This window comes from Prionailurus bengalensis, chromosome B3 (assembly GCF_016509475.1).
Source record: "Prionailurus bengalensis isolate Pbe53 chromosome B3, Fcat_Pben_1.1_paternal_pri, whole genome shotgun sequence".
Classification (NCBI taxonomy): domain Eukaryota; kingdom Metazoa; phylum Chordata; class Mammalia; order Carnivora; family Felidae; genus Prionailurus; species Prionailurus bengalensis.
The window spans coordinates 144,365,785-144,609,577 of NC_057355.1; the positions used below are offsets into that span (position 1 = coordinate 144,365,785).

Sequence of the window (243,793 nt, forward strand, 5' to 3'; positions counted from 1 at the left end):
TTATTTCTGAGAGAGAGTGGGGGAGGGGCAGAGAGACTGGGAAACACAGAATCGGAAGCAGGCTCCAGGCTCTGAGCTGTCAGCACAGAGTCCGATGCAGGGCTCAAACCCACGAACCGGGAGATCGTGACCTGAGCCGAAGTCAGACGCTTATCAGACTGAGGCCCGACTAAGGCACCCCTTGACCATTTTCTTAAGAGCCGTGGGAGCGTCGACATTGAAGAGTTTCAGGCAGGGTGACGAGATCAGAAGTGCATGGCTTAAAAACTCACTGCGTCTACACTGTGGACTGAGAGGTACCCTGGGGAGGAGACTTCGAAGAAGGTGCTCTGGGGTGTGGACCAGGGAGAGGAAGCTTCTTGGGCTCCACTGGGGACCAAGGCGGATGAAGCCAAGCGGACAGACTCCAGCGCCCTGGAGGAGGTGGGGTCCGAAAACCTTCAGTGACGTCTTTGGAGGAGCTGGGGTAGGGTGTTCGGTGCTTCCAGCTTGATGAACTGTGTGGGTGGTCCCCAGATGTAGGGGACACAGCGCGGGGAGGAACAGGTGTGGGGGCTGCAGGGCGTTGGGTTCAGGAAATGCTGATTTGGAGGTGGGGAGTGTCCAAGGGAAGAAGTCCTAGAGGTAGTATCCTCTGTGGCTGCTTGGAAGGCAGGATCCCGCAAGAGGTCAGGTGCAATCAGCACTGGGCAGAGGAGAAACCGTGGGTCTGGGAGGCTGACTCACCAAGGCCAGGAGGACCAAGATCCAAAGCCAGGACATCACTGGAGCCCATCAGGGAGAGGGCAGAGCCCAGACAGGGCAAGGCGGGGCCCCGCGGACATAGAGAGGCACGCAGGGCCTGGCACCACGGGTGAGCAGGGTTCCAAGGGCATCTTCCCAGGGCCTCTAAGCTGTGCGGACACACAGGGCAGCTCAGCCCAAGGGGTCCCTGCAGATCGGGACCCCCCCAGGGTTGGGGCTGCCTCCCTCTGAGTTGGGCATGTGGTCCTCATCCTGGCTGGCCCTAGGTTCTGTCTCTGGGAGCTCCCCACCCTAGGACACTCTCCCCTAGAGCCTCCCATGGATCCCAGCGGCCTCACTCTGACCCCGCCAAAATGCCACCTCCTCCCACTGCCCTGGAGCAGCCTCACCTCTACCCGCCGCCCATGCAGGGGCCCACAGGGGCCTGCCTCCTGTCCTCCCTGTAGGGTGGGAAGCCCAGGAAGGCAGAACTTCACCTGTTTCACATGGTAGCGGGGCAGGGACAGTGCCTGGGACATTGTAGGTGCTCAGTAAACATTGGTGGAATAAAGGACTGTAGACACAACAGGGAAACAGATTTCCAGAGAGGGGGAAGCTGGAAAGAAACAGCCCACACTCTTTCCAGCCCTTCTCTCAGGGGGATTATGAGTAATTTTATGTTCTAACTTCTACATGCCAGCACCTTCCAAACTCTCCACAGCGAACCAACATTTCTGATGGAATCAGAAAACATGGGGGTTCAACCGCTGTTTTTAAATGAATCCCTGGATGCTCTGGAGAGGGATGGGGGGGGGCGCTCAGCTCTAACTGAGGGAGGTGAGAGGGGACTGCTGGTGGGGGCCGGCCTGCCCCTCCCCTGTCTGCCTGCCCCGGGAACTCCTAGTGCCATCCCCCACCACCCCACCAGCCCCACCAGCCCCAGGAGACACAGGCACTTCCCAAGCCACCGGAGCTGGCCTGTGCCCAGAAATGTGAGCCCCTCCCCCTTTCCTGGTGACTCATTTACCTGTTGTTGTTGTTGTGTGCACATCACACACACAGGACCACGAGGACTCAGCCCTTCTCTCCCGGGCCCCGCGTCATGTCACCTGGTGGGGGACCCCCGATTATACTGTTAGACAGTACAGACGGACGTCAGCTCTGCCACCAGGATGTCCAAGGTCATGTTTCCCCCCTACACCTTCCAGGCCTCCTTTTCTTTAAACAGGACTCAGCACCTGCCCCGTGAGCGTGGTGGGTCTGTGCCACCAGTGAGCTCGTGCTCCGTGCGTCGGCTGCTGTTCTCCGCGAGGTTTAGGACAAAGTGGGAAGGCGGATGGATTTGCATGAGCGTCCCCCCAACTGCCCCCTTCTCGGAAGCTTGTGTGGCTTCACGTTTTGGCCCGGCCCATTTGGAAGATGTTGAGGATAACATATGCCCCGTGGAAGGACACGTGGCAGGCCCCGGGACGGCTGTGACAAGTTACTGAATTCTGCCGTGGTTGCCCCAAGCACACGTCCGGGCCCTGTGGCCCGCCTGTCTGCGTCCTGACCCTTAAAGGTGAGCGTTTGATACCCACCAATCGCTCGTAGTCCGATCGAATGTTCGGAAGATGAAACCTGAGGGAAGTGTGACCCTCATTCCCCTTCCCGCCCCCACGCGAAACACTGTCATTCCTTTCTGAATCGTCACAGAACTTTGCAAAGCGGTTTGTCGCTCCCACCAGCACTTGCTGGGGAAACTGAGGCACCTTCTGGCATACCTACTCGCAAGAGCCAGCCGGCAGGGACCCTTCACCCAGCAGGACCCGCACCGGCCAACTCTGGGGTGAAGGGGACCCCAGCCACCAATCCACACACGGCTTTGTCACCTTCTTCTCTTTCAGCGTCCCCACTATCCGCTGAACCAACCTTCACGGAGGGCCACCTCGGTTTAGGAGTCTGGGTGCCCGACTCAAGCTGAAAGGATGAGAACGTGTGTTCTCTCCGGCAACGGGGGTCCACAGGTCAAGCAGGGTTGAGGGCGGGCAGGCTCCGCAGCTCTGTGTTTGCTCAGAGACCCAGCTTCTTCCCGTCTTTCCACTCTGTGCCCCCGACTCTCTTTCTACCCCCACCTCGGTGTTGTCCACGAACTGGAACCAAGATGGCAGCTGTCACCTCCGTCGTCATAGCCGGACCTGCTGCTTCTCTCAGCAGCTCCTTTTCTCCGGGAAGACCCCGGACTAGACAGCCTTCCAGAGACTCCCTGAATCCGTCATTATTCTGGCGCCTCAGATTGCACACGTAGTCCCTGGAGGCTCTGCCCAATGGCACGACCCTGGCCTTCACATCAGCCAGCGAATCAGATTATGAATTTACTCCCCATCGGTGAAGTTCTTTCTTTTCTAAACATATGAAAATGTTTCCTTTTTTACTCACTCTTAGCTTTATAATTTTTAATTCCATCAGGGTGCCTGGGTGGCGCAGTCAGTTAAGCATCCGACTTCAGCTCAGGTCATGATCTCGCAGTCCGTGGGTTCGAGCCCCGCGTTGGGCTCTGTGCTGACAGCCTGGAGCCTGCTTCGGATCCTGTGTCTCCCTCTCTCTCTGCCCCTCCCCTGCTCGTGCTCTGCCCCCCCCCCCCACCAAAAAATAAATAAACCTTAAAGAATTTTATAATTTTTAATTCTATCATCAATGGTCAAATGATTTTTTTATCTTGATGATGGTGATGAATCTTGATATTAGGTGTTTCCAAATAAAACACAACTGTTAATTTTCCTGATTGCTACTTCCTTTTTAATTTATTTTTAAAAGCTGATATTTATACTTAGCCAAAGTCTGATTCTTAATAAAATTTCACAGTGGATTATTATTTGGTTTTAGAAATTAACAAACAATGCCTACACGTTAAAAAACAATAATTTAACATGCTTTAAGTAAATCAGTTCATTAAAGGGGACTGAAGGCCCTCATGGCTCTAGGAAATCTGCCTTTTCAACATGTATTTTATTATACACATGTGTACGTAATTTTTGTGAATTTTTTTGAAATTTTGTGAATTTTGTGGATTTTTTCAGAAATTTAATTCCTGAGTTAAATACAAATCAATATTTTTTTTTATTAATTTTTTTTTTCAACGTTTATTTATTTTTGGGACAGAGAGAGACAGAGCATGAACGGGGGAGGGGCAGAGAGAGAGGGAGACACAGAATTGGAAACAGGCTCCAGGCTCTGAGCCATCAGCCCAGAGCCCGACGTGGGGCTCGAACTCACAGACCGCGAGATCGTGACCTGGCTGAAGTCGGACGCTTAACCGACTGTGCCACCCAGGCGCCCCTACAAATCAATATTTAATACATCCTATTTTGTTGATTCCTGCTTGAGTTTATTTTAATTTTTATTTATATACTTGTAAACACAATAATCCAGACTTTTTTTTTTAACCCTTGAAAAATCGATTTTCAGAAGTGGCAAAGGCCTCACATCTCCTTAAGTAGTTGATATGTAAATGGATGTACTTTCACAGATATTTACATTCCCTCCATAACGGACAATCTTTTGACTAAAGCTGGAAAGTTATCATTGTCACAAGCTGTAACACCCGCCAAACAGACGTGTCGCTAATTAGGCACCATAATGAGAACTGTCGCATGTGGGGATGGTGCGCCCTGACAATTACCAGCCCCTCGGCCTAAATGTCTTACGTGTAGGCTGGGAGAATTACCCAGAGAAGAAGGGAGCCAGGCGGACCTCGCCAGTGCCTTGCCGTGCACGGCGAGTGTCATGCAGAAGAAAAAGCCGTGACCTTTTATCAGCATCCACAAGCAGGAATTAAGAAACAAAGTTCTTTGCTGAGATCGATTGCCCTGGGATCCGGTGGCGCCCAAAGAGCTGGTTACAAGGTCGAGCAATTAAGAGCTAGAGCCGAAGTGACTCACGTAATTGCAGAGTTGCTCATTTTAACAGCCTGATTGGAAATTGTCAACACCGTGTCTGAGTCTAATGAAGCAAAGGGAATGAAAACAGGTGACATCTTCAAATAATCTTATTAGTAAATGCATTGACAATACGTCAGATGACAAAGACAGCTCCGATCCAGGGGCTTATTAAGTCCAAAAAAGTTTCCGTTGCAGATTGATGAATCTGTATATTAACATGTCACTAATTGGGCTCGGTTAATAGCACCAATTAGAATCTCTACAGGAGAGAACCTGGGGAGACGCTGCTCGCTCTTTAAACTGGTCCCGAAACAAATTACTGGGGATGAAACGCTCAAACCGGTAAATTAATACTTGGAGACGCAGACCGTCTCGAAAGCCCCACTGCGTCGTGGACAGATGTGCTATAACGCTGGAAAGCATTGCAGCTCACAACAGGAGTTTGTTCTAGAAAGCCCTGCGGTCCAAGTAATGCGTGGCATTACTCACAGCCTCTTGTGTGAAAAGTTCGCATGAAGATCTCACTTCCCGCTAAGTGACATATCAAATGGGTGACTCTAATGTGATGATGGCACCGTGTGTTTGGACATTACCTGGGAAAAAGGAAACGGCATCTGAATACTGGGCTTGGCCATTCCACACCAGCGCGACTGCCCAAAGAAGGGGACTAGGTCAAGAGCTTAGGAGCTAAGAGAAGAAATGCACGCTGGGACACTGGCAATGGCTCACTTAGCAACTCTCCCTGGACTTTGACAAATGGTGTACTTCACCTGGCCTCTTGGGGTACCTGCATGAACTTAACTGGAATTGCAAGGATCATCAGGCTGAGCTGTCCTTCAGCTACGCAGCTACTGTGAGAAGCAGTCTCAAACGTGCAGGCAATAGCGTTCGCACGAGCCCTTCCCAAGGAATCAGCTGGAAGGCTGGTGGCGAGCACTAGATGTGTTTAATTGTGGGTCTGGAGGCATAACATAACTGTTACAAGTTCTGACAAAATAGAACGCAACTTCAAGGGGGCGGAGGAGGGAGGGAGAGAGGGGAATGGAATAAATCCACCGGCTGCCGCGAAAGTGACAGGTGGGAGGCACAGGACGTCTCCAACGCTGACAAGCCAAATATTAGTGTGCAGCGTCTGAAATTGCCAGGATCCGACCACTTTTGACCTACGAAAATGCCAGTTCTATACGGCTCAAGCTAATTAAACATAATAAAAATACCAGAATGAAGACAGCCAGCCAAACAAAAACGCAGGCTTCCCTAACTCGCAAAAGAATTGCAAAACAGGGGCGCCTGGGTGGCGCAGTCGGTTAAGCGTCCGACTTCAGCCAGGTCACGATCTCGCGGTCCGTGAGTTCGAGCCCTGCGTCAGGCTCTGTGCTGACAGCTCGGGGCCTGGAGCCTGCTTCAGATTCTGTGTCTCCCTCTCTCTCTCTGACCCTCCCCCATTCATGCTCTGTCTCTCTCTGCCCCAAAAATAAAAATAAACGTTGAAAAAAAAATTAAAAAAAAAAGAATTGCAAAACAAAACCATGCCGCAATACAGATATACCTTGAAAACATCATGCGTAGGGAAGTAAGGCAGACCCAGAAGGGCAGATCCTGCGTGATTCCACTTAGAAGTGGTACCTAGAGTAGTCAGACTCGTGGACAGGAAGTGGACTGGAGGTCACCAGGGGCTGGGGAAGGGGTCGTGGAGGGGGACTTGTTGCTTAATGAGCACAGAGTTTCCATCTGGGGTGAGGAAAGGGCTCTGGCAATGGATGGAAGTGACAGATGTGCGACACTGTAAACATACTTCATGCTCCCGAATCGTACACTTTAAACAGGTGAGTTATATCGTATGTGAAATAGATCTCAATGAAGATATTTACCCCCCCCCAAAAAAAAGTGAGAAAACAGTAAGAAGAAAAGACATTATGCTTTAAAAAGGAAGAAAGAGGGGCACCTGGGTGGCTCAGTCAGTTAAGCATCCAACTTCAGCTCAGGTCACGATCTCACAGTTTGTGAGTTCGAGCCCTGCGTCGGCTCTGTGCTGACAGCTCAGAGCCTGGAGCCTGCTTCGGATTCTGTGTCTCCCTCTGTCTCCGCCCCTCCCCTGCTCATGCTCTGTCTCTCTCTGTCTCTCAATAAACATTAAAAAAAATTTTTTTAAAGTGTGCCTTAAACACAAATTTCAAAAAAAAAAATTTCTCGCTGGAAATTTGAAATCTTGCTTAAACAACTCTCAGGTGAAAAGCAAAATGCAAAGTGAAATTGCCAGGTTTCTTGAAAAATAATGACAACACTACATATTGGTATCTTTGGGATACTTCTAAGACGATTGTCAGAGGAAAAAAAAAATCATGACTTCAAATAGTTTTATCGGCAAAACAAAATAATGAAAACAAGTGAGCTTTAGCTCAACGAGAACTAGAAGGTGAACAACATAGTAAGCCCCAAAAAAATGCACAACAAGGAAATAACGGAGTAGCAGAAATTAATGAGGTGGTGGGACTATAAATGGAGCAGCCGCCCTGAGAAAAGTCTGGTGGTTCCTCAAAAAGATAAATGCAGAGTAACCATGTGACAGAGAAATTCCAGCGCTAGGTATCTGCCCAAGAGAAATGAAAACACACGTCCACATAGAAACTTGAACACAAATGCTCATAGCAGCATCATTCGTAATGGCCGAAAAATGGACACATCCCAAATGTCCACGCACCGATGCCTGGATAAACAAAACATGGTCCACCCACACAATGGAATATCATTCAGCCATAAAAAGGAACAAAGTACTCAAGCATGCCACAACCGGGATGAGTCTCAAAAACACGATGCAGTGCGGAACGAGGCCGACACCGAAGGTCACACACTGTAGGACTTCTTTTACATGATCTGATACAGGCAAACCCGTACAGGGAGTAGACTGCCAAGGGACTGGGGGAGGGGACAGTGGAAAATAATTACTTAATGAGTACGCGGTGTTTTTACGGTACAATGAAAAATGTTGTAACCAGAGAGAGCCAATGGTTGCACAACATCGAGAATATGCTAAATACCACCAAAGTGTTCGCTTTAACGTTGGTTAATTGCGTGTTATGTAAATTCCACCTCAGCTTTGAAAAAGAAGAAAGAAAAAAAGAAATTAATGAGGTAGAAAAGAGAAAAGCCACAGAACTAATTAGTAAGTCAAAATCCTGATCCTCTGAAAAAATTAACAAAGTGGGGAAGCCTTTCATTATCAAGAAAAAGAAAAGGGATAAAGCACATAGATACAAAATAAGAAATGATAAGGTAATCCACATTACAAAAGAGGGGTTTAAAAAATACAGGGCGCCTGGGTGGCTCAGTTGGTTGAGCATTGGACTCGTGATCTCAGAGCTCAGGTCATGATCCTACAGTTCATGAGTTCGAGCCCCACATTGGGCTCTGGACTGGCAGTGAGGAGTTTGCTTGGGATTTTTGTCTTTCTCTCTGCCTCTCCCCCACTTATATTCTCTCCCTCTCCCTCTCTCTCTCTCTCTCTCTCTCTCTCTCAAAATAAAAATAAACTTTTAAAAAATCATAATACAGTTGACCCTTTAACAATATAGGTTTGAACTGTCTGGGTCCACTTATACATGATTTTTTTTATATAAATACAATCCAGTCCTGTAAGTGTATTTTTCTTATGATTTTCTTATTAATGTTTCCTTTTCTCTAGCTTACTTTATTGTAAGAATATAGTATAGAATATATATAACATACAAAATGTGTGTTAATCAACTATTCACGTTCTCAGGAGGCTTCTGGTCAACAGTTGACTACTGGTAGTTAAGCTATCTGTGGATTTCCAATGGTTGGCACTCTCACCCCCATGTTGTTCAAGGATCGTCTGTGGACCACATTACACGACTTTATAAAAATAAATGTGAAAACCTAGATGAAATAGATAGTTTTCTGAGAAAGTAAAATTTACCAAAATTGATCAGCAAGGACAAGAAGGCATAGATTTATTCCACAAAAGAAATGGAGAACATTACGAAGGTCTTCAAGAAGAGACAGAAAGAAAAAAACAAAACAAACAAACAAAAAAAAAAAACAATGAAATTGGGGAGCTCTAAGAGTAGAAACCTTCAATATATAATATAACATAATATATATTATATTATCTATAATATATATTATAGATAATAATATAACATAATATATATTATATAATATATTATATTATATATTATGTAATAATATATAATATATTATAATATATTATAATATAATATGATATATATTATATATATATAAATTTTTTAATGTTTATTTATTTTTGAGAGAGGGAAAGAGACAGAGCACCAGCAGGGGAAGGGCAGAGAGAAAGGGAGACACAGAATCCGAAGCAGGCTCCAGGCTCTGAGCCATCAGCACAGAGCCCGACACGGGGCTCGAACCCAGGAACTGGAAGATCACGGCCTGAGCAGAAGTCAGACACTTAACTGCTTAACAGACTGAGCTGTCCAGGCACCCCTCGATGTATTTTTAAATGCTAAGATCCAGTCATACTAACGGGAAGTGAAGGAAAATGAGACTTCTCCAAATAGACCTTTTTAAATGATTTTGACTTTTGGACCATGTTACTATATTACACATTCATAAAATTAAATCAACAAGATTTGGCGGGGGGCGGGGAACCCTCAAATTGAATACAAATAGAAACAAATGAACGTAACTGTGTATCAGTTTCATACCGTAGCCACGTCAAGTACTTTTTAAACACATGGATCTGTTTGTGTCAGGATGAGAAGAACGAAAAGAAATTCTGAGCTTTGAGGCCCCCCTCTCCCCTGCTCTAGCAGCCATCCTGCTGCATCTCCTGAGGGAGCTCTGTCAGCCCTATGATCCCGGTCGCCGCTCCCCACTGCCCTGCGATTTTCCTTGGGCTTAGAGGCAGAGGGACAACAAAAAGTGGCCAGAAGAATGGCCAGAAGGCGCCTGAGGCAGAAATGCAGAAGGAATGAAAGGCAATAGATAATGAGGAGCCAACAAGGCGGAACAGCACGGAAGCTTTTTGTGGGTCTGGCGTCCATGAAATCCAGCCAGACCCACGCTAAACCATCCTACACACCTAGAAAGCTGATTGGAGGATTAACACAACATCTGCACCACCGAACCACAGAATTCAGCAGGTACGCGATGCGGAGAGGTGAATTTGGGGAGCGAGGAGCCCCGGAGGGTGGGGAACCGCTTTTGTGAGCGGAGAGAGGAGGGAGACTGGGGGGGGGGGGAGAATACGGGAAAAGCACCCCTCCCCAAAAGCAGCTGGAGAGAAAGTGCAAAATTGGAAATGGCCGCAGGGACTAAACTAAAAAGGGAGAAAGGAGGAAGGAGAGGGTTTCAATTCCATTAAGACTGTAAACAAGGGGGGCGCAAAGGCTGCAACCCCGCAGCTCCCTACCTGGAGGTGCTCAGGTGGGAAGGGCGAATCCCCAGGAGCAGAGTGGCGTCCGGGCGGTTCTCGGGCCACACGGGAAAAGCGGTTCCACTGCTCGAAGGACATCTGGTGGAGACTGTTGAAGCCGCCTGGTCCCGGCGGACCCCGGAAAACGGCCACATTCGCTGGTGCTGGAGCAAGGTCGTTAAGGGTGAAGCCCGGTGCCAGACGTGTGTTGTGATTTTCCACCATCCCTGAAACGCTGCTGCTACACTATCTCGCGAACGTTTTCTGGGGCAGGTGGCACCTGGCCGCAGTCTCGGGGCACCGGCAGCAGCAGGGTCCAGCAGGCGTTCCTGGGCGCGGCCGACATTTGGCCGTCGCTCGGTGAGACCCTCCCGCAGAGGGGCGGAACGGGTCAAAGCCGGAAGTAAGGGGCCGGGGAAAACAGCCGCATCTGAGACAAAGCTCGGGAGAGAGGTACTGCCCGGGGCCTGGTCACGGAGAGTGACAAGGCGGGGAGTGGACGGAAGCTGAAGACAGAGGACGGGCGCTCGATTGCTGATCCGGGAGAACAGAGCGGGTAGCTGGGTGGCGCCATTTTCACCGCGGCCGCGCAGGCGCATACGCACCCACGAGCGCCGCAACAACCCACCCCAGTAGACTAGCAGCGCCATCTAGTGGAGGGTGGAGCTGTTACACCGAGCCCCGCCCAACTCCGACAGCTTTGCTCTTGAAGAACACGAGTCTCACCGCCGGCTTGGTTTATGGACTGTCGAGCACTTCATAGTCTGACTTCTGGGGGAAAACGAAGTAATTCAGTCCTACTTCGATCTGTTAGAAGATTCATCTGTTCCATTTTCTTCTCTTTTTCTCTTTTACGCTTGTTTGCTTTTTCTCGAATACAGAAAGAGAAAAAATTCATTTTTATTTTCAATTTTTATTAAAAATATTGTTTTAATTTTTATGGCTATATTTTTTACTTTTGTGTAAACTTTTTCAAATTGTAATTTACTTCCATCATTTTATTTTAGTCTACTTCAGTGTATTCACCGTTTCAAGTTTTCAAACAATTTCCTTTCTTTTTCTTTTTTCTCTTTCTCATTTCTTTTTCTTGAATGCAGGAAGAGAAAAACTTCATTTTTACTTTCAATTTCTATTAAAAACATTTTAAATGTTTCACGATATTTTTTGCCTCTATGTAAATTTTGTCAAATTCTATTTTACTTCCATCTTTTGAGTCTACTACAGTGTACTCACTTTTTCAAATTTTCAAACGATTTCTTTTTTTAATCTTTTTTCTCTTTTTCATTTCTTTTCTTTTTCTTGAATAGAGAAAAAGAAAAAAATTCATATTTATTTTTAATTTTTATTAAAAATATTTGTCTTTAATTTTTTCTTTTTTTTTTTAATTTTTTTTTTCAACGTTTATTTATTTTTGGGACAGAGAGAGACAGAGCATGAACGGGGGAGGGGCAGAGAGAGAGGGAGACACAGAATCGGAAACAGGCTCCAGGCTCTGAGCCATCAGCCCAGAGCCCGACGCGGGGCTCGAACTCCCGGACCGCGAGATCGTGACCTGGCTGAAGTCGGACGCTTAACCGACTGCACCACCCAGGCGCCCCTGTCTTTAATTTTTTCTACTATAGTCTTTACTTTTGTGTATATTTTTTCAAATTCTATTTTACTCCCATCATCTCATTTTAGTCTACTTCGGTGTATTCATTGTTTCAAATTCTCAAACGATTTCCTTTTTTTTTCCCTCCCCCCCCTTTTTTTTCTCTAATCTGTCAAACAATTTTCAACACCCAGACCAAAACACCTAGGATCTGGCATCATTTATTCGATTTGTGTGTGTGTGTGTGTGTGTGTGTGTGTGTGTGTTTAATTTTTCAATTTTATTTTTTTATTTTTTTTAAAGTTTATTTATTTTTGAGACAGAGAGAGACAGAGCATGAATGGGGGAGGGGCAGAGAGAGAGGGAGACACAGAATCCGAAACAGGCTCCAGGCTCTGGGCCATCAGCCCAGAGTCCGACGCGGGGCTCGAACTCACGGACCGTGAGATCGTGACCTGAGTTGAAGTCGGACGCTCAACCGACTGAGCCACCCAGGCGCCCCTAATTTTTCAATTTTAATATTTTTTTAATTTTAATTTTTTATGTCAATTTTTCTACCTCATTAATTCCTTTTCTCACTTCAGAATGACAAAACGAAGGAATTCACCCCAAAAGAAAGAGCATGAAGAAATGGCAGCCAGGGATTTAACCAACACGGATACAAGCTAGATGTCTGAATCAGAATTTAGAATCACGATAATAAGAATACTAGCTGGAGTCAAAAATAGATTAGAATCCCTTTTTTCAGAGATAAAAGAAGTAAAAAATAGCCAGAATGAAATTAAAAATGTATAACTGAGCTGCAATCATGGATGGATGCAGTGGTGGCAAGGATGGACGAGGCAGAACAGAGAATCGGCGATCTAGAGGACAAACTTATAGAGAATAACGAAGCAGAAAAAAAGAGGGAGATTAAGGCAAAAGAGCACGATTTAAGAATTAGAGAAACCAGTGACTCATTAAAAAGGAACAACATCACAATCATAGGAGTCCCAGAAGAGGAAGAGAGAGAAATAGGGGTAGAAAGGTTATGTGAGTAAATCATAGCAAAAAACTTTCCTAACCTGGGGAAAGACACAGACATCAAAATCCAGGAAGCACAGAGGACCCCCATTAGATTCAGCAAAAACCGACCATCAACAAGGCATATCATAGTCAAATTCACAAAATACTCAGGCAAGGAGAGAATCATAAAGCAGCAAGGGAAAAAAAGTCCCTAACCTACCCTACGAGGGGAGACAGATCAGGTTCGCAGCAGACCTATCCACAGAAACTTGGCAGGCCAGAAAGGAGTGGCAGGATATATTCAATGTGCTGAATCATAAAAATATGCAGCCAAGAATTCTTTATCCAACAAGGCTTTCATTCAAAATAGGAGAGATAAAAAGTTTCCCAGACAAACAAAAATTAAAGGAGTTTGTGACCACTAAACCAGCCCTGCAAGAAATTTTAAGGGGGACTCTTAGAGGGGAGAAAAGATGAAAAAATATATATATATATATATATATATATATATATATATACACATATATATATATACATACATATATATATATATGTATGTATATATATATATATATATATATATATATATGCCAAAAGCAACAAAGATTAGAAAGGACCATAGAACACCACCAGAAACTCCAACTCTACAAGCATCATAATGGCAATAAATTCATATCTTTCAGTACTCACTCTAAATGTCAATGGACTCAATGCTCCAACCAAAAGACATAGGATAACAGAATGGATAAGAAAACAAGACCCATCTATATGCTGTTTACAAGAGACCCACTTTAGACTTAAAGACACCTACAGATTGAAAATAAGGGGATGGAGAACCATCTATCATGCTAATGGTCAACAAAAGAAAGCCAGAGTAGCCATACTTATATCAGACAATCTAGACTTTAAAATAAAGACTGTATCAAGAGATGCAGAAGGGCATTATATCATAATCAAGGGGTCTATCCACCAAGAAGACCTAGCAGTTGTAAACATTTATGCACCAAATGTGTGAGCACCCAAATATATAAATCATTTAATCACAAACATAAAGAAACTCATCGATAGTAATACCATAACAGTGGGAGACTTCAACACCCCACTCATAGCAATGGACAGATCATCTAATCAAAAAATCAACAAGGAAACAATGGCTTTGAATGACACACTGGACCAGATGGACTTAACAGATATATTCAGAACATTTCATCCTAAAGCAGCGGACTATACGTTCTTCTCCAGTGCACATGGAACGTTCTCCAGAATAGACCATGTACTGGGACACAAATCAGCGCTAAGTAAGTACAAAATGATCGAGATCATACCGTGCATATTTTCATACCACAATGCTATGAAACCCGAAATCAACCACAAGAAAAAATTTGGAAAGGTAACAAATACTTGGAGACTAAAGAACATCCTACTAAAGAATGAATGGGCTAACCAAGAAGTTAAAGAGGAAATTAAAAAGTATATGGAAGTCAGTGAAAATCACACTACAGCCCAAAACCTCTGGGACGCAACAAATGCGGTCATAAGAGGAAAGTATATAGCAATCCAGGCCTTCCTAAAGAAGGAAGAAAGATCTCAGATACACAACCTAACCTTACGCCTTAAGGAGATGGAAAAAAAAAAACAGCAAATAAAAGCCAAAACCAGCAGAAGACAGGAAATAATAAAGATTGGAGCAGAAATCAATGCTATCGAAACAAACAAAAAAAACCCAGTAGAACAGATCAATGAAACCAGAAGCTGGTTCTTTGAAAGAATTAACAAAATTGATAAACCACTAACCAGTTTGATCAAAAAGAAAAAGGAAAGGACCCAAATAAATAAAATCAAGAATGAAAGAGGAGAGATCACAACCAACACAGCAGAAATAAAAACAATAATAAGAGAATATTATGAGCAATTATATGCCAATAAAATGGGCAATTGGGAAGAAATGGAAAAATTCCTAGAAACATATACAGTACCAAAACTGAAACAGGAAGAAATAGAAAATTTGAACAGACCCATGACCAGTAAGAAAATCGAATTAGTAATCAAAAATCTCCCAAAAAACATGAGTTCATGGCCAGATGGCTTTCCAGGGGAATTCTACCAAACGTTTAAAGAAGAGTTAACACCTATTCTCTTGAAGCTGTTCCAAAAAATAGAAATGGAAGGAAAACTTCCAAACTCTTTCTATGAAGCCAGCATTACCTTGATTCCAAAACCAGACAGAGACCCCACTAAAAAGGAGAACTATAGACCAATTTCCCTGATGAACATGGATGCAAAAATACTCAACAAGATATTAGCCAACCGGCTCCAACAATACATTTAAAAAATTATTCACCACAACCAAGTGGGGTTTATACCTGGGATGCAGAGCTGGTTCAATATCCACAAAACAATTAACGTGATTCATCACATCAATAAAAGAAAGGACAAGAACCATATGGTCCTCTCCACAGATGCAGAGAAAGCATTTGACAAAATACAGCATCCTTTCTTGATAAAAACCCTCAAGAAAGTAGGGATAGGAGCATACCTTGAGATCATAAAAGCCATATATGAATGACCCAATGCTAATATCATCCTCAATGGGGAAAAACTGACAGCTTTCCCCCTAAGGTCAGGAAGAAGACAGGGATGTCCACTCTCACCACTATTATTCAACATAGTATTGGAAGTCTTAACCTCTGCATTCAGACAACACAAAGAAATAAAAGGCATCCAAATCAGCCAGGAGCAGGTCAAACTTTCACTCTTCACAGATGAAATGATACTCTCTATGGAAAACCCAAAAGATTCCACCAAAAACCTGCTAGAATTGATTCATGAATTCAGCAAAGTTGCAGGATATAAAATCAATACACAGAAATTGGTTGCATTCCTATATACCAACAATGAAGCAGCAGAAAGAGAAATCATGGAATCAATCCCATTTACAGTTGCACCAAAAACCATAAAATACCTAGGAATAAATCTCACCAAAGAGGTGAAAAATCTATATGCTGAAAACTATAGGAAGCTTATAAAAGATATTGTTTGTTTGTTTGTTTGTTTTCAACATTTATTTATTTTTGGGACAGAGAGAGACAGAGCATGAACGGCGGAGGGGCAGAGAGAGAGGGAGACACAGAATCGGAAACAGGCTCCAGGCTCTGAGCCATCAGCCCAGAGCCCGACGCGGGGCTCGAACTCACGGACTGTGAGATCGTGACCTGGCTGACGTCGGACGCTTAACCGACTGCGCCACCCAGGCGCCCCAAAAGATATTGAAGAAGACACAAAAAAATGGAAAAATATTTCATGCTCCTGTATAGGAAGAACAAGTATTGTTAAAATGTCGATACTACCCAAAGCACTCTACATATTCAATGCAATCCCTATCAAAATAAGATGAGCATTCTTCACAGAGCTAGAACAAATAATCCTAAAATTTGTATGGAACAAGAAAAGACCCTGAATAGCCAAAGCAATCTTGAAAAAGAAAACCAAAGCAGGAGGCATGACAATCCCAGACTTCAAGCTATACTACAAAGCTGTCATCATCAAGACAGTATGGTACTGGCACAAGAACAGACACTCAGATCAATGGAACAGAATAGAGAACCCAGAAATGGACCCACAAACATATAGCCAACTAAACTTTGACAAAGCAGGAATATCCAATGGAATAAAGACAGTCTCCTCAGCAAGTGGTGCTGGGAAAACTGGACAGCGACATGCAGAAGAATAAACCTGACCACTTTCTTACACCAGACACAAAAATAAACTCAAAATGGATGAAAGACCTAAACACAAGACAGGAAGCCATCAAAATCCTCAAGGAGAAAGCAGGCAAAAACCTCTTTGATCTTGGCTGCAGCAACTTCTTACTCAACACGTCTCCAGAGGCAAGGGAAACAAAAGCAAAAATGAACTACTGGGACCTCATCAAAATAAAAAGCTTCTGCACAGCAAAGGGAACAATCAGCAAAACTAAAAGGCAACTGACAAATGGGAGAAGAGATTTGCAAATAACATATAAGATAAAGGGTTAGTATCCAAAATCTATAAAGAACTTATCAAACTCAACACCCAAAAAACAAATAATCCAGTGAAGAAATGGGCAGAAGACATAAATAGACACTTCTCCAAAGAAGACATCCAGATGGCCAACCGACACATGAAAAAATGCTCAACATCACTCATCATCAGAGAAATACAAGTCAAAACCACAATGAGACACCACCTCACACCTGTCAGAATGGCTCACATGAACAACTCAGGCAACAACAGATGTTGGTGAGGATGCAGAGAAAGAGGATCTCTTTTGCACCGCTGGTGGGAATGCCAGCTGGTGTAGCCACTCTGGAAAACAGTATGGAGGTTCCTCAAAAAACTAAAAATAGAACTACCCTACAACCCAGCAATTGCACTACTAGGCATTTATCCAAGGGATACAGGTGTGCTGATTCGAAGGGACATATGCACCCCCATGTTTATAGCAGCTCTATCGACAATAGCCAAAGTATGGAAAGAGCCCAAATGTCCATCTATGGATGAATGGATAAAGAAAATGTGGTTTATATATACAACGGAGTATCACTCGGCCATCAAAAAGAATGACATCTTGCCATTTGCAACTACACGGATGGAACTGGAGGGTATTATGCTAAGTGAAATTAGTCGAAGAAAGACAAAAATTATATGACTTCACTCATATGAGGACTTTAAGAGACAAAACAGATGAACATAAGGGAAGGGAAATAAAAATAATATAAAAACAGGGAGGGGGACAAAACAGAAGAGACTCATAAATATGGAGAACAAACTGAGGGTTTCGGGAGGGGTTATGGGAGGGGGATGGGCTAAATGGGTAAGGGGCACTAAGGAATCTACTCCTGAAATCATTGTTGCACTATATGCTAACTAATTGGGATGTAAATTTTAAAAAATTAAAAATTAAAAAGAAAAATTCTGAGCTTTGAAAAAGAAAGTCTGAACTTTTAGTGAGAAGTCCATTGTTGCCAGTGGATTTGGACATTGCAATTCTTAAACTATTTTCTGCGTAGGGTTGAGCAAAAAAGTAAACATGGATGTTATTAAAAACCAAGGTTCTTTGTACAGGAAGGAGGGTGCACAAATGAGGTGGGGAGGACTGGAAGAACCCCAAGATGTTGGAATGAAATTAGAACTATCAATATGAGCTAATTCTTAAATATTTACTTGTTAGCTCTCTCCGCTGAATTGACCTAGAAGTTGGTAACAGGCCTGGGGCAAGAAAAGTCAAAATTATTGGTGCCAGAAAGTAAGGAAGCATTCAAAACTCATGGAGACATGTCGAAATTTTATAAGAATTGGCCTGAGGAAGCTCCCATCAGACAACTTGGGTGGAATTTTATCATCAATGAGCATAAAGCATTGAATTTAAAAAAATGAAATTTTAAAAGGAGGATTCCAGCTCCGGCCATAGGAAATGCCTTGGAGAGCTAAGCCCCTTGCTGACAACTGAAAAATAGATGAAAAAACCTTGGGAGGGCACTGGAGAACAGCCAAGGCGGACAGAACTTGAAAGGATACGCCCTGCGAGAGGAGAGAAGTGCGTGGTAGGAATTGCACAATCATCCCCACTTTTTCCATAGGGGCATTTTCCACTTCCCAATGCAAGGACACCAAATCCAGCCAGAAAGCCGAAGACCTAGGGGATTGGGGAGACAGAGTGGATTCAGAGCTGCCAAATCAGCTGGGACTTGAGGGGTAGAATCGTGAGATGGTGAAATTCTCTGCACGAATGCCTCTCAAGTCACCGTCTCGAGTTGGGATTGCTCAGGGTGAGACCCTAAGACTCCATGCAAACAAATTGGTAGACTAAGGAGCTAAGGGGGGGACACACCAGCCAGTGCAGAACGATAGAGGCAGATGTTGGAGTTCATGCCCCGCAGGACTGAGGGTCTTTGGGAGAGCCCCAGGGCTTTCAGATGAGACTGCAAAAGGGCCACATCTTAGAAGCTAGGGAAATGCTCTGGGACTAAGGATCACATCAAGGAGTACAGATTATCCTAGGAGTGAGGGGAAATTAGAATAAGCCAACCCTAATAGAACTCAAGACCAACGCTCAGCAAGGTCAAGGAGATCTGGTAGACTGCATGCAGGAAGAAAAAGCCTCTTTGGAGGAAAATAACATAATGTAGAGTCTCTTCACCTTTATATCTACAACATCTGGCATCCAAACAAAAATTGTAACGCATTTAAAAAAAAAAAAAAAAAAAGGATCGAGATGCCTGGGTGGTTCAGTCAGTTAAGCATATGACTTCAGCTCAGGTCATGATCTCGTGGTTCTAGAGTCTGAGCCCCGCATCAGGCTCTGTGCTGACAGCTCAGAGCCTGGAGCCCGCTTCCGATTCTGTGTCTCCCTCTCTCTCTGCCCCTCCCTCACTCGCACTCTCTCTCTCTCTCTCTCACTCTCAAAAATAAACATTTTTTAAAAATTTATTTTTAAAATAAAGGACCAAATGACTGAAAACCAAAAGTTTCATTTTGGTGAAGACACCAAATGACAAAAGAGACCAAAGCTATAATAATAATAACAATAGGTTTTGAATCATAAATGATTTTTGTGAAGTTTTGAATCACAGATGATTCAGACATTTGAGGCTAGCAATGAAAGAATTTTAAAATAACTCTGATTCATATGTGCAAGGAAAGAGGGAAATTCACTGAGGACCTGGGATTTATACTTTTAAAAGAGTCTAATGGAAGTTCTAAAAATGAAAAATATTAAAATTAAAAATTCAATAGGTGGTATTAAGAGCAAAAGAGAAAGTCAGAGAAAATCCAGAGTGAATCACAGAGATAAAAAATAATCTTGTGGTGTTTACGTACCAGTGTCCTGCTGGAGGAAGAAATCTCTTATGCAAACAGAACAGACCATACCCTCAAAATATTCAGAACCGGAGGTGAACTCAAACTAACTAGACCAGTAACCCAGACCTGACCAAACTCCTAATTCTACCTGTGTAAAAGGGAAAAGGGCACACTGTCTCTGGGGGAAAATTAATATTTATTTCAGCCTTTTTTTTTTTAAGAAAATGCTCAGCATACCGTCACTATTTACAAGACATGCAAAGAAGCAGGAAAATGTGACCCCCAAATCAGGGGGAAAAAAACCGTCACAGGAAACAGACCAATAGATGACCCTGATGCTGAATTTAGCAGTCAAAAGCTTTAAGATAACTATTATAAATATTTAAAAATCAGATTAGAGCAGAAGATAGCCAACATGTATTAAAAGATGGGGAATTTCAACAGATAAATGGAGTCTCTAGAAAAGAATGAGATGGCAATCAAGAATTTAAAAGTTCATTATCTGACACAGTGTAAAAAAAAAGGATTAGTGGACTTCAAGACAAGTCCATAGGAATTGACCAAAATGAACCCCAAAAAACTGGAAGAGAAAAAAAATGAGAATACAGCAATGGGATGTGTGAGACAATATCCACAGTTTCAGACATAATTTCCAAGATATTCAGGATCTAATAGAAAAGCCAGAATTATCCTAGAACCAGGAGCACATCAAGTGAGTGAGAAAACAATTAATAGACGCTAAGAAGGAGATGATGATACTAGTGTTGGAATTATCCAGAAGGGATTTTAAAGCAGCTCATCATAATGAGCAATTACAAACACACTTGAAACAAATAAAAGTATAGAAAGTTTCAGCAAAGAAACAGAAAATAGAAAGAAGATCCAAATGGCAATTTGGGGACTAAAAGATATATTAACCCAAATTAAAATCTCATTGTATGGAGTCAACAGAAAAATGGATAGGACAGAGGAAAGAATCAGTGAACGTGGAGGTAGAAAAACCGAAAGCAACAAATCTGAACAGAGAAAAAATAGAACGCCAAAGAATGAAAGACCCTCGGGGACCTGTGGGATGATAACAAAAGGTCTAACATTCATGTCATTGGAGTCCCCGAAGAAAGAGCAAAGAGTACAGAGCCAGAAAACCATTCAAAGAAATATGGCTGAAGGCATCCCAAATTTGGCAAAAGACATAAACCTACCCATTCAAGAAGTTGAGCCAACACCCACCCTGATAAACCCAAAGAAACCCACACCACAACACATCCTGATCAAACTTCAGAAAACTAAAACCAAGGAAAAATCTTGAAGCAGTGAGAAATGACATGTAACCTATGGGAGGAAGCCAGCTTGAGTGACAGTGGATTTCTCTTCAGAAACCAGGGAGGCTGGAAGGAAGTGACCCGTTTTTTCAAGCGCTAAAAGCAAAGAACTGTTAGCTCTGAATTCTGTATCAGGCAAAATTCCTTCCAGAAGGAATGGGAAGTAAAATACTCTAAGGTGAAGGAAAGCTAAGAGAATTTTATACCAGCAGATCTTAAAAGACTGGCCAAAGGAAGTTCTTGAAACAGAAGGGAAATGATAAAAAAAAAAAAAAGGAATCTTGGAAGATCAGAAAGGAAAAAGGAACGGCATCAGGAGCAAATAGTGAGTAAATGCAATAGAGTTTTCTTCTCTCTTGAGTTTTCTAAATTATGTTTGATGGCCAAACCAAAAGGTGTAACACTGCCAGGTATAGATTTCAATGTGTGTAGAGGAAATCCTTAAGATAATTCTATTAGAAACAGGGGAGGCAAAGGGACCGAAAGGAAGGAAGTTTTCTATATTTCACTCAAGGTGGCAAAATGTGGACACCAACAGATCTTTGTGGTGATGGAATGGTTCTGTGCCTCAACTTCAGAGACGATTGTGTGAATCTACACGTGTAACAAGATGGTATACAACTGCGCATACACATCATACCGATGTCCGTTCTCTGCTTGCGATAGGCACCATAATTATACAAGATGCAACTACTGGAAACATTGAAGGAAGAGCATATGAGACTTCTGTGTGCTATCTTCGCAACCTCCAATAAATCTATAGTTGTTTCAACATATAAAATTCTTAAGCCGGCCAATGAATCTTTTTACCTGAATGTGTTTCTGCAGAAATTTTAAAAACGCTGGCAAAAGTAATGCCATGTTACGAGCCTTAAAGACACTGAAGTCATTAAGATCCCTGGAAATGACAAGAAAAAAATAAATGATTAAAAATAAATAAAAATTATTTTAAAAAAAAAAGAAAGAAAAAGATGAAGGTGAAATGAACAAAATTTTCAGACAAACAAAAGCGAAGTGATTTTGTCACCAGCTTACTAGCTTAGTATACAAGAAATACTAAGCAAGCTTTTTTAGAACAAGTGGAAATAGTCCCAGAGGGAGGCACAGAATTATGGGAAAGAATGAGGAATATGAGGAGTAAGTGGTTAAATATATATTTACATTATTTTTATGAATATATGTTAACCGTTTAAAACTTATAAAAGAGAAGTAAAAATAAGTGAAAACGTCAGCATACAGGGCAGAAGGGGAAAATTGTAGCAAAGCCTTTCTAACATTCTTGCACTGTCTGGGAAGTGATAAAAGTGTGAATTTAAGGGAGACTGTAGCAAATCAGAAATGCTTATTGAAATCTCTAGCCTATAAAACCATTAAAGTGATACAAAAATGCCTACCTAAAGATCTAACAGGTCAAATGTACTAATACTTGATTATTCTCAAATAAAGTAGGAAAGGTCGGTTAAGGAAAAAGAAACAGAATGGAACATATAGAAAACATGGGAGGATGGCAGACTTAAAGCTAACCATAAGTTCCTTTTATCAAATGTAATGGAATAAACACTCCAATTAAAAGACAAAAATGTCAGGCTTGGTAAAAACCAAGACCCACGGTGTGCTGTTGACCAGGTGGACACTCCACACAGAGGAATGGCTGAAGGGCACAGAAAGGTTGAAAGTGAGAGGCTGGAAGTAGATGCCATCATCACCCAATAAATCTGTCTTCCACTTTGTCTAATCTTTTGCTAAATCTTTCTAGTGAGTCCTTTTATTTCAGATACTGTCTTTTTCGGCTCTAGAATTCCTGTTGGATTATTTTTAATGGATTCCAGTTCTCTTTTGAAATTCTCCACCTTTTTATGCATTTTCTTGATCTTTTTCCTGTTGCCTTAAGCACGTTGATGATGGTCACTTTAAAGTCCATGTCTGATGAAGAGAAATTAGGAAAACAATCCCGTTTACAATTGCACCAAAAATAATAAAGCACTAGTAGAGCCCCTAGGAATAAACTTAACCAAAGAGGTAAAAGACCTGTACTCTGAAAACTATAAAACATTGAGGAAAGAAATTGAAGATGACACAAAGAAACAGAAAGGCATCCCATGCTCATGGATTGGAAGAACAAATACTGTAAAAATGTCTATACTACCCAAAGCAATGTACAGATTAAATGCAATCTCTACCAAAATACCAACAGCATTTTTCACAGTACTGGAACAAACAACCCTAAAATGTATATGGAACCACAAAAGACCTCAAATAGCCAAGGCAACCTTGAAAAAGAAAAACATAGCTGGAGGCATCACAATTCCAGATTTCAAGTTATACTACAAAGCTGTAGTCATCAAAACAGTATAGCACTGGCAGGAAAATAGACATATAGATCAATAGAACAGAATAGAATAGAAAACCCAGAAATAAGCCCACAATTATATGGTTGATTAATCCTCAACAAAGCAGGAAAGAATATCCAATGGGAAAAAGACTTTCTTCAGCAAATGGCATTGGGAAAACTGGACAGCCACATGCGAAAGAAATGAAACTAGACCACTTTCTTATGCCATACACAAAAATAAATTCAAAATGCACTAAAAACCTGTGAGACCCGAAACCATAACAATACTAGAAGAAACCATGAACAGTAATTCCTCTGACATCAGCCATAGCAACATTTTTCTAGATATGTCTCCTGAGGCAAGGAAAATAAAAGCAAAATTAAACTACTGGGACTTCATCAGAATAAAAGGCTTCTGCACAGTGAAGGAAACGATGAACAAAACTGAAAAACCTATGGAATGGGAGGAGATATTGGAAATGACATATTCAGTGAAGGGTTAGTATCCAAAATATACAAAGAATTGATACAACTCAACATCCAAAAAACAAATAATCCCATTTAAAATGGGCAGAAGACACAGACATTTCTCCAAAGAAGACATACAGATGGCCGACAGACACATGGAAAGATGTTCAAAATGACTTGTTATCAGGGAAATGCAAATCATGATATCAGTTCACACCCGTCAGAATGGCTAAAGTCAACAGCACAAGAAACAACAGGTGTTAACAAGGATGTGGAGAAAGGGGAACACTCTTTTTCTGTTGGTGGGAATGCAAACTGGTGCAGCCACTGTGGAAAACAGTATGGAGGCTCCTCAGAAAGTTAAAAATAGAACTACTGTATGACCCAGTAATCACACTACTGGGTATTTATTCAAAAAAATATATAAAACCACTAAATCAAAGGGATACATGCAACCCCTATGTTTATAGCAGCATTATTTATAATAGCCAAGATTTGGAAGCGACCTAAGTGTCCACTGATTGATGAATGGACAAAGATATATATGGAATATTATTCAGCCATAAAAAAGAATGAAATCTTGCCATTTGCAGCAGCATGGGTGGAGCTAGAGAGCATCACGCTAAGTGAAATAGGTCCATCGGAGAAAGACAAATACCATACGATCTCACTCACAAATGGAATGTAAGAAACGAACAAATGAGCCAAGGGAAGAAAGAGAAAGAGAGAAAGACAAACCAAGAATCAGACTTTTAACTGTAGAGAACAAATAGATGGTTAGAGGGGAGGTGGGTGGGGGGATGGGTGACATGGGTGATGGGGATTAAAGAGCACACTTATCCTGACGAGCACTAATGTACGGAATTGTTGAATCACTATAGTATACACCTGGAATTAATGTAACACTGTAGGTTAACCAACCGGAATTAAAATAAAAAACTTAATAAAACATATAAAGTCCATGTCTGCTCACTCTAGCACCTCCGTCCACTTTCTCTTTCTGCCCAGTTTTTGTTGCCAGTTTAGAGCTACTATAAGTAACATTTTCACCAATATATGTAAACCTGTGTTTAAAACGCACCTGCCGGGGTGGCTGGGTGGCGCAGTCGGTTAAGCGTCCGACTTCAGCCAGGTCACTATCTCGCGGTCCGTGAGTTCCAGCCCCGCATCGGGCTCTGGGCTGATGGCTCAGAGCCTGGAGCCTGTTTCCAATTCTGTGTCTCCCTCTCTCTCTGCCCCTCCCCCGTTCATGCTCTGTCTCTCTCTGTCCCAAAAATAAATAAACGTTGAAAAAAAATTTTTTTTTAATAAAACGCACCTGTCTTTCTCGTTTAAGGTAGAAGCCGAGATTGTTGACCGGAGGCCTTTCTTCTTTTCTAATGTATATGTTTACTGCTACCAAGTCCCACAAATCAAATATTGTTGTGTTTTCATTTGCATCCAGTTCCTAAAACGTTCTAATTTCTGTTTTGATTTCTTCTTTGATCCATGGATTATTTTACAAGTGTGTTATTTCGTTTCCAATTATATGGGGATTTTCTGGAGACTTTTCTGTTGCCGATTTCTAATTTAATTCCATTGTTGTCAAAGGGCATATTTGCTAGGATTTGGATCCTTTTAAATGTATCAAGACTGATTGTATGGCTCCCAGTATCATCAGTCTTGGTAAATATTCTGCATGCATACACATGTCAAAATCTGTGTATTCCTGCCAATTTTGGGTAGAGTGTCCTGTAAAGGTCCATTGGGTCAAGGTAGCTGATAGTGTAGTTCAAGTTTTCCACGTCCATGCTGATTTTCTGTCTAATCGCTCTCATAGATGGTTGAAAAGAGGGATGAAATCTCTGCGTGTGATTGGGTCTCTGTCTCCTCGCCAAGTCTGTTCCTGCGTGTTTCAGATCAGTTATTAGCTGTGTACAGGTTTGGGACTGTTTTGTCTTCTCGATGAAACATTTCTCATTACAAAATGAGCTTCCTCATTCTTGGTAATATTCTTCACTCTTTTTTTTTTTAATTTTTTTTTTCAACGTTTATTTATTTTTGGGACAGAGAGAGACAGAGCATGAACGGGGGAGGGGCAGAGAGAGAGGGAGACACAGAATCGGAAACAGGCTCCAGGCTCCGAGCCATCAGCCCAGAGCCCGACGCGGGGCTCGAACTCACAGACCGCGAGATCGTGACCTGGCTGACGTCGGACGCTTAACCGACTGCGCCACCCAGGCGCCCCTATTCTTCACTCTTAAATCCACTTTGTTTAATGGTTATTTGGTGACTCCAGCTTTCTTTGCATTAGTGTTAGCGTGGCATGCTATGCTCCCTCCTTTCACTTTTAATCTATTCATCTATCTGTATATGTGAAGTCAATTTCCTATGGACAGAAGACAGTCGACTCTTACATTTGTATCCAGTCTGTCAATCTATGATTTTCACTTGGGTGTTTCCATCATTTACATTCCATTGTAGTTTTGATCAGGTTTAAGCTTATCGTGCTATTTGTTTTCTATCTGTTTCATCCATCTCTGTGCTCTTTATCCCCCTTTTCTGGCTTCTTTTGGATTACTTGTTTTTCATGATTCCATCTGATCTCTCTTGGCTTCTTAGTCCTCTTTACTGCTTCTGTGGGCGCTTTCTAGATTGTAGTATACATCTTTATCTCATCACAGTCTACACTTAATACGCCATTTCATGTTTCGTAGAAGAAACTTAACTAGTAAACTTCCATTTCTCTACTCATGACCTTACTGCTACTCTTGTCATACATTTTGTCTTCTACAAATGTACGAAGCCAGCAATATGCTGTTATTATGGTTCTTCACAAAAGACTTCAACCACTGTTTAAACCTTACACATTTGCTGATGTGGCCGTGGTCCCAGGTGTTCTCTGTTCCTTTGTTGGAAATGCATTCCTGTAGGGCGCCATGTTCCCTCTGCTTGGCGCGTCCAGTAACGTTTCCTGCAGTGCTGGTGTGCGGCTCACCGACTTTCTCAGCTTCTGTATTTCTGAAAAGTTCTTTATTTCACCCTCAATGTTGAAAGATATTTTACTAGATACAAGAGGGTAGGTTTTTTTTTTTTCTTTCAGCATTTTGAAGATGTTGCCTCGCTGTCTCCTTGCTTTGATGGTTTTTGATGAGAAATCTGCTGTCACCTTTAGCTTTGTTCCTCAGTACATAACAAGTCTTCTTTTCTCTGGCTGCTTTTAAGATGTTCTCTCAATCCCTACTTTAGAGCAATTTGATTATGATGTGTTTAAGGTGGTTTTACTCAGGTTTCTTGTGTTTGGAATTCACTGAGTTCTTGAGGATGTGCGTTTATACTTTTCATCAAATTTGAAGCACCTTTAGCTATTATTTCTTCAAACATTCTTTATGTCCCCCCCTCGTTCTCCTCTCCTTCCAGGACTCCCAAGTACCTACCCATAGCTCACTGATTCTCTTTTCATTTTTTAATTCTCTTTTCTGTGTCCCGCTTTAGTTTTCATTTGTTGCATCTTCAGGTCTCCTAATATTTTCTTCCACAGTGTCCGGAAGTCTGCTGACTCTGTTCATCTCGCAGACTGCTGTTTCATCTATGGAAGTTTGACTTGGGCCATCGACATCTTCCATGACTCTACTTGACTTTTTGAACGTATGAAATAACAGCTGTAATAATTGCTTTAATGTCCCTGTCTGCCAATCCCAAAATTGGTGTCAGATCTGGGCTGGTTTCAATGGATTGACTGCTCCCATCATTATGGGCTACATTTTTCGGGCTTTCTGCATGCCCGGTAACTTGTGCTCCGGTGAAAGAGGTTGTAAATTTTACCTTATTGGGCGTTGGCTAATTTTGTCTTCCTGTGAATATTCTTGAGTTTTGTTCTGAGGTGCTGTTAATGTCCTCGGAAATAGTGTGATCCTTTGGAATCTTCCTGTGGAGATGTGTTAGGTTGACCAGAGCAGTGCTTGGTCTAGGAGTAATTTTTTCCCATTACTGAGGGCAAACCCTTCTGTGCAGTCTACCTAATGTCCCATGCATCAATGGAGTTTTCCAGTATGGGTGGTTGGAGGAGGCTCTATTCACAGTCTTGTGTGAGCCCTGAGGACTACTGTCTCTAACCTTTGGGTGGTCCTTCCCCCAGCTCAAGTCACTGCTTCACAGGCATGCACTGATCACTACTAGGCTGGATCCCCCGGGCTGGGGATGGGGGCTACCCACGTAGATCTCCAGGGTTCTGTCCCTGTGCAGCTCCCTCCTGTCAGACCCTCTGTCCTGTCATGTGCCCTGTCCTCCTCAGGCTCTTAGCTCCGTCCTCTTAACCTCAGGAGCCCACCCAGCTCCATCCCGGAAGCTGTCAAGGCAGGACGCTGGGACAATGACAGGGCGTGCCCCACAGACCTCTCGTCTCTCAGGAATCACCACTTTTTGTCGCCTGGTGCCCTGGGCCTTGAAAGCCACTGCTTCGTATATTTTATTCATTCTTTCACTGATGCAGGCGGTAGGACATATCTGATCCCTGTTATTCCATGTTGGTGACCAGCAGAATGGTGACCATTCATATGTAATATAACTATCAACATATTTAGGCTCAGATATACTAGTAATTACTGGCATGTTTATTAAAAATAATAAGTGCCTTACGCTCTCCCATTCGATCTGTATTCCTTTCGCTCTCTTGACAATCGGCTTTTGAATGAACTACTTTTTATTGTTCCGTTTTTTTCTCTATGAGCTGAGAAGTTATACAGGCTTTTATCATTCTTTTAGTAGTTACTCCAGAGATTACAACACGCTTCCTGAACTCATCAACGTCTAACATCAAATGATGCCTTTATGAAGAATGCAAAAATCTCAGAACGTTTCAACTCTACCCACCCCCCAAATTACAGATGGACGCCACCGCACATTTCCATCCTATCGTGCGTTTAACCCAACATGATGTTACTGCTGCCACCCACTATCAGCATCCGCTAAGATGCACTGATATATCTACTGTTTGGCTGTTCTTTATGCCTTCCTGCATCTCTCTTCTTCCCGAGACCATCCTTTTGCCTGAAGAACGCCTCTTAGTATTTTCTTTCGTGTTGTTCTTCTTACGCCAAAGTCTCTCTGCTTTTCTGTCTGAAAATGTCTTTATTTACCCTTCGGTCTTGAAGGGTATTTTCTTTGCATACAAAATCTTACTTCAACAGCTATCTGGCTTGTGGCCCTTTAAAGATACCATTCGGATGCCCCGGGTTCCTTTATTTATTTTGAAAATCAGATTCTCGGGGGGGCCTGGGTGGCTCAGTGGGTTGCACATCCAGCTTCGACTCAGGTCACGATCTCACGGCTTGTGAGTTCGAGCCCGGCGTCGGGCCCTGTGCTGACGGCTCGGAGCCTGGAGCCTGCTTCCGATTCTGTCTCCCTCTCTCTGGCCCTCCCCGCTCATGCTCTGTCTCACTCTCCCTCTCAAAAATAAAAAAATAAGTTGAAAATCAGCTGTCAGCCTAAGGGAAAGAGATGAGACCACCCCCTTTGCTTTGGATGGAGACCACCAGCTTGGTGGGAGGTGAGGGGTGGGCAGAACCAGTCCAGCCTTTGGGGGGTGGGGAAGTAGAATTCACCCTTGAATCATCTCTCGGCTCTAAAACTGGATGAAGGCAACCGTAGGGTTTTGGTGCCCCCTGGTGCCTCAACCACAGGCAGGAAGACCCTCCAGCGTCTCGCAGTGTTTCTCTACTGTGACAAACACACGTTCCGTCCCACAGCGACCCTACAAGGGGACAAGACAAGGTGGAGAAGTACAAGGGAAAACAGTAACAAGCCCACGGGCATCCAGATATTGACATTCTCATCGACTGTCAGACACATCTCAAAATAAGTACGTGTTGATTGTTTAAGCAGATAAAAGGCAAGGCTGAGAATTTTGGCAGAGATTCGAAAAGTGTAAAAAGGAAGAAAGAGGTAGACCCGTATCACGTGCCTCTTAAGGTCCGTGCAGGCTCTCTCGGCCGCACCTGTCCCAGAGCACTTGGCCGTTTGTTCTGCGTCAGCCGTCACCGTGGTAACTGGTTCTAGGTGGGCCCCCCCCACCCCGACTCCAGGCAGGTGCACCTCAGCAGCCTTGCATGTCAGGCCCGCCCTGGGTGCCACTGGGGTCCAACGCAGGTTGTCCTGGTTTCCACGGCAGCATGAAAAGCTCCAGGACTCGCCCAGCATTCACGTCTGTGCGAAAGTAGGGGAGTTAATACTCCGTGGCATGAACCATTGACGAACGGGGCTTGGGCACTGGCTTGTAAGTAAACTATTCCCCACTCCTCCTCCTGGACGGAACGTGCTGATACTCAGCCTCTTGCAAGATGAGGCTGAGATAGAATAAGCAGCCGACTCTTCTCCGAGCCTGCACCCACCATGCCCTGTGTCACTCCTGACTGCCTGATCTCTCTCTCTCTCTCTCTCTCTCTAAGACGATGGTAGCCCAGAACCTTTGCCTCACCTCTTCCTTCCCAGGTGCGTGAGTGTCCCGTGGCTGCCATAACAACGTACTACAAACTGGGGGACTGAAAATGACAGTGACGTCTTGTCTCAGGCTTCTGGAGCCGGGAGTCCAAAATCAAGGAGCCAGCCGGGCTGTGCTGTCTTCAAAGGCTCCAGGGGAGAAACTTTCCTTGCTTCTCCCAGCTTGTGGTGACCCCAGGCATTCCAGGCTTGTGACAGCCATCCTCCGACCTCTGACCCCTCCCCACATGGTGGTATCTCCTGGGCCTCCTCTCGTTGTGTCCCTGTAGCTGTCAGTCTCTGGGTCCAAATTCCCTTTTGATAAGGGCCCGGTCATACTGGATTAGAACTCACCATTATGACCTCATTTGAACTTCATTACACCTGTAAAGACCCTGTTTCGAAATAGGGTCTCATTCTGAGGTACCGGGAGGTTACTTGGGGAGACATGATTCAATTCATATCAACAGGGAACCCCGGCTATGACCCAAATAAATAAATAAAAATTTCATTAACTAAATAATAATAAAATAACCAAAATTGTAAACATATTTGGTGGGTGCACTAGCAAATTTTGTCATCTGGAAGAGAACATCCAGAATAAAGCACAAAGGGGGCACTTGGGTGGCTCAGTCGGTTAAGCATGCGACTCTTGACTTCAGCTCAGGTGATGATGTCACGGCTCATGAGATCAAGCCCCACGTCTGGATCTGAGCTGACAGCAGGGAGCCTTCTTGGGATCCTCTCTCTCCCCCCTCTCTCTGCCTCTCCCCTGCTTGAGCTCCCTCTCTCAAAATAAATAAATAAACATTCTTAAAAAAAAAAAAAACAGAGGGGCGCCTGGGTGGCTTGATCGGTTAAGCGTCCGACTTCAGCTCAGGTCATGATCTTACGGTCCGTGAGTTCGAGCCCCGCGTCGGGCTCTGTGCTGACAGCTCAGAGCCTGGAGCCTGCTTCAGATTCTGTGTTTCCTTCTCTCTCTGCCCCTCCCCTGCTCATGCTCTGTCTCTCTCTGTCTCAAAAATAAATAAATTTTTAAAAAAACGTTAAAAAAAAACAGAATAAAGCACGAGGAAAGAAAAGAGTGGAGGGAAAAAACAAACAGAAGAGGTTCTAAGATCTCACCAGTCCTATCCAACACAGTACTGGAAGTCCTCGCCAGAGCAACCGGGCAAGGAAAAGACATAAAAGCATGCAAATCAGAAAGGAAAAAGTCAGATTATCTGTTTGCAGGTGACATGATGTTATGTGCAAAAAACACTAATGACCCACCACACACACACACACAGAGTGTTGGGAGAACTAATCTACAAATTCAGTAAAGTTGAAGAATACAAAAATTCACACACAAAAATCAGATGTGTTTCTATAGACTAACAATGAACCATCCAAAAAGTAAATTAAGGGAATAATCCCATTTAAAATAACATCAAAAAGAATAAAGGATTTAGGAAAAGATTTAGTCAAGGAGGTGAGGGACTATAGAAAACTTACAAGAAACCTTACAGAAAACTATAAGATACTGACAAAAGAAATTAAAGGAAGCAGAAATAATGTTCATGGATTGGACGAATTGCTATGGCTAGAATGTTCATATTACCCAAAGCAGATTTGATGCAGCCTTTATCAAAATCCCAAAGGCCATTTTTCCTGAAATAAAAAAAAAAATCCTAAAATTCATCTGAAACCACAAAGAACCCTGAATGGCCAAAGTGACCTCCAGAGAGACCAAAGGTGAAGGCGTCACATTTCCTGATTTCAAAAGATGCGACCACCAGACAGTAACGAACACAGTACCGGCATGAAAACAGACGTACAGGCCAAAGTATCAGAACAGAGAGGCCAGAAGTAACCCCACATGTGTGCTGGTCAACTGACCTTCAGCAAAGTGTCAAGACAATGGGGAGAGGACGGTCTCTTCCACGAATGGTGCTGGGAAAAGTGATATCCGCATGCAAAAGAATGAAATTGGGCCTCATCTGGCACCACGCACGAAAATCAACTCAAAATGGATTAAAGATTTAAATTTAAGACCTGAAACTGTAAACCTCCTGCAAGAAAATATAAGGAAAAGCTTAACGACATGGGTCTTGGCAGTGGTTTCTCGGATATGACACCAAGAGCACAGACAACAAAAGCAAAAATCAACAAGTGGGACTGCGTCAGACTAAAAAGCTTGTGACCAGACAAGGGAACGATCAACAGAGTGAAAAGGTAACCCATGGAAGATATTTGCAAACTGTATCTCTGATAAGGAGCTCATATTCAAAATGTATGGAGAACTCCTACAACTCAGTAGCAAAAAAATCAAACAACCTGATTAAAAAGTGGGCAAAGGATTTGGATATTTTTCCAAAGAAAATATACAGATGGCCAACAGGTACACGAGAAGATGCTCCACATCAATAATCATCAGGGAAACACAAGTCGAAACTACAATATCACTTCACACCTTTTAGGATGGTTATTATGACGGAGGAGGAGGAGGAGGAGGAGGAGGAGGAGGAGGGAGGAGGAGGAGGAGGAGGGGAAGGGGGAGAAGGAAAAGTGTTGGCAAGGATGCGGAAAAACTGGAACCCTTGTACACTGTTGAGAATGTAAGATGGTGTAGCTACTATGGGAAATGGCAGAGCGTGGCCTCAAAAAATTGAAAATCGAACTACCATATGATCCGGCAATCCCATTTCCGGGCATCTATCTAGAAGAATTGAAATCGGAGGTATCTACACTCCCACGTTCATCGCAATATTATCCACAACAGCCAAGAAATGGCAAAACCTGAAATGTTCACGGACAAATGAATGGATAAAGAAAACGTGTGATACACCTACTTTGGAATATTATGTAGCCTTAAAAAAGAAGACCTTCTCATTTGTGACAACACGGGTGAGCCTGGAAGACGTTAGGCTCGGTGAAATAAGCCAGACACAGTACAAATACTCACGACTCCACTTAGATGAGGATCTAAAGTAGTCGAACTCGAGGAAACAGCTTAGAACGGTGGTTACCAGGGACTGCGGGGAGGGAGACAGAAATAGGGAGGTGCTGTTCAACAGGTAAAGTTTTAGTTATACAAGAAGGAGAAGTCCTAGAGATCTGCCGTCCCACGTTGTTCCTGCAGCTGACAATATTGTACTGTGCGTTTACAATTTTGTTGTAAGGGGCGCCTAGGTGACTCAGTCAGTTGAGCATCCGACTTTTAATTTCAACTCAGGTCATGATTCCAGGTTTGAGTTGGGCTCCTCACTGAGCGCTGACCGTGGAATGTGCTTAAGATTCCCTCCCTCCCCGCTCTCCTCAAATAAAAAATAAATAGGGACACTTGGGTGGCTCAGTCGGTTAAGTGCCTGACTCTGGCTCGGGTCATGAGCTCCCGGTTCATGAGTTCGAGCCCCGACTCAGGCTCTGCACGGACAGCATGGAGCCTGTTTCAGACCCTCTGTCTCCCTCTCTCTCTGCCCATCCCCAGTTTGCTCTCTCTCTCTCTCTTGCTTTCTCTGAAAAATAAACATATAGAAAATATTTTTTAAAATAAGTTAAAAACTTAAAAAGTAAATTTGTGGCAAGGGTAGATAGAACTCATGTTAACTCATGTTTCTTTTATTTTTAAAAATAGAGCTCTTCCCACCCCGCTGTTGATGAGCCAGGGACCCAGAAGCCAGGAAGGATGGATGGAGCCCACACACGGAGGCGGAGAGGGCAATCACAGGGAAGATCTGGGGGCTGTGACCAGGGACATGGGGGCCCCAGGAGCCCCACCTAGGGTCGCCCCGTCCACCTTTGCCGCTCCCCCGGCACAGCTCCAGCCCTGCTCCCCTGGGAACGGCCTCTCCCCCCAGCCCTCCTTCCCCCATGCAGACCCACCGTGTACATCCACATCAGCCTCCAGAGTTGGCTCCAGGCTTGAAATCTCGTGGACCTCGCTCTCTTGCTAACGAGTCTCCCCTGTGGCCTGGGAAATGAAGCCTCGGCTCCTCCAGAGGGTGGACCCCACAGCGCATGGGGAAAGAGCTCCTGGCGTCTGTGAAGGAGCCGCAGAAGCCGCCGCCCGAGAGAGAGCCGGCGGGAGAGGAAGAAAGCGGGGTCCACACCCCAGGGGTGGATCGAGCCACACCTGCAGTGGATGCCTGAGCCAGCAGAATCCTTTGGTGGTTTAAGTCCGTTTAAGTTGGGTTTTGTCATGGCAGGAACAGTCGCAAACCGCACTGAAACACAAACTCCAAAAGGCGGGACGTTGTCAGTTCTGGTTGCCCCGTAACCCCGGCACCTACGTGGGAGGCGCATAGAGGAGGCGGAGGTGAGAGAGGCCCTCGGCCAGGAACAGGTGACGGACAGCTGAGGGACACGTCTGTGGGGGAGGCAGCCCGAGCCATGAGCTGCCAGGCGTGCCGCCAGGCAGCCCTGATGTACCCCGAGACCTGGCCCATCTCCAGCCCCCCAGACACACCCCCCAGTTCCCAGGCACCGGCCTGATAACGGGGCCTTCCAGACACTTCGCCACAGTGGAGCTCAAGTCGGGATCCGCATTTGAGGGCGATGCCTCGGGACATCTGCCTGAGCGGTCCGAGACGTTCCGCCACGATTTTACCACGAACGGCGTTCTTTGCCCGAACGGGCAGCTGGGGGAGCAGCCGAGCCTCCCTCCCGCCCCTGCTCAGCTCCTCGGCCTCTGCTGGGGTGTCGGGCGCCACACTCATCCGGCCCGGGGCTCCACCACTGGCCCAGGTCGGGCAGCTCCCGTCCCTGACCTACTGCGCTGAGCTGAGGGGGCCCCAACACTTCAGGCTGAGACAGCCGGAGGCCCGTCCCGACCTGCCTGGGGACGCGGGGGCCGGGGACCACTGGGGTGGAGGACTGTGCCTGGCCCGGCCCTGCTCGCGCCTTTCTCCCCTCGGCTGCCCCTGCCCAATTCGGGCCCCAAGAGTCCTGCCTCCTGGTGGGTCCCTGGCCCCTGCCCTCTTCCCATTCCCGGCTGTTCTGCTCCGGGCTGCTGGAGGAAGCGCCCTCCTGACCCCCCCCTCCCCTGCTCTGAAACCTTCAGTGGCTCCCACCGCCCCCGGGATAGGGGCACCGGCTTGTCAGCCTGCAATCTGCAGCCCAGAGCCCTGCCCTGGGCCACAGTCCATCCCACCTCCTGTCCGGTCCCTCTGGGGAACCAGCATGGACCCTTGGGGCGGTGGTGAGCTCACAGCTTCCTGGGCAGCGCAGAGACTCTGGGGCCCTCTGAGGGCCACAAGCTCACAGTGTGGCCTCTGCCAGGTGCCCCCGGCCGCCCAAGGTTTAAGGGGGACCATCCACGAGTGACCTGGGTGGCTGCAGCTCGTGCAGGAGAACTCAGCCCCACAAGGACACCCCCCCCACACACACACACACACGAGCACAAACACAGCGATGGAGTCTGCAATTTCTCCCCTGACACAGTCCTTTGTTTACATTTTCAGACCCTTTCTTAAAGAAAATTTTTGAATGTTTATTTTTGAGAGAGAGAGAGGGAGAGAGCATGAGTGGGGGAGGGGCACAAAGAGAGGGAGACACAGAATCCGAGGCAGGCTCCAGGCTCTGAGCTGTCGGCACAGAGCCCGACGCGGGGCTCGAACCCATGGACTGCGAGATCATGACCTGAGCCGAAGTCGGACACTTAACGGACCGAGCCACCCAGGCCCGGACATGCATTTCTTTTTTTTTTTTTTTTTTTTCTTCAACGTTTATTTATTTTTGGGACAGAGAGAGACAGAGCATGAACGGGGGAGGGGCAGAGAGAGAGGGAGACACAGAATCGGAAACAGGCTCCAGGCTCTGAGCCATCAGCCCAGAGCCCGACGCGGGGCTCGAACTCACGGACCGCGAGATCGTGACCTGGCTGAAGTCGGACGCTTAACCGACTGCGCCACCCAGGTGCCCCGCGGACATGCATTTCTTAAGTAACAAGACTCGAAAGTCAAAGCGCCTCCTCGATCCACGGGCTGCGGGACGGATGCTGTGCTATCAGCGATGGACGCAACGTTGCTCTCTTTGTCCGTCTCCATCAGAGCTCCCGGGCGCCCGGGTGCTTTGTCCACGGGCAGTCACGTGTTGGAAGAAATCTTTCTTTTTCTGAGCAGCAGGTCTCCACAGCGGGCTTCAGATATTCAGTAAACCGTGTTGTGAACAGACGCGCTGCCGTCCGGGCTTCGTGTTCCTTCGAAAGAACGGCCAGTGCGAGGAGCCGTCGGAGTGCACACGACGTTTATCAAGGCCACCGTCTCACCCGCGTGGGGCTCGCGGGGGCCCGAAACAATCACAACGGTAACCTCGAAGAGCGCCGGCCACAGGTCACCGCGACAGAGAAAACAATCGTGAGAACGTTTGAAATCTTGGGGGAATAGGCCAAACGCGACACAGAGACACGAAGTGAGCCAATGGGGTTGGGAAAACGGTGCCGACAGACTTGCTCGGTGTGGGGTCGTCACGACCCTTCGAGCGGCAAAAGCCACAGCACCTGCAAAGCCCCACGAGGGGCGGCTGCGATGCTCCATCGGGTGGATGCCTACCACACGCCAGGCCAACGCTTCCTCCGTGATGCTGCAGACAGCCCCCTGACGACGCTTTGGGGACAACATGGCGTGCAGGCGGAGGCGAGCGATGGCGCAAGAGGGAACCGCGCTCAGCCTCCAGCCCCAGAGGGATGGCGGCTTCGAGAACAGTCCGGCCCCACCCCCAGCTAGCGGCGCAGGGCGTGGGATCTCGAGAGAGCCTCGCACGGTGACAAAAGTGACCACACTGCAAGTAGCCCTGATAAGACACTCCTCCTGCCACCCGCCCCGGGGGTACGAAAGCGTCAGGTTAGAAGCAAGAGGCAGGGTTTGGTTCTCTCTGTCCTCAGTTACCTTCCACTTGACAGATCTCCGTGCTGTCACGGCAGAAACTGCCCCTCGGGGACAGGCGGTGCCCTAACGCGGTCCTCAGAGCTTCACAGCACAGGAGGCGGCTGCGGCCTCCCCAGCGCAGACTGCTGGCCCCGCGGTCAGACCCCGACCCCCGGCCCGTGCACTTGACCTCTCTGGCCGCCTCCTCCTCTGCAGGATGGAGGCTACTTGCCTCGGACAGTAAGTTGTGAAGGAGACACCTGCAGGTCATTGCTCCACAGACGCACGCGGCTGCCCGGAATGTGGCGAGGATAGCACAGGCCTCATCACAGGTCTGGTGGGTGCGGAAACGCCGCAGAAGGGCTCGGGACCTCCGCACGTCTCCACCTGGGGCCCCCCCAGAAGGCCCAGCGCTCAGCAGAGACCCAGAGATGTCCCTGTGCAGCCGGACGGCCTAGGTCAGCGCTCGGCAGGTGCCCACGGCACCGCCCGTCTCCCCCGACCAGAACCTAAGCCCCTGCTCTCTTCCCGGCACCCAGAGCACCGCCTGGCTCTCAGGAGGACTGGTGCCCAGGACAGGGACACTGTGTAGGGAACCGCAGAGAGAGTCAGAGCCCGTCAGTCACCCAGAGGCATGAGGGCTGGGCTTGCCCCCCACACACACACACACACATACGGGGACGCGTGCAGGACCCTCGCAGCAGGCCCTTTACCCACCTGCTGTCCCAGCCCGGCTGCTGCAAAGACCAGCTTTGTTCATCAGCCCCGTGAGGATCCCAAGGCATCAGGTGCAGGAGCTGGTTCTGAACAGTCCAGGACTCGGTGGGAGAGAAGACGCCGTTCCAGCCAAACCCTCTTCTTCCATGAGGAGGCTGCCGCTTCCAGGGGTCAAGGGGCTGAAATAGGGCAAGAGGGGCACGTGGGCGGCAGAGGCGCCAAGGCCGCGGGCGCAAAATTACCCACCTGCGCGCAATCTCGGGTGTAATTCCAGACCTTCACCACCAGATGGCGGGCCACGACCATTTTTGCTTTTCGCTCGCGGGACAACGTGCGTTACCTACGCTGCTGCGCGGGAGAGGACGCACAGACTTACACTGTCTTTCCGCATGTGCCGGACACTCGTGCGAGTGTGTGTCTTTATTGACTCAGGCCTCGCAAACACCCTACGAGGTGTTAGTTGTGGCCATTTTACAGATGAAGCATCCAAGACTGAGAGAGCCTGAGAAAGCTGCCTGAGGTCACCGGGCAGGGACTCATGGGAGCGGGACCAAACCCAGGCCTTGCGTCCCCAGTCTGCACTCTGCACCCGCTGCTGCTTCCCATTTGCCCTCTATGATTTCTCGAGGGTTCAAGTTCATGCTCTAGCAAATTCTGTCCCTAGGATGCCAAGCTGTGGCTTGAAATGCTAGGGGGCGAGCTTCGTGCACCAAAGGTAGGACCACTGTGCTCCCCTGACTCCCTCTCCCCTCCGGCCTCTTGCCTCCTCCCTCCACCCTCCTCCCTCCACCCTCCTCCCTCCACCCTCCTCCCTCCTCCTGGCTGGTGCTTATGGGCTCCTGGACTGGGAATGGGGGGGGGGGGGGCAGGCCGTCTCAGACACCGGGCAGCAGCAGCAAAGGTCATTTTGGCGACCTGTGCATGGGCATGGTTCTGGGGAGCTGGCGTGGGGCATGGTCAGTGCCCAGGAGGGTGAGCCCCCCGGGAAGGAGGAGGAGTCCAGGAGTGCCCTGCGGTCGTGTGCTGCCCCCGTCCCAAGAGCTCTTACGTTTCCAGGAATTTCACAGGCTAGTTGGTAACACAGCCATTATTAAACCTTAACAGTTATGCAAACTTACAGTTAAACTATATTAAAAAGAGAGCTAATAAATACTCAACATTTATCACTTCCTTCATATTTCACCGCCACTCCCTACGGTCTCTGCTCATCTGTAGGGCGGAAATACTAAGCAACGGTGTCCTGCCGTGTGCCTTCCCCGCCCCACCCTCAGGGACCTCAGGCCCGTCCCCTGAAACTGGCCACACTGGCAGATTTACGACAGGGAGACAGTGGGACGCCGCAGGTCGGGCTTTTTATCTGGAGCTCATGATTTTCCCGTTAGCACACGCTGCCTGGAGGCTCAGGCGGTGAGATGTGCCCTTCGAAAAGGTCTTGAGACCAGAGGGGTCAGGAGGAGACAGCCAAGCAGGCTGGGTGGGCTTAGCCAGGGCACCGGGGGGCAGGCTCTGCAGGAAGCCGCACACCTGGGGCCTCAGCCACCTCCGATCGGGTCCTCTCCCGCCACCAAGGCAGGCTGACAGCTGCTCCGCTGTCACACACCACACACGGGCCCCCGTCTGCTCTGGTGTCTGCTGCTTCAGCACCCCGGCCGGCAGCCTGGGAAGGGGGCCCTGGGCCGCCGTCCCCCCACCCCGGGCGCCAGCAGCCACATTTGGGGGCAAAGTCACGGAGAGGTCAGCGAACGCTTCCTCTTGTGACCCAGATGCTGGTGGGCAGCTCAGTGTGGGAGGCTAGGTCTCCGCCCCCCACCCCAGGACACCAGTCAGGGGCCACACTCTTGACCCCGCTGTGACTCCTCTCTCAGCCTCAGGTTCCTCCTGTAAAATGGGAAGAGTGTGGTTTTTACATTTGTATTTGCTAATTTTGTGTTTTGGGGTTTTTTGTTTGTTTGTTTGTTTGTTTGGGCCGGACAATGTTATCAGGAGTTCGAGACACATGGGGTGGCGTTTGATGCTATGTGGCCGGGGGACCCCACAGTGCCTGGGTCCTGCCCCCTCGACCATGCTGGGCCTTCCTGGGAGGATGTCCTTGGGCCAAGGGCAAACAGGACACGGAGAGCTACCGGTCCCTGGTGGCCAGTGTCGGCAGGGCCTTCCGGGGAGGCTGAGCAGAAGGGCGCTGCTCAGGCCAAGCACGTGCTGGCCTAGGGTCTGGGGGGCGGCCACCGCGTGGAACTGAGGGAACAAGGACACTCAGGGGCATTCGCTGGGTTCCCTTGTCCACCTGCCTCATGGAGGCCAGACGTGACCCCTTCAAGAGAGAGCCGAGATGGGGGAGGGGATGGCATCTTCCCGACTTCTGTCAGGTTGATTTTTGGACTTTTTTTTTTTTTTTTTTTTAAGAGCGAGAGAGCGTGAGCCGGGGCAGGTGGGAGGGGCAGAGAGAGAGTGGGAGAGAGAGGATCCCAGGCAGGTTCCACACTCAGCACAGAACCCAACACGCGGGGCTTGAGCCACGACCCTGGGATCGTGAGCAAGCGGAAATCAAGAGTCAGACGCTTAACCGACTGAGCCACCCAGGCACCCCAATTTTTAGGCTGTTTTTTACAGCAGTTTTAGATTCACAGCAAAATTGAGCAAAAGTTACAGAAATTTTCCAGATAGCCCCGGTCTCCCCACGTGCACAGCCTCCCCTATTATCAGCATCCCCACCAGAGTGGGACGTTTGTTGCCGTTAATGAATCTACACTGACATCACCCAGAGCCCACAGTTTGCTCTTGCTTTCGTCCAGTCTGGGGTTTGGACGCACGTACAATGACATGTATCCACCAGTATAGTCTCATACAGAGTAGTGGCACCGCCTTAAAAATCCCCTGTCCCCTGCCAATTCACCCCTTTCCTCCCCCACCATCCCATAATTTGGGTAAACGCCCAGGAGTGCAATGGCTGTATCATACGTGAGAGTATGTTTAGTTTTGTAAGAAGCCACCCAAGTGCCTTCCAGAGTGACTGCATGGTTCCTCATTCCCACCAGTGATGGATGGGAGTCCCCGCAGCGCCACGGCCTCACCAGCACTCAGTGTTGTCAGCGTTCCGGATTTCAGCCATTCTAATGGGCGTGCGGTGGTATCTCCCTGTTTTTGTAATCTGCATTTCCGTGCTGACATTGGATGTGGAGCAGCTTCTCGTACGTTTATTTGCCGTCTGTATATCTTCTCTGATAGGGTGTCTGTTAAGATCCTTGGGCCAATTTTTAAACTGGATCGTTTGTTTTTTTATTGTTGAGTTTTAAGAGTTCTTTTATATTTCGGATAATCCTTTATCAGATGTGTCTTTTGCAAACATATTCCCCCAGATTGTGGCTTGTCTTTTCATTCTCTTGACAGTGTCTTTCACAGAGCAGAAATTTTTAGTTTTAATGAATCCAGCTCGTCAGTGATTTCTTTCATGGATCAAGCCTTTGAGGTTATATCCAAAGTGCCATCAAACCCGAGATCATCTAGATTTTCTCCTATGCTATCTTCTAGCTTTATAGTTTTGCATTTTACATTTTGGTTCATGATCCATTTTGAGTTACATTTTGCGAAGAGTGTAAGGTCTGTGTTTAGATTCATGTGTATGTCAATTGGTCAAGCACCATTTGGTGAAGACACTGTCTTTGCTCCGTTGTATCTACTTTGCTGCTTTGTCAAAGATCAGTAGACTATATTCATGAGGGTCTATTTCTGGGCTCTCTATTCTGTTCTACTGACCTATTTGTCCATTCTTTTGCCAATACCACATTGTCTTGATTACTGTAGCTTTACAGAAAGTCTTGAAGTCAGATGGTGTCAGTCCTCCAACTCTGTTCTCTTTTGATATTGTCTTGACTATTCTGAGTCTTTTGCCTCTCCATAGAAACTTTAGAATCAGTTTTTCAGTACCCACACAATAACCTGCATTGAATCTATATATCATGTTAGGAAGAATTGACATCTTAAAAATATTGAATCTTCCTATCTATGAACATGGACTATCTCTCCATTTATTTAGTTCTTTTTTTTAAAAAAATTTCTTTCATCAGAGTTCTGTAGTTTTCCTCATATAGGTCTTGTACATATTTTGTTACTTATAAACTTAAGTATTTCATTTTGGGGGAGGTGCTAATGTAAATAGCATTGTGCTTTTATCTTCAAATGCCACTTATTCACTGCTGGTATATAGGAAAGCAATTGACTTTTGTATATTAATCTTACATCCTACAATATTGCTATAATTGTTTATTAGTTCCAGTTTTTGTCAATTTTTTTATATATTCTGTATAGACAACCATGTCATCAGTGAACAAAGACAGCTTTATTTCTTCCTTCCCAATCTATATACCTTTTATCTCCTTTTCTTGTCTTATTGCATCATCCAGGACTTCCAGTACTATATTGAAAAGGAGTGGTGAGAAGAGGCATCCTTGCCTTGTTTCTGATCTTAGTGGGAAAGCTCCTAGCTTTTCACCTTTAAATATGATGTTGGCTCTAGGTTTTTTGTAGACATTCTTTATCAAGTTGCGGAAGTTCTTTCTCTATTCCTTGTTTACTGAGAGTTTTTATAAAGAATGAGTTTTGGATTTTATCCAATAATATTTCTGCAAACTTTGAAACGATCGTGTGATTTTTCTTCTTTAGCCTGTTGGTGTGATGGATTGCATTAGTTGATTTTCAAATGTTGAAACGGCCTTGCATACCTATGACAAATCCCACTTAGTTAGGGTCTGCAATTCTTTTTATACATTGTTGGATTTGATTCGCTAATATTTTTTGGAGGATTTTTATATCTATGTTCATGTGAGATATTGGTCTGTAATTTCCTTATAACATCTTTGTCTGGTTTTGGCCTTCATGTCATGCTAGTCTCATAGAATGAGTTAGGAAATAGTCCTTCTGTTTCCATATTCTGAACGATAATGTGGAGAATTGGTATATTTTTTTCCTTAAATGTCTGGTAGAATTCATCAGTGAATTTATCTGGACTTGGGTTTTTGAAGGCTATTAATTATTGATTCAATCACTTTAATAGATATAGGCTAATTCAGATTATCTATTTCTTCTTGTGTGAGTTTTGGCAGATTGTGTCTTTTGAGAAATAGGTCCATGTTTATAAAGGTTATCAAAGTTGTGAGCACAGAGCTAATACCATTCCTTTGTCATTCTTTTAATGTCAATGGGATCTGTAGTGATGTCCCCTTTTTCATTTCTGATATTAGTAACTTGTCTTCTCTCTTTTTTTCTTGGTTAGTCTGAGTAGTAGTTAGTGATCAATTTTATTAGTAGTTTTTTTTTCTCAAACTCTAAATATTTCACTCCTCTCTGTTCTCACTTGCATGATTTCTGAAGAGAAGCTGGATATATTTTTTAATTAAAGAATAATTGACATACAATATTGTATTAGTTTCAGGTATACAACATAGTGATTCAATATACATATACAAAATGATTCACCACAATAAGTCTAGTTACCATCTTTCACCATACAGGGTTGTTACAAAATTATTGACTGTATTCCCTATGCTGTACATTAAAACCCCATGCTTTATTCAACTTGAGGATGTAAATCTCATCTTTGTTCCTCTATACATAATGTGTTTTTTTCTTTGGCTTCTTTCAGGATTATTTTCTTTATCTTTGATTTTCTGTATTTTGAAAATAAAATGCCTAAGTGCAGTTTTGTGGGCAATTACCCTGTTTAGTACTCTCTCAGCTTCCTGGATCTGTGATTTGGGGTCTGACATTGACTGGGGGGAAATTCTCAGTCACTATTGTTTCAAATGTTCCTTCTGTTCCCGCCTGTCTTTCTCCTCTCCTTCTGGCCTGCCCATTATGCTATGTCACACCTTTGTAGTTGTCCCACAGTCCTGGGATATTCTGTTCTGTGTTTTTCGGTCCTTGTTCTCTTTGCTCTTCAGGTTTGCAGGTCTCTACTGAGATGTCCTGAAGCTCCGAGATTCTTTCCTCAGTCGTGTCCAGTCTACAAATGAGCCCATCAAAGGCATCCTTCATTTCTCTTGCAGTGTGTTTGATCTCTCGCATTTCTTTTTGGTTCTTTCTCAGGGTTTCCATCTCTGCTTCCACGGCACACCTGTATCTGCACACTGTCTGCTTTATCCATGAAAGCCTGTAGCATATTCATCATTGTTTTAAATTTCCTGCCTGAGAATTCCAACATCCCTGCCATACCCGAGTCTGGTTCTGATCTTTGCTCTATCTCTTCGAACTGTGCGTGTGGTTTTGTTTGGCTTTGTTTTCTTTGGCCTTTTAGTATGTCTTGCCACTTTTTCTTGCTGGCAGGACATAATGCACTGGGTAAAAGGAACCTCTGTACGCAGACTCTAGCGATGTGGTGCGGTGTGGGCAAGAGAGAAGAGTTCTGTAGTCCCGCGAGTAGGTCCTGGGTTTTTAGCGAGCCTGTGCCTCTGGACTGGGAGCCCTCTTAGGTGGGCCGGGCTGGCCAGAGTGGGCTGGAGCTGGGTATTTCCCTGCCCCCAGGTCAGTCAGGCTCTGCTAAAACCCCAGGGGTTTAGGCTCTGGGGAACTGGTTCCCCTGAGGGCAGACATTGTTGAGAAAAACAGAGTCATCTGGGGTACTTCACGATGCTTCCAGAAATGGGAGGGGATTTTTCTGTGCTATTCCCTGTAAGAACCTACAGGTGAAAACCCACAAAAGTGTGAGGGCCCTCTGGGACGGGTCCCCCTGGAGTTTTGACTCAGACCCATCCACACTGAGCCTCCAGCAATGCCCAAGCTCCAGGTTTCCTACCTCAGCACTGGCTCCCCCAGAGGTTTCTGCTGGTGGGTTCCTGTCCAGTAAGGGGTGGTTCTCTGTATCAGCCGTCAGCCTCCCCGACACCAGGGGCAGCAGTCTGTCCCATGACCTCACTTCTCTCACAGATCTAAGAGCGGCTGCTTTGCAGTTTATTCAACTGTTTAGTTGTTAGGACAGAGTGGCAACTTCAAGCTCCTTATATGCTGGGCCAGAAACCAGGACTATTCACCCACTTCCAAGGCATCCTGACTGCTCTTTGTCATGGAGTCAACTAGAGGTGTGGCCTCTCTGAAAGATCCTCTCTTGAAAGAATCCATTCCCACCATCTTATCCACACCCCCTGCCCCATATTTACCTTGGTATTCTTCTGGAACCACCGAAAGGTCCAATTCTGATGTCCCCAGAAAGCCTCTGAAATGGATCAAAATAGGACACCCCTTATCTTAACTCCAAACCACACCAAAACCAAACAACCCCAATCTTCTCTCCTGCTTTTCTCACTTCTCATCTCAATGATGCCCAGTGTTGGAGCCAGGCAAGCTCACAGAGGAGGCAGGGGACAGCCCAGCCAAAATTGTCCCAATGCCAAAACCATGCAAGACAAAGCCCTGTGAAGCCCGTCCCACTAGTCAGTTACCATAAAGAAGTTAAAATTCAAAAATTCCCCACAGAAATTAAGTTCCCGTGGAATGAAGGCCTCCCCCACAATCTGGCACAGAGACAAATCTGTCAGGATCCACATGTGGTTCACTGAAGCCCCGCGGGGGCTGGGGCTGAGTCATCGTTCGCTAACCAGGTCATTTCAGGAGCAATTCTACAGGAGGAATTAATCCAACCTGAGTGCCCCAACGTGGTCAAGACAATAAGGATGGGCTTCCCCCCACACCCCAGATTCAGCCCAAGGGAAGGCAGGGTCTCCCCTCTGCCCTTCACAGAGCAGGGGAGGAACCGAGAGCCACCTGGGTGGAAACAGGAAGCCACCTGCGTGGAAACAGGAAGTCACCTGGGTGGAAACAGGAAGTCAGGAAAAGGGAACCCCTGGCTCTTTGGCGCCAAAATGCTAGTTGTTCTTAGTTCACACTTTGCCAGCTTAAAACGTGGGGGGGGGGGGGGATCTCCTACCAGGAAGCAAACTGTGGACACCTCTCTACTTGGTGCATTCTCACAGAAGACCCTCCTTCATGTGGCTGCTCCTTCCAGAAAACAGGATCCAAAACATCCCTTCTTCCTTCAAAGTTGGGGATTTTGTCCTTGTGGGGGGTACCTCATGACCGATTTCACCTCAAGTCCTCTGAGGTGGGGGGTGTCTGCTGCTTTGATGCCCTGGCGTCTGTCCTCACAGCAACTAGACCCCACTGTCCCCTAAAGAATCCCGCTGTCTCGCAGCCATGCCTGTGGTGAAGCCACTGGACTAAAAAGGAGGTGATAACCCACACACAATCTAGAACATTGCATCAGGTCAGGAAGGGACACAGGACCCTGGACTTCAATTTACAGGAGCCTGAAACCATAGAGCCACACTCAAGTGGCCTAAGGAAGCCTAGCTGAGATCCCTGCTAACCTCCCTGGAGCCCCAGTCAAGCTGCACCTGAAGCCGGATCTAGACTTTTCCAGCTTTTGTGAACAAATAGATTCCCTTTCCGCTTAAGCAAGGCCGAGTCAGATTTTCTGTGGCTCAAACAACTAAGCCTTTCTCCTCTTAGAGTCCTCGGTGTTTAAACTCTTTTTATTTCCCCTTCAAAACCCCACCCCCACACAGTGCCCCACATACATACATACCCACGACAAGAAAGTCTCCAAGGAAAGTTCTAGACCTCATGGTCCCTGAGCCAAAGGCCTGCTATGCCCCTGTCCTGCCCTGTGCCTGGCATTGCTGCCCCCTCCTCTTCTAGAATATTCCTTCATAGATGAGGCAGCCCCGAGGCAGAGTTCTCTTGCAGCCCAAACTCATCCTCGTTGGAAAGTGACCCTCTGTGTATTGGCTGCTCCTGCAATCTGGCTCATTCTGAGCTCCTGAATTTCCCTTGAATTTCTGGGGGCAACAGAAGTGTCCTCCGTCCCCGTCCTCTTCCTGCAGACCTGGGCTTCCCTACAGTTTCCCTTCACCCGCCGCTCAGGGTGTCTCCTTCTGCTCCTGTGCCTGCCACGTGGATGACAGGTTGGAGGGAACAGCCTTGCCCCTCTGTTCCCCATCTGTGTTTTGCCCGCAGGACCCATTGCTGCCTTTAACTCAGACCAAGTGCCCCCGGAGACACTGGTGTCCTGCACCCCGTGGCCGGATGACAGTTTGTGCGTGATCCGCTTTCCCACTTTCGCTTGGCCGTCTTCCCCTGGCCTCTCTTGGTGCACCTGATCTGAAGCTGACGGCTCCAGCTTTAAGCCTTTTTAATTCCCTCCCTCTGCCTTGGGTTCGCTAACGTTCCCTGACGTGTTCCTCTGCCTCACCCCAACAAGCGGACGAAGGGTCAATGCTGTCCTTTCCCTTTACCTGGTCACTAGTCAAACACCGACCACCCCACTAGGGCTGCGCCCACAGCCCGCATCCCTGAAACTTACCCGAGACTAGTGACTCTTCAGTCAACACATATTTATTGAGGGCCTACTGTGTGCGAGGCGCCGTGGTGGGCACCAGAACTGCATCTGTGAACAAGGCAGATAAGAAACCCCCACCTGCATGGAACCATAGACAATAGACAGTAACCATAATTAACCCAATACCTATCCGATGTGTTAGGTGCTGTGACAAAAAGGAGGGAGGCAGGACTCAAGAGGGGACACGGGCCAGCAGTAGGTCTGGTTGGACAGCTGAGGTGGGGGCACGATTTTCAGGAGGTGGTATTTGCAGGAACAGAAGACCCTGCCTTGGGAGCCCTCGGACTATGGGGCGAGGGGCTGGAGGCCAGCGTGGCTGGAGCCCAGGGGGACAGAGATCTTCAGGGGGGTTAAAGGATTTAGGGAGGTGCCTGGGTGGGTTAGTCGGTTAAGCATTCAATTCCAACTCAGGTTATAATCTCATGGTTTGTGAGTTCAAGCCCCATGTTGGGCTCTATGCTGACAGCTCAGGGCCTGGAGCCCGCTTTGAGTTCTGTGTCTCCCTCTCTCTGCCCCTCCTCGGCTCCCATTCTCTCTCTTTGTCTCCCTCTCTCTCTCAAAAATAAACATTAAAAAAATTTTTTTTGAGGATTTTGGCTTTTACTTGGAGTGAAAAGGGGAGCCATTGAAGGGTATTGAGTACAAAAGTATGTGATCTGACTTGCGATTTAACAGAACCACCCCAACGGACAAGAAATGACTACAGAGAGGCCAATGCGGGAGGGATCCAGAGCAGAGACCACAGAGGCAGGACCTCCCGGCGGCCGAGGACACGGTGAGACGTGGTCAGATTTGGGTCGAGTTTGAAAGAGGATCCGGGGATTTCCTGGTGGCTTTCACAAGGGATTTGAGGAGGGAGAGGAGGCAAGGATGGTGGGGGTTGGGGCCTGAGCACTGGAGGGGTGGAGTCGCTCTCCATTGTCCTTCATTGTCAAAGAGGCAGGCTGCAGGAGAAATGGGGGGGGGGGGCAGAAGACAGGGCTGAGTCTGGGGTGTGAAGTTTGGAACACCATCAGCCACAGCTGGAAGTGGACGCGAGCTACAAATGTGGGCGTGGCTGCCTATAGACGAGGCCTCCAAGGGGTGAGTGTAGATAAGTAAAGTCAGGGACCAAGGATTGAGGACGAGGAGGAGCTGAGAGCGGGGGGGGGGGGGGGGGGGGCATTGGTGGGAGCCGAGGACCCTCCTCAGAACGGCTCCATCCCCGGCTGGGGACGTGCACGAGGAGAAGGGGGGACTTAAATGGGAGGCACGTCCTGCGTGTTCGTGGGGGCCATAGGCCGCAGCCCCGGGTGGGACGGGGTGTGGGGATAAAAAGACAAGCCTCTGTGACAGTCAAGTTCACATACCTGAGCTCCGCCCTTATTGAATTGAGGTCTCCCTGCCCCCCCAATCTGACCTGGGCCGACCGACCGCTCCCAGCCGCCACGTCCCACCGTCCCCGCTGCCCTTGCCCAGCAGCGAGGCCGCCGCGAAGGGGTGACAGGGGGAGGACGACCCGCCCAGTGCGGAGCGCTCAACCGGCCCGGCCACCTGGGGTCACCGACACGGGGGGGGGGGGGGGGGGGGGAGGCCAGCCCGGCAGCCCGGGACCTGTCCCTCCTCCCTCCTCCCGGGACCTGCGGCGCCGGCCTCCTGCAGGTGGCAGCCGAGAGGCGGACTTTCCTGGCCACGCCCACCGGCCACGCCCACTCCCTGCCTCCCGTCCAATCAGCGTTGGTCCCCCCCAGGGCTCAGGAGGAACGGGCGTCCAGACCTATTTCCCCACGAACAGCGCAGGCAAGCGGTGGGGGGGGGGGGGGGGGGGGGGGGGGGGGGGGGGGGGGGGCCGGGCCCTCGCGCCTCTGGGAACATCGAGCCTGCTCAGCCCTTGAACCCACGCTGTGAGGTGGTGCTATCACTGCACAGAGAGGAGGAGACCAAGGCTCAGAGAGGTCGACTGTCGCAGGGCCCTTGAGTAGCAGCCGTGGCCGTCTCCGAGGCCGGGCTTGGTCTTTTCTCGGCTTTTCTGGGTGCCCCGCTCCCGGCACAGGCGGTCTTCTGGGAAGCTCACGCTTGGTTTCGTCTAATTATTCGTTGTTTTATTTTATTTTTGCTGTTTCTATTGTGTTGTGTTATTTTTAGCACCAAGAGCTTGCAGCCGCTTCCTGTGCCTACCTGAAGTTACTGCCCAGCCTGGGGACACCAGGGTGGGCCTGGGATAGGAGCCCCAGGGGGTCCGCTCTACTTGCCTCTTAATGGCTCACCAGTCGTTGGATTTCTGCCATCGGGACCTGTCCCTGAGCCCCACATTGGGTATAAAATACAACAGATAACAAGTGTAGGTACCCAATCAAAATGATGCCAGCAACTCACGGGAAGGGGGGCTCTCACCCTGCAGGGAAGCTGCGGGGAGCCCCTCGGCCTGGTTCTCGGGACTTCCATGAACAAAGGGAGGGAGAGCAGACCCCAGCGCCCCAGGACATGTCCACTAGCTCTTGTTAGGATCTTCATTAGTTGCCTCAGAGGGGGATCCAGAGGCCCTAACCTCCCCAGCATCCTTCCTCCAGAGTGACGGGCCTGGAATCCCGAAGACCATGTCCCTCTGGGGATGCACACCCCTCCCTGGCCCTCAACGCACCCCTCAGAGGAGGAAATGTCCTGGCCCCCGCCTGCCCTCAGAGCCCCGTCTGGTCATCTGTGATCAGGAGCAAGGGAAGGATCTTCGCTGGCACAGTCTCCTACCCGTGAAACTCACCGGGCCGTGCCCTTGAGCACACCCGTCCTCCCCCTCCCAGGCCTCCACCCGCTGCCCCTTACTGTCCTCAGCCCCAGGAAACCACACGTCTCCTCTCTCATTGCCTCCGTCCCCCTCCAGGCCCTTTTGAGCCCTTTTGAGCATTTTCTGCACTACTGTGTCCCCCCCATCATTGGGCCCTCACTTAATATTTCCAGAAGAAAGAGGGAGGGGAGGAAGAGAGAAGGGGGGGCAAATGGATGAAGGAACCGAGGAGAACGAAAGCTAATCTGAGCGAGGTGTCCGGGGCCACAGGTGGGAGAACCTCCTCTGTTTGGGGAGCTGTGGCAGCCAGGACCTCTCACAGGGGAGCAGAAGCTGGGACCAGAAGCTTCCATTGTGTCTGGGACGGCCCCTCCCGCCCTGGCCCCCAGGGGCGCAGCGAGGGGGAGGGGCGGAGGGAGCAGGCCGGCTCAGCCAGGTGGCCCCACAGGTAGTCTCACAAGCCACCACGTTTCCTTCCCGCCTCTTTGAACAAGTCTGTGAGAAGATGCCTCAGATCCCCGGGCACCACTTCTGGGGCTGAGGAGCTCGGTTCTGGTCTCAGGTCGGCCGCCCACCGCCTCCTGGGTGGTGTTTGTGAGCCCCTTCCTCTCCCAGGACGGCCCAGGGCCACGCTGTCCTCACGCTGCCACTGAACCCCTTTGAGCTGAGCTGCCTTGTAAACGCACAGGAGTGGGGGAAGGGAACGTGAACACTTAGCAGGAATCAGAGTACGCGTCCCATGGATCGCGTGTGAAATGGTGTCTGGGCTTTTGGGGTTAAATCAAAGATATTTTACAATTAACGTCACCTGTTTCTCTTTTTCAGTGTGACTGCGAGAACATTTTCAATTACCTATGTGGCTCTCATTCTGTTTCTGCCGCATGGTGCTGGGCTGGAGAGCTCCAAGGCCTTCTGATGTGAGAACTGTATGAGCTACGATATCCCCCCACCCCCCCACCCCCCAACCCCCCCAACCCCCCCCCCCAGAGTGAGGAGAAACCTGATCTCGTTGGCTAGTTGTCTGATGAGTGAGGAAAGGTGATATTAAGGTGGGAAGGGCCAGGCAGCCTGGGTGAGGCAGGGCTGTGAAGGAAGCTTCTGGAGGTTCTTGCTTGCACAGGATAGGGGAGAGGCTACCTGCTTTCCTCTCTTCCGGGTCTTCCAGAGCTCTCTGGAAAGCAAGGGGAGGGGCTGGGAATACCAGGAAGGGCTAGAGCAGAGAGAAGCATCCACTTCTGGGCAGGTCGTGGCCCTCAGTTCTTCTCATGGGGGGTCATATGGTTTAACCTTCCAGAGAAGTTTCCCAAGAAAGTCACTTCCTTCCGTAAGTTCTAGAGCAGGGCCCTGTCTACCCACAGCCTGGCCAGTGCCAGCCTAACAGGGGCTGGAGGTCATGGCCTCTCAGCCCCAAGGTTCATTCATCCCAGAGGAGGCTGGTGGCCCAGCTTGACGGATGCAGGTCCCCAGGTCACTGTAACACGAGAGTGGTCTTTCCCTGGGGAAAAGCGCAGTGCGGAGATTCAGGGGTTGGGGCCAGGTACCTGGGTGCGTGGGGGGATGTCGGGGAAACAGGACTGGCTGGGGACAGGGTCCAGGGAGAGAGCAGGGGCAGAGGGCCTCCCTAGCAGGAAGCTAATCAAGCCCTTCCCGGGGTCAGAGCAGGTGCCCTCCTGCCAAGCCAGCCCTGCAGACGCACCTTCCCACACACGCTGGCCACGATTTGTCCTCTCCACGCAAGTGTCGTGTGAGATTTTGGTCCTCCCCATCTGCCGCCCGGTGGCCGCTGCTGGGGAGCCTCCGGAGTGCCCGCCCCACCCCCTCCTCAGCTGGCCCCCAGGAGGCACTGTGCCAAGTAGGGGGAGGCACGTGGAGGGTTGCCCGGCTCGGACGCGGAGAGAGCGGGGCTGGGCGTCAAGCCACCGGTGCAGGGCGCACCACACTGTCCGCGGTCTGACTTCCCTGTCAGACCGTGGCGTCTGCCACCGCAGAGACGGGTCTGCCCTACTCACCGCCGGCCCCGCGGGGGCTCGGCAATGCTCCTTTCATCACAGAAGCAGCCAGGGCCCCGGGGCTGGTGGACAGGAACGGGCCCGCGCAGTCCCACACCCCCGAGCGGGCCAGCCTGGGAGATGCTGCCGGGTGGCCGGGTGCAGAGAGAAGCTGGGAGGAGCCGAGGGGGTGACTGCCATGTGGAGACAGGCTGCACAGCCCCCCGGAGCCCCTGATAGAAGACACGACCAGGGCAATATTGCTGGGACTGTGCAGAGCTGGGACAAGCGGCCGCGTAGAAAGAAGTGAATCAGAAGGGCCCCTGGGCGGCTCAGCCGGGTGAGTGCTGGTCTCTTGATTCCGGCTCAGGTCATGATCCCAAGGTCAAGGGATCAAGCCTCCAGTCGGGCTCTGCACTGAGCGTGGGGCCTGCTCAAGATTCTCTCTCTCCCTCTCTCTCTCTCTCTCCCTCTGCCCTCTCTCCAGCTCGTGCTCGCCCTCTCTCTCTCTTTAAAATAAAAAATCTTAAATTAAAAAAAAAAAAAGGGGGGGGACGCCTGGGTGGCGCAGTCAGTTAAGCGTCCGACTTCAGCCAGGTCACGATCTCGCGGTCCGTGAGTTCGAGCCCCGCGTCGGGCTCTGGGCTGATGGCTCAGAGCCTGGAGCCTATTTCCGATTCTGTGTCTCCCTCTCTCTCTGCCCCTCCCCCGTTCATGCTCTGTCTCTCTCTGTCCCAAATAAATAAATAAATAAACGTTGAAAAAAAAAATTTAAAAAAAATCACATGCTGGGGTGCTGGGGGTTAGGACTTTAGCACATAATTTTGTGGGGGACACACTCAGCCCGTTATGGACTGACTTGTGCCTCCCCAAGTTCATATGTTGGATCCCCGACCCCCAAGGTGGCTATATTTGGAGTTAGGGCCTTGAAGGAGGCCTTTAAGGATAAATGAGGTCATGAGAGTGAGGCCCTGATCCTATAGGGCCCATGTCCTACTAAAAAAATAAAAGAGACACCAGAGATCTCTTTTTCCACGCACACACGGAGGAGGTGAGGTCACAGCAAGAGGGCGGTGTCTGCGAGCCGGGAAGAGAGTTCTCTCTGACAGCATCTTCCTCTCGGACTTCTGGCCTCCAGGGCTCTGAGAAAATCGCTCTGTTGTTGATGTCGCCCAGTCTGTGGCCTTCTGCTCTGCCTCCCGAGCAGGTTAAAACAGAAACCATCATGGAGGCTTGTCTATTAAATCGTCTGTTTCCAGTGACAGAATCTCAGCTTAAATCCCCTTAAGCAAAAAGAAAAATTGAACAGTCCGAGATCCGGTAACACAAGACCCAGGATTTCCTCTGGCTCTTTCTCTCTCTCTTCTGCGTGTGCCCCTCCTGGCTCCTCTCCCTTCCTGGTGGTTCTGTCCCGGGATAAGTCTCCTCACCGGCGCCTTCCATAGGAGGTCAGGCCTGAGGCACCGAGAGACTCAGGCTTCACGGCAATACCCTGGGGGAGGGCAGGGTTGTCCCCCTAGAACACAGGGACTGACGGTGAAGTGCAGAGCTCAAAAAACAAAAGATTGCAACAATGATGACAAAGGGACCCCGGAGTGACAGAAAGAGCTCCCAATGCCAGCAGTGGATCAATCCGAACAACAAAGTAAATAGCCTCATATTGGATTATAACCCAAAGTGAAAAAAAAAAAGATTCACAAGTTCATATCGACATAGATGATGGAATAAATAAACGAATGTGGGAAAAGAGACAGATGTCCCGTGCAGAAGAGTTCCAGATACTGGCTGCAGATGTTCCACATTGAAGGGGATGACTCCCCACACAAGTATAGGCTTCAAGTGACTCCCTTCTGGAGGTGACAGTGTGGATGCAGCGAGGTAAGAGGTAATGAGGTTTTGTTTTTGGTTTTGTTTTTTCTTTGGTCAGGAGAAACCTGACACACGTTATCTCAGCCAAGTGCTCAAGGCCAGCGTCCACAGTGATGCATCACGTTGATAGGACGTCCCTTGAAAGATGTGATGGAAATAAAACTTGACTTCTGTGCTCTCCTCCCCAGATCCCGTAACCCCAGCATAATCGCGAGAAAGACACGCGAGAAAGACACCCAGGAAAAACGCAGTTGGGGAACGTCTTACACAACATTCAACCAGTCGTCGTCAAAACGTCACGGTCAGAACAACAAGGAAAGTCTAAGAAACTGTCACCACCAAGAGAAGCCTAAAGAGACAAGATGACTGAATGTAATGTGGGTCCTGGAAGGTGTCCTGGAACAGGAAAAGGACAATAGGGAAAAACTAACGGAATCTGAATGAAGAATGGAATTTGGTCCATAAAAATATATCAACACAGGCTCGATAAATGTGGCAAATGTACCATATCATTAATAGCAAGGGACACCGCGTGGAGTATATAGGAACTCTCTGTACTATCTTCATAATAATTGAGTAGCTGTAAAAGTGTCCTCAAATAAAAGGTTTATTGAAAACTAAATAAAATTGGAGGGCGCCTGGGTGGTAGAGTCAGTTAAACGTCCAACTCTTGACTTCAGCTCAGGTCATGGTCTCACGATCTCATGCGTTGGGCTCCACACTGAGCGTGGAGCCTGCTTAAGATTCTATCTCTGTCTCCCTCTTTCTCAAAATAAAATAAATAAGTAAACATTAATCCTGAATAAAATTGGAACCAGGTCCTGTAATGAATGGTTAATTCCATGTCGACTTGACTGGCCACGTTAAACATTATTTCGTAGGGCGTCTGTGAGGGTGTTTCGGGATGAGATCAGCACTTGCCTCAGTGGACTCAGTTCAGCAGATTGCTACCTGCCCCCAGTGTGGATGGGCACTGATGAAGCTGGACACATGGAGCCCCTACATTCTGATGAGTCTTTCATACCAGTAGAAGGGGTCTCCCCACCCGTCAGCGGTATTGGCCTCTCCACCTATAGAGGTATCGGACTTCCCACCCGCATCTGAGGGGATTAACCAAATATTTTGACAGGTGCTCACGAAGCAGAAGTTCTGTACTGAACGTTGCAGCTTGAGATGTTAGCAAGGGCCATCACGGTTTGGACGGTTAATGGGCTGAAACATGGGCCAAAACGTGGCCCAAAACGCGAAGTTATTTGTGTCTCCTGTGAATGCTCACCGAAAGTGACCTCAGCACTGGAGAATTTTTTTTTTTAATTTTTTTTTTCAACGTTTATTTATTTTTGGGACAGAGAGAGACAGAGCATGAACGGGGGAGGGGCAGAGAGAGAGGGAGACACAGAATCGGAAACAGGCTCCAGGCTCCGAGCCGTCAGCCCAGAGCCCGACGCGGGGCTCGAACTCATGGACCGCGAGATCGTGACCTGGCTGAAGTCGGACGCTTAACCGACTGCACCACCCAGGCGCCCCAGCACTGGAGAATTTTAATAAGCAAGTACCTAGCTTTTGATAATGAAGGGGTGGTCGTTTTCCCCAGCCACCTCTGTCATCACCAATGGGCTTGTGAACAGAGCGGCCATGGTGGCAGGGACGGAGATGATGCATGGTCTGAGCAGCATGGACTTCCACTCACCAAAGCTGATCTGGCTACAGTCTGGCAGGGTGCCCAATCTGCCAGCAACAGAGACCAACGCTGAGCCCCCGGTATGGCACCATTTCCTGGGATGTTCAGCCAGCTGCTACCTGGTGGCAGGTTCATTAATTGGACCGCTTTCACTGTGGAAGAGGCAGAGTTTCATTCTTACTGGAAAAGACGTTTACTCTGGGTATGGATTTTCCTTCTTGGCACACATTGCTTTAGCCAAAGCCACCATCTGTGGACTTACAAAATGCCTTCTCCACTGTCGTGGTACTCCACGCATCATTGCTTCTGGTCAAGGAATTCCCTTCATAGCAAAAGACGTGCTGCAATGGGCCCATGTTCATGGAATCCATTGGTCTTTCCCTGTTCCCCACTATCCTGAGGCAGCCGGCTTGAGAGTGGGGTAGAAAGGCCCTGGGAAGACTTAGTTACAAGGCAACTAGGTGGTCGTACCTCACAGGGTTGGAACAAGGCTCTCCAGAAGGTTGTCTGTCCTCTGAAGAGCACCCACTATATGGAGCCAGTTCTCCCAGAGCCAGGATCCGCAGATCCGGGAATCACGGTGTAGAAGTGGGAATGGCACCACTCGCTATTACCCCTAGTGACCCACAAACAGAAGTTTTACTTCCTGTTGCCTCAACTTCATGTTCTGCTGGCCTAGAGGTCTTACTTCCAGAGGAAAGAATCCTCCCACCGGCAGACACAACAATGATCCCGTTGAACAGGAAGTGAAGTCTGCTATCCAGGCACTTTGGGCTCCTCATGCCTCTGAAACAGCAGGCAAGGAAGGGAGATATGGTGTTGGCTGGGGTGACTGATCCTGACCTCAAGGGGAAATGAGGCCACTCCTCCACAGCGGAGGGAGGGAAGAGTATGTTTGGAAAACAGGAGATCCCTAATGGCGTCTCCTAGCATCACATGCCCCGTGGTGAGTGTTCACGAGACCGCCACCACCCAATCCAGGCAAGACTACGAGTGGCCCAGACCCTTCAGGAATGAAGGTTTGGGTCACCCCACCATGTGACAGACCATGACCAGCTAAGGTGCTTGCTAAGGCAAAGGGAAGAAGAACGGGCAGTAGAAGGAAGTTGTTATAAATACCAGCCATGACCACATGACCAGTTACAGAGACAAGGACTGTGATTGCCATGAGTATTTCCTCCTTATTTTTCTATGAATGTGTATGTGTGCGTACGTGTATTCTTTCCTCTCTTATTTCCTTGCCGTGTAACATAAGACATGTTGACTTTATATCATAGTATTTAAGTATTGTTAATTTTACATCATGGTATTTATGTCACAGAAGATCAAGGAGAAGTGTAAACATCACTCAAGGACTTTACCTCGTCTTCTGGGGAGGGAGTGGGAGTGTTTTCTGTTGTACGCAGAATAGCTGTATCGCGTGGGCAGAATCACGACCTTGTTCATGTTTATTTGGAGATAAGTATGGTTTAGGAGATAGGTGCCGATTCGACAAAGGATAGACTTGTGAAGGTTAGTTTTATGTGTCAGCTTGCCTGACCATGGGGTGCCCAGATGAAACATTATTTCTGAGTGTCCTAAGAGGGTGTTTGGGGGTGAGATTAGCATCTGAATAGGTGGACTCAGTAAATTGCCCTCCATAATGTGGGTGCCCACCACCCGATCCATTGATGGCCTGAATAGAACAAAAGGTGGGAAAGGGAGGAATTTCTCCCTTTTCTCCTGCTTCTTTGAGCCGAGACATCTCCCCTCACCTCCTCTTGCCCTCAGACTGGGATTTATACCACTGGCCCGCCAGGTTTTCAGGCCTTCAGACTCTGAACCACACCACCAGCTTTTCGGGGTCTCCAGCGTGCAGACAGCAAACCGTGGGATTTCTCAGCCTCCAAAACTGTGTCAACCAATTCTTCATAATAAATCTCCCTTTATATCCATAAGTATCCTCTTGCTTCCATGTTGCTGGAGAACGCTGGGTGATTCAGCTCCTTGAAGTAATGTTGGGCATTCGAGAAACGTGTCCCTACTAAACAAGCCTAAACTGCACACCGAAATAAATTCTGGATTCTGGATAGGTGGGGGATTCAAATATATATGTATATTAAATGAAACCATAAAAGTACTAAATGAAAAATGGTGGTGAATGTTTATATAATCTTGAAATCAAGAAGTTTTTCCTGAATATAACTCCAAAGGCAAAACCCATGACAGATAGCTTTTTTTTTTTTTTAAGTAGGCTTCACATCCAGCGTGGAGCCCCATCACACCCAGCGTGGAGCCCAACATGGGGCTTGAACTCACGGCGCTGAGATCAGGACCTGAGCCGAGACCAAGAGTCAAACGCTCAACCGACGGAGCCACCCAGAAGCCCCAAAAAGATAGCTTTGAGTACATGAGATGTAATCTCTGTATGGCTGATAAGAAAAAATAATACAGATGCTAATAAAAAAAGCAAATAATTATCTCATATTCACTCTATTGAATTTAGTGGTTGTAGACAACTATTGTTGTAAACCTTTTATTAAATCATTCAGTCCCCATAACGAGCCTACAAAGTGTTAATACTAATCCTAGCTATAGATGAAAAAACCAAGACTCTGGTAGGTGAAGGAACGTACCCAAAGTCACACAGCTAGGAAGTGATAGGGCATTGTGACCGCGCATGTGCTCTTAACCACAACAGAGGCCTACACCGGAAAACCTGAGAACATTTCTTGAACCAGATACAAAAAGCAAAGATTAATATCTTTATGACGGTAATACACATATGCACTCTTACCAACGAGAAAAAGACAAACACCTCAATAGAAAAACAGGCAAAGGAAGTAATAAAAAAAGGTAATCCACACAGGAAGTAATTCAGTCAATGCCTGTTAAAAAAAAAAAAAAATCAACCCCACCAGTTATCAAAGCGAGGCAAATTGAAACAAGGCACCTTTCTGCTCTATCCAACTGGCTCAGCTCCTAAAGAATTCACCTCCACCAGCAGTAAGCCTTGCAAAGGTTGGGTTCTTCTAGAAGCAGAGTCTGAAATGGAGTTAGTGAGCGATGGGGTGTTTATCAGGGACTGGCCTTAGAGTCAATACCTGTGGAAGGAAGGAGAGGGAAGGGCAGGTCAGAAGCAGAAGGAAAGTTTGAAACAGACCCGGCAATAGGTCCCACGGAGAGCTGGGGTGCTGTCCTGAGTTGGGCAGAGTTGGATGACTTTTACGCCCCCACATCGATATGTCACTGGAGGAGCCTGGCCCAGAGAAGGGAAACTGGCCATGACTTTGGGCGAGGGGGCCCTGCAGGGGCTCACAGCTGAAGGCACTCCCGGCAGCGGGGGTGACAGGTCTTGCCTGGAAGAGGAATATGGGCAACTCATCACAGAGATACAGAAAAATACATATTAAGACCATTTAAATATGCAACCCGTTTCTCTTTGCTCCATGACAGAAGTCAAAGGGGGGTTAGAGTTCTCATTCTAGGAAGAGCTGCATGCCTAACCCTCGCCCCCACCTCCGCCCCTGCTCTCACATCCCACCAGGTCTGCCTTGGAGACCATCAGGGCCTCTCCCAAGATGCCCTGTACCCATTGCTCTGCCCTTGGGAACAGCTTGTACTGTTGTGAGAGCCGATTGTTCAATTTCCAGGCATTCTGTAAGCTGGTTGTAAAACCACTAGTAGCTTGAAATGAGCCATCATGGGAGGATTTACACCATGGAAATGGGCAAATGCTACAAGTCAGGCCAAAAGAGCGCCATTAACTGTGCATCCTTGTTCTCTTCATCCATCAAGGATGCCCAGGCTCCCAGGCCATCCCTCGGGACCTTAATCCCCAGGAGGTTCTGCCCCATCTTCCAGCCCTTCTCCACTCCCAAAAGCCTTCTCTATGCCCTTGGAACTTAAGCACCATGAGCGAGAGCACCTCTCTCCTGCCAGTTCCCTCCATGGTCTTGCTCTGTCTGCAACCCAGATCTCTGTGGCTCCCTCTTGCTCCTTATGTTTACTTCCAGATTACTATTCCTCCCACCTGCCCCAAACCCTCCAGCTCCCAGTTGCGGCTGTCTACTAATCCCTAGTCCCTCTTGCTTGTTCCTAGATTTCCACTCCTGGCTCACTGTCACTCCCCTTAAACCACTCCTGTCCTAATTCTTGGTGATTTGAATATCCACAGAGACGACCTTTCTATTCTTTGACCTCCACTCCCCCAATGACCTTGTCTTTCACGTTTCCTCAGCCACCCCTCCCCATGATCATTCTCTAGTTGTGCACTGTCCAGACAGTGGCCACAAGCCCCTTGAAATGTTCCTGGCCCAAAATGAGATGTGCTGTCAGGCGAAATAGAGATTTCAAAGACTTAGCGTAGAAAAACTATTTTAACTATCTCATTAATAATTTGGGAGGGGGGTTTCAATTAGTCTTAAGATTCTTTTTAACTTTTTTTCCAGCTTTATGGAGGTCTAATCGACAAATAAGAATTATATATATTCACAGGGTACAATGTGATGTGTTCATGTATGAGTACATTGTGAAATAATTACTACAATCAAGCTAATTAACATATCCATCACCTCACATAGCTCTGTGTGTGTGCGTGTGTGTGTGTGATGAATGAGAACGTTTAAGATCTACTCTTAGCAAATTTCAAGTACATGGTGCAGTATTATTAACCATAATCAAGTCACCATGCTGTACATCAGAACTCTAGGACTTATTCATCCTGCAGAACTGAAACTTTGTACCCTTTGACAAACATCCCTATTTCCCCCACCCTCCAGCCCCTGGTACCTACCAGTCTACTCTCTGCTTCTATGACTTCCACTTTCTCAGATGCCACAGGTAGGTGAGGTCACGCAGTAAGGCCTTTGGGTGCCTGGCTTATTTCACTCGGCATAACGTCCTCCAGGTTCATCCATGTTGTCGCGAATGAGAGAATTTCTTTCTTTTATATGGTTGAGTAATATTCCATTATATTTATATCCTATTTTCTCTATCCATTAATCCTTTGATGGGCACTTTATGTTGCAGCGAGCACGGGGGCGCGGATGTCTCTCTGAGATACGGAGCTCATTAACTTTGGACACACACCCAGAGGGCGATTGGTGGATCTTAAAGTGGTTCTATTTTTTAGTTTTTTGAGGAACCTCCATACTGTTTCCCACAGGGGCTGCACCAGTTTACATTCCCGCCAACGGTGTACGGGGTTCCCTTTCCTCCACATCCTCACCAACCCTTGTAATCTTTTGTCTTTTTGGCAATTCTAACTAGTGTCAGGTGGTATCTCATTATGGCTTTAATTTGCATTCCCCTGATGATTAGTGTTGTTGACCATCATATACCTGTCCGCCATTTGTGTGTCTTCTTCTGGGAAATGTCTGTTCATGTCCCTTGCCCGTTCTTCCAACAGGTTATTTGGTTTGTTTGTTATATTGGATTGCTTGAGTTCCTTACCCATTTTGGATCGGAACCCTCATCAGATGCATGGCTTGCAAATATTTCCTCCTGTGCTGTCGATTGTCCCTTCACTCTGTTGATGGTTTCCTTGTCTGGGCAGGAGATTTCAGCTCGATGCAACCCCCATTTATCTATTTTTGCTTTTGTTGTCTGTGCTTTTGGGGGTCAAAAAAAGTATTGCCCAAACCAATGTCAAGAAGCTTCCCCGCTATGTCTTCTTCATTAATAATTCATAAAATTTAATTGCATGTGGGAATTATTATCTCTGGGATGCATCAACTCAAGTAAAATATATTGTTTAAATTATTTTTGCCCGCTTCTTTTTACTTTTTTTTAATGTTTATTTACTTTTGAGAGAGACAGAGACAGAATGTGAGTGGGTTAGGGCCAGAGAGAGAGGGAGACACAGAATCCGAAGCAGACTCCAGGCTCCGAGCTGTCAGCACAGAGCCCGACGCGGGGCTAGAACTCAAGAGCGGTGAGATCATGACCTGAGCCGAAGTCGGCCGCTCAACCGACCGAGCCCCCCAGGCACCCCTCTTTTTACTTGTTTAACGTGGCTTCTAGAGAATGTTCAGCTGCCTGCGTGGCTCCCATGTGCACCTCCCACGGGATCTCTGTCAGGCCACACTGCCCTAGACCTTGCCTTCTACCCACCCTGTGTTCCTCCCATAACCTCGGTTTCAAGCATGCCACCCCCGGACCGCCACCTCTCCTCTTCCCAACTCACGCCAACTAGTGCCCTCACGCCAACAACTTTCAAGCCCACCGAGATCTACAAGTCACCAGCTAGCCTCTCCAATCGTTCCTTCCCCTTCCACCTTCTGTCCTCGCTCCCCTTCTTCCCCAGCTGGAGTTCCATGGTCCTTCATCGCAGCCCTGTCTCATGCGCATCTTCGGGGTACTCCTCTCTCTCTCACTACACGGTGCGCACTTGGGAAAACCTCCGACCTGGTTAGTGATAATGCCATGCCCGCACCTGTCCGGCTGAACGAGGCTGAAGGAAAACTGGCAAACATGGTGACTGGTCTCGTTTTAGATCTCACGTGCAGAAATCGATTGCTCCCTCAGTGCAGACTGGCCACCCTACTACCTTTCCACTCCTTTCTCCCCCAGAGCCCGGCATCTCTTTCCCTGTTTCAAGACATGGCGCTCAGCTGATGACTTATTTCCTCTTTCACCAAGACGGGGAAGTGTGCCAAGGAGAATGAGGGCAGGCTCCCACCACCTCCGCCCAGCCACCCGCCCCGTCATACCCTGGCTGTGCCCCAACGCTGACCCCCCACTTACCAGCCAGCTCTCCCCACTTCAGCAACTTTCACCCACCCACCCCCATTCCCCCTCTCTATTGGATAATGCCCATTATTTCCCATCTAAAAAACTCTTGATTTCTCCTTCCATTTCCCTGCTCTTTTCAGGAGTCTGAAAGTGTCAATCCTTGCTCTCTGCAATTCCTCTCTTCCTATTTTCCCTTGAACCCACTTCAGGCAGGCTTCTGTCTCTCACCAGCATGATGAAACTCTTCAATGGCTCCTCTGTTTCACTGGGGACAAAAGTTAAAGTCCTTACGATGCCCCCAAACCCTATATGATCCCTGCATGATCTGGTCCCCTGTCACCATCGTCCACTAGCAGCCGCCATGCTATGGCAACAGCCAGGCCAACTGTTTACAGCCAAATTCAGAGGGCACCATCAGAATATGTGTGGACCAGATGACCCCTTCTTGCTGGCTACCAAAAAGGATCCAGAAATCCTACAGCCCACCCCCTACACTCCCACAATCTCCAGCAGAGGGTAGAGAACAGGGCCTGTAACAAATCTGACTGACCATGCATTTCAGCCTAAGAACCATGAGTTTGTCAAAGAACTGTTGGGATTCTTGTATTACATTAAGGCTATGACACTGCACTCTTTTTCTGCCCTTCTTATCACCCAGCAGATGGTACCTCTCAAGAAATATCAGATTAAGTAGGAAAATAAAGAGGCTCTGTTTTCTTTGCACATCTGATGTATTTTGAGTGACTTTGTGACCCTGCTACGTGCACACACATGCACAGAAAATAAAGATGACAAAATACAGACCAAAGTGTTAACAGTGGTTATAAACGAGTAGTTTTTATTTTCTTCTTTATGTTTTTGTTATCTTATGATTTTTTTAACATTTATTTATTATTGAGAGACAGAGTGTGAGCATGGGAGGGGCAGAGAAGAGGAGACACAGAATCCGAAGCAGGCTCCAGGCTCCGAGCTGTCAGCACAGAGCCCGACGCAGGGCTAGAACTCAAGAGCGGTGAGATCATGACCTGAGCCGAAGTCGGCCGCTCAACCGACTGAGCCAACCAGGTGCCCCTGTTATTTTATGATTTTTTTTACAGCGAACATAAGCCAATTTTACAATTGGAAAAGTATTTTCCATTTTAAAAGAAGATGGAGAAACACCTGTATGTCTTATAGTTCACGAGTTTGAGCCCGACATCAGACTCTCTACTGTCAGCACAGAGCCTGCTTCAGATCCCATGCCTCCCTCTCTCTCTCTCTCTCTGCCCCTCCCCTGCTCTCTCTCTCTCTCTCTCTCTCAAAAATAAATAACATTAGGGGCGCCTGAGTGGCTCAGTCGGTTAAGCGTCCGACTTCAGCTCAGGTCACGATCTCGCCGTCCATGAGTTCGAGCCCCGCATCGGGCTCTGGGCTGATGGCTCAGAGCCTGGAGCCTGCTTCCGATTCTGTGTCTCCCTCTCTCTCTGACCCTCCCCCATTCATGCTCTATCTCTCTGTCTCAAAAATAAATAAACGTTAAAAAAAAATTTTAATAAATAAATAAATAACATTAAAAAAAATTTTTTAAGAAAATTGAAGCTTTCACTCCCAAACCAAATAGACTAGATTCCCCCTCCTTCCTGATGCAACCAAAATAAGTTGGACCATATATGAAATAAAAGTTCTCAACTCATTGGGTATCAAGCAACAAAACATAATAATCTTTGAGAATGGGGAAATAAATGACATGAACCCCACAATTACCTAATATTACATCCTTGAGAGGATTTCTGAGCACAGCACAGAAAGGGGTACCCAGGTGGAGTTTGGCAGACTTCTTGAGTTGAGGAGAGAGAGTGGAGAGTCCAGGGAGAACAAGACAGCTAGAACTCTTAGGGTAGACGATCAGAGGAAGGAGAGCTGCACAGAGACAGAACCTAGAGATCTGCAGAGCTCTCCTAAAATATTCTGCAGAGAACTGATCAGCCCATGCCCCTGAGAAAATGGAGGGGTGATGGCGAAAACCATCTGAAAGGATTAGAGGTGACAGTGCCTGGTATTCACATAGGGTTGAGGATAGTATGTGTTCCAACTAACCAGACTGGAAAACTCATAATTCATAAGGCATTGGGTAAAGTACTCAGAAAGGCCTTGCCTCCGTAGTGGGAAATAGTCCTAGGATAAAAGCTATTATGTGCCCACCTAACATATCATAAAGCAAGCCCAGAGAGGATCAAACTGTGCCTAAGCAACTTAATTGTATTCTAAAACCGAGTTCAAGAATATCTAGAGCGATACAAAATGTCCAACACCCAACAAGATAAAATGGACAATGCCTGACATCCAATCAAAAATTTCCACACATAAGGGGTACCTGGGTGGCTCAGTCAGCTGGGTGTCCGACTTTGGCTCGGGTCATGATCTCACGATTCATGGGTTTGAGCCCCACATCAGGCTCTGTGCTGACAGCTCGGAGCCTGGAGCCTGCTTTGGATTCTGTGGCTCCCTCTCTCTGCCTTTCCCCCACTCATGCTTTGTGTCCCTCTGTCTCAAAAATAAATAAACATAAAAAATTAAAGAAAAAGCACTATGTTGTGTGAAATGAAAAGAACACTGGATGAAATTAATGGCAAATTGACATTGAAGAAAAAAGATTAGTTAATTCAAAGACAGCACTAGAAACTCCCAAATAAGACACAAAGAGAAAAACAACACCAACAGCAACAACAAAATTAATGAGAAGAACGTCGGAAAGCTGTGAGACAACTTCAGGTGATCTAACTTACATATAATTAGAATCCCCAAGTAAGAGGAGAGAACGGTTCAGAAAAATTCAAAGAAATAATGGCCCAAGTCTGCCAACTGGTTGGTAACTACACACCTACAGATCCAGGGGTCTCAACAAATCCAAAATCCAAAGAACAGGATAAAAACTCCATCGAGGCACATCATAATCAAATTGCTCAAAACCAGTAATAAAGAGAGAAATCTGAAAAGGAAGCAGAGGAAAACCAACACATCACGTACAGAGGGACAGAGAGAAGAAGGAAACAGAACAAATGCACGCACTGAAGGCAACAGAGCAACATCTTTCAAATACTGCAAGAAAAAAACTGCCAACCTAGTCGATACCCAGCAAAAATAATTTGTTCATGAAAGCAAAATAAAGATAATCTCATACATACACAAGCTTAAAGAATTTACTAATAGATGTGCACCATGGGGAATGTTAAAGGATGTTATTTACATAAAGGAAAATAAGGATCTCCACAAAGCAATGAGAGCACTGGAAATGTTCACTGCATGAATTAATAGCTAAATGCTTTTCTGATTATTTACGAGTCTTTATTTTTTTTTTTGTTTATTTATTCCTGAGATGGAGAGAGACAGAGCATGAGCAGGGGAGGGGGAGGGGCAGAGAGAGAGGGAGACGCTGTCAGCACAGAGCCCAATGCGGGGCTCGAACTTGTCACCACGAGACCATGACCTGAGCCGAAGTCGGCTGCTCGACTGACTGAGCCACCCAGACGCTCCTATTTACGATTCTTTAAAATATAATTTATTGTCTAAACAAAACAAAAATGAGGGTTGTGGGATTTATAGCATATATATAAATAGAATGTATGACAACAACAACATCAAGGCCATGAGGAGGGCTATGGAAGTATATTATTATACAGTTCTTATACCTTAAGTGAATATACGTGACATAGTATCACATGGAGATAAACTGTGATAAATTAAATATGTATACTGTAAGCCCTAAAGCAGCCACTAAAATAACAAAACAAAGGCTCATAGCTAAAAAACCAACAAAGAATTACAATAGAAACATAAAAACTACTCAGTTAAGGGACACCTGGGTGGCTCAGTCAGTTAAGTGTCTGACTCTTGATTTCAGCTCAGGTCATGAACTCATGGTTCATGGGGTCAAGCCCTGCATTGGGCTCTCCACTGGCGGTGCAGAGACTGCTTGGAATTCTCTCTCTCCCTTTCTCTCTGCCCCTCCCCTGCTCACGCACATGCTCTCTCTCTCTCTCGCTCTCTCTCTCTCTTTCTCAAAAACAAATAAATAAGCATTTTAAAAAATTACTCAGTTAATAGAAGGCAGAGAAAGAGGAGAAACAAACAAAGAATAGGTGGAAAAACAGAAAAAAATAGCAAGATTGTAGACGTAAACCGAACAACACCAATAATCACACTATATGTAAATGGTCTAGACACCCTAATTTAAAGGCAGAGATGGATGGATTGAATTAAAAAGCAACACCCAACTATTTGTTGCCTGTAAGAAATGCAGTTTAAATACAAAGAAATTATGGGACGCCTGGGTGGCTCAGTCGGTTAAGCATCCGACTTCGGCTCAGGTCATGATCTCACGGTCCGTGAGTTCGAGCCCCGCATCGGGCTCTGTGCTGACAGCTCAGAGCCTGGAGCCTGCTTCCGATTCTGTGTCTCCCTCTCTCTCTGACCCTCCCCCGTTCATGCTCTGTCTCTCTCTGTCTCAAAAATAAATAAACATTAAAAAAAATACAAAGAAATTAATAGGCTAAAGATAAAAGGAAGAAAATACAGACACCATGCTAACACTGGTCAAAAGAAAACAGAAGTTGCTCTCTTAATATCGAAGCAAATTTCAGAGAAAAAGTATTTCCAGTGATAAAAGAGCTCATGTTCTAATGATAAAGGTGCGAGCTCATCAAAAGGACATTGATGCACTTAATAGCAGAGGTTCAAAATACAGGAAGAAAAACTGTTAGAATGGCAAGGAGAAACAGACAAATACACAATTATAACTGGAGATTCCAATTCTTTTCCAATAATTGATAGAATAAGTGAACAGAAAATCAGCAAGAATACATCAGCCTTGAGCAACATTATCAACCAACTCGACCTAACTGACATTCATTGAGCATTTCACCCAACAGCCGGAAAAGCACACATTCTTTGCAAGAGTGCACAGAACATTTATCAGGATAACTCATATTCTTGGCCAGAAAACAAGTCTCGATAAGTTTTAAAAGGATTCATATAATTCAGAGTATGCGCTCTGGCTACAACGGAATTAAATGACAAGTCAATAACAGAAAGATATCTGGAAAATCTCCAGTTATTTGGAAACTACATATACTTCTAAATAACCATGGATCAAAGAAGAAGTCAAGGGGGAAATTAGAATGTTTTCTGAACTGAAGGAAAATTAAGACAGAATGTATGAGAATTTGGGGGAGATGTCATTCATTACGACTGATTGTGTTTCTCCAAAATTCATAGGCCGAAGCCCTGACCCCCCAAAGTGACCTATTTGGACATAGGGCCTTTAGGGAGGTGATTAAGGATAAACGAGGTCAGTGTGGAGCCCTAACCTGATAGGGCTGGTGTCCTTATAAGAAGAGGGAGAAACATCACAGATCTCTCTCTCCCTCCCTCGACGCATACAGAGAAAAGGCCACGTGAGAACCCAGCACGTAGCTCGTTGCCTACAAGCCAGTAACAGAGATCTCCTCAGAAACCAACGCTGAAGTCACCTCGATCTGGGTTGTCTAGCCTCAGGACTGTGAGAAAATTAATTTCTGTTTTTAATCCACCCGGTCTGTGGTATCTTGTTATGACAGTGAGCTGACAAATATACTATCAAAACCGTGCACATATTACAAATGTACATATGTACACATATTACAAATATGCACAATATATACAAATTACAAACGTACAAATGTACCTAGGTACAAATGTAACCCAGAAGAAAGGAAATAATGATGATTAAAGTGGAAATCATCGAAATAGAAAACAGAGAAAAACAATAGATTAAAATCAATGAAACCAAAAGCTGATTATTTGAGAAGATCAGCGAAATGAATAAACCTCTTACAGGACTGATGAGAAGGGGGAAAAAAAAGACACAAATTACCAAACTCAGAACAAGAGAGGCGATATCACCAAAGACTCTGAAAATATTTTAAAAAATAGTAAAAGAATATTACGAACAAGTTTATGTCCACAAAATAGACAATTCGGATTAAATACACAAATGCCTTGCTCGACACAGACCCCTAAAGTTGTCCAAAAAAGAAATCGATAACCTGAATAGATTCATTTATTATCTATTTAGCTATCTGTTCTCCACTCTTCACCTAGCATTGATAGTAAAAAAAACAAAAACAAAAACCTTCCCTCAGAGAAAACCAGTGAATTCCACCAAGGAGGAGATAATACTCATTCTACAAAAATTCTTCCAGAAGGTCATGATCTCACGGCCCATGAGTTCAAGCCCCACGTCGGGCTCTGTGCTGACAGCTCGGAGCCTGGAGCCTGCTTCCGATTCTGTGTCTCCTTCTCTCTCTCTGCCCCTCCCCCGCTCACGCTCTGTCTGTCTCTCAAAAATAAATAAGTCTTTTAAAAAAGTGTTTGTCAACTGTAACAAATGGAATTCAACCTCCTGCTGAAGAGGAGGGTAGGTCCTGGCTAGGTGCAGCTCATCCCAGAATACAAGATGAACCTCACTATCACGATGCCAAGGGGAAGGAAGCAGACAATGAGTATACACTGTAGGCTTCCATTTATGTGAAATTCTAGGAAATTCTATGTAAAATATTAAACAGGAAGCACATCGCTGGTTGCCTGGGGTAGGAGGAACAGAAGGACGAGGGAGGACTCCAAACATGAGGAAGCTCTGGGTAGCCCGATCTGTTTATCTTGACAATGGTAAAGGCTTCACGGGTGCGTGTTGATGTCAAAACTTAGTGAACTGGGAGCACCTGGCTGGCTCAGCTGGGAGAGCACGCCACTTTGGATCTTGGGGTCGTGAGCTGAAGCCCCAGGCTGGGTGTAGGGATTACTTAGTGAATTGTACACTTTATATTTTAATGTTAATTTATTTATTTTGAGAGAGAGAGAGAAAGAGCGTGAGCAGGGGAGGAGCAGAGAGCGGGGCAGGGTGGGGGGACAGAGAATCTTAAACAAGCTCTGTGCTATCAGCACAGAGCCCGACGCGGGGCTCGAACTCACAAACCGTGAGATCACGACCTGGGCCAAAGCCAGACGCTTAACCAACTGAGCCACCCAGGCCCCCCTGTGAATTGTACACTTTAAACATGTGGAGTTGTTTTGTGGATGAAATCGCAGTAAAGCTGTTTGTAAGCATAAGATGAAGAAACCCACAAAGGAACGTTTTCTCTTGTCCAAAACCTGCCTTCCCAACTACCTGCTCTTGAACGTTGAATCACTCAGCAGGCTGACGCTAAGACCCCCCCAAGGATGCCTGCCCTCCACCAGAGTTCCCAGGGCTCTGGGGATGGGGCAGGAGGCACTTGGGGCCCAGCTACAATTTGGTTGAAAAAGCCAAAGTCTCTTATTTCTTTTTTTTGGGGGGGGGGGGGGACAGAGAGAGACAGAGCATGAACGGGGGAGGGGCAGAGAGAGAGGGAGACACAGAATCGGAAACAGGCTCCAGGCTCCGAGCCATCAGCCCAGAGCCTGACGCGGGGCTCGAACTCACGGACCGCGAGATCGTGACCTGGCTGAAGTCGGACGCTTAACCGACTGCGCCACCCAGGCGCCCCTAAAGTCACTTATTTCTAAGAGGCCCTGAGGCTGACACCGCCCACAGCTGGGGCCAAACTCTTTTCTCCTTATACTTTGTGCATTTTTCTTCGGGAACTCCTGGTGGCTTTGCACCTTCTCCCAGGACACTGATTTTGGTGTCACTCCAAAAGACCTCCACACCTGGGGTGCCTGGGTGGCTCAGTAGGTTAAGCATCCGGCTCTTGACTTCAGCTCAGGTCATGATCTCACAGTCTGCGGGTTCAAACCCTACGTCGGGCTCTGTGCTGAGAGTGCGGAGCCTGCCTGGGATTCTCTGTCTCCGTCTCTCTCTGCCCCTTCCCTGCTCCTGTGCTCTCTCTCTCCTTCAAAATAAATAAATAAACTTAAAAACACAAGGAGCCCACGCCTGGTTTTTGATGTTCTGGTGACGGGCCCAGGGCCTGTCAAAACTTGGTGCCCATTGGCATCAGAGGCAGGGGGCCTGTTGAATAAAAGCTCTGCACTAGGCTCAGAAATCTGTGTTTTCATAAGGTCCCCCCAAGAGATTCCGTTTGCGCATGCCTCGCTTGGGACCCAGGTGACCAAAGCGGTGGTCACAGCTCGGTCCCTGAGTACAATGTGGAAACAGACTCCGTTTCCCAGAATTTTTCCCCGACTGGAGACCTAGAGGGGGAGCCAGAGGAGGCCCCTGTCCAACAATAAAAGGAGGAACTGCTTCAATGGAAGCATCTCGGGCATGAGCCACGGACCAGGGGTGTGGAGGGTGCGGGAGGAAGACGGGCTTCCCGGAAGTGCCTCAGCGCACAGCAGGGACCGGACGGCCAGTTTTTACCTTTCAGATGGGAGACAAGGCCACCTGGCGATAGCAGAACCACCGTTCTCCCCGCCTTCCTCGTTTACATGTTTTTGACACATGCAGGAGGGAGCTACGGGCTGGAGCACACCCTTTGCCCACCTGTGACACGAAAGGCGAGCAGCCTGGCAGAGACAAGAAGGCAGCGAATGGAGCAGTCCCCGGGCGGCAGCGACCCACCAGTGGGTTCTCACCGCGGGGCCCGTGCCCCAGCCACCCTGCGGCGGGCTCCCTGACAGCGCAGGACGCCCCCACCGCCCGGCCCGCAGACCGGCCTCCCCGGAAGGTCATGCGTCGGCCACGTGGACTCGGCCGCCTGCTGCCACCCATCACACGGGAAGGCGGTGGTGTCGCAGGACCTTGGACTCCGCCTCCGACAGTCTCGGCCTCAAATTCCAGTGTCATCATTTACAGGCACAAGGTGCATCCACTGAGAAGTTACACAGGTTCACTTGTGGGGCCCCTGCCCTACGCCGCCCTTCCCCGGGCCCTGGACCTCACCTTGTAATAGGCATGCCCTCCCTTCGAGGACCTTCCCCAACTTAAAAGCTCCAGGACTCACAAAACCGGATCCACTCCTAAGAGGCGCCTGGGTCTACAGCATGGGGGTAGTAATTACCAGCTTGCCACCTTGGAGGACTGTTCTAGGGAGAAACCAGAAGGGCCCCGAGCGCTGGTGCCCAGTGGCATCGCCGTGACCACAGGGACCCGCGTCCTCTGGGTTTCTCTGGGGAACCGGGGCTCTGGAGAGCGCGTCACCTTGCACGGGGACCTGTGCCAGCACCTCTTAGCAGCTTTGGGAGGCAAAGCGTTTCAATATTTGGATGCCGTGGTTCTCCGATTGGTGCCAGGATCCAAACAACAAGCATTCGGCTTGCGAAGGGAGAAGAAGAGAAATCAGCAGATCTGTCATTTCACAGATTGTTCCTCTCAGGTAGACATGCCTGAGAATACCTGCTTAGCTAATGAACACCACATCCACATTGTCTCCGGGGCCTGGGCTCCACGATGCCCCTCATGTCCATGCCACCCCACAGCCACCCATCGCAGAGCGCTGCTGCTAATGCCGTGGGGCAGGTGCAATTATGCATCTAATACGTGACATCACGCGTGAGCGCTAAGGCGCGTCCTGTGGAAACAACTGGACAAAATCGGCACGTTCAGGTGGTCGGCCTGCATCCCACTGGCCCCGTTTCCACCTATTCCAGTGACTTATGGCAGCCTCACGAATCACCCCAAAACTGAGCAGCTGAAGACAGCAGTAAGCACCTCACAATGGTGTTGGGTCATCTCCCCGGCGCGGGGCAGGGGACAGGGAGGGAGACTGGGATCAGCTAGGCGGTTCTCGCTCAGGCTTCTCAGCGAGGCTGGGGTCTGGGGCCTGGGTTAGAGCCACCAGGAGCCTCCCTCCCTCGCACAGCTGGTCTCGCTGCAGCTGCTCCAAATGGGCTGAGGTCTCAGCTGGGGGTGCTCCTCGTGGGGAAGGCAGGAACTCGGGGAGCTCCGGGGGGAAACTGCCCGTGGTCTCCTTAAGGGGCTGGACAGGGGTGTGGAGCGGGGTGGGGGTAAGAGAGGAGACTGAAAAAGCCAGAGGGAGCCAGCTGCCCAGGGGCCTCAGAAGCCCAGCCAGGGGGTTAGCTTCGTCCTGAAGGCAGAGGCAGTTACTGAAGGGGTCTCGGTCGAGCACTGACACGAGCAGATTTGAGCTTTTGACGGGTGGTTCTGGCTGCAGGTGCGGTGGGACTGCAGGAGAAAGTGGCCGGTTTGGGGGAGGGCGCGGTGGGTACCCGGAAGCCGCAGGGGTCCTGGTTTGGGACCCTCGGATCCAACGTGTTGGAACACGCCCACAAGCTCCACCTGAAATGTAATTCCGCCGTGCCATAAAACGGATCTGAAAGGTCGTTTATTTTATTATTTGCTTTTGAGATTCTTTGCGGGTAACACACTTCATGGAATCTTGGCTGTAACTTGCTGACGGATTCCTGTGCCTCGTGTCTGTGAGGTTGGGGCAAGAGCGTGGGTGGAGACAGATTCATGTCTGTCAGGCCCTCATGCCCACACCCCCTCCACCAGCCTGCCCCTTAAACGGCTCTCCCTTGACTCTCTGACCGAGGCTTGTGTACCCAGTAGTGTGATAGCCTTTGGGGGAGGGGGACCTGGAAGGAGACTTTGGGCTTGAGGGCAAGGAATCGTAGGCTCCCAGATACCCAAAGTGTGGTCTAGAAGGATGCAGTGTATGGGCTCCAGGCAGGCTTGTGTCCCTGGCCCTCCCAGCCAGGTAGGTCTGCTGGAGGTGCTGGGCCAGTGTGGAGCCCTCAAAAGCACAGGGCCCTGGGTGTGGGCCTCCAAATGCCCCCAATGCCCTCAGGTTTCAGGGTGGTAATGTTTCCCAGAGAATCCTTGTAAAGTAGGAAAATCTAACCCAGCAACCATTTTCAAGACAGCTTTGTGTTACCATGCAACGTAATCAACTTATGAAACTGACATCATACCAACAGAGCCTATAGGTATTGCCTGGTCCCAGACTGCTGTAGAGGCCCCCGAAATACTCAGGCCCTGTGCCTAATGTTGCGGTGGCCTGGCTGGGACACCAGCTGGGAGGCCGGTGCAGTGAGCCCGGAGACGGGTGAACCAGCCACGCTAGGGATTCACCAATTGGTGCCCAGAACACTGCCTGCCTCTAAACCCCATCGGCTTTCCTAATGGGTCACAAGCACTTTGCAGAGAAGATGCGATCCATCATCCCCTTCTGTTTGCGGTCCCTGCCTGCTGATGGGTGGAGACAGGGAGGTAGGGCCACTTGGGCTCCCACCTGGGGCAGTGGAGGACAGGAGGCCTCTCCTGTCTGGATGCTACTCTGGACGCCGTTGGGCACATCCGGCTCTCTCTGAGCTTAGAATGCCCTTCCTGGAGGGACAGCTCCTGATTCCTTCCTCCCCAGAGCTTATCACACAGAAGTCCTCCTGTCCCTTATTCATCACCTCCAGAAAAACCCCTCTCAGCCCTATTTGTGACTTTGAACTCTTCCTAGACTTGCCCTGCTTGGGATTCAGGGCGTGATCTTCTCATAAACTAACCCTCACCTCCACCTTTGGACGCCAAGTCAATCCCTCCCTACCTTTCCCCCACTTACCGTCACTGCCTGGGTTTCCTCCCCCACCCCCCACCCCAGCATTTAGAACCTGATTGCACAAGAGTTGGTACCTGAAAGAAACCATTCCCACAGCCTCAGTTTCAACAGGAGCTCACCTCGAAGAAATCCTGGGGGTGTCATGTGGACCCCACTGCTGGAGCTTCCTCTCCACAAGGGCTCATGTGCCCTCGGGGCACAGTCTTCTCTCTGCTCTGCATTTCCACAACACTTACTGTCCCTCCGCCTCACGGACGGTGGGAAAGTGTGGGATCCTGAAGCAACAGACTGATGTGAGCTCATCCCAGTCATGTGGCCTGGACAATCTGTTAACTCTCTCTGACGCCACAGCCACCAGGTCACCTCTCCTGCTGTTACCATCGAATTGTGTCCCCCTCCCCAAAAGAGACATGCTGGAGTCTTAACATCCAGTACCTCAGAACGTGACCTTATTTGGCGATAGGGTATTTACTGACAGAGATGATCAAGTTAAAATGAGGTCATTAGGGTGGGTCCTAATCCGATAGGACTGGTGTCCTCATAAGAAGGAGAAGCTGGGACCCAGGTACCATGGACAGCGGGCAGCGGGAAGACACAGGGAGGAGACGGCCGCCCATAAACCAAGGAGAGAGGCCTGGGACCACCCTTCCCTCCTAGCCCTCCCACAGAGGCAGTCCTCTCTCTTTCTGCCCCTCCCCTGCTCACTTGCTCTCTTTCTCTTTCAAAATAAATAAATAAATACACTTTAAAAGGGGGGGGGCTCCTGGGTGGCTCACTCTCTTAAACATCCGACTCTTGACTTCAGCTCAGGTCATGATCTCAGAGTTCATGAGTTTGAGCCTCACGTTGACAGTGCAGAACCTGCTTGGGATTCTCTTTCTCCCTCTCTCTCTGCCCCTTCCCTGCTCTCTCTCTCTTTCTCTCTCTCTCAAATAAATAAATAAATTTTTAAAAAAAATAAAGAAGAAGGAGGCAGTCCTGCTGATATCTTGATTTCAGACCCCAGGCTCTGGAACTGTGAGCCGATACATTCCTGTTGTGTGGGACCCCCACTTTGTGGTACTTTGTTATGGCAGCATCGGAACACTAATACCCCTGCCCCGATGACTTCCCAGAATAGATAACCATGCACAGGTGCTGTGTAAAGAGCGAGTCCTGCCAATTCATTCATGTCCTGAGCCACCATGGAGCGCCTACTGTGTGCCGGGGATGGAGTCTGGGTGCCTGGGTCTGCAGGACCAACTCTGATGTCTGCGCGTTGCTTCCACCACATGAGTCCCTCCCCCAGCCACCTGTGGGGTCCATCTCTGTCCTCACAGCTCCCGGTTCTCCATTAAGCACAGAGTGCAGCTGTGCTGAGTATGGATGGTCTTCAACAACAGCCAGAAAGATGAATCATAGTTTAGGTCCAAAATAGCTTCATTTACTTCACACCGCAAAAGGCCCACCTTGTTTTGTGGGGCGTAGGATACTGAGCCCCAAGTGACAGTATCTCGTTTGCTCTCACGGCCTCACCCCACCTTGCAAGGGTGCAGACCATGGCTTCGGAGAGTGTTCTGAAGCGCGCTTATGTTTTCTTGGTGTAGCCAACTGCAGACCAAAGGCATTTCATGCGATGCTTCATGCAGAATCTTTGGAAGTCATTTTAAACTGGCCTATTGAGAGCTCTGCTTTATTCTTCAACAAGGAGAAAGGAAAGGAAAGGAAAGGAAAGGAAAGGAAAGGAAAGGAAAGGAGGGGAGGGAGGGGAAAGGAGGGGAAGGGAAGGGAGGGGAAGGGAGGGGAAGGGAAGGGAGGGGAGAGGAAGGGAAGGGAAGGGAAGGGAAGGGAAGGGAAGGGAAGGGAGAGGAGAGGAGAGGAGAGGAGAGGAGAGGAGAGGAAAGAAAGGGCAACACATTTGGGGACAAAACAGTCCTGCGTTTGTGTGCACGTTGGGTGACGCTGGGCAGAAGGGCTTTGGGCACGACAGGAACGAGAATGCCAAGTGCATAAATTAGAATGCCATCTTTTTCTGCAAACAGTGAATAATTATAGATGCCAAGTGTCGCGGGGAAGATCTGCTGGGCACATGGCCCCTCTTTCCCTTCATGCCACTTTTCTTGGCTCATCCAGGGTGCCAGGAAACCAGTGTGAATCAGCAGTTGGCCACAGCATGCTGACCCATAAGGAATAAACGAGGACGTGTTTTCAAGCACCAGGAGAAGGCACTCCCATATTCAATCCAAAACACATTTACTGGGGCGCCTGGGTGGCTCAGTCAGTTAAGCGGCCAACTTCGGCTCAGGTCACGATCTCACGGTCCATGAGTTCGAGCCCTGCGTCAGACTCTGTGCTGACAGCTCGGAGCCTGGAGCCTGTTTCAGATTCTGTGTCTCCCTCTTTCTGACCCTCCCCCATTCATGCTCTGTCTCTCTCTGTCTAAAAAATAAATAAACATTAAAAAAATTTAAAAAAAACCAACAAAACACATTTACTGAGTGGCTAAAATACACCAGGTCCCGTGGGAATACTGGAAGGGTCTTTCATGCAAGGAGCGCACAACCTTGCCTGACAGCCCAGTTCCACACCCGTTTATTGAGTGACTTCTGCATACCAAGCACAGTCCTCAATTGGGGGGTGGGGGGTGGGGGGTGGGGAGGCCAAGACAAATCTGCCACGATTCCTGCCCCCACGGGAGTTACATAGATTCATGAGGGAGAGAGATCCGTTGAAGAGTCACATTTTTCTTTTTCATTCTCTAAAGGATTCTCTTTGGTCTCTGAAGGAGGCACAATTATTATGCCCATTTTACAGATGTGGCAACTGTGGCATAGAGGTTCAGCTGCTTCCCTGAGGTGGGGGCTAGGAAATAGAGGGATGGAGTGTGGCTCTGCACACCAGGCTGGAGTGGTGACCCCAGCCTAGGAGAGCCGAGAGATCCCAGGTAAGAGATGAGGGGTAGACAGGTAAACAGCCCAGGAGAATGCAGGAGAGGGCTTAGAAAATGCTTCCCCAGGGGCGCCTGGGTGGCGCAGTCGGTTAAGCGTCCGACTTCAGCCAGGTCACGATCTCGCGGTCTGCAAGTTCGAGCCCCGCGTCAGGCTCTGGGCTGATGGCTCAGAGCCTGGAGCCTGTTTCCGATTCTATGTCTCCCTCTCTCTCTGCCCCTCCCCCGTTCATGCTCTGTCTCTCTCTGTCCCAAAAATAAATAAAAACGTTGAAAATGCTTCCCCAGAGGTGCTGAGAGGGTGCCCTTGAAACCCAGAGAAGGGAGTGAACTCCCAGAGGACCCCGGGGGAGGAGGCAGGGGTGGGGTGGACTTTGGGCTGAGTTTGAAAACCAGGGAGGATTTCAACAGGTGAGGAGGCCGTAGAAGCACAGGGCAGATGGAGGCAGGGGCAGACCCTGCGGGGTGGGGGCATGCTGTGAGAGAGATTTATTTCAAGAGAGACAGAGACAGCATGAGGAGGGTAGGGGCACAGGGAGAGGGAGAGAGAGAGAGAGAGAGAGAGAGAGAGAGAGAGAGAATCCCAAGCAGGCTTCATGCTCAGTAGAGCCCAATGCAGGGCTCGATCCCACGACCTCGAGATCATGACATGAGCCCAGATCAAGAGTCAGACACTTCACCTCCTAAGCCACCCAGGCGCCCCAGAACTGCAGGTTTAGTGTGATCCCATTTGTGTTAGTGAAAAAAAAAACATGTATACACACAAGAAAAAACTGGAAACGTACACAAAACATGGACAGCGGTCCTCAGAAGATGGGTTTGCAAATTTTTTGAACTTTTGTTTCTCTTGTTTACCTGAGCTTGCCAAAGTCTGTGCATTTAATATTTTTCTTTCAGAGTGAGTTGGATTTTGAGGAAAAAGGCACACCGCTGTAACCAGGCCTTCCCCACCATGTCAAAGCCGATCTGAGCAGCAGTCTGTGAAACCCTCACTGTATTACCATGCTGGTCAGTGTCACCTCAGCCGCGAGTGAGCCCCAAAATAATGAGGACATGAAATTATCCTTTCAATGCCAGCAGCAATTTGTGATGGAAAAAATGGCCCACGTCAACTTTACATCCAGCCACATTCTCTGTGAAAGCTGCCAATTAGCATTCCAGATTCTTCCACCCACGCTTGTACCCATCCACCCTTATTCTTCAGCCAGAGTGACCCTTTTATGGTCTAAGTCAGACTGCACTGCCCATGTCAATTTATGCCTCAGGGCCTTTGCACCAGTTGGTCTTTAGGCTGCAATGCTCTTTCCTGATAACTGACATGGCTGACTCCCTCGTTAGATCCCGATTCAAACTCTACCTTCTCAGAGAATCCTCCCCCGCTCATTTCAGGCCAAGTGGCCACCGTCCCCCACCAGGAACCCTGTAGAGTCTAACCTTGGACTGTCCATAGAACTCTCTGTGATCATGGGAATGTTCTGTATCTAACACTGCCCAATGCAGAAGCCACTGGAAACTGGCTACTGACTTCTTGAAATATGGCTAGGGTGACCGAATAATCGACTTAAATTGTATTTCATTTTCATTAACTTAAATGTAAATGTCCATGTCGCAGGTGAGTGGCCCCTGTATCGGGCAGCACAGGCCAGCTCGTTACCCACCTTGTTTTGTTTTTGCCTTTTTTGTAGTTGTCAACATCCAAATTGATCTCACTCATGTGTTTGCTTACAAATGCATTGCCTGCTTTCCCCCACCAGAATGTCAGTTCTAGACAGGAAAGGGCTTGTCTGTCTTCTGCACCACTGTAATCCAACTCCAGATATGCACAGCAGTGCAGTAAATGATGAGAAAACATAAGCTTTCTAAGTTATTGCCTTTATTCTGATGGTTTGGCTCGATCTTGTACCAAACAACTATTGCCAAATGTGCTGTGTAACAAAAACATCCCAAAATTCAACGACCTAAATAAACATCCTTTCATCTTGCAGATCCGTGGGTTATGGAATGGTCAGCAGGTCCAGACCGGGCTTGGAGCATGCTCCCACATCTACGGCTGCCTAGGGGTGGCTCACGTATGTACAGCTGGGATGGCGCTGCTCCAAGAGCCATCTTCCTCCAAGGACCAGCGGCTGGCCTGAGTAACTTCTTTCCCATGACAATGGCGGATGCACGGGGAACAAAGGAGCCTTCACTCCTGCCTCATCCTATCGGCCAATGCAGATCCGCGGGAGACCCAAAGTCATGAGGCAAGGAAGCATGCTCTGCCCACAGTGGGAGAAGGGTATGTGTACGGGAGGAGTAAAGAACTGGGGCCATTAAAGCAATCTACCTGTATTACTATTCTAGCGGTCTGGGCTGCTATAAGAGAATACCATTGACTGAGAAGCTTAAACAACAAACATGTACTTTCATGGATCTGGAAAGCTGGGAAACCCAAGATCAAGGCACCGGCAGGTCTGGTGTCTGGCCAGAGTCCTCTTCATGGTTTTCTGTGTCCTCACAGGCAGGGAAGGGAAGAGAAAACAACAGAGACAGAGACAGAGACAGAGAGGAAGCAAGCTTTCCAGGGTCTCTGATAAAGGCACTAAGGCCATCACGAGGGCCCCATCACCCTCATGGCCTAATCACCTCTCAAAGCCTCCACCTCCAGATGCCATTATGTTGGGGATTAGAGTCTGAACATATGCATTTGGGAGAGGCCATACACCTCCTGCCCACAGCACTACTGTTAGGCACTGCGGTTGCAAGGACAGACAGTCAGACGAGTGCAAGGAACGAGGGGACACCGTGAAGATCCACAGAGGAGGGACTCACAGGGAAAGCCAAGGACAGAGGCTGTGGCAGGCCTGGCCTCAGGGAACCAGGCGCTAGGGGACAGGTGCCACTCTACACCAGCTCTGGGGCCTCTGCAGCTGCCATAAGTAAGAAGGATGACTCATTTTCAGAAATATCAAATAAAAGCCGTGCTAGTTAACTACCCCTGCTAGTTAACAGTAGGCTTACAACCTGTTGGAAATACGTACGAACCCCGCCCCCCACAATGGAGTCCCAAACCCTTAGACACTTCACTTCCTGGTTCTTCTCCCCACCCCCGCCCCCCTCAACCCCCCACCCCCGACCCCACCCCCGCTCTGTTTCGTGGGCTTATTGTTGGGAGCTTATTTTCATGGGCTTTGCAATGAGCATATGCCAAAGAACAAATGGAGGAGGGACAGAAAGTCTCTGCGACACCTCAGGGAATGTACGTTTGTTCCAATCAGACTACTTCCTGCTTTACCTGGGCATAGGCGACTTCCGGGTAGGGCTGTGACCTCTGTAGTGCTCAGCCAATGAGGAACCAGGGGAGGGACTTACCTCTGTAGTGCTCAGCCAATGAGGAACCAGGGGGAGGACTTACCTCTATAGTGCTCAGCCAGTGAGGAACCAGGGGAGGGACTTACCTCTGTAGTGCTCAGCCAGTGAGGAACCAGGGGAGGGCTTCACTCTAGGAGATAAATTGTCTGCTGTAACTGCCCCAGCGAGCCTGTCTACCAGACACTGGCTCTTGTGAGAACGTTGATTAAAGCCTCAATCCACTGTGTTCCCAGTGCTCCCAGTCTCCGCATCCCTCCTTTGATTGGGTCTGTGGGCTCATTTCTCACACAGCCATGACTGTTTCCAACATGTATGGAGGTTTCCAGTACCTGTTCCATCTGGCTTTCTTGCCCCCTAATCTCCGTATCTTCCCTCTTACCTCGGGACCATGCCCACAAATCACCAGTTTTTATTTAAGTTAGCTTAGAGAGGTCCCTGTTCCTGCACTGAGGAAACCTGAGCACTATCGTGTGCCTGCCTGGGACAGAGCTCGTGCAGACGGGAAGACATAAAGCATGGAAAGACAGTCTAAACAGTCATATTTCTATCCTAATATGAATGAGTTATATGAGTTACATACCCTCCTCATAGATCAGGTTTGCATTAGGGCTACATAGGCAGGAAAGAGAGGCACAAAGAGACATCAGGGTCGCCTAAAGAAAACTTACTCTTGCTTGAAAATTTTGACTCAGGCCAGCATGTGGAGTCATCATTTAAAAGCCGAGGTCATTGCTGGCTCCAGAAGCGTTACCTCGAGAAAGACACAATCACCTCAAGCAAATCAAAGGAAACATCAGACAACAAAAATTAGGAATGTTCAATTTTAAAATGGGAGGAGGAACTACACTCTTTAAGAATGCCAATATCGGGGCCTGAGTGGCTCAGTTGGTTGAGTGTCCGACTTCGGCCCAGGTCATGATCTCATGGCTTGTGAGTTCAAGCCCCACATCGGGCTCTGTGCTGACAGCTCAGAGGCTGGAGCCTGCTTTGGATTCTGTGTCTCCCTCTCTCTGTGCTCCTCCCCTGCTCATGCTCTGTCTCTCTCTTCTCAAAAATAAACGTTTAAAAAAATTTTTAAATAAACATTAAAAAATATATTAATAATTTCAAGATGATAATGTCTGACAATTAAAGCATGGGGCCTTCGGAGCGTGGCCCAGGGTGGCCACACAGGTCACAGACCACACCCTGTGTTGGGAACTTTAGATAACCTATTTCTCATCTTACAAAGATCTTCAAGGGGGCATTTTTTGTTTTCATTTTAATTCCAGTTAGTTAACATACAGTGTTATATTAGTTTCAGGGGTACGATATAGTGATTCAACACTTCTGTACATCACCGGGGGCTCATAAGGACAAGTGACCTCCTTCATCCCTGTCACCTATTTAGCCCATCCCCCCCCTTCAAAGGGGCATTTTTACTCTCCACTGAGTTGATGAGGAAGCTGAGCCCTGAGGTGTGTAAGTAAACAAGACATAGCTAGGAGGGCTCAGTAAAGAATGAGTGGCTAAATACATGAATGGATGGGTGAATGAATGAATGAAAGTGGTTAGTGGCGAATGGCTCTGACTTCAAGGCCAGTGTGGTTTCAGTACACTATAAGTTCACTGAAGAACACCCCGAGGATTCTAGAAGCCAGCTGGGCTGAGTTAGCAGAATCCTGGGTCTGACTGTTTTTCTGACCTGGCTTTACATGCAGGTTATCACAGCTCTGAGAAACCACAGAAACTCAGCCCTGCAAACTTGCACAAGATGTGACAACACCAAGTGGCAGCACTTGGGACCCTCCGTACCAATTCTCTCAGTCTCCCATGAAGTCACAGCTGCCAGGGCCTGTAGACTTCCTTACCTAGGAGCTTACCATATGAAAGATCCCTCTGTCATTAGTCCCAAACCAGTCTACTGTGAGTCAGAACTCATGGTGTTATAAGCCTCCAGCACCTTCTATATCCTATTACACACTTTATACGGTGGCAACTTTTTAAATTTCTTTTTAATGTTTATATGTGAGAGAAATAGAGCACAAGCTGGGGAGGGGCAGAGAGGTGAAAACAGAATGTGAAGCAGCTCCAGGCTCCGAGCTGCGAGCTGTCAGCACAGAGCCCGATGCGGGGCTCAAACTCACAGACCATGAGATCATGACCTGAGCCGAAGTTGGACTCAACCCACTGAGCCACCCAGGCACCCCCTGGTGGCAACTCTTCTCTACCTTCTGAGTGTAGGTTTGGTATCTGGAAAAGCCAAAAGTCCTTGTATGCCAAGCTGAGTAAAGGTGAGAATGTTGTCTAGATTTGCTTGTTGTTCCTACATAAGAAGAAAACATATATGGTAATAAAGTAATGGCTTCAGAGCTTATTCTTCCAAAAACATGTTCTAACACTCTTCTGAGGAAAGTGCCTGGTTATAAAAGGTGCATAATCTTTGGACATGAAGGACTAGTCCTCTGGGGGCAGGGAGGCGGGAATTCATTTAGATGTAAAAGTCAAAACATTCATTCTAAAAAGACAGTCTCATTGAATCAGTAATCCAAAACCTCTCAACAAAGAAAAGCCCAGGACCAGATGTTTTCACTGGTGAATTCTACCAAACATTTGAAGAAGAATTAACACCGGTTAATTCTTCCAAACTCTTCCAAAAAATTGCAGAGGAAAGAACACTTTCAAACTCATTCTATGAAATGAGCATGATACCAAAGCCAGATAAACACTCTATAATAAAAGAAGATTATAGGCCAATATCCCTGACAAATATCAATGCAACAATCCTCCACAAAATACTAGCAAAAAGATTTCAACAGCACATTACAAAGATTATACACCATGACCAATTGGAATTTATTTCTGGAATGCAAAGATAGTTCAATGTAGGAAAATCAATCAACACAATACATCACTTAACAGAATGTAAAGAAAAAAAAACACATGGTCATCTCAATTGATGCAGAAAAAGCATTTGACAAAGTTTAACACTCCTTCTTGATAAAAACAACAAACTAAGAATAGAAGGAAACTGCTTTACTATAATAATGGATGTGTGTGTGTGTGTGTGTGCGCACGCGCGCGCGCCTAGGTAGCTCAGTCAGTTAAGTGTCTGCCTCTTGATTTTGGCGCAGGTCATGATCTCACAATACATGAGATCGAGCCCCGCATTGGGGCTCAGATTCTTTCTCTCCCCCTCTCTCTGCCCCAACCCCACTCATGTTCTCTCTCTCTGTGTCTCAAAATAAATAAACATTTTCTAAACTGGCTGTTTATACCAAGCCAACGGTTCACTTTATACTCAATGGTGAACAACTGAAAGATTTTCCTTTAAGATCAGGAACAAGACCCGTATGACTGCTTTTACCACTTCTGTTCAACACAGCACTTCTTCCAGGGGGTCTGGGTGGCTCAGTCAGTTGAGTGTCCAAGTTTTGATTTCAGCTTAGGTCATGATCGAGCTGCCCCTCTCCCCTGCTTGTGCTCTCTCTCTCCAAAATAAGAAAAAAAAAATTTAATTAAAAAAAAAATCTGTGAACTCGCTCGAGTTCCAGAATATGCAAATCAACACATAAAAAATAAGTTGTTTATATGGACTAAAACTGAACGTTCCAAACAGGAAGTTAAGAAAACAGTTCCATTTACAATGGCATCAAGAAAAATAAAATACTTAAAATAAACTTAACCAAAGACGTAAAAGATTTGTACACTAGAGACTGCAAAACATTGCTGAAAGAAATTAAAGGCAACACAAATCAATTGGGAAACATCCTGTGTTTGTGGGTTGGGAGGCTTAATGTTATTAAGATATCAAAACTACCCAAAGCAATCTATGGATTTAATGCAATCCTCATCGGAATCCCAATGGAATTTTTTGAAGAAATAGAAAAATTCATCTTAAAATTCATGTGGAATCTCAAGGGATCTTGAATAGTCAAAGTGACCTTGAAAAAGAAGAACAAAGTTGAGGCCTCACGCTTCCTTCTTGTTTCAAAACATTATGCAAAGCTGCAGTAATCAAAACAGGATGCTACTGTCTTCAAGACAGGCTTAAAGGACGATGAAAGGAACAAGGAGCCCCAAAATAAACCCTGGAATGGTTAAATGGCTTTCAACAAAGGTGCCAAGAACATTCATGGGGAAAGGACAGTCTCTTCAAGAAATGGTTTTGGGAAAACTGGACATCCATGTGCAAAATGAAGCTGGACCCTCATCTCACATCGCATAGAAAAACTAACTCAAAATGGATCAAAGATCTAAACAGAAGAGTTAAAACCATAAAACTCTCAGAAAAAATACAGAAGAAAAGCCTCTTGACATTGGAATTGTCAATGATTCCTTGGACACAGGAAGGACACAGGCAGCAAGGACACAGGCAGCAAGGACACAGGAAACAAAAGAAAAGATGGGGGACATCAAAATTTAAAACTTCTGTGCAGCATGGGAAGGCAGGCTGGGGCAGCCGTTCTGGAAAACAGCACACAGGGTCCTCAAAACGCTAAAAATAGAACCACCCTATGGTCAGCAATTCCACTACTAGGCATTTATCCAAGGGATAGAGGTGTGCTGTTTCGAAGGGACACATGCACCCCCATGTTTATAGCAGCACTATCAACAATAGCCAAAGTACGGAAAGAGCCCAAATGTCCATCGATGGATGAATGGATAAAGAAGATGTGGTATATGTATTCAATGGAGTATTACTCGGCAATCAAAAAGAATGAAATCTGGCCATTTGCAACTACGTGGATGGAACTGGAGGGTATTATGCTAAGCGAAATTAGTCAGAGAAAGACAAATATCATATGACTTCACTCATACGAGGACTTTAAGAGACAAAACTGATGAACATGAGGGAAGGGGAAAAATAATATAAAAACAGGGAGGGGGACAAAACATCAGAGACTCATAAATATGGAGAACAGAGGGTTGTTGGAGGGGTTGTGGGAGGGGGGATGGGCTGAATGGGTAAGGGGCACTAAGGAATCTACTCCTGAAATCACTGTTGCACCATAAGCTAACTAATTTGGATGTAAATTTTTAAAAATAAAATTTAAATAAATAAATAAAGTGCTACTCCAGAAAAATCAATAAGTAAAAATAAAAATAGCCAACAAGCATATGAAAAGATGCTCAATATCACTGAGAATTAGGGAAATGCAAATCAAAACCACACTGAGATAGCACCTCCTACTAGTTAAGTTGGCTACCATCAAAAAAGAAAAAAACAAGGGCGCCTGGGCGGCTCAGTCGGTTAAGCATCCGACTCTTGATTTCAACTCAGGTCATGATCTTGTGGTTCATGGAATCAAGCCCCACACTGACAGCATAGAGCCTGCTTGGGATTCTCTCTCTCTTCCTTTCTCTCTCTCTGCCCCTTCCCCACTCACGGGTACACAAGCGCTCTCTCACACTCTCTCAAAATAAATAAATAAACTTTTAAAAAGGAAAGAAAGAACAGGAAAAAAAAAACAAGTGTTGATGAGGATTTGGAGAAACTGGAACCCTTGTGCGCTGTTGGTGGGAATGCAAAATGGTGTAGCCTCTCTGGTAACCAGTATGTTTATTCAAATAATTAAAAACAAAATTGCCATCTGACCCAGCAACTCCACTTCTGGATACACACCAATGAACTGAAAGCAGGGTCTCAAAGAGATATTTACACACCCAAGTTCATAGCAACACCGTTCACAATAGCCAAGAAGTAGAAGCCACCCCAGTGTTCATCAAACCATGGGGGATAAACAAAACGTGGTCTATCCATACAATGGAATGTTATTCAGCTTTAAAAAGGAAGAAACCTTGTCACAGGCTGTGGCATGGATGAACCTTGAGGACTTTATGCTGAGTGAAACAAGCCAGACCCAGAAGGACAAGTTCTGTGTGATTCCACTTAACATTTAGGTTCTTAGAGTCGTCAGAGCCACAGAGACAGAAGGTAGAGTGCTGGGTTCCAGGGCCGGCCGAAGAGGGGAATGGGGAGTGGTTTCCGTTTTGCAAGATGAACAAAGTCTGGATGTGCATGTGTGAATATACTTAACAGCACTAAACTGTACATTTCAATGGTTAACGTAGCAAATTTCAAGTTCTGTGTACTTTGTAACAACTCCGAATTGTTTCTGGAAAGGTGGTGACATCACCTTTCAGCTCTAACGCGGACAGTGGTTTGCGCCGGTCTCCCAGGATGGGGTCGCTGCCTGGAAGGGAATTCTGTTCACTACATCAGCATGGTGTTCTCATCTTTCTTTTCTTTTTTTTTTTTAATTTTTTTTTCAGCGTTTATTTATTTTTGGGACAGAGAGAGACAGAGCATGAACGGGGGAGGGGCAGAGAGAGAGGGAGACACAGAATCAGAAACAGGCTCCAGGCTCCGAGCCATCAGCCCAGAGCCTGACGCGGGGCTCGAACTCACGGACCGCGAGATCGTGACCTGGCTGAAGTCGGACGCTTAACCGACTGCGCCACCCAGGCGCCCCAGTTCTCATCTTTCTAAGGCACGGTGGAGCTGTTCTCTCTCTGGGTTTTCTGTGGCAGAAAGAGGATGACATGTGTGGTGTGTGTGTGTGTGCGTGCGTGTGCGCGCGTGTGCGTGTGGTGCATTCAGCACACTGTAGAGTTCCACCCAGATGGACAATTTCTTCTTAAATGAAGTTCTGGCTTTCGTACCCATCACCTTCTGCGGCGCTCACAGTAACCACGAAGGGGAAAGGGTGGGTTGTGTCATATCCGTTTTACGTGGGTTTAGACAGGGGTTTCTCCACCTCGGCGCTGTTGACATTTGGGATGGGAGCGTGCTTTCTTGTGGAAGCTGCCCTGTGCGCTGGAGGGTGTTCAAGAGCCTCCCTGGCCTCTAATCACTAGGTGCTAGTCGCACCCTCCACCCAGCTGTGACAAACAAAACTGTCTAGACATTGCCAGGTGTCCCCAGGGGAACAAAATCACCCCTGTTTTAAGAACCATCTGTTTAGAGGGCTTGAGTGAGGTGGGGGAATAGGGACAGCTCCCAGAATATCAGCCCCAGCGTGCTTTGTTCGCTCCCTCTCGCTTGCTTGACCACCGCATGGCTCTCTACACACATCTTTCATTAGTTTATTTCCGGCTAGAACTTCGTGACAGGGCCATGTTTCCTGCCTGTTAAAACCAACAACCCACAGTTTAGGACAAGAACTCAAACTCAACACTTGAGCGGCCTGCAGCTACTTATCAACACCTTGCCTTCCAGCAAGCTCTCGGCTCCCTGGCAGCCGCTGAACGTTCCCTCCTCTCTCCCAAACCTCCTAACCCGGGGTCTCTAATGCTCTTATGGTATCCTTGTCTTCATCTCGGGCTATTTCCATCCTGCCTTATCTCTTTCGCCGGACTTGGGGATTTAAGAGGGAAAAAGAAAGGGACTATATTTCACCCTAGTCACATGAAAATGAAATTATATTTTGTGTTGTTTCCCTTTTTAATACCTTGGATGTGAAATTCATTAAAATATTTAGAACACTTTTTTTAGAACTTTCATAGATGGTTTTAGAACCAGCCGTGAAACTTGATGGTTTCCAAACCTTCCTAGATGGTTCACCTTTTCGTGTCCCGGGGGGGAGGACCCCAGACATGGGCTGCAGGATTGGGTGGCTAGTGGGACCAGCTAGGGGGACAGACTGGCTCGTGGCACTTTTCAAAGCTCTTCAAGAGCCAAGCAAAAGGCTTTACTTCATTTAACAGAGCTCTCTGGGTGCCCTTGAGCCTAGAGGTGGTGTTTTGGGGGGTGTCGTTGGGTCCTTGAAACTGAATAGCGCTTCGCATCAAACCGTTGCCCATTCGGTGGCACCTACACTTACCAAGTGCCCCCATGCACCCGGCACCGTGGTCGGCACTCCACATGGGCACATACGTGGGTATTTCATTTCAATGCAAGCCAACTTCTATTTACTCCCTATGGCTCCACGCCAAATCTGCAGGCAAATGTGTAGTGAGTGAATAAATAGGTCCAACTTCAATAAGAAATGAGTTCTTTAATGATGTGTCAGTGGAAATCAAGTCAGGAAAAGGGGTGGGGGGGTGAGTAAATGAGTTGAACTTCTACAGTGGGGAAGTGTCAGGGGCAGCCCTGAAGAAGTTACTATCCAGCCCAGGGTCTAGGCACCTCTCCCGACTACCCCGCCAGCAGAAGGGGGGGGGGGGGAGGGCTGGTGACATGGACACATTGGAGGGGGTTGCCAGCACGTCCCAAGCTCTGGGGGAGGACGGCCAATGAGAGCAGCAGGAGGAAAGAGAACAGTCTGAGAGGCGGGGCTAGACCACAGCAGCAGTGGGATCTGTGAACAAACAGTAGGCCCTGGGAAACACAGGGTGCCTAGGACATGATTGCTGCCTCGGGAGGCTCAGCCGAAAATTCAAACGTACGAGACCACCTCGGTGCTCAGACAGCCCAGCGGGGCAGGACCGAAGCCGCCGGGGCTGGTGTCCAGCGAGCCAAGAGAAGGGGCTTTCTGGGTCGAGGAGATCAAAACTGCAGCGTGGCAGACACGGCCGGGTTGGGACCGGCGTCAGAGGAGGACGTGAGGGCAGGGCCACTGTGTCGTAGGCATTCTTGAAGATAAGAGCTTCTAAAAGTGGATGGGGCGCCTGGGTGGCGCAGTCGGTTAAGCGTCCGACTTCAGCCAGGTCACCATCTCGCGGTCCGGGAGTTCGAGCCCCGCGTCGGGCTCTGGGCCGATGGCTCAGAGCCTGGAGCCTGCTTCGGATTCTGTGTCTCCCTCTCTCTCTGCCCCTCCCCCGTTCATGCTCTGTCTCTCTCTGTCCCAAAAAAAAAAAAAAAAAAAAGTGGAGGTATGAAGGGGCAGCTCTGATTTTGAACCAAGGGCCTTCTCTCTGCCCTGCTTTTATGCACCCCTTCTGCTCTCCAGAGTGAAGCAGCAGGCCTCTCTGCGGGTCGATGGCTGGTGGCGGCAGGGCAGCCGGAAAACTAGATCCTCTGGGGCCCTCTCTGCTCCTCCAGAGAGACCTCAAGGGCCTAACTGAAGCAATCCACCCTCCGGGGAAGGCAGACGTGGGAAGAGCATTTCTAGGTTACTAAAGGCCATCGCAGAAACGTGTCCCAGAAGGGTCAGGGTCTGAAGAAGAGAGGTTTTTCTGTGATATGGGCAGCGCCCTGATGAACATAGAAGATGGGGGCACTCAGAAGAGGTAACCCCAGGCACACGTGCACACACACACGCGCGCACACACACGAGGATGAAGGTGTACACAATCTCTGTATCTCATTGATAGCGGCTTTTGAATCCCTTTTTTTTTTTTTTTTTTTTGAGAGGGGCTACATCTATCTCTAGTGTTTCTGTAAATGCCACAGCAGCCAGGACACTGTGCCATATCTAGCGTCCCCTGTGACTGTCCCATAAACTAACTGCTGGCTGACATTGGTTGTGGGATGGCCCCCTAGTGGGGGCAAAGGAAACCCAGTTCAATGGCCAGGGAGGAACACGTGGGTCAGGCAACGGTGCTGATCCCAGTGCCTCTGGTGACTGTGATTTCAAGGTCACTAGGCAGCTTCCCGGGTGTCCCTCAAACTCAAACTGACCTGATGAATACCTAACCTGAAATACGCTGACACTCTATCCTGAATGTCAGGTCTGGATTTCCATGCCAGCGAAGACACCTCTATCAGCGTGTTGCAGACACAGCTCAAACTCAGTGGGCCCCACGACTGCAATCGTGTTCCCTGGAAAACCGCTTCTCTGCTTGTGTCCCTTTCTTGCCACCGTGTCGTCCAAGCTACAAACGTGGGCGTGAGCCTTACTGTGGCTCTCTCCTGCCTGCGCAAGTCTACCTCCGGGGTATTTGTGATCCTTCCTCCTGTTCTTGCCATGGAGACGCCTCACCAGCACACACCCTGGACCCCAGATCCCAGTTGCTCTCTGACCTCCTCCCTTTACCCTTTACGCCCAACATTCCTGCCAGAGAGGTCTTCTGGGTGCACATGTTGAGTCTGTCACTCCCCAGTTTAACATCCTCCGGGGACCCCAAATCCCATTCAAAGAGAAGTCCAGCTCCTTGGCAAGGCTTACCAGAGTCTGAATCGGGAGACTCTTTCCTTCATTCTCATCTCTCGCCATAACAAAATACTCTGGTGAAGGGCTCTTGGGTGCTTCTGAGCCAGACTCTCGCGCCCCAGTCCCCGTAGACTTGCTGAGCGCCACATCCTTCTGACTGCTGGCTTTCTTCCATTTCTGCCTCAAGGACGTGGAGTGGGGGACAAGGGTAGTGCCTTGTTCACAGCGCAATCCCTTGCCCTGTGCTTTGCACACAGTGGGCGTCAAACATCCCTTGAGTGAATGAATGATGGGCAACACTGCACCAGGGGCTATGATACAAGGATATCAGCGGCACAGACTTGTCTTGGAAAAGTGCCTCAGCTCCCTTAGAGCTCCATGGTCATAAACTAATAGTTTTAGAACTACTCCTGTTAGACATGGGTATATACTGGGTTTGTTAAATTGATAGCATGTTTATTTTTAAAAATGAAACGTTGGGGCGCCTGGATGGCTCAGTTGGTTAAGCGCCCGACTTGGGCTCAGGTCATGAACTCACTGTTTGTGGGTTCCAGCCCCACATCCGGCCCTGTGCTGACAGCTTAGAGCCTGGAGCCTGCTGCGGATTCTGTGTCTCCCTCTCTCTCTGCCCTTCCCCCGCTCATGCTCCGTCTCTTTCAAAAATAAAATAAACATAAAATTTTGTTAATGAAACGTTATTAAATTAACGAGGGGCATTGTTCTACCCCCTCCCCCATGTTCTTTAACTATTTGTTTGGAAAAACTACTGACCCACTCAGAACCGTTTCTTCTGCACCACCAGCCGTTGGAGGCTGTGCCGTTTACCTGCAGCTATATTCGTCTGAAGGCGAAGGCGTACATTCAGACACCTGCAGGCAGAACTTAACTTTCAGGACCTCCCACGACACTCCTCACTTTAGATCTTTTTTTTTTTTTTTCTTCCTCTTCTTTTAGCTTTCTCATCGCAGAGCAGAACAGAATAACCGAAAACGCTTTGCCTAGCAACTTTCAAGAGCGAAAACCGGGGCGTAAGAAAACGCAATGTGTCTAAGCGCCGGGTTAAGATCCAGCCCCTCCATCATGACGAGTGAGGCAACGCTTCTCACGCGTGGATCCGTTCACTCCCGGAGGCTTATTACCTAACGCTTTTCTGCAGGCTCCGTGCCTGTCATTTGTGCTCTCCATTGGTTCTTGCCACCAGACAGGCTGCGGAAGTAGTATGTTAACAAGCTAACCTTCTTCCTTCGCAAAACTCATCTCCCCAGAGCTGTTAGCGAGCTGAGACAAATCACGTGACCGCCTGGTCACAATGCAGAGGTTTCCTCACGTGGTTTAAGATCGGGCCAAATTGAAGAATAAAATAAAAGCCCATTGGCGCAGCTGAAGCCGGACCAGTGGGGCGGGGCCGACACGGGAGGAGGAGGGAGGGCCTCGGGGGCGGGGCCTGGGACCTGGGGCGGGGCCCAGTGGGGCCCAGCGAAACCGCCGCTCGCGCGGCCCCGGGCCTCCTCGGCCGGCCCTGCGCTCCCGCGCGCTGGCGCCTTAGAGCCTGGGGAGCGCCGCGGGGGCGGCGAGGAGGCGAGGCCGAGAGGTTGCCGTTCACGCCAGGCCACGTCCCGCCGGCTGCAGAAGTTGTTGCCATCCGTTTCAAACGTGGCTTTTCCACGCCGGACTTGTCCCCTGCTCTCCGTCCTGCACCTGCGCCGCGTGTGCCGGCCAGTCGCCGCCGATGCAGCCCCACGCCCCCTCCCAGACTGGGCTCGGCTCACCCGACCGGCCCTTCGCCGCCGCCGCCGCCGCCGAGGAGATCCCCGGGAGCCGGAGCGCTTCAGGGGAAGAGGGGGTGGGACCGGTGCCGCGTGCAGGGGCGGGGCTGCGGGGAAGAGCGTTAGAGGGCACGTGAGGGCGCCTCGGCCAATGGCAGGACGCCTGGGGGCCCGTGGGGCGGGGACGTCGCGGGGGCGGGGCGGGGCGGGAGCGGCGGGCCGGGCCGGGCCAGGCCGGCGGTGGGGGGGGGGGCGGCTGAGGGGGTGACTGGGGGAGGGGTGGGGCGGGGCGGGCCGGGGGAGGGGCGGAGAGACGCCGCCGCCGCCGCCGCCGCTGCCGCCGCCGCCGCCGCCGCCGCCGCGGCTGCCGCAGCCTGTGGGAGCCTGGAAAAGGGGAAGTGCGAACGAGCGAGCGACTCAGTCCCCGAGCGGCGGCGGCAGCGGCGGCGGCGGCGGCGGCGGGGGTCGCGACGGCCGGGGCGGGGACGCTGCTGCTGCTGCTGCTGCTGCTGCGGGGGGCAGGCGGCGGCGGCCCGCACCAGCCATGCCGAATAAAAACAAGAAGGAGAAAGTGAGTCCGGGCTCGGGCCGCCGGACCGGCCGGGGCGGGGAGGGCAAGGGGCAGCGCGGAAGGCGGGAGGGAACTGGCCGGGAGCGGGGTGCGGCGGGCTCCGGGCTCCGGCGGGCGCAGAAGCGCCGCTCCGGGGTGGGGGCGGGGGCGCCGGGGCCGCGGGGCCCAGGACGGGCGGGGGTCCCGACGAGCCAGGGCGGGCGGGCGGGCTTGCGGGGGCGCGACCGCCGTGAGGGCTGCGTGGGCGTCGGGCCCCAGGCGGCGCGCGCGGTGGGCGTGAGGGGGCAGGTGCGGCCGCGGAGGTGGTTGACCCAGCCTCGCAGACGCGCGGGAGGGACCCCCGGACCGGGGAAGGGGAGCGAATGGCCCTGGCTGGCTGTTGGTGAAGAGGGACGCTCCGGGGCTCTGAAATACTATTATTATCCTGGGTGGCGGCGGGGATGGCCGTGAGTGTGCTGCGTTGCATTTGGGAGTCGGGGGGGGGGGGGGTACGCTTCTGCTCCAGGTGGAGCTTGGTAGCGTCTCAGAGTCACCCCAGAAATCCCCGCTCAGGTGGGAGGCAAGAAAGGGATGCAGTGTGGCTCTGTCGAAACGCGGAGAGCACCTTACGTGTGGGTTTATCTATTTCTGCCTGAAGTTTTCAACGCCAAATACACATCAGGAAAACGAGGAGAGTCTGAACTGGGGGGTGGGGGTGTCGCGTCGCAATATTCTATGGTAACTAAGTGACGTGAGGCAGAATTTCTTGGTGGTATTGATTAAAATTAGCGGAAGTTCTGGTTAAATGGTATAAATCGGGTTTTAAACTGCATTTGGGGTTGTCTGATGTTTGGCAGTCTAAAAATTGAGAAGTCTAATTGACTCTGCTTGATATTTCCCAGGAATCACCAAAAGCAGGGAAAAGTGGAAAAAGTTCCAAAGAAGGACAAGACATAATAGAATCAGAGGTAACTGCTCTCAAATATTTCCTTTCTGTTTTGCCGTGAACACCTTTTAACTAAGGGCAGAAAAACAGCGTGGGCGAGAAAACACCAGGGTCTTCTAGAGTGTTTTCCTGCATGAGATTTTTCTCGTAGTCTCCTTCGTAACCTGAAATTTTGGTTCTGTGGGTTTTACTGTTTCCGTCTGGGAAAATGTGGATGTGTTTCTGGAAGCTGTATCTGCAGCTGGTAGTTTTAAGTTCATAACCCCCACCCCAAATCTAGCAGCTCTCACTGTTGTTGGGGCTCCATTTAGCTCTCAGATTCTCCCCTCCCGTCCTTCCCCAGCAGCCTGGTCCCTCTCAGCGTCTCCTCCTCTTCCTTCCATCACCTTTCCTTTCTCTGGCCAGGCCTGTGCCGCCCGTGTCCCACACAACCTCTCCTGTTGACGTCTGATTCCTTTAGCCTCTTTCTCCCAGAGCGTCAGTACCATTCAGTTTATCTAGTTGGGGCATTTTTATACAACCTTCTCTCTTCTACTTGTGTTCTCTGTCTGCGTGGGCCAGTTGTGACGGCTTCTGCTTCTCACCTGCGGGCTCATGGAGGAGCAACCCAAATGCTCACGGAGGCCTGTGTCTACCTGGCGGGGTTGGGGTCATTCCTTTGACACCATTGAGAGCGTGTGCAGAGCCAGCACTCTGCCTGGTCTTGTCTTGCCTGTGACGAGTGCTTGGACTGGAGCACCCCGGGCTAAGGACCCAGGAGCTGACTCCACCCAGGCAGAGCTAACTGGCCCTTGTGGATCGTTGGTGGCCGAGAAACTGCTTGATTCAGTGTCACAGTCTCTAGAGCTGGGTCATCAAGGTCCCTGGTCTTATCACAGATGACATTAGTTTGTAAGTGTCAGCCCCCTTCCTGTAAGCCAAGTTAGAATGAGTTCAGTTCTGTCTGGAAAACAGTTAACTGGCAATTATCAGCAGTGGGCTTTTTTTTTTTTTTTTTTTTTTCTTTTTTTAAGTCCCAGCGTTATCTTTTCCTTACGATTTGGTGCATCCTAAGCCTCCCTCCTCTTCAGCAGGTGGTTTATTCCAGCAAATCTGTCGCCTTCCCCAAAGCAAAAAGGAGAAATCCCAAAAAGTTTCTTAAATAGTTAGGGATTATTTATGCCAGCCTTTCCCTGCCCTTTGTTTATAGCTGACAATCAAGTTTTACTGTGGCATTCTTGCTTTTGACCTGCCTATTTCCGTGTCACTCTTTGGACTAAATTGATTTAAGTGCAGTGCAATCACTCTGCAAGGTGGATGCTTTTTCTATCATTTACGGAGCTTTTATTGCAGCTGCAAAGGCTTCTGGTGCTCCCCAAACCTTTCTTGCTCCCATACCTGTCTCTCTCACTGTTAGTGTGTCAGAGGACATCGGTGTGTATCACTCGTTTATTCCTGTTCGAGCAGAAAGAACCTGGCTAGGAGGGCGGATAATGTTAAGTTTGAACCTGAACCATCCCTCAGCAGCTCAAAGACAACCAGAACCACTAGTAAGTCAAATGCGTGTTTTTAAGGTGGACTGAGTTCCTAGACTGTCAGTTGCTTAAGACTCTTGAGGTGTGGCCTGCAGTGCCCGAGTGTGATGCCCCACTTGTCTTTTTGTATTTTTTCTAGTGCTGCTAAGAGCTGGAGCCACAGAGCTTGAATTACCACCGACAAATACTGAAATGGTGGGCCCTTCACTCCTCATAAGGACACCAGAGGCAGCATGGCACACTAATCACGACACTTGGGAGACCCCTGTGTCCGTTATTTTGCAGGAATGCAGATTGGGGCACTGCAGTGCACCTGAACCTTGCGTTGAGCCTGACTTTTTTTTTTTTTTTTTTTTTAATCGTTGCTTTCCCTCCTCCGTCTTCGTCTTCGTGTTGCGCCTTCACCTCTGGTTCCGCCCACTTACCAAACATGATTGACTCAGGCGCATTAAACCCTCATTCTTTTCCTCTCCTGTCAACGCTGCTCCGAACTTGAATATTTTAACCTGAACGATTCAGATAGGACTGCCGTGCCGTGCCGCTTTTCAGACCTGTTCAGTGTCACGTCGCCTTCACAGCCAGGCCAGCCTGTGAACTCACCTGTGTTAGGGCAGCTACCGCAGTCAAGGCTTCACAGCCTGAGAGGCGGGCAGAACAGGCCGCCCGTCCAGAGCAGGGTAGCCAGGCTTGGGAAGTAATCCCAGCAGAGAAAACCTAAAAGAACTTGGCCTACTGTTGATTGACTTAACACACCACTGCGAGACTGGAAAGGGTCCTCATACTAAAATCCTGGCTGCCTGTAACCCAGCCTCATAGAAGACAGAGAAGCAAGTGACATACACTGCAGAACACTTTTGGGTTAAACAAAGGAACATTTGATGGCGTGGGGTCTTTAGGAAGGAAGATGAAGTCCTGCCTTAACGGATTGTAAGGGATAGAGCAGTGTAGGGGAAAGTATTTTAGCCTGGGGGTTATTAGATAGTAAAACTGCTGACTCCTGGTTGCCATAAATGATGTCACCTGACTTCTGTGGCCTGTTTCCTCACCCCTGAAAACACTTGGTGAGTTTCCAGCGTGGCCATTTTTAACTCTGTGGGACAGATTAGGCATGACCCACAACTTCTCGAAAGAACTTTTCCCTGCGAAATGTATGGCAGAATATATCTTCCAATGTAACAAGATACCGTTAAAGGTTCTAACTGATGCTGTGCACATTTTGCTTTTTCTAGAAACTACTCCTTGAATGGTGTGTGTTGGTACTTTTGTTTTACTCGCTTTCAAATACGATGTTTAAGTTTGACTTCTCCACATGTGTCCTGGGAACCAGAGCTTCTGCCCAGTCCTTACGGGTTTATTTCATGGCACACTTTGAAGGAGTGAGGCCGCAGATGGGCTCCCGGGGAACTGGAAGTTGGAGGACCCAGGAGATGGGCCGAGGGAACTCAGCTTGGAGCAGCCGTTCCCAGTGTGACCTTCAGAGCTGTGGAAACCTCACGAGGCACACTTGATGAATATCCAGAGTCTTAATAAATCGCTCAGAGATTCTTAAAGTCCATTTTAGAAGACTGAGACCATGCCGTGGTAGTAGTTGTTGATAGTAGTTGCCTTAATTTGTACACTGCGTCCAAAGTTCTGTTTTCGAAAGTGTCTGTGCTCTTTGTAAAGTGACTTGTTTTAAGCACATTAAAGGTTGTTTCCGTGTTGTTCTCTGGCCGTGTATTTCGCATGTCCTGCTTCGGCTCAGTTTTGTTTGAAAGTCTCTACAGCATCGCTTACATAATCTGTGTTGCTGAAAAGAAAGCGCAACAGTCCTCTCTCCAACCTGTTAGCTTATTCTGACACCTTCTGCCTTTAGTAACAACTCTTCTCTCCCTCTCATCTGTCCCTTTACATCCTCTCCCGCCCCCCTTGGTGTTGCAGAGACAGGGAGCCAGATATGCTGGGGTCCCGTAGGTGTTGCTGGGGGAGTCACGTCTTAGAAATTAAAACTGAAATTTCAAAAATATCGATTCATCTAATAGTAACAATACCCGTTACACGGTAACGTAAATTCACATTTTTATGAAAAGTACCTTTTCAAGAAAATTTGACTTTCTAGTCCCTCGGCTGTGTTTTAACCCGAGTGCTGGAGGACAGTGAAAGTAGTTTGTTGGTAGGTGTGCTTTCCGGGAAAGGCGGCTGTGATCATCACCCTTGCGAGGAGAGTCCCCAGCTCCTCCCCCGGAACATCAGAGCCACTGTCTGGGGGCCGAATTCTGAGCTTGGGCTGCAGCTGGGAGCCTCCGTGCCACATTCCCCATTGTTCTCTTCCCACTTTTTTTCCACACAACCCTAAACGGGACTCCAGTGACACTCAGGACCCAAAAGACTGGTACTTTATTTTTATTTTTATTTTTTTTTTGGAAATGCACATGCAACTATTAGTTCAGAGTGGGGTTCCCTACTTTTAATCGCCGCCCCTCGGCCCACTTCCCCAGCCACTCTGCAGCCCGTTTGCTTAGAGCCTGGTGTTCAGGAAAGACAGAGGATCTGCAAAGCGGGTGATCAGCCGTGGGCTGGAGGGCATGTGAGTTAGGGGGAGGTGCCATGAGCTTCCCATCGCAGTGCCCACCTCTTCTCTGGGACCGAGTGACAAGCTGGACGCTCGGCAGACCCTGGGTGCCTCCACCCCACGCTCACCAGTGTTGACGGGTGGACCAGATGCTTCCCCGCGGGGCTGCCCCGTGCACCGTGGGATGTCCCCCAGCACCCCTGGCTTTCCCCACCAGGTGCTGCTAGCCCCGCACCCCCTCCACTTTTGACAACCAAAAGTTCCTCCAGACGTGGCCAGATGTCTCCTGGAGGGCAGAATGGCCCCCGGTGAGACCACTGCTCTAGAAAGACCCTCCCCAAAGGGTGAAGTATGTATGTTTGCTCGTAAATCATGCCAGACACATAGGCTTCCTTTAGAATAGCAATGCTCAAACCAAAGGAGCAGCAGCACCCCTTTACAGTCCTAAAAATTACAATCCCCAAGAACTTTTATTTAGGTCAGTTCTGGCTGATACTTTTATGAGACATTAAAAGTGAAATGTTTAAAGTATTCATTAATTCATCTAATGGTAACACACCCGATACGTGTTAACGTAAGTAGCAGGTCTTTATGGGAAATAACTATCCACAAAAAGTCACTGAGAAAAATGGCATCGCATCCTGCTTTTACAAATTTATTTAGTGTCTGGATTAACAAGCTCGCTGGCTCCTGGAGTCTGTTCCTGCATTCCGTCTGTTTTGATGTCACGTGTCTTGTGGCCTGCGAAAAAGTGACATAATGGTAGTTACAAAGGCAAATTGTGGCTTCGTATTCTCATAAAAGCACAGACCCCGGGAAGTGTCTATGGGACCTTCAGGGGTCCCCAGGCCTCGCTTTGCGTGGTGCCCTTCCTATGCCCCTCACCGTCCGTCTGAGTCTCTTGGCCTTGTAAGTTCCCAGTCAGGCTCATTGATTCTGAACTTGAAGGGAAGCTGTCCTCACCCTCTTGGCCCGCGTTTTTCCCATCTTTGACATTCGAGTAGCAATTATCGACTCCACCAGTTGTTTATCATTGACACTGACTTGTACGACTTTTATGTACCCTGGTTTGCCTCCCTAACTACATTAAGTACTCGAGGACAGCAATTTAACTTGATTCTCCCCTGTACTTGCCACATATGTGAGAACCTGGAGGCAAGAAATGTTTGTTTGTGGATTTAAAAAGTGCTCAGGAAGAAGGGAAGCTTCAGATCAATCAGCTCGCTGGGTTTTCCAGTTCGGTAAATTAGAGGGAAAAAATTGCTTCTCAAGGGGCTTGTTTCTTTATCATCTTTTGTTCCTCTAAGGAAATTTCAGCGCAGAGAAATTTTCTCGCGGCATCATGTGTTTTAAATAAATAGCGTCCTAAAGCAGAAGATTATGGTACTTAGGTCTTTTTCTAACGTCTTATGAAAGTTTTAAGAAGAGTTTTTTGTTTTGGGTTTTAGTTTTCTTTTATATAGCACCAGAGGCCAGGGGTAAGATGTATAGTCTCATGAGACCTTATTTTAATTAAAACAGTTCAGGGTAGGATTTCCTTTTAAGTAAGCTTTCCAGTATGATCTTCGGTGCTTTGTATGTTTTATTTTGAGTTTATTTTGGTAATTTTTCTCAGTAGAACACACCTGTGTGGTTGACCCTTAAACAACATGGGGATTAGGGGTGCCGATACCCTCCCCCCCAAGACACACACACACACAGTGAAAAATCTGTTGCATAACCATTGACTCCCCCAGAATTTAACTACTCATAGCCTACTGTTGACTGGAAGCCTTGCTGATCACATACGCAGTCAATCAACACACATTTGGTATGTTACAGTTATTATGTTCTAGGTTCTTTTTTTTTTTTTTAATGTTTGTTTATTTTTGAGAGAGAGAGAGGCAGGTGAAGCAGCAGGTAGGAGTGGTCAGCACCCCTCTCCCTCTCCAGCAGAAACTCCATTACACGATAAGTAAGAGTTGGGCTGAATTACACGAAGCGATTGATGAAGTTTGCCGGGTCACGGCAGAAGCGGGGTGTCCGTGTTAAAGCGGCTGCGGGTGAGTGTAGGCCCGTAGCCCCGCGTGTAAGGGCGGAGAGCCTTCCGCCTGCATCTGCTGCGTGAGCCCGTCTGCCACCGGCGGGAATCACGTGATACGTCCCCAAGTCACAGGGAAAACTTCACGTGAAAGATTTCAGCTGTAAAAAGTCTCCCGCGTCTCCCTAAAACATCGGGTGCCCGCTGAGGGGGGTCGGGGCTCGATGGCACCTGGCCCGGCGCCATCCGTACATCGTGGGCAGCCAAGATCTCCCGGGGCCCTGATCCCGGTCGGGTTTCAGAAGGGCCCCTGCGGGGAAGTGCTGCTGCCCACGCCCAGGCGGGGCGCTGTCATCCCCGTGTTCTCCACGTGGGGGAGCGAAGGATGAGCCCAGAAATGGGGGGGGGGGGAGTAATTAGTTTGAAGACCTTGGATTTTCCTTCGTCTTAAATATTTTATTAAGGTGAGACTTAGCCTGGCTCTAAAGGGATGGGAGCTGTGACCTCATGCTGTTTCTGCCCAGTGGCGACATCACAGTACCCGGAGGGTGCTAGGCGTTAGCCACATGTGGCTCTCTAAATTGCTGAAAATCAAATTAATTTAAAAATTCAATTCCTCCATCACCCTAGCTGCACTTCGAGTGTGCGGGGCCCGCGTGTGGCTGGTAGCTACTCCACTGGACGGCAGATAAAGGACATTTCCTGCTTCACGGCAAGTTCTGATGGATAGAGTAGCCTTAGACCCTGCCAGTGTTTTCCAAAATAATTCCATTTGTGTGTATCTTACTTGACATTTGTCAGCTATTATCCTTTTTTTGTTTTACATTTTTATTCATTTTTGAGAGAGTGCTGCGGGGGAGGGAGGGACAGAGAGAGAGGGAGACACAGAACCCGAAGCAGGCTCCAGGCTCCCGGCTCCCTGCCCTCAGCACAGAGCCTGATGCAGGGCTGGAACCCGCGAGCCACGAGATCATGACCTGAGCCGAAGTCGGACGCTTAACCGACTGAGCCCCCCAGGGGCCCCATGTCAGCTACTACTCTTGATGTAAAATGTCACATGAGAAGGAAGTGGATGAAGGTAGGGAAAAGAGGATGGCGGAAGAGAAGGGGATTGAGGGACGAGCAGAGGAGGCCTTGCCACCACTGGTCCGCGGCTGCCTGTGTTCTAGACCTGCGCCTGACACCCCCACGAGGCCGCGCGCTCCCCCATAGGCTGGCCCTAGGGGAAACAACGTCCTTCTCCCTTTTCAGATCGTCTGTCTTTATTTGTTTTGGAGGTCAAAGCACACACGGTTAGCAAATAAAATAATACAGAAACTACCCTCTCATTCCATCTGATCCACTTGCAGGAGCAGAGCTCTCTCCCCGCTCTGCTGATTAGCCCCACGGTCCAGATCTTACAGGAACAAGTATTGCATGGCAGAGGGCGGGCTCTGGAGGAGGGCGCCCTGGCCGTGACGGGGGTGACCTTTCTCTCTCCCCAAGTTGTTTTCCTCCCTTCAGGCCATGCTCCTCCACCTCGTAGACCTCCCTCCGGGTGGCTCATTCATCCACAGTCACCTGGCAGGCGCAGCCTGAGACGCTCCTGAGTGCTGAGCGCCATCCTGGGTGCTGGGGGCGGGGGCAGCATGAGACACAGCAGGACACATGCGCTCGGGCAGTTTGCTTTCAGTGAGTGCCAGGTGCGCTGGTGTTTGTAAGGGCACTGGCGGCGTTTGGTTCGAGTGCATCTCACACTTTGCAGAGTGGTGGTCCTGGGGCTCTCACCATCAGTAGCGCCCTCTGGTCACTGCGCTATCAAAACTGCACTTACGTGTTTCCAGAGGCTGCTTCACGTGGTCAGCAATGGTCTCACCAAGGAGATATTGTTAAAGGTGACACCTGAATGTGAAGAAGGAGCCAATAGTACAGAGATCCAAGAAGGGGCGTTCCAGCCAGAGGAAGTAGCTAGTGCAAAGGCCCTGAGGCAGCAGCGAGCTTGTGTGTCCACTGGAAAGAAGGCCAGTGTCTCTTCGGAAGGCTGAAGAGAAATGAGGGTGACTTGAGCAGGAGGGATAAAGTCAAAGAGATAGGCAAAGGCAAAGATCTTGTCGGCAGCCCGTGGCAGGATTTGATGGGAAGCCATTGAGGTGGTTTGAGCCAGGGAAGGGGGATGATCTAAATTAAGTTTGGTGTTTTTTTGTGTTTTTTTTTTTAATTTTATTTGTTTTGAGAGAGAGCGCACGCACGCCGGGCAGGGGCAGAGAGAGAGGGACGGGAGAATCCCCGGCAGGCTCCTCACTGTCAGCACAGAGCCCGACACCAGGGTTGAACTCACGAACCATGAGGTCATGAGTTGAGCTGAAATCAAGGGTCAGATGCTTAACTGACTGAGCCACCCGGGCGCCCCTGACTTAAGTATTTAAAAAGCTCCCTGCTGTTGCTCTGCCATTGCTGGGTAGGAAACAGAAAGGCAAGAATTGGAACCAGGGACCCCTGGATACACGCCCATCAGATGCCCGGTTTACACACAGGCAGAGGTGAGGCCCCAGCACAGCTGGCCATGGGCGCTGGACTCGGGTGGGCTTGTGAGCTGACCGCTCACTGGACAGGCCCAAGCTGAGAGCGTGCTCTTGTGGCTTCCAGCCCCGAAAGGCCAGAACGTAGCGAGCTTTGCTCTGAGCGGCCGGCTCCTACACTAGCAGCCTGAGTTTTTTCTACACAGTCTGGTTTCTCTGGAGACCACCTTTCTTGCCGCCATAAAAGCTAGAGGCTGACTGTCACAAACAGCAGGGTTGTCCCAGGACCACCTGTTGAAGAGACTGTTCTCCTGTTGAGAGGCCTTGGCTCCCAGTTCTGTCCCACTGATCTAAGTGGCTGTCCTTAGGCTAGTACCATGCCCTTTAGATGAATATTCTTTTTTTTTTTTTTTTTTTTTAATTTTTGAGAGAGAAAGAGTACAAGCAGCAGAGGGGCAGAGAGAGAGAGTGAGGGAGACACAGAATCCCAAGCAGGCTCCAGGCTCCGAGCTGTCAGCAGAGAGCCCGATGCGGGGCTCGAACTCACGAACCACAAGATCATGACCTGAGCTTAAATCAGACACTTAACCGACTGAGCCACCCAGGTGCCCCATAGATGAATATTCTTTTAAAAGATCTTAAAAGGCATGCAAATATGGGTTTCTTAGGCTGTGTATCACATGGTGTCTGACACATAGTGGGGGTAGTTTGTCATAACATTGCAGAAGGGGGGAATTTGGGAAGATGCTGGAGAGTGGAATTGCTTGGCTGTGGGACACAAGGGAGGTGACGTCTGAAGTCCAGGGAGCGAGCAAGGTGCAAGTCTGCTTCCGCTGCTCCCTGCCCGATCCCAGGAGGTCGCCCTGCACCCTGGCTGGGGAAGGGCCCTGGTTCCGGCCCAGGACCGTATCTGGCTGTGATTAGCTTGGGGAGGGGGTTCCACACGCTGTCGGGGATGCCAGGAGAATTCTGTGGAGCGCGGTGCCCTCCCCCCCAGGCACTGACCATTACGTATGCCTCTGGCTGCTGACGTTTGGAGCTGAGGAGAACGATGTGCTCAGAGCATCTCTTTTTCTCCAGGCCCTGCCTTTCTCTGTGGCTCAGGGATCCCTTCAGGCCACCCTCACCTCCTCAGGCCTCGCCTCCCTTCAGAATGCTTCTCACAGGGGACCTCGTACGTCTGTGCACGGGGGGAGGCCATCAGATCTCTCCCTTCCAGCCGTCCTGTCCTGTGCATCCTCTGTTCTGTTGTCACTGCACGTCAGGGCCCAGATCCTGCTCTTGGCTCAGCTGTCCCGCAGCCCGGCCTCCCCTCGGTGCTCTGCCCCCCGCGGGCACGGAGCACGGTCAAGCCCCCCACCCCCGGCAGCCCGATGTCTCTCCTGTGGCGCTTTTCCTCCCGGCCACCTCTCCAAGGCTGTCACGGACACTCCGGGCCTCCCCACCTGCCCTCACCGCCCTCAACAGCCTCCACCAGCCCCGAGGTGCTGAGGCCGCCGCGTCGGACGGGTTGACCTCCTCCTTCCTGAGAGGCTTTCTTCCCCCAGCCCCATCCCGCCTCCTCCACCTCTTCCCACTCCGTGCTCCTCTGCTGGGCATTCGGGCTCATTCAGTGACTTCAGTGACCACGCAGATGGTGGCTTCCAAGTTCACATCCCAGCTCACGTGAGGTGTCCGAGGGCCGGCCGCGCAGCTGCACCGCCGGGCAGAGAGGGCAGCCAAGGGCGGGCAGGTGGCGGCCAGGACACCGAGGACAGGACTCAGCCGTTGTCCTCGGCAGAAAGAGAGCGTCTTGGGGGCGTGAGGACAGGTGTCACCGTGTCCTTTCAGACCCAGCATGCTCACGACCGGGCTTCTCCGCCCCTTTCTCCTTCTCATCCCAGTGACCGGTGGCCCCCAGCTGCTGGTCACCGTGCTGGGGTGGCTGACACCCTCGCGCACGGCCCGGATGACTAGCCTAGTCTGCCTTCTCCCCTCCTGCCCGGTCCACACTGCAGCCTGCGGAGTCTTTCCAACAGGAAGATGGGTTCGCACTGTCGGCCCTCCCCCATCCCCTGCATGGCTTCGGGGTGCCCCGTCGGGTGAAGGTCAGACTCTGGGCTGGTCGGCTCTGTGGGCGCCCGCGGCCCCCAGCTGTCCACCCCGAGCCCTGCCCGAAGGCGGTCCCCTCATGACACGGCCTCAGGGGGCCTCCCTACCTGGTCGGTACGGGACACTGCAGTGTCCATGCCCTCCTGGAGCAGACATCCCGTGGGGGAGAAGACGAGACGGCCACCTTGTAATGGAGCCCGGCCAGGCGGGCAGCAGCCCACGTTGCCGACTGCACCGCACGAAGGCCTCAGGGAGCCGACTCCGGGTGGGGCCGTGGGAGGTGCGGGGCCGGCTGGAGCGGGAGCTGGTGACCCGAGCATGGGGCTCTTAGGCCACGTTAAGCCCACGGGCTGAGAGTCTTGGGAAGTGGCTGCGGCAGGTTGGCCTGGGTGGCGGAACCAGGGCCTCCTTCGAGAAGCTCACTCTGCCTGCCCCGAGGACAGTGCTCCGGGGCAGGGAGACCGGCAGGGCCCACAGCCAGGAGCCATGGCGCGGAGTCAGCAGGTCCGAGGGGGCCCTTCCTGCTCTCTCAGTCGTGAGAAGCCTCACAGGGCGTGTGTCCTGCACACAATGTCGGTGGGCATGGAGTTCGTTCCGTTTTATGAGTTCACCCGGCGCCTGTGTGCCCGGCTCGTTGCAGGAGGTGCCAGCCCACTCCTGGCCCGGCGGGGGCAGCCACGTGCCCAGTTGTCCCCAGGGTCACCGTGTGTGCAGCACGGGATTCGGCCTGGTAAACAGGAGTTGTCCCCTTTAACCTACTGGACGTGTGTATAACTTAACGTTTAAAACAAGTACGTGGCTGAGGAGGAGCTGTTGGTGACGGTGAGGGGGTTGGGGGGGGGGTGGGGAGGTGGGGGCAGCTGCGGAAGCCGAGCCGAACCATTTTAACCTGGGGAATCCCGGGGAGGAAGAGGGGTCTGGACGGGGTTTAAGGAAGACCCGGCTTTCGTGATCAGGTGGAAAGAGTGACACGTCAAGGACAGTGTCCAGGAAAGCCCACTGTGAGGAAGAAGCTGCTGACTGGGAGGGCGGGGCGCCCAGGCCCTCGCCCCCCGGTCTGAGTCCTATGTGCACGGGCATCCCGCATCCCGGAAAACTCTCCCCAAGGATTCTTCCGCGCCTTGTCTAAAAATACAGCTTCTCATGGGGTTGTGGGAGGGGGGATGGGCTAAATGGGTCAGGGGCATTAAGGAATCTACCCCTGAAATCGTTGTTTCACTATATGCTAATTTGGATGTAAATTTTTAAAAATAAAAAATAAATAAAATTAAGAAAAAAATAGAATAAAAAAAATACAGCATCTTGGGGTGCCCGCGTGGCTCAGTCGGTTAAGCGTCCAACGTCGGCCTGGGTCATGATCTCCCCGTTCTTGAGTTGAGCCCCACTTTGGGCTCTGTGCTGACAGCTCAGAGCCTGGAGCCTGCTTCAGATTCTGTGTCTCCCTCTCTCTCTCTGCCCCTCCCCCGCTCGTGCTCTGTCTCTCTCTCTCTAAAAAGAAACGTTAAAAAAAATTTTTAATGAAAAATAAATAAAAATAAAGCTGCTCTTAACTTCTTTTTTTTTTTTAATTTTTTTTTCAACGTTTTTTATTTATTTTTGGGACAGAGAGAGACAGAGCATGAACGGGGGAGGGGCAGAGAGAGAGGGAGACACAGAATGGGAAACAGGCTCCAGGCTCTGAGCCATCAGCCCAGAGCCCGACGCGGGGCTCGAACTCACGGACCGCGAGATCGTGACCTGGCTGAAGTCAGACGCTTAACCGACTGCGCCACCCAGGCACCCCTGCTCTTAACTTCTTAGTAACAATTCCATTCAAGAGCGAGAGCCGATCGTTGGGCGCCTAAGTTGGCGTGAGCTCTCCCAGCCCAGTGTGATTGGAAGACCCTTAGTGGGCTCCTGCTTCCAGGGCGAGTTGGGTCGGCTTTTTACAGCCGCACACGGGCACCTCCGAGCTCCGTCCCTTCGGGCAGACCGGAGGCTCGGGAGGGGTGAGCAGGCTGCACAGAGAATCCTGACGGTCGACGCCCGGTGCGCCCCGGCATCGCTGCGGGGGGCCATGCACGTGCGTGTACCTTTGAGCTCCCCCCCCCCCCGCCACCGTGGGCCTGTGCAGGCGTAGGGACCCCCGGCTGTGCCGCACGTGCCCCCGTCACCCTCCCGCCTCCCCTCGGGTGTTTGCACAGCCTCTCCTGTTGTTGCTCATGTCTTGGGACGTCCCAGGTTGCCGCAGTGCAGTGTGGAGCTGCACGGAGGGGGTGGCGAGAGGGAGGAGCACTTCCTGAGGCTCCAGGGACAGGTGCTTTCACGTGGCTCTCGCACATCGCCGAGGGCGGAGTGGTGCGCAGGCAGAGGGGCGAGGTGCCTGCTCTGTGAGTTTCCTGTGGCTGCTGTGCCCATGACCACAGACTCCTTATCTTACACTTCTGGAGGTCAGAAGTCTACAGTGGGGCCCACGTGAAGATGTTGGCGTGGCGGGTGCTTCCGGGAAGCCGAGAGGAGAATCTGCCCTCTGGCCTTTTCCAGCTTCTAGAGGCCTCGGGCGCTACTTGGCTCGTGGCGCCTTCCTCTGACTTCTTCCAGTGCCTCTGACGCTCTCACCTCTGCTTTGTCATCTGCTTCTGTTTTGCCTTGTCTTGTCTGGTAAAGCCCTGTGATGACTTGGGCCCCCACCCTGATAATCCAGGACCCTTACCTCATCGCATCTCCAAAGTCCCTTTTGCCAAGTAGGGAGACCTCCCGGGTTCCAGGGATCGGGACGTGAACATCTTTGGAAGGTCATTGTCATCAGCCTGTATGTATCCATCAGCCTGGATGGCAAATGCATAAGAGAAAAGTTTGAACCAGGAGAATCTCTAGAAACCCAGCATTACTAGGGGCGGGATAGGGCACGGACCCCAGCCACTGTAAGGAGGGACGTTTAGGGCAGAGTGGAGTAAAAACTGTCCCGGAGTAAAAACTTGTGTATATTTTCCAGATTCTAATTGTGCTACAAGATACAACCGTTTGACATATGCGTCTGTCTGTTTTTGTTTTGGAAACAGATTTCCGGCAGGAAAAACAACCTTCCTGCTACCCCGTCTACCGTATCCAGCAAAATAAAAGTGCCCGCCGCTCAGCCCATAGTGAGGAGGGACAAGCGGCAAAACTCTTCGAGGTTCAGCGCCAGCAACAACAGAGAGCTTCAGAAACTACCGTCTTTGAAAGGTAATTTTTATCATTTGCCTTTTAAAAGTTCGAGCGTGCCCATTCAGGGGAGGAGTAACGTTCTCGTGGTTGGCCAGCTGCTGCTTCCTCTGCTGCGTTGATAGTCCACTAGGGTCGTCTTCTCTGTTCTGTTACGTTTTGTTTTGTTTTGTTTCCATTTAATGCCACTAACTGATCTACCCAAGTGGTACTTCAAACCCTAGAGCTGTTGAAGGTGAACGTCTCATGCGTAGTCCAGGTGCAAGACGCTAGATGTCTTCGTGTGAGTCGTAAGCAGGCCGGCTGGTGTTCCCTGCGAGGACTTCTCTCCTGCATTTGTCGCCTTTGAACTCTAGCGATTCAGAAAGGAGGTGCTGCAAAGAGAGCACTCGCAAAAACTGCAGTGGGGCCTCCTCGTTTTCCTGGTCTCAGAGAAGCGAGAATTTAGCCATAATCCTTTGTGGGCTGTCTTCGTATGAATCGTTTGGGGACTACTCTGCCCAGGGGGTTCTGCCAGGCGATGGTGCCCTTTGCTCTGAATTTCCCCCAAGATGGCATAGTCCCCCCTTTCCACCTGAAGGTGTTTGGCCCCTAAAAGTGCTCCTCTAGGAGATGTTGAGGTCGAAGTAAAGAAAACCAAGGAAAATAGGGTAAGGACCCCAGAAGTCAAGTCCAAACCTCTGAACACCTTTATATTTACTAAAATAGAAGACCGGTGTAGTAAACCATCAGACATTTTTCATGCCATACATTCACAACAATGGGTCTTTTTACAAGACGTATGAACCCAGAGCACCCTTACAGGCATATTCTAGTGCCTTCCACGCTGCGGGGCGGATGGCAAGGGCTCACTGCACATGCGCCAGATACATCGGGCAGGGGCAGGGATGGAGGGAGGGAAGAATGTAAGGATTCGTCGATGCCTCTCCTGCCCCTCGCCTGCTAGGAATCCGGGCTGTCCGCTCACTGCAGCCTGCAGAGCGCGAATCTGGCTTAGATGACGTCTAGCTTCATCTTAGGACGCGTGCTAAGTCATTTTTGGGAGGGATGAATCCACAGGGCACAGGAGATTTTCAGGACAGTGGGACTACTCTGTATGATACATGGCATTTTGCATTTGTCCAAACCCACAGAATACACAGCCCAAGGAGGGAGCCCTGACGTGAACCGTGGTATTTAGTGAGTAATACTGTATCAGTATTGGCTCATCAGTTGTAACCAACGCGCCCACACTAATGCACAATGTTCATAATAGGGGAAACAGGTGGGGGATAGTGTGAAACCTCTGCATTCAATGTTTCTGTAAGTCTCAAAGTCTAGTAATTAAAAAAAAAAAAGAAAAGAAAAAAGTGCTGCTGTTGCCATCTTCTGAGAACCCCGCGGCTGTTGGATCTTTGAACTTTTAAGCCAGCCCTTTAAAATCCTTCACGACAGTGTTACTGTCTCCTTCGGTTGGTGATCATTTGGCTTTATCCACTAATTTATCGCTTTATTCTTCATTCTTGTTTGTATCTCCGACTTCTCTCCTGGGATCATCTCCTGGGATCATCTTCCTTCTATTCGAATATGTCGTGTAGAATTTTCTTTCATGAGAGTCTACTGGTGGCAAAGTCTTTATTTATGTAGAAAATATCTTTATTCTGCCCTCATTCTTGAAAGGTGTTCACTGAGTATTGAATTTCAGGTTATTTTCCTTCAGTACAATGAAGATCAGCATTTCACTGCCTTTGACTTCCATTAGGATTGAGAAACCAAAAAGGAATTGTGATTCTTGGCCACCTTTCTGATTTTTGTCCTTAACATTTGAGTTTTCAATAGTTCCACTGCCGGGTGTCCAAACGTGGGTTTCTTTTTTCATCAGTCCTTTTGGGGATTCATCTTGCACCCCTATGTTATTGGACTTCCTCAGTGGTGGAAAGTTCTCAGCCGTTGTTTCTTCTACATTTATCTCTCTTTTTTCTGTGGCTTTAATCAGGACGTATTAGACTTTTTCATTTACTGTCTTTCTTTTGATCTTCATCTGTATTTTTCAAACGTTTTGTGACTTACCATGCCCTATTCACAATGAGAGAGTCTCACGTTATCTACGGTGAAGGACCGGTTTTCTTTTTCTTAATTCTCAACCCATCGTGGACTAATGCTTTCATAAAACACAGTAAAAGTAAATAACTATAAAAGCGAAATATCAAATGCAGCTTTTTTTGTTATTATAGCCAGTGGACCTAAAGTTGCCCCGCTAAAGTGCTACCAGAACCTTTAAACACCATGCCTCATTTCTGTTGCTCAGAATCTTCAGGTCTGTCCAGTATGTGCTGAACTCGCTTTGTTCAGCTTTTAACCTGAGATATACTTCTTCGTTTATGGGAGTTATGTTTCTTACCTGCAGCATGACTTTTTCATACTTTCCGTTCTATCTCAGGTCACCCTCGTCGTTTCCGTGGGTGCGGTAAGCATAGCTCCTTTGTGGCCCGTGTCAGGTAATGACGTCATCTGAAGTCCTTGTCACATGTTGTTCGTGATGCCTTACTTTCTTGAGTACCTGACTATTTTCCACTGTGTGCTGGTCATTGTACTCAAGTATTTAAGATGAATGAAAACCTAAGACAAAAGTGCCTTCTTCCATAGGGATTTGGTTTGTCTGGTCTTTGCTGCTTTTGCCTCACACCTGGGTCACCACCGGTGTGGGAGTGTTGTAAATCACAGCACTCATTTATTATGACTTGTTAAATCCGTCAGGCTGGTTGTCCGGTAAAATATTCCACTTACTCCCTGTCGTTCTTGTACATAGAGACTTTTATTGGATGGAATGCCGCGTAACGCGGGAGATACTGGAGTTAGTGCCGGATACGCATTCGATCTGGTGACTGTCCCAAGTGATGCCACATTTTACAGTGTGTTAGGGTGCTGACAGGTTGACCTCTCCGTCAGACGATGACACTTCCCTCTGCATCTGCACTGTCCAGAAGTACTGATGGTGATTCGCAAGGTATGTTTTGGCATCCTGCCAGCGTCTGTTTGCCACCAACCGTATGCTAATGCTGTATACACCATGCGACCGTGCTTCCTTAGGACAGCAGTGGCTCTAGAGACTTAACACGTAATCTGGCATTCTTCCTCAAGCAGAGCCGTCTCCTACCAACTGGAGATACTTGGTTACCTTGACGTATAGTTCCTACTGGAAGTCAGGACGGGCTTGATGTTCTGCCTTTTAGTTACCGATTGCCCTCAAACGGTGAAAACCTAAAGATTTTTTTCTGGTTTTCTCTTTTTTGAATATCGTTATGAACTTAGAGATCCCATTGATTTCAGTGTGCTTCAACCCTACTAAAATTGTTATCCTCTCTGATGCGCAGATACATAAGTTTAAGCATTGGGTATCCTTCAGGCTAACTCCCGTGTGTGTTTTTTGACATGGATGCATTTATTTTTGATTCCTTGACTTCTGAGACAGTAAGATGTACCCCAGCCTCATTTTGTACCTTCCTTGTCCCAGACCTGGAATCGGCCATTTTCAGAGAGTCCTGATTTCTTTCAGTGGGGATTGGTTTTAGAGACCAAAATCTGGCTGCCGGGGGTGATTGTTGCTATTGGACTGATGTTGCTTTTAAGTGCTGTCAGCGGAGGGAGTTGGTATATAAATACATGTATATTTTAGTCGTGCTTTCTTATGACATTTTCAGTTCAACTCTAATAGTATGGTATTTTCACACGTTTCTTGAATTTTCAGTTTTATCTCTTTTACACTGAAAATCTTGGTTTCTAACATCATTGACATAATTATTGCTATATCTTATTAAAATCATTCACAACAGGGGCGCCTGGGTGGCGCAGTCGGTTAAGCGTCCGACTTCAGCCAGGTCACGATCTCGCAGTCCGTGAGTTCGAGCCCCGCGTCAGGCTCTGGGCTGATGGCTCAGAGCCTGGAGCCTGTTTCCGATTCCGTGTCTCCCTCTCTCTCTGCCCCTCCCCCGTTCATGCTCTGTCTCTCTCTGTCCCAAAAATAAATAAACGTTGAAAAAAAAATTAAAAAAATCATTCACAACAACAATACTGGTATTATTACAAACAGTAGGCACTTTGAATTGGCTCATTTCATTGCAGAAAAAGCAGTTGTGTTTTTATTGGGATCTCATCACCTTTTTTAAACGTCCGGGAAGGATGGCATCTTTAGGAAGTTTGCATCCTCTTACGTAAGAGTGTGCTCTGTGAAGGCCACTTTCATTTCCTTTTAGGTTTTTTAAAGTTCCCCTTTCTTATTAGGTTTGTACCTAGATACTCTGTTATTGTTGCTATTGTGAGTGTCTTCTAAATAGTTGTTAATTATTTACGTGAAGGCTGTTGATTTCTGTGTCTCGCTTTCACATCCTGCTTTCTTGCTGAATTGTCTTACTGTTTGCAGTAGTTTTTCAGCTGATTCTTTTGGATGTTCCAGGTACCTGGTTAGATCTGCACGTGAAGATAACCTCACCTCTGGGGCGGGGCACCTGGCTGGCTCAGTCAGCATGCAGCTCTTGATCTCAGGGTCGTGAGTTCAAGCCCTACATTGGGCATAGAGCCTACTAAAAGGAAAAAAAAAAAGATAACCTCACCTTTTTGTTCCTAATTCTTATACCTCTAGTGTCTTCCTCTTGAGTTGGCTGAAAATTCCCATAAGACGTTACCTGTGGTGGTGCAAGTGGGCACGTTTGTCTTGTTCCTGACTTTAATGGAAATAGAAGCAGGGTTTTTTTTCAATGTTTCTTTATTTAGAGAGAGAGGACGCACACAGGGGAGGGCAGAGAGAAAGAGAGAGAGAATCCTAAGCAGGCTCACACTGTCAGCAAAGAGCCCGACATGGGGCTCAATCACACGAACTGTGAGATCATGACCTGAGCTGAAATCAAGAGTCCGACGCTCAGCCAACCGAGGCGCCCAGGCATGCCAAGGAAGCGGGATTTTTTAAAAACCGTTTATTACTCTGTGGTGATCCTAGGTTTTCAGCCATTACAGGTTTTGCGCTGTAATATAAATTTTTCATTGTCCGCGTCTTTGAAACTTTTCTGAAGCTGGACGCAGAGAAAGGAGGTATTGGACCGAAGCCTATGTGATACCGCCCAGATGCTGTGGCCCCAGACACGCTCTACCCAGAGCGGATGAGATGTCTTGTCCCATTGCACCTTTTCAATACTGGGGTCGTTTAAAATCTTGAGTCGTTTGTTACGTGGAGAATAGTATTTCCTGTTTTTATTCATTTAACAGTGAGGCTGAATGTAGACTTCGGGCCTTTCCATTCAGAGATTTCCCTGAGTTAGTCCCTTCCTTGACCATTTTTGGTCTGGAAGGTAAAAGTGTTCAGATGCCAAGTGAAGGGAGATGTTTTGACTGCTGTGTGGGAGGAGTAAATCGATCAAGCAGCTTGTAAGAGCCTGGGAGAAGTAGTCAAGTCCTAGAGAAGCAACTGGGACTTGGCCGCAATTGGGACCTTGGGGCAGAAATTTTGAGTTGCTAAGCGCTTGGCCTTTTGTGAAAGAAGTTGTTACGCTATTGTTGGGAGAATTTACGTTAATTCTTAAAACTTGGCTTTTGAACTGCAGTGAAAAGCTTCTATTTCTTGCCTTCCTTGTGTGAAAATTCAATACTTCAGCCGTATTCAAAGCAGTTCAGTTTCTGATACAACTGAAAACTTTGCCGTACAGGCGGGTCACTTTTACTGCCTAGAGATGAACCGTGCATGTATTTAGAGGGAGCTTGCCTCGTGGCCATTAGTCGAAGAACACAACCATGGAGAGTGAGAAGGTGCCAGAGTGCCTGCCCTAATTCTGGTGGGTTGAGAAACTGCCCCCATCAGTCCTGTCTCCTGCCACGTGCTTGGATTTCTGCGTCTGCTCCTGGTGGCCCACAGTAACAGAGGAGATGGCCCAGGCGCGGCGAGGCAGATGCCAGTTCACAGCAAATATTTCCTGACCGTCTAGGTTGTCCGGAGCACGGGGAGGTGGTCAGGGAACTGACAGTGACCAAAGGCGGCCCTGGCCCTCAGGGAGCCAGCCGACCCACAATCCACCATGCTTTTTGCATTCAGGCCCCGCGTGGCCACATTCCGTCAGCAGCTGGGCCGCAGACACGCCACCACGGCCACCCTCGCGCGTGACCGAGAGCTGGTGCCACGTCAGCCGGCCCGGCCCTTCTCAGACACCCCGCTGTCCGCCCTCCTCGGGCCACGGGCCTGGCTGTCGCTGCCGGGGTCAGTCTGGCCTCTGCCCCCTGTGGTCTGGCCACCCCCTCGGAGAAGAGCCTGGGAGTCTTTTTCCAGCTGTCACCTCCCACTTAGTCTGGCTCAGGCCTTCCCCGCCCGGGTTTCCCACAGCACCTCACACTCAACTCACGACCAACGCGCACACACACACACGTGCGCACACGCCATTCCCTGGGTGTTCCCATCTTCCGTCCGGTTCCTCGCGGCCCTAGACGCTGGCTCTCCTCCGTCTCTGCCTTCCCCAGAGGCAGCCACCGCGCCCCGCCGTGTCTTCCTGATCCGTTGTGTCCTGAACCACGCTGGCCCAGGCCTCTGCCTTCTCCCTTTTTTTATTAATTGTGGCAAAATAGTCATAGCATGGTATTTGTCGTTTTAACCACTCACCAGTGACCCTTCCAGTGGCATTAAATATGCCCGTGGTGCTGTGCGCCCACACCTCCCTCTCCTCATCCCCGTCTGGACCTGCCCCTGCTCACCCGTGCCTCCCACCGCCCTCCCCCAGCCCCGCAACTGCCTTCTACTTCTGGCCCTAGGATTTCATCCCCTCCGGGAAGTGAATCATACAGAATTGGTCCTGCTGGGTCTGGCTTCTCTCTCTCAGCCTAGTGTCCTCAGGGGTCATCCACATTGTAGCCTGTGACAGGGTTTCTCCTTCTGTTTCTTGGGTTTGTTTTTGGTTTTTTTTTAGTTTTTTTTTTTTTTAATTTTTTTTTTTAACGTTTATTTATTTTTGAGACAGACAGAGACAGAGCATGAACAGGGGAGGGGCAGAGAGAGAGGGAGACACAGAATCGGAAGCAGGCTCCAGGCTCTGAGCCATCAGCCCAGAGCCCGACGCGGGGCTCGAACTCACGGACCGCGAGATCGTGACCCGAGCCAAAGTCGGACGCTTAACCGACTGAGCCACCCAGGCGCCCCTCTTGGGGTTTTTTTCTAAAGTTTATTTATTTTGAGGGAGAGAGAGAGAATCCCAAGCAGGCTCCATGCCGTCAGCACAGAGCCCGACGCGGGGCTCGATCTCATGCGTTGTGAGATCATGACCTGAGCTGAAATCATCGGACCCTTACCCGACCGAGCCACCCAGACTCAGTCTTCCTTTTCAAGGCCGAATATGCTCCATCGAACGGCTAGACCACAGTTCGTGCGTCCGTCTGTCCGCTGGTGGACACTTGGGTTGCAGAACACGCTGCACATGTTAACTTCACTGTCCACCCGTGTTCCTCTCGTGCAGCGTGTCACCAAGGGCAGAGCTGTGCTGCTGCCCAGGCCAGCATCTGCCAAGGATGCAGGAGACACACTTTACGGAAGGAACGGAAGGGCCTTCGAGCCCTCTGCCCGCTCCTTCCTCGCTTCTTCAGTTTCCAGAGAGCTGCGGTGACGTCCCCTCTCATGAGGAGACCAGTCCAGGCTCACACACACACCCCCAACGCCCCACCGGCTCTTCCGTGTACAAAGAGGTTTGCTCTTAAGAGCTGACGTGAGAGCACCTTAATCTATCGTGCATGCTGGAGGCACCCGGGGTGGGTGCCCTGTCTTCTGTGAGCACCTGTTCTGGCTCTGAAGGTTCCCGGCCCAGCTGTGGGGACAGTGACAGCAAGTGCTCGGGGTGAGCTTTCCCTGGGCTCCTCCACGTCCCCCTGCTGGCCATGCCCGGGGACCAGCCCGTCCACGCTGTCCACTCACAGCACTCGCTCCCATGGACCGGGCGACCAGCGCCTGCCCCTTTGTCCTTGCTGTTGGCAAGCAGAAGTTCCCTGGCAACCTTTGAACACAGCTGAATGCTAGGTATCTTTGGTCTGCCTAAGGAAAAAGTCTATTTTAAACTCGAAGTGAAGCCAACTGTTTTAGGTTAGCTCTCTTGCCCAACGAAACGTACATCATCCGCGCTCCTACAGCTTCCAGTTTAAAAAAAAAAAAAAGATAGTGCCGGCCAGCACAACGGCCACGCCGTGCGACACCCCCGTTCTCGAGGTTCAAAAACAACTTGCTTTTCAATGAAAGAAAACTGTAAAACTTCTTGACTAAAATATGAGCATATTTAATTTGCCTGCAAAATTGCCTGGGAGATGAAAAATAAAACCTTAAGCCAAATTTAGAAATGAAAACTGGAAAGTTTTATTCAGAATTGCTAAAGCAGAAATAAAATCAGTGGGATGTGTTTACAGGCAGTTTGTTTTTAAATAAAGACCAAAACAAAGCGACAGAGGGACCAGAGAATAAAAAGAGTAATTCGGGTTGTTGTTGTTTTTTTTAACCTTCATTTCTGTACCGCACAAAGGTGTTTGCACTGGCATCTCTGATGGGAGGGCGCACGCAGGAGGGCTGTGTGCACCCAGAAAGGTGCCCTTCCTCCGTGGGCATTAGCTCAGGCCCTTCCCTCCCCAGGGCTGTAGCAGCAGGGAGGGCGGGGTTGGGTGGTCGAGGGAGAGTTAGAGACCAGTAGGGAGGCCGTCGTGGGGGGCATGGAGGGCAGGTCGACCGCTCACAGGTGCTGCAGGAGGGGGCAGCGGGAGACCCGGATTGTGCACCCGGGGGATGGGAAGTGTTACCATCCGGGCGACTAGCTGGCATGCCCCTCCTAGTTATGTACTACAGGGAAGAGGTTCAAAGAGCAGGAAAGGGGTTTATAGGATCAGAACAGAATTGGTGTTACTGCTTGAGTCGTCCGTCATTTGGGGTGTTCGCTGATGCACCTGCCGTTTGCCAGGCACCGTCCAGGGGCTGGCGGGGGGAGGGAGCCTGTGGCCCAGGGAGGGGGTAGGAAGGCTTCTGGAGCGGGGGTGGGCAGTGTCGCAGAGATCCCCTATCGGCCCTGCAGCCCGGGGATCTTTCCGAAGCATTGTTGGTAAAGGCCATGATCTTGGAGTGCTGCGGTGTGCACGGCTTTCAGGCAGAATGGCTGGAGCCAGTCCCTCCTGAGCCCAGCATGTAGTCTACTCCGTCTGTGACATTGGCACCTCCTGACACCCGAGGAGGTAGAGGATCACGTACACCCCTTTTTCCGGGTGAGATGAGAACCATCCTGGGGTAGTCAGGGTGGCGACAACTTGGTCGCGGTGCCAGGGGCGTGGCTGCATTCGGAGCCTCTCCTGGGCTGGTCTCCGCAGCGAAGACGGTGCTCCAGAGACAGGTTGAACCCTGGTAGTTGTAGTGAGCGTATAGATTCGGTGCAGAAGTGGCAGAGATGGTGGTAAAATTAACTAGTCCGTGACTCATTCTTTGAGACCAGGAGGGAGTCCACAGCCTCTAGTTTGTCGGTTCAGTTTGTCTTGCCTGATTTAGGCCAATTTTTGTTTGTGTGTTTTACGTACAGGAGCTCCTTTACATAGCACAAGGAAGAAACCTTCGGGATCGTATTTCCTGGGTGCTCATCACAGCCCATTCTCTGTTCTTAGCCTACAAGCCAGCGAGCGGCATTCATTAAGGGTTTCCCCCTGCGCTAACTTAACCTATGCGTCTTTTTAAAAGCCATCATGTTTAACTTTTATCATAGTAGTATGTGCTTATTTTATCAATGCTGAGAGAGATACAGACACTTGAGAAAGAAAAGCCACCCACTGTCGTAACACTCAACAGTGTTGGTTCATATTCTGGGAGTGTTTCATTTTATGATCATAATATTTCTGAAAAGTTATACACTCCTCTATTCAATTATTTTCATTTTACATATTTATAACTATTTTTGATGGATGTCTAATGTTTCATTGTGTGGAAAAATCCCTTTGACATTAAGGTAGTTTCTAGTATTTTAGAATCACAAAAATGTGACGCTCTCAAAAAAAGTTATTAGGAATTAACCAAGGAGATAAAAAACTAGTACACTGAAAACAACAAAACGTTGCCAAAAGGCACTGATGACAACACAAGTAGATGGAAAGACCCCTGTGTTCATAGGTTGGAAGGCAGCATCGTTAGGACGTCAGTACTGACCAAGGAGACCTACAGATTCAGTGCAATCCTTATCAAAATCCTAATCGTATTTTTCTCCAGAAAAAACCCATTCTAAAATTTGCATGGAATCTGCAGGGACCCCCCCAATGGCCAAAGCAGTCTTGAGAAAGAAGAACACACTTGGAGGTCTTAAATTTCCTGATTTCAAAACTTTCTGCAAAGTAACCAGAACAGTGTGGTGCCAGCATAAAGACAGGTATATTCACCAATATCGAGGAGACTAGAGAGCCTGGAAACCAACCCTCCCATAGATGGTTGGATGGTTTTCCCTATTGAGTGGGGAAAGGACAGTCTTTCCAACAAATGGCCCTGATAAACTGGATATCCAAATGCAAAGAATGAAGTTAGACCCTTACCTCACACCATGCACAAAAGGTAACTCAAAGTGGATCAGAGACCTAAATATAGAAGAGCTAAGACTATAAACCATTAGAGGAAAACATAGAGGAAAAGCTTCATGCCCTCGAACTTGCTACTGATTTCTTCTAAATGACGCCAGAAGCACAGGCAACAAAAATAAAAGTTAAGTTGGACTACATCAAAATTTAGTGGGGAATCTTTTGTGGTCGGTTCCACGCTGCCAAGTGCATTTTGAGCGTCGCACCCGGGAGGCTGGGCCCAAAGGACACGATGGAGTTCTCGTGGGTCCTGAAACACAGGCTGCAGCAGGTCAGCGGCCACGGCAGCCTCCACGGCTATCTAGAATTTTCTTCAGGGTAAACGATGTGAGGGTTGGTACATTAGTGGGGGGAGACAAATATGGAAACAAATACTCTGAGGACAACAATCCGTTTTTTGGCCGTCACCAGTGGGTTACGTATACTACTGAAATGAACGGCCAGAACACATTTCGGGATGTGGACGGGTGTCTCCTGAATGGCCTTGTTGGCCTCGCTCTGTGACCGATGATCCTCCAACAACAGAACCACCTACTGCTCGTAAATTCATTTGGACAAACCGTAAGTTCAATATGAGCGGCGCTCCAGACAATGTACCTTATTCTGCCACTAGAAAGAAGATTCGAGAGTGGGTCCCACGTTCAACACCTGACAAGTAAAGACCATGGAAAATAATTTAAACATGTAGAATATGGGCTTTTCATGCAATTGCACTTTTACAGCTTACCATTAACTTGATTAAAATTGTTTGATGAAGCAAAAAATAAAATTTCTGTGCCTCAAAAAACAGTCAACAAAGTGAAAAGGCAACCCACAGGATGGGAAAAAAATTGGAAATCGTTCATCTGATAACAGATTAATATCCAGAATTTCCAAAGAATTCCTCCAACTCAACAACAAGAAAACCTGATTTAAAAACGGAAAAAGGACTCGAATAGACAGATCTCCGAAAAAGATACACAAATGGTCAGTAAACACGTGAAACCATGATCAGCATCACTAATCGTTAGGAAAACGCTAATCAGAATCACAGTGAGCTACTACTCCACATCTCTTAGTGTGGCTGCTGTCAAAGGAACAAAAAAACAACAGAAAGTAACAAGTGCTGGTGAGGATGTGGAGAAACTGGAGCCCTCGTGCACTTTTGGTGGGAGTGTAACAGGCTTGGTGCCGCTGCTGTGAGAAAAAGCATGGAGGTTCCTCAGAAAGTTAAACGCAGAAACACCGTAAGTTCCAGCAATCCCACTTCTGGGTGTGCACCCCCAGGAACTGAAAGCAGGGACTTAAGATAGATCCTTGCACACCCGCGTTACAGCGGCTTTATTCACACTAGCCCGGAGGCAGAGGCAGCCCAGCGTGTCCACCCGTGCATGGACGGGACGACACGCGGTCCGGTCACGCAGCGGAATATCATCCAGCCGTACAAAGGGGGGAGGCGCCGCCGCCCGCCGCCACGTGGATGGACCTCGAGGACGTTACAGAGCGAAGTACGCCCGTCACAGAAGGACACACGTGCATGATCCCGCTTGGAGGAGGTGCCTGGGGTCGTCAGAGTCACAGAGACTAGGACGGGGGGTGCCGGGGGTGGGGGTGGGAGTTAGCGTTTACTGCGGACAGTACCAGTTTTGCAGGATGAAGCTCTGTGGATGGACGGTGGCGACGGCTGCAAAATGGTGTAAATGTGCTTAAAACCACACGAGCTGAACGCCGGGAGTGAAAATGGTTAAGACGGTAAATTTCACATCATGTGCGTTTTAGCGGTTTTTTAAAAATTTTAACATGTGATGCGCACCCCGCTACGACATGTCTGGAACAGACACATCTCTAGAATAGATTCCCAGGGGCAAAATTACCTGAAGACTCTTGATCCATATTGCCAGGTTATTTTCCAAAAGGATCAAAACAGTTTATAGATTTGTTGGCAGGGTCACAACATGCCTCTACCAGTATTGAGTAGTTATCATTTTTTTAAAATGATTCCTGATTTAATAGGCAAGGAAATACTTTTTCATACAATTATTGATCAGTTGTGGTTCTTTACAGCATCGAGGCCCTGGTTTTTTGTTGTTGTTTTTTTTATAATTAACTGTAGTTGATTATTAACTCCCCGTGTTTATGGCATTTATATTTCCTCTGGTTTTTTGAGGGGAACATACAGAAATTTGTAAATTTTTTAATGTGAACAGTATCCATTCAGGGTTTGCCCATTGTTTTTAAATGTCCTTTTAAAAATGTATTTTCTTTATTTTGAGCAAGAGAGTGGGTGTGTGCGGGGGAGGGGCAGAGAGAGAATCTTAAGCAGGCTCCACATTCAGCATGGAGCCTGACATGGGACTCGATCCCACGACCCTGGGATCATGACCTAAGCTGAAATCAAGAGTCAGATGCTCAACCAACTGAGCCACCCAGGTGCCCCTAAATGTCCTTTCTTTTCATATTCACTTCCTTTCTGAAAGCTGTGGGGGTTGTGGAGAGGGAAGGATTTGGGTTTGTTTCTTATTGAACTGACCTCAGATTTTATTTTATTTATGGGAAGACTTAAACGGACTGATCCCCACATAGCCAACCCGTCATGCAGCTAATCTTCCCCTTCCCGCTGACTCGAGATTCATCTTTGTCACAGGATACACTGGGGTGTCTGTGCTCACTGCCTTGGGGGCTGTTGCCTCCGCCTCACTGACCTCTTAGGCCCCCATCACACCAGCATTAATTCCCAAGCTTTACAGTGGGTAAGACTAGCCGTCCTCAAAAGTAATCTCATCCTCTTTTTATGTTTCAACTGTAGAATCGCTTTGTCAAGAAAAAAATGTGTCAGAAAAATAGAGACCCAACCAAATGCTGACTGGAATTGCTTTAAACCTATAAATCAGCCTGGGGAAAAATTAACACCAGCATGTGTATAGTATTTAGGCTTCCGGCCCAGGACATGCCCTCTGGATACTTACTCAGGTGTTTTTTCCTCTCCCCGTATTACTTATTTGTTTGCTTGTTTGTATTTAGGGTGTGTTTCCTTGGTGATTTCCAGATCACAGTCCTGGCGTTCTTTAAGGAATTACTTCATGTGTACCAGGCTTCAAAAGAGCATGGGGGGAGATCACTAATAGAGTGGAGATCCTTTGATCTGAGATCATTAGGAAAACTACATCAAGGAAATGTCTTCCCTTTTTCATTGACGTCTCATCTGTATACTTTATGTAAAGATTCTAGGAGTCTTTCCCCCTTATTTCTTCACTTTAGGCTCATCAGCACAGTCTTGGGACGGGCACATTTCCCCTTCTCGTCTCATATTAAAGAGATTATTTAGCTCTCTTTTTTTAATTTTTTAAATTTATTTTGAGGGTCTGTGCGTGTGCAGGGGAGGGGCAGGGAGAGAGAATCCCAAGCAGATTCCGTGCCGTCAGCGCAGAACCCCACGCAGGGCTCAGACCCACGAACCATGAGGTCACGACCTGAGCCAAGATTGATTCGGATGCTTAACTGACCGAGCCCCCCAGGCGCCCCTGTCTGGTTTTAAAGTGCAGATCCGCAGGAAGCATCTGCTTCTGGACCCCTTTACCAAGCACACCTCGTTCCTAATTGCACACATGTCTGAGTTCATCCGGCATCGCTCCCTGGGTGAGAAGGTGGTGGTGATCCTGGGAGAGCCATCCCTCCGGTGATCTGACAACCCAGAGGGTCTGCAGTCAGAATTTAAATTCCACATTAACCTGACTCAAAGCACAGGCAGCTTTTGCTAAAGCGTGTCTGCTGTTCAGCAGTAGAGGAACCAGGCAGGTGTGCGGCTGTCTGCACAGGGGGTGAAGGCCTGGACCCGTCGCTTGTTACAAATAATCGCATGGCCAGCTCTGGAGGCTAGCAGCATCCTTCAGCTCCGGGGAAGAGGGAGGCAGGGGTGGGATCTGATTTGCCTTTACTCACTTAGTTTTGTGATCGGTATCGACGCACATTGTAAAGACTGCATTCTTGCTGGTGAGGGGGCCTTACTAAACACTCCTGGAGGATCGTAGCTGTTCACTCACGGGCCAGCCCACGGATGTAACTGCTAACCCCACCTGTGTCTCGGGGGTTTCTTACTATTGTGAATTATGTTTAGGAACCGAAGGATTTTTGCGTTCTTGTTCACAAGTGGGGCAGGTGGGCGGAGGGAGTTGTGCGAGAGGACATGGGTGTGGTTTGGACAGACTTGGTTGTGTGTGAAGAAGTGAGGAGGTTTTTTTTCAGTCGTACCTGCCAGAGATTTTTTTTTAAGTTTATTTTTATTTATTTTGAGAGAGAGAGAGTATGAGCAGGGGAGGGAGGCAGAGAGAGAGAGAGAGAGAGAGAGAGAGAGAGAGAGAGAGAGAGAGAGAACCCCAAGCAGGCTCCGTGCCACCAGCGCAGAACCCGACACGGGTCAAATTGACGAACCGTGAGATCATGACCTGAGTTGAAATCAAGAGCCGGACACTCTTGGTTGAGCCACTGAGGCACCCCTGCCAGATGTTTCTCTTATAGTTTGTTTTTACTTGGAGCTGGTAGTAATATTTCTTGTTGTTAGGGAGTCATGTCTTCAATCGCCTCATACTCCAGAGACGATGTCTTTCTCCTTGGAACAGCTTTTTACATTAACTCTTTTTGAAGCCAAGAAACTAAGATCTAAATAATAGCCTCTGAAATTAGTCCCATAAAAAAAAGTGAAATATCCTTTTTAGTTTAAAATTTTTAAACTTAAATCTCTAAAAATATAAGGGGTGCCTGGGTGGCTCAGTCGGTTGAGCATCCCACTTTGGCTTAGGTCATGATTTCCAGGTTTGTGAGTTCAAGACCCACGTGTGGAGGCTGCTCAGGAGTGTCTCTCTCTCTCTCTCTCTCTCTCTCTCTCTCTCTCTCTCCCACTTATCCTCCTGCATGCTCTCTCTCTCTCAAAATAATAAATTAACTTTAAAAAATTAAATAAAAACTTAAAAGTACCTACTGTGTTGACCTCTTCAGCATACATAAATGGAGAGTGCATTTCATTTTCTGGCTTTCTCTTTTTAACCCCCTTAATTTGTAGCACTTCCTAGCTGTTCAATTTAAGGAGGCTTTCCTTGTCCATACGATTTTTTTCACTGAATTTTCCCAGTAAGAGAGCTCGATCTGGAGAGAAGCGGGCGTTCGGGGATCAGCTCGGCTCGGAACTTGGTAGGACAGGCTGAGCGCCAGCCCACACTGGCGACGGGGTGGGGGGGGGGGGGTTGCATAATGTTGGCCCAGCCCCTGGCTGGAACATCACGGAGCCGGGTGCCGGCGCGGGAACCGTGGGCCGGAGCCGGGAGCACCGGAGCGCGGGGAGCCGGGAGCAGAGGCGGCCGCGCACCTCTGACCCCCGGGGGCGGCGGGCACCGGGGCTCCCGCGCCCCCCTCCCCCGCCCCGCCCCGCCCGCCCGCTCGCCCTCCCCGCTCGCAGAACGTCGGCCCCCGGGCCGGTGGGGCTGGCGGCCTCGGAGCCCGGCCCCGGGGGCCGAAGGTCCGCGCGGAGCGAGGCCGCGGGAGCCCGGAGCCGCGCCGGGTCCGCGCACACTGACAGCCGAGCAGGGCGCTCTCTCCAATTGCAGTTTTTTTAGTGTCATTTTAAGTTGCAGCTTCCGGCCAATCAGCGCGCGCCGAGCCCGCTGACATCACGGGGCGGCCAGTTCCCTCCAGCTGCAGAGCTTCAGTTTGTCTTTTTTTTTAAACTAAAATGGAGGCTGCTTTCTTGCCTTAAGGAGTACACTGCCTCTCCCGCTGGAGTCTAGATGTGGACATGTAATAAAGCGGGCAGCAGGATGGTGGTGGACGCGGCGAACTCCAACGGGCCCTTCCAGCCCGTGGCCCTGCTCCACATTCGGGGTAAGTTATTGTGTGTCTCGCCGAATCGGAACCTTCCGGGGCTAGTTAATAAATGGCTATTGTGCCTCGGATCAGAGGAGCAGGAAGTCCCCGCCGGCCGAGCCGCCGCGTCCGGCCGCCGACCCCGCGGGGGGCGGGGTGGGGGTGGGGGGGCTCGGCTGTGTCACCGCGGCTCCGTTCGGCGTCGGACCAACTACTCCCGGAATCCGAGTCTCGACCGAGGCCTGGCACGCAGAGTTCGAAGCTGGTTTTTCTGCCGTCTGCTGGCCCTCCCCTCCCCCTCCCCGAGCCGTGCTGATGTCAAAGGATGTGAAGTCACTGCCCGGGGAAGGTATTGGGTGGAGGTGGGAAGGAGAGGCGGGCGGCAGCGCGGGGCCAACTTGCCCGGCCGCGGAGTTGCCGCTGCCTCGGTGTTGCCGGGCGCTGCGAGGGGTTCTCGGGGTTCGGCGGGTGGGGAGGGGGGTGCGGGGGGGGGGGCTCGGCTAAAATCAACACGAGCTGCAAATAGGCAGCAGCGATCGCAGAAAGAACTTCCTTTGAAAGGGCTGTGTTCGTTCTTGCGGTGCAGTGCAAGCCTCAGCGAGAAACCCGCTCGGTCGTGCTTTGAGATGCCGAGATCTATTGTGGGGTCATAATTCCTGAGATGTTAGCGGGTCCGTGGGACAGTAGGAAATATTTTGCATTTCAACAGGCTCTGTGTTGACATTTGGCTTTAAGATTTAAAATGGCAACAAGTTTTCCGTGTGTACTGAGATCTCACTTTTAATAATTACAGTGTGCTGCTTGTGGTTTACACAAAACTGGGGGGCCGAATTTGACTGAAAAAACACCATTACCATGGTAATTAATAATAATTTCATTAAAATAGAAGCATCAGGGTAGCAGTATACTTACTCTTAGTTGGCATTTTAAAACATTTGTTATATAAGTTTTTTTGTTCATAATTGAGAGAACAGAAAATGGATGTTAAGCTTTACCAGAACACTTTAAATTAAAATGTATATTGTCACAGCTACGCCCTAACAAAACAGTTGTAACTGTCACAGTCTCCTCCAGGGACCCATGTCAAGAAAGGGTGGGGGCAATATTTCTAGGTGACTAATAGTCCGTATGACTAAAATGCCGGACAAGATTTTTCAGATCCTAGGGTGTATCCAGGGCAGATAAACCGCACGAACACTCAATCGGTTGGAATAAAATGGGTGTTGCTTTTCTCTCCAAACCCTCTTTAATAAAGCCGGTGAAAATTCATACCCACAGCGCCCAACCTGTAGGTTGGGCTACACGTTCATTGTTTTACAGCGTGTGCCCAGAAAAGAGCCAGTGTTGACCACAGACAGCATTTAGACACTTTAATACAGGAACCAAACGGGTAAAAACAAAATGTAGTTGTGTTTAGATTTAAGTTAGTTAGTCCTTTAAATACTGACTCATTAGCAGTAAGATAATTTTATTGCATCTAAAGGACGTTTTTTATAGTTTTAAGATACAAATAACAGATTTTTTTTGGTTTGTGAGCTTTTCCTGATTTTATTAGATACTTAATACTTAATATCCTAGTCATTTTCTGTACTGAGGTAACTCTGAAATGGAATCATTTGATTTTACGCATTATACCACACTGATTTTTTATTATTATTATTATTATTATTATTATTCCTAGACTTTATTATAGTCAGGTTGGATTTTTTGCTGTTGGTCAAATAGCTGGTTGGTTATTTTCTGATTGTGGGAGGAAAAGGTAGTGAAGTGTATTAAGAGACCTGAGTTTTTAAGAAGGGATAACCTTTAGGGACCTAAAACTAACTTTTAATTCAAACAGTGGAATGATTTCTAATTTCCAAACTTGAAGAACACTTTGTTGACTCCTAGTTTTTAGGGCAAGCATGTTCGTGTGCTGCTTAGCAAGATTGGTTTTACTTCTGCTGGTTTTCAGATTCTCCACCCCTTAAACATCCGATCAGCCGGTCTCTTGTGTGTAACCCGTGCTGAGGGTCAGGAAACGAGACAGAAACGCACGGCCCCACCCCAGAGCCACCAGTTTTGTGGGAGACCCACGCAGGGGCCCTGGTGCAGGACGGATGCTGGGGAGAGGTAGCCACCAGGAGGGGGTGGTGCCGAGGGCTGCTTCCCCTCTCTGGGTGCCCCTCTCCCCCTCCCCCCCATTCCCATTTAGGGAAGAGGGGTCTTCCACACAGAAGGGAAAATGACCTTCCAAGGTCACAAGACCCACATGTGGTCGGGCCAGAATCCAAATGCAGGCAGCTGTTTTGTTTTGTTTGTCATCGTTTTTTAAAAAACAAGCTTATTTTAAAATAGAAATTTGGGGGGCGCCTGGGTGGCTCAGTCGGTGAAGCGTCCGACTTTGGCTCAGGTCATGATCTCACAGTTTGTGGGTTCGAGCCCCGCTTCGGGCTCTGTGCTGACAGCTCAGAGCCTGGAGCCTGCGTCGGGTTCTGTGGCTCCCTCTCTCTCTGCTCCTCCCCCTCTGACGCTCTGTCTCTCTCTCTCAAAATTAAAAAATAAACGTTAAAAAAAATTTCTTTAAATACAAATCTTGGCAGTTTGCGAACCTTTTGCCACAGGATTACGCGTGTGCTTTTTCCCAGTGCCTTATCGACATTCATCTGTCCCTGTGGCCTCTTGTATATGGCAGCTTTGTGCCCAGGGTTCATTTCTTCATTTATCTTACGAATATTTATCAGTTCCCCACCACCACATGCCAAGCAGGTCCCTAACTCAGAACCTGAAGCCAGCACTGTTCCAGCTTTCCGAGTTTACAGTCCCCTGCGGGGTGGGGCAGTCAAGTAAACAAATAAATCAACAGGATCCCAACCTGATTAGTAGTCCCAGTGGGTGTGATGGTTACCTTCTGTTAAGTAACCTGGAGTTTGCAATTAATACGGTGAATTCGCATACCCTAAAAAGTTCAAGTGAGCGAGGAACATATTATTGGAACTTATATAAACTTGTCTGTCTGTAGAAGGAGAGAGCGTCACCTGAACTTGATGGCTGTAAATTTAGCTCGATGACTTAAATCCTGTGCTTCCAGCGCCGTCCAAGAGGACTGCCCGCAAGCGGTGCCCTCCATGGTGGCCGCTGCCGTGGCCCCTGCCATGTGTTGGCTGTGGGGCACTCCGGATGTGGCTCGTGCAACTCAGAAACTGGATTTTTAATGTCATTTCATTATCGTTCCCTCAGATTTAAATAGACTCTTGTGTCCAGCGTATTGAAAGCTCAGCTGTAGCCTGGGATCGGCACTTTCTCAGCGAAGGGCCGGACAGCACAGATGCACCTCAGCGTCACTGCGGTTCCCTCCCAGACCGCTGCTGCCGTAAAGCTCTTGTGGCGTTCTGTCAAGTCAGATGAACTGTTTGGTTTTCCAGTGCACGTAAAAGTTACGTTGCTTTCGGGGCGCCTGGGTGGCTCAGTCGGTTAAGCGTCCGACTTCGGCTCAGGTCATGATCTCGCGGTCCGTGAGTTTGAGCCCCGCGTCCGGCTCTGTGCTGACAGCCCGGAGCCTGGAGCCTGTTTCAGATTCTGTGTCTCCCTCTCTCTGACCCTCCCCCGTTCATGCTCTGTCTCTCTCTGTCTCAAAAATAAACATTAAAAAAAAATTTTTTTAAATAAAGTTACGTTGCTTTTATGTTCTGTTACTGTCAGAAAAAACAACAGTGCGTGCTCGTGCGTTCGTTTGAAAATAGTTTGGTGCTTACACAAAACACTGCATCCAGGGATCCACCCCAAGTCCAAATCCTTTTTGGGATCTTTGCTTGGAATGGGGAATCTATAGCCCTAGAGTGTCTTTGGGCACATTTCCTCCAAAGGCTCATTTTCTTTCCTTCCAAAAGAACAGTAATACGAATACTGGAAAATGGCAAAATTAAGGATGGAGCTACCAAACCAAAAAAAAAAAAAAAAAACCCTTTATTTCTGAAAAGCTCTGACCATCACCTGAGGTTTCTGCAGATGATAATCACTGAGCACAATCACCAGAACAATTATAGTGATAAGAAGTTTGACGGACTGCACAAATCACCAGCGACGGAGTCAGCCGCGTGCTGAAATGGCACCCAGAGACCTGCCTAACACGGCGTTGCCACAAACCCTCAATTTGTAAAAAACACAGGATCTGTGAGGCGCAGTAAAACGAGGCGTGCCTGTAAATATTTCTGGCTGCGAAAGCAGCCACAGGCAGTAAGTAAGTGAATAGGCGCGCCTGTGCTCCAGTAAAGCTTTATTCGCAAAAACGGGTGGCGAGCCACGTCTGGCCCACGGAACCTAGTTTGCCAACCCCTGTTGCAGACCATCCCTTGAGTGTCTCAATGGCCTGTTAGTGTGGTAAAATATGTGTCACTCCCAGAGCCAGGTTCGAGGCAGGAATAGCCAAACCGAGAAGATGTTCGTGGCCAGAGAGTCCGTCTTTGAAGGACTGAGAAGTAGCCGCGGCCTGTGGGGAGCTCAGGAGCAAATTATTCCTTCACATAAACCCATTGTTCCTGGCAAGTTGAGGTCTGCCTGCGGAAAAGTTTGTATTCTCACGAGTAGAATGTGCAGGGGCAGCATGGAAGTCTCCTTTCCTGCCCCGCTCTGTCCGGTGACTTAGCACGGCCAGAGACACCCGCGGCCGATGCAGGTGGCTGGCCAGGCGTCCAGCACTCCTGTGTCATGTGACGATACCCGGCAGTATCCACATTCCCCACGGTGAGGCAGGAAAACGCGTCGGTGGTGACCAAAAATGAAAGACCCCTCAAAAGATCAGACCGTGCACCTGTCTCTGGATGGTGTATCTGGCCAGCTCGGGGTTTTTGCTTCACAGACATCGTGTGCTCTGTGCCTGTCGTTCTCTCTGAAGTGGCTTTTTAAAGCTTGCCTGCAGTGACCTGAGTGTGGGGTTGTTTCGTATTTGTGAGACCGTGTGGAAGGTACGCACAGAGATAGCTCTCTTGGGGTGGTGGGGGAGGGAGGGGGATTTGCATCAAGGCTGCACACCTTTTGTTAATGAGGCTTCCCTTGAACTTGGGTGTGGCAAGAGCTTTCGGTCATGACTCCTGCCTTGCAGCAGAAGCTAAACTCCCAGAAGGTTTTTCCCTAAAATATGTCGACGGTGAGAAAACAACGAAACATAAAGACAGGAGGTGGACAGTCAGGAAGAGTGTGCGTGTTTTTAAACCTCGGAAAGGGACAGACTCCTCTCGGGCAGAGTGGTCTGGGTACCTCGTCCTTCTCGCCTGACTTCAGATCTGGCTGCCCAGTGGCCGTCTTCTGACCGTGCAGCACCTCCCCGGCACTTTCGTGAACACCCGACTGACCGGTTCCCGCCTGGGAGGTGAGCCGGACACGGGCTGGTGTCTCCCCTCCGCAAGGTCACCAGCCGGTAAGGCCGAGTCCAAGGCCCCTGTCCCTGGCACCAGCTGCACAGTCCCCAAGCTGTCGCCGGTGGCTGTCCCAGGAGCGGCAGTGTTTATGGAGCGTGTGGGGTCAGGGCCACATCCTCACAGAATCCGCCCAGCATCGTGCGTTCTAGAAGAGGGGACCCTCTCGCCCCAGGCCACGGAGAATGAAGGAGCCAGAGTCTGAGCTCAAGTCACCCCACGTCAGGGTGTCAAGAGACGAGTGTAAAGCTTGCACATCACGCGTACCTTCTGATTGTCCCTGTTTTCTGTAGTGTGATATATTTGTGCGTCCGTCCCCTGACCTGCCGTCCCATTTCACCACCTCGTCTGCCAGCTGTTGATCGGGGGCTTCGTTTTCTTACCTCCTCCGCGAAACCTCAGCACCCTGAGGAAGGTCACGGTCAATCGGGTATTTCTCATGACGTCCGGCGTCATCCCTAGAGTGTGAGCACTCAGCCAGTGTAGGTGGATTGGAAATAAAAAGTTGTCTCTCTGAAGGACCGTTCAGATGATACGTATTTGGTGCTCCATCGGTCAGATAGTACCTGTCAGGCTCATGAGAAGCCGTACGAGGTAACTGCCTAAAAGGGTGGACACAGGGAGCCACTCTGCTGGGCCCGGCTTCAGACTGAATCTCTTCCCCATCAGATGGGAATAGCACCCCTAAGGATATGGAGATATGGAGAACTCCAAAACAGGGGGCGTGGGGCGCCTAGGGGGCTCAGGTCATGATCCCACGGTCCGTGGGTTCAAGCCCCGCGTCGGGCTCTGTGCAGACAGCTCGGAGCCTGGAGCCGGCTTCGGGTTCTGTGTCTCCCTCCCTCTCTCTCTCTGCCCCTCCCCGGCACTCTGTCTCTCCGTCTCTCAAGAATAAACAAACATTAAAAAAAAAAAAAAAAAAAAGATGTTCTGCTTTAGAAAAAAATGCACCAAGGAAATGTAATTATTCAGAAACTGTTTCCAAAATGGCGAGCTTCGGTCTTTTACGTTCAGGTCGGCCGTTCCCCTTTGTGCCGCTGCGGGCGGACCGGTGTCTCTGGCGAAGTCATCAGGCGAGGGCCGGGCCGTCCCGGGCAGGGCAGCATTGAGGCGCTGCGGCCAGCGCCCGGTGCCAGCGGGCACAGACGGTAACGCCGCCTTCCCAAATGGTGTTTTTGGGGTTTACACCCTTTTTTGACGTTTATGGGCATCTTTATTGGTCTCTTAAAGTGTCGTAACAGCCTTTAAGGCACACTCTGAGATGAAACCAAGGTTCCTCTGAGTGAGAGAGGTGGGGAGCTCGGTGCTCCAGGGTGGGGGATCCCTGCGTCCCACCCCCACCCCAGCGCTGGCTGGGCAGAGCCGTCTCGGGCAAGCTGACTCACCCCGGGCCCGGAAACGGGAGCAAGATGCCCCGCCAGCCTGCGTTTCACGAGGGTAGAAGGAGCCAGTGCGCGTAGGTGCTGAACGCGGTGCCTGCGCATCGGAAGGCCCCCCACGTGGTCCGCCTTGCCCACAGGGCGCTTCGGAGCCCAGCCTCTTAACCACGGCTTGGTTTTTTTCTTTGCTTCCACGGTAACCTCTGTCGGTTCATCTGGAAGCACATCTGTCTGTCTCCCTCCCCCACTTACCAAGCCCTTTCTCCTCTTGCAGTTTGCAGGCCGTTTCACCGCCCCCGAAGAAAGTAGCTAGCGTCATCGGTAATCCTGGAGTGTGTACTGTGTCCTGCTTATACAGACCGCGTGTCATAAAGTGCCTAGTGAGACGATCACAGGCACCATCTCGGTGGCTCTCTGGTCCCTGTGCTCAGCCCTGCAGCTCTCTTGGGTCCAGACTGCTCGGTGAAACGGGAGATCAGAGTTTGCTTCCTCCCCTCCCCTCTCTCCTCGCTGTTCTTAAGGCTTTGGAAGGTCTTCCCAATTATGTTCAGGAAGAATGCTCTTTTCAGAGTTAGAGATACGTTATCTGTGATCGGTCCCAAGTAGGGTGACCCGGCTTCTCGTTCCCCTGCAGTTGTGTTCCAGTGCAGGTGCGGCTTGTGACACTCCAGAAATTGCCTTGTTGTCAAATCCCATTACGTTAAATTCCACTGCGTTCCTGTTTGTGCTGGGAGTTTTTCATTGCGACAGCATGGGAACTCAGTGGGATCTCCACGATCTGCTTAGATCTTTTTGTTTTAAGTGTTGATGCTGAGGTGTTTGCCATAGAGCTTGAACCGTTTAACACCGGCCCAGAGGGTTCTGTGGACGCTCCCTTGTCTCAGATGCACGTGAACTTCCGTGCTCCTTTAGGATTTTTGTCTGCTGCTTGTGTCATTCACGAGCAGTGTGTTCTGATTTCAGCATTTTGACTCACGAAGTTGTAAGAACAGTAATGTTTCACTGTAGGGAATAAGCCCAATCCTTCCTCACTGCGGGTCCCTTATCCTCGGTGGGCATCAGGGACAACGAGGTGGGGAGGGTGTGTGCGTGCTTGTGTGTTTGCATTTGCAGACGATTTGGGTACATACACAGCTAGGAGTTGGTCTATTCACCTTTAAGTAGTAGACCCACCTGATCCAGGGTTAGCATTGGGGACCACGTTTCCTGAACTCTGAAACCGTGAAGGTGTCGTCCCTGCGCAGGGCAGCTGGCGTTCACAGACGTGGTCCGGGGGCTCCTGGAGTCCCAGTGATGCTTTCGAGGGATCTGCAAGGCCAGAACAGTCTTCCCAAGAGCACCAAGGACCCGTGTGTCTCCATCATGGTGTGGCGGTCTACCCTAATGGTGCAGCGGCAGTGGTGGGTAAGACCGCCCCTTCCACACAGCAGGCCACGGTGTGCGTTCCGGCACGTGCACGCCAGCCTGACCTAGAAATGTCCTTGAGGAAGCCTGACATGGTCAGTTTTACTACCTTTCAACCTTGCCCCCCGCCTCTTAATGTTTTGGGCATTGGAGTGTGGAGCTCTCAGAAAGCCCTCTGGCAGGCTCGCCTCAAACACTGAACGGTTGTGTGAGTTGCAAGCTGAACTAGCCACTTTTTTCAGGATCAGCGTTTTTACTCGAAGGAACAGAAGGCAGACAAACTGCCTTGAAAAGTGACGAAGCGAGCCCGTCGATTCAAGGGAAACAACAGTGACGCTCTTTGTTCATGATAAAAATCAGAGTTGCGGGCAAAAATTTGAATTTTGGGAAACTTGCATCTGGCAGTGTGAGCTTGACAACTCCCGGTGCTGAAGAGCCTGGTGCTGTTAACTAGCAGAGCTTCGTGGACGCGTCTGTGGAAGGTCTTCGGAGCCCCGCACACCGGCACGTTCCAAGCGAGCGAGAAAGATGCTGCCAGCACGTGTGGGCAGAAGGGACCGTCAAAGTGCAGGAAATACCGCGGGGTTTTGATGTAAAATGTTTATCAGCACAGTTTCGATCTGTATTGCAACTAATTTTTAAGAAACTACCTCTTGTTGAAAGTTAGTGTAGAATCAAAGAAGAATATTTTGAAACATTTTTGAAAAAGCCATTGAATTGCCTCCTTTCTTCAAATAAACATGCCTGTGTGAGGCTTGGCCTTTTTTTTTTTTTCATGTACTTCAACCAAAACAACATATCGAACAAATTGAGTACAGAAGCAGAAACGTGAATCTTCCTATCCTTTGCTAAGTCAGACATTAAAGAGATCTGTGGAAATGTAAAACAGTTACATTTTGGCTGATTTTGAGGGGGGTAGGCGGGTGGTAAAGTTATTTTCATAATATTTAAGTTCACACAAAAATGAACCTTTAATTGTTTTAAACGAATGAATGAATATGTGAAACCTTCCCTTACCTGCTGGGTATCAGTAGGTGTAACCCATGCAATGCAAGCTCTCCGGGGCCTTGCAGACCTTTAGAGTGTCCATGAGTCCTGACCACAAAAATTGGAGGCCACTGTCCTAGGAAGCCTCTCTAGCTTGGGCTGGACGTGACCCTGACCCTATTTTTACCACGCCTCTGTATTATTTTTTCTTCCCCTCCCCCTCAAAAAATAAACGAAAATCCCAAATTACCGTTGGCCAATAATGTGACCAGGTCTCTCAGGCCACAGTGACAGGTGATACCTGTGCCCAGCCGCTGCACTGCTGGTGGTAAGGTCACCCTAGGACCCAGAACCTCCCTTTCCGCCTTAGTCCCCTTCCTTCTGTCTTTTATTAATCTTTTTAAGAAATCCATATGTGAATATAGCCACTTAATTTTTTTTTCCCTTACAAATCTGAAATTCTCGCTGGCCTTATCCCCCTGAATCAGTCTCTTACCTTTCCTGTCATTTCTGAGTGAATTGCTTGGGTTTACTGTGTATCATCCCAGACTGTGTGTGTGTGTGTGTGTGTGTGTGTGTGTGTGTGTGTGTGCACGTGCGCATGCTCGTGTGTGTGTTTTCACATAATATATGTACTTATTTATTCACAGAAAGTATATAGTATTTAAAAAAAATTTTTTTTAATGTTTATTTTTGAGAAAGAGAGCATGAGCAGGGGAGGGGCAGAGAGAGACACAGAATCGGAAGCAGGCTCCAGGCTCCCAGCTGTCAGCACAGAGCCCGATGCGGGGCTCGAACCCATGAACCGGGAGATCATGACCTGAGCTGAAGTCGGACGCTTACCCGACTGAGCCATCCAGGCACCTCTCGTTTCTTTATTTCTTTTTTTTTTTCTTTTTTTTTTTTTTAACGTTTATTTATTTTTGAGACAGAGAGAGACAGAGCATGAACGGGGGAGGGGCAGAGAGAGAGGGAGACACAGAATCGGAAACAGGCTCCAGGCTCCGAGCCATCAGCCCAGAGCCCGACGCGGGGCTCGAACCCACGGACCGCGAGATCGTGACCTGGCTGAAGTCGGACACTTACCCGACTGCACCACCCAGGCGCCCCTCGTTTCTTTATGTCTTAAGAAAAAGACTGACATGAGAGCAGTTTTAGAAACGTAACCCTTTTACAGGTTTTTACCGTCTGGTTACTCTCTAAACTGACCCGATGCCCTGAGGTAACGTTACGTTATCTTGTGTCCCGTATCATGCTGTATTCGCTTATGTTGTGTGAACCCAGATGTGCTCCCCTGCATCTTTCTGCTAATTGGGCTCCAACTCTTGGACCAGGTGGGCCTCTGGGAGGAGCACCCAAGGAGCACCTGCCGCATGCTGGGAGCGGCCTGGGGGCCTTCGCAGACACTTAATGCCCACATTTTATTTCCGAAAGTGTCCCTGGGGCTCCTGGCTGGCTCAGTCAGTTAAGCGTCCAACTCTTGGTTTCAGCCTGGGTTGTGATTTCGCATTTGGTGGGATCGAGCCCCAAGTCGGGCTCTGCGCTGACAGCACAGAGCCTGAGTGGGATTCTCTCTCTCTCTCTCTCTCTCTCTCTCTCTCTCTCTCTCTCTCTCCCCCCCTCCCTCTCCCTCTCCCTCCCTCCCTCCTTCTCTGCCCCTACCCCACTTGTGCTGTCTCTGTGTCTCTCAAAATAAATAAATAAAAATTCAGAGAGCATCGCTGACCCCTCTGTGCCTGCTCTGAAAATGTTTCGCTAGATGTTGGAAACACTGAGGTCTTGTTAATTCACTGACTGCTCCGTCCTCCCCATACACTTCTTCTGGAAGTCAGACCCAGTCCTCCCAGAGCCCCGAGCTCTGTGATCCAGGGTAAGGGCCTGACGGTCACGTCCTGGGGTCCTTGACTAAGTCTCCGTACCTTCCTGAACCTGCGAATGCCTTAGTTTAAAGATGCACTAGAGGGGCACCTGGCTGTCTCAGTCGGAAGCGCGTGGGGCTCTTGATCTTGGGGTCCTGAGTTCAAGCCCCATGTTGAATATAGAGATTACTTAAAAATGCATAAATAGGGGTGCCTGGGTGGCGCAGTCGGTTAAGCGTCCGACTTCAGCCAGGTCACGATCTCGCGGTCCGTGAGTTCGAGCCCCGCGTCGGGCTCTGGGCTGATGGCTCAGAGCCTGGAGCCTGTTTCTGACTCTGTGTCTCCCTCTCTCTCTGCCCCCTCCCCCGTTCATGCTCTGTCTCTCTCTGTCCCAAAAATAAATAAACGTTGAAAAAAAAAATGCATAAATAGATACCTACATAGGTAAGTAGGTAGGTAGGTAGGTAGGTAGGTAGGTAGGTAGGTAGGTAAATACGGATGCTTTTGATTAAATTATGTGTTTTCGAGGGAATTAAAAGGAAGGTGCTTAGATTCATGTTCATCTGGTGTCCCTGAGGACAAAAGCACGCGATGCGAATGAGCAAGTTCCCCCTTTAATTTTGTCCCTAAGAGAAATGCTTCGCAGTAGGAAACTTGAGTGACTGCCCAATGAGTAAGGGTTCTTTCAAACTCTAATAAATCCAGAAACTTTTTCTCTTTGCAGTTAAGTCACAAATATTATAGTGAAAAGGTATTAATCTTAAAGGTTAACTGAAATTGGTACTTCAAGCCAAATTGAAATGTCTTACCTCCTCTTTCCTTCCCCACCCCCACCCCCACACCCCTTCCTCCCCAAAGCACTCCTTCGTGGATCGTGTCCTTTGTTTTCCAGATGAGGCCTTCACAGGTTGACCCTGACCTCTGTAAGGCAAGCTTCCTTCGGGTTGACGTGTCTAATTCAGATGATACAACATCAATAGCTATGAATCCTGCACTTTTTACTTCTGAGTTTTGTGCATCAGTGAAGTGCAAACGTGTATCAGAATCTTAATCTGGAAAATTTTTGCATTTAATTTTGATACGAGTTCTAATGACCTGTGTTCGAACCAAGACTGCCCTGCCTGCATAGGTTGGAAAAACACCTGGTGCCGGGTGTGTGTGTGTGTTTGAGCGCGTGTGTGCATGCACGCATGCTTGTTTAAAGCCAAATATCCTCTTCTAAAAACCAGTTCAGTCTATGGTCTTGTTATGGTCAGCTAGTGTCCGGGCTCAGTCATTTGCCTATTTGAGCAGGGCGGAGAGCCTCCTCTTGCGTGAAATATAAGCTAAACTTGGAGGCCCTCCCCCCTCCCCCCCCCCCCCCGCAGATAACTTTCTACACTGTAGTTCTCTTTTTGAAGTATTAAAAAATAATAACAATGACAAAGGGAAGCTTAAGAGGCATGTTCAGGAACACACTCTCTGGCAGAAAACAGGGCCTTCTCAGCCAGTTCACAGCCTTAACCCTGGCGCCCGTAGAAACCGAAACACGCCGCCCACGTCAATATTTACACCATTCGGGGGCTTGCGGACGCGCAGCGGGGCCGCCCAGGAGCTGGTGCAGGCCACGTGGCCACGGTCTGCGTGTCCTTTCTCGCCTGTCGTCTGGTGTCCCGGCGATACCGTCACCCACTGTTCCAGAGATTTTTCAGACTTGCGTAGCCGCAAGACCGAATTGTTTTGGGAGCCCGGTCTGCCGGGAGCAGCTCGGTACCCCCTCTGCAGCCGGTACCCCCTCTGCAGCCGGCAGGCGCCCAGAGGGGAAGGCGTACCTGTTCTTGTTTGTCATTAGCACCCAGGAGACTTCCTGATCTTCAAAGGTCCTCACATGCATTCATTAGCCATCCTCTTTCCTGGGAGGCAGCAATCAGGTGGTGTCGGCCCCACCTTCCGGGGCTGTGGCTCGGGCGAGCCAGGTTCCCCGACTTGCCTGCGGTCCGACTTGCCTGCGGTCCCACGAGGAGCTGGTCGGGGCTGGTGACAGACCGGATGAGCGCCTGGGTTTTTTGACTCACTGCTCTGGGCTCACACCCCTCAGAGTGTGCACCGGGCTGCTCTCGCAGGTCCCTTTATCACCGAGATCCATCTACTTTCTACTTTCTGCAGTACGCGGTACTTTCTACGCAGTAGTTTCTCGCAGTGGCGCGGGGTGCGGGGCCGCCGCGGGCCAGGCGAGCTGGGCTTTCGGCGTCTTCGAGAAAAGAGGTGCAGACTCTGGCTCCCGAAAGTGAGGCTGTGCCTCGGAAGTGTGCGGTTCTGAATGAAATCTGACCCGGGGGGGGGGGGGGCCTCAGATCGCGCCCTCCTCCCCTTGCCCGCTTGTCCCCCAGCGCACATGGCCCGAAACGCCTGTGGGAGAAACGCCACCTGGTCTCCCTTTGGTTTCGGGACCCCGCCCCTCCCGAGAGACCTCCGGGTGACGTGACATTTTCAACAAAGCCGACAAGAGTAGGCCGGTGCTAAACGTAGACTTACTACTGGTGTGCATTCCTCCCGAGTGATGCTTACAAGCGAGTGCGAAATTAGTGTTCTAGCGACAGTAGTTCGGCCTGAAGGTCTAGATGGGGAGAGGCCGGTTTTAGCTGAAAGCTTACTATAGGCGTCTGCCCGAGGGGAAACAGGAAAGACAGCGACTTCTTGGTGATGTATACAATTGAGGGGATGTTTACGTTGGAGGAGAAAAACAGTCTGTGGGGCTCCTGTTCCTCATTTTCATAAAGCCCCGCAAACGTTTCCTTCCTCATTCTTGGCTTTCAACTACCCCGTGTGTGTGCTCTCGTTGGCGGAAACATTGGCGGTCTGGCAAGCCCGCCCTTTGTTGTGCCGAATAAGGTTAAAGTTAAGACTAGAAATGTTTGGTTAAACGAGCTCATTTCAGAGGGAAGGAGAGCTTTTTGGAAGATACCAAACACAGAAAGAAGAATAAAACTGAGTTTTGACCTTCTGCCTCGCGGCCACCCAAAGCTTTGTTTCATTCCTTGGGCAAATATTTAGAGATCACGCCCTCGCCTGGCGGTACCGAAGGGGCATGTCTGCACCTGCTTGGGCCAGGCACACGGAGAGTCAAGAGGCCCTGTGGGCAGGGCCGGGCCTCCCGGGAGAAGTGACACCTGTAAGCCCACCGGTGGTCCCCACACAGTGTCGGGGGCCGAGAGATTGAGCGGCACAGCAGAGAACGTGTTGGGCTGGGGTGTGGCCATGTATGTGGGGAGAGAAATCTGAGAAGGGGGTTTACATCAAGTAGGATCACTTGCTGGACCGTAAGGTGGAGAGTGGCAGAGCGATGGAGTAAAAAGGCAGGACGGTCACAGTGGTGTGGCCGCCACCCTTGTCATTACATGAGGGAGGGCAGGCTCAAGACGCGTTGCTGTGGTCCCGTAGCAAAACTCGAAAGGTAGACCGACCAAAAGTGATACCTTGGGTGGGGTGTGTGTGTGTGTGTGTGTGTGTGTGTGTGTGTCTGTACATACGTGTACCATGTGAACGTCTTAAGTTCAAAAAGTCAAGAAGAGGCGTCACGTTAGACGTGGGGGCCGTGTGCTGATGACTGACCTTCATGCTCCGAATCAGGGCTGCTATTTTTCTGTGTCTTTGAAGTTGCTGTTGTGCTTCTAGTCAGTTCACTGCCTCAAGGCCAAGATCATGCATTTGTGTCGAGAGTCGGCCAGACTGTAACTCTGCTGGCCCCTGTCCCGTTGCGCACGCGCCCCGCCCTCGCCCAGCCCGTCGGCGTGCGCACCCTCGCTGGCGAGGACAGCAGAGCGCGAGGATGCGGGCGGCGCGGGCAGGTCAGTCACCCCTGGGCTTCCCGGCCGGGGCCTCACTCACATTGTGTCGTGGTGGTTGACCTGACTGTCCCTTACTGTGTTTCATTGGGTGAGTGAACCAGTTTTGCCATATTTCGGACCTTGTCCCTGTGTCGCCGGCCCTGCTCCTTTCTTCGGCGTGACGCGGTAGGACTGTCAAAGCCAGCGGTGCTTCAGACCAGATGCCCGCTGTCATCTTTCGCACACCGGGGTGGGGGCGGGGGGAGTTTGAGAAGGAAGCTGGGGAAGGTAGGGCCTGGTGGCTGCCGCTTTCCTGGTGGCACAAGACAGGAGGGGGAGGCCTCTGCAAAACGTCAAGGCGGAAGCAGCGAGGTGGGAGGTGCAAGGCGCGGAGAGGGACCCGAAGGGCACGGTGAAGGGTGGCAGCCACGACTTGGTCGCCGCAGAGCCTTTGTGTATCTGGACGGTGGTCCCTTGTCCCAGATGCACTCACAAGTACTTCCTCCCGGCCTGTCTGTTGTCCGTCCGCTTCCGCGAGGGCATCGTCGGGAGCACAGGAATCTCTCATTTGGGCAAAGTCCAGTTTATCTGATTTGTCTTGTGCCGCTTGTGGTTTTGGTGCTAAGATCTGAGAAGCCACCGCCGAATCCAAAGATCTCCTGTGTTTTCTTCTAAGAGTTTTGTCATCTTGGTTGGTCTTTGATCCATTTTGAGTTAGTTTTTGCAGATGGTGTCAGGTGAGGGTCCAACTTCATTCTTTTTCAAGTAGACGTCCGATTTTCCCGGCATCATTTGTTGAAAAGGCTGTCCTTTCCCCCACTGAATGGACTTGGCACACTCGTGAAAACTCACTGAGCCATAACGTGAGGGTTTATTTCTGGGCTCTCTTCCATTCCCGTGCTCTACATGTCTGCAGCACAGCCTCGATTGCTGTAGCTTTTGGGGGAGGTTTAAAAGCAGGAAGCGTGAGGGGCGCCTGGGGGACTCGGTCAGTTAAGGGTCCGACTTCGGCTCGGGTCATGATCTCACGGTTTGCGAGTTCGAGCCCCACGTTGGGCTCGGTGCTGACAGCCTGGAGCCTGCTTCCGATTCTGTGTCTCCCTCTCTCTCTGCCCCTCCCCTGCTCATACTCCGTCTCTCTCTGTCTCTCAAAAATAAGTGTTAAAAAAAAATTTTAAGTCAGGAAGCGTGAGTCCTCCAGTTCTGTTCTTTTTCAGAACTGTTTTGTATTCAGGGTCGCCTGTGTTTCCATGTAAATCTCAGAACCAGTTTGTTCCCACTCCTGCCCTCTCCTCAGCCCTGTCTGGGCTAGAGTCGGTTAGATCAGGCTAGTGCAGCCCAGATTCTCCCTGGCAGTTCCTCTGAGCCTGAGCGGGGAGAGCCCACTCCTGTCGGGAGTCTGGGGCCTGGGCCCGACTCATGACTCGGTCCGCCGAGAGCCCCCAAGGTGTTTAAGTTTCCGAAGGCTCCGGTTTTGTTCTGAAAAGCTACTTGAATTTTGTATTCTATTTCATACTTATTATAGTTGACGTAAAAGCGGTTAGCGTGATTTAACTGTGTTGTAAAACTGATACTCCAGGACATGTGCCGTGTTTATCCTGTGGCTTTCTCCACCCCCCAGAATGCACACCCCAGTTTAGAAGGCCAAGCTGGGGAGAGCCTGCCCGTCAGAGCTCTCCTTTTATTTGTAAACGTCGGTTTGGCTGCGTGCTGTGTAACCTCTCTGGACCGAAGGCCGGCCTCCATCCGCACTGAGTGCCGCGGCACTCCCTCCCTGATTTGCGTACGTTGGTGTCTCCTGCGAAGCCGCCATTCTTTTCCGTTGATTCTCGAGCTGGATTTAGATCTTGTCAGTCTTAGCCATCGAAAAGATTTCATTCTTTTTTTTTTTTTTAAGTGTATTTATTTTTGAAGGAGAGACAGTGTGAGTGGGGGAGGGGCAGAGAGAGAGAGAGAGAGAAAGGCACAGAATCTGAAGTAGGCTCCAGGCTCTGAGCTGGCAGCACAGAGCCCAGTGCGGGGCTAGAACTCACAAACCGTGAGATCATGACCTGAACCGAAGTCGGATGCTTAACCGACTGAGCCACCCAGGCGCCCCGAAAAGATTTCATTCTTAAGAGGAGGAAATCCATTTCCCTTTTGGGGGGGAGGGGGACTCCCTTTGGCCAGAGGATTCACGTCCTTAGTTTACCTACGTTCAGATGTACCGAGGATAGTGGTACAGGATCAGTCATTTCCAAAGGCCTTTGCCGCCCTGTGCCAAGCAAGGCGTCTACCTGTCCGAGGCAAAACTCGAGGTGATGTCGAGTGGGTTTTTTTATAAAGCTGGATTTATTAAGTTTACAGGACTGTCCTTCATCCCAAGATTGTCCTTTGTGCTCTGAAAATGTCTTTTCTGTGATTCTTTTTGTAATGTTCTCATTTGTCAGGGTGGTAAGCCAGTGTTGTCCACTGGCAAGATTCGTAGTGAAATTTTACTGGTCTGTGAAACCCTAACTCCAGAACATCATTTGAAGCCACAAATCTCAGATTTGTACCCTGTTTACATTTGGAATTGCCACATAATATTAAGCAATTTGTGCAACTTAAATGCTCGTTTTTTATATTTCTTTTATATGAAATGTCCAGACTGGGCAAATCCACAGGGGCGGAAAGCAGGTTAGAGGTTGCCAGGGCCGGGGGGAGGGGAATGAGGCAGGATTACCGGAATGAAAACGTGTGGAAAGTGGGGTGACTGCCCAACACTGAGAACTCTACAGGCCGGGTTGAGTTGTGTGCTTTAAAATGGTTAATCGGTCCGTCGTTTACACAGAACACCCAGGGCTCACGTGATGAATCACTAAATTCTACTCCTGAAACCATTATTACACTGTATGTTCGCTAACTTGGATTTAAATTAAAAAAATCAAACAATCAATCGATAAGCAAAAAAATAAAATGGTTAATTCGATGCCATGTGATTTCACCCCCAGCCTTTAAAAGCCCATCCTCCTCGAAATGGGAATCCTCATGCACCGTTGGTGGGGATGGAAACTGGTGCAGCCGCTCTGGAAAACAGTGTGGAGGTTCCTCAAAAAATTAAAAATAGAACTATGTATGACCCAGCAATCGCACTGCTAGGAATTTATTCAAAGGGTGCAGGAGTGCTGATGCACAGGGGCACTGGTACCCCAGTGTTTATAGCAGCACTATCAACGATAGCCTAATTATGGAAGGAGCCTAAATGTCCACCAACTGAGGAATGGATAAAGAAGATGTGGTTTATATATACAATGGAATACTGCTTGGCAATGAGAAAGAATAAAATCTGGACATTTGCAGCAACGTGGACGGAACTGGAAGGTATTCTGCTGAGTGAAATAAGTCATTCAGGGAAGGCAGATACCATATGTTTTCATTCATATGTGGATCTTGAGAAACTTAACAGAAGACCATGGGGGGAGGGAAGGAGAAAAAAATAGTTACAGAGGGAGGGAGACAAACCACAAGAGACTCTTGAATACTGAGAACAAACAGGGTTGGTGGGGGGCAGGGGAGAGGGGGAAATGGGTGATGGGCATTGAGGAGGGCACCTGTTGGGACAAGCGCTGGGTGTTGTATGGAAGCCAAGTTGACAATAAATTGTATTCACTAAAAAAATAAAGATCTGATACCTGAAAAAAATAAAAGCCCGTCCTCATTGGTGTCGATACATGGAAGGCCAGAGGGTGGGAGGGGTGTCTCTCCAGTTTCTGTGATTCCAGTTGAGCACGGGATCCGCGCATTAGTGCGTGTACACACGGTTGATTTGTGTCTCCGAGCATAATCATCAGAAGCTGACGAGGTAGACAAACCTCCTGCTTTGGGACGGCAGAAAGGTTGGTTCTAACACTGCCCTGAGACTCCAAGGTCATCTTTATTGTCACCTCAGAAACAGCCTGCAAAAGCTGAAGTTTTGAAATCCCCTTCGGGAGAATCCAGTTAAGTGTCTCGTGTCGCTCTGTTTAGTTGCTGTGCTCTCAGTGGTGACTGGGACGCCGGCCACCATGCTGACAGCAGGCAGTTGACTTGTGTCCCATAAAGCTTGAAAGGGGAGCGTGAGACTTGGCCTCCCCTCCAAAAAAAGAAAGGAGGGGAGAAGGAAAGCCCTACATTATTTGCAAGTGAGGAAGAATCCTTGTTATGAATCTAAGCATAGTACTGTTCTAAGACTTTCTCTGCTTGCTGCTTCCAGAAGGAAACGCACAGCCAGGAACTGCTGGGCTAGGGCCCCCCTGCCCTGGGGGATCTGGGGCGACCCCAACACTCACTGCTGTTCCGGTGTCTTCTTTCCCGAAAGAAAGCCTGTCGCCTGAACCTCTGTTAAAATACTGACTGTGCTTTACTTGGAACAGAACAGCTGATCTCATCTAATGTGCCAGAAAGTGGGATTTTTTTTCAGGGAAGATGATTTTTCCACTGAACTTTGACTTTGTGAACGTCTGTGCTTTGTTGGCATGTCAGTGGTTTTCCGTTCATGGAGCCTGATGACAGAGGGACGATCCCGGGCACCTAAGTTCTGCGAGGGGGGGGTGGGGGTGGGGGTGGCTCCGCATGGCGACAGCTCCTCCCCCGCGGCACCTTTGCAGGGACCTGCGGACGGCATTGTTGCGGGCGTCGTGTCCTCGCTGCGGTGCTCCCAGAAGCCCAGCGCTGGCTTGACGTCCACAGTGACAGAAGCGGAGAGATGTCGGGGGCTGTTTGTGGTCTGCCCTCGAGGGGCGCTCCTGCCTCGGATGCCGGACCCCACTTGGCTGTGTCGGAGCCGCAAAGGCCGTGAGCACCCGCCTTAGGCCTGTCGTTGATGCAGAAGGTCTGGTCACTCAGCTCTCTGCCTCAGAGTGTAACCCCTCTGCGTGCCACGTGTCCTCTCCCACTACTTCGGGGCTCCGTCCCCGCCGTCCGCAGGACAGAGGGCTTCCAAATCCATTCATTCGCATTTTACAACCCCCTGTAACGCTTCTCTCCACGAAACCTCCCATTGTCACTGGCGGAAGCTCGTGGGACTCGAGAGCCACAGGCCACTCTCTCAGCGTGAGGCCGGGGATGGCACTGACAAGGGACGATCGAGCCCAGAACTGTAAACAGATCCTCAGTGTGGCTTTGAAAGTTCTGACCTGATTCGGTCCTGCTTTGAGGCCGACGAGAGCCGCGGGTTGGCCCAGATCCGAGTAACCCAGAGCTGCAGAAAATCCACCCGCGTCCTGGGTCAGGGCCGGGGTCCGAGAGGGAGGCGGGCAGTGGGCTCTGTGCCCCGAGCACACGTCCTGGCAGATACCCGGCAAAGGTGTGTCGTCGAAACGTAACCTAATCATGTTATTCTGTTAAAACAAACCCGATTTCTTCTGAGTTGGGTCAGGTTATAGCTGTCGTATCAGATGCTGTGTTCAGAGGTGTAATTGGAAAATTCAAGTCCGTAAAGCAGGTACATGCGGATAAGAAAGCCTGCCCTCGGGTTTGCTGCGGAAGGAAGATGAGAAGAGAACGTGAACCTCTGGGCTGGCAGGTCAAATGAAAGCGTCACTAGAGCCACGGGAGCCGTGGAGAGAGGGGAGCGAGCCGCTGACCAAGTGACAGGGATGGGGGTCGGGGGTGCGGGGGGCCTGGCGGAGCAGCCCGCGTGGAGGGTGAAGGGAGGGCGGGGCGTGGCAGGTGGGCGTATGGCCGTCCTGCTCTTGACGTATTCACCCAGCACACACTTCTGAGCACTTCTGTGCCCGTGCCCATTGCACACCAGTGAAGTACATGAAGGCCAGCAGTCCATGTGCAGATAACTGTGCTCCGCGCTTGTGCAGGAAGAACACCGCGCTCCGCGCTGGGCAAGAGATGTGCGGCGGCCGTGGTTCTGTTCGTCTTGCCACAGACGAAATAGGGACCTTCTTGCTGGTATCTGTGATGTCTTAACGGAGAAGATGCGCTTGCAGATTTCTTAGGGTGCTATTTATGTTCTGGCTGCTTCCAAAAAAAGAAGGTGATGTGGCCTAAAGTATTAGAAAATATGCAGCAGTCTGTTACGGGAAAAAGGGACTAGAAGCCACCGTGGAAGGCTAGTCCCCTTTGAGTGGAGCTGTTCAGCAGTTTCGGAAGAATTTTCTATGACTCTTTTTAAGCTTCCTTCTGGTTCGTGCTGCCAAAACCCTCGCAAGGCGCACAGGGGAGGTGCTCACCCTCCTGTCCCGTGTGTAAGACAGGACGCGCCTCCTGATACGGAGAAGTAGCCGGCTGTGTACACGGGTTGAAGTGGAGTTTAATTTGTGCAAGGACAGTCTCATTGTCACAGCGGTATCAGGATGGGACTTTGAAGGCAGACCTCAAAAGAACTAACTACTTGGTAGCTGGGGCCCACGGGGAGGCCCTCACCCGGGTCCTCAGCAGTTTCCGGTTGTAGAACCAGAGCCCAGCAGGAGGTCCGTGCAGACCAGGAGGCATCGTCCCGCCGGCTGGTCTCCCAGTGACAGCAGCAACAGCGAGGACAGAATGACCTCCTTGCCCCTCGTTCAGGACAGCAGGTGGAGGCCTCAAAGCCTGCACTGTGCAGAGCAGTGATAGTCAACTCGGAAATCCATAAATAAGGTGAAATGAAATTTTGTCCTTTATGTTTTGCCCTTTATGCTGTGGGGCGGCCCCAGTCCCTCCGAGTGTGGCGGGTCCACGTCGCCGGTGGCACAAGAGATGATTTCAAGTGGTGCAGCATTGCCCGTCACTTCCACGTAGGTAGCGTGTCAAATCCGTGATTTCCTGGGTGCTTATCGCTCAGGACACAGCCTAGTCAAAAGTATGTCCACTTAAAGAAAAACACCAAGTGGGATCACAACTCTGCATGGATGTGGCCAAATCGAGAAGGTGGCCGTGAGGCCCAAGCCCGGGGAGGCGTGCAGCGGGCCCCCTCCAAGCTCACCACAAAACTGTAACATGGAGCCCTCCGGTCTCTCCCGTTTGGTTTCGAGCACAGTAACCCTGGTGGACTGGACCTTGGAGGCCGCAGGGTGGCCTTCATCCTGGCCCAGGCCTTGTTGTGTGCCCCCACGCCCCAGGCCCTGCTGTCACAGCCCCCTGGGGCCCACACTCATGGATAATTGCCCTGTGTATCCCAACTCCCGCTCGGTGGTAAAGCTCCAGCGAGTTACGTAACCTGATGAGTAACTGTTTCTTCACTTGCAAAGTGGGAATAATAAATCTCCCTTGCAGAAGCGCCATGGGCATTCGGTGACGGCAGGAGTGAGCGCATTTGGCACCGAGTCTGGGGCAAAGTGACATCGGTTGTGTCCGAGTGATGGTGATTAGATCTGCCCCACTCTTCCTCATGTTTGCCAATCCAGATTCCACTTGGGGAAAACCGATGGATGGTGGCTTCATCCTGGCCAAAGCCTCATCCCTGGGTCGGAAGTGTTTACTCCTGGCCCAGGTACCACAAGAACCTTCAGCCTAGGTGGCCTCTGTGGCCGGGTGGGGGAGCCAGCAGGCACCGCGGATACTGGCCAGAGGTGGGGTGTTCATTTGCATGAGCAAGGACACGAGCTCCCGTCTAAGAAGACTCAGCCCTCGTGGTGGTGAGGAGTCTTGGCCAGCTCTGTCTGACGGGAGCAGGTGTGTTTTGAGGAGATGGGGTCACGGCAGGTCAGCCGGGAGATTTCTAGACTGTGTAGGGATGACGGAGTTACCTGAAAGGAGTCATTGAATTACGTGGCTTGATAATTCTGCAGGAACTACTCCCTGGCTAGCCCACTGTCCTTCATTTTGCACCCATTCCTGGCTCTGATCACTGAGCCCGGAAGAGCCCCGAAGAGCCCTCCCTCGTGTTCCATTCAGATTCTTCCGGAAAGCCCACGGGGGGATGAAGTAAGAGGGCCTGGGTTTGGGTTCTGTCTCCCCCGACCAATTGGCAAGTCTGTTAACCGTTCCAAGATGGAATTTTCTCATGGGGTTGTTCTAAGAATCAGGCATCATGATGTTTGTAAATATGCGGTCTGAAACATCAAAGTACTATAAATACGGTTCTGTTTTAAGTTTCTCCCTCACGTGGCCGGAAGTGCTTTGGTTTTGACCTCCTGTCTTCGTTGAATCCAAAGTCTAAAAACGGCCTCTTCCTCGCGTCCGACTCTTGATCTCGGCTCAGGGTCATGAGTTCAAGCCCAGCATTGGGATCCTCGTTGGACCTGGAGCCTGCTTTAAAAAAGGGGGGTGGGGGGGGCTCTTCCTCTGATTGGCCAAACACGGTCCAGTCCAGGCAGTTACAGCACACGGGAGGGTCACCTTGAGGGTCTGAGCAGCGGCGGGTGCCTGCCCACCTGCCCCCAGGGCCTGTCTGTGGAACGAGGGCCCTTGCTGGCCCAGGACTCCCGTGTGCGTGCTCCACGCACGGGGCTTGCAAGTGAGGGCGGAAGCAGTGACAAGCAGCGACACTGAGCCCAGTGTCCATCTAGACGAGAAGCAGTCTTCCCCAAAACAGGAGAGGAAGGGAGGTCGTGACGGTATACGGTCCCCAGCTTAGGGCCACCCGTCATTGAGTCTTCCTGTCCAGCTCAGGCAGCTGTTCCGGGAAGAGGACTCTCTTCCCAGACTCAGTGTCCTGCACGTGCAACTTCAGAGGCCCCGTCCTGGCGTGCAAGGTCCTGTAGTGCAGGCTTGACTAAGCTCAAGGGCCGTCCAGGTGCTCGGGGGCGTTTGCACAGAGAATGTATGCGTTCAGATGGCAGTTTGTTCTCATGGGGAATCTGGATGGCGTTAGAGTGACTCTGTATTACACGCTGGGAAAACCAGAAACGAGCCCTCTAATTGACCATTATTACGACCCTTTCCTCTCCTAAGAGGACTGCCAAAAAGCTGCGAGAAAAAGTCCTCAAATCTTGGAGATTCACTTCCTTAACTTCAGCTCGCCTGTGAGCACATGACAAAGAAAACCTCCGAGAACGGTGGGTCTGGCAGGATCTGCCGTTTTGCTTTCCTTTCTCGCCAGACTCCTGGAGAAGCATTTTACTTTTAGGCGTGCATTCAAAGCATATGCACAGTAAGGAAAAAATGCAGCCCCTGTCTTTTGACTCCAGCCTGGCTGGTGGCCTTGGAAACTGCACCTTACAGTGCAGAGAGTGTGACGCCTTGGCCCGAGTCTTGTAAGGAAGAGTGTCTAGAAGTCGTGGCAGATGACCGTGTTCCGTAGCCAAGGAGGTGGGGGGCGGGGGCCTGCAGGGACAGCCTGAGGTCTGGGCACTGGCCAAGAGCTTGGAGGTGCGTCACACCAAGGAACTGACACCGTCTGAACTCCTCAGTGGCTTACAACTTGGGGCACATCGTACAGTCTGTGAGTATCCAAGAGAATTGAGTAGAGGGGAAAATGTGATGACTTGGATATTTGGTGGGTAATAATATTACTAAGTCAGATCTGGAGTTAAGGCAAACCCCCAGACGTTTAAGTTTATGTAGAAGGTTCCTTTGTGTGTCCTACCCTCTCGTCTGTGCCACGGACCACTGGGGAACTTGGCCCTCTGTGTCAAAGTTATGTGTACTAAGCACCGGTGATTTTAATCCACAGGGTTTTTGGTTTGGTTTCATTTGGTTTTGATTGAGGAGCGTAAGTCCTTAGGATATTTTCGTTAGGGTTCTGACATCTCCGGGGGCACAGACGCAGTCTTTATCTGGAGCAGGAGCCGTGAGACCCTGCTTCTTCCGGAATGGGAGGGTTGGAAGGGCCGCTGGCCAGCTGGACGGGCCCAGTGTGGAGGCCGGAGCTGTCCCCTCACCGGGGTGCTGTTTGTGTCCCAGAGGCCACCGAGGGGCTCTGAAACCACACCGCCCTGGCTCAGACACCAGCCCTGTCCCTTTGACCTCTGTGCGGACACTCTCGCTTGTTGTTTGTGTCATGGGAAGAATACTAGGCCCTCGGTGTGGTGCTGCGAGGGTCCGGAGGCTTGGGAGAGTTCTAACGATACATTGGTACATGGCGAGAACTCAGTAGTGGTGAGCTCTTCTGTGTCCCTTAAAAGTGAACACAGCGTAGAAAGTTAGTGAGATAAAATACAGTGGGGGAATTCGATTTTCAAAATTGTTTGAGGAAATTCTTCAATCCCCAAGCCAGAACAAGAAGCTGAGGCTTCCGGCAAAAAGCAACTAAAATGCCGTGTGCCTGCAAGGCCACAAAGCTGAGCTGCGGGCGGGGAGCTGTGCCCCCCAGCTGTGGCAGAGAGAGCAGGCCCCCGGGCGCGACCACAGGCGCGGGCAGAGGCTTCCCTGCCCCACTCGCCCTTCCCGCTCCAGGCCTGCCGACGTCCAGGCTGAGCCCCAGCACCTAGGACGGCACACACACTTAAGGCTGGTGGTGTCAGGGACGCCGCTCGGTCATCAGTGCCCGTGGGTCCTTTCGTTACTTTGGAAGTTTATATCTCAAGTACCTGAAGACACTTCTTTTTCAAAATGCTATTTAAACTGAACAAACTGCCTTAAACATAATATCTCAGTGCTGAACATCCGGCTGGGATATTGCATACATCTTTCTAGGCCAACAAAATTTAAAGATTTTTATCTTTTTTTTTAATTTATTTTTTTAACATTTATTTATTTTTTGAGAGACAAAGGGAGACACAGAATCCAAAGCAGGCTCCAGGCTCTGAGCTGTCAGCACAGAGCCCGACGCAGGGCTTGAACCCACAAACTGCTGAGGCATGACCTGAGCCAAAGTCAGATGCTTAACCGACTGAGCCACCCAGGTGCCCCAAAGATTTTTATCTTTAATTTTTTTATTTTCATAATTTTAAAAGTTACGTTTATATGTACATTATAGGCACTATTATATATATTATATGCATGTATATTATATGCATTTATATACATGCATATATATAATATGTACTTACATATATGCACATATAGTGTGCATATATATACATATATCATAGATGTATATTATATACTACATTACTACATATATTACTAGATGTAATCAATGAAACAAACATAGGTCTTCTAACTTTGGCTTTAAATCCTAAAATGAGATGGATAAAATATAATAAGGTATTAAAAAGAAGTAGAGAGAAAGGGATATGTTAGGCAGACGCAAAAGCAGGGAGCGTGTCGCTGATAGCGGGTGAAGCCGAGTTCAAGGCAGAAAAGAGTCCTTGAGACAGGATTGCTTCACCAGGCCGGAACATGGGGTCTGCAGATGGCAGGAGCGATGTGGGTGTCGGTGGCCCAGATGACGTAGCCTCCAGAGCCAGAGGGACTGTAAGACAGAATGGAGGAGGCGAGTGGTGGGGAGACCCGCCCAGACCCCCCCACCCTGGAGGACCAGGGGTGACCGCGTAGTGACGACGAGCCAGGAGAGGCTTTGGAGACAATTGGTCACGAAGCTGAGTTTAGCATTACCCTAGGTCACCCAGAAAGCCTCTGCTGCTTCCAGAAAGTTGAAGTAAGTAGAAACCATAGACTGTCATCACGATGCAATAAAAACGGGAATAAATGCAGAGGTAGAAACCAGGCCACCCTCGGAGGCCCGCGGGGCAGAGGGCGCGTTGCTCCTGGCCCGGCTCCACCTGGCGCTTCCGTGTTGGTGCCGTCGGCTCCTCCGCTGCCCGTGGACGGGCCTCCCCATCCAGCCCACCACTGGGGGTGGTTCTTTCCTAAAATTGTTTTGTCTGTTGGCTTTTTTGAGTTGGGGTTTGCTTGCTCGTCTCCCCCACTTGGGGGATGGTGCCACGAGAGCAGGGACCTTACCCGTCCCGTGGAAAGCATCCGCTCGGTGGCCGGGTCACTGTCCACTCTGGGACTTAGAGCGGTGCCGTCCCGCAAATGCCACCTGGTGGTCGTGGTGACCGAGCTGTGGCAGCTGCCCTGCGACCTTCCATCTGCTGCCTCACTCAGTCCACGCCGTCACCCCGGAGGGAGGGACCGTCGTCATCGTCGTCCCCAACATGCCAGCCGGCCAGCAAACGTGGGCTCTGCAGACCGCCCCGGAGCTGGCGGAAGGCCGAGCTGAGGGTCCGTGGAGGCCGCCTGGCGGGGGCCTGAGCCCTCGTGGACGGAAGCACCCGGCCTCCTGTGGGTGTCGAGTCCGCGTGCAGCTGTGGTTGTTACCCAAGAACGAGGACAGACGACGGACACGCCGAAAAGCCAGGAAAGGACCAAAGTGAATTCAGCAACTGCTGTGGTCCATAAAGACGAAAGCAGGAATGAACGAACCAGACGCTGCAAACAAGGAGGACACCCAGGGCAGGTGCTGGAGGAGAAGAAGGCAGGGGAGAGCCTGGTGAACGAGAGAAGAGGCAGGGTCCCCACAGTAGTGGCTCCGAGGGACGTTCGCAGCCGCACCTCAGTGCATCCCAGGGCCGCCCCCGATAAAATTCAGCTTTCCTTGGCCGTTTGCTCAATGAAAGCTGTCAAAATAATCCCGAATGTACAGCAAGCTGAAGGCCAGCGTAAAGCATTTCCCTTCTCAGCGATCAGCACATCCGCTCTGTCCTGTCTGGCACTTGTATGCTTATGTTCAGGGCCCGGGGCTCCTTTCTGCCTCTTTCCCCCCAATGTTGGTCCCGCCTTCTCTAAGGGAAGGGAGACCCCAGAGGCAGGGCCCATCCCTTTGGGTTGCTGTCATCTTTTCTTCCTGGTCCTATAACCTCTCACTATTTTTCTAGCTCGCTGTCGCCGTTAAACAGATTTGTTTTACATTTTTTTTTCTCCAGCTTTCCTTGCTTCAGTGGGAGGTTGGCCGTTAACGCGCTCTGCGGTTCCCAGAAGCAAAGTCCCCGCTGGGACAGGAGCCAGCCCTGGGCTCTCCAGAGGAGAGACCTGTAGGGAGACCGACGGGCTTGTGGTCACAGGCTAAGTACCTTCCCACCAGCCTCCCTGTTCGGGGCCCCTCACGTCCCTGCTTCGTGGTGCCTGTGACCATCCTTGCCCAGGCCTCGGGGGTTCGCCGGCACCTGCCAGGTCGCTTCTCCACCGTCCCGTGGCCACGCTGCCGGCCTGCCGTCCCTCTGCTCCCAGGCGTCTGGCAAGCTTCTCTCCAGCTTAGCGGTCCTGTTGTCTTGAAGGTGTAAGGCTTGCAAAGAATTCGCCATCTCTTTGGTGAGGTTTTAGGAGGAATAAAACTAGATCGGTGCGTTCCATCGTCCATCTATAATCATCATAAATTAGAACATTATTTGTAATATTGTCTTAAAGGAAAACCATGAGCAGACTGGCTCAGTTTATGAAATTCTAGCACACGTGAGTAGAAGTGCAAACAGAAGTGGTCTTGGTCCAGTTACTGATCTACAGCACACACTCAACACAGGGTCGAGCGAGGTAGAAACGGCAGCGTGTGAAGCGTGGTTCTCGGTCGTGCGTTCTACAGAATATGTGCACGAGGAGGCCCCCAGGTGGACGTGCCTCAGGATGCCAGAAGCACGTATCTGAATTTTCCTTTCTTAGGTTTGGACTTTTATGGTTAACATCTATCGTTTTTCTGAAAACAGAATCCTTTAGAAATACGTAACACATCATATGCTAGCAATTGAATACTGAGCTCAAATTTCATTTAAAGACCAGTGGTCAATTGTATGCAGAGAGAAAGACCTCACATATAGGTTCAAGCCCTTGGCTTGCTTTTTTTTTTTTAATGTTTGTTTATTTTGAGAGAGAGAGAAAGAGTGGGCGAGAGGGGCAGAGAGCGAGAGGGAGAGAATCCCAGGCCGGTTCTGCACTGTCAGCACAGAGCCTGACATGGGGCTCGATCCCACGAACCACGAGACCATGACCTGGTCCAAAATCACAAGCTGGACGCCCAAACGACTGAGCCACCCGGATACCTTGGATCCTTGGCTTTCTATAGGCTCCTCCTTACAGGACTCACTTGTAAGTTGCTCTCCTGGATTTAAAAAAAAAAAAAAATCACACCGTTCTGTGTAGACCCCGTTTCTGTCTAGAGACCCTGTGGTATTTCCCCTTTTCCTCCCTCTAGGAACTGCTGCTGACACTCTGGTCTTGGAGAGGAGAGTCCTTTCACGACCTCGTAGAGCCAGGAGGAACCCTGCTTCCCAGATGTAGAAACTGAGCCCCCCAAATCTCAGGCGGGTGCCACAACTGTCTCACAGCAGTTAGCCCACCGCCCGGGTCTTGCTGCCTCCCGTTTTTTTCTCTTCTCGCCCACGTGAGCCTACAGCACCTACCACCCAAAAACCGGGTCCACCATGGTCCTTTATAAATCTATCGCTCAAGGGATATTTTCCTGTTCAAATCTAATTGTGCCACAAATTGATAGTACTGAGATGTCCCTGAGCTCGTCTGAGAGCGTGGCTCCTCTGTGACCTAGCCGCACATGTGTCATAATCGGATTTGAGGCTCACTCAGCCCCTCGCAGGCAGCATTTAAGTAGCTGCTCTGGGGCTGCGCTGTTCTAAGAGCCAGAACAGCAGAGCACAATCGCTGTGCCCAGTTTGCCAGGACACCGTGTAATTGAATTCTGCACAGCCAGACGCCATCAGATTCGGATTCCGCCTTTTGTCAGGTACAAATTTAGTTGCTGAGTGCAGTGCATTAGTGGTCTGCTTGGAAATGCCTGGAGAGGATGAAAAACGTTGCTTCCGTAACAGACATTTTTTAAGGCTAGGAGCATAAACAGGATTGAGTGACAGAAGCTAACTGCACCTCATTAGCAAAAACAAAAACCAGTGACACGGATTAAGGACAGACTCTATTTCAGGCCTTGCTCTGAGCACGTGACGTGTGTTCACAACAATCCAGTGCGTTGTTGGGGGCAGTTATCCCCATTTTCCAGTTGAGGAAAGTGAGGCCCTGAAGTCACTGAGGTAGTAACAGGTGGAGCTGAGATTCCAACCCAGGCATCGCCCGCTCGCTTTCTGCCAAGCGAAGGGCTCCAAGTTCGAAGCAAGGTGACGACCTCAGAGTGCCACGAGCATAAGTCGTTTCGATCTAACTGTGAAACAGGGAACATGAAGAAGTCGCCTTTGGAAGTACTTTGTTCGGAAAGGCTGGCTTTCGAGGACCGGGTCAGGAGGTTTGCCCGCGTGGCTCCCGCTCGGATCACCAAGTCCCTCCACGGCTCCGACTCGCTGGGGGTCGCATCCCACCTGCGTCCTGCACAAGCTCTGGGAGCACAAGCTCTGGGAGACCAGCATTTCCGAGGGCGGCTCCATCAACGTGGTGTTGGCTTTGTAATGGAATCTTGTAGTTGGAAACTGAGCGGTTGAGGGTAAAGGTCGCTGGGAGACAGGAGGGGGAAGTTCCTGCCAAGCAGGGACCCTTGGGGGCCGGCTGGGGACATCACCCCACTCCCTGCAGGTGTTGCTGGCGTGCTGCTGTCCCCGCAGCCCGCCCAGGTCAGTCGCGGAGGAGCGCCTTCCACCTGTGCTGTCCCGTCACGCTCCGCCCGGCCTGCCTCAAAGACCGTGAGCTTGCAGCTCCCCTGCTGAACTTGTGTGTGCTTCTCGGCACAGAAGGTTCTTGGATCCTGGTTGGAAGGCTCTTCTTCCCAGGTCCCGGCACAGCCAAGCAGATCTTACCCAGCACATTTTGCCCCCTGGACGGAAGTACGTGCACGTGATTCGAAGCATCGTCTCCGTTTCCCATGCAACGTGGGATCAAAGCTGTGAAAGAGGAGCGGCTAGATGTCTTCAATCCGTAGCAAACACTCGAGTGTTTCCTGTTTGAACTGGCAATAGAAACATCAAATATTCGGGCGGCACGTCCTTCTCCAAGGGACAAATGAGCCTTGTGGTCGACTCTTTGGACGACGCACTCCGTGTATTTAGAGTGTGTGCGGTTCGGGGAGCATGATGCGATCGGGCCCTTTCATAAAGCAGCAGGCGGTGCGCGTCGGCCACTTGCCTCGCCTTAAAAAGGAGAACGGGGTCACCCGACTGGGTCAGGCAGAGGAGCGTGCGACTCTTGATTCCGGGGTCGTGAACTCAAGCCCATGTCAGCTATAGAGATTACTAAAAAAAAATAAAATAAGTAAGCATTAAAAAAAAAACAAAGGAGAGCGAGGGTGTGGAGCACTGCAGGTCGGTCGCCTCGCTTCGCGGTTGGCTTTGTGTGGCTGCTGAGCCGCCGCTGGAGCGTTTCCTGGAGAAACGGGAGAAGCTGGCTCTCGGCCCCCGGCTGTGTGCTTTGTCCCAGGACCCATCTAGACTCGCGCTGGCCCAGCCTCGGCATCGCTTGTGCCCGGGGCGTGGGGGAGGGGTGTGCCGTGGAGCCGTGTGTCACCGCTAATTACCCCTGCCACCTCGCTATCTCGGGGCCCACGTCTGAGGAGGCGTGGGCGTGGGCGGACCTGGGACCGGTCCCACAGCTGGTCACGCCTGGCGGGCACAGGTGGACAGACCTGGCATGGGCCTGCCTTCCCTCCTTAGCAGCCTTCCAGCTTCTCTGTCTCACTGTCTCCAGGCTCCGAGTTCAAACTCCTTCTCTTCACAGTTCACAGTGGATTATTTGAGACGGTAACACGACAGGCGTCAGCGGTGTAGAGGTTTCCATCTAGTTTACGCCTCCGACCGCTCTCTCGCCCCCCACGCTGGGTAGCCCGGCCAGCCCGGGCCGAGGGTCGCCCTGCACAGAAGCGTGCAAGTCCCAGGTTAACAACGTGTGGAGTTTGGTCCTGTCAGTGTCCTTCGCTCGTGCGGCCCATTCGTGGGGCGCCTGTTACCGGGGGTGCGGCGGAGGCGGGGGTGGCTGTGCCCTCTCAGCCCCCGCGTTCCTCCCCGGACGGCCGCCCGATTGCAGTGACGAGGCCGCGTCTGTGCCAGAGCCCATCAGAAAGCCCCCAGGGAAGGCCCGTCCGGTCCCCAGGAGGGCGTCAGCCGCTCCCCCCCCACTGGGGTGCCACTGGCCCTTGGGGACAGGAAGAGCTGCCACCCACCTTTGTTGGCTGGTAGCCTTAATGCTGCCGGCCTTCTGGCACATGTCGGCTGATGGCCCGGCGAGGTGAGGACCGGAACCCAGAACAGGGAAGGACGAGCGCTAATTAGCACGTGCTGCTCCTAGAGGGGAGGAGTCATGGGCATGCGCAGAGATGAGGACGGCAGCTCCTGGCGGCGGCACCTGAGGGGGCCGGCACCTCTTTCTATGCATCACCCCCTGGGGGTGGACACGCGCGCACACACACGCGCACACACGCACGTGTCCCCGGTTTCACGGTTTCCCGTATGTGAGTCCCAGGGCTTGCTCTCGGCACGTCCCGGCACACGGCCCTCCAGGCTTATCTGTTGTGTCCTCCGTTGCCCTTTCCTGCAGCAGCTCTGGGCCAGACATCATGTGCGCAGAGCCCAGAACTCATCAGGAGGGGGTGCTCGTGGTCAGAAAGAACCATTCTTATCTATTTGAGACACAGAGAAAGGAAGGAGAGAACATAAAATCAAAACTGAAAACGAATCTGTACCTATTTTCACTATGTCCTTCTCACGGCTCTACCCTGCTCTGTCTGCCGGTAAACACGTTAGAAGTTCTAGAATCTTCCTTTGGCGGTCTGTGTGTCAAATGTAAGAAAAGCAGTGACTCTTCCTGAAACGATGCCTGCCCGTGTGCTTTCGATAAACGCGCTACTGTGTTGCCGGAGCTCTTGGTCCCTGGATGCGGTGATATGATTCAGTATTTCGTCAGGAGTGCTGGTCTGCGTGGAAGACGAAAGGACATAACCAGAGGTGCTGAACATTTACTAATCTGTACTAATGGTAACTGCCAAACTTCATTCCCCAACAGAGGACTTCAGAACTAAATTCTTAAGCAGGGAATATGGCCTTGTGTCAATAAAACGCAGCTTTGGATTGATCTCCATATCCCTAGGAGTTTGACTTGGCTTCATCTTGGCCAAAAAAAAGAAAGAAAGAAAAAAAAAGCAAACAGGCTTCCAATTCAGCTCGTGTCGCTTAAATTCCTTGTATGTATTACCAGGAGGTGGGGACACATTCCTGAATACACATGTGTGTCCACAGGTGGCTTTAGAAGCTTCGGGAACACAAGGCTTGGAATGACGTCATGACTTCGCCTCGTTCTTACCACGGTAAAGTCTACACGAGAAGTCACTTTGTCTCCCGTGTGACTTCCTTCACTGAAAAATGGACTTGCCTTAATTAGGAGCGTTCCTGAGGAGACAGGTCTCTCCTGGCCTCTGTCTTCTCTCAGCCGGGCCTGCTGCTTTGGGCCGTCCTTACCTCACCGCCTTCCCCACTGCTCCGTGGAGGCTGCCAGCTCTGGGAGGCTAAGAGCGTGAATGGACCACACCCTGGCTCCAGCCACTGCTTTCGAAAGGAGAGCTCTGCCTCGTTGAGTTATGCTGATTTCGTGAAAAGGGGTGGTGGATTGGGGGTCGCTGGTGGAACCCCTTCTCTGTGTGCAAAGGGGGAGAGAGGATTTCGGATGTCTGAGGAGGAGCTCGTCGGGTTAGTGGGGGGACCTGGCGATGGGCTTTAACCAGACCTGCGGTCCTGAGTGGACTTTCACCCCAGACTTGACCCCGAGGTCAGCACATCTGCTCCTTGGGGAGGGAGGGGCATAAACCTGGTGAATGTGTGTAACAAAGCTGAATAAACTGCAGAACTGGGTTTTGAAAGGGAACATTCATGATGGGTTTCGAGCTACAGATGGTCTCTTAGCAAAACTTGTTTAAAGCAAAAGTATGACCGTAGAAGCTGCTGGCCAGTCTTGTGTCCCCAGATTCATCCAAATTGGTTTCACAGGCGGTGTTTTCATCTTGTCTGAGTCCCAGAATCCTGCCCAGAGAGACTGGGAAAAGGGTGGTCTCGGCATACTCAGAACAGGAAGGAACGCTCAGTGCCTCTCGGTCGATTTTCGTGGAAGAACCACCCAGCACAAGACAGGGGCGGGCGGGCAGGCAGCACCCAGCGTTGTCGAACAAATGGACACTCTTAGCGTAGAGACGTGGTTCTTCAAAGCCCTGTCTGCTTCCAGTTACCGGTGGTGACTTCCACTCCTTTGTGGGAGGTGGTGTGGACGGGGGGTGGCGTGCACATTGGCTGTATTTGAACGAAGTAACACCCATTGAGAAGCCTGGCCACGGGCTCGGTGCGTAGGGTGAAACTAAGCCGCCATGTCTCATCCACACTAAGACACTGCTGATTATAGATCAAGCGTGTTGTAAGGATTCCCAATAAGGAAAGGAAAAACCATCAAGTGAAAGCCACAGCTTGATCTGGGGACGTCGGTACGGAAAACGTATACACTAGAATAGATAGACCATGATGCTGGCACTTTCCACTTTCAGGAAAGATTTATCATAACTTTGAAAATAATCAAGGTAGGAGTGCATTGAGAGGATTAACTCAGTTTTGAAATGGGGCAGGTGCTAAGGGGCAGGGTTCAGAGGCCCCCTCCGCGGAAGTGAACATGTCATCCAGCTGCATCTGTCTGTCACCCTTGCGAGCTGTGAGAGTGGGGACTTCTAGAGTAAGAGATGCCCCATTAGCGGAAACGGCCCTGAGGAGCCAGAGCGCGGCGTCAGGATCGCGTCACAAGAGACGCGCAGGTTCTAGACTGACTCAGCCCTTGTCTTGTGACGTGGGTCTTCCCGCTTCTGGCATTTTCGTTTCGGTCCCTCTGTCACTCGTGAAGAGACTGTTCTCATTCCCAGATCGGACTCTGTCGCTCACCTGCGACACCCTCTGTGATTGAAATGTCTGCTTACAGTCATTTCAAGGGTTTCCGCCAAAGTACCTCTGAGAATCCAAAGTGCTGAAATGCCTGTTCTCGGCAGTTTCTCCGAAGACCTTGGTTTTGTCTTAAAAATTTATGTAGACTTTGCATTCTACTCGGATACATGTGGCATTATTTTGACATGAATATGTCTTAAATCAAGGCTCCTCTCAGTTAAATGACCTGAGTGTGTTTCCCTCAATTGCTGTGTCCATTCGCTGAACATTTGAGGTCCCCCATGTGCTTGTCCAGTTTTACATACTGAGGAGAACGTGCTGAACAAGACAGAGGCCTTCCTCTGTGAAACTTGTGATTAAGGATCCAGTGTGATTAATTCAGGGTTTATAAAACGTAAGCGTTCTGCTCACTTAAGATTCTTTTGGGGAGGGCACCTGGGTGGCTCAGTTGGTTGAACATCCGACCTCGGCTCAGGTCATGTCCCACGGTTCGCAGGTTCCAGCCTCACTTCAGGCTCTGTGCTGACAGCTTGGAGCCCGGAGCCTGCTTCAGATTCTGTCTCCCTCTCTCTCTGCCCCTCCCCTGTTCATGCACTGTCTCTCTCTCTCTCTCTCTCTCTCTCTCTCTCTCTCAAAAGTAAATATAAACATTAAAAAAAATTTTTTTTAAAGATTCTTTTCAGGGAAAATGGATTTTCCAGGCAAGTGCACCCTGTTTAATTTGTCCTGTCCTTCAAGGCCCTCTGATCAGAGAAGTGGGCACACAGAGAGCCACTCCTCCCCACTGAGAGTGGCCTCAGTCCCTCCACAGTAGCCTCAGGTCCAGAGGCACCTCTCATGTGTTTTCCTCATTTTTCTTTTAGATCACATATCAGGTCTTAACTTACATTTGTGTCATCAAAGCCTAGTTCAGTGCCTGGCATGTATGATGTAATGATACAGGCCCCATAGTCAAGGTTGGGGCCTACTCTGAGACCTTAGTTTCTATGTCCTGATTGCCTCATATCAAATGTTTCAGATCTGATAAACAAGTCGTGCTACCATTTTTCTGTTACACATTTGGGATCATAATTGCTGATCATTGGGAGAAGGAAAGGAAGAAACGATATAAATAGAAAAAAATAGAGAGGTCACTTAGAACTTCATTTTGATTGGGAAGTGTTTTCAACTAAAAAGAAATCTATTCAGAGCTTAAGTTCTTCAACATAAATACTGGGTATGTTAGAGAATGTGTTGGGTGTGTGTGTGTGTGTGTGTGTGTGTGTGTGTGTGTGTCCCAGTCCCAGGAAGATCAACATTAATTTAGAGGTTGTCAGCGTTGGTTCATCTAAAGCCGTCGTGGAAGAGACCGCGATGTGTCTGTACCCCAGGAGTACTTGTGCGGGGCAGCTCTGTGGGGCCCACCCTGGTGACAGTGGCTGCCTTTGGGAGGAAGGATGGAGGCAGAGGATGGTTATGAAGGAAGGAGACTCATCTCCCTGTGTTCTTAGGTGTTTTTGAGGGTTGTTTCTGCTATGTGCACTTAGTCGGTAGCCTTTTTAGTTTGAAATACAGTTCCTATACAGAAGCACACAAAACAAGGAGCGCCTGGGTGGCTCAGTCAGTTAAGTGACCAACTTCAACTCAGGCCATGATCTCGCGGTCCGTGAGTTCGAGCCCCGCGTCGGGCTCTGTGCTGACGGTGCGGAGCCTGGAGCCTGCTTCGGATTCTGTGTCTCCCTCTCTCTCTGGCCCTCCCCCGCTTGTGCTCTGTCTCTCAAAAGTAAATAAAAATGTAAAAAAAATTTTTTTTTTTTTTTTTTTTTTTTTTAAAGAAGCACATATGTGCTGACAGCTCAGAGCCTGGAGCCTGTTTCCGATTCTGTGTCTCCCTCTCTCTGACCCTCCCCCATTCATGCTCTGTCTCTCTCTGTCTCAAAAATAAATAAACGTTAAAAAAAAAATTCTTTTTTAAATAAAAAAATAAAAAAGCACATAAAACCAAGTGCGATGAAGAAGTATATAAAAGCAAATAACCACCACCCAGACCAGGCGCCCACGGCCTCCTGTACGTCCTGAATGGGTTGAGGGATGCCTGTTTCTATACCCTATAAACATGAAATCATACCGAATAAGTCCTTTTTATCTCAGCTCATTCACCCAACAGCGTTTTGTAAGATGTATTCAGATCGTATAGGGCTCATTCGTCTCTGTGGTTTCAGAATATTGTAGAATATCCGCTGCCGGTGAACATTCAGGTTGTTTCCAGTTTGGGCTGTTGGTGCTGATGGAAGCATTCTCTTACCCTGTTGTGCCGCACCTGCATGAGTTTCGTAGGGTAAGTGGCCAACAGTGCAGGTCCCAGCTCCCGGGGCAAGAGTCCACTGGCTATATGTATTCAAATAGTTCCCTACTCTGTGGCCTGCCTTTTTTTATTCTTGGTGGAAAATTTTTGAATTTTATATGTTCAGTTTATCAATCTTTTAGTGATCGTTATTTTTCATGTCTTAAGTTTTCTTGGACCCAAGTAAGTAAAATCAGAAATGAAAGAGAAGTAACAACCAACACCACAGAAATACAAAAGATTGTAAGATAGAGACTACTACAAAAAATTGTATGCCGATAAATTAGACAACCTAGAAGAAATGAGTACATTACTAAAAACATGCAGTCTTCCAGAGCTGAATATAGAATAAATAGAAAATCTGAATATATTAGTAATTGTTAGTAATGAAAGTGATAAACAAACAAAAATTACCCACCCCCAAAAATACTGGCAAAAAATAAAAGTCCAGGACCAGATGAATTCATGGATGAATTCTTCCAAAAAGTTAAAAAGTTAATGGCTTTTTCCCCCAAATTATTCCAAAAAATAGAGTAAGAAAGCTTCTCATACATTCTACTAGGCCAGCATTATCCTGGTACCAAAACTAGACAAAGACACCAGTAAAGAAGAAAACCACAGGCCAATATCCCTGATGAACATAGATGCAAAAGTCTTTGGCAAAGTATTAGTAAACCACATACAACACCGCCTTAAAAGGATCATTAGTGTGATCAAGTGGGATTTATTCCAGGGATACAGGCATGGTTCAACATTTGCAAGTCGATGTGATACACCACATCAACAAAACAAAGGATAAAAATCCTATGATTATCTCGGGGCACCTGGGTGGCTCAGTCAGTTGAGCATCCGACCTGGGCTCAAGTCATGATCTCACAGCTTGTGAGTTGGAGCCCATATCGGGCTCTGTGCTGACAGCTCGGAGCCTGGAGCCCGCTTCGGATTCTGTGTCTCCCTTTCTCTCTACCCCTAACCCACTCACATTCTGTCTCTCTCTAAAATAAACATAAAAAAAAAATTAAAAGAAAAATTCTATGATTATCTCCATAGATGCAGAAAAAGCCTTTGACAAAATTCAACATCTATTCATGATAAAAACTCTCAACAAAGTGGGTTTAGAGGCAACATACCTCAACATAATAAAAAAAAAAACACAAAAATAAACCCCATTGTAACATCATACTCGATGAAAAACTGAGAGCTTTTCCTCCAAAAGACAGGATGTCCACCCTTGCCACTTTTATTCAACATAGCACTGAAAGTCTTAGCCATAGCAATCAGACGAGAAAAAGAAACAAGAGGCTTAATGCTGGAAGGAGCGTGTTACCTGTCACAGTTTGCAGATGACATGTTACTGTACCTAGAAAACCTTAAAGACCCCACCAAAAAAACTATTACAAGTGATCACTGAATTCAGTGAGGTCCCAGCATTCAAAACTAATACCCAGAAGTTGGTTACATTTCTATACACTAATAGTGACGCAACAGGAAGAGAAATTAAGAAAAATTCCATTCGGGGCGCCTGGGTGGCGCAGTCGGTTAAGCGTCCGACTTCAGCCAGGTCACGATCTCGCGGTCCGTGAGTTCGAGCCCCGCGTCGGGCTCTGGGCTGATGGCTCGGAGCCTGGAGCCTGTTTCCGATTCTGTGTCTCCCTCTCTCTCTGCCCCTCCCCCGTTCATGCTCTGTCTCTCTCTGTCCCAAAAATAAACAAACGTTGAAAAAAAAAATTTTTTTTTAAATAATAATAAATAAATAAATAAATAAATAAATAAATAAATAAATAAAAGAAAAATTCCATTCAAAAATACACCAAAAAGAGGGTGCCTGGGTGGCTTAGTCAGTTGAGCATCTGACTCTTGTTTTCAGCTTGGGTCATGATCCTGGGGTCATGGGATCGAGCCCTGTATCGGGCTCCATGCTGGGTGTGGAGCCTGCCTGAGATTCATTCATTCATTCGTTCTCTCTCTCTCTCACCCTCCCTTCCCTCCCCCTTTGCCCTCTGCCTCTCTGCTCTCTCCCTCTCCTGCTTCTGCACACTCCTGCTCTTAAAAAAAAAAAGAAAAGAAAAGAAAGAAAACACCAAAAAGAATAAAATACCTAGAATAAATTTAAACTTAACCAAGGAAGTGAAAGACCTATACTCTGAAAACTGTAAAACACTGATGAAAGAAATTGAAGATGACCAAATGGAAAGATATACCATGCTTATGGATTGGAAAAATTAATATTGTTAAAATGTTTATACTACCCAAAGCAATCTACGGATTCGGTGCAATCCCTGAGTACCAATAGCATCTTTCATAGAACTAGAATAAATAATCCTAAAATTTGTATGGAACCACAAAAGACCCTGAAGAGCCAAAGCAATCTTGAGAAAGAATAACAAAGCTGGAGGTATCACAATTCCAGATTTCGAGTTACACTACAAAACTGTAGTAATCAAAACAGTATGGTACTGGCACAAAAATAGACACATAGATCAACCGAACACAATAGAGATCCCAGAAATACACCCATGCTTTTCTGGTCAATCTATGATGAGGCAGGAATATATAATGGGGAAAAGACAATCTCTTCAATAAATGGTGTGGGTAAAACTGGACAGCTATGTGCAAAAACACAAAACTCAAATGGATTAAAGGCCTAAATGTGAGACCTGAAATCATAAAACTGCTAGAAGAGAACACAGATAGTAATTTCTTTATTGGTCACAGCAACATTTTTCTAGATATGTCTCCTAAGGAAAGGGAAACAAAAGCAAAAAATAAACTGTTGGGACCGCACCAAAATAAAAAGCTTTCACACAGCAAAGGAAACAGCAAAACAAAAAGGCAACCTACTGAATGGGCGAAGATATTTGCAAATTATATATCCTGTAAGGGGTTAATATACAAAGTATATAAAGAGATTATACAACTCAACATCAAATAACAATCATCATCATCATCATCATCAATTACAAAATGGGCAGAGGTCCCGAATAGACATTTTTCCAAAGACGTACAGATGGCCAACAGGCACATGAAAAGATGCTCAGCATCACTCATCAGGGAAATGCAAATCCAAAGCACAATGAGATACCACCTCACACCTGTCAGAATGGCTAGAGTCAAAAAGAAATAACAAGCGTTGGCAAGGATGTGGAGAGAAAGGAACTCTTGTGTACTGCTGGTGGGAATATAAATTGGCATAGCCACTGTGGAAATCAATATAGAGATCCCTAAAAAAAAAAAAGTATGATCTGTTATCCCACTAGTAAGTATTTACCCAAAGAAAATGAAAACGCTAATTCAAAACGATATGTGCACCTCTGCATTTATTGCAACATTATTTACAATGACCAAGATTTGGAAGCAACCCGAGTATGCACTGATAGATGAATGGATAAGGAAGGTGTGTGTATATATATACCTGTATGTATGTATATATATATATATATACACACACACACACACACACACACACACGTATATTATATATACATGCACACGTACAGACAGTGGAATATTACTCAACCATAAAAAGGGATGAGATCTTGCCCTCTGCAACAACATGGATGGAGCTAGAGAGTATAACGCTAAGTGAAATAAGTCGGACAGAAAAAGACAAATACTATATGTTTTCCCTTATATTTGGATTCTCGAAAACCAAATGAACAAACAGCTGGACGAACTTATGGTTGCTAGAGGGGAAGAGGTGGAGGGTATAGACAAAACAGGTGGAGGGGAGATGGATGTACAGGCTCCCAGTTGTGGAATGAATATGCCATGGGAATCAAAGATACGGCCCAGGGAATATCGTCAGTGGTATATGCTGTGTTGGCTGGTGACGGACGGTGGCTACACTCGTGGTGAGCACAGCGTCAGGTATAGAGTTGTTGAACCACTAGATCGTGCACCTGAAGCTAACGTCACGTGTGTCAACCGAACTCAAATTTAAAAAAAAAGTCCTTTTCCACTTCTTTCTTGGCGTAAGATATTCTTCTGTATTATTTTCTAAAAGCATTAGGGTTTTGTGTTTCAAATTTAATTCATAACCCACTAGGAGCTTTTATATATATACAATATATATATTATATATATGTAACGTGACCCAGTTTCTTCTTTCCTTCTTCCTTCCTTCCTTCCTTCCTTCCTTCCTTCCTTCCTTCCTCCCTCCCCTATTTCCTCTCCCTGGGTACCTAGTTGTCCCAGTGCCATGTATTTAAATTTTAAAGACTGACTTTTCTTCACTATTCTGCAGTACAGTTCTGTCATAAATCTAGAATCCGTATGTGCCCACGCCTGTCCGTGGGCTCTGTTCTCTGTGGCTTGGCCGTTTTCCTTAATGAAGCTTCACAGTAAGTCTACATTTCCAGAACAGTGAGTTACCCCACCCTGTTAAAGACCTTCTCCAAGAGGGTCTTGGTTTGTGTTGACCCCTTACGTTTCCTATGCATTTTAGGATCCACTTGCCCAGTTACACGAATCCCTGATGGGATGTGGATTGGGGCAGCGCTGAATCTCTAAGTCAGCTTCTTCATCTGGGGAATGTTATGTACAGACACATCCTGGCAGGTGGCTCAGGCAAGAAAAAGAACACCATCGGTCTTTGCAGATGAAAGGATGGCATACACAGAAAACCAAAGGGATTTACAGATAACTTTATTAGAATTAATGGAGTTAATTAGAAGAGTTAAACAAAGTAGCTAGATACAGAAGTAATCCCCCAAAACGTTTTTTGTGTGTCACAGCAGCAGTTAGAAAAATTAAATCTTTTTAAAGATACCATTTACAGGGGCATCAGAACCTAACAAATACCAAAGAGTAAGTCTAAAAAATGTGCGGCACGTTGTAAGAGAAAATTATAAAACTTTATTGAAAGACATTTAGGGAAAACTTGAGTGAGCGGAGAAATATTCCATGTCCATGGATTGGAAGTCTCATTATCGCACAGGCTTCCATTTTTCCCAAATTGATAAAGGGAATTTAAAGGGTCATTAATAGGGCATCTGGAGGGCTCAGTCGGTTGAACATCCGACTTCAGCTCAGGTCGTGGCCTCGCGGTTCATGAGTTCAAGCCCTGCGTCCGACTGTGCCAACAGCTCAGAGCTTGGAGCCTGCTTCAGATTCTGTGTCTCCCTCTCTCTCTGCCCCTTCCCTATCTGTTCTCGCTCTCTCTCTCTTTTTCCATCTCTCTCTCTCTCTCTCAAAAATATTTACAAAAACATAAAGGGCTATGAATAATCAGCATGGAACAGAGCAAGGTGAAAGAACTTAGTTTAACAGATACCGAGCCTTATTTTAAGGCTGTAGGAGCTAGGACTTGGGTGTTGGTGCTGGGAGAGGCGTCAGTGCAGCAGAACGTTCCAGGCCTGCAGCCGGGATCGAGGACAGAGGGGACGCAGGCAGCAGTGGGAAGGATGGGTCATTTCAGAAATGGCACATAAACTTCCTTTTTCAAAAACAAAAGAGTAATGCTGAACTTTGGTTTTCTAGTGGGGGGACCCTGCCATCTGCCTCACTTTGTCATATAAGAAATAGAGCTCAGTGGAATTTAGCCCACATTAATGAAGAAGCGCACGTTTACTCCGTAGTGTTAGTAACTGAATCCAACTTTATTCCCACTCACCTTGTACTAAGAATAGATACGTCGGAAGGACAAGATGACATCATAGCTCAAGGTTTGGCTGTCTCCTTTTAGCGAGATTGCGTGTTTGTTCCCATTGTGAATGAGCCATCTCTTTTCTGTGGGCTCACAACTTCATATTTTCTTAGACCCTCTTGGGACCTGTGCACCATGCCTTTGAGAAGGCGCCGTGGGAGCTCACGGAGGTGCTGTGGTTACACTGTGGTCTCTCTCCTTGGAAATCAAGCCGCTTCAGCTGCTTAGCAAACATTCCGTGAGTGACCACAAAGTAGTTGACCGCCCGTGAGCATGAACCTTTGCGGGGAGGGAATCTCTCGAGGTGACATTCTCCAGGCTCATAGTTTTAGCAGTCTCTTTATTTTCTCTTTATTTCGTTCGAGTCATGGTTATTTGGGAAAAGCCATTTCCTATGTACCAGAGGGCCTGGTGCTCCTGTCTTTTTGCACCTGTCGTGCTGCAAGTTGGTTCTTTATTGTATCTTGAAGTGTTTTCTTTTCACCGCCAACACTTGTCACGTAGAAGTGGGCTTGGCTGTGTAATCATTTTTCTGTCCGCCAGCAGCTCGCATGATGCCTCCTCGCATATAGCTACAACTCAGTGACGCAGCCTCACCATATCCCACGACTCGTGGTTCAAGCGTGTCATGTCCCCACGCTGCCCCTTCTGAGGGGTGCAGACTGAGGCACACAGAAGCTTGCAGCACCTGTGAAGTTGGCTGTGATGCAATTAGTGGCTTAGGAATGACTTTTTAAAGCCTGCCGTGGCTCCTTGCTGCCTGGCGGTGGTCTGCAGACCTGACCACACGTGCCGGCGGCCAAGCAGTCTCAGGCACACGCCCCCACCGTGTGTCCATGTGCAGGTTATGTGTTGGCTCGGCTTACATGTTATTCTCTGCAGAAGAAGGAAGTGTGAATACCTAGAAGTTCTGTGGATACCACCTTGGGCACTCCTGGGGCTCGGCCCCACTTTGAAGGTCAGGATCGGGGCAACGAGCCCATTCCCTATGGCTCCTCTGGTGTCGTGGATACAGGAACGCTGCCCTCCGTCCTGGTGGGGACCGAGAGCATTAATGGGGTGCCCTCACCCTACTCTGATGGTATAACCTTCCTCGAGCATCCCTGTCAGTTATAAATTACAGGCTTCCTTTCAGTAAGTCTGTTTTTAAAAGAACGACACAGTCATACCTCCGCCTTGTGTGCGCTGTTTCCCACGCCACGGATTAGTGTCTTCCCAGCTCCTAGTGTGTCCCTACATTTTGCTTCTAGGTATCATTCAGGATTTACCTTGAAATAATTGGGAAGGGCCCCAAGTTTACAATAATAGACTCATGAGGACCCTGGCGGGGGGGGGGGGGGGGAGCGGGGAGGCTGCTGAAAGGTTTATACAGACCCAGGGTACCTTGTGTGTGGTTTTATCTGTGTAGAAGAATGTAATAGCTCCTAACTTAAGAAATAATAAACCAAAAACCATAAAGTACCTAGGAATAAATATAAGCAAAGAGGTGAAAAATCTATACGCTGAGAACTATAGAAAGTTTATGAAAGAAATTGAAAAAGACACAAAAAAATGGAAAAATATTCCATGCTCCTGGATAGGAAGAACAAACATTGTTAAAATGTCAATACTACCCAAAGCAATCTACATATTCAATGCAATCCCTATCAAAATAACACCAGCATTCTTCACAGAGCTAGAACAAACAATCCTAACATTTGTGTGGAACAGAAAGACCCCGAATAGCCAAGGCAATCTTGAAAACGAAAACCAAAACTGGAGGCATCACAGTCCTACTCCAAGACGTATTACAAAGCTGTCATCATCAAGACAGTATGGTACTGGCACAAGAACAGTCACTCAGATCAATGGAACAGAATAGAGAACCCAGAAATGGACCCACAGACGTATGGCCAACTAAACTTTCACAAAGCAGGAATATCCAATGGAATAAAGACAGTCTCCTCAGCAAGTGGTGCTGGGAAAGCTGGACAGCGACATGCAGAAAAATGAACCTGGACCACTTTCTTACACCAGACACAAAAGTAAACTCGAAATGGATGAAAGACCTAAAAGTAAGACAGGAAGCCATCAAAATCAACATTTCATCGACACATTCTGAAACACTTAGGTCGGTGTTATTGGTCTGTATGCAATTTAAAATTAAAGTGAGCCACTGTCCCTCATGGGCAAAATTCAAAGTCCATTTTTTTTTTTTTTAATTCTGCTTCATGGAGGTAACGTAAGGTTTGGGTCAAGTCCAGCGTCGTGGTTTATTACTTAAGAGTCGGGCGGCCTTGAATACTGAATACAGAAGTGTAAGGTACCCACAGTGCCAGGCCTGGTTAGTTTGGTAACATTCGGTTCACATCACAGGGATGATCAGAAGAGTAGAGTCAAGTACAGGTTCAAGTCTGTCACACCTCTTTTCCTTCTTTCAAGATTAGCAATGCTAATTTAGAAGTTTGGTTTGGGGGGATTTTTTTTTTTTTACTTTTTAAACCATGAAATTCTAAAAGCCAAATGAGGTTTTAGGAAATAGAGTTCATGAGATTAAATTGTTTTTAATATTTATTTATTTTTGAGATTGAGACAGAGCATGAGTGGGGGAGGGGCAGAGAGAGAAGGAGACACAGAATCTGAAGCAGGCTCCAGGCTCTGAGCTCTCAGCACATAGCCCAACGCGGGGCTCGAACTCAAGAACGGTGAACTCATGACCTGAGCCGAAGTCGGACGCTCAACCGACGGAGCCACCCGGACGCCCCAAGAGTTCATGAGATTATCATCATGACAGACTCTTTTATAAACTATAAATGAAAATAGTACAGTAACAACTTAACTGTCTGGAACCCTGGAAGAATTGACATAAATGCCAGAAGGCTGAGATCTTACTGTCTTTTAGAAGAATTTTAGATAGAAAACTTTAAATCTGTTTTACTCTGCTCTTCCTCCTTAATCAGAATAAATTTGTTTTAGTGGTTTTGGTGATAACCTTGTCTTTATTCTGAATGTCAGTTCTTATCACTGTGTTAAAGGACTGAATGATGCTTTCAGATGCTTTTGAGGTAGGTGAGACCTAATGACACCACCCTGGAGGACCCCAGGCGTGCCCTTGCTTTCGAGCACATTATGCTGCCATATCTGGATCTGCCACTTAATGGCGTGGTGGCCCGAGGCTGTTGAAGCTCTCCGTGTCTGGGTCCTCATGTGTCTCTTGGGGTAAACACAGCCTTCTTCGTTTTCTCCAGCGTCAAGAGCCTGAGAATCCCAGATAGGTTCCAAATATACAAGCCGTGACTACAAAATGAACTCATTGAGGTGATCCTAGCAGACCGGAGGATGAACCAAGCTGTAGAGTTAATTGAGTGAGGATTGAAGTCAAGCAAGGAGGTAATTCAGAAAAGGAAACCTTTTCACTGGGAGAGGTTGGGCCCAAACACCGTAGCGGTCGTCACTCGTTGAAAATGATTCAACAGACAGACACCTACTACTCAGAATGTTTATGAATCAAATTCTGGTTCTGCAAGCCTCGTTGCTGGGCGTTAGGGGTGCACGGAGAACTAGAAAACGTAGTCACCTGGCCCGTGCGTTCGGGGAGCATGTGGGGGGAAGCATGAGATACTAGGCAGGACAGCTGAGATGCGGGAAGCAATAGCTAGTGCGCAGCGCCCGGCTCGGAGCGCGGCCCGCGGCTGACTAGGTTGGCAGAGCCCTGAGCAGGAAGCGGGCAGCTGGTGGCAGGAACGAGGAGGAGCCGGGAGGACACTCGGGGCGAAGAGGGTGAGGGCGCGAGCACTGAGGCAGGAAAGCCCGAGGGCCCGGAGGTGCGCCCTGGGCGCAGGTGGGTGTGGGGTCTCAGCTCTGGGCCCGGGACCCCTTCACACTCCTAAACGTTATGTAGGACCCCCGACGAGCTTTTGCGTATGTGGGTTTAGCTACCGATATTGACCATGTTCCGAATGAAAGCAGAAAAGATAAAGTGTATATTTATTAATCCATATAAAAATAACAAAACCGTGTGCTCGCTTTGGCAGCACGTATCCTAAAATTGAAAATAATAAACCTCGGGGCGCCAGAGTGGCTCAGTCGCTGAAGCGTCTAAGTTTGGCTCAGGTCACGATCTCGAGATCCTTGAGTTCGACCCGGCGTCGGGCTCTGTGCTGACAGCCCAGAGCCTGGAGCCTGCTTCCGATTTTGTGTCTTCCTCTCTGCCTGCCCCTCCTCTGCTCGTGCTCTGTGTCTATCTCTCAAAAATAAGTAAACATTAAAAAAATAATAATACAGTAAGCCTAGCGCATGTTAACAGAAATAACGTCTTTATGAGCAAAGCCATATTTTATGAAAGAAAAACAAATTAAGTGAGAGAGTGGCATTGTTTTCTCTTTGTGCACATCTCCCTCCTGCCTGGCTTACTAGGAGATCGCCGGATTCTCCTGTCTGCTTCTGCACTCAGTGTGTCGCCGTGTGTCTTAGTTGAAATGTATGAAGACACATGTTTGGGGAAGCTGGGGACGAGTTCCTTAATATCCTTTGCACGTAGTTCCAGAATTTTCTTTGATATTACACCAAAACCTAAACAGGCAGTTTCTTGAAGGAATCTGTGATGGGGAATCTGAAACCATATAATGAGCCGAGCATACATTTTATTCCATTAAAATCCAGCGGAAGGACTTGCACTTTGAGTGCCCTGGAAGGACCTTGTAATGCCATTTATCGATCACTTTGAAGATACTGGTTCACTGAGTTTTGCAGACCTTCTGAGACACTTTGCAAATGTCAGACACGTTTCCGTATGTATATCGAGAAACCTCACTCATTAGCGTCACCCCCAAAGCTCATCTTCACCCCAGAGAAGCCGTCAAGCTCACGCTGGCAGATAGCTTTCCAGACGTTCCAGAATCCTGGAAAATCGTCCCGAGCTCTGCCACTTCCCAGCCCTAAGGTGGCCCTCCAGGCTGGTCTCTTCCCTCTGTTGTGTCACTGTACAGATAACCTGAAAAAACACGTGTCCGTACCGAGAAAGCTTGTAGGATGGTCTCTGCCCAGGCAGGCACCCATTGTGTAAAGGCGAGTGCTACGACTTAGGACTTTGCACTGTTTCTGTGCTGCCGTCACCACTAAGATCACCAGGCGTCGTGTCTGGTGTGAGTTGACCGGAGCCTAGAGTAAGGGACGAAAGGTGTTTTGTGGAGCGCCAGAGCGGTGACTCCGTGTGTTTGCAGCCGCTCGTTCTGACAAGCCTCAAACTGATGGCACTTGCTCCGTGTTTGCAGGAAGCCAGGGGACACCTGTGTGCCCTCCCCCCGTCACCCTCTTCACCTCGCCCTACCTGTGTCCGCGGGCGTCGCTGGCGTGGGCGTCCGTGCCCCTCGCCCCAGACCGGGGCCTGCGGTCTGGCTCTCGTTCCGTGGCCCGGCATGGTGCCAGCGGGTGGTGACAGCCAGCAGTCAGGCGGTCGTTGCCGAATGAGGGAACGCATCCAGAGGGCGTATTCTGCACAGTAACCTCGATGTGGTTTCGGAGAGTAAACGGTATAGAAACGTTCTCATAAGCGCATGAGCTGAGCCGTTGACGGCCTGTCGTTTTTCTGTTTGGGGAATGTCTGACCTCTCTTCACCCCCACCCCCTCCCTTCCCTCGAGTCTCTATTAATTCAAAATAAAAATAGTAGAAGGCTTAGAAGCGTTTCACCGTGATTGTGGGTTAAGCATCTTTGCGATCAATATACTTTGCTTTCTGCTTTTCAGATGTTCCTCCTGCTGATCAAGAGAAGCTTTTTATCCAGAAGTTGCGTCAGTGTTGTGTCCTCTTTGACTTTGTTTCCGATCCACTGAGTGACCTAAAGTGGAAGGAAGTAAAACGAGCTGCTTTAAGTGAAATGGTAGAATATATCACCCACAACCGGAATGTGATCACAGAGCCTATTTACCCGGAAGTAGTCCATATGGTAAGTGGTTACAGTCTGACCAGTGCGTCCCGACCCTGAGTGACACACAGGGCTCTGGCGTCCTGAGCACAAGCCGAGACGTTTGAGCCTAACACACTCCCCACAAAGAAGTCCTCTTGTTGCAAAATTCGCACTTGAAGAATGGAAGTCTTGGTAATGTGTCCTGTGTTGTAACGATAACAGTTGAGGGAACTGGGTACCTTCCAGGGCCAGTCGAAGTGTCCCGTGTGTTAACTCCCACGAGTACCCTATGGGCCACATACACTAGAGCCCTCATTTGAGCGTACTATCTTACCCGCTTTGATGTAATAGTGCTCACTATAATTTAGAAGTAAACATGTTGTCCATACTTGTGCAGGAAAACTTTAATGATGGGGCAGAGTTAAAACAGTGATGGGACCGGGCGCCTGGGCGGCTCAGTCGTTTGAGCGTCCAGCTTCGGCTCAGATCATGATCTCACGGTTCGTGGGTTTGAGCCCCATGTTGGGCTCTGTGCTGACCGCTCGGAGCCTGGAGCCTGCTTCGGATTCTGTGTCCCTCTCTCGCTCTGCCCCTCCCCCACTCGTGCTCTGTCTCTCTCTCTCTCTCTCAAGAATAAATAAACACTAAAAAAAAAAAAAAAAAAAAAAAAATAGTGATGGGACCGAGCTGGTGTCGGGACAGTCTGCCCTGAGTGGCCGAGGTGGCCTCTGTGGTCCTGCGGTTAGTTCATTGTTGGTTTCATTCAGGCCCAAATCTCCGTTCTGTGGTCACCTGCTTCACAGCCTGTTTCTAGGCCCTTTGCAGGATCCCGTTTCAAACTTGTGTTGTTTGACACTGAACTTGTTTTCTGTTGAGTGTTTTTTTGAATTGTTGGTGTCTCATCCACCTCTGAAATCAGTACTCCCTGGTTCTAAGGGAGTCCTTGTTGCTTAATATAAAATGTTATATCCTGATTTTCACTGAACTCCTCCTTAAGTTACTGATTTTTTCCCCCAAAGCTACATGTTTCAGAAGTGACTAATCTTATGACCTAAACTATGTTTAATTCTCACTTTAGTGTGTTTGCTTTGGAAAAGATATTCGAAAGCGATGTTCATTTTTGTGCTTTTCATAACCTGTTGTGTCAGAAGTCGCTATCGACTTATTTTAACTTGTTGTTGTTAACTCTTTTAAAGTTGAGAATTTACCAATGTGTGGTCAGCCCGAGGCTGTGAGGTTCCTTCCCCATCACTCATGATGAGGGCCCCGACCTTTTCCTGTTCAGACTAAAGAAAATGGGAGTCTCGTTTTTTCTCTCCTTACTTTCAAGCCTCGTTTACTTTGGAAGGCCTCCCAAAATGCCAAAATCTCAAAGAAACAACCTAACATTTTCCCTAACACCTTCGTAATTTTGTCATTCACTTTATAATCCTCCTGGAACCTTGTTTTTTTATAGTGCAGGAGAGGGATATAACTTTATTTTCTTATAAAATGATAGAAAAATCATTTGCCTGTACATCATGTGTTGAATATTCCCTTTTCTCCATTGATTTTAAATGCTTCTTTATTGCATATCAAATTTATTTTATCTTTAAATTAAATTTGGGGTGCCTGGGTGGCTCAGTCAGTTAAGCACCTGACCTTGGCTCAGGTCATGATCTCGCGGTTCATGACTTCGAGCCCCACATCGGGTTCTCTGCCGTCAGTGCAGAGCCTGCTTCGGGTCCTCTGTCTCCGCCCCTCCCCTGCTTGTACGCACGCACATGCTCTCTCTCGCTCACTCACTCAATAATGAATAAACATTTCTAAATTATTTTTAAAAATAATAAATTAAATCCATTTGTTAATACATATTAAATTTCTAAGCACATCAATTTGTTACATATTAAATCACATGGTTGGAAGGTTTTTCCATTTTTTTTTTTTTTAACGTTTGTTTATTTTGAGAGAGAGTGGGAGCATGGGAGGGACAGAGAGAGAAGGAGAGAGATCCCAAGCAGGCCCCACACTGTCAGCACAGAGCCCGACCCAGGGCTCATTCTCAAGAACCATTCTCAAGAACCTGAGCTGAGATCAAGAGTCAGACACAAATTACTGAGCCCCCCCCCCCCAGGCACCCCAGGTTTTTCCATTTTTAAGGAGGGAGGAGGAAGAATGCAGAACATGAGGCTTAGGTCAGCCTGGTTTGGGTCAGATGCCTGGCTCTGAACCGGGTCCCCTCCCCTGTTCAAATCAGGCCCCCTTGTGTTTACAGTGCACGTTACCTGGACGCCTGGGGGGCCCCGTTGGCTAAGCTCAGGTTATGATCCCATGGTTCATGGTGGGATCGAGTCCCTCGTTGGGCTCCACGCCGTTAGTGCAGAGCCTGCTTGGGATTCTCTCTCCCTTTCCCTCTGCCCCTTCCCTATTCCTGCTTACGCTCGCTCTCTCTTTCTCCCTCTCTTTCTCCAAATAAATGAGTAAACATTAAAAAATAAAAAGAAGTGCACATTACCACAACTGCTCAGGATGCTTAAAGCCCCGGAACTCTTGTTTAGATTAAATTATCGTTACTTCTCTCCCTGTTGATAATTGGGCCCTAACTGGGTTCTCTTCCCGCTCTCTTCACTTTGTCCCCCACCCCAAAAGTCAGGTCGGTCTTTGGAGTGCTGGACAGTTGACCCCCTAAAGTACTTTACAGATACTTACTGAGCATCCATTATGGGCCAGGAACTTTTTTAGGTGAGGAAATAGCCTGGTGGACAGTGTTTCTGCCTTCTCAAAGCCTCCCTCTTCGTGGGACCGGCAGAAGGAAGAAAGCACGTAGCCAGGATGGTAGTTGATGGTGGTTTCTTGCCCTCTCAGAAGTGGAGACTGAGTGCCAGACTCACGCGGTCAATAGAAGGCCTCCACCCCCAGCAGTGCCTAGACCCAGCAGAGCAGGTGGGAGAAATGTGGGTCCCTTCCTGCTTCCACCGGATGCCACGTGCTTTGCTGACCCCTGAAGCAGCACTTAGCCAGCCCCCTTGAGTATCGCCTGGTGTGTGTGTGGTCACAGTACCTTTAAAGATGTGAATTTCCACTTACTTTGAAGAATCCGAAGCTCTGTAGATGCTATGCTCCTTATGCTACTGCTTTTTTTTTTAACGCTCATTTATTTATTTTGAGAGCGCGCACTTGAGCAGGGGAGGGGCAGAGGGAGAAGGAGAGGGAGAGACAGAATCTTAAGCAGACTGCACGTTCAGCACGGAGCCCAGCGTAGGGCTTAATGCCACGACCTTGAACCCGTGACCTGAGCTGATACGAAGAGTCGGGTGCTCGACCAACTGAGCCACGCAGGCAGCCCCTTATGCTACTTCTTTTAAATGTGGTGCCTGTTGGGGACGCCCGGGGGGCTCAGTCGTTTGGGCGTCCAACTTCAACTCAGGTCATGATCTCACAGTGAGAGTTCAAGCCCCACTTTGGGCTCCTCGAAGACAGTGTGGAGCCTGCTTTAGATTCTCTCCCCCCCCCTCTCTCTGCCCCTCCCCCACTCACATGCACGCACTCTTTCTCTCTCTCAAAATAGATGAATAAACTTTAAAAATATGTATTTGCCTGTTAGATTGGACTGCTATATAGTTTCTGAACAAATGCATTGAGAAGTCATTCATATACATGCAGTTCACTCATTTAAGGGGCGCCTGGGTGGCTCACTCGGTTGAGCGGCCGACTTCGGCTCAGGTCATGATCTCGCGGTCCGTGAGTTCGAGCCCCACGTCGGGCTCTGTGCTGACAGCTCAGAGCCTGGAGCCTGCTTCAGATTCTGTGTCTCCCTCTCTCTCTGACCCTCCCCCGTTCGTGCTCTGTCTCTCTCTGTCTCAAAAATAAAAAAAATAAACGTTTAAAAAAAAAATTAAAATATACAATCCTGGGGCACCAGGGTGGCTCAGTCCGTTAAGCACCCAACTTTAGCTCAGGTCATGATCTCACTGCTCCTGAGGTTGAGCCCCACATCAGGCTTTGTGCTTGACAGCTCGGAGCCTGGATGGAGCCTGCTTCAGATTCTGTCCCTGTCACTCTGCCCCTCCCCTGCTCTCTCTCTCAAATATAAAAGAAAATATAAATACATACATACATAATAAAATATACAATCCATGGTTTTTAATATATTCACAGTACTGTGCAGCCTTCGTCACATCTAATTGTTTATAACATTTTCATCCCTCTAAAAATAAACCCCAAGCCCATTAACAGTCACTGCCAGTCCTCCCTGACCTATCACCCCCAACCTCCGGCAGCCCTTTATTGCCTTTCTGTCTCTCGAGAGTTGCCTACCCTGGACATTTCCTGCCAACGGGGATTATGTGATGCGTGGCCTTCCTTCACTGGCATAATGGCTTCGAGGTTCATCCGTGTTGTAGCCTGTATCACTTATTATTTGTGTTGCCAAATAATATTTCATGCTGTGGACACGTACCACATTTTTATTTATCCATTCATCCGTGGATGGGCATTTGGGTTGTTTCTGCTACTTGGCAGTGATGAGCGACGCTGCCGTGAACACTCCCGTGTGAGCTGCGGTGTGCGTGTGTGTGCTCGTTTCCCTGGAGTATTTACCTGGGAGCAGAGCTGCTGGGTCCCGTGTTAACTGGGTGTTTAACATTTGGAAGACCCGCCAGACTGTCTTCCAAAGCGTCTGCCCCCGGATGCACCCCCACCAGCAGGGCGCGAGGGCTCCGGCCCCCCCCCGTGTTGTCCACACTTGCTACTGTCTGTCTGTTGGATGCTAGCCATCGGGGTGGGGGTGTGGTGAGACCTCGCTGTGGCTTTGATTTGCATTTCCCCAGTGAGCATCTTTTCATGTGTGCTGTCTGCTTTTATACATCGTGGACTTCAGTCCTAGCGTGAAACAGAGTGTTACGGGTCATCCAGCCCGTTTGTTTTCAGATTGAAAAAACTCCTGAGAATGAGGGTGAAAGGGAACCGGGCCCACAGGGGGGCTCCTGGCGTCTAGAGTCTCAGGCCTAAAGCTCATTGTCTCTTCATTTCAGTCTTATTTGAAATCTAAGCAACCATCTGTTTGTTTGTTCTTTCCATTAAATTCTCTAGTTAATCTGTTTTTCAGGCATTGGCATTTTGTTCTTATAGTCAGTACACTGATAGAAAAACCACCGTTTTCACAGACACCCGTTTTTACTTTAAGTGACTCAGAGACAAACTGGTGATTCAAATGAACATTAGCAAGCATTTCTCAAAAAATAAACAGAATGAGAATGTCGCTTAAAGGAAAATAAGTGAGAGTGTTTGTTGTCAATGCAAAGTTTGAGCTTTGGGGCAAAAGTTTGCATTTTGAAAAATTTGTATCCACTCAGTGCAAGCATCAGCCACCCGGGGCCCCGGGCTCTCCTGCTTAGATCAGCGACGCTGTGAACAGATGGGATTTTTAGTACATGTGACGAAATGAGTCCCCACTGGAAGATCTACATGACCCGCTGAACCGGTATTTTCCCCATGACCGATAAACGATGTTCCGTAACCGTGGGTGAGCCAGAGAGCCATTCAAAGTGCAAGAGGCACCATTGGGTTTTAACGTAGAGACCACCTCACCGCTAAGAGAAACTACCATTTGTCAGTTGGGTGTAGCTTCAAAGAAGTCCACGGTTCTCTGAAAAGGACCTATTAATTATTGCTCCCTTTTCCAAGCTGCACCACGTAAGAGACATTTACTTCCTGTATTTCAGCCAAACCAACATTCAGAGCGTAGAAGCAGACATGAGAACCCATCCGTTTTCTATTAAGCCGGACAGTAAAGAGAGTAGCAAAAATGTAAAAAAAGCCACTCTTCTCACTACATTTGTGTTTGTTTTGCAAAATACAGTTTGACCCCGAACAACACAGGTTTGAACTGGGAAGGTCCAGTTATACCCGGATTTTTTTTTTTTTTTAATATAAATACAGTACAGTACCATAAGTGTATTTTCTCTTCCTTATGCTTTTTTTTAGCATTTTCTTTTCTCTAGCTCACTGTATTGTAAGAATATATATGCTACATATAAAACACGAAATGTGTGTTAATTGGTGTTTATGTCATCAGTAGGGCTTCCAGTCAACAGTAAGCAATGAGTAGTTAAGTTCTGGGGGGAGTCGGAAGTTATACGCAGATTTTCGACTGCGCGGTGGATTGGTCCCTCTAGCCCCTGCATTGTTCAAGGGTCACCTGTATTTTCTGTAACATGAGATTTAATGAAATAACTAACACTGTTACGGAAAATTATTTAAATATTCAAATAGCATTTGTATTGACACGGTGGGCTGATTTTTTTTCCTTCTTTTAAGTTTATTTATTTTGAGAGAAACAGAGACAGCTTGAGTGAGGGAGGGGCAAAGAGGGAGGGAGATAGAGAATCCCACGCAGGTTCCATACTGTCAGCATGGAGCCCGATGAAGGGTTTGAACCCACGAACCATGAGATCATGACCTGAGCCAAAACCGAGAGGCAGACGCTTTAACCGAGTGAGCCATCCACACACCCCTGGGCTTAGTATTTTTTAATGGATTCATGTTTTTTTTAATTTTTCTGGTTTAATTTCTAACGCAGTTGACATCAGAAATGACTCATAAGCCAAAGCTCTTTGGGGTCCTCGGTAACGTTTAGGAATTTAAGGGGGTCTGAAAACCAGAGGGTGAGAACCACTCTTCCAGAAGCACACTGCTCCAAGGCAGCAGCATCAGCACCACCTGGGTGCTTGTTAGAGATGTCGCTTCTGGGCCACCTGAGTGGCTCTGACTTCGGCTCAGGTCATGATCTCATGGTTCATGAGTTTGAGGCCCACGTGGGGCTCTGTGCTGTCATTACAGAGACCACTTCAAATCCTGTCTCTCTCTCTCTCCCCCCCACCCCTCCCCCACTTGTTCTCTGTCTCTCAAATTTTTTTTTTTTTTAATTTTTTTTTCAACGTTTATTTATTTTTGGGACAGAGAGAGACAGAGCATGAACGGGGGAGGGGCAGAGAGAGAGGGAGACACAGAATGGGAAGCAGGCTCCAGGCTCTGAGCCATCAGCCCAGAGCCTGACGCGGGGCTCGAACTCACGGACCGCGAGATCGTGACCTGGCTGAAGTCGGACGCTTAACCGACTGCGCCACCCAGGCGCCCCTCAAATTTTTAAAAAAAAATTTGACGTTCATTTTTTGAGAGACAGAGCACAAGCAGGGGAGCGACAGAGAGAGAGGGAGACATAGAATCCAAAGCAGGCTCCAGGCTCTGAGCTGTCAGCACAGAGCCCAACACAGGGCTCGAACTCAGACTGTAAGATCGTGACCTGAGCCGAAGTCAGACGCTTAACTGATGGAGCCACCCAGGCGCCCAAGATCCTTTTTTTTTTTTTTTTTTAATTTTTTTTTTCAACATTTATTTATTTTTGGGACAGAGAGAGACAGAGCATGAACGGGGGAGGGGCAGAGAGAGAGGGAGACACAGAATCGGAAACAGGCTCCAGGCTCTGAGCCATCAGCCCATAGCCTGACGCGGGGCTCGAACTCACGGACCGCGAGATCGTGACCTGGCTGAAGTCGGACGCTTAACCGACTGCGCCACCCAGGCGCCCCTCCTTTTTTTTTTTTAATTAATTAATTTATTTATTTAGAGACAGAGCAGATCACAAGAGAGGGATGGGCAGAGAGAGGAGACCCAGAATCTGAAGCAGGCTCCAGGCTCTGAGCCATCAGCACAGAGCCCAATGCAGGACTTGAACTCACAAACCATGAAATCGTGACCTGAGCCGAAGTCAGACGCTTAACTGACGGAACCACCCAGGCATCCCAAAATAAATAAAACAACAGTAAGAAACTTTGTATACGTGGTGTGATGGTGATGCTCTTCTTACCAAGACATTGGCTAGGTTTCCAGGGAAAATGAGCCCATCATGTCATTGTCCTCTCTACTGCTTGTAAATGACCAGATAGTGCTTTACAAGTCATTTCTTTGATGCTTAGGGTTCAAGTCAGCATTTTCCATTAAGAGCAAAGCAATTCTTCTTGGGTCCCTATGAGGGGTTTACTGCCCAGAGACCCAGGGTGATTGTCCTGTACTCACATGAGAGTTGACGTTCTTCTCTGTTTTCACATCTGATACTTACAGTGTGTTCTGGAAAGTACTACGTGTTGTGAGGGTGAAGATGCTTTGGAAATGGGAGAGGAATGCACGTTTTGGTTAAAGAAGATAGTATATTAAGCAGGAAAGCTTCAAATAGTCTACAGATTTCTTTCAAGTGAGGATTTAAATCATGCATTCCCCTTTCGGCTTCGTTGTTTTTGTTTAGCCAGTCACAGGAGCATGGGTTAGAGAAGCAAACATCAGCAGGGAACTTTCAACATACTAAAACGTGTGGTGCTTTCTGAAATCCAGAGAGGGACTTTTCTACTTTCAGTGTCAGTAATATCAATATCTGCTTTGAGATTTGTTCTTACTATTTTTGGAGAGTCCTCCTTGGCTTAATGTTTTCAAACCATCAAAGAAATGCACGTTTGTTTTCTGATCGAAATACGCACCAGTTAATATTTCTTCTTACTCCACACCTCCCCAGTTCTACCCGTACCCATTTCTAGCCAACCGGTGTATGTTTACCATTTCTTCAGAAGGCTTCTGAGAACCCTGGGGGATGACAAATGTGTTTATTATCCTGATTGTATGATGGTTTCCCAGATGTATGCATATGATGAACATGTCAGATTAGAGGGGCACCTGGGTGGTTCAGTCAGTTAAGCGTCCAACTTCACCTCAGGTCTTGATCTCACAGTTCGTGGGTTCAAGCCCCGCGTCAGGCTCTTGGCTGCCAGCGCAGAGCTTGCTTCGGATTCTCTGCTCCCCCCCACCCCACCCCCAAAAATAAAAACATTTTTTTAAATATCAGATTGTACACTTTAAACACATACCGTTAATTGTATCTCAATTGTACCCCAGTAAAGCTGGGCGTTTTTAAAGCTCCTAAGTGGAAGAGTATTTCTTTTGATCTAGGGGCACAGTGGAGAAACTCCTGAGATGCTAAGGACGTTGTGAACCGAGGTTTGGGAACTTACGGGCAAGAAGTATCCTTTCATAGCATGTTTTAAAATTAATTCTTAATTTACATACAGCAAAGTTCAGTCTTTTTAGTGAACAGACACATACATATAACCATGTAATCACCACCACGACCAAAATCGAGAGCAGTTTCATTACCCTCCCAAAAAATTATTTTGCCACTCCTTTGTATAGTCAAGACTTCTCCCCTGTTGTCCCTAGCCACCACTGATCAGTCCGCAGCTCTTCCGTATCGTCTTTTCCAGAATGTCACAGAGGTGGGCTCATACGCTCTGTAGCCTTTTGAATCCAGCTTCCTTCATTCTGCATAATGTGTTCGAGGTCCACCCCAGCGGTTTGTTCCCGTTAGCTGCTCAGTGGTATCTCACTACATAGACGTACCATGGTTTATCCATTCCCCAGTTGAGGGGCATGTGGGGCAATAGAACTGCTGTAAGTATTCACGTGCAAGTTTTGGACATAGGTTTTCACTTAACTCGGGTAAACAGGCAGGACTCCTGGGTCATGTCCTATGTTTAACTTCCTAAATCACTTTCCGTGCCAGCAGGGTGTAAGGATTGAGGTTGCTCTGAATCCTTGTCAACACCGGGGTCCTCAGTCCTTTAACCTCATTTTGGCTTTTTTTTTTTTTTTTTAATTTTCAAGTAATCTCTCCACCCGACGTGGGGCTTGAACCCACGATGCTGAGATCAAGAGTCACCTGTTTTACTGACTGAGCCAGCCAGGTGCCCCTCTCATTTTGGCTTTGATTTGCATTTACCTAGTGACTGATGATGCTGAACATTTTTTCCTGTGCTTGTTCATCATTTGTAGATCTTCCTTGCTGAAGTGTCTATTCAGATCATTTGCCCATGTTTTAATTGGGTTGTTTGTTTTCTTATTATTGAGCTGGAGGCTTCTTTACATATTCTACATCCAAACCTTTGCCAGTCTACCTTCTTTCAGTCTATGGCTTATATTTTTATTTTAACCCAGTGTCTTTTACAGAGTTTTAATTTCGATGAAGTCTGACTTATGATTTGTTTCTTTCGGTATCATATCTGAGAAGTCTTTGCCTAACCCAAGCTCACAAAGATATTTCTCTTAAAATGTTTACGGTTTTATAGGGTTTTTTTAATGTTTGCTTACTTGGGGAGGGGAGGGGTAGAGAGAGGGAGAGAGAGAATCCCAAGCAGGCTCCGTGCTGTCAGCGTGTGAGATCATGACCTGAGCCGAAATCAAGAGTCAGATGCTTAACCGACCGAGCCACCCAGGCACCCCTGTGGTTTTATAGCTGTATATTTTATATTTAGGTCTGTGATTCATTTTGGCTGAGGTTCATTTTGTAGCATATGGCTGTCCAACTATTCCACTTACTGAAAGGACTAACCATTCTTTGAAATGGTTAATTTCTTTTGCACCCTTGTCGTAAGTCAGTTGACCATATTTGTGAGTCTGTTTCTGGACCCTGTTCTGTTGCATTGATTAGGGATCTTCTCGCCGATACCACACTGTCTTCATTATTGTCATGTCACTTCATAGTAAATTTTGACATCAGGTAGTGTGAATGCTTCGATCCTGTTTTTCTTTCTCAAAGCTGTTTGCCTATCTAGTTATTTTACTTTGCCATATACATTTTAGAATCAGTTTGGTTTTATCTACAGACTATCCTTCAGGGGTTTCGATTGGAATCGCACTACTCTGCAGATTCGGGGAGAGCAGATACCTTACCCATAGTCCGTGAACACAGTATGTCTCCATCTTGGCATCGTTTTGTGGCTTTCAGCATACAGATCCTACATGTGTTTTTTTAGGCTCATAAATATTTCATCTTTTGGTGCTCTTGTAATCAGGGCTGTTCATTTTCTAATTGCTTATTGTCTTTTTCTTACAGTTCTGTCAAGTTTTATACCGTGTCATTCAGTGCATAGATATTAGTATTACTTATTGGTTGACTCCTTTATCGTTATGGAGTGATCCTCTTTATCCCTGGTCATCTTAATTGCTCCGAAAACCACTTTGATGTTAATATAGCCACTTCTGCTCTCTCTCTTGACTCATGTGAACCTGGAATGTCTTTTTCCTTACTTTTACTTGTGACCAATTTGTGTTTTTATATTCAAAGCAGGCTTGTTGCTGACAGTAAGGAGCTGAGGGTTACTTTATTCAGTCAGAGGTCTGCGCCTTTTGATTGATGAGGGTATGCAAGCGACTTGCTTTCAGTGTGAGTATTGATGTTGTTGGGTTTCAGTCTCCTGCGGAATGTGCACATTCCTGGGGTAACACCTGGACCCTACCATGAGAGCAGGCTTGAGCTAACCTCCCTAATTAGGAAATGCACAGGTTTTCTCTTAAGATTGCCACTAGGATTTTTATCATTCACCTAACCTTATTTGGGTTCACCAAAAATCCAGTTAGAATTATGTTTAAGATTGCATTCAGTGTGCAGGTTGCCTTGTGGAGAGGTTATCTTTGTAATAGGACGTCACCCCACACCAGGGAAGGGAAGATTCCTTCATTTGTTTGAATATTCTTCTGTGCCCTTTATTAGGGTTTATGCTCTCTCCATTGAGGCCTTGTGACTGGGCAGTGAGTTCCTAGTGACCAAGGGGTCACTTCTGGGACTGTGTTCCTGGGCTCCTCCTGTTAATTACATTCCCTAATTATGTCACTGTTAGTGGAGAAGGTGTTCACGTTAGTTTCCCATTTGTATTTTTGGTTTTTGTATCATACCCAGCTGCAGTGGTCTATTCTGTTGCCTGTTGGCTTTTTCAGATTTGATGTAACATTTCCAAACACAGTGTTCCATTTTTTAAAAATGCTGGGGCGCCTGGGTGGCTCAGTCGGTTGGGCGGCTGACTGCAGCTCAGGTCACGATCTCTTGGTTTGTGAGTTCGAGCCCCGCATCGGGCTCCGTGCTGACAGCTTGGAGCCTGGAGCCTGCTTCAAATTCTGTGACTCCTCTCTCTCTGCCCCTTCCCCATTTGCGCTCTGTCTCTGTCTTTCAAAAATGAATAAATGTTAAAAAAAAAAAAATGCTGACAGCTGCCTGGGTGGCTCAGTCAGTTGAACATCCAAGTTTGGCTCAGGTCATGATCTCACGGTTTATGGGTTCGAGCCCCACGTCGGGCTCCATGCTGACAGCTCGGAGCCTGGAGCCTCTTCAGATTCTGTGTCTCCCTCTCTGCCCTTCCCCTGTTTGTTCTCCCACCCTCCCTCCCTCCCTTCCTCCCTATCTCTCTCTCTGTCTTTCTCTCTCTCTCTCTCAGGAAATAAAATAAACGTTGGGGAAAAAACTTCCTGCTTTTCCCCTCACCCCGCCAGCCCCAGAATGCATCTGTTTCTGTTGTGGGAGGAAGAGCATCTAGACAAACGGAGATTTGGCCTTGGGTGGACTCAACCTTTATAAATCCCGTTGCACGTGAATAGAACAATAAACAACATAGCGGAACGGCCTTTGTGGTCGAGAAGGAAGGACTGAATAATCAACCTTTCTTTCCTCATTGTCTCTGAAATCAGACTCTCGGTGCTGTTCCTAAGAGTGTCCCTTCCTGTTGTCAGCCTTAGTATGTTCTGCTGTACCTCAGTTACATGAACTGTACCTCAGGTACTGCTGTACCTCAGGGCATGAACGTTCTATTAGTTCACCCATTGGTCGTGAGTACTACAGATCCAGAAAGGCGTCAGGATGCTGTGGAATCTCAGCCGTTTCCCATAAGGTTACTTCCCACGCCAGTTCGGTTTGCATCTAATTCCATAAATGCAGCCCTCTGGAGGGGAGCACCCACAGGGGTGATTTTAAACACCGAAAGCGGGAGTGTCCAGAGAGCAGGTGCTTCCTCGTATTACAGGGTCAGTCCCACCCCGCGCGGTGTGCGCCCACGTGCGCGGAAACCGTGCATGCGCGTTGCTGTCCCGTTTCACACGGGCCCGGTGCCGAGAGAAGATTCACTCACTTTCAACACGTGAGAAAACCGAGGCGTGGGCAGGTTTTTCCCTGTGCAGGGCCTGCTTCTGAGTCAGAAGGCAGCCTTGCCAGCCTGTCTGCGTAGTCTGATCCTGGCTGGGTCCGCACCTCGGGGCGCACACTCACTCGGTGCGTGAGAATGCGTCTGGTCCACATCTCCCCGTGGGTTTTTGTGGCACGAGGACGATGAAGACCGCCTCGCGTGGTGCTCAGACCGAACCCCGTCCAGACACGCAGACGTCAGCACACGGCGCTCCGCTCCCTTGACCCTGCAGCTGTTGTGCAAAGAAGTTTTGAAACCCAAGAATAATGTGAGGTGGCCTGCCGCTTGCCTTCTGCTCTTTTCCAGATGTTTGTTTTAGTACATTTAGCCTTTTCTAGAGACGAGCGTTGAATTAATGGAGCGTCATGTGGTAGGAAAGGTGAGTGGAAGTTACGGCGTGAGGGTTTTTTTTGTCTTGTGAAAGAAAGAGCTTACGCCAATTAGAGTTGGCCACTAATAAAACTTCCCGGATTGGGGATGGTTGTGCTTCAGGGATACTGAAATGAGGACTTCTGCGTTACAAGCAAGTTGGTCCAGCAGCCCCGCAGACTCCTGACTCCACGTCTGGGATTTGGTGACACGGTGCGCCTGGCTTCACCCGGGAACGCAGTCCTTAGCTTCACTTCCGGTAGAATAGAGCCAGTTGACTAAGAATCTAACTAGCCAGGTGTGTCCGTCGGAGGTCGATCAGAGAAACTACCAGTAGGATAGAGAACCTGAGAGACGGATTTCCAGGACCTCCCTCGGGCAGGAGCTGATGCTGTCCCCCAGGGGGTTTCTTCTTCCCCAGGAAAACCCAAAGCTCTGCTCCTCAGGCTTGCCAGCCGAGTGGATGAGGCCCCCCGTGTCCTCGAGGGTGATCTGTGCTCAGTCTGAGACTGTAGATGTTGGCCGCAGTTACCTTCCCGTTGACGCCCAGATTAGTGTTCGATGATGGAGGGAGTGGGGGGGGGGCTCCCACACTGGCTGTGGTCCGTCAGGCCCTGCTCTCCTGGCCCTGGTTAGTCTCTCTGGGGGCTGGCCGCTGAGGAACGTGAGGGGGGCCTGGCTGGGCCCGAGCGGCTCCCCTGTACCTGCATGGCAGTCCCGTCCCGTGTGGGACTCAGGCTTCTCCGGCGAGTCTCCAAGGGAGGCAGGCACATCGCGTGTCCCCCGACTTCTTGGCCGCCCGGGGACACCACGTGGGCTCTACCCTCCTGTGCTCAGCCTGCGGCTCTCCCCCACCTCACTCTCTTCAAGCATCCCCAGTCTCTGGGTGACTGTGGGAGCCCCCAGCCATCTGGCTTTGAGGGAGAGCATAGAAAACCCAGCTCATGAATGCCACACTCCCTTACGGGCCCCAGATCCCAACTGACTCTACTCTCCACGCTTCCCTAACCCTGGAAGGAAGGGGCAAAAGGCTGGGGGTCCCAGGGCCGGTCTGCTGCCCTCTGCAAGCCCCAGGGGAGCGGGACCCACCAGGGTGTGGCCTTCCCTTGGTGTGGGAGTCCCTCGAGTCTGCCTGCTCGCTTCTGTGGGCTTCGGGGTCAGCATGCTGGAAGAGTCCCTCACTGCCCCGTCCCCTGGGGGCCGGTGATGGGGGACATGCCCCATCCACCTGGCAGCACCTGTCACAGCCTCTGTTGCTTAGTCCCCTGTTGTTTGGGAGGTCTCTTCAGGACCCTGTCCCCAGGTTCCCAGGTTTACTTTCTACTTACGTTTTAGGAGTATTTTCTCTTTTTTTTCTAAGGGTTTTTTTTTTTACTTGTTTCTGGATTTCCAGCCATTTTTTTGTTCCTTCCACTCCTGCACCGTCTCAGCCCCATTGCTCTGATTCTTTGCACCTACTCCTCGTCTCAGACAACAGAGACAACAAACGTTTCATGCTCGGGGCTTTTGTAGCTGATGGCTTGAAGAGGGGGTGTTTTCCTTCACGAAACATGATGTTAAGGCTCAGAGTTCAGGGTCAGTACAGTAAAGACGGGAGGAAGCACAGCGGATGACCTGGGGTTTTAGCTCCGTCTCTCTGAGACTGGATGCCTGGATGGCAAGCTTGCCCTGGACTGTCCACAAGGACGTCCTGCACGCCGTCATGGAGCTGGGTCTTAACCTTGTGTGGCCGGTGTTTGGATTTTGTGCTTTGAGGGGTGGGGAGGGGCAGAGGTCTTGCTCTGCTAGTCTGTGAGAGCCAGTCACCGGAGCCCAGTTCTGTAACCAGCATATGGCGGGTTCAGAGATTCCGTAAGGTAACTAATCGTATCTAAATTACTATAAAGAAAGAGTGGGTTATAAATCGATGATACAGAAGAACCAAACGTTTTATATCACCGATTTGTCCGTGTATGTTGTGCTTAATTTAGAGATTAACCATGTGGGCACTAAAGTGTACCTGCGCTCCAGAGAATTCTAGACTTCATGTAGAAACGTCTGTCGTAAAACACTGACTTTTATGAAGCTGGAAATAAACGGAACGGGGGTGGGAGTCCGTGGTAAAGGACAATATAAAGAAAACCAGGCAGCGAGTTGCATGAGGGGTTCATTCAAAGTCCAGAGAAATCTCAAGTCATTTCTTGGTGAGTCCACGCAGAGTAAGATCATGACCGCAGAGTAAGATCATGACCGTGTAGCCCTGGGCCCTCTGCTGGCTGTCCTCTGTGGCTCGCAGGGGCCCCCTGGGGCAGGCTCACACGAGGGGCTGGCGCTCCATTGCCGGTCGTTCAGTCTCCGCTGTTCCCTTCATAATCTCACCCTTCCTTCCCAGCACGATGCCTGCTTCCTCGCTTTGCACCCACAGTGGAGACCTTGACCTCCCCACTGCCCACCGGCACCGGTTGGTGGTAGCCGCCCGTGAGTTTGGCGGCTCAGAGTGAGGCAGGAGTCTCGGGGTGGCCACCTGTCCACGGCCGCGTTTCCTGCCGCAGTTTTGACCCAAAATCTCCTTGGGGATCCACACTGCTTCTCGATCTTGAGAATAAGGACGAGCCCAACCACCACCGGAAGCAGCAATTGTTAGAATTAAATATTTTTCTGTAAATGTTTTTTTAATGTTTTCTGTAAATGTTCTTTCAACTGTTATCTGTAAATATTTTTAATGCCCTGGTTATAATTCTAGAATATGTGGATTTCAGTTTGCAGTTAACATGTTTCGAACGTTACCACCTTCCTCCAATCCTACGGGAGCAGAATTTGACCCCGAGGAGGACGAGCCAACGTTAGAGGCGGCCTGGCCTCATCTACAGGTACTGAACTCTGGGAGCGCCCCCGAAACCGGGGCAGGAGTTGAATGTGTGTGTCTGTGAGGTTTTCCTCTAAAGCAAGTGCGCTGGCCCTAAGGCCTCAAGCCCCAGCTGGTGGCAGGTGCACCTCTGATTTGTAAACCTGTGCATACGAGGAAGGCATTTCAGCAGAAGTGAGAACATCAAATGGCATTTTTGTTTGTTTGAACACTTTACCCCAACTACAAAGATACAGAGTTGTCTGTATGTCTGCAGTGGAAATGACTGCTTGGTTGATAGCCATGGAATTGAAGCCCTTTGCAGACACTTCCTGTTTACGGTACCTAGATTCAGCGCACCCCAGAGCTCACCCGCTGACTGACACCTTTTTCTAACACATTTCTAAAGCAAAAAGTTGGTCGTTGATGAGGCTGGACGCCTGAGAAGGCACGGAGCCCAGCACGAGCAGAGTGTGTGCAGGCCGTGTGCCAGGTCAGGGTCTGGGTCACCCGCAGGAAGGGAGACGGAAAGGTGGAAGCTGGGAACGAGCTAGATGGGGAACAGATCACAAAGGGGGGCTGTCTCGGTGGCAGAACATCCCGCCAAGGCAGGTGGGATTGCTGTGTAACCACAACAGCAGGCAACCCTCTGATGCAGGGGAGGGACCTCCCAGCCGTGGGTGACTGCGACTGGGACCCGCTCGCCAAGACATCCCAGCTTCCAGTCCGTCCGGCTCTGCCCAGGACACGTGTAGGTGGCAGGATGTAGATCCCTACGCGCTGTGGTCTCTGACCAGCGTCAGTTAAGCATTGGTGACATCGGCCAAGGGTACCATTTTGCTTAAATGCCACTTAGGGTATAGTCTGTGGTTCTTAGCTAAATAAAATAATTACTGTCGTCAGTTATAAGTTGATTAAGCCATGTAATTTGGCATTAATTCTGTAGATAACGTGGCTTTATTTTTTAAGGCTAATATTTTCAGGCAGATATTCAACTCATGGGTGTCTTTGATCTCCATCTCATAAAATACCATGTTATTTGATTCATTGTTGTTGTTTTTTTCCTTCTAGCTTGTTTATGAATTTTTCTTAAGATTTTTTAGAGTCTCCAGATTTCCAACCTAATATAGCGAAGAAATATATTGATCAGAAATTTGTATTGCAGGTAGGTACAAATTAGCTGAAACTACAAAAGCCGTAATCTACCGAGCGGGAATCCTGAGCCACTAAGTGTCTTTTTTCTTCTTGAAGCTTTTAGAGCTCTTTGACAGTGAAGATCCTCGAGAGAGAGACTTTCTTAAAACTACCCTTCACAGAATCTATGGAAAATTCTTAGGCTTAAGAGCTTACATCAGAAAACAGATAAATAATATATTTTATAGGTAAGTCGACGTGTGGGGGTAACAGCTCTCTTTTTGCATGATGATGTTCGCATCCACACCTAATGCTCCCCTCACCCCATCCTTCCGTTTGGCAGGTGACTGGGGAGTGGGGGCGGCCTCCCTTGCCCCCCCACCCCTCCTTCTCTGCCTGCTCCCCTCCCTCACCCACCCCCAGCACCTCCCCACTCGGCCTTCCTGTGTTTCTGTTTCCACTTAACCTGGGTGCGGGTCCGTCCGGAACCTGTCCAGAGCCAACGGTCCGTCCTTCTGCCTGTGTGTTACTCCACCCTCCCCGTGCATCTCGGAGAGGCAGGAGTGAGGAGTAAAGCAGGGATCCTTAGAAACTCATAAGATGGAGAATTGTATCAGAGGCCTGGGGAGCCGCGTGTACCCGGGACAGGAGAGGCCCTGCTGGCCACGGCAGGTGCGGGTGGGCCCGGCTGTCCCTAGGCCTGCACGACCACAGAGGCTGCCCTGCCTGGGTTTACCTGGGGGAGGGCACAGCCCTGCGGCTCTTGAAAGAATGTTCCATGACATTGCAAGTCCCACCCCCACCCTGGCCCCCGCCTCTCGTTGGTTCTTACCGTCTGAACACCCCTCCACCTGCCTGCCGACATCCCCGTGTTTCTGCTGCTGCCTGAGTCACACGGGCCACTGGTGATTGGGCATGAGCCCCGGGCGAGGCCCGTGTGCGCGTCCAGGCCGCCCTTCCATCCTCCTCATTTGTGTCTCTGCTCACCTCCGGCTCCTTCCACACTAGCGCCTCGGCGGCCTTTGTTGACCCTCCTGGAACATTCTTTCCACCTGCCCTTCTCCACAGCCTCCCAAGGCCTCCGGACACAGCCCCCCACCAGGACGCACCGCAGCCCCTGGCTTGGCCGACAGGCCTCCCCATAGGCAGGGGGTGTGTGGGCCAAACACCGCACGCTTTCAGGGCCAGCTTCACGCCCAGCCCGTGGTGGCATCAGATGAATGTTGATGGATGAGAGAGTTAACGTGGTTTCTTACCCATCCCTGGAAAGCTTACCGAATGAGTGGTGTATTCTAAGACTTTGGGCGTCCCTGACTCCAGGACGGGTCCCAGTGGTGACAAATCCTAGCGGTGACAGGCTCCGTGGGCAGGCCCCTCTGTGAGGTAAGAAAGCAGGCAGGTTTCACACAGTCTGGCCACAGTGCCAGAGTGAAGGTGACGTACAGGCCCTTGCCCGGAGCGCCACAGAGGACGGCGGGTCCCTTTTTAGACACCATGACCCAGCAAGGGAGAAGGAGAGGGGCCCTGAGACACATGGAGACACTGGATGTGGGAAGTGAGATCCCACCGTGGAGACCAGCAGCCTCTGGGGATTCCAGGGCCCGGCCCTGTCCCGTGCCCAGCCCGGCCCTGGTGTGCCCCCACCCCACCCTCCAGTGGTCACCGGGGTCTGCGGCTGTCTCTTCACACTTGATACAACAGTCCGGTGTCAGAGCTCCCGGTGTGTGTGGTCTTCCTTTGAGCTCCTTCCAAGGTCCCTACATCCCAGGACCGGCACCGACTGCGGTCAGAGAATGCCATCGCGATTCCTAAATGTCACGTTCCCAGCTCACGTTTCTTGGCATCATGCTTCCTCTTGAACAGGATCGTTATGTGGCTGATATACTTATCTATCAAGATGTTATGTACATCGTTTAAACAACGAAGAACAGGGACAGTTTAAATTCTGATCTTTTAGGCCTAAAATTAAAGGTCCACCTAAAGTGAGGTTTTTTCTTTAAAACATAGGTTTTGTTCAGATAGCAGAATCACAAATCAACACTTGTGTTAAAAGGTCTCATACCACGGGGCACCTGCGTGGCTCGATCGGTTGGGCATCTGACTTCGGCTCGGGTCACAGTCTCACGGTTTGTGGGTTCAGGCCCTACGTCGAGGTCTGTGCTGACAGCTCGGAGCCTGGAGTGTGCTTCAGATTCTGCATCTCCTTCTCCCTCTGCCCCTCCCCCACTTGTGCTCTGTCTCTCTCTCTCTCTCTCTGTCAAAAATAAATAAATGTAAAAAAAAATTTTTTTTAAAAAAGGTCTCATACCTTAAAGAACCTCAATATAATAAATAAAATATTTAAATAGATTACTATTCCAAAGTTATTGCACATAATTCAATTCTGAGTGCTCTGTGCTAGAGTGTGGCACTTTTGTGTTTCAGCTGTCTTCTCTGTAACTATCATATTTTTTTTTTAATTTATTTATTACTTCTCACAGTTCTGTAATCGGAACTGGGCCCCGTGGGCAGGTCTGGTGCTGCACACGGCCTGCGGTGGGCTGGCCAGTCCGGGTGGCTCGGGGCAGGGCTGCAGCCGGCCTCCAGGAGGGAAGAAGCCTCTGCGAGACTCGGCCAGGAAGTGAAGCACATTCACCCTGCCTTCTGTGTCGATCTGACCAACTCACAGGACAACAGATGCACAGAGAGGGAGACAGGTCCCACCTGTTCATGTGCGGCTCAGAGCACGTCCTGCAGGGGGGAAGGTCCGTTTCAGAGACGGTCTCTGATAAGCAGGTTCTGGCTCAGCTTCTAGAGAGTCCTGATTCCTTTTTAGTTGGACAAGTGAGAAACGCTGGCCTGTTCCGCATGCGTCTTTATGGCTCTCTTCCCATCTGCAACTTCCTCTCTTTCCTGTCTGGAAGAATAAGAAGGAGAATCGTACTAATTTTCTCGTTTTTATACCTCCTTCAGTTCAGGTTAAAATAATTAGCAACGAAGGCTTTATCAGTAAGAATATAGTCATGTTGACTCAGGAGAACAAAACGGATTGTAGCTGAAGGCCGTCCTTGTCCATGCGTGTCGGCCAGTGTGGCTGGATCCCGCGCGACTCTGAGGGTCCGGCCCCTCTTCCCAAGGCCCAGAGCCCAGCTCCGGGATCTCTGGGCACCTCGTGCAGCCCACTGCTCCCCCAGCCCCCAGCTCGCCAACGAGGGCGCTCGGATGACATGGCGGCACTTCCTACAAAGCTACGACGTGGCACCCGTAAACCCAGAAAACAAGCAAAACACAAGGGAGCGTCCAGTGGAGTTCTGTAAATTAAAGTGCTTGTCCGTGGGCATGCACCACGGAGGGCAGGACTCCCTGGGGACATCCTCCAGTCTCTAGGCAGGTGGGGGGAGGGAGGGGACATGAGAGACGTGTCCAGCAGCGGCTCGAACGCGTCACCTGCAATATGACCGCAGTGCCCGTTTCCTGCCGCCCAGGTCGCCCCGGGCCGTCTGGGTGAATCCCCACCTCACCTCGGTGCTGTGGCCACACTCGTGTCCGTGGCACCATGGTTCTCTGCTCAGGCGCCGCCGCCAGCCTGCGTGAGGCGCTCACCCCGACCGCCACGTGAACCCCTTGCCCACCTGCGGCCCACCCCGCTCCAGTTCCCAGACCCCCGCGTTCGCCCTGCCTTCCCCTCCACGCCGTTTAACCTCCCGCAGGGCCCCGGTGAGGCCCCACAGCCTTGAAGAATCCTGGTCGCTCGAAAACGTAGAAATCTTCAGGCCCACCCCCTGGAAATCTCTCCCATCTTGTGGGCATCTGACCTGTTCTTTACCTTGACAGCCCCGTTCCGCTTGTTTCCAACAAGGACGAGATTTCAGAGTCAGGTTTCTGTAATCATCACAAACTCTTATTTTAGGCTTGGAGCCGCCTCTAAACTTCATTGTCGAGCGAGAGGCAGAAACCTTTCTCAGACACCACTGCTACCACACAGGCGCACGGCGAGGCGTGGGCGGGAGTGAGCTCCTGCCTTCTGGGGAAACCCTCTGGTGGTGGGGACACGTTGCCCTCCTTGGTGTCCCCAGCCTTTTACCGCACGTGTTCAGACATGGGACAGATGCTCTAGCACCGGGGACATGGTGACAGAAAGTCCTCGCCTGTCCTCAGGCTGACGTGGGCACAGCAGGAGAGGCTTCTCAGAGGACGCAGATCAGCTGCCCACATCGGGGTTCCAGAAGGTGGCGCTTGGAGCAGCGTGGGGGCCGAGCAGGGTGTCTGTGAAGACATAGGTGAGAGGGCCCAGTGGGAAGGAAGGAGCTTCTGCCCTTGCACAGACTGGCCTAACTCTCAGAGGCTTTAAAATTGAGCAAGGCGTCAAGTCAGGCTGGCACGAAGCAAAGAAATCAGGCTAAGGGACGGAGAGGGATGTACGCATGGTCAGGAGGACAGCAGTGGCTCGTTGTCACACAGGGGTGGCTGGAAGGCGAGTGCTCACAGCACAGACCTTTCGACCTTTCTCTGTGATTGAAAACCCCCAAAATAAAATGTTGGGGGCGGAAATTGCACAGTCGCGTCGGGAAGGGTGAGCCGCCCCCAGGACAGTTTTCCAGGAGGCGTGCCTGCCACCAGGCATCTGTGTGACACTCCCCCCAAGGGCATCATTTCCTCGTTCAGAGGATTGTGGTCTTTCCAGCTATTACCTCAGTGTCTCATTCTAAATGGCAAACTGCTTTTTCTAGGTTTATTTATGAAACAGAGCATCACAACGGCATAGCAGAATTACTGGAAATCCTGGGGAGGTGAGTGCTGTGCTCCTGGCAGTGACGTGGAATTTATTCCAGAATGATCCAGTTCACGGAGTCGAGCAGCCGTCTCCAGAGCGAGGCAATTGAAACCATTTCCAAAGGAACCAAGACCTCGCTTGATGGAAGGGGTGGGTGAGGTCTTGGGTTAGAGCCCCCCAGACAAGAAGCCTTCTTGTGGACACGGCTCCGTGCACAGATTCTGTTCCACATACCTCCTTGAAGATGGCGAAGAGGGTTTATGTTTTGACATTTAGAACGGATCATTTATCATACCTTGGGGGTATTGAGTAAATGCTAAATTTCTAATTGCTTTCATTTTATAAATTTTTCATATGTATACTTGTAACATTAACGCTTCAGAAATTTCGCCGTCTTCACCCAAGTAGAGTTCTCGCTTGCCACCCTTTTTTTTTCATCAGTGACCTATAGATTTTATATCAGACCTCCAACCCGCTGTTTCCCGAAGAGAGCGCCTTGGGGTTCCACAGCCAAATCAACTTGGAAGTGCTCTCCCGGCACCTTCCCTGGGGACTCAGCTGCATTGGCAGCTGAAGGTCCTGTGGGGAGGGGTCCTCTGCGCTGGTGTTTAATCTGATGATCCCCAAAGCCTTCGGAACACAAGAAACCTGTCTCGGGGAACACTGTCGGCTTCCAGTCGATCTGTGCTCCAGTCGCACTGAGAAGACGGTGCTCGCTATTTTAGATCTAACTTGAAAAAACGTCAGTCCTTGTGGAGAATTCTGCTTTGACCTGCGTCAGCACACTGGGCGGGTTTCTCTCGCTCAGGAGAGCGAAGCGAGCGGTCCAGGGGCCCTTCCTAGTTGTACGACCTCCCTTAGCCACTCTCGGCTGCCGTTTCCTTAGCAAGGTGGGGGATGATCCCCTCACAGGGCTGTCGCGAGGACGGCGCGCTGTGTGAGATGTCCAGCGCGGCCGGGCACGGCGTGCGCACAGGCCTCCACGCTCCCAGCAGCTGGGATCGCTGGTTTTATCCCCCTGGAAGAGCTGTTTGGTCTTGTGGGCCTCCCCCATGTGAAGGAGCAGGTAGTCACTAATGCCCTCTTCAGAGAGACCCTGCCTCCTGGATGGCACGGAACAGTCTAGAACTCGCTCGACTGCTCTGTGGCCCTACCACGTGTCTGTGCTTCCCTAATAAAACCAGATAAATAGTAAATAACGAAGCCTGCTTGCCCAACTGGGCACCAGTAGATAAGCTACTTGACATCAGAGACCAAAACTTCAGTTTATTTTTTTTTTATTTCTTTTTTAAGTTTATTTATTTTTGAGACAGAGAGAGACAGAGCACGAACGGGGGAGGGTCAGAAAGAGAGGGAGACACAGAATCGGAAGCAGGCTCCAGGCTCTGAGCCATCAGCCCAGAGCCCGACGCGGGGCTCGAACTCACGGACCGCGAGATCGTGACCTGAGCTGAAGTCGGACGCTTAACCTACTGAGCCACCCAGGCGCCCCCAAAACTTCAGTTTAAAGACTAGGATCAAGACCCCCTTTCTCTGCAGGAGGGAGCAGCTTTCTGGCTGATTCTTAACCAGCTCCCGTTCTGCACACACAGACTCACTTCTGCCAGCGTTAGGGTAATGAACCCGAATTTCTCGGGGGAAGCGTGACTTCCTAAAAGTGGGTGAAGGCCAAGGGAAGGTGCCAGCTGTGGAGCTGGAGTCCCACCTGAGCTGCCCGGCCTCCAGGCCTGTCAAAAGAAGCCAGTGTCGCCCCCAGGGACTCCTGTTGTGGGTAACGCCCCGCAAACCAGAATTTTAGAATTATCTTCTAGTTACTAACAAAGACAAAAATGACTATGCTTCTTGGAAGGTATTTCATTTTCTTTCTAATTTCTGATAATGTCCGCCTCTGTGAAACCTACATTACGCTTACTGATAGTTGTGCTGAAAGTCAAGGCTTTTTTTTAACCTGGAATTTGTGAGTATTCAGACTTGGAATACATTCTGTTTTCGCAGCATAATTAATGGATTTGCCTTACCACTAAAAGAAGAGCACAAGATTTTCTTATTGAAGGTGTTGCTACCTTTGCACAAAGTGAAATCTCTGAGCGTCTACCATCCACAGGTAAGGGGTGCTCCGCAGCATTATGTCGGTGGGGGCGTGCACTAGCTGGGTGTCTCCATGTGAGCGGCAGTGAGCTCGGACACAGAACCCCAGCCGTTCCCTGGGGGTGCGCTCACGTCGCCTTGCAGATGTCGTTTCTGGTGATAATTGAAAGGATACAGGGGGGCGCCTGGGTGGCTCAGTCGGTTGGGCATCCGACTGCAGCTCAGGTCACGATCTCACAGTTCATGCGTTCGAGTCCCGCATCGGGCTCTGTGCCGACAGCTCGGAGCCTGGAGCCTGCTTCGGGTTCTGTGTCTCAGTCTCTCTGTCCGTCCCCAGCTCATGCTCTGTCTCTCTCTCTGTCTCAAAAATAAACATTAAAAAATAAATCAATCAAATTTGGCTCCTTCAAGGAAAAATCTCTCTGCAGCCAGTGAAATGGCCTAAATTGTGAGTTTTTTAACTAAGCTGTGGGCTTTTTACAGTTTGCAGAAATCTGCTTACAGTTTCATTGAAAATTCGGTAAGTGGTTGATACCCAGTTAGCTGGCTGCACTTTGCCAGAAGAGGAGGTTTTTCCTTCACTTTTGCCCCCGTGAATCCTGCATAGACAAGTACCGAGGGTCGGGGACAGGCCACGTGCCCGTTCACCAGCAGCTCTGAGTGGCTCTGGCAGCCAGTGGGCACCTCTGTCCCTCACGCTGGGAGCGGCTTGGGATGAATCACAGAAAGCCTATTCTTGACTTGATTCTAATGACGTCGGCTTCCTGGGAAGTATTTTACTTTGAGGCTTTTTTTTTTCTTCTCTTTGCTGTTAACTGGTGATAGTATCTTTATATCCAACCAGATCGTGGTCCTGTTGATTGTTTTTTTAATTAAGTTTACTTATTTTTGAGAGAGAGCAAGGGACAGTGAAGGAGGGGCAGAGAGAAAGAGAGAGAGAGAATCCCCAGCAGGCCCCACACTGTCAGTGCAGAGCCAGACACGGGGCTCGAACTCACGAACCGTGAGATCATGACGGGAGCCTAAACCAAGAATCAGACAGCCCACTGAGCCTCCCGGGCGCCCCCTGTTAACTGTTCTATAGAAGAGGGATTAATAGTTCAGAGGTTGAAGATGGAAGCAGATTTTAATTTGGTTTTTCCCCGCTCTTAGGTCACTTGTTCATTACAGTCTCCAAAAAGACCACAAGAAAAATCGCCATCAACCCCGGGCTTACCTGTTGGTGTTAGTCCAGAAGGCTGTCTCCTGATTTTTTTTTTAATTTAAAAAAAATTTTTTTTTTCAACGTTTATTTATTTTTGGGACAGAGAGAGACAGAGCGTGAACGGGGGAGGGGCAGAGAGAGAGGGAGACGCAGAATCGGAAACAGGCTCCAGGCTCTGAGCCATCAGCCCAGAGCCCGACACGGGGCTCGAACTCACGGACCGCGAGATCGTGACCTGGCTAAAGTCGGATGCTTAACCGACTGCGCCACCCAGGCGCCCCTATCTCCTGATTTTTTTAGCTTTCTGCTGCACCTGGTCCCCGACAGTCCCCGGCAGAGCCCGCCCGGCGGGCGCCACCTGGAGGGACGGGGGCAGCACGTGGCAGCGGGAGACGCGGCGTTGCCGGGTCACAGCACGGGGTTGACGCTTCCTCTCCTCCTTTCCAGCTGGCGTACTGTGTCGTGCAGTTCTTAGAGAAGGACAGCACCCTCACCGAACCGGTGAGTACCTTCCCCGGCCGGGCGGTGGCGTCACGTGCGGGCTTCCCTGAGTGTAGGTACCGAGAGGTAGGTCCGCGGGCCACCGAGCCGTCCAGACCGCTTCTCACCGCAAGTCACACTGCCGACAGACGCACCGATTTCCTGCACGTGCTGTGTGCTTTCAGACTGTCGTGATTTTACTTACAAGTTCCGTTACTGCGGCGATTATTGTACGCGATCGGATTGCCGTCCTCTCTGTGCGGGGCTTGACTCCTTGGAACGTGACACGCTTGAGCGGTCGTGGTCGCTGGGTCGTGTGCCGGACTGTGTGAGCTCTTGGTTTAACCACGCTCGTAACCGGCTTCGGTCAGACCACCCGCAGTGAGTTCTCGAAACGCTTGTGCCAAAGAGCCTTACGGCCTGAGAAGTTCCTTCCGCCTTCGAGGGTAGCGACTCCGTGTTCGCTGAGTCGACCGTGACAGGTTGCTGCCACTGAGCGTTCAGATCTCCCAGTTTCTTGGCGTGTGATCTTTCTTAGAAATGAAAAGCGGTTGTGGCCCAGATTAACAAAGTTGAGTGTGTTGGGTGCCAGGCTAAGCTTTTGAATGTGCTTTTTTTAACAGTTTTATCGAGATATAATTCACATGCCATACAATTCACCCACTTAAAGTGTACCATTCAGTGGCTTTTTGGTATATTACGCTATGGATTATTGTAATCGTGGTGAAGCATGTACAACATGAAATTTGCCATTTTCAGTGCATGAGGGTCATGAGTTACATCCCAGGGCCACATAGCTGTCACCACTGTTCCCAGAACTTTGTCATCACATTGCCCCAGACAGAAACTCTGTCCCCCCCCCTCCCCCCCCCACACCGACTCCCGCTTCCCCCCTGCCCGCCCCCTCGTGACCTCTCACCTGCCTCTGTCTCTACAAGTTTGCCTCCTCGGGGCACCTCAGATGGGTGGCATCGCGTAGGACGTCCTCAGGGCTCGTGCAGGCCGTGCCTGTGTCGGAACTCCATCCCCAGAACTCTAAGGCCGTGCACTCTCCCTTTCTCCCTTGTGTGGTGTTCATCTGCTCCTCTGTCCGTGGATGCTGGGCTTGCTTCCATCCCTTGTGATAATGCGAGCCGTGTGGCTGTGAACATGGCCGTGCAGGTGTCTGTGCAAGTCCCTGCTCTCAGTCCCGCTGGGCGTGCAGTTCAGAGTGGAATTGCCGGATCAGGCGGGAATCCCGTGTTTAGCCTTGTGAGGGGCCACCAGACTGTCCTCCGCAGCGGCCACGTGGGGTTTCAGGGTCCCACTTTCTCCGTCGTCACCTGTTGTCCCTTCTTTTATTCTAGCACCTAGTGAGTGCATGGTGGTGTCTCTCGCTGGCTTTTTGACTTGCATTCCCCTCTTGACTGGAGACGTTGGGCATCTCTTCCTGCGCCTGCTGGCCACCTGTGGGTCTCGGACAAACGTCTTTAGATCCACCGCCCATTTTTTATTAACTGGCTGTTTTTTATCGTTGAGTAACAAAAGTAAGAAGTACTGAGTGCCAGTTTCAGTGTTTGAATATTCTTTTCAAAGTTACTGGTGGAATAAGAAAGGCAAATGTCATCATTCCGGCATCTTCTCTGTCCCCTTGGCCGTCTTTCACAGTGGTCCCATGAGGCTGTGTTTTATAGTGGAAATGCATGAGGAATCCGTAATGCTCTGTTTGCAAGTTACACGGGCTCCTGATTTTTGCTTTTTCTGAGCTTCTAAACTCCAAACGTGGACACCGTGTGTCACCCACCAACTCAGGAAAAGCCCTTGACATCACCCCCCCAACGCCTGCCCAGCTCCTCTTCCCGGGGCCCCCGCACGCCTCCGCCCCAGCTCTGAGATTCTGGAAGCCCCCAAGGAAAGGCACCAAACTTACCAGACTTCAGTGTCAAACCAGGAGTGTTTCCCCCACTTAGACTAGGGTATCCGCCTTGAGAGAAAACTTGGGAAGCACCAGGGATAAAGCCTCTTCTCCAGTGGTGCCCTGTGCTCAGTTCCTCTGAGTTTGAAGGACGTCTCCAAACTAAAGGGTGAGAACCAGGGGTGCCTGGGTGGCTTAGTCAGTTGAGCGTCCGACTTCAGCTCAGATCACGGTCTCACAGTTGGTGAGTTCAGGCCCCGTGTCGGGCTCTGTGCTGACAGCATGGAGCCTGTTCAGATTCGGTGTCTCCTTCTTTCTCTGCCCCTTCCCCTGTTTGTGCTCCCTCTCTTTCTCTGTCAAAAAAGAATAAACATTAAAAAAAATGAAGGATGAGAACCGTTGCTGGAAAAAGTAATATGGGAACAGATTCTAACACCTGCCTTTTCCTTTTCTGACTCTTCACTGTGTATGTTTCTCGTACTCTTTGGGGGCTAAAGAATCCGCCCGGTCTTGGCTGCGTTTACCCCACACCAGGCCTTTGGTGTGGCACCCCGGACCCCGGCCGGGTCCGTCGCAGCCCAGGTCCCAGTCCTGCTTCAGCAGGCCTCCGTTCTCCTGCGCCCGAGAGCAGTGTGAAGGCTGACAGGGCTCGTGTTTAGTTCCCACTGGTCGAGCTGGTAGAACCTCGCAGGAGTGAGAGCCCTCGACTGCAGCTGATGGGCGGCGGGCTGGCTGCGATTGGGCCCTGACATCTCGGGCACAGAGGAGCTTCGGGCCCCCACATGCCCCAGGATTGCCACCCAGCATCACTTCGTTCCTGGATTCCCTACAGCGCAGACAACATAATGCTGCCTCTCGGCCACAGAAAGCAGGTTTAGTTTTCTTCACGTTGAAAACATTCAGACCCTCGCCTTAGTGAGCGCCTTCCTTTGAAATTCACATATTATGAAAATACAAAGGCTGATCTGTCTTACTTCAGCACTGAAAGTTTGTTGGTAATAAAAAGAACGGGTAAACTCTTGTGAAGGAGCGTGTCCACTCAGCAGCACTAAGGAGGACACGGCACACACATGGGTCTCAGGGTCCTGGACCCAAGGCGCTCCTGAAGCTAATGCGGCCAAGGTCAGGAATGTTTAAAGTATGATACGTTTAAAAGACCTGTGTTGCTCCCGTTTAAGGTCTGGAATTAATCTTTCTACTTGTAAACTGTGTATGGTGCTGAAAAGCTTTCTGGGCACGTCGAACACATACACTGTTATAAGAACGGGAGCTCGGCAGATCGTGGACAGAAGTAAAATCATGTTTTCACGCACCTGTTGCTTTAGGCTACTCGACTTTACTACAGGGTCTGGCGGGAACTCTTTTTCCCTGGTATTCAGGGGAGGGGGCTCCCCAGGCACCAGGCCAGAGCCACTAGATGCACGCCCGGGCTCGCCTGCCCTCCCCAGCCCTGTCCGGAGAGCGGCAGCCTGTTGAGGTTCTGAAGGAAAGTTCGGCGCGTGACGTGCGGAGAGCCGCTTTTGCCTAGATCAGCTTCCCAGGCAGGCCCCTCTTCGCCAAAGCACTGCCAGGCTCCAAAGCCATGGGTACCAGCCATAGGTTGTTCCCAGTAGTGTGAAAAGTAGGTCCAGCGTGGGGCTCTGATTCCAGAAACAGCACCTTTTCCAGAGACATTGAGTAGCTAAACCAGGTGTGTTCTGTGTCCCGTGTATCACTGTATTTTTCCTAATAAAGCTCCATTTGACAAACGTCAAGGAAGAGTGGCTTTGCGAAGTGAGTGACACCTGCTGTGTTCTTAACAGTGGCTCCCTGACTGCTGGTAGATAGCAGGTGCTCAGTAAATGTTCACTGAGTGATTTTGAGCAACAAGTAGGAGAAAAAAATCATTAAATCATCGATTTTTTTTAAGAAATTAATTTTAGAGATCATCATGCTATAAATGTTTAGATCAGACTTCAGAACTAGGAGGATTTTCTTATAAATTTTGGGGTTTTATAAAATGTAATACCATAAAAGATTACCCAGGAGCCTGAATGCCAAAAGCATTAACAGAGCTGTCCTAGCCGGACGTTGTTCGAAGACCCGCCATGTTTTTAGCCACGGTAGCGAGCAGCTGGCCTGCCGAGCTCTGCAGGGGTGTCTGCATAGCTGGTGGAAGCCACCAGCCTCCCCAGACGGGCTGATGTTCACAGTGATTGTCACGGCCGTCCTGATGCTAGGGGCTGGGCCAGCGGTTCCCGAAACGGCCGTGACCGGCAAAGGGCTGCTTGAGAGTGACTGGTTGCTGTCGTACATGGGCAAGCGTGCACGTGTACTTGTGTGCAAATGTTGTGGGTCCTTGTACTATTTTAGAATTAAGGTGGCTCGCCTCTAGAAATATGTATTCTTAATCCTCACCAAGCCAAATCTGATATTTTGGGTGGACGATCTTTACTGGTGTGGTTGCAGGAGGAAATTTGGAAACTAAAGGAGGGAGGTGAAGAAAGGTTGCCCCACAGAAACTCCTTCTACCCGTCTGACTTGGGCAAGGAACACAAGGTCCAGTCCCCACAAACGAGGAAGCTGCCACCATCCGGCTCAACGTGCCTCGAGAGGGCGGGCCGCACAGATGCTCCCTGGTGGGGTCCCATCTGAGGCCGCGCTGCCATGCCGTCCGCGGGTCAGCGCTCAGATGCAAGGTCCTCGCGGCCCCTGGCGGCAGTTATCGGCCCGAGGTCACTGGTCACGCACACAGGGGACAGCAGGGCCCTACCCCGGGTCCCTCCGCAGCCCTGCGTGGCGTGAGCTGGTAACAGCGTCAGCTTACTCCATGTCTCTCTCCTTTGATACATTTTAGCACAGTTTAGTTAGCACAGTCGAAACACCACGTGTACACACGTAGTACATACGTTTACGTATAAATACGCGTAAAAGATCGATTGGAGATAAACGGATTGTGCATATGCACGTGTGTCGCCAACACTCTCAGAACTGGCCGCTTGTGCACCGAACGAATACACGAGCTCATGTGCTCCCTGTTTCTCCATCGTTCTCTCTCTCACCCCTCCTAACTGCTTGTTTTTTAACCTATTTATTCCTAAAAGAACCTACTCCCGTGGCGGTCCAAGAGAGGGGGTCACAGAAATTAAAGTTGCATTTCTTAAGCAAATAAGTTTGACCTGTTTCTCTAATTATATATATAAAAAAAAAAAGTGCTACTTTACTGAATTGCTGTTCCTTCTGTAAGGAACAGAGCAGCACCTTCTTGTGATGCTCTGCTTGCGGGGGGGGGGGGGGACACCCTCATGAAAAACAGAACTCTTAACTCACAGATGCCGGGCATCACGGACGTCACGCCGTGTGTTGTCTCTTCGGTAGGTGGTGATGGCCCTTCTCAAATACTGGCCAAAGACGCACAGTCCGAAAGAAGTCATGTTCTTAAATGAGTTAGAAGAGATCTTAGACGTAATCGAACCATCGGAATTTGTGAAGGTCATGGAACCTCTCTTCCGGCAGCTGGCCAAGTGTGTGTCCAGCCCACACTTCCAGGTACGCAGGGCGGGGGGAAGGGCCTCATGCCCGCGTCCGCGTCGGAGGTGACAGGCTTCAGGGTATCGCAGGTCATACTTGGCTTCTCGTGTAATTGGGAGGTAAACTCCCAGCCTAGCTGTACTTCAGAATAAGATGCTAGGACCTTAATTCTGTCAAACGCACCCCAGCATCTCGACCCCCTCCCTGAAAACATGTTTCTCGCCAAGAGTGATTAGTCCTGGCCCCTCTGTGAACCTGTCTTTATGTTCAGTGTGCCCCAAATGCGTAAAACTTTGCCGTCCACAGCTGAGGGGTGGGCACTTGTAGGTGACATAAAACTCGGCCCCCACAAGCACTTTGTTTCCAACACACACACGTTCTGACTTTTGTCCCCCACCCAGTCCTGTTTGAGGGGCACCCCAGTCACATCCTGCTTTCCTCGGCCCCTTGTGCAGCCTTCCGGGCCTCATTCTGAGGTCGTCCTCGGGGCCCGTGCTTAGCCTGTCTGCCTCCATTGGACATACTGGCCTGTATCACCAGCTCACCGTGAGCAAGGCGGCCCTACCCGCATGCCCGCCCCCGTTCCCGTGCCCTTGCTCACTGGCTGTCCCCACTGGGCTCCTCCTGGCCCTCTTCCAGCCACCGCACCCCCCTCCCCGCACCACCTGACGCCTGCCCTTCCTCCATCAGGGCCCTCCTGGGGATGCATTCTGCCCCACACGTGTCCCCTTCCTAGCTGCTGCGTGCCCCCCGACGTACCCCTTCTGGTAAATTCGTTCTCCCCTCATTGGTCTTCCCCCCCAGAACGGAAGCTCCACTCCCCCTGCTCACTGCTGACACCTCAGAGCCCCGCGCTGGGTAGGGGTGGGCGGAAGGCGTGAGGAAGGAAGGCGGTTGACCCGTGTCCTCAGCGGTAGCCCAGGGTCCGGCGTAAGTGTGTGTTGAGTGAGTGGAGGAAAGAGTGACCGTCTTCCTGCTGTACAAGAAGTCCTCTCCCTTTGGTTGAGGGCTCTTCAGGGTTACGGTCTGGAGCGTTTGGGGTTTGTGGAGATGACTCTCTAACCCAGTGTAATCCGTTGCCTGTTCACAGAGTCGTGGGGAGGGCATTGCTGGATGTTTGTCGCCATGGTCACAACAGCTGTGCCCTCCGTCTTCCAGGTGGCGGAGCGGGCGCTGTATTACTGGAACAATGAGTACATCATGAGTCTAATCAGCGACAACGCGGCCAAGATCCTCCCCATCATGTTCCCGTCCTTGTACCGCAACTCCAAGACCCACTGGAACAAGTGAGCGAGCCGGCCGCCGCCCGCGGGGCCCCGGAAAACTTTGCAAATCTTGCTGATGCCTCAGCCCAATTAAGTCTGAGATAGCAGTTAAAAACCAAAACGTAGATTTGTTTGTCTGTCTGTCTGTTGGGCTCACAGTGAAGTAGGAGCGGGACTGTATCTGTGGCCTTGTCTTCGCTCCTCGCCCCCATTTCGCGCCAACACGGAGGCAGGTTTGTTGGGGCAGCGCCTTCCTGGCCTCGCCGTAGGGACCCCTCCCAAGGAGCTGAAGGCGGCCGCGAAGCCTCACGGGGCGCAGTCCCCGCGGGAGCACGGGGGCCACCCCGAGCCCCGGCCACACTCTCTGGGGACCCCTCCAAGAGAGCACGAGCCACCCGCCTGTGCAAGGGCCGAGCAGCGACTAGAAACACAACCTCGGGAGTCTCGGATTTGCTTCTCTCTCCCTCGTCCTGCCCCTTTAGCAAGGATAGAGACACTGGGCAGCGGTCTTCTGACACCTTGAAGGGAACAGTCAGTGCAGGTTCCCGACTGGTGCTCACGTCACTTACCATTTACGTGACTACGGGCCCCAGGGCTTTGCTGTCGCCTCCTTCTTTCCTTTCGGCCCTTTTTCTATACGATAGTCGTTCAGTCAGATCCGAAAGCAGGGGGCAGAGCCTCCATACCCAGTGCCGCCCCCTTGTTTACAGGTGAGGAGAGCGGGACTCGGGGCGGTGGCCGGTGGCGGCCGGGTCACACTCGCGAGCTGGCGGTCCGGCTCGCAGGGTCTCGCGCACACCCTCCCACCGTCCCGGCTCACGTCCTCGCCCCCTCTCGCTCGGCCACAGTTTCCTCATCTGAGAAACAGAGAATGTTGGCATCCACCTCGGTGGTTTGTGTTGATTCATCAAGAAAATCAGTGCTCACGTGCAGAAAGCACTTGCAGCCACCGTCACCTCCTTGTGAAGTTCATGGAGGTGAGGCTGATAGATGTAGGGTCCCAGGCACCTAACAGGTATCCGGCGAACGTTCGCCGTGGGCACGCGGCTGTAGGGGTCGCAGCCCCAGCCGCCGGGTCCTGGGTGTGTACGGCCCAGCGGACCCCGCCTCAGTATATCGACTTTCGGCAACCTTTTCTATGTCACGTGCATTTCTCATTGCGCTCAGCATGTGACGGAGCGTAGCCCTCGTCCCTGTGTGTCATTTAGTGTGACAGGAGAGTCAGCAGTGACCGCTGACCGGCTGCAAAGCCCTGCCGGTTGCAAAGAAAGACGGGTTATTTCAGGTGTTTCCAAATGCGAGTTGGGTATCATGAAGTGAGTTAAGAAGTAGCTGTGAATCCTGCCACAACCACAAAAGCAGCAGCAGCGGCAGTCACGGCTCGAGGCTTCAGTTTTTCTGCCGTTGCTCACGACGCTGTGGGTTGACCGGGCTCTGCTGGGCAGTTCTTGGTTTGGGGAGGTTTTTTGGTCTTAATTTTTCTTTTTTTTAATTATTTTTGAGAGAGAGAGAAAGCACAAGCAGGGGAGGGGCAGAGAGAGAGGGAGACACAGACTCTGAAACAGGCTCCAGGCTCTGAGCTGCCAGCACAGGGCCCGATGTGGGGCTCGAACCCACAAACTGTGAGATCATGACCTGAGCCGAAGGAAGTCGGACGCTTAACTAACAGCCACCCAGGTGCCCCAGGGCAGTTCTGCTGACCTCACCGCGGTCCCCTTGTGGCTGTCGTCTGATGGCGAGGGGGACTGGCGTCCTCTCCGGACCCCACTGGGTCTCAGAGCAGCGGGGCCTCCCCCCTCTCATGGGTGTCAGAGCCGGGAAGTTAAGTGCCATTAATCTATCCTATGGTAATTTTATATTCTGTCTTCCAGAGCTCTGTTTTGGCATGATTAAAAACTTTTCTGTTCTTAATTAATAAGATTAAAAGGAAACTGACGTTTATGGGAAATAAAGGGTTTCCGTTATTGTCCCCGACACATCCCAGTGGGTTTTAATTACGTATGCTTTCTCAAATGTTTGTTTCTAAGAGAGAAAGGGCGTGAGTGGGGGAGGGACAGAGAGAGAAAATCCAAGCAGGCCCCTGCTGCCAGCACAGAGCCCGACACGGGGCTCAAACTCACACACGGTGAGATCAGGACCTGAGCCGAGATGAAGAGCCGGACGCTTAACCGACGGAGCCACCTAGACGCTCCTGAACTGTATTTTTTCAAGTTTCAACATTTTTTTATTCTGTTTCCAAGGAAGGTGGTTTTTGGCCGCCGTCAGCCAGGACACCGCACCGAGAGGCCTCGGGGCCGGCTGCTCCGTGAGGGGCCGAGTGGCCGCCGCACGGGCTGGGAGGCCGGGGAGGAGGAGGGCTGTGGCCGCGCAGGGCGAGGCGGGGAGGGGTGGAGGGACAGGTGGCATGTTCGAAGCCTGAACAGGAAGTTCTGCTTACAGGACAATACACGGCCTGATCTACAACGCACTGAAGCTCTTCATGGAGATGAACCAGAAACTGTTTGACGACTGTACCCAGCAGTTCAAAGCAGAGAAGCTCAAGTAAGTTGCCCCCTTCCAAAGCTGCTCCCTCGAGGACTTTTTCCTCAGTCCTGAATAGACCTCTTCCGTTGTTTGTCCGGAAAAAGCTCATCAAGTCTCTAAAGCAAAGTCAAGTCTCTCATACTTGGAAAACAAATGAAAACGTGTCGTGTTAGCTCATCTGCAGAGAACTTCTCTGTCCCCCGTTCCCCTCCCCCCCACCCACCCCCGCCCCGTGCTGCCAGTTCAGTTGTCTCTGCAAAATGTGTGTGCGGACCTAACTTTCAGAATTTTTGCTTTTCTCGGGGAACACGTAAAGGCTGTGAGGTATAGTGATTTTTTTAGGTTCACAAGGCAGGAATTTGGATTCTGTCCCATCAGATTTCTGCGAGAGAGCAAGTGCCTATGTCAACAGAGCTTTATTGGGCCCCTTCTGGAGCCTGGCCTGTGTCCTTCACAGAGCCAGGGCCCCACTCTCACGCTTGAAGGGTGTCAGAGTCCAGCGTGGGCTCTGGGCAGATTTTATTCTTTGCTTCCCTGCCACTAGAAGCTGGCTAAGACAGAGAAACGTTGAACGAGTGTAGTTCAAATTACAGGACATTTATGAACAGCCGTCACATTCATTCTGTAGACAGTATGTACATGGTTACCTGCACGCCAGGCCCTGTTTTAGGCTCTGGCAACACAACAGGGCATGAAACAAAAATCCGTGCCCTCGTGGGTAGTGTGGAGAGGGAAGACAGCAAAACACACAGGAGGACGGTGTGTGCAGGGTGTGAGGTGAGGGTCCGCAGAGCAGGGAAGGCGCACGGGCACACGTGCACAGGCCATCTTCCGGGCCCCCCCCAACCCCCCCCCCCCCCGCCCCGGCTGAGCGCCGTGTTCAGACGCGCCACCGGCTCTTCAGAGGGCAAGTATCTTAGCTTTCTGAAAAGGATCTTGCAGCCCATTTTCCAGATTTTAAAAAAAAAAAAAGGTGGGTCCAGGTGGTTAAGTGATTCACCAAAGGTCATGTGGCTCACTGGTGGGGGACTCTGACAGGAACCAGGTCTGAAGACCGTCCCTTTTTAAAGCCCCCCTTGTTGGGACATCGGCTCTTAACCTTGGTGCCTTTACGCTATGGAATGGTCTCACCTTTCATGGCTCTGTGAGCTTTTCTTCAAAATTACATAGGTCTTCTGGAGAAGCAGCAAAACCAGGAAGGACAGAGACCTGAGATGTACTCGTATAAGTCTTCCTAAGAACCCACATGCCTCAACGTGTTAAAATTCTAGCACATCTAGTTGTTAAATCTTCTCCCCTAAGTCTGGCTTGTGTTCTGCATTTCGTTTTCCGTGTTAACCTATATGGTGATCACCACCGTGAAGAATGTGGAGTAGAAACCAGAAAGTGACAGAGGGAAGCAGGTGATTGTGTTGCTGGCCTTGTCATTGTTTCCTCTCTTGAATGTGATCCCTCTCTCTAACGCCAATGACGTTTTACTATTTTTCAGAGAGAAGCTAAAAATGAAAGAACGAGAAGAAGCGTGGGTTAAAATAGAAAATCTAGCCAAAGCAAACCCCCAGGTACTAAAAAGAGTAACGTGAAAACGTCTAGGGTATCTCTTGAATGTTTTTATGAGCTAGGAATGTGGCTGCATCACGGGCAGGGAGGGGGTCGGCTTCACTAACCTTGTATGTGGAAATGTCTGCAATAAAAATACTTCTCAACTTTCGTACAAGTAACTTATTTTGCCCCACCAAGTTTTTACCACAGAATTGACCTTTTTTTCCTCTGCTTTTTCAATAAGATCTAAATCTTAACCAATGTACTGTGGTAAAAAGAAAACCAGGATACAGCGTCTATTTTGGGCCAAGATTAGGATTTGCTTTCTCCTCACCAACGTCATAGATGCTGTAGCTCAAACAATACGTCCCTTTCTTTTTAATATCGAAGTCAGTCCAAAAGAAAGGAACACAGATTTGAAATCGATGAAGTACGGTGTCCGTGTTCTCTTTTCCTAAAACTAGGTTCCTGTACGCTGAGCCTTTTAATCGTTAAAAATTGCCTGACGTCTGCGTGTTAGCAACTAACCCTCTCTCCCGTCCTCGCTAGAAGGTTCCAGCGCACTCTGGCAGGTGCGCACACGCGGCGTGTCTCCCGGAGCAGGCGATGCGGTGGCCCGCACGGCGCCCGCCCTGGGGCTCTGAGGGCGGCTGGGGGTTCTGGGTTGTGTGGTCTTTGGTGTTACGCACGCTGGTCTGGGTGACTGGAGCACTGCCTCACGGGCGGGCCTCCTGGTCACCACGGGGCCGCTTTCCTGAAGATCGTCTGTGCGCCTCTCCACCACAGCAACAGCCCGCTGGCGGTCCTCAGGCTCCCAGAAAAGCTTGTACCTGACAAGAACCCCTCGGTACCCTCAAAATCCCAAAAGGCTCGTTGAGGTGAAGCTAGGTTCCAAGCCATCTGTTTCCTTGGGCCAGAGGCGGGCGTAAATCGTTTACTAAGTCGGTTGTGCGGGATTCGTGGCTCTGTGACATCTCATAAAAAACAGCACGTGATCACGAAGCTAAAAGCGTGTGTTGGTGTAATGTATCGATCGTGTTCTCTTTGATAAAACCGCATTCGAGAGACTTACACCTCAGGAAAGCGGAATGATGTTAAGCGAGGCCTGCCTTCCGCCCTGGAACTACCCCCACGGCCCTTCCCTAACACGGCCGATTCTGTGCTCTGCCACAGAACTGCTCTGTCCACCTGCTGGAACAGAAGGGACGTTGAACGTGAGGCTGGAATACTGACGTTTGTTCCACAACCCCGTGAAAGCCCGGATCCGGGGCAGGTGGAGGTGGAGGTGGAGGGGCCCTGCCTGACGGCCCCGTGCAAAGGGCAGCCAGCCGGGCGTCCCGGTCAGGATCGCCAGACACCCCACCACACACGCACCCAAAACCCACACCTGAAACCAGTCAGAAAGGCTGATTTTTAGCTGTGTCGCCTGGAACATAGAAGTAACCTCGTGGGAAACCGCATCAAGCTTTCACGTTACAAACGAAAAAGAGCGGGTTGGCTGTACAACAAACGCGGCCTCGTTTCGCTGCTGCGCTGTCACCGGTGCGCCTTCCGAAACAGAAATTGCTCTCGCTTCCCTTTTCCTGAGCTGCTCCTGAGTTTTCTTACGTGACACGTTTCCTCCTCTGGGCCGCTCTCTGCTGTGTCCCAGGCAGGCGGCACTGTAAGCGCCCTGGGCTGCACCTGCGGGGAAGGTGGCGTTCTGGGCGCTGTGTGGACCATCTCCCCGTTGAAACCATGTGTGACCCGAGCCCCGTGAGTCCTGTCTGCATGCAGCAGTCCCCGATGATGCAGCGTCTCCAGAAGGAAAATGCCTCACGAGCTAATGTCTCAGAGCTGAAAAGCGGGGCCTCGGGACTTGATTGTCACTTGAGAGAGAGGGCGTCTTGTCTAAATCCTAGTCTCTGCTCGCTGTCTGCAACAGCAACGACAAAAGGTAATAACCCAGTGGACGAAACATCCTGCTTCCCGTTTCCGCCATGAAAGCAGTCGGGTCTTTCAGGCTTTGGCTCTGCATCTCAAATCTGCCTTTTTGAGGAACCGATTTAATAGCTTATTTTTAGGGCGCATCCCCAGCAGGGCACTGTCTGCTCACTGACCTGTATCTGGAGGTCTCCCCGTCTGTCCTGGGCTGGGGGGTCTACGGCGGCTCCTTGGGGGGGGGGGGGGTCTTAATGTCCCGCATCATTTAGGTTTTTTTTAAGTCACGAGATACTGAGGATTTCTAACGTAAATGTGTTTTCCGACTCCGCCAAAGAGGCCAAGTCACAGGTGACTGCTTATTTCTGCCTGACTTTGGCAGGATTCGTGTGCAAGGAAGACAGGCACTCGTGTGAAATCGGGTGCCACCTGCTTCCCTCTGAGAGACGGGCCCCTCGGGGCGACGTGTGTGTTCCTTCACCCTGCCGTGACCCCGGCCTCAGCAGAGGTTTTTACTCCTCGTAAGAAGCCTCTCCTGCGGTGGCCGCTGTGTGGCACTTCTGTTGCTGAGACCAGTCTGTAGCATTCTTGTTCCCACCTCTCTTTGCCCTGAGCTCCAGAGAGGACTAGGGGCCCCACACGGCTCTCCCACTCCCGCATGGAGTGCGCCCCACTTTTCCCTCAGGGCAGCCAGAAGCTGAAATGCTGGTTAAAAAGCAACCCCTGTGCCTCCTCGTGAGAGTCGTGGTTCCTCGTGCTGCTCTGAGCCCCTGAGGTGCTGTGCCCAGGCAGCCACTGCACTTGGCAGATGGGCACCAGCCGGGTGTCCTGAGTCACGAGACATTCCCCAGATACCAAGACGAGAACAGGACACAGCTTCAAGGAGCTTAGGATCTGTGAGGGGAGCCAGATGGAAGCAAAGAGAATTCATTTCAGATGGTCAGATTATAACCCATGAGATGCTGGAGAGGAAGCCAGGAGGTCTGCTTCCTGCCTCTGACGGGGACGCGTAAAGACACCCTGTGGCGGTGGCACGGCCAGGCCGAGGTGTCCCCAGCAGGAGGGCTGAGCTCCTTGGAGGGGAAGTCTCAAAGGGGACCTCCCCAGTCTGAATTTGGGGGAAGGTCCTCGAGGCAGAGAGAGCAGAGTCAGGAATCCGAGTTGTTCGGCACAGGTGGACTGTTGGCTATGGAGGAGGGGCTGGGTTGGTCTGGACGAGGGACGAAGCTGGAGACGGAACAAATGTCGATTGTATCCCCAAAATGGATGCAGGTGTTAGTGTCTTAAGGAGTGAAGTGGTGTCGTCAGACTTGCATTCCAGAAAGTTCTTTGTGGCAGCCAGGAGGCTGGTGTCCTGGGAGGGGCCCGCCCTGGGGGCTCTCTAGAAGTATGTGGCCGCGGCTGGGTTGACAGGAATGGTGGGGTGGAGGGCCGTGTCTGAGGGCCCAACAGCGCTGTGAACAGAGGCCAGGCAGGGAGACCCCCGGGGAGCGGGGAGCCATCGGGAGGGGCAGGGAGCAGTCTCGGGGCGGTTGTGTTCCATCCGTTGGGCCCATCGTGTCCGGAGAGGCCGGGAGGGTAAAACCCGATGACTGGCTTAGCAGCCAAGAGCTCCCCCACCCCAGCGTCTGTGGTACCATTGGAGGGGCCGTGGGGAGGGAGTGGGGGCGCGGGCAGCTCCCTCAGTCCCTCCCATCAGCCCAGTGACTTGTTTGTTGCCAAGCGTGACGGGCTTGCGGGGCACCTGCTCGCGGCTCCCCCACCCCCGTGTCTTCCTCCCCTGCCGTCCCCCTCACAGACAAAGGGGACACGTAGCTCACTGTCACCATCACTGTAGCCCTCTGCCGTGACCTTACCCCGCGTTCTACTCAGAGACAGAGACGCCCGAGGCCAGAAACGCGTCTGCGGCTCCCAGAGCCCAAGGACGGTGGGTCCCAGGGCCGCCGGGACCCGAAGGCACACCAGCCCTTCCCTCCGTGCCCGGGCCCCAGGGTCGCAGCGTGCAACCCAGCCGTCCCAGCCTCCCAGCCGCCTCGCGGAGTTCCGGCTAGAGAGCGGAGATGCCGAGGGTGTGGACACAGGGGTGGGGCTGATAAGGCGGTTCCAGTGAGTTAGAGCGTGGGGTGAAGGGGTGAGGCCGGCAGGTGCGTGCGGCCGGGGTGGTGAGCGGAGCTGTCGGCATGGAGCGGGCACGTGGACTCCGGCCCGGGGACCGGGGAAGGCTCTGGAAGGGAGGCTGCAGCCTGCATCGCGCTCCTTGCCCGGCGCCCCGCGGGCCGAGGAGAATGAAAGGGCTCTGGTTTGTGAGGCCCCGCGGGTGCGGGCCGGAGGGGGGGCCCCGGGGAGGGCGCCGGCGGGGAGACGTGCCCCCCGCCAGGATGAGGCCCTTGGCGTCCGGAGCCTGAGCGCGAACAGAGAGGGGCTCCCAGCTTTGCGTTGCAGCATGCGGTGGGTGTGTGGTGGAGCGAACACCGTGAGCCTCCCGGTGGCAATGGGGAGGGACAGGCCTCTGTCTGAAGATGTGCAGACGCTGAGAGAGACAGTGAGCGGACAGGCCCGCCAGGTAACAGCGCGCAGAGCTGAGCTGGGGCGCGCCCGCGCTAGTTTGTTTAAGAAACACTTGTAGGAGGTGACGGGATCCAGGCCAGCGCCTTCAGTGTGAGCCCAGCGAGAGACTCCGTGTCGGGAAGCTCAGAGACAGTCGCTGCTCCGTACGTCCTAACGACCAAAGTACTGGGCGGAATCTTTGAGAGTTTTGATTATTTGCCTCGTTTATGTTAACAGCAATGATCTCAGCCCTTAACTGTCCTTCAGATGTCAACCTGGGCGAAAATCAGACCTTTGGCAGTGGTGTCTCTCCACGCTCTTCCCTCTGCACCGTCCCACGTGCTGTGGCGCCGCCGGGGCGTCCCCTGCCTTGCCCCCCCCCCCCCCCCGGCCCCAGGACACTGGGCAGAGAGCCTCATTCTCCTCCCCTTCGCACTGCCTCCCGGGGCCGCTCAGGAGCCAGGGACGCCTGCAGGGACCACCTCACGCCACGCCTGTGCTCAGCTGGTTTGTTTCCACGGTGGCAGAAATACGTGTTCAGATCACCACCGATCCAGAGACAGACGTTTCTTACTAAACCGGGAAGATGTACCGTGTGGGCTCCGCAGAGGGTCATGTGCCAAGTCCCTGCCTGCGTGAGGAGCCTGTCGCCTGCTGAGTTTCTCTGAACGTGCCTACCTGTCTTCACTTCCTGGGACCCAGCACAGTCCTGCCTGGATCGGGGCGCGGGGGGCGCGGGGGCCTCGCTGACTCTGACTCTGCAACTTGAATCCCCGGGGGGCCAGCTCCACAAGTCCTGGTGACACCCAGCACTACGATGCCGAAGCCTGAAAGGTCACGCGGGCCAGACCGTGTTGTGCACCAGATAGAGGTGGATGCGGCGTCGTCAGTGCTTGGAACCCACTGAAGCAGAGAGGGCGCTAGTAAGACTCCACTCCCCACCTGCTCGGATGGGGTCAGGCGTTAGCAAGAGCACGGGACCTCCGCCGACCAGGCTGCACGGGGCTGCCGAGCCCTCGAAGCGTGGCCACCTGCGCCGAGCTGTTGTGCGGTCAGCCGACAGCACGGGAGCTCCCAGGCTCGGTATGAAGAAAAGAATGCAAAAACCGCTCATTCGTAATTTTCCGTTGTCGCGATGATACTAGCATTTGGGGTATATCGGGCCGAATAAAAAATACTTTTAAAGTTAATTTCATCTATTGCCCTTTACTCTTTTAATGTGGCTACTAGAAAACTTGGAGTTCCATACTTGGAGCACGTTATTTTTCCATTGGGCAGCACTGGTCCACACTCCTTTTTTCATAGAGCTGCCCAAAGAGGGCGACCCCACTGACCAAGTCCATGCCGCTTCCTGCCCAGCCAGCCCCTAGCCTTCGGTGAAGATCAAACCTTGAAAATACAGAGGAGAAACGCAGAACACTCCTAGTAAATGTAATCCAGATAGATTCCATAATTTCCTTACCATTAATATTCTTAGCAATGAGCAAAGTGAAGAAAAAAATTATATTTTTCTCTGTACTGGCTCTGGGGGTGTTAATTTTCCTGCTTCTTTTTTTTTTTTTTTTTTTTTTTAACCGGGACAGGGTCATTTTTTAAACTACCGTTTTGGTTTTACGGCTCACAGTATGCTAAAGCCGTGAGAGCTTGCCCATCACTTGCAGACTCAGAGAAAATCAGATCAGTGTCCCTCCTACCACGACGTTGCCCAAGAATTTGTGACCACATTCGTTTTTAAGTCGCATAGACCATGCGGAGTTGGAAAGGAAATTGGCCGAAAGGAAACTGTGCATTAAATAGTTTGGCTTTGGAGGCTTTTGGGTTTGTTCAGTTTTCTGTTTTGGAGGGTTTTGTTTTGGTTTTTTTTTTGGTTTTTTTTTTTTTGGTACACCCTTTGGTCCAGGGAGAGAATGACCTGTGTCCAGAATGTAATGGAGGTGTACGTTATGGTCCTATTTATGATTTAAGGTGACTCTAAGGGATCAAGTATTTGTTCAAGAACGCAAACCAAAAGAGCATTCTAATGTTGAGTGAAAAACCGCCTCTTAGAGTTGACCCTAGTATTTGTGGGCCCGCCAGTCCCGAGAACACCTTCCACATGGTGGACGCACCCCCCTTTCCTTAGCACAGGGCACAGCTCCTTCCCAGGGGAGCACCTTCCACGTAACGTGAAGGGATCGCTGTCAAATCACCTGCCCACTTAGTGCTGAGTTTCCTAGAGAACTCTTGTATCATGACTCTTGAAATGAGATGAAACAAGTTTTTCTGTGTATTCGACAGTCCTACAAAAATTATTTGCCCGCTCCTGCCTCTTAGATTCCTATGATCGCGTTCCTGGGTCAGAAGACCGGATGCCATTGAAATGCCACTTCTCCCCAAATTAACGTTATCTCAGTCAGACTCCCAGCACACTTTTTGTTTTTTTTAATGACATGCGGATTCCAAAATTCATATGGAAACACAGAGGACCCAGAATAGCCAAAACAACTTTGAAAAAGAATAAAACTGGAAGATTAATACCACCCAATTTGAAGACTTCTTACCGATTTCAACAGTTCAGTGGAATCCACCCCTCCCCCAATCTCAAACTATCTAGATGAATATGTTTATAGTGCAGGCTCTTAGGTATAATATTTGATACGATAGACTCTTACGAATTTGAAAAATGTTGGAGTCATGTTCCTGAAACTCTCAAAAACTCTGCTGTTAAAGCAAGGAGAAGATAGCTAGATGCAGGAAAGTTATGTGCACAATTTGGAGAGCGAATAACAGCTAAAAATTAAAATTTGAATATTTTCAGTGCGCTTCTCATTTTGTTTTTGGCTAATTTTATTTTTTGCAAAATAAGTCCACCCTTATTTAAGACGATTTGAACGTCAGCCAGAACGGGAGGCATAGGAGGTGGATGGCAGAACTGTACCAGGGGAGGGGAGGAAGTCCTCCGGGAGGGGGGGCGGTGGTTGGTTGGAATTTTCTAGAGAAATTCAAATTATATGTTGACCTGTGAGAACCATGATTTGTTTCGTTTTTGAGAAACTTGTATAACCCTACATAGAACATCCGAAGAAAAATAGTAAATCGCGTGTTTATGACATTTCTACCAGAGATGTTTAAAATGTTTACAATTCTCGTTGTTAACAGTCAGTTGGGAGAAAAGCAGTGTCAACCATGCAAATAAAGAAGGTGTAGGCAGACGAAAGGTGGGAAGCGAAGGTACCACTTAACACGTAGAGTGTGTTTAAGGCTCGTGTCCTCGGGCGAAGCCCTGACAAACTAACGCTGGACATGGAGTATTTTCCCGCTTCCCCCTGTCGTGCCAGCTTGTGGTGGGAAGGACCGAGGGGGTCCCTCGAGAAGCCCTGACTGGTTGTGTCCTCAGTGGCGTAGTAAAAACGCGCGCCGCCATTGTCCGCGAGGCGTCCTCTTCTGTTACCACTTACCTGTGTGAACTTGGCCTTTCAGACCTGCGGACGCGCAGCCGACAGAGGCCCGGCCTCCAGCCCTTCCTTGCTCTCCCCCCACCCCCACCCCGCCATCCCCTCTGCTCGTGCTCCCTCCTCCTTCCCTGCCTGCCGTGCTTCTGGTCTTCTCCCTCTCGTGGTTCGTGAAAATCGCGCTCTGCCCTACCCGCCAGGCTAAGATGCCCACGCAGAAAGGCCCAGACGGGCCCGGCGCCCTCGCCGACCCTTCGGGTGCTCGGGGCTCATGTTTGTTCTCTCCGCTTGCCTGCACTGGTTCCAGTTCCGAGGTTTTCACTGTTGGCTTTTTCTGTCGAAAAGCTGCTTCTCTGGAATGAAGGCCTGTGTCGGCAGTGATCAAATATTTCCAGGACGTCCAAGTGTTGGTTTCGTTTGGCCTCGCTTAGGCTTTATTTTACAGCTGCACGTGGAAGGGACACAAAATCCAGGGTAGAATTTTCCCTCTTGAGTGTCTTGTGGGCCAAAAGCAAACGTGCGTCGGCACCGTGGCTGACAGTCCTCGGGGCGCGTGCCCTCACGGCCTCCTGACGCGGGCGGCTCTCCAGAAACCATCTCTGGCTAGCTTTCAGGGGGAGAACTCAAAATCCCCACCTTTACCACCACCGAGTGTTAATTTCCAAGTAACATTTCTAGCAATATTCCTAACATGTCGCACAACGTTCCTTCCGAACCCTGACGTTGTTGCCGTTTCCGTAGGTAAATTTGCAGAAAATCTCCCCGGGAAGTGTTAGCTCTGCAAAAGATGGGAACTTTTCACGTATGACTTTTCCGCACGCTCTGGAATTGTTCTTAAAAGCCAGGAAAAGTCTACTTTCTGTCTGCTGAGGGTAGACATCCAGGAACTGTGAGAGGCTGTGGTTATGTCCTTCCTGTCAGACGACGGACTTCCCTCGAATTTTCTCCGATAAGGCATTAGTTCTCTACCGCAAAGAGAATGTGTTCTCTTTAAACTCTGTCTTCTTTTTGATGGAGACGCGAAGCAGAAGGGCTTGGTTCTGGTTAAAGTGTGCAACTAATTGGCAGTCTTCTGGTGGATATATGGCGTTGAGATGACTTCGATGGCTCGTTTCGTTTCAGAAGTACTGGCATTAATGCGGTAGCTCTGCCTCAAAACTGAGTGATTTGTGCAATTGCTATCCATGGAAATGTGGGCGCTTTGGGTGCAAACTGCCCAGATCAGGCCCCCCACCCCGCTTTCTTTGCAGATTCACGATGCTCTAAAGCCTCGTGGAAAAACAGGAACCTTTTTTTAAAAATGTTTAAGTGAAGGGGCGCCTGGGGGGCTCAGTCAGTTAAGCCTCCGACTTTGGCTCAGGTCATAATCTCGTGGTGCATGGGTTCGAGCCCCGCTTAGGGCTCTGGGCTGACAGCTCGGAGCCGGGAGCCTGCTTCGGATTCTGTGTCTCCCTCTCTCTCTGCCCCTTCCCCACTCATGCTCTGTCTCTCTCTCTCAAAAATAAATAAGCGTTAAGAGAAATAAATAAATACGATTAAGTAAAACCTAAAAACTGAACTTGAGGAAGAGGACGAGGTGGAGAAGGAGGTCTTTTATTTCTGATTCTTAATATTGGGAAATTTCACGTGAATGATTAAAATACTGTTTTTCTAAGTCCTAGAGGGCTTGTCCCCACAAGCGACCCATTTAGCACCTCTTCCCTTGAAGACCTTTTTCCAAATTTGACAGCAGTTTGAGACCTTTGCTCGACTCCAAATCCAGCGTTAATGTGTTTCCCTTCCATTCGTTTTATCCACCTCCAAAGGAAATTTCCACTTTCTGAACGGCTTCGGTAGCGGGCATCGGCATAAAAATGCCTTTCGTCCTCTTTGATGAAGTAGGAGGGTTTTGATAGCGATGAGATTTGCTGAAACCAGTGGATTTGCAAGACAGAGGGGTGTGGAGTGCTGGGTGCAGAGCCACACTTTTTAGACCGGATTGCCAGCCCATCACCCTGGTGGTTAGGTCGTCTCCAACGGCCCAGGCCGTGGGGGGTGAGGCCCGCGCCGCAGAGTTCTCAGGGCAGCCCTGGAGCGTGCGTGCTGGGCTCCCGGCCCACGGCTGCCCTCTGACCCCTGCGTGGCCTCGTTGGTCGCCAACGTCCCTGCATTTTTGATTCCAGGCCCAGAAAGATCTGAAGAAGGACCGGCCCCTCGTGCGCCGCAAGTCTGAGCTGCCTCAGGACCTCCACACCAAGAACGCCTTGGAGGCTCACTGCAGAGCTGACCAGCTGGTCTCCCAGGACGGGCGCTAGTCCCCCGGAGGACCGCGTCGGGCTGGGGACACCTGCTCTCTCCTGGAGTCTGTAGAAAATACATCCCTTGTGTGCCATACGAGTCGGTTACACTCAGAGTCTGAGCTTTTCTTCCACCCCGTTCTGTAGGCAGCGACACACTCTGCCTCAGCTCGAGATTAGGAGTTCAAACAATGGTGGCTTCCCCGATGTGTCCGTGGAGCCCGAGGGCCACCGGCCGCGTCCCCGGCGCGTCGTCTCGGCCCCCGCACGGCCCCCGTGAGACGGCTTCCCCAAATCAGAGCTAAGGAGAGCACCCTAGACATCTTCACGTTCGGCCCAGACGGAATCCGCGATCGTTTACCATAAGTGGTTCTGTGATCGTGTGGATGTGCTTCAGATCAGAGGAACCCTTGAAACAGAAACGCATCGCGTATTCTTGAAGACTCCACAACCTCCTCGATTGTTTCCACGCGACTGTTGCGCCAGTAGTCAGTCGTTTCCTCTCCTTGCTCGCTCTCTCTTTTTTTTCCCTTTTCATCCCGTTGACGTGGTCCTTTGCTGTCATCATTCTAACACAGCTTACTGGGAAAAGTGACATGACAATCCTCGGCCACTGTGTTTTCCTGAGGTGTTTCTTTACTTTGCCTGATGACCCGTGTGCCGTGTTACTCTCGTGCACAGCTAAAGCCATACTTCAAGCCCGCGGCCCAGCACCAGGGACTCCACGAGCGAGCTCGTGGGAGAAACGTGTTTTTAGAAAGCGCCTTTCTCCGTCCACCTTGACCGGAATTGGAATTTTAAAACGATGTGTCCCCCCTTTTTTTTTTTCTTCGCATTTTTTTGTCTCTACTGACACACGGTTGCCCTTTAACGAGGCTCTCGAATGAATAAAATTCTCATCTCTAAGAATTGATTTGATACATTTTGTAGAAAGTTAGAGCGAGACCCTCTCGAGCTCGGCCAGTCCGGCCCCCGCCTCTGGGCATAAAGTAACAAAAATGCCACCAAACGCCACCGTCCGTGCCGGGCGCTGCCCTGACATCCGCTGGGTGCCGGACGCGGGCCCGAGGGCTCGGACGGGCAGCCGCCAGGGCTGCGGTGAGTCCCTCCCGGCCGACCAGAGCACGCGGTATAAACACCTCATCAGGAAAAGACACTGTCTGAGTTTCCATGGGTCTTCAAATGCTGCTATAGAGCCACAGATTTCCCTGCATGTTCTGAGCTTTCTGTTTGAATGGAACCGCACGAGGAGAAAAACCCTTCACCCGGGGTGCGTCTGCTCCGTATTTCTCTCAGGGTGGCCAGTGTTTTGACTTCCTTATCCTGCTTGAAAGCTATTTGAGATGTGTACTGCTATCCCGAGCAAGTGATTCAGTTTCCTTGGTCTGTGGCATAAGATGATACAAGTCCGTGTTAAATGTCGCTGATGCACAGAAGATAAGATGTGGTTTCTCTCAGGCTGTCCGTTCTGACTCGAGGTCGTGGGCGTCCGCTGACACGTTGTGGGAAGCGGACCTGGGCCCCGGGCAGCTGTGACGCCTGCTGCTCCCGGGGTGGCCTCCGTCCCTCCGTCCGCAACGTCAGTGTCCCCGTGTCCCGGAGGAAGGTTGCAGAGGGGGGTGGCGGGGTGGGCCCCGTGTTCGGAGCAAGGGCTCACTGAAAAAAACTGCCCCAGCTGGAAGCAGGAAGGGCCACCTTGGGAGAAGAAATGCTTCCTGAGAAACTTGACAAGTACCTATCAATTGTACCATTATGAAATGTATCCTTTAAAAACAAAAAGTTTAGATGCCTTCTCCTTTTGAGGGAAAAAGGGTGCTTTTTATTGTATAAAGCAGCGTCTTATGTATTTTGATATACCATTGTTTGAACTTCCGTCTTTAGCTGATAGATCCTCAGATACCCTTGATTTTGGATGTTCGGTATGTGTCGAGAGAGAGGGTCCTGGGAAGGCCCCCCCCCTCTGCCCTCGGTAAAAAGCGAAATATCCTTGTCTGGGTGACTGTATAGAGCTCAGCCTGTAAAAACACCTTTTCTGTCGAGCTTCTATCTCTGCTCTTTATTGAAGACAAACATTCACCAAAAAGGGGGGGAAAAAAAGTTTTGAGAGAAACTAATTTTCTTTGACGAGAGTATTATTTCATATTTTGGCCTATTAAAGTTTTCCTAGTTAGTACTCAGATTCCCTGTGCTAATTGTTCGACTTATATAAGATACACCATTTATTATATTATATAGATACACCGTTTCTCCTGCACCAAACTGATTTCAAAAGTACGACATTGAGAACAAACCGGTGACTGTTTTTCTTCATAAAGTCCTGCATTCGGCATCTTCACTGTTTCCAGACTGTATCTGTACATCAGAAATGTCACTATTCCGAGTGTCTTTTTAGTGTGGCTTTAGTACGGCTTCCTTTTAATATTGTACATACATTGTATCTTTGTTTTATGGTAATAAGTAATAAAAATGTAGACTTCATATTTTGTACAAAATGTCCTATGTACAGAATAAAAAAAAGTTCATAGAAACAGCAAAAATAGGTAAGTGGCACAATTATTTTTCTTTAGAAGATATCTGTAACTTTACGCTTTAGTGAAATGTTAAGTACCTACATATTTTTTAACATTTTGTAATTCAGAACTTTTTGTTTCGACATTGTTTATGAAGAGGAAACTTCATACACTCGCCATTTAATATGCTCTTTTATCTAATTTTAAAAAACTCTAAAAATGGTGTATTATATGGACTAAATAAAGAACATGTGAATTTTACTGCTCATCATGAAACTAAATTTAGCCACGGTGTCGGGCCAGCCGGTCCTGGTCACTATCGAGTTTCCCTCCGGCCTAGGCAGCCGTGCCTGGGACACCGGCCGGGGGATGGGCAGTGTGGACGGAGTCCCTCACTCCAGCCGGGCGTGTGCTGGGCCCTCCTGGGCTCGTCCCGTGGGCTCATCCTTCACTTCCCTAGGGGAGAAAGCAACGGTGCCTTTCTCCACCAGCTCTCCTCTCCTCTCCTGAGTAGGCACGTGTGAGTCAGAACACGGTTTCTAGAAATGGAATCATTTGAGCCCGAATCGTGATGTTTAAAAGGATTCTGGAAAAAAGAAATTAATGTCTTGCAAACAGAATCGCTGAGAATCTGAATTTGGGGTCCCCCCCCCTCTTCTTCACGGGGATCTTCACCGATCCCACCAATGCTGTTGATGAAAAGCCAACCAAAGACGCAGAGTCGAGTCACTTCCTCAAGTCGTTGCCACGAACCACCCATGCCCTTGGCTGTGCTTGGTGACATTCCAGCCGGCGGGTGGGGCTCACTAGTTCCCTCTCTCTGTCCCAAGTCTTGTGACACCCTCACCAGTAAAAGCACAGGAGGTGTCGCCCTGGGCCCGGGGGTGTATTGGAGGGGCCCAGCCCCCCGCGGCGCATGGTCCTTGCACATGGTAACTCCATGGGGAAGTTTGGGGAACCGCGCGTACCCCACTTCACCCCGGGCAGGTACGTACCGCTGGTCAGAGGACACCTTAAACGTGGCGCAGCAAGGAGCTCGCTGGGCCCCGGGACCAGGTGGTGGACCGGGGGAAGCCAAGGGTAGCACCCCGGGGCGCAGGAGCCCCTGGGAGAACCCGGTAAATGGATGCTTGCCCTGGTCTGAGTCCAGCTTCGTGCCGCACTTCTCGCACGCCAGCAGGGGCCCCGGCTGTGTCTCCTTCCCTGAGAACCGGAACCTTCGTGCTCTCGGGGGCTGCCCGACGCTGTGTTCCTTTACTTACTTCTCATGACCCGGCAAAGTATCTGCCCGTGTTCATCCTCGCTGACCGGTGAGGACACGGGCTCGCAGAGGTCAGGTCACCTGCCCAAGGTCACATGAGTACTCAGTGGAGCTAGGTTCCAGCCCACGCAGTGTGGCCCCGGGGTCCATCGCCTCCCCTGAGGAACGCCTGAGTCCTACAGGTGAACACAAGAGGGCCACTGCCTGACTGTGACTTCACCTTCTGGAACTGGAGGGACCCGGAAACCATCCAGCCCGGTGGCCCCTTCACATACACACTCCAGAGGCCACTGTTTTTACATAGATCTAAAGTTTGCAATATTTGAACTACTTAAGACTCAAACGTGTCATACCAACTGTCAGCCCTTCGGGGTCCCTCCCCCCAACTCATTAGCTTCTGTCCTCATCAACTGTATGATGTTACTATATGAACCCGTAAATCTATCAAAACATCAGCTCTTTAATATTTGTGGTTTTACGTAAGATTTCATTGGGGGGGGGGCGGTGGAGAATGGATTCCACCATCAAAAAGTTTGAAATCCACTAAGATTAACTCTTTTAGGGAAGGAAATCGAAGGGGGAGAGTTGCTCTCCAGACTGTTCATAGCTGAGCGTTTCCCCACTCTGGCTCACTCTTGCGTCTTTCTGCTTTTTACAGAAGTTTTCTGTAAATTCCACAGCACTTTTCAGTAGTGGAGGAAAGAATTTTTTTTTTTTTTTTTTTTGAGAGTGTGTGTAAGCAGGGGAGGGGCAGAGAGAGGAAGAGAAAGAGTCCTACGCTCAGCATGGAGCCCGACGCTGGGCTTGATCTCATGACCGTGAGTGAGATCATGATCTGAGCCGAAATCAGGGGTCGGACGCTTAACCAACTGAGCCACCCAGGCGCCCGTCTTCTGATCACCCCCAGTTCGGGGTACACGTGGCTTGGTTTACCCCTGTGGGGCTTTTAGAGACAGTTCCATAAATACAAGCTGGAGCCGAACTCAGCTTTGTGGTTTATTTTATAGGACGACGTATATAACTGATGACTAATCGATCACGGCAGGCTTCTGACCCATCTGTCTTTCTCCAGTTTTATTGACATGTAATTGACATGCAGCCCAGTGTCAGTTCCAGGTGCACCAACGACCTGACTTACATACGGTGCTGCGAAATGAAGTTTCTCGTGAATGCCGGCCTCCTCGTTTAGTTACCCCAAAGAAAATCTCCTGGATTCCTGAACTAAGAACAGCCAGTAAGAAACACTTTGTGAACACTCAGCGGTGCGGGAGGAGGAACAGCCGCGGAGTAGTGGGCGTCTCAGCTGCGGGAAGCCCCCCACCGGCCCCGGAATCAGACACGTACAGGGAATCGCTTTTCCCCAGTGGGTCTGTGTCCCAGCGGCGTCTAGTAGAGGCACTCGGGCTCTGCCTGTCTCACGCACACGCACACCCCAGCGTGCTCCCGCCAGCTCTGTGCAGAATCAGGATATGAATTCGAGCGGGCGTTGGGAATACACGGTAACACTGAGAGGTCAGCCTAAGGTTACCTGTCCGTCTCCGGCAGGTGCCGTCACCTTGGCAGACTCTTCATCTCTGCCTCCAAAACGCATCTTCTAGAAATCTGCCTCAAACTCGTTGTAAATTTCAGGGCCCCTTGTAACCGGTGACGGCAAGGGGTTAGTCCCCTGCCCCTTTCCTTGGGGTTTCCTCCTGGAGCCCCAGGTTCCACTCCTAACACCGGGTAGATGAGCAGAGCATTGAGGAAGCTGTTCAGCACCCACGTAATGAGGCCGTGTTGAGACCTTGCTGAAAATGGGTTCCCTGATGGGTAAGGCAGCCCAGAGTGAGCGCACTGCCTGAGGCTGGAGACCAGAGCGGGGCCATCTCCTGAAAAACCAGAGTGTGGGGCAGCGCTGAGCCCTCACGATCCAGGCCGACCCCCAAGGCCACGTTCGCTGGCTGCTCTTGAGCTGAAAAGGGAGCGATGTGGATAATAAGCCTTACTGCTCGCTGAGTCGTTTTCTTTCGTTCGATGTTGCCAGAATGCAGAGGACCGTGTGGTGGCAGTTTCCTCCAGGAACGCCGGAGGCTGCTGCTTCCGGGGCTGTATCCTCGTGAGTTTCAAGAAGACCAGGGCAAGAAGCCCGCCACGTGGCCTGACGCCACGAGAAGAGCATGGGAGCGGGTGGGTGTCGACCTGCCTGGCGGGCTGAGGAACTTTGGGGGGAAGGGCCGCGGTCACACTGGGGACAGTGGGGGACACAGGTTAAAATCAGCAACAGGCAAAGCTGCGTAGGGCGGGGCCGTAGTGGGAGAGGCCAGGCTCAGAGCTCGGGCGTCCTTCCCCCGAGGTCGCTCCCCGCAGCGGCACTGCCTACGTGGTGCGAACCAGGGAGCCTCGATATCCAGACTGTTGGGTTTTTTTTTTTTCCTTAGGTCTACGCGTTTAGAGAGAAGAGAGAGACCATGAGTGGGGGAGGGGCAGAGAGAGAGGGAGGCACAGAATCCGAAGCAGGCTCCGGGCTCCGAGCCTTCGGCCCAGAGCCCGACGCGGGGCTCGAACCCACGAACCGTGAGATCGTGACCTGAGCTCACCTAGGCGCCCCGCTGTTGCATGGGGGTGACTCACATTGACGTGGCTGACCTTTGTGCCCAGCGCCCCCAGAGGTGCAGCCCGCAAGCCACGCCCCCATCGCACTGTTAGCGTGGACCAGCCAGCATGGCCCAAGGCCCCCAGGGCGACAGACACTCCTCAGGCGGGGCTTAGGGAGCAGAGGCCAAACCTCTCCTTGGGCACCGTGAGCCCCTCACCGCACGGAGGTCCTTGCAGACGAGGGCAGGCGGGTTCACTCGCCGGCCGAGGCCACGGCTCGCAAGGGCACCGGCGGGAGCCCGACCTGCAGGGCCCCTGACTCAGCCCTTCCCACGGCACAGCCGCGTGCAGACGGGGAAGGGCCCCGCTGGCTCCGTCAGGAGACCTGCCGTCCAGTTAACCCGTTCGAGAAGGCAGAGGACTCCAGCGAGCAGACCGCCAGCCTGACGACAGAAGGAAACAGACCCCAAAACGTCTGGGCCGCTCCCAACGACTCTGGGAGGGCGGCGCTCAATACCGTGGAATGGCTAAGAGGTGGCCTGATTTCAGTGTCAACGTTAAGTAAACGTGGGAAACATACCTCCCAACACACACGCATCTCTCCACTGTACCTAGCGACGTGAGGGCCCCGGCAAAGTCCCCAGAGTGCAGGAATCTCAGGCAAGAGAAACCTCATTCGCTCATTCATTCATTCATTCACTGCATAATGAACGCTGTAGGCCCCCTGTCCAAACTAAAAAGTCGTCAAAACGGTAACTCACGTCCGCTCTCACCAGCGTTTTCTCCAGCCTGGAGATCGGCATGGCTCCGTCTCAGAGCCAGAGCGTCATCCGTGGGGAGACCCAGGACGTCAGAGACTCGGGCGAGCGTAGAGCAGAGTCTGTCCAGGGCCCACATCGCCCAACTCCCGGCCCCGGGCTCGTGCCCACGTGGTACCAGGGTGAGACCCTAAATCTCCGCCTAAGTGACCCTGGGCCCAGTGTCATCTCTGTTGACAGGCACGGGTCCCCACCACCGGCCTGCACACTAGTCCCGGGTGTGAGAAGGCGCTTCCGCGTCCTCACCGCGGTATGAGAAACGGCCAAGGGAGCCGGTTCCTTGGGAAATGGATTGCATTCACGCCCTGTCCTTCATCCGACATGCCCTCCCTCCGCTTTTGGCACTAAAATACAGCTTCGTGAAATGGCAAACGGGGATAGCGGTTCCTTTTATAATTCCGCACTCGAAAACAGTTGGCAATACTGTGCCCCCCCCCCCCAGGTAGTTTTAGTAATACGACAATACTGATGATCGGCCTCCTGACCTATGAAATCCAGAATTCTAGGAATCCTGGTCTACGTCAAAGCCCTTGTTTCACAGGAAATAAAGTGGACTCAGAGAAAGGAAAGCCTTTGACTGGAGAGTGCTGGAATGCAGCGGGCGGGACGTAGTTAAGGGTTTCTGAGTTGTGTGTTTATGCAGTCCGTTATGCTGCCTGTCACTGCATCGTTTCCAGCCTGTGGATTTTTTTTTCCAATGTCTCTAGGAAACGCATATTCGAAAGACTTGTTTGAGCCTCTTTGGGAATCGTTTTTACTTTGTGAAGCAAAAGTTTAGGTACTTCCTGATTAGAAAATTTTTCCTGTTTTGGGGCGCCTGCGTGGCTCAGCCGGTTAAGCGGCCGACTTCGGCTCAGGTCATGATCTCGCGGTCCGTGAGTTCGAGCCCCGCGTCGGGCTCTGGGCCCACGGCTCAGAGCCTGGAGTCTGCTTGGGATTCTGTGTCTCCCTCTCTCTCCACCCCTCCCCTGCTCGCTCGCTCTCGCTCTCTCTCTGTCAATAATAAATAAACACTAAAAAGAAGAAAAGAATTCACTACAGGGGGTTGATAAGATCAGAGGTGGCATGTGACACTTGAATCCCCCAGGTGGGATGTGAGCTGGGGGCGGGGGGTCACGCGCGGAACGACCAGCGGCTCCGAGGCGCGGAACCCCCCACCGCCTCCGGGACCCGGGCGTCTGGACACGCGCGCGGAGCGTTGCCAAGACCCGGCGAGGCCCCGAGCGCCGTACGCGCCGAGGGGCTAGGGGGCTGGGCCGCAGCAGCAACGGGAGAGACGCGGTGGCCAGGCAAGAACACCGAGGGTTCCTGGTCCTGAAGACGTGGCCTGCCGGGCACCGTGCGCGGCACTGACGCGTGTTATCGCCTCCGTGGATCTTCGCACCGAGGCTGGGAGGCAGCCGGCGGCTGGAAACTCGGAGGCACAGGTGGCTCTCCGGGCTCGTGCGTGCACCTGTCGTCAGCGAGTGGCAAAGCTACGGAAGCCTAACCCCGAGCTGTAGGAGTCCGAACACGGCTGTCGCCTGTCGCCCACCGCCCGCGACCTGGTTCTTCCTGGGACGCGGGTAAGAATCCAGGAAAGAGAAGCAATTTCTAATGTGGGCGGCAGGCAGCTAGAAGCCGGTGGTCCCTTCAACATAATGCATCGGGCTCAGTCACTCGACAGACGTTTCTTTTCTCGAGCAAGGTAGGCCATCCTCCGCACCCCGCCACCTCGCAGAAGAGACCGGGATTGAAGAGCTCACCGAATGCGGTACCGAGCACATGTGGGGGTGGGAGGCACCCAGCCAGCCCACCTGGAGCCAGATGTTCCCAGAGGGATGCATCTCCTGACCCGATCCAACAAGTAGCACCAGGGCCAGGGGAGAGGCCCCTTCGCGGATGGAAAGCGTGGGGGCAGAGGAAAGGGGGCACGGGACCCCCTGGGCTGGCACGGCATCTGTGCCCAGGGGCCCGTCCACCACGCGTGCCGGGTGTGAAGTTCCAGGCAGAGCAGGGCAGGGCAGAGCCAAGGGGCGGGGAGCGAGAGCAGGGCCGTCACCCTGTGGTCACCTGGCCGTAAGCACGGCCGAGGCCCAGCCATCTACAGCATACTATTTACTGTGCACCTGCTATGTGCTCCTGGAACTTATTTCCTGGCAGGGAAAGGCAGACGAGAAGAGACTATCGGAGAGCAGAAGAGTCGTACAGTCCCAGAGCGGGGCCACCCTCCTCTGATGGGGGTCGGGCGGGGTGTCTAAGGGGGGACCGGAACAGCACGGATCTCGAGAGCCTGGGGGCAGGGGTGGAGGGCGTCCCGGCGGTGGAGACAGGTGTAAGTCCAGGGCATTTCGGTAACAGTGGAGACAACCAGACCCCGTGCCTGGCTGCCCAAAGAGAGTCCTGGGAAGGGGTGGGACGCTTTCTCATGTGTTCGCTGAGCGGTCACAGACCTTGACAGTAGCCCGCCCTGCTGGCCACGGGGTCAAGGCCGAAGACCACGGAAACGGGCCCAGCTGACTTCAGCGGACGTCTCGTGTTACACACGACGGAGAGACACGTTCAAGATTCCCAAGAAAACGTGAGGCAAGAATGGTTGTTCGCTTTCTGTTTCTGTTTTTGTCTTTAGCCAGTGAAACTGCTCATCGGCTCCAAAGGGCACAGAAAAAATTAATTTAATTATGGGTACGCAACAGCTCCTTCCCATGAGCCCTTCCTGACGAGTGTCGTGCAGAACAAGCTTCAGAAAACCACAAAATCGTCAGAGGACTTTCCGCTTTGGTCGGTGAGGGGGGGGCCTCGGATGTACTCAGGTGTGGAACTCAGACCAAGGACAGAGCTCTGGGGGACCGAACACTAAGTCAGCGTCGCACTCTGGCATCCTGCACCTGGCAGAAAATGGAACAGAGGGAGAGTGAGTGGACGGGAGTGTGAGCTCAGCGGCTCCCTTGCGGGTGTCAGCTGGGATAAATGGTTAGGTTGGTGACAATGAGGGGGAGGGGAAAGTGGCTACTGGCTAGTTTCCGAGAATCCACAGCCAGCGCCTAAGGAAGGAGGGGACAGGGTTATCGCGTGAATATATTGCTATAAAGACCACCGAAACAAGGACACAAGCCTTCCTAAATACCAAACGATGCATGGAAGCAGTTCACAGAGGGGAAGACGTCTCTCACACACGAAACAGCAAATAGAACATAAAGCATCATGACACCTGAAAACGTGTCACTGCTAGCGAAAAAGTCTAAGGTTAACTCCTCTGTTGAAACGGAAAAATATGTATTGTTCAGATTGGCTAAAAAAAAAAAAAAAGGCCATTCTGTGCTATAGTCTACGTTCTGTGTTTATCTGAGGCTTGTTTGATAATCGAATTCTATTCTGGGCACAGCACCACCCCTAAAACGACGTGATCCAATGGAAGGGTGGGCAAAGATATGTCAAGTAAGACAAATTAAAGGAACACAAAGGTCGCTGGGAATGCAAGCCGGTGCAGCCACTCTGGAAAACAGCATGGAGGTTCCTCAAAAAACTAAAAATAGAACTACCCTACGACCCAGCAATGGCACTACTAGGCATTTATCCAAGGGATACAGGTGTGCCGTTTCGAAGGGATACAGGCACCCCCACGTTTATAGCAGCACTATCGACAATAGCCAAAGTCTGGAAAGGGCCCAAATGTCCATCGATGGATGAATGGATAAGGAAGACGTGGTATATATATACAAGGGAGTATTACTCGGCGATGAAAAAGAATGAAATCTTGCGATTTGCAACTACGTGGATGGAACTGGAAGGTATTATGCTAAGTGAAATTAGTCAGAGAAAGACAAAAATCATAAGACTTCACTCATATGAGAACTTTAAGAGACAAAACCGATGAACATGAGGGAAGGGAAACAAAAATAATATAAAAACAGGGAGGGGGACAAAACATCAGAGACTCATAAATATGGAGAACAAACTGAGGGTTACAGGAGGGGTTGTGGGAGGGGTTGTGGGAGGGGGATGGGCTAAATGGGTCAGGGGCACTAAGGAATCTACTCCTGAAATCATTGTTGCACTAGATGCTAACTAATTGGGATGTAAATTTTTTAAAAATTAAATTAAAAAATTTAAAAATGTGAAAATAAAAAAAAAACCAAAGGTCGCGATTTTGATATTAAGGTATACTTCAGGTCTAAAATATTATACAAGACACAAGAGGACATTTTATAATATTCACGATGAAGAAAGAACACTGGTCAATATCTGTGCCCCAACGTTTCATACGGAAGTGAGAGCAGAAACTCATAGGTGCACACTGGTAACAGGAGACTTCAATCTCTCTGTCAGATTCAAACATCAAATAAAAAGTTAAAAAATAAAATAAAGTTAGAAATAAAGTAGATCTAAATAAAATGAAAAGGTGGATCCCACAGATGGACATTAAATTCTAGTCTTTAAATCAGAGAACACATCTTTTCAACTTCACCTGCAACATTTTTGAAAACTGACCGCAAAAAAAGAAAAGAAAACTGATCACATACTGAGCCACAAAAATCTGAAATTTCAACACAGAATAATACAACAGCACTCTGTGACAAAACTGGAAATTAAGAACAAAAATTCCTCCAAAGGTCTTTCCGCCTTGAAATGTTTAAGCCACTAAACAACTCTAAGATCAAGAGAGAAACGCAGAATCAATGCAGCATTTCAAAAAAAAAAAAGTAGTAGTAACAAAACCATGACCTGTCACAATCCATGAGATACAGCCAATGTTGGTTGTACTCAGAGACAGATTCCTAGCACTCAAAACCCATATCAAAAGTGTTCAAGTAAGTTAAATGTCAACATAAAAAGCTGCAAAAGAACAAGGTAGTATTTTTATTTTTTTTTCAACGTTTATTTATTTTTGGGACAGAGAGAGACAGAGCATGAACGGGGGAGGGGCAGAGAGAGAGGGAGACACAGAATCGGAAACAGGCTCCAGGCTCCGAGCCATCAGCCCAGAGCCCGACGTGGGGCTCGAACTCACGGACCGCGAGATCGTGAGCTGGCTGAAGTCGGACGCTTAACCGACTGCGCCACCCAGGCGCCCCCAAGGTAGTATTTTTAAAAGCAGAAAGTAAAGGATGTCCAACATCATCAGTTATCAGGGAAGTATCGGTTAAAACCACTATAATCTGTTGCTATATAGCAATAGCATGCACAGTGAATGACTATAATTAAAATCCTGACAATATCAAGTGTGGAACAACAGGAGGTCTCATGAAGCCTTACCTCAGAATGTTTATAGCAGCTTTGCAGTGGTCAAAAATTGAAACAAAATATCCGTCAACTGTGAATGGATGAACCAGTTGGATACATCCATACAATGGAATACTCCTCAGCAATTAAAAAAAAAAAAATGAATGAACCACTGATACATTCGATGTGGATGAAGCTCAAAAATGTTATTCTAAGTGAAAAGATACCGATACAAAAGGCTACATGATGTTTGATTCCGTTTTACGTGATGTTTCGGGGCAGGGGAGCTCTAGAAATCTGCGGTTGCCAGCAGCTGGGGTAAGAGAAAGCGCCACCACAGAAGGGCACAAGGCAGCTTTTTGGGGGGTGACAGGGAAACTCAGTATCTGAATTGAAGTGGTCACTACACAACTGTATGCATTTGTCATAACTCCTAGAACAGTATATTTTAAAGAATAGGATCTTGCCATATTTAAACTATATCCCAATAAGCCTGCCTTAAATAAATCAGCAAAAAAAAAATTTTTTTTAATAATAAAAAACTAATATTAGGTCCAAGGACCCGATGGTACACCAAGGGTTGGTCTGAAAAGAAAGCAGAGTGTAACAACAACAACAAAATTCGAATCATTCCAAAAGCAATAATTCATTAAGAAAAATTTTTGAATAGAATTTTTTCAAAAGTAGCAATTAAGAAAGAAAAAAAGTAGGAATTTAGTGAATTAAGTTTGAAACCAGAAAAACGAAAAATTGATAAATTATTTTCTTTTTTACGTTTATTTATTTATTTTGAGGGGGAGGGGCACAAGTGGGGGAGGGGCAGAGAGAAGGAGAGACAGAATCCCAAGCAGGCAAGAATCCCAATCACCAAGCACAGAGCTGAGGTGGGGCTTGAACCCACGAACTGTGAGATCATGCCCTGAGCTGAGATCAAGAGTCGGGTGCTTAGCCAACTGTCACCCAGGTGCCCCCAATAAATTACCTTTTTAAAACATCAAAAGGTAAATAAGTCACTAGCCAATTTGGTTTTTTTTATTTTATTATTTTATTTTTTTATTCTGGGGGGATGGGCAGGGAGCAGGGGTCTTCCGGTAAGCACTGAAAAACCTGCTAGACAAATTCTAAGAGATGTAACGCTCAACTTGGGGTTTTTTAATGGCATGGGTGAACCCCTAAACATCCAAAAGAAATAATGACAGAAGAAAAGTAACCATCAATTCAGAAGACATTTTTTAAAACCACGAGACTAATTTGTATAACAATAGGAAAATAAATTTGAAATGGATAATTTTCTAGGAAAATATAACCCAAACTGACTCCAGACATGATTTAGAAACTCTAAATCAGGAGTTAGTGAAAAAAAAGTGTTTGAAGAACCTTTCCTTAATAAGAGAACCATGCTGTGTTAATCAGGGTTTTCCAGAAATACAGAACCAATAGGATGAATGGATGGATAGATAGATAGATAGATAGATAGATAGATAGAGGATAGATAGGTAGATAAATGATAGATAGATAGATAGATACATACATACATACATACATAGCTAGGGGATAGATAGAGGATAGATAGATAGATAGATAGATAGATAGATAGATAGATAGATAGATAGAGATAGATAGAGGATAGATAAGTAGATAGAGGATAGATAGATAGATAGATAGATGATAGATTAGATGGATAGAGAGATAAATAGATAGATGGTAGGTAGGTAGATAGATAGATAGATAGATGATAGATTAGATGGATAGATAGATAAATAGATAGATGGTAGGTAGGTAGATAGATAGATAGATAGATATTAAGGAATTGGCTCATGTGATTACAGAGGCTGGCAAAGCCAAAATCTACAGGGTAGGCCGGCATGCTACAGATCCAGAGAACAGCTCGTGTTGCAGTCCAAGTCTGAAGGCCATCTGCTGACAGAATTCCCTCTTGTTTGGGGGAGGTCAGACTTTTGACCCATTCTGGCCTTCGACTGATTGGATAAGGCCCACCCATATTCGGGAGGGCAATCTGCTTTTACTCAAAGTCTACCAATTTAAATGTTACTCTCATCCCAAAACACCCTTACTGAAACATCCCGAATAAGTCTTGACCATATATCTGGGCACCATGGCCCAGACAAGTTGACACAGAAAATTAACCATCACAAGTCCGCCCCGTGTCAACTTGGCACCCACATGCTTCTCCTTAACCCATACTTAATCTCCAAACGAGGAACAAAAACAAGGTCATAATTCCACCGCACGATACAACTCTCCTGCAAACACCCTACCAGAAACTAGGATGTGCTCAAAGAATGGATGTTAAAAAAGAATGTTAAAAGTACACAGGAGCCAATTTGCAGGAACCCTCACGATTCAAATCTAGAATAATTTGAGCATGAAATGTTGTCACGTAACAACTATCCAAGATACATATTTGGGTGAAACAAGGGAGTTCCAAAACAGTCTGCACGGAATTCCTATTATGTGCAATCCACACATAAACATATATATAGTATCCTAAAATCTAATATATACTACATATCATGTACTATATATAATGTTAGTATGTGAGAAAACTAGATAAGTATCCCAAGGACTTAGGTATGTCTGGAGAATTCTGGAACATTTGCACTGATTTTACAAATCCTTTACATTTCCTTTTGTATTTTTTTAATGTTTATTTATTTTTGAGAGAGAGAGAGAGAGAGAGAGAGAGAGAGAGAGAGACAGAGCGCGAGCTGGGGAGGGGCAGAGAGAGAGGGAGACACAGAATCGGAAGCAGGCTCCAGGCTCCGTGCTGTCAGCAGAGCCCGATGCGGGGCTCGACCTCACAAACAGCAAGGTCATGACCCGAGCCGAAGTCGGAGGCTTAACCGACCGAGCCACCCAGGCGCGCCATACATTCCCTTTTTTAAAAATTGTGTCTAACGCCTGAGTGCAGCATCGGAAATCAGCCAGGTCCAGCTTGCCTGCAGCCTGTGAGCTGGCTTACAATCTCCCTTCTCACCACCAGAGCACGGGAGCCAGGCCACCTCACCACCATCCGGAATGTCTGCTTTGAGCCTCGGCCTGCTCAGCTCTTTTTATGTTACCCCCTGTCTGACTGCCCTGTAAACTGAACACTCTGTGCTCCTCGACTTGCCCTCCCAGCGTCACGCATTCTAAAGGACTTTTAATGAAATTAAACTCTGTGGGATGAGAGGAACAAACATTATGTAGTCGGTTACATTTCTCCAGCCTGACAGCCACGGGCTCCTCAAAGCCGGAAGAGGGGAAGCAACAGAAACGACACGTACTGAGCGCCTACGACAAGCTGGACTGCCCCTTGGCACACAGCGTCTGATCGAACTCTCACAGGTTGGTGTTGCGAGTCCCCATTTTTCAGATGAGAACACTGAGGTTCTGAGAGATTATGTGATTTACGCGAACTCACTAGCTAGTCAAAGGTAGAGTCAGAATCCAAATGCAGGTCAGTGGGGTCCTAAGATCTTGCTTTGCCCTCTATGACACCCTCACTTGTCCCCAGATTTATGGATGAAGCAACTAAAACCCCTGGGCATTGGTGGCGGACCCTCAGAACTCCGGTGTGCAGGTGAGCAGGTGTCCAGAACATGCCCTAGTTAATGCTCCCTCAGCCTTCAAGTCTGGTATGTGCCCAGCCATGACCAGTGCAGTGTCACCTAGCATCAATCTATGCCTGGTATCTCCATCAGAGAGGCAGAACCTGAGACCTAGGGAACTGGGTGAGCCGGCCAAGGTCACACAGCAGTACCATCGAGGGCCTGAATCTAGGGACGGCTCTCCGGCCTGGGCAGGCCTCTGGGTCCTGCTATCCCCTTGAAACCCTGCTCCTCCGTCCTCCGTGTCCCCTTGTCTCTCTCTCTCTCTCTCTCTCTCTCTCTCTCTCTCTCTCTCTCCTGCCTCCCTTCCTTCCCTTCATCTTTCTCTGTCCTCACTATAACCACTTACAAATTCTCATCCACCTGAAATGTTGCTGAATTTGAGACAGAGGTGGGAGGACCTTAAAGATGGGAATACAACCCCCACACTTTACAGATGGACAAACTGAAACCCAGAAAGTCTCCCCCACGTGTTCAGATTTCAACTCCAGCCTTTGCTCAGCTGTTTCCTTTCCTGCCTGCCCACCTCCCTCCTGCCCTTGCCCACCTCCCATGAACAGCCATCTGGCTCTTGCCTGCAGCCAGAGGGGGCTTCCAAAATCACTCACTTGATCAGTCTACACTCTACCTAACAACCCTCCAAGGATCAAACGCTGGCCTTGCTACCTTCTCTACTCTCCTCCTATGACAAGCTAAATCTTACCCACTATGAGCCTTCCAACTTGCCACTCCCTGCTCTCTCCCTGACTTGATTATTAGCTATTTATCCTTCAATCTCAGATCTCCCTGGGGCCCAATCCTGAGGCACTCACAGAGTCTCCCTCGTCTCCAACTTCACTGTCTGCCTGAGTAGACCACGAGCCTGGACCTGTCCTGTTCACCACTGTGCCTCCAGTCTCTGGCGCTGTGCTGCACGCCTCCCCAAGCCAGTTCACGGCCCAAAGTTTAACGGCAAGGTGAAAAAAAAAGTGTCCCAGCAGAGGAAAGGAGATGATCCCAGCAGGGAGAAGTGCCGTCAGAAGTTGTGTGCAGGTCATGTACCCCAATGTTTATAGCAGTGCTCTCAACAATAGCCAAATCATTGAGAGCCTAAATGTCCATCCACTGATGAATAAAGAAGATGTGGTTTATATATACCATGGAGTACTACTTGGCAATGAGAAAGAATGAAATCTGCCCATTTGCAGCAACACGGATGGAACTGGAGGGTATTATGCTGAGTGAAATAAGTCAGGCAGAGAAGACAGATGTCGTATGTTTTCACTCATATGTGGATCTTGAGAAACTTAACAGAAGACCATGGGGTGGAGGAGGGAAACAGAGAGAGGGAGGGAGGCAAACCATAAGAGACTCTTAAATACAGAGAACAAACAGGGTTGATGGGGGGGGGGGGTCAGGAGCGAGGGGAAAATGGGTGATGGACATTGAGGAGGGCACTTATTGGGATGAGCACTGGGTGTTGCAAGTGATGAACGATGGGAATCTACTCCTAAAGTCAAGAGCACGCCGTATACACGGTATGTTAGCCAACTTGACTATAAATTATATTTTTTAAAAAAGTTGCACGCAGGTATAGGAAGCAGGCCCGTGGGACTAGACTGAGGTGCGAGCAGAGGATACTTGGGGAAAATGAGGTTAGGAGATTCTCTTCCGTGTAATAAGCACCCCTGAACGCCGTGGCAGGCCCTGTGCCCACAGAGCACACAGGCGGGCGCTGCTGGGCCCTGATGGTCCTGTGCGGAGCCGCCACTCTGGGGTTTCTCCACATCTGAGTTTGACGGACGTCCTCACCGCCACCCCCGACAACACGAGCACCGACACCGCCTAATGTGCATATAATTCGAAGGGGTCACGGCCCCCAGGAGCCCAGCCAAGGACCACGGCTGACGTATCCCTAGTCTGGCTGGAACGACAAAAATCAAACGAGTGCCGGGAGCACAAGTCAGGCCATGACGACCCTGAGGAAGGAACGGAAGCCGGAGGGACAAGGTGTCAGAGGCAGGGAAGTGACAACGGTGGTTGGCCCCTGGGGCCACGTTAAGATATCTGTCCCAGGCTCCCGAAACGGGACAGAGGTGCGGAGGCGAGCAAAGGTTTCAGGGCGAGGAGCGCCCTAATCTCACGGCCGGCTCGGGAAAATGACGCAAGCGCCACGCGAGGCCACCGTGAAACGCTACAGCGCCACTCCGGCCCGGCGCACTGTGGGCGTCAGGGGCCGCAGCCCGACGCCAGGTCTCGCGGGAGGGCGAGATTCACGCGGATCACAGAGATTGGGCGGGGAGGGGCGGCCAAGGCTTCCGTCCTCGAGCAAAGTCCCGCCCCCTGGCCGGGATGGGCCAATCCCAAGGCCTCCCTGTTCTGGCCTCAGGGATTGGTCCTGAGGCTCACGTGACAGAGCGGGCTGGGGCACGTGACCCAGCGGACTCTCGGACACGTGACCGCCGCGGCGGCCTTCTTGGTTTATCTGTGGCGGGAGAGAGCTGGGGACCTAGACCGGGGACCGGAATTGGGGACGGCGGAGCTCCGAGGCTTCCCGCCGGTGCCGGCCTCCGCCCTCGTCCTGTGCAGACGGGCTGGCCATCTGCCTGCTGGGCCTTCGGAGTGAGCTGGGCGGCCTCGGTGCCCTCGCCTGTGAGATGGTCCCAGGGTTGTCCAGGGAACAGCGTTGCCGGAGGCCTATGGGCGGCAGCGGGGACGTGCACGGCCGTGTAAAGCAGGGCGATGGCCTGAAGGACCAACCGGGAGTCCCGAAAAGCTGACCGTGGGTGAGGTTGTTGAGCAGAGCAGAGCCCCTGCCCTCGGCTGACTTCCGCCAAGGGTTGTGTGACGGGCCCGTTGGCTTTCGTTGCAGACGATTGAGCAAGATACGGCCGGGTGAGTTTGCAGATCTGATTGGCCTTATTCGGCAATTCCCGAGCGGGACAGCGTCCCATCCCGCCAGTGGCAAGGAGCTCTGAGGCGCTGTAGAAAACGGGAGGCTCTCGTAGACCGAAGTGGGCCCGAAAAAGGAAGTTTCTAGCAAAGGGTGGCTTCTTTTCAAGCGAGGTCACCTTCCTCTAGCGAGAGACAGGCGTCTGTCAGCCAGATAACCTCACTAGTGCTAACCAGGTAGTTCTAGATGACTAGTTAAATTAGGTCCCGTTCCCGGGAGGGGCTGAAACCGCAGTTAGGTTAGGTATGAAGCCTTGGATCGCTGACAAAGGTTTAGCACAAGTGACTCCCATTTGGGGCCTTTTGTTCCTTTTTTAACGTTGCTGAAACTTTACAACAGCAGTGTCCGTAGTGTACTTGAGGCCTGTAGTCGGGGACAGACTGCTGAGGCCTCACGGCCTGGAAGTGGAGGAGCCAAGGCTGAACCTAGACATCAGCCCGACCAACCTGCAGACCCTCAACCAGGTGGCTTTTGCACCCTGAGAAATGAGCCAACGGGACCACCCTCTCTCCCTGCCCTTGGGAGTCACCCAAGCCTTGAGGACGCTCCCTTTTGTCACTGCTGTTCGCTCAAGATACTGGTGACCCTGGAGGGCGGGGCCGGGTGCTTCCCAGTCTCCCCTCCTGACTGGGACAGAACTGGCTGGCGACTGGAGCCTGTTACACGAGGGACAGGAGGGCCTCAGGCAGAGCCGGGAAGAAGAGAAGCAGTGGGAGGGAGGGGCCTCGAACTGGAAGGAAGGCCGGAGAAATGTGCCAGGACCCCAGGAGAACCACCTGCAGCTTGATCCATTCGGTTCAACAAGAATCCGTCAAACACCCGCTCGCTCCAGGCGCTGAGGATCTAGCATTAAACAGAAGAGGTAGACATCCTCACCCTCCTCGAACTTCCCTTCCAGTGCAGGAGAGAGACCATAAACAGAGTAAACGTTCACACCGTGTTCGAAGTGATGCAGGCTACTGGGAAAAACCAAAACTGAGAATGGGTCTAAGAGGTGGGGACAACTTTACACAGGGGCAGGGTAGGCCTTACTGAGCAGGTGACTTGGAAGGAAGTGAGGGAAGAGCATCCAGGCAGACGGCGCAGTGCGTGCAAGGGACCCACGGTGGGAGGGAACCTGCAGCGGAGTGTGGCTTTGAGGAGTAGGCAGGCATCAGGGAGGTAACAGGTGGCCACAAAAAGGGCTTGGAATTTTAACTGAGATAAGGCCGTGGAAGCGTTTTAAGACAGGCTCCGCTCCCCACATGAGCTTCTTTGCTGTTCTTGCCAGCTTCCCTCCAGAGGCAGGAAGGCATTATGCCTTCTGTCCCCAAAACCACATTGGCATCTCTGTCATCTTTGCCCAGGACGGGCAGCAACCCTGTTCCTTCCACTTGATTCTCCTGTCCCTGACCCCCACTCTAGGCTGTGGAAGCTTCATGGGGAAAACCTGGCCCTGACCAGTCTGTCTCCCTCTGCATCGTTCATTGCCCAGGTATCTGAGCTCCGAGGCTGCCACACAGGGTGTGCACACGCTAAGGTAGCCGGTGGGAGCGAAAGCGCCACACGGTGTGTCCTAACACCCAGAGCTGGGCTCTCAGAGGGTCAACAATGATGTGGGAGGCCTATGCAGCACCTCCAGAAGGGGGTCAGCTTTCGTCCTCGGGACCCCACCTGTCACTTGTGTCCCCAGCCTTGAAGTGGGACTATATTTCCATCATTAGCCCCAGTGTCTAGAAAATTGGGCGTTCCCAGGTCTCAAAAAGCTTGTGGTCTGGGATGGAGCACCTGGGTGGCTCAGTCAGCGAAGCATCCCGACTCTCAGTTTCGGCTCAGGTCATGATCTCATGGTTTCATGAGTTCAAGTCCCGCATCAGGCTCTGCACTGACAGTGCAGACTGTGTTTGGAATTCTCTCTCTCTCCCTCTCTTTCTTTCTGCCCCTTCCCCTGCTCATGCTGCCTCTGCCTCTCAGAATAAGTCAACGAACCTTAAAAAAGAAAACAAAGCTTGTGGTCTGGGAGCATAATTAAGGCGCTGGAACCCTGGGCCCAGAGGTACAGTGTTCACAGCACAGGGAGGGCCTGCAGCTGTGCAGACTGTGTGGCCACTTCTCGCAGCCTTTCCCCGACTCCCACAGCCACCCACCAGCAGCATCAGGATGTCTGGTCCCCAAGAGGAGGGGCTTACTGGTGGATTCGGTCATCACAGTATCGCTTGCCTGACTGTCTCTTTTATTTTCAAGTCAGGTGCTTTAACAAGAGTATCTGGGAAACACAGTGGGAGCATTTTTATTTTATTTATTTACTTTTTAAAGTAAGGCTCCACACCCAACATGGGGCTTGAGCTCATGACCCTGAGATCAAGAGTCGGATGCTGTACTGACCTAGCCAGCCAGGTGCCCCGATACGTTATTATTTACTAAAGCCCATAATTCGGATTTTCTTAGTTTTTCTTGGTGTCCTTTTTTGGTGCCAGGATCCCATCAAGGGCACCGCATCACATGAAGTTGTGCACCTCACTTTCTTCTGAAGGTGCAGTATTGAGGAGGCTAAAGCAGCACAAAACTGCCGACCTTTTCCTTGGCTTTAAGTCTGAGTAAACGCTAGGGCTGGGGCTGCATTTGGGTTTTGGTGTTCTGCCTGACAGGTGTCAGCTGAGTGGGGCTCTTGGGTCCTTTGCAAAAGGAAGGGCACTGAGGAGAAGCCCCACACCCCAGACTGTCCCCTCTCAGAACCGCCCCTCGGGCTGGAGGTGATGGGGAGTTATGGTTAATGGGTTGCAGATTTCTGTTTGGGATGATGGAGACATTCTGGACATGGATGGTGGTGAGTGAGGGCTGCACAAATTTACAGATTTCCTTAGTGCCCCTGATTGCACACTTAAAAATGGTTCACATGGTAAGTTTTATGTATTTTCACCACAATTGGTTTTATTTCTTTTTAACGTTTATTTGAGAGAGCGTGTGTGCATGCACAGGGGAGGGGCAGAGAAAGAGGAAGAGTGAGAATCCCAAGCAGGTTCTGGGCTGTCCGTGAAGAGCCCAGTGCGGGGCTTGATCCCACGACCTCAAGATCACGACCTGAGCCAGTATCAAGAGGCGGACGCTTAAGCCACCGAGCCACCCAGGCGCCCCCACGATTTGTTTTAAAGCTGAAGAAACGAAGATGCAATTTAAACAAGACTTCTCCTTGCTTTTCGGTAAAGGAAGCCTGTGTGTTTCACCACAGAATGAAGCTGTCCCTTGAAGGCCTTCTGTTCCCCAAGTCGGCTTCCTCCGCAGACCTGGGACCTGCCATCGGTGCGGATGGGGCTCGGGCACCGTCTCCTTTACTGTTACCGCTAATGGCGGCAGTAGGACAGCCTGTGATTGATCACTCCCTGTGCCGGCAGCCTTGCCACTTGACCTCACACAGCCCCGGGGGCGGTTCTGCTCACGGGCCTCATTTATGGAAGGCCACGTCAGCACAGAGGTTAAGGGACCCAGCCGCGGTCACACAGCTGGTGGCAGCAGTGCCAGGATGCTGCGCGAGCCGGGCCTTTCTCGCCACCCACTGCGGGGCCAGCGAGGCAGCCCAAACTGCAAAGCCATCCTCCTAGCAGACGTGTCCTTCGACAGGCCGGGGGCATGGGGGAGGGGGGCGGAGTGAGGCTGGTGTGTGGCCGCCGAATACTCCCTCTGGTCAAAACAAGGCCTGGCAAGAGGGACTGGCCGCCTTCCCTAAAAGCAAAACAAACGACGCGGTGCCTGGGTGGCTCAGTCAATTGAGCTTCCGACGTCGGCTCAGGTCGTGATCTCAAGGTTTGGCCCAGAGCCTGGAGCCTGCTTCGATTGTGTGACTCCCTCTCTCTGCCCCTCCCCCATTGCGCTGGCTCTCTCAAAAATAAACAAACATTTTTAAAAACCCTGCGATAACGGCCATGTTTATCAAACACGTGGCTCCCGTTCTAGATAGTGCTCTCCCAGTATCCCCGTAGATCTCTAGCCCCACGGGGGCTGGGTATTGATGTTCCACCAAAAGAATCCCATAGCCAAGTAGCTTGGGAAATGTTGCACCTGCCCCTGTCCCCAGAGATTCAAAGGACTTCCTAGAGGCTCTGAAAAGTCCTGTCATGAAGAAACAGGTTAAGCTTTGTCTAAGCCCAGCGATTCCTGAACTTAGTTGACCCCCGCCACCCATTTTGATATGAGACCCATTGACAGGGGTGCCTGGCTGGCTCAGTCTGTAGAGGGTAGAGCATGCAACTCTTGGTCTCAGGGTGGTGAGTTCAAGCCCCACATTGGGTGTGGCACCTACTTAAAAAACAAACATTGACAGCCTCCAAGCCGCTATGCACAGACAGCTCCCTGTGCCTTGATGGGTGATGTGCCTCTCAGTACAGGGTCTTGCTTTTGTCTTCACTCTAGGTGAGGAACGGAAGTGCAGGGTCCTCTATGTACTCAATTTAGAGATAAATACTAGGGGTGTGCCTGGGTGGCTCAGTTGGTTAAGCGTCCGACTTCGGCTCAGGTCATGATCTCGCGGTTCTTGAGTTCAAGCCCCGCATCAGGCTCTGTGCTGACGCCTCAGCCTGGAGCCTGTTTCAGATTCTGTGTCTCCCCACCCCCCCCCCCACTCATACTCTGTCTCTCTCTCTCTAACATAAATAAACATTAAGGAAAAAAAAAAAAAGAAGATAAATACTAGGGACTCCTAGCTGGCTCAGTTGGGAGAGCATGTGACTCTTGGTCTCAGGGTTGTGAGTCTGAGCCTCACACTGGGTGTAGAGATTACTTAAAAGCTTCATACATACATACATACATACATACATACATACATACATACTAGAGTGTTCAATATAGAGAAACAGCAATTGATGTCAAACTTAAAGCCTGACTGGCAATGCCAGGAAATGCCAGCATCTACTGTGATAAAATAACATTTTCTGATAAACCATTTTAGGTCCTGTCACTTTCAGGGTGCAGAAGGGTTTTGTCTTGTCCATAAAAATGTTGACGTGTTCCCCTCCACCCATGGCGAAAGTGAGCATTGCACTGAAGTTAAGTCCTAACCTAACAGGACACTAGGTGTCCTGTGCTTTACATCTCACCAGACCCAGCGCATTCTGCTGGAAATTTCGGGTGGTCTCTGTAAAATGTTTACATTTATTCTTTGGAGTAACGTAGGAGGTTCTTTCTTAAAAGTGAACACTAGTGGGGCACCTGCGTGGCTCAGTCAGTTAAGCATCTGACTCTTGATTTCAGCTCAGGTCATGGTCTTGCTCTGATGGGATCGAGTCCCACATCGGGCTCTGTGCTGACAGCACGGAGCCTGCTTGGGATTCTCTGTCTCTCTCACTCTGCCCCTCGCCCTGCTCATGTGCACACTCTCTCAAAACAAATAAACCAAAAAAAAAAAAAACAACAAAACAAAACAAAAAAAACAAAACAAAGTGAACACTTATATGCTTGACCTGAGCAGGTTTTTGGATGGACGTGTGTGGTTGTGTTCGACCAGCAATAGGCTTCTCTCAGCAGGAAGGAAGGAGATTCAGCCTCTGCCCATCCCGCAATCCTAGAATGAAAGACCTTATGGAAATAAATGAAACTGAATAAATAGGCACCTGAGCCTCTTCAGTTTCTGGCTTAGCACTGCCCTGCCTGGCAAGGAGGGAAAGTTGTCTAGGGCAGCAGGCAGCTGCTGAACCGGACATGGAGAGGACCAGGACCAGGAGCCCTCGAGTTTTGGGAGCATCTGGGGCTGGGACCTGCAATTACGCTGAGCAGCCGCTAGGTGTCAGGACGCCCCTGGTTTGTGCTCCCTCTGGCAGGCAGGCTGACTGTGTCCCGTTTCTGGGCGGATGCTCAGAGATCCCTGAGCACCCTCTGAGATCGCCGTTTGCACCAAGATCACCATTTATAGATGGAAAATTGAAGCTCAGAGCAGGCACTGGTCAACAGCTCCCCCGTGCTTGGTGCTACACTGGGGACAGGAGAAATGACAGAACAGGACCCAGCCCACGCACTCATGGTGGTTATAAATCTCTAGGCACAGGAGCACCTGGGTGGCTCAGTCGGTTCAGCATCTGACTCTTGATTTCAGCTCAGGTCATGATCTCACGGTTCGGTTCGTGAGTTCGGGCCCCAAGTCGGGCCCCATGCTGGCTCTCTCTCAAAATAAATAATTAAAAAAAAAAGTCTCTAGGCACAAGCAGTATCCGAGTTTGAACCCCTGCTTCACATCTTGGTACCTATGAGATCTTAAGCAAGTTACCTCTGCCTCAGCCTGCTATCTTCACATCTTCAGACCAGTAGTAATAACCTATCCCGTCAGTGCTGTGAGTGTGGCCATTAGAACAGGCCAGCTCGTCATGGTGGTGGCACAGCCCCAGTCATCACAGGCATGACTCTCCAGCCATGGACTCAGGTGTGTGGGCAGTGCCACTGCCTCCATTTTCCGTGACAGCCTGATTTCTGCCCCAAGCG

General features: G+C 49.8%; 1 protein-coding gene, 1 long non-coding RNA gene, 2 other non-coding genes and 1 pseudogene across 4 annotated transcripts; 4 read left to right on the top strand and 1 right to left on the bottom strand.

Annotated features, from left to right (window-relative positions):
- Positions 1-21,600: 21,600 nt before the first annotated feature.
- On the top strand, positions 21,601-21,730 carry LOC122469878. Its single transcript, XR_006293758.1, has one exon. It is a non-coding gene; the product is annotated as a small nucleolar RNA SNORA33 (small nucleolar RNA).
- Positions 21,731-52,571: 30,841 nt separating this feature from the next.
- LOC122467988 lies at positions 52,572-54,275 on the top strand. Its single transcript, XR_006293127.1, has 2 exons — positions 52,572-53,644; positions 53,824-54,275. It is a non-coding gene; the product is annotated as an uncharacterized LOC122467988 (long non-coding RNA).
- Positions 54,276-91,924: 37,649 nt separating this feature from the next.
- PPP2R5C (protein phosphatase 2 regulatory subunit B'gamma) lies at positions 91,925-221,212 on the top strand. The gene is given in 16 exon segments (XM_043557041.1): positions 91,925-92,167; positions 93,049-93,114; positions 106,808-106,970; positions 171,490-171,689; positions 187,789-187,899; positions 188,946-188,969; positions 188,971-189,039; positions 189,126-189,256; positions 193,718-193,777; positions 195,757-195,865; positions 197,501-197,554; positions 202,785-202,955; positions 204,096-204,223; positions 206,642-206,743; positions 208,215-208,287; positions 218,328-221,212. Coding segments are annotated over 16 exon segments (1,620 nt in total). The 5' UTR covers positions 91,925-92,140; the 3' UTR covers positions 218,460-221,212.
- On the top strand, positions 117,067-118,552 carry LOC122469555 (annotated as a pseudogene).
- Positions 221,213-231,885: 10,673 nt separating the features above from the next.
- Positions 231,886-231,945, bottom strand: LOC122469737. The gene has a single exon (XR_006293620.1). It is a non-coding gene; the product is annotated as a U7 small nuclear RNA (small nuclear RNA).
- Positions 231,946-243,793: the final 11,848 nt, after the last annotated feature.